This window comes from Phyllobates terribilis, unplaced genomic scaffold (assembly GCF_046119375.1).
Source record: "Phyllobates terribilis strain yellow unplaced genomic scaffold, ASM4611937v1 Scaffold_222__1_contigs__length_3263388, whole genome shotgun sequence".
Classification (NCBI taxonomy): domain Eukaryota; kingdom Metazoa; phylum Chordata; class Amphibia; order Anura; family Dendrobatidae; genus Phyllobates; species Phyllobates terribilis.
The window spans coordinates 2,751,389-3,039,746 of record NW_027362982.1 but is presented as its reverse complement, the minus strand read 5'-3'; positions in this window follow the sequence as shown (position 1 = coordinate 3,039,746).

Sequence of the window (288,358 nt, the reverse complement as noted above, 5' to 3'; positions counted from 1 at the left end):
TGGTTAAAAATACACAGATAAATCCAAAGTTTTACCGGTTTTATGGCAATTAATCAGATTAAATTATGTAATTTCTAATCAGCATTGAGGCCATTAGGTCTCAATGTATTTAGTTCATAAATCCATTTCATTTCTTTATTTTTTAATATTTTAACCCTATCTCCTCTTCTTCATGGCATAGGTACATGATCTATAATACAGAATCTAAGGTCCCTTTCTCCATGTCCCATCTCACTGAAATGTTTGGGGACTGGCAGATCCATCTTTTTCTTCCTAATTGTATGGCGATGATTATTAATCCTGAGTTTAAATTCACTGGTTGTTTCGCCTACATAGATTAAATTCCATGGACATTGTAGTATATAGATAACTAATTCACTCTCACACGTTAAGTAATGCTTAATATCATACTCCTTTCCAGTGCCTGGGTGTATAAAATGTTCTCCCTTTATCATAAACTTACAATTAACACAGCTCAAGCATGGAAAGCAGCCTATCCGTTTGTGTCCTGTCAATGAGCCCTGTATATTCCTCTTAAAAGTGCCAATATCAGAATGTACCAATTTATCTTAAAGGCTAGCTTTTTTTTATATATGAAAACAATGGCGGGGCCTTAAATTCTTCTATATCTGGCATACACATTCCCAGCATTGGCCAATGTCATTTTATGATGTTTTCTATCTCTGTGGTCTCTTCTCCATATTTACTGGCAAAGGGGATTCTCTTATTTTGTGTTTTGATGTCTTTCTTCACTAGCAGGGATTCACACGATAGACCTTCAGTCCTGTTTTTAGTTTTCTCTAGAACTAATTTTGGGTAACCCCTACTTAGAAATTTCTTTGTTAATTTTTCAAATTCGGGTTGTACTAATTTTTCATCACTAATTATTCTTTTACGCCTCAAAAACTGGCTATATGGCAAAGATTCAACCAATCTCCTCAGATGGTGGCTCTCAAATTTCAGTAAGTTATTTTTATCAGTGGCTTTTGTATATAGGGTCGTTGATAACCCTTTCTCATCCTGTTGGACTAAAACATCCAAAAATTCGATATCCGTTTCGGAATATATCAGTGTAAATTTAATATCTCTGTCTATTTGATTTAAAAAGGTTTCAAAATCCAGTAATTCTTCAATGTTCCCCATCCATAGGAGGAAGACGTCATCAATAAATCTCCACCACCCCCGGGCAAGCCGGAAGTGGTGGGACACAGACAACATCCTCCTCCAATGCCATCATCATCAGGTTGTCATAAGCCAGCTCCATATTGGCGCCCATTGCTGTACCGCGTTCTTGCCTGTAAAAAGTGTCACCAAATAAAAAATAATTGTTTCTCAGAACCAGTTCTAACAAATTCATAGTGAATGTTTTACACTCCTCTGAGTAACTAGTATCTGCTGTTTTCTATAAACCGCTCTTAATCCTTTGTCATGATTTATTGACATGTATAATGATACTATGTCAAAAGAGGCAAGAATCACCCTTCTATCCAATTTAATTTCGCTTAATTTGCATAAAAAATCTGTAATATCTAATATGAATGAGGCTGTACATCGTGAGAGAGGACCCAAAATTTTGTCTAAAAAGACTCCACTATGACTAAAAATTGAGTCGCAACCCAATATTATGGGTCACCACGGAGGATTCACCAATGTTTTGTGGATTTTAGGAACAACATATATGACTGGCGTGACTGAGTTTTCATGATATAGATACTTATATAAATCCTCATCAATTACACCCCCATTTTTACTCTCATCCAAAATCAATTAAATTTTCTTCAGTATATTAAACTTTGGATCACTGTCCAGCTTCTTATATATCTCTTGATCATCCAGTTGTCCCATAATTTCAGATATTTAATTATCCGTGTCCATGACGAGGACAGCACCTCCCTTATCCGCAGGTTTGATGGTGATGTCGTCATCATGGACCAGGGACATAAGGGCCTCATATTCCTCGGTTTTCAAATTAAATTGTTTGAACACTTTCTCATTACTCATCACTTTAACTTTAGAAACATCATTATTGATAGTCAATATGAATGCGTCAATTACCGGGTTATTAATGTTTGGCATAAAATTACTACCTGTTGGTAAGGATAGATCAGGCAAATCTAATTCCGTTACACGAGGTAATGCTCAGAAAACCAACATTTCAACTTTATAGATCTAAAAAATCTAAGCAATGCTATTTCCAATTCAAACCAGTCTGTGTGTGAGGTGGGACTAAACGATAAACCTTTGCTTAATCATTTCATTTCTACATCATTTCAAGTTCTATTTGTTAGGTTTACCATGAGGTTAGATTTCTCTTCCTCGTCGCTATCTGTTTTGTTGTCGTCTTGTTTTTCTGTCTCTTGTCTTTTTTGAGATCTATGATGTTTTCTCCCACCTCTGCGCGTCCCCTTGGGCTGCTTGTCTGAGGGTCCAAAAGTCCACCTAAAAAAGCATGGTCATTAGATGAATTAGAAAAATTGCTTTTTTTCACAGTCCTGTAGCTGTCCTCCCACTTCTGAGCTTTGGAATTAGTGCCGTCTCTCTGCCAATTATATATGAAACCACTTCTATAATCCTCCATATCACGGTTCCATTTCTTTGGTTTTACATCCTCCAAGTCACCACGTATTTTTAACAGCCAATTTTCTACTGTTTCTTTAAACCTTGTGCCATCATCCGTTTTCAATAACTCCATTAATTTATTCTCAGTCTCTGATTGTGTGAGGGACGCAATTTCATATTTATTGGATATGGATATAAACTTTTCACAGAAGTTAGGGTTATTCATGAACAGATTTGTCTAATACTGGACTGTAACCCTCTAGGGATTCTCTTGGCTTTATAGTATTCTTTTAAAGTTGTGAAATGTAGTTGCAGTGTTAATAAGCGTTTCAAATCAGTAGAAGATGGTATACATAAAATGCCAGCATCTGCATCAATTGCTCCCAAAATCCTCTCTTTATCATCAGTGAATCGTGCAATTCCTCCCTCATCACGAGGTTAGATCAGCTGTGAGTGCAGGAGGAGGGGGTATCTCACCCTGAGATCAGCTGTGAGTGCAGGAGGAGGGGGTATCTCACCCTGAGATCAGCTTTGAGTGCAGGAGAAGGGGGTGTCTCACCCTGAGATCAGCTGTGAGTGCAGGAGGAGGTGTCTCACCCGAAGATCAGCTGTGAGTGCAGGAGGAGGTGTCTCACCCGGAGATCAGCTGTGAGTGCAGGAGGAGGTGTCTCACCCCGAGATCAGCTGTGAGTGCAGGAGGAGTGTGTGTCTCACCCGGGGATCAGCTGTAAGGCAGGGGGAGGAGGTGTCTCACCCAGAGATCAGCTGTGAGTGCAGGGGGAGGAGGTGTCTCACCCAGAGATCAGCTGTGAGTGCAGGAGGAGGGGGTGTTTTACCCAGAGATCAGCTTTGAGTGCAGGGGGGGGGAGTGTCTCACCCGGAGATCAGCTTTGAGTGCAGGAGGAGGGGGTATCTCACCCGGAGATCAGCTGTGAGTGCAGGAGGAGGTGTCTCACCCCGAGATCAGCTGTGAGTGCAGGAGGAGTGTGTGTCTCACCCGGGGATCAGCTGTAAGGCAGGGGGAGGAGGTGTCTCACCCAGAGATCAGCTGTGAGTGCAGGGGGAGTGTGTGTCTCACCCGGAGATCAGCTGTAAGGCAGGGGGAGGAGGTGTCTCACCCAGAGATCAGCTGTGAGTGCAGGGGGAGGAGGTGTCTCACCCCGAGATCAGCTGTGAGTGCAGGAGGAGTGTGTGTCTCACCCGGAGATCAGCTGTAAGGCAGGGGGAGGAGGTGTCTCACCCAGAGATCAGCTGTGAGTGCAGGGGGAGGAGGTGTCTCACCCAGAGATCAGCTTTGAGTGCAGGGGGAGGGGGTGTTTTACCCAGAGATCAGCTTTGAGTGCAGGGGGAGGGAGTGTCTCACCCGGAGATCAGCTGTGAGTGCAGGGGGAGGGGGTGTTTTACCCAGAGATCAGCTTTGAGTGCAGGGGGAGGGAGTGTCTCACCCGGAGATCAGCTTTGAGTGCAGGAGGAGGAGGTATCTCACCCAGAGATCAGCTGTGAGTGCAGGGGGAGGGGGTGTTTTACCCAGAGATCAGCTTTGAGTGCAGGGGGAGGGAGTGTCTCACCTGGAGATCAGCTGTGAGTGCAGGGGGAGGGGGTGAATCACCTGGAGATCAGCTGTGAGTGCAGGGGGAGGAGGTGTCTCATCCAGAGATCAGCTGTGAGTGCAGGGGGAGGAGGTGTCTCACCCAGAGATCAGCTTTGAGTGCAGGGGGAGGGGGTGTTTTACCCAGAGATCAGCTTTGAGTGCAGGGGGAGGGAGTGTCTCACCCGGAGATCAGCTGTGAGTGCAGGGGGAGGGGGTGTTTTACCCAGAGATCAGCTTTGAGTGCAGGGGGAGGGAGTGTCTCACCCGGAGATCAGCTTTGAGTGCAGGAGGAGGAGGTATCTCACCCAGAGATCAGCTGTGAGTGCAGGGGGAGGGGGTGTTTTACCCAGAGATCAGCTTTGAGTGCAGGGGGAGTGTGTGTCTCACCCGGAGATCAGCTGTAAGGCAGGGGGAGGAGGTGTCTCACCCAGAGATCAGCTGTGAGTGCAGGGGGAGGAGGTGTCTCACCCCGAGATCAGCTGTGAGTGCAGGAGGAGTGTGTGTCTCACCCGGAGATCAGCTGTAAGGCAGGGGGAGGAGGTGTCTCACCCAGAGATCAGCTGTGAGTGCAGGGGGAGGAGGTGTCTCATCCAGAGATCAGCTGTGAGTGCAGGGGGAGGAGGTGTCTCACCCAGAGATCAGCTTTGAGTGCAGGGGGAGGGGGTGTTTTACCCAGAGATCAGCTTTGAGTGCAGGGGGAGGGAGTGTCTCACCCGGAGATCAGCTGTGAGTGCAGGGGGAGGGGGTGTTTTACCCAGAGATCAGCTTTGAGTGCAGGGGGAGGGAGTGTCTCACCCGGAGATCAGCTTTGAGTGCAGGAGGAGGAGGTATCTCACCCAGAGATCAGCTGTGAGTGCAGGGGGAGGGGGTGTTTTACCCAGAGATCAGCTTTGAGTGCAGGGGGAGGGAGTGTCTCACCTGGAGATCAGCTGTGAGTGCAGGGGGAGGGGGTATCTCACCCAGAGATCAGCTGTGAGTGCAGGAGGAGGGGGTATCTCACCTGGAGATCAGCTGTGAGTGCAGGGGGAGGGGGTGTTTTACCCAGAGATCAGCTTTGAGTGCAGGGGGAGGGAGTGTCTCACCCAGAGATCAGCTGTGAGTGCAGGGGGAGGGAGTGTCTCACCCGGAGATCAGCTGTGAGTGCAGGGGGAGGGAGTGTCTCACCCGGAGATCAGCTGTGAGTGCAGGGGGAGGGGGAGTCTCACCCAGAGATCAGCTGTGAGTGCAGGAGGAGGGGGTATCTCACCTGGAGATCAGCTTTGAGTGCAGGAGGAGGTGTCTCACCCCGAGATCAGCTGTGAGTGCAGGAGGAGGGGGTATCTCACCCAGAGATCAGCTGTGAGTGCAGGGGGAGGGGGAGTCTCACCCGGAGATCAGCTGTGAGTGCAGGGGGAGGGGGAGTCTCACCCGGAGATCAGGGGTAGCTGCATTAAAGAGCGTTCAAAGCTTGTGTGTATATACATATTTATGTAATTCATTAATTATGATACCTTACATCTGGAGGGGCGGCCACCTCCGCAAACAGACATGTGCCAAATACTCTGACATTGTTTCCTCGTAAGTGCTGGCCCGAGTACTGTGGTCCCCAGTAATCTGCCTGGGGGGCCACAGAGAAGCTGATCATGGGCCAGAGGTTCCCCAGCCCTGCTCTAATGGAAATGTACTGCAGAGGAAACAAGCTATTGCAATGACAATGACTCAAAATAAAAGTGAAAGAACCAGTAGCTAATCAATAGAAGACTGTATGTAGACTGCATGGGAATTCTTCATTCAGGAAGGAACAGCATCATTCCTTTTTGGAATACTTAAAATTATTTATATAATATAACTAAAGTGTCGGTTGCAGGGTACAGTGCAAACCAAAGCCATTCAAGGTTTTCTTCATGAGTGAATCAGTGGACATCCGTTTAGGAATGAGTCATTGAGTTATGCATGGGGAAATTCAGTGTCAGTTTTTCAGTATATAAATATATATATAGTCATCTTCCACTTACAGTAGGGCAGCCTGAAAACATGTTTTGACAATTGTTGACACCTTCTTTGTCACATGTTTTGTCAGTTTCGCTGACATCCGGAGAACAGCTGTGAGCGCAGGGGGAGGGGGTGACTCAGTTTTCTTAGGACACTGGCTCCAGCATCAAACCCTTTCCGAGACATGACCTCAAGTGTCGGTCACCTTACCAAGCATCACAAGTACTTTGATTAGTTATCATCTGTCTTTCTGTCTTCCGTCACATGTCCTTTATGTAAATTAAGATCTTATTATGAACTCATATAAATGTATCTACAGCACCTGCAGGTTTACGCACTATGATGTCAGGCACATTGTGTAATCATAGGAGACAGAATCAGTGCATACTGTTGAATAAGTTTCTGTAATGCTCCGTACTCTTGTATTGATCCAGATAGTTCCTGTCTTTGTAACAACTCGATTATTGATGTTTATCTCCACTATTAGACGTACGGATATGGGTTGTCTGGTAACTTATGAATTAACTTTGTTAAGCTTTTTCTCTCCTGCTTGGAGCCGGGCAGGTTACATCATAGCGAGTTACTGCTGTTTTTCAATAACCGTTCTTAACAGACTGTTCACTGTTTTGATTTTTGTAATTATATGTTTAATAAAGTTAATTTTGTTGATATTTATATTATGCGTCCTTATCCTTCTTTGCGTCCTTATCTGTTCCTCGGGGGTTTATTGAGTTGTTCAAATACCTCCTTTATATGATAAATATTTAAAAGTAACTGATCTTCCCATGCTTGATTAACCATTACGTATAGGCCCTATTGGCTTGGTTTACTGTTATTGTTTCATCCTGTATTTGCCCTGTCTTTTAGGATAATCAACCATTACATATAGGCCGTATTGACTTTGTTTTACTGTTATTGTTTCATCCTATATTTGCCCTGTCTTTGTGGATAATCAACCATTAGGCTGTGTACCCACGATGCATTTTTTAAGCGTTTCCGCAGCGGCAAAAATGCTGCAGAAACGCTTAAAAAATGCATGGTAGAAGGCCTGCCATGTTCCCCAATGATAATCCGCATGTGCTGTGCACATGCAGCGGAAATTTCTGCTGCGGATTATCATTGCGGAAAAAAACGCAGCATGTCCATTAATTTTGCGAAAACGCTGCGTTTTCGCCGCCATTTACTTGAATTGGAACGCATGGATTACGCATCACTGCATCTCTAGATGCGGATTCCATGCTTTTCAATGTGCGGATGGTACCTGGGTGTGGAGAAGAGGAGGCTCTCCTCGGGACCCGGGTGCCATAGTACCTGTTAAAAAAAGAATAAAATAAAAAATAAATATTATATTTACCTTCCGATGTCTCCCGGACTCCTTCTCAGTGCTTGCTGGCAGATCATGGTGAATTGTAGGATCTGCTATGACGTCATAGTCATGTGACAGCAGGTCCTCCAGTGCAGTGCACCGCGAGTTGCCGGCAGCCAGGACGGAGCAAAGCAAGACTACGGGGGCCATCGGAAGGTAAGTATAGATTTATTTTTTTACATTCTTTGGGGGTCACAGTATATAAATCCATGCAGTTTGCACGGATTTATATAGTGTGACCAAGTTGACAAGCACTTTGCAAGTGATGCTAAAATCGATTGGAAAGTGCTTGTCAACCCACATGTGGAAATGCATGTGAAGAACGCTTCACTTCCGCATGTCTTTGGCAGGAAAAACGCATGTACAATCCACATGTACAATCTGCTTGCGTTTTTTCTGCCAGGGAGATGCAGAAATGCTCAGGAAAAAATCCTGAGCATTTCTGCATCATGGGCACATAGCCTTACATATAGGCCTTATTGGCTGCATTTTACGGTTATTGTCTTATTCATCTGGACTGATTTCTTTACCCATATGTATAGACTTTCCAGTGCACTTTTTTCTGTCATTACTGTTTGAATGTATTTAATTTAAAATGTTATTTGTTATTTATTTATCTGTTATATTTTTTCTATCTTTGATCATGGGAATTTCTGATATATTGAGAATTCATAAGAAATAGTAGAAAAAATCTGGCACTCTGAACTGAGTATGGTGAAGAAACATGAGACTTTATTACAGTGGTCCTAAGGCCACAGCCCCACTATCAGTATTTGGTCAGTATACGGTCAGTATTTTTTCTCAGGAGTGGGAGCCAAAACCAGGAGTGGGTGATAAATGCAGAATTGGTGACGTGTTTCTATTATACCTTTTCTCTGATTGTTCCTCACCTGGTTTTGGCTCCCACTCATGAGAAAAAATACTGACCGAATACTGACCAAATACTAATAGTGGAGCCGTGGCCTAATACAACCCCTGGCAAAAAATATGGAATCACCGGGCTCGGAGGATGCTCATTCAGTTGTTTAATGTTGTTGAAAAAAAGCAGATCACAGACATGGCGCAAAACTAAAGTCATTTCAAATGGCAACTTTATGGCTTTAAGAAACACTAAAAGAAATCAGGATTAAAAATGTGCTACTCAGTAAGGGTAATTTTTTTCAGACCAAGCAGAGGGAAAAAATTATGGAATCATTCAATTCTGAGGAAAAAATTATGGAATCACCCTGCAAATTTTCATTTCCAAAACTAACACCTGCATCAAACTAGATCTGCTCGTTAGTCTCCATCTAAAAAGGAGTGATCACACCTTGGAGAGCTGTTGCACCAAGTGGAGTGACATGAATCATGGCTCCAACACGGCCAATCATGGCTCCAAAGAGATGTCAATTGAAACAAAGGAGAGGATTATCAAACTCTTAAAAGAAGGTAAATCATCACGCAATGTTGCAAAAGATGTTGGTTGTTCACAGTCAGCTGTGTCTAAAATCTGGACCAAATACAAACAACATGGGTAGGTTATTAAAGGCAAACATACTGGTAGACCAAGGAAGACATCAAAGCGTCAAGACCGGAAACTTAAAGCAATATGTCTCCAAAACAGGAAATGCACAACAAAACAAATGAGGAACGAATGGGAGGAAACTGGAGTCAATGTCTGTGACAGAACTGTAAGAAACTGCCTAAAGGAAATGGGATTTACATACAGAAAAGCTAAACATAAGCCATCATTAACGCCTAAACTGAAAAAAACAAGGTTACAATGGGCTAAGGAAAAGCAATCTTGGACTGTGGATGACTGGATAAAAGTCATATTCAGTGATGAATCGCGAATCTGCATTGGGCAAGGTGATGATTCTGGAACTTTTGTTTGGTGCCGTTCCAATGAGATTTATAAAGATGACTTATTGAAGAGAACATACAAATTTCCACAGTCATTGATGATATGGGGCTGCGTGTCAGGTAAAGGCACTGGAGAGATGGCTGTCATTACATATTCAATAAATGCCCAAGTTTACATTGATAGTTTGGACAGTTTTCTTATCCCATCAATTGAAAGGATGTTTGGGGATGGTGACATCATTTTTCAAGATGATAATGCATCCTGCCATAGAGCAAAAACTGTGAAAACATTCTTTGAAAGAAGACACATAAGGTCAATGTCATGACCTGCAAATAGTCCGGATCTCAATCCAAATGAAAATCTTAGGTGGAAGTTGAAGAAAATGGTCCATGACAAGGATCCAACCTGCAAAGCTGATCTGGCAACAGCAATCAGAGAAAGTTGGAGCCAGATTGATGAAGAGCACTGTTTGTCACGCATTAAGTCCATGCCTCAGATACTGCAAGCTGTTACTAGTAATGTATTGGGAGTGTTCTTTTGTGTGTTTGTTTTTCATGATTCCATAATTTTTTTCTCAGAATTGAGTGGTTCCATAATTTTTTTCCCTCTGCTTGGTCTGCAAAAAATTACCCTTACTGAGTACCACATTTTTAATCTTGATTTCTTTTAGTGTTTCTTAAAGCCCTAAAGTTGCCATTTGAAATGACTTTAGTTTTGTGCCATGTCTGTGATCTGCTTTTTTTCAACAGCATTAAACAACTGAATGAACATCCTCCGAGCCCGATGATTCCATAATTTTTTCCAGGGGTTGTAGATGCTGTCTATCATACATGACGTTTCGGTCTGAGACCTTTATCACACATACACTGTAGGGACAATAACAAAAACAGTCATAAGGAATAATGTACAAGATAACATGGAGTGAAAAAAAGCAAAACAACAAAAAATATTAAATCAGACATACTGTTCTGGTGATAGCCACCCATCACAGAGAATATTAGCGTTACAGGGTTTGTCTCATGGAGATTTGTCCTGGACAAATTACATTGGAATTCATTATTATATTTGTATCATCTCTCTGAGACAAACCCTGTTATTGATGGCTCACGCAGGCCTGTACCTTGGCGCCTGCACTCTGATTCCCAGCACGTACTTATGGATCCTGTAGTGCAGCCCCTGCGCAGTGGGGACAGCCCGGCCATTTTTGGTATCTCTTGTGTTTTTTCCGGTCTACTGCCCCCATCAGGGCGTGTTAAAATAATGGTTCAGTAGCAACATTGCCTTTAAGACATATATTTACTCTGAGTTTTTGCTTTTATACAGCTCATCTTGTTTTTCTCAAAATCACAAGATTGACCTATGTACAGACTTGGGAATTGGCTGACGGAGTCTGCAATTATCATACTTGTCCTGTATCTGTCCACAGCAACAATATCCCCATATATCAATTACAGGAAACTCCCTAAATCTCCCTTAACCTGGATTATACCCAAGTTTAGCGATAAGCAGAACACTATTTGTGTGAAAGGATGTTAACTGTATCATACATCATGAATATCCTCCAGACGCATTGACAAGTAATTGTTCTTTAATTTCTGTGTGCCAAAGATAGCATATTACTTACATAATCCTTCGTATTTTACAAAGTCCTACCCTCTTTTACTAAGGGTATATAATCTGATGACATCTAATAATAAACAGGACTATTCTCTTGAGAAAGTCTGTAGTGAGTGTCTTATTTGAAAGCGCCGATACAAGAGATCTCTTTATAGATCTATTTTCTGCCTGAGAGAAGCCAGATCCCCACTCGTCTTCAACAGCTGGAGGCCCCAGCGAGATCTATTTTCCCTTTAATTTCAACTGAGACTAAACAACAGGTTTACCTCTATCCCGAACAGAAACAAACCCCGGCCGGGTAAGTGAGTGGCTTTTACACTCTAAGGCTATGTGCCCACCATGCGGAAATGCTGCATATTTTTTACTCTTCTCCCTGGCGGGAAAAACGCATGTGGATTTTACATGCGTTTTTCCCGCCAGGTAGAAGCGTTTGTCAAGCGTTTTTGCATGCATTTCTGCATGCCGGTTATCAAGCGCTTTTCCAAGCGATTTTAGCATCACTTGGAAAAGTGCTTGACAACTTGGTCATACTATATAAATCCATGCAACCGGCATAGATTTATATAGTGTGACCAAGAAATAGTTAAAAAAAAAGAATAAGAAGGGTGAAAAATAAAAAATAAAGATTATACTTACCTTCCGATGGCCCGCGGTCTCCTTAGCCGCTCCGTCCGGTCTCCCCGTGTCTCACGGTGGTATGAGGACCTGACATGACGTCATTGAGTCATGTGATAGGTCACGCGACCGCCGATGTCAGCAGTCGCGTGACCTGTCACATGACTCAATGACGTCATGTCAGGTCCTCACACCACCGCGAGCCGCCCAACAGATCGCACGCATCGCTGAGGAGGCCGGGGGACATCAGAAGGTAAGTATAATCTTTATTTTTTATTTTAAATTCTTTTTTTTACAGGTACAATGGTACCCAGGTCTGGATGAGAGTCTCCTGTTTTCCAGGCCTGGGTACCATCCGCACATTGAACCGTGTGATATCCGCTTGTGCACATGTAGTGATGCGGATGTCACGCGGTCCAATGCAAGTCAATGGCGGCGATTACGCTGCGTGTCCGCAAAATTAATGGACATGCTGCGGATTTTTGAGCGCAGCATGGGCATTGACATTGCGGCTTGTCATGGGGGACAGATTACCAAGCGTTTTTTAAGCGTTTTCGTTGTGGAAACGCTTGAAAAATGCATAGTGGGCATGCAGCCTAAGTGAATTTTCTCTCCGGGAGAGGTGGGGTCGACCTAGGTCAGTCTCCGGGGATCTTGAATGGAAAATCCTCAGGTAAAATAAGTTATTTCTTCTTTTATCTCTTTATTATATCAATTTCTAATAATTTCTGATATAAATATAGTGTTACTAATATAAATATCATATTGCATTTTTGAATTCATTAACCACTCCGATATTTCATATATACCACCTCATTTATTTTTTTATTTCTAATTATTGCTGTCTCCACCTTAACTAACGGTCATATTATGTATAACTGTGTTAAGTACATGCTACATAGTGATGAGGTACGGGATATAAATCGATGACGTGTGTTGAATGCGTGTGTAGTACTCTGGTTAGCAAATACAACAATGGAGCTGTCACTCATCTTAGGTAGCTGCAAGATTAGTGTAGAATCTGAAGGGTGGGGGCTACGCGAGGAAGATAATATTCGCATATACTAACGTAAGGAACGTATTAACAGTCATTGTTTTGTAGAACCTTATACCATTTATGAATATTGTGATATTGATTTAGCTGGAGTAACAAATAGAATCCAGGATTCACAGGATATAAAATTATTTTGCCCAGTGGCGCTAGAAATTTCAATAGGAATTGGGGTGTGAGAAGTGCTATGGTGGAAAATGAGGATGTTCTAATGATTGAAGTGGTGATTGAGAGGGAGGAATAATTGGTAGGCTGGAATACGTCATATATGATTTGTGAAAAGTGTTTGTGCTCGGTTACTGAGAAAGCGAAAGCCTCATCGTAAGGATACTGCTTGGTTTCTGGAAAGAATACATTTGTACCCTGTAAATGCACAGAGGTATAGAAGAAATAACATTACATACCGAGTTTTTCCTTGCCATATTGTACCGCATCCACACACTATAGGTAAAGAGTGGCAGTACATTATAGAGAACAGATGGTATATGCCTGTGTGGCAGGATACTATTACTCATGATAATTATCTTGCCAATATTGGCACAGACTCCAGAATAGACGTGGGATACTTTTCAAGTGGGGACTCTGAACCAGATGTATGAAGAATATATAGCGATTGCTTTTTGAACAGTTTTGTTTGTAGTACTCTACATTCATTTGTTTAGACGAGTTTTTCTCAGCATCAGAGCAGAACAAAGAGTTTCAATTCAGCTAATTTCCCTTGAATCAGGGATAACTGGTTCACGTAACAGACCAGTAGATCTAGCTGATTGTGTAAAGGCCCCGTCACACTTAGCGACGCTACAGCGATCCCGACAACGATACGACCTGTCAGGGATCGTTGCTGCGTCGCTATGTGATCGCTGGTGAGCTGTCAAACAGGCAGGCTCACCAACGATCAGGGGAGCAGCGACATCGTGGAAAGAATCTTTCCACGATGTCCTGCTCCTGGCTCACCGTAGCAGAGTGGTAACCATGATAAACTGCGGGTTACTAAGTGTGCGTGTGCCCCTAGTAACCCGCTATTTATCATGGTTACCAGCCTGCTCGCTGGTCACACACAGCGATGTGTGCTGACCAGCGGGAGGGCAAAGACCAAAAAATGGTCCAGGACATTTTGCAGCGATCAGCGACCTCACAGCAGGGGCCTGATCGCTGCAAAGTGTCACACATAGCGACATTGCTGGTGAGGTCGCTGTTGCGTCACCAAAACCTTGACTCAGCAGCGATCTCACTAGCGATCTCGCTATGTGAGACGGGGGCTTAACAGAATACTGAAGATAGGGGTCGCGACCTTTGACAGGTTCTGTTATGAGTGCTCGAATCTCCAGATCAAGGAATAAGGATCCGAGGTATACTATGTGTGATCTGGTATGAATGGAGCATGGTAGAGCAGCTATAAGGGATGCAGCAAAGATATTGAAAAGGGCTGGTATGCCAGCCAAAGGATGTCTGGATGCTGAGAGGTGGAAGCGGTTCAGTCAGGAACATTCAGGATGGATTGAAAAGCATGAGCATGGAGCGCAGGTTGCTGATTGGCTGAGGACGAGTGAGAAACATCATCCCCTTTTTGATTTCCAATGATGACGATGAAACTTATCAGGTAGTGATCAGAAGCAGATCTCATACGAGACAACCCGTAACACCTACACAGGAGCAAAGTCCAGTTCAGGCAGCTGCACCCTCTGCTCCATCGGAGGCTAGGTCAGAGTCAAGCGTAAGTGTTGAGAAGGAAAAGTCACCGTCCGAGGTTTCTATATCCAGCACTATACCATATATGATTGAGTCAGCTGATCAAATCCCTCTGACTCCCTCTCCACCACCCGGGGTGTATCCGACTATACCCTCACTGCTCCCACAATATGCACCTCATTTTCCTTACGCACAACAACCTACCATGATGCCACCGTACCAGGGTTATCAGCATCCCTGTCAGTATGCACCACTCCCAATATCAGTCCTGGTACACCTGAGAATCCTCCAGCCTATGCTATAGGAAATCATTATCCGGGGATCTCATCTGGATCCACCGACAGCTTCTCAACCCCAATAAAGACAAGACATAATTCCCCTGAGAACAGAACCTATCAACTTTCTCCCATACATACCCTCGCGCCCAGTGCAAGTACTGACCCACCACTCCACCTACACATAACACCATCCCCATCCATCCCTTCACGCAAGGTGGAAATTTTGAAATTAAGGAAAGGTGAAGAGGGGAGTTGGGAGGTCAGGAACGAAGAGGAAGACAGGGAGAATCAGGATACTAGCTCAGTGGCAAAAGAAGAGGGAAGTGAAGTGGAGGATGCAGGCACACACATGCAGCCCACAGCCCTCCCCCGTACACACCAGTGAAAGGGAAGTATATCATTGCGCTCTAAAACATTGATCTGTCCAGGATGTCAGGATAGTAACAGTAACGCAATATTTCGGTGTGAAAAATGCAATCATAAGAGAAAACCGAAGATGGCTGCATTCCCAGTCATTACACAAACAACCAGGGCTACACAGGGAGATGCAGGACTGCCGGTAAAAACGGATACCACCACTTGGTATAAACCATGGTCTAGATCAGAGCAATTGTCAATGGCAAATAGTTTTCCAGACATGTATAAAAACCCGATAGGATATTATAAGGCTGTGAAAGGGGTAGCTGAGAACTATGATGCTACGTGGAGTGATCTGGTACCCCTTTTTAATCTTAATGGAGGAGTACCACTTGTTGAAAAAGAAAAACAAGATGAGCTGTATAAAGGCAAAAACTCAGAGTAAATAGATGTCTTAAAGGCAATGTTCCTATTGAACCATTATTTTAACAATTCCCCTCTTTTTATCATCTTGTCTAACTATCTGTCCCTGATGTCGCTACCTATTCTCTAGGCCTGCAAGATAACCCTACTTCACGACATCACGGGGCTAACCCTACGTATGCAGTGGGATGCCAGTCCTGCTGCGCATCCATCCAGGTTAACTTGTTATCAGGCCTACTATCCCTTACTTTCCCTAAGTTTATTAAGTAATCATTGCTATGTGTATGAAGGGATTATTTTATATCTGTGCAGGAGTATATGAGATAGCCGGGAGTATATGTGACACAATAATTATAGGGTATATGATCCAGTATCTGTGACTAAATAGTTGCAGGAAGTTCATCATCTCTTGGGTTCCACGAATCAGGTTTACTTCAGACCAATGGTTTTCCGCAGAACATACAATCGGATAAGTCCGCCCCAGTCATCTTATTGCAGAAGAGGCATTCTCGCTGTACTGCAGTGATTATTGTAGTCATGACTTGGGTTTGCTTTACTTCAGTATCTGTATCAATTTTATTTCGGTTTTACCTGGAAAACACTTACAATTAGAAGCGAGAATTTTCTTGATAATTATCACAAACAGTCTTATGATTATCGCAATTACCATTATTACAAGCACTGCCTGAATCAAGAAATGAATGACACCACTTATCCAACCACCTATTCCCTTAAACAAATTTAAAGGATTCATCCAGGAAAGACATTCGGGTAGTGGTAAGTCATCCAATGCATTCGCTTTTCGTACACCTTCCTTAATCCGTTGAGCCTGCTTTATATCGTGTGTAACTTGCATTAGACCAGTAGGGTCTATGAAATGGCAACATGCTGGACCGACCATCTGACATAAACCTCCCTGTGAGGCAGTCAGATAGTCCAGTACCATTGAGTGCTGATTAGTGATCATTATTAGTTGTTTTCATGTATGCAGACTCAACGTTAAGGGCATCAAATAAATAATCGGTTACAAAAATGTCTCCCAACTCTTCTATCATCTGGGCATTTCTCATTGTGCCAAAGGTTACCCCTAGAGAACCAGTTAGTACCATTCCTGCCTTGCGGTACCAGGGAGTTCCCATGAGATGTTTTCTTGGGGGAGTAATTATATTCCTTTTGGCGAGCATATGGCTGGGCACATTCTTATAGGGGAAGTACCCATCCTTCCATACCCATGTAGCGGGTTCTAACCTGGTCAATGTGCAGGTACCCTCCGCCCCCTTTGGTATCCATCTATAGGCCTTATCTCCACATATTATATAGACACCCTTTGGCAATTGAAATTGAAATTCATTTAGGAATGCCATAACAATAGTCACTAGACGTACAGTTTGAGGGTACAGACACCAAGAATCCTCTAGGTCGGTCCTCTAGGTCATAAGTGGAAGCTGTTGCGTGGCTGACTTCGTAGACCTCTAGTGTCTGAGAGACACTAGACATGCGCACTATATCGGTATAGGACATGTTTTTTTGAATGAATGGCCACTTCTATTTATCCCTGAATTGGTGAGACTGGAAGTTACTGGAGTGTAACCCGGTGTTGGTGGATTTATAAGGGGAATAGGAGCAGAATGGTTCACACTGCTGAGCTATCAGCAGGATTATCCAGACATGGGTCCCACATTCTCCTGGTGAACCCAAATCTCATGGAGAAACACGTCGCGAAAACTACAAACACACTGGGGAGGCGAGATCTCTCTATAATGAGATAAGTAACTGGTTTTATTTTTGATCTTCTGACTGTTATTACTTGAGAATACCTGATACCGTCTATTGTCTGTTATGATCATCTGTGTTACTTTCTCGCATATCCCAGCTGGGAGACTTTGAAAGTTATATGGGATGGATTGGTTTCTTTTTACCTATATAAATTGATGACTTTTGGCCTACGACCCCTTAATTATCAAATAATAGGGGGTTGTTCTTTCATTGGCCAAACCGGGATATATGATCATCATAGTTATCGAGATTTGTGATTACACCCCTGCTTGATTTTGTCTGTATGTTGTGTCCGCTAGTGCAGCTTCATATAGTTGTATACATATACACTCCAGATCCAATTTTCTATTTATATATCTTTTTCTAGTGGTGACGAGAACCATACTATAATCATATATTCTACAGAGACCTGATCCTTGGTCCTAGAGTAGTTATTTATACCTAGACTTTGGTAAATGACTGTAGGATTAATTTGATTAAGCACTATGTCACTTAAACTCATCATGTTCTATTTTGCTACACACAGCACCTATTGTGTGCCCGCTAGGGCTCTTATTTAGCTATATCTATTAAAAGGTACATTTTAATGGGGTATTTTTTCTGTTCTATCTCGAGTAACTCAAGAGGGGTATAAAGTCCACATGCGTGTTCTCAGATTTGGACTGACAGGAGATCTTACATCAGTACTTGGACATTCCCGCAGCCCATCTTTGCATAAGTGCATCCAGCTTCACATTCTCCAGGTTGGGAAGGGAATTTTTATCAGTCCACACATGTATCTCCGACCCCGACAAGTATTCTGCAAACTTTTCGGGTAATAGCCCACACCAGCACCAGCAACTCCACCTTGAATGAACTATAGTTTTCTGAGTTCTTTTCAGGTCATCTGAGCGACCGACTGGTGTACACTATCAACCTTTCTCTTCTCTCTTGCACCCGAGCCAGCATTGCCCCCAGTCCATATAGACTTCTTTCAGTATACAGCACGAAGGGCTGATAGAAAACAGAGTAAGATAGAAGTATCCATCAGTGCCATCTTCAAAGTTTGGAAAACTTCTTGCCTGGGGCCCCACTAGATTGGCTGTAGCTTAGCTCCCCCTGCAGTTTCTCTTAGCAAATCGTTGCGTGGTGCCACAATTTTAGAGAAGTTTGTTATAAATCTCAGTAGTACATGGCCAGCTCCAGAAATGCTCTCAGCTCTCTCAGGGTGGTAGGGGTGGGCCTTTTTTGCATTGCCACATTGCACATTTTCACATTTTCTCCGTGGTGGGATAGACTCTGGACATTGGAAATGGTGTGCCCAAGATATTCAATCTCCCTTTTAAACAAGTTACACTTCCGAAGTTTGGCATTTAGCACATGCCTCCGAAGCCACTCCAAAACTTGTTACAACCGGATAAGATGTTCTTCAAATGTGGGTGAGTAAACTATGATGTAAACAAAATATATAAAGGTCACTTCAAAATTCAGATCCATCAGTCGCTGGAATGTCCCTAGTGCATTTTTCAGCCCGAAAGGCATCCAGTTAAATTCAAATCGCCCCTTGGAGAGGATGAAGGCAGCCTTCAGCCGAACCTCAGCAGCCACCAGAATCTACCTGTAGCCACTGGACAGATTGAAAGAGAAGTGCTTGGCCTTTCCCATGCCAGATAGGGATTTCTTAATCCTGGGTAAGGGGAAGGAGTTCCGCACGGTGCAACCATTCAGCCATCGGTAGTCCAAACAAAAACCTCAGTGTACCATCTTTCTTTCCCGGCTAACACAATAGGTGCAGCTCAAGAGATTTGGCATTCGCGTATTACTCCATTACGTAGCATGTGTGACAGCAGTTCCTTCACTTCCTGGTACATTTGAGGTGGGTTTTGCCAATACCACTCTCATATGGGAGTGGTGTTCCCTGTGGGAATTTTGTGTTGTATAGCCTAGGTGCATCCAAAGTCATCTTCATGTTGTGCAAACGCTCCTTAGTATCGCTGCAACAACTGTTCTACCTGTCCTACTTGTCTCAAGTAGAATTGTGTGAAATTTGTCTACATTTGTTCTAAGAGGTAGCGATCAGCTCTGGGCTCACCGACAGGGTCCATGGGTTTCCCTTCACAGTTGTTAATTCTGTGGCAGAGGCCCTGGTTAGATTTTCCACGTGTAGACTGGTGCCACTTCTTGCTGGGGAGTTAACTATAGGCTCGTTCCGCTCAAATTTATGTAACGCACGGGTACACATCCTTGTCGAACGGTGGCCAGGGTGCGAGCAACCAGTAGTCCTGAGATCGCATAGTCCCCCTCTATAGGTTCAATCTGGACATCCACTCCAATGACACATGGGTCAGTACTAGCATGGCGAGTACGGTCTGTCTCGCAGGTAAAGTCACTGTAGCTTCTGAGGGTATCATCACTTTGCCGAGACGCTGGGAGGCTGCTGGCAACTTCTGAATTTGACTGATCTGCACGAGCTTCTGGAACACACTCTTGCTGGCGTGGTCGTGAGTAGCATGGGTCCAACTGTTACTGGCCTATTAGCCAGGGACTCTCGTACTTCCTTCAACACATTCATCCCCAGGGTCACGATGGCTCCCCTCCTCCGGAGCCTTTCACCAATACGATCCTTTTTCAGCCGATCTCTTTTACGCACACCATTACAGACATCCACACTACTCCGGCCACCGGAATGGGGCATTGGTTGGCAGTCACTAGTCGAATGTTTGGTTTCTTCTTGAAGTGGGCAACTTCCGTGAAGTAAACCGGAATGTACTCTTTGAGCATAGTGGTCACTTGGGACCCTGTGTCCATGATACAGCAAATACATCCCTTAAACTCAGCCCAGGCAATGGGTCTCAGAAAAAAATAATTTCAGAGTCTTCATCCTCTCTCTGGAGTTGAGAATCCCATGGAGCGCTCCTCGACAGTGGGTCATGTTACTTTAAAGGACGCCCCTCCTCCTTTTTTCCCAGTTTGTACAGTCACGTGAGATGGACCCTTTGCCAGAAGTCCAGCATTCTACTACGCGTTCTGCTTATGGACGTCAAGTGATGAGCATGAGTGAATCTGTTTTCCCGCTCCTGCCTTTCTTCATATTGGACCACAGGGACAAGTGTAGTAACGTTAGTGGGGATCTCCCTGATGATACGCAACTCACCTTGGATATACCGTATTTCTTGGCGTAGCTCCCGGGCCCAGTAGGGCTCTTTATTTGCCGGCCCAAAAGTGGTCACATCATGACTCCGTACCACACCCATCAGGACAGGGGCTTCTCATTCCAGGACTTGGGCCTCTGCTCCAACCTTCAGGAAGCTCATGATGGAGTTTTAAGTGTTCTTTTAGTGTCTGACTTAGTCCAACAACCAGTTGATCTCACAGCACTTCATCTAGGAGCCCCAGCCCTCAGTATCCATCTTGGGCCTTCTTGATGACATGGGCCATCACTTCCTGCAAGGCGTTTACGTACTAGGCCACAGTCACTCCCCTTGAACTGAAAAGCGCATACGTATGTGGCCTATAATTATAGTGTCACCATGCATGTCCTCTAAATTCTAGTTGCTTTATCCACAGTGTCATGGTCTCTCTGCTGTCAGTACATGACCATCTGCTGGGCTTCTCCATCCAGGGTCAAAAGGGCTAACTCCTCCTGTATGTCAGGGGTCATGGAGTACATGCGCAGCATGCTTCTCAGTCGCTCCACCCAATCCCACAGTGATAGATTACTCACCTATGTTTTGCTGTTTGGAGGAGTACAAGTTCCAGATACTCTAAGCAAGGCTGCTGAGTGGTGTAGAGGCTGCATTTTAAGTGTGGGGCTGCAGATAAGTGCTTAGTTAAATACAATATCCTAGTTTAACAGAAGAGCATAGTTTGATGTTTTCCTTACTAGTTTTCCATTGGTTTTTCTGCTTTTATCTGTACTGTTTATCCCCATTTAGTATGTGCTCCATGGACATTGCAACCAGGTGTGCATCTTGTGAGATATCTGAATGCCTTGAACAGCTATTTGAGGATGAATATATCTGCATTCGATGTCAGCATGTTACATGTTTGGAAACCTTGGTAATGGATCTAAATATGCAGCTTGCAACACTCAGGAGCATTGCAAACCTGGAGAGGAGTTTAGAGCTCACTGAGCATGTGCTGACTGGGGCCAGGGATATGGAGGAGGGTGGAGCTGGGAAAGATCAGGACTCAGAAGTAGGTAGCTGGGTAACAATTGGAAGAAGGGGTAGGGGGAAATGTATCAGGGAGCTCAGTCCTGATCCGGCACAACCAAGTAAATATGCCTGTTTGGCTGATAATATGAATACAAGCCCAGGACTAGGATCACTACAGCAGGATGTTGGTCCCAGAAACCAGAGAAACGACTGCTGTAGGAACGAGGGAAATAGTGCAGCAAAGGCCACACAGATGTTGGTGGTAGGGGACTCTATAATTAGGAGGACTGACAGTGTCATCTGCCGCCGAGACTATGAATGCCGAACAGTGTGTTGTGTGCCAGGTGCTCGGGTTTGGCATACTGCGGATCGGATAGATAGATCGCTGGGTTTACCCCAGCCCCACCCAGCAGTCATAGTACACATCAGTACCAATGACAAAATTAGAGGGAGGTGGAAGGACCTTAAAAATGATTACAGGGAACTAGGAGAGAAGCTGAAGTCCAGGACTTCCAAGATGATGTTTTCACAAATACTGCCAGTGCCACGAGCATCACTAGAAAGACAGCGGAAGCTTAGGGGAATAAATAAGTGGCTTAGAAATTTGGTGCAGGAAGGAAGGGTTTGGGTTTATGAAGAACTGGACCGACTTCTCTGTCGGCTACAGGCTCTACAGTAGGGACGGGCTGCACCTGAATGGGGAGGGGGAAGCTGTGCTTGGGAAAAAATGGTCAGAAGGATGGAAGAGCATTTAATCTAGGATCTGGGGGGAAGAGTAGACAGAGAGAGTGAGACAGTATGAGACAATGAAGATTTAGTGAGGGCTGGGACATGCAAGGAACATAGGAAGGTGAGGAGTAGTAATAAATTTGCTAGTATTAGGGTATGTGCCCATGATGCAGATTTGAAGCAGAAATTTCCTGAGCATTTTTGTCTCTCCTTGCCAGAAAAAACACATGTGGTTTTTACATGCGTTTTTGACACGTTTTTACATGCGTGTTTTTGAGCATCAATGATGATTTTTGGAGCTATAATGTTGGTGGGTTTAAGCCCTTGGATTACCATAGAAATGGGGTGAGTATATTGGTTCATTTAAATGATTAAAGAATGGTTGTGTTGTATTTCAAATAAAGTGTTTACACTGTGTCTGTCTGTTTGTTTACTTTGTTTGGTCATGAAAAGGTCTGATTGACACCTTGACATCACCAAACAAAAAAGCTGGGTGTCAGCTAGTCCCATTCACCCAATCTTCATTAGCATTTCTATTCACATAATTTATGTGACTGCTGTGTGCTGTTTTTTTTTAGCCTGGGAATGTGCCACTAGGCATACATTTTCCCTGGCCATAATTAACATCTCCAGCTGGTTCATTAGCCACTACATCCCCTGATCAGCACTTAGCAGTGCTTTGGGCACAACGTATTTATGTTGCATCCAAAACGCGGTGTTCTAATGCCGCACTTTTGTTGTCGGTAAATGTGAATCCACTGCATAAAATAGAGTATAGAATGCGGTAAATCTTTCAGTGAACACATGTGGATTTACCTGAATTCAATAGAATGCAATGTTTTGGACGCAGCAAAAATTTGCGTCCAAAGCGCTGCTACGTCTGAATTATGGTCACAAAGCCTAAAATGTAAAAAAAAATATTGGTGTGGGCTCCCACATCATTTTTATAACCAGCAGAGGGAAAGTCGACCTCTGGGGGATGATATTATTAGCTGCGGAAGGGGCCATTAGCCAACAATGTTCCATGGCTATTAATATCAGCCCACAGCTGTTTGTTTAGCCTTTACTGGCTAGATCACAGGAGGACCCCAGAAAAAAATTGATGTGGGGTCCCCCCCTATAAAATCGAGCCAGCAAAGGCTAAACTAGACAGCTGCGGGCTGATATTAATAGCCATAGAAGGGGCCATGAATACTAGCCCCTCCGCGATTGTTAATATCACCCCTCAGCATCCATAAGATGCCCCAAATCTGGCGCTTAGCCTCACTCTTCCACACTGCCCTGTAGCGGTGGCATGGGGTTGGGGTTCACATCAGCTTTGTATTGGCGGCTGACATGAAGCCCAGGTTAGTAATGGAGGGCGTCTCCCCATTACTAACCACATAGTAAAATGGATGGCGCATTTTCAATAAAAGACACGTCCATGATTTTAAATATTTATTTATTTGAAATAAAACACATACGGTTCTACAATTTTTTTTATTACCCGCCTCTGCGAAGCCCTCGATCTCCTGAAAAAAACGAGAAAAAAAAAAACAACAATATCCCTCACCTGTCCGTCGTCAACGACGCAATCCACAATCACGACTGTCCCACGACGATCCAGATCATTTCTATAGCTGTGACATCAGCCATCACTGATGTCACAGGTGTAGAATACAGCACTGTATACTGACAGGGAGGGTTGTAAAATCACCCCTGTCAGTATACAGTGCTGCTGGGGTTCATCAGCTGAAGATTCTTGTGAAAGCTCTCATGGTAAGCATCAGCTGATTGGTTATGAGACCGATCAGCTGATTACCAGTTTCAGCAATCAGCTGATGGCCACGTGACCATCAGCTGATTGCTGCCGTTACTTATCACCTGATGGCCACGTGACCATCAGCTGATTGCTGCCGTTACTTATCACCTGATGGTCACGTGACCATCAGGTGATCGCTGACGTCACCGATCAGCTGATGGCCGTGTGACTATCAGGTGATCAATGACTTCACCGCAGGTCCTGTAAGTACACAGCGAGTCCGCGCCCCACAGTGTACATCGAGCCACCGACTGGACAGCATCGCCCAAGAGGACACCGGGGGCCGCCAGAGAGGTGAGTATGAAGGTTTATTATTAATTTTTACTTTTTTATTCTTTTTTACACTGCCGCTGGCATGCGGGCTGGGAGAAGCAGGCTGCTGCTTCTCCCATCCACGTTGCTCTTGCTGTTTTCAGCCAGAGCAGCGGTCAGATGAGAGAAGTAGCAGCCTCCTCTCCCGACCCGAGTGCCAGCCGCGGCACGATTCCGGCACGATTTTGCGCCTATTGATTACATTGAAATGCAGCAAATCCACATGTATAGATATCTCTTCACATGCTACCCAATTACCTACGCACTATTGATGGATACATGTTTTTCGCTTGTAATTGTCATACAATTTTCTTGTGTTTTCACCGCGCAACTTCTGTGTGTATCACTTTTCTACGGAATGAAGGTTTTAATATTGATGTAATAAAAATTATATTTTTAATGGAACAACTTTGATACTCCTCTTTTACATTTGGGTGTGTTTGGCGCCAGCTTTTTTTGTATTGGTGAGGTCAACAATGTACAGTCAGTGTCTGTAAATGTACATTGGGAAGGCAATAATGGAAAGCTGCTAATTGGAGTTTGCTACAAGCCTCCTAATATAAATGAACAGACCAGATCCAGACATAAAAGCTGCAAGTTCTTATCCGCAATTCAAGACAATTACCTCTCTCAGCTGGTAGATAACCATCCAGGGGAGATAATCTGCTAGATCTGGTTCTCTCAAATAGACAAGATACAATTTCACATCTACAGATCAGGGATCATTTGGGAAGCAGTGACCATAATATGGTAGGTTTCAATGTAATTTTCACTGAAACATTCAAAAGGGGAAATGCAAAAACCTGGAACTTTAGGAAAGCTGATTTCAACAAAGTAAGGGAAGAGCTTAGACTGGGACCATGTCATGGTAACTGGGGAAACTGAACATAAATTGGGCATGTTTAAGGATATACTACTAGAATCCTGTGGAAAAGTTATATACTGTGGCAAGAAAATGTCAAGGAATAAAAAGAAACCATTATGGATAAATAATACAGAACAAAATTTAATAAGACAAAAACAAAGGAAATTCCAAATTTTGAAGGCCGAGAATACAGAAATAGCATTTCAGGAGTATAAAGATTTCAATAAGAAATATAAAAAAAAAAAAAAAAATCAAGCTAGCAAAGTTATCTACAGATAAACAAATTGTAATAAAACCAGAGAACAGTTAAAGAGGTACAGAAACAAGTAAATATGATTTAAAAATACCTTTATTTTGGGGAATTGGGCATGTGGTGGAACATAAAAGGCACTCACATAAAATTAATAATAAATGTCATATTTCAACAATTTTAATATAGCAGCATATGGTATTGATCAAACAATGACTTAATAATAGCTAAACCCTTCTACGAAGTGGATCAATGCAAATATATTTCCCAGAGGAGCATTGCAGCTCGAAAAGTCTCCTCACCTTGATGTGCTTAGCATGTCGCTCTCCGCAAGGAGAAACGTTACTTCTTAGATACCTGTCTGACGCCTCTCAATCAGCCAAACCAGAACTCACACTTTGCACTGATGAGGGGCAGTACCCACGAAACACAGCGTCTGCAAATTAAGTTTCTGGTCTTGACTTTTATCCTAAGTCATGTGATAAGGCTCGTTAACCCCTTACATACCGGGGACGTATTAGTACGCACTTTTGCGTACCGCCGGTTCAGTGAGGGCTCCGGCGCTGAGCCCTCACTGAACCGAGCACATGTCAGCTGATTCTTACAGCTGACATGTGCCCGCAACAGCCGCAGGTGGAATCGCGATCCATCCGCGGCTGTTAACCAGTTAAATGCTGCTGTCAATCTCCGACAGCAGCATTTAACGCGCGCTTCCGGGTAGCGCGTCATAAGCCCCGCCCACCGGCGACCCCGTCACGTGATCGCGGGTCGCCGATGGGCGTGCATGACAACCCAGGGTCTGCAGCAGACGCCTGTGGTTGTCATGATCTTGTCGCTATGAGCGCCACCTAGTGGTCGGCGCTCATAGCACAGGACCATTTCTGCTGCATGCAGGGGATCTGCTGGTCCCCTGTATGTAGCAGAGGCGATCGGACAGTTGCTGCTTCTAGTCTCCTATGGAGACTATAGAAGCATGCAAAAAGTAAAAAAAAAAAGTTTTTAAAAATATAAAAAAAAATAAAAAAATATAAAAGTTTAAATCACCCCCCTTTCACCCCATTCAAAATAAAATATATAAAAAAAACCCCCACATACACATATTTGGTATCGCCGCGTTCAGAATCGCCCGATCTATCAACATAAAAAAAGAATTATTCCGATCGGTAAACGGCGTAACGAGAAAAAAATTCTAAACGCCAGAATTACGTTTTTTGGTCGCCGCAAAATTGCAATAAAATGCAATAACGGGCGATCAAAACATCAGATCTACCCCAAAATGGTATCAATAAAAACGTCAGCCTGGCACGCAAAAAATAAGCCATCAACCAGCCCCAGATCACGAAAAATGGAGACGCTACAGGTCTTAGAAAATGGCGCTATTTTTTTATTTTTTTTTTTACCAAATTTTGGAATTTTTTTTCACCACTTAAATATAAAAGAACCTATACATGTTTGGTGTCTATGAACTCGTAATGACCTGTAGAATAAGAAAAGCAGGTCAGTTTTAGCATTCAGTGAACATGGTAAAAAAAATAAATAAAAAACAACTGGGGTATTGCACTTTTTTTGCAATTTTACCGCACTTGGAATTTTTTTCCTGTTTTCCCGTACAGGATATGATAAAACTAGTAATGGCGTTGAAAAGTACAACTCGTCCCGCAAAAAATAAGCCCTCACATGGCCATATTGACCAAAAAATAAAAACGCTATGGCTCTGGGAACAAGGGGAGCAAAAACGAAAATGCAAAAACGAAAAATGCTCCGGGGCTTAAGGGGTTAAAGGGTCAATATTGACTTTTAGGATTGATACTTCCAATAGGATGCACTAGAGTCCTAGTTCTCTTTCTCTCTGAAGAGACAATTTGCAAATAATTGGTAATATACGAAAGAAGGGGGTAAACGAATAGAAATATTGCACAAATCTCCATATAAACTGCACTGATGCTTTTATTTCATTAGTGGCCATAAGTGAGGTCCAAAGGGTTAATGGCCCTAACTGTGTATAAGTGTATACCTGAATATAGGGTTACATGTGGAACAATCAACTTAACCAAACAGGTGCTCATGAGTAGTGGCCAGATGAAAATACAGTAAGTAATATCCTCAATGATAACTGCACAGAGGGACAGTCAAAGTAGAAGTATAGAGATAAGAAATTGTACATATCAATTCAATGCATAGGGTGCTGCTTCTAGTGTGGTGCCTGCGACATTAAAATATATCCCAGAACATTTTATAAATGCATCAATGCCAAAAAGAAAAAAAACGATATTAAACAGGCACTTTTCATCCATGTTCCCTGTTCCTGGGATCTTTCAACAAGGCAAAAATCAACGTTTACCACCTGATATAACTAAGTTAACACAAGAAGAACTACGCCTGCGTTTGAGAAAATAAGAAGGTGGATCCAGGCAACTACCGTCCAGTAACTCTGACATGCGTAGTGTGCATCATAAGAGATGACCTGCAGACATAAATAGCAAAGAATAATATAATAATTAACAATCAGCACGGATTCAAGAATAAGTCATGTCTAACTAGCATGTTGGGTTTCTATGAGGAGGTAAGTGCAAATCTGGATGTTGGTAATGCGGCGGATGTGATTTATCTGGACTTTGCAAAGGCATTTGATACTGTACCACACAACAGCCTTATACTGAATACAAGAGGTAGTAATGGCCGACACTATAACAGCTTTTAAAAAAAGAGCTGAATGATTTTCTCAATACACTTAACATTGTGGGTTATAGTTAATTTAGGAACAAAATGTACAATTGGGGAGAAAGGTTAAACTTGATGGAGCTAGGGCTTTTTTTCAACCTATGTAACTATGTAAACTTTGAGAGTTTGCTAGGAATAGCCCCCATATTTCCCCTGGCTCACTCGGTCACTGATTGATCTGCCATTTGTGTGCTAGTATGTTGCATTCTATGTTTCTGATCAGCAGTTGATTGTCATGTTAGACGCACCGCCACCATGTTACCTATTTTTTATTCATCTATATTAGACTGAAATATCTGAGTGTCACTGTGACATGGATTTTTGAATATGGTTAAAGAGGAGTTTATATCACTCTACTCATGTAGAGTTTTGGGTTTTGTCTTATTGAATCTATTGATTTGCCACTGTGTATGTAAACCCTAGTAAAAATCCTTTTACTATTTGAGATGGAGCAAGAGCTCCCCCCTGTGGGATCATTTATATATGATCTATGGATACGTTTACTCTACCAGTTCTTTCCCCTTATACATATATTTTAATGAGTGTTTTTTTAAATATTTATTTTATTAAGATGAATTTGTTTTTTGATATGATGGTGTCTACTTCCAATTCTTGATAGGTTATTTCCATTGCACGGTGACTGAGTTAAGATGGCTGCTGTCTCTAACAGCAGGCCATCCATGCACGTCCCGCCATTGGGCTGTACCGCCCTCCACCGCATCCGCGATCGCTGTGATTGGCTGCTCAATTCTTACCAGCCAATCAAAGCGGTGTGACAATAAAGTTATAAAAAAAATAAATCAATGTGACATGCTGTGATTGGGGACAGCTCAATCACAGCAGTCACAATGGATGAGGTGATCACGACGTCACCTTGGCTGCTTAACCCTTTTGGCGCTGATTGAGTGAACAATAGTTATTGACCAATCAGTGCGAAAAGGGTTGATCTAAAAATAGTGATCACCACTCTACACGCCATTGTGGCGCCCTGCTGCGCACAGGAACCACAGATCCCAAAAGGGTGCATGGACGGACTCCTCCACAAGAGGCCCTCAATTCATACAAACACCTCCACCCTTCCACCTCATACCACCAGAGGGAGCCCCGTTACGGATATATATATATGGAGGGTGGAGCCAGGCAGTTCAGTCAAAGTTAGTTGTTCAGAGAGCGTGCTGACACTGAGAGCAGCGAAGATGCAGCACGTCTGCTGCTGAGTTCTGAGGGCCCCAAGTGTGGCCGAAGGCAAGAGGAGAAAGGAGAGAGGAGCATCATAGGTTCACCCCGATATACCAACCGGACACCGGGTCCGCGCCTACAGGGTCCCTTTATACCCAGTATGGATCATCGGCATTCCAGGAGGACTACAAGTCCCTGGCCGACCTGAAGCTAGACCCATTACAGGACCAGGAACCACGAAGGCCCCGGTGTCCTGGGATAGTGGTTGCCAGCAGAAGGTCCTACTACCGAGCGTCAGGTGAAGGAACAGCACGACACATAAGCTAGGCCCAGTTGCAGGGTGGCCAGAAGCATACAGAGAGGCAGACATGGACCAGGAGGCCTTATACCCGCTCACTGGGGAGAAGTCCTGAAGTGCACCCATCCTACTGAGTACCCTGGACCGTACCTGACATCCGCACCAGTAAAGGTATTGAAGCGAATCCCCTGTCTCTGTCAGTTACTCCTGCTGTGCCATCCCGCCTGCACTACAAGCCCCAGCATCACCACCCACCATCAAACTCCACACTGCCCCGGGGGCCTGCTCCACCTGTGGGGAGCAGAAACATCTCAGCTGCCACCCCAACACCCCTGGAGGTCTGAAGCAGCGCTGGTAATCATTACCAGGTACCACAGGTGGCGTCACAAACAGTTTTTTTATTTTATCCAAGTTCTAATCCCCCTTTTCAAGAGTGACCCCAGGGTACGGGCCCGGGAGCTGACCACCGCGACACCCCCAAACCAGGCAAAGGCCCGGGTACCGAGTCGTCCCCATCCCCTGGGCGCCATATCACTTCCTGAACAGAATATCGTGCCCGCTGCCACCGGGTACTGTGCTCCCTAAAGAACTGTGTCGCATACCGTGGTGAAGTTTTCCCGCCAATTGCCGCTGTTTCCTGCCATTGTCCGCCATTTTCGAGTCGCCGCGCGGGAAGAAGAGGGGCGTAACCGCGGGAATCGGAGACATAAACAAACATCGAAAGGGGTATGCTCTTGTACAGTGATCACCAAATATACACAATACTTCAATAAATTACAATAAATATTATTTTATATATAAATACATAAAAAACCACGTCACAATCCAATTCATTAAAACACAAGTAAAACTTATTAAAGTGGGATTATCCACTGTTTGAAAACCCACCTACTCCAAAAACCATCCCAGAGAAACACATGATCACAATAAATCAGATAGTAACAGGATAAAATACACACTTAGGCTATCCCTGGTGATCAGTTTTACACATTGGTACAATAACTGTGGCTAACCGCCACCAGTGTTAAAGGGAATGTACAATACCAAAGAATATCAAAAAATATATATACTATGACAGAAGATGTAAATTTCAAAATGTTTGGTAAAATAATCCAAGGCACAAACAACACAAGACCAGGGCATTAAACTGGCGAATCATATATAATCCCACACCAGAAAAAACAATGTCCAGACCACAATAAACCCCTCATTCATGCTGTTAGTGCCCCTGCTGTTCCCATTAACACTGAGATCACTAATCCCCAAATACGGGAGAGCCTACACTGGGATGGTGTCAGTGGGCAATCAATGCCCAACGCGTGTCACCACACATGGTGGCTTCATCAGGGGCTTGTAAGGCACAGGTTTGCGACGCTTTTATATATGGTACAAGTTACAGAGCCTAATTACTGGTGTATCAGCTGGTGCACGACCGCCAGAGACCGCACGTTGCTGGAGCAAAGCATGACCTCCGACCTGGAAGTGCTCCAGACCGCACATGTGCAAGTGGCTGTTCTTGGTGTGTTTGAGAGGAGCTTTTCCTCACCATAGCAACCATGTCACTGCAGGCTGTCTGTCTCTGAACGCTGCTTGGGATGGACACAGCCCTGTTAGAGAGAATACTTCCCCCACCTTCGTCAACGCATCGCTGTAGGCTATATTTCTACAGCCCCTATACAGACTGATCACACCATATATTTTATAAACCAAATTGTGTATTACCACAACCTGGGTATCGTCAAGTTTACTTTATTATGTCAGTCCACAAAATCATTCACAGCTCCGTCACAGACAGCCCCAGACGTCAGGGTGTATTATGTAAGCCACACATCACATCTTCCCACCCATCATTAGATAACACTATTTTAAACATTATTACACTAATAGAGCATGTGACCCAAATAATATCCGCAAGAAGCCACCCAGGTATACGCAAATCAGAAGAGCAGTATATTTCAGGTAAGTACATCCACAACGGGTCCCATTTTGATGCCATAAAAGGCACCTATGAAATACAGGTATTGTCATCCCGATATAGATTTATAAGGGCAATTATGTCATATTTTGAGAGCCTAATAGTCGCTATATAGTGATACGTCACATATACTACACATCCAGATGTGTGCGCACTGTTGCTGACATGCGATTAGGGGGGTTTTCGCATGTGCCACAGTATCCAGAAAACATGCTGGCAAGATGTAACCATACACTCACAAACAAAGGATTTTGTACATATGTCAGTATAGAGGTAAGCCCGGTCAGGGTCAGGTATATACAAAGTCCCACAATTGGCGAAGTTATTGCCAAATCAAGCCCCTCAATGCAGTCTATATCATAGAAATAACTGATAGAAAATTGTTATAAGTAAAGCCCACTAAAGGGCAGATGAAAAAAGGTTGAGAAATACTATTGATCGCTATAGAGGTAGGTATATCCACAATATCACCCCAGGGGCCACCTCAATATTGCCAAATCAGGTCTCTCAATACAGTCTATATCATAGAGATACTTAATAGAGAATTGTTATAAGCAAAACCCACTATAAGGCAGATCAAAATAGATGGAGAAATACTATTGGTCGCCAGAGAGGTAAGTATATCCACAATATCACCCCATGGGCCACCTCGATATCCATACGGCTGTTGAATGTCCATACAATACAGTTATTGTCACTTCCATACAGAGTTTATTCAAATACACATATCAGAGTATGGAGACTCCATGATGGTCAAACATAGATGGACATCCAAATATACAAATGCCCATAGCTGGAAATCTCATGTATATCTCACGTAAGAGCCAGATATATACATTATTCCTTTTGGAGAACTTCCCAACACCTGGCAAAGGTATTTGCACGCCAGGACAACCAATGCATATTGTATTATAGAGCAGCATCAGGTAAAGGCCGTTATGAATATATCCAGCTACAAAGCTGAAGAAAGCATCCCACTACCGGGCTAAGGGGAGGGAGGAAACCTCATAAATGCACTATTGATCACCAGGGAGATATGCCAGGCCGAAACCATAGCCCCTCCAGCAAAGGTAGACAGATATACAGGCACATACACCCAGTCCTGGGGCACGATAAATCATTATGCAATCCGCAATATAATAAACAGTTATGCTAAGGAGTACAAGAAAAACATCCCAGCGTAAGTCCTAGAGTTTTCGTGACTGATAAGGTCACCCCCAATGTTTGTTCCCTCCACCAGTATAGTCCGGGTATTGGCTTGTTCTTATAATGTTCCTTGTACGAAGCCACAGCATATAGTGGAGCCCGAATATTCAGAGGTCCTTGCAATATTCTGTATAAATCGCTATCATAGCAATATTTTATCTTGTCTTTCCTCATTGCGTTGAGCCAAAATCAGCCTCACAATCCTCCATATTCAGCTTCCATATCCTCCAGACCTACAAGTGAGATGATTAAGGGTAGCATTAACACGATCCATTCATAATTGTTTATAGAACCCTGTAAACAGTAGCTCTCCATTCAGTCCCTCAATAGCCAGGCTATGTAAGTTATAAATCCACTTTGATTCACATCTCAGAAGTGCCTTAGTCAGATCACCTCCCCTTATATTTGTTCGTACATGCTCTAATCCCATTACCTGTTGTCCTGCCAATCTACACCTATGGACCTCCAGGAAATGTGCAGCCACCGATGTAATAGGTTTATCCTTATCTCGATCTCTCTTAGCCGTTGAGATATTAGAAAGATGTTGTGGTATCCTCTTTCTCAATTCCTGTGTCGTCTGCCCCACATATACCTTCGGGCATCCGCAGATCAGAGCATACACCAAATTTCGGGATCTGCAATTAAAATACGTCCTTGATCGAATCCTATATGGCACAGTTGGAAGTGTGATCCCATCTTGCGCCACAGTATATTGGCAGATATTACAGCCACCACAGGGGTATGTTCCAAAAATCCTCCCACCCCTTTTTAGGCTCGTTGTAGGACGTACATAATGACTATGGCAAAGGCTGTCCTTAAAGTTCTTCACCCTCCGAGCAACCAGGCTGGGGACTGCCGAAATATGTCTCATCAATTTGGGCTCACTAAGTAATATTCCCCAATTTTTTGTGAGGATCTCACGAATATCCCCCCACTGGTTGTTAAATGTCGTGATCAGACTTAATGGCCTATCACATTTATGTACCTGTGTTTGCAATAGATCATCCCGGTTCCTGGTTCTCGCTCCTTCAAATGCATTGGAAATGATCCTTTTCGGATAGCCCCTCATGATGAATCGTTGAGTCAAGTTTTCATATTGTTGTTGAAATTCCTCCAGTGTGGTACAGTTGCTCCTCAATCAGAGAAACTGTCCCTTTGAGATACCATTTCGTAGATGTTTCGGGTGAAAGCTTGTATAGTGTAGTAGATTATTTGTGGCTGTTTCCTTCCTGAAAAGAGTGGTACAAATATGATTATCCACCTTAGATAATTTCAAGACCAGGTAATCAATCTCCAAATTTGAGATTTTGGATGTTAGCCGAATATTTAAGACATTTCTATTAAGGTCAGCAATAAACATCTCACACTCCTCCAGGGTACCAGTCCACAGAAAAAACACATCATCTATAAATCTAAGCCATGTAGATACATGGTTACAAAAGGTCTCAGGTTTATACACTATAGTCTCCTCCCACTACCCTAGGTATAGATTTGCATACGAGGGCGCACACCGTGCACCCATCGCGGTCCCTGTTATCTGTCGATAGAATTTATGATAAAAAACAAAGTAGTTCTTATCCAGGACGAAATGCAATAGCTCTAAGATAAACTAATCCTGTCTGCGATCTCCCGTAGTGTGTTTATCCAAAAAGTAAGCAACAGCTTGTATACCCGGTAATCGGAGAGGCGTGACTGCTGGAAGCGCGCGAAGCTCAAGCCCCGCCTCCAAACCAGGAAGCGTCAGGTCCTATAAGGAGACCGTCGTCAAGCGCACGCTCTGATGTCAGCCGCGAGAGAGACGCAAGGTCCTGGAAGGAGACCGTTGCCTGCGGAGCTGCGGCCTACCCGATCCAAGTAAAGAAGGTAGACTATGGTTCACTAGGGGGGCGCAACCATGGCCGACAACCAGCAAGCCGCCGGAGCACCTGTTAATGCTCCTGATGCTCAACTTGCGCCCGGCACTGCACAGACCGGAGCGGCCGCCCCACCAGCAGGGGTCGTGACTCCATTGATACCCATGGCCCTGCCGTATATCCCTGGAGTGAAATGGCTTCCCCGGTATGATGGCAAGCCAGACACCCTGTCTGGATTCAAAAGGAAAATATGCGGTGTACTGGACATGTATTCTATGACTGATAAGCAGAGAGCCGCTGTTGTGCTGGGACTATTGACTGGTGCCGCAGAGTGGGAAGTTGAAACCAGGCCAGCCGCAGACCAGGAATCAGTATCCATTATCTTTAAGAGACTGCAAACTGTCTTTGAAAACTGCACTGAGACAGATCTCCGGATGAGGTTCTACCACTGTGCCCAGAAACCTGAGGATAGTATCCGGGACTATGCCTGGCGCTTACGGGAAGCCCTGTGGGCCCTGAAACAGGTTAGTCCGGCCAGCATACAAGATGAGAATAAAATGCTGACAGAACAATTCATCCGGGGGTTGAGGTGCCAGGAGGAGAGCAGAACCGTACGATGGTGGGCTTTAGATCATCCAGACGCCACCTTTGACACCCTGAGGGACCTGGATATTAAGGGTCTGCAGCCCCTGGAACCATCAGATACTGCTATCCAGCGTTACCAGAGTGGGGTCACCCCAGTGCCCGCAGTACCCACTGCTCCTTCACTAACAGCTGAAACAAAGATGCAAACTGTGCCCCCTAGCGAGCTGGACAGCCTACGCTCTGAAGTGCGTGAGCTAAGTAAAACCCTGGCCACTGTCCTGAGCACCCTGCAGCTACAGATGGAGCCCGAGCCGGAAGGAAGGATCCTACTCGCTGACAGCCCTGAAGATGTCCCCTGGATGAGGAGAAGAAGGAGGACAACGCCACCCCATAGGAGGACAATGCCACCCCGGAGGAGGACAACGCCACCCCGTGGGAGGACCAACGACCAACGTCACCCTCCAGGAGACTTCATCTGCTACCGTTGCCACAAGGCAGGCCACACAGCGCGGAACTGTCCTTTAAACGGGCAAACCCTGAGGCCGAGGGCCGACACCCAGGAGTAACTCAACCAGGCCCATCAAGCTGGTACCATCAGTTTGTAGGAGGAAGGCCTTTCCTGTCCATCGTGTTGGATGGTATAGCGACACCTGCATTACTGGACACTGGCTCACAGGTAACCATCATACCTGATGTCCTCTACGAAAGGTACTGGTCCGTAGATGAACTCCAGCCCCGAACCTCTCTGTGTATGCTTCTAACGGCCTTCCTCTTAACCTAGTAGGGTTTAAGGACATGACAGTGAAGGTGGGGAGAGCGGAACTAAAGGACCAAGGACTGATTGTAGTGGAATCTAACCCTGGTGATACAGACTTGTATATGATACTTGGTACAAATATTGTTGGTAACTGTTTGGGAGAAGTGTTGTTTTTACTCCAACAGATTGCTGACACTGCCAAACCAGGGCAGAGGAAGGTGCTCCAGAGAGAAATTCGAGCCCTCCTGTACCAGCAACAGGTAAAATTAACAGGTGGTGAGATTGGTAATGTACGGGTGACAGACCTGATACCCATTGTGATTCCCCCAATGAGTGAGATGCTAATTTGGTGTAGGGCAGCAATAGGTCTCAAGGGAAAGAACTACCAGGCAGTAGTGGAGCCCATTAGCTCGGAGCACAGACCTACACTCTTAACTGCTAGAGGAGTAGTTGATGTACGCAATGGGAGGGTACCCATACGTCTCCTAAATTGTGGGGAGGAGGAAGTTAAATTACCAAGATACGCCACTGTTGCCAGATTGTATTCTGTGAATGATGATGCCATACACACAGTGGAATCCTTGACCCATCCAGACACAGTGGAGGACAATGACTCCGAAGCTCAGCTGGAGGATTGGTGTCAACAGCTCCATGTTGGAACTGATGCCACTCATGTCCATCAGAAACACGGTGTTTACAGAGTGGTTCAGGAATATGAACAAGTGTTTAGTAAACACCCACTTGACTTTGGAAGGGTCAAAGGGGTACAACATCACATACCCACCGGTAGCCATCCACCCATCAAGGAGCGTTACCGACCCATACCACCAGCACATTATCAGAAAGCCAAGGAAATGTTACACGACATGAAAAAGGCAGGGGTAGTAAGGGATAGTTGTAGCCCCAGGGCAGCTCCCCTGGTCCTGGTCAGGAAAAAGGACTGTAGCATGAGGATGTGTGTAGATTACCGACAAATTAATCGAATAACACATAAAGATGCATACCCTTTGCCCCATATAGAGGAATCCCTGGCTGCACTAAAGTCTGCCAATTACTTCTCTACACTGGATCTCACTAGCGGGTACTGGCAAGTCTCTGTTGCTGAGGAAGAACGGGAGAAGACGGCCTTCACCACCCCAATGGGACTGTGCAAGTACAACAGTATGCCGTTTGGACTCTGCAATGCACCCGGAACGTTCCAGAGGTTGATGGAGTGTTGCTTGGGACACCGGAACTTCGAGACAGTGCTGCTGTACCTGGATGACATTATCGTGTACTCGAGGACATATGAGGACCATCTGAAGCACCTGGTGGAGGTATTTGAAGCATTGTCCTGGTATGGGATGAAACTAAAGCCTTCTAAATGCCACTTGCTCAAGCAGAAGGTTCAGTACCTGGGACACGTAGTCAGCTTGGAGGGAGTAGCACCAGACCCGGAGAAGGTCACTGCCATCCAGAAGTGGCCTGAACCGAGAAGCATCAAAGAAGTACAGCAATTCCTGGGACTGGTTGGGTACTACAGGAGGTTCATAAAGGACTATACCAAAAAGGTAGCACCTCTACAAGACCTCCTGGTAGGACAGTCCAAAAGAGGAAAGAGTCCCCCATTCCAGTGGGGCAAAGAACAGGCCGAATCCTTTGCAGTAATAAAGGAAATCCTGACTGGTGAAGAAATCCTGGCTTACCCTGACTACAGACAGCCTTTCCTGCTGTACACCGACGCCAGCAATGAGGGACTTGGAGCTGTGTTGTCCCAAAAGCAGAATGGACGAGAGAAGGTAATTGTGTATGCCAGCAGGAAGCCACGCCCTACCGAGAGGAACCCGGATAACTACAGTTCCTTCAAGCTGGAGTTCCTGGCCTTGGTCTGGGCTATCACTGAAAGGTTCAAACACTACCTGGCCTCAACTAAGTTTACAGGTTTTACTGACAACAATCCCTTGACACACCTGGAGACAGCCAGGTTGGGAGCCATGGAACAGCGTTGGGTAGCCTGACTGTCAAATAATCAGTTCACCATCAAGTACCGGGCAGGTCACAAGAACACCAATGCTGATGCCCTGTCAAGGATTCCCCACCAGTCAGACACCGAGGATAAAGTGGATGATTTAGAGGAAGTTGAATTACCTGCTTTCCACCAAAGCGGAGTGGTCCATGAGCAACACGTCACCAGAAGACGTCAGGGAAGGACGCTGAATCCTCTACCCCATCACAGTTGGAAGGAGACTAAAGACAGTGACCCGGTTGTCAGCCTCATCAAAAGACTGACCACCCAGGAAGGTTCTCACCTAGAGAAGGATGCTCCTCCACAAGCCAAGTAACTGTGGAATGAGAGAAGCCGGGTGTTCATCTTGTTATGATCTGCAACATAAACTAAGGAAAGAAAGGGGAAGGCTGTCCCTACAGTAAGACTAAGCTGAATCCCTACGATGTAGCGGGCAGCCTGTTCCTTGTGAACAGATCCGCCTTCGTCATAGGCTAGTCTGAACGGAGACCTATAGAATAAAGGGAGGGGTCCCTAAAAGAACTAAGGACTGGGACAAAAATGAGCATCCTCCAAACAGAAGTTGTTGCAGAGCAAAAGACAAACAGACAAAAAGTACTAGAGGTCCCAGAGGACCAAGCGAACTAGACAGAGATAGGCACCGAAGGACCTGGCTAGAGAGACAGGCAAAAAACACTGAAGTCCAGCAAAGCCAGAAGGGTGGAGCTGGAATATATAGGCAGCTGGTCACGTGACCGCAAAACACAAGATAGCAAAAACTATCAGGAGGGTTATAACAGTACCCCCTCTTCTATGAGGATCCTCCGGATCCTCCAGGCCCAGGCCTATCAGGAAACCTCCTGTGCAAAGCTTTAACAAGCCTAGAAGCAGAGACATCATCTGTCCTTACCCAGGAGTTGTCTTCGGGACCGAAACCCTTCCAGGAGACAAGATACTGTAATTTCCCTCTATGCCATCTTGAATTCAAAATACGAGAAATTTCATATTCACCGTCTTCCACCACAGGAGGAACTGTGACAGTGGCGTCCCTATTAGAAACATCAGCCTTTTTCAACAAGGAAACATGAAACACAGGATTAATCTTCCAGGAAGTAGGGACATCCAACCTGACAGCAGATGGGTTAACAACCTGAAGCACCTTAAATGGACTCACAAACTTAGGACCCAGTTTTTTAGAGGGAATCCTCAACCACAGGTTCTTCGAGGACAACCAAACCATGTCACCCACAGTAAACAAAACCTCTTTACGTTTCCTGTCAAATTACTTCTTGGACTTCTTGTTAGCCTCTTTCAGGTTACAACGTACATTAGTCCAAACTCTCTCCAAATCACCGGAAAAATTCTCCTCCTCCCGCATCGCCAACCCCAATTTGGAGAAAAAAACAAAAGACGAATGTCTCTCAGTACAACAAAAAAAAGGAGAACACCCAGCAGAGGAGGATGTATGATTGTTAAGAGCAAATTCTGCAAGAGGCAGAAACTCAGACCACCCCTCTTGATTGTCTGCCACAAAGCAATGCAAAAACTGTTCAACATCCTGGTTCTTTCTTTCAGTCTGTCCATTAGACTCAGGATGATAACGAGACGAAAATGACAAATGGACTCCCAACCTGTCACAAAAAGCACGCCAAAAGCGAGCCACAAACTGAGATCCTCTATCAGAAGCAATATCCGTGGGGACACCATGGAGCTTGACAACCTCCTTAACAAACGCCTCAGCGAGTGTCTTGACGCAGGGCAACTTAATGAATGGAACCAAATGACACATCTTACTAAAACGGTCCACGACCACCCAGATGACAGTAAAACCCTCAGACACAGGAAGATCAGTAATAAAATCCATAGTGAGATGCGTCCAAGGCACACTAGGAACCTCCAGAGGGCAAAGCAACCCCGCAGCAGGAGTATGTGAAGCTTTTGACCTAGCATACACAGTACACTGACGCACCCACTTGATGACTTCCTTCTGCAATCCAGGCCACCAAAAACTGCGACTGATAAGTCTCTTAGTCTCCGAAACTCCTGGATGACCTGCCAACCGAGACTCATGACACTCCACAAACAAATCTCTCCTAAAGGCTCTAGCACGAACAACCTCCCATGGGGAGTGTTAGATGGAGCATCATCTTGAGCATTCAGAATCCCATTCTCCAAATCAGAGTCCAATGCCGCCACCACAACTCCTTTCCGCAAAATGCTCTCCTCCTCCTCAGCACCGACCGTAGGAGAGAAGCTATGAGATAAGCATTGGCTTTAACATTCTTAGTACCAGGGATATAGGTAACAGAAAAATTAAACCGAGAAAAAAAAAGTGCCCACCTAGCTTGACGGGCATTCAAGCGCTTGGCAGCATCCAGATAGATCAAATTCTTATGATCTGTGAAAACCTGAAGAGGAAATCTAGCGCCTTCCAAAAAATGACGCCAGTGTTCAAACGCAAGTTTAATAGCCAGCAACTCCTGATTTCCAACATCATAATTCAGTTCGGTTTCCAAAAATTTTTTCGAAAAGAAGGCACAAGGATGTACTCCACCCTCGTTCTCTTGAGACAAAACTGCTCCGACCCCCACTGATGAAGCATCGACCTCGACCAAAAAAGGCTTGGTCTCATCAGTCTGCATAAGGAGAGGGGCAGAACTGAACCTCTCTTTGAGATACTCAAACGTTTCAATGGCCTCAGCAGTCCACTGGGCCGTATTCGCACCTTTCCTGGTGAGATTGGTTAGAGGTTTAACAATTACAGAAAAATTCTTAATGAATTTCCTGTAATAATTGTCAAAACCCAAAAATCTCTGTATAGATTTCAAACCAACAGGCCTAGGCCATTCCTGCACAGCCTGAACCTTCACAGGGTCCATCTCAAAGCCCTCGCTGGAGACAATGTAGCCCAGAAAACTAATTTTCTGCACAGCGAACTCACATTTCTCAAGCTTAGCAAAGAGTGAATTATCACTCAATAACTGCAAAACTTCACGTACACTCTGCCAATGGGACTCTAGATCTGGTGAATAAATAAAAATGTCATCCAAATACACAACCACATTCTTACCAATCAAAGGTCTCAGGATGTCATTAATAAGGTTCTGAAAAAATGCAGGTGCATTGGTAAGACCGAAAGGCATCACCAGATTCTCAAAATGACCTACCGGAGTGTTAAAAGCAGTTTTCCATTCATCACCCTCCTTCACACGTAACAAATTGTATGCCCCTCGGAGATCAATTTTTGAGATCCACTTGGCTCCCACTAACTGGTTAAACAGGTCAGGAATAAACGGCAATGGGTAGGAATTGCGTACAGTAATCTTATTAATTTGACGAAAATCCAGACATGGACGTAAACCGCCGTCCTTTTTTTTTAACAAAGAAGAATCCGACTGCCCCAGGCGACTTAGAAAGTCTAATGTGACCAGCAGCTAGGCTAGTCTCTATGTACTCCTCCAAGGCCTTTCTTTCAGGGATAGTCAGATTAAACAATCGACTTTTGGGAAGAGTAGCACCCGGAACAAACTCAATGGCGCAATCATAATCCCTATGAGGAGGTAAAACTTGCGACTCCTTCTCCGAAAAAACCCTCCAAAAATCTTGAATAGGTACTGGTAATTCCCATTTTTCCACAGCCGCAATGCGACCATTACAACATTTATCATAGCACTTCGGACTCCAATATTTAATCACATTAGTAGACCAGTCCAATAAAGGATTGTGCAGTTTTAACCAAGGCAATCCTAGAACAACTGGAGAGGGCAAATTATCCAAAACAACCAAGTCCAAAATTTCTTGGTGAACACCATTGATAGTGAGAGGAAATGCAGCAGTCTTGTGAGTTATACATTTCAAAGGAGTGTTATCAATTGCAACCACAGAAATAGGAGATGACAAAGGTTTGGATTTCAATTTAAGTTTTTCCAAAAACCCTTTATCAATCACATTAAGTGTTCAACCACAATCCACAAATACCTGAAATTCAATCAAATCTCCCTGCAGAGCAGTACTCCCAGAAAGGAACACTCCTGCAGAGCGTAAACAAGCTATACTTGCGTAACTGACCTTTTTTTTTCCTTTACTTAAATGACGCTCACAATACTTAATCAAATGATCAGCTTTACCACAATAAAGACACAAACCTTCGGCGAATCTCCGATCTCCTTCTTGAGAGCGGAGTGACATCGCCCCAACCTCCATTGGTTCTCCGCTGTCAGAGCAGATTTTCTGGAAACTAGGACCTGAAGTTACAGGAGTTTTTACATCATTGACCCTGGACCTTATTCTCCTGTCCACACGAACAGCTAACTGCATAGCTTCCTGCAGAGTCTCAGGTGCAGGGAATGCAATTAGCAAATCCTTAACCCTTTCACTCAGACCAGCAAGAAATAAACATTTCAATGCCGAATCATTCCATTTAACTTCTGAGGCCCATCTCCTGAAGTGTGTGCCATAAATTTCAACATCATCTGACCTCTGATTCAAACGTCTAAGTTCTGATTCAGCAGATGAGATTCGATCAGGATCGTCATATAATTGCCCCATAGCAGAAAAAAATTCTTCAACAGAACTTAAACACAGATCATTAGGTTGGAAAGAAAAGGCCCACCCCTGTGGTTCATTGCGCAAAAGTGACATAATAAAACCGATGCGCTGTGATTCATTCCCAGAGGACCTTGATCTCAAACGAATATATAACAAACAAGCATTTTTAAAGGAAAAAAAATCTTGCTGTTTACCATAAAAATCATCAGGCAGTCCTACCTTTGGTTCAACAAAATGCACTCCAGGACAGCTACTCACGTGTTGCTGAAGCTCGGACACTTCCAGAGACAATCCCTGCAGGCGTTGAGCCAAATCCTGGACGGAAACCATACTGATCCCCGAATTTCTTTCCTTTTAGTTTTTTTTGGGCTGGACTTACTGTTATGATCTGCAACATAAGCTAAGGAAAGAAAGGGGAAGGCTGTCCCTACAGTAAGACTAAGCTGAATCCCCACGATGTAGCGGGCAGCCTGTTCCTTGTGAACAGACCCGCTTTTGTCCTTGGCTAGTCTGAAAGGAGACCTAAAGAATAAAGGGAGGGGTCCCTAAAAGAACTAAGGACTGGGACAAAAATGGAACACCTCCTAATAGAAGTTGTTGCAGAGCAAAAGACAAACAGACAAAAAATACTAGACATCCCAGAGGACTAAGAGAACTAGACAGAGATAGGCACCGAAGCACCTGGCTAGAGAGACAGGCAAAAAACACTGAAGTCCAGCAAAGTCAGAAGGGTGGAGCTGGAATATATAGGCAGCTGGTCACGTGACCGCAAAACACTAGATAGCAAAAACTATCAGGAGGGTTCTAACACATCTACAGAGAGAAGCTGTGCAGAAGGTATGTCAACCCCAAGACCCATGAAATGGTATGGCAGATTGTTGTACCCAGGACAGATATCCAGATGGTGTTGGAGGCCTACCACGACCAAGCAGGTCACTTTGGCTGGAAAAAGCTGGAAACCCTGCTGAAGGAGCAGTTCTATTGGGTTGGAATGTGGAGTTCCATAGAAAGGTGGTTCTGGAATTGTGGGCCCTGTAGCCTCAGAAGGAAAGACTACGGCAGCCAGAAAGCACCCTTGCAGCCCATCAAAACAACCCAGCCCCTGGAGATCGTCGCTCTGGATCACATCAAGTTGTCACCCAGCAGGTCAGGCTATTCCTATGCACTGACCATGGTGGATCATTATTCCCTGTTCCTGGTGGTAGCCCCTGTCAAGGATCTGACAGCAGAAACTGCAGCAAGAACGTTCCAAGCATACTTCTGCAGGCCTCATGGATAACCGGCCAAAGTGCTGACGGATCAAGGCCCTGCCTTTGAAGCCGAGCTGTTTAAAGAATTCTGTCATCTGTATGGGTGCAAGAAGATCCGGACTACGCCGTATCACCCTCAGACTAATGGTTAGTGTGAGAAAATGAACAACATCGTCATAGACCTGCTGAAAACCTTACCCTTGGAAGAAAGGAACCAGTGGCCAGACAAACTACCTGACCTGGTAGATCTGTATAATCACATACCTGTGAGTTCTACTAATTGTACCCTATTGTACCTCATGAGAGCAAAACCCGGAAAGTTGCCCATGGACCTGGAACTCGGAGTGGTAGAACCTGAAGCAGATATGTCCACTGAAGACTGGGATACAAATCGGCAAGAGCAGTACAGGAGAGTACAGGCCTGTGTCGAAGACAGTCTGAACAGAGTAAGGGAGAGGCAGGAAGAACAGTACAATAAACATGCACCAGCAGAACCCTTGGCACCTGGAGAGATAGTGCTAAAGCGGAAGAGAAGAAGTCACAAGCTCGATGACCAGTCGGAAAGAGAGCCCTACACAGTGCTGAACTCCAGATTTGACAACAGTAAATCTTGCCTGATTAGCAAAGAGGGAGGAAAAACGACCACAACAGTCTCAAGAGACCATTTGAAAGTGTGCCCAGGTCTACTGAAGACAACAGAGCAAGAATTACCTCCTATATCACCGGAAGAACCCAAGGAAGAAGTGCTTCACACAGTTCTAGGAGATTTCCCTGCAGACTGGCCTCAACTTGATGGAGTAGTTATAATACCGGTGATACACTTCTATCAACAACCAGAAGAACCTGTAAGCACCCTGGAAGAGCCTGCTCAGGAACAGGAAGAGTCCCCAGTAAGTGGAGAAGCACCAGTTGAAGCAGAGCCTGCAGGCCCAGTGGACACTGCACTTGCCAGTCCCATAGAGAGATTAAGACAGTTTTATAACCTACCAGCACGTACATCTGCTAGATTAACAGAAAGTGCATGCACAGACACTAGTAACACCCCAGTGCTACGAAGGTCCACACGCAGCACACAAGGACAGATCCCTACCAGGTTTAGGGAATAAACACAAAGTGCCTACTTTATAAATAGTTACCCAGTAGGGTATTGCATATTGTTTATTGTGTAAACTGAAATTAAATGTGTGCCTGTAGTTCCCCGTCAGGGTACAGAGACTTGTAGGCTGAGGACTGTGAGCAGCCAAAAACTTTATTTGTAAATAGTTGCACTCATCAAAAGTGCCCCCTTATAAGGCCACAGAACAAAAACCCGTTTGGAGTGGCCGAAGACTTGGTCCAGCACCTGGATCACTTATGCCCTGCAGCCACGCCCAGGGCCTACGTTGAGGGTTTTCAGACGGGTCCCTCATGCTGCTCATCTTCACCAGTGAGATGGACACCAGTTAATGGATCTCACTGAGATTTTAAAGAAGAGTGTTTATTATGTTTTTAAGAAAATGTTATTATAATTGTTATTATTATTGTAACCTGTTACAAAGTGCTTCACTCCACAGGCGCACAGGCACCACAGATCCCAAAAGGGTGCATGGATGGACTTCTCCACAAGAGGCCCTCACTTCATACAAACACCTCCACCTATCCACCTCATACCACCAGGGGGAGCCCCATTAGGGATATATATATATGGAGGGTGGAGCCAGGCACTTCAGTCAGAATTAGTTGTTCAGAGAGTGCTGACCCTGAGAGCAGCGAAGATGCAGCACGTCTGCTCCTGAGTTCTGAGGGCCCCGAGTGTGGCCGAAGGCAAGAGTAGAAAGGAGAGAGGAGTAGAGGGGGCAGAGGAGCATCATAGGCTCACCCCGATATACCAACCGGACACTGGGTCCACGCCTACAGGGTCCCTTTACACTGTGTTCCAAAATATTATGCAAATAATATTTTCTCAGATTTTCCCAAATTACCTATATGAATTGCAATCATTGTATTTTTTCCAGTCAAATAACTATTAGAGTACAATTGAAAGGTTTTTGTACAAACTGCCTATGATAACAGTATATTTAAAAAAAAATAAAAAACTCAAACTGCACTCAAAATGCATGTTCCAAATTATTATGCACAGCAGAGTTTTCAACCTTTTCATTTTAATTAAGAACAAAAAAAATGGTCATTTTTGAAATTATAAGCATTAGCAGGTTATTACAAACTGAAATCAAACAGTTTTCAACTCAAAACTTTATTCTAGGTGATGTTACATTTGCACATAGGACCCCTTGTTCGAAAGGAGCTTCTGAACTCTCTCGTCCGTTGAATTTGTCAGGTTTTGGATGGTTTCTGCTTTAATTGTTTTGCATGAGGACAGAATACCCTCCCAGAGCTGTTGCTTAGATGTGAACTGCCTCCCGTGACCTCAACCCCATTGAGAACCTCTGGAGCATCATCAAAAGGAGTGTCTATGATGGCGGGAGGCAGTTCACATCTAAGCAACAGCTCTGGGAGGGTATTCTGTCCTCATGGAGGTCTGAAGCAGCGCTGGTAATCATTACCAGGTACCACAGGTGGCGTCACAAACTGTTTATTTATTTTATCCAAGTTCCAATCCCCTTTTTCAAGAGTGACCCCAGGGTACGGGCCCAGGAGCCGACCACCGCGACACCCCCAAACCAGGCAAAGGCCCGGGTACCGAGTCGTCCCCATCCCCTGCGCGCTACACCATCTCTTCCTCAGAGCTGCCATGCAGAGCAGTTGTAGACCCCCTCTGTGTTACCTGAGAGAAATAAGTTCATTGATGGCCAATGCGATTTCCTGTCTCCTGCGATCCAGTGCTGTGCATTGTGCTGTCTGTGTGCAGACTGCTGTGTGACCGATCTGTGATCACAGCAGCAACTGTTTCCAAATCACTGTTCCAACTAACACCCCACCCCCCCACCCCATTCTCAATTGTGTCTTTGAAGCGCTGTTTTGCGCCTTTCCCATGTACACCGCCTCCTGTACTGAGCATTCATGCTCTTCCCGTGGCCGCAGCACTCTGATCAGTATAACTGCTGATCACAGTCTGCGCCAAGGGACTTTTTCATTTTTTTGCTATAGGTAGAGTAGCGGACGTCGCAGTGTAAATGACATCTAATTTTCTTTTTGAAAAAAAATAATGGTCGTTAGTACAAAATAGCTTTATTGATAGGGAATTAGGGAAGCGGATGTTGCAAAGTAAGTGACATCTGATTTTCTTTTTTTAAAAAAAGAATAATAGTAGTACAGAGTAGCTTTGTAGGTTGGGAGGTAGTGCATTAGGGGAGAGGACGTTGCAGTGTAATTGACGTCCAATTTTCTTTTAGAAAAAAAAAAGTAGTACAGAAGAGCTTTATAGGTAGGCAAAAAACAAAGAATTGTTAGCACCGGGTAACTTCTTAGTGCATTGGGGGAACGTACGTCGCAGTGTTAGTGACGTACCTTTTTCTTTTGCAAAAAAAAGAATTGTTGGCACCGGGTAACTTAGCTAGTGCATTAGGGGAGCGTATTTCGCAGTGTTAGTGACTTTCCTTTTTCTATTGCAAAAGAAAAGAATAGCGCCGAATAAATTTTTAACTGGCACATTAGGGGAGAGTACATGGCAGTGTTAGTGAAGTCAGTTTTTCTTTTGCAAAAAACTAACTTTATAGGTAGGGCATTAGTGTAGTGAATGTCACTAATTTTTTTTTAGACAAACTTATTTTTACTTGTACACTTGTACTGATTTTTCTTTTCATTTTTTTCCTTTAAAGTGTTTCTTCCAAATTTTTCCTTTTTTTTTCCTCTACTTTTTTCTTTACATTTTTTTTCTACGTTTTTTCTCTACTTTTTTCTTTCTACTTTTTATAATAAATAATACCCTTTACACAAGTCCCACACAATACATGTGTAAAAGCACCACTCACACACACATCCCCAGTGTTTTGAAGAATAATATAAAAATGTCCCTTAGTCAAGAAGACACTGTTCAGCAGAGGAGGCATACTGCATCCTTGCCTCTGACACGGATTCAGGCAGTGAGAAACATCCCACATTCCTCTGTTTCTCTTCCTCTTTCTCATCCAGTGAGGTGGGATCCCCAGCAAGGTGTCCTAGGACCAAAGCAACCTGTACAGCAATCGATCCCATATGGACTTCAGCCCCCAAAAATCATCAGCCTGTTATTCCTGATTTCATGGGTAGCTCAGGAATCCAATTTGACAGTATAGGCCTCACTGAAATTGACTTTTCTAAATTATTTTTCCGCATGGAAATAATAAATCTTATGATTGCCCAGACAAATTTGTATGCCCATCAATTTTTCACCCAAAATCCCACGTCATCATATGCTAGATGGACCCCTGTAAATGCAACAGAAATTATGACATTTTGGGGTTTTTGTGCTGCATATGAGCTCAGTCAAAATACATCTTTGGCAATACTGGAGTACTGATATACTCTACAGCACACCTGTATTCCGTATAGCCATGACAAAGCCACGATTTGAAGCAATCCAAAAAATTTTGCATTATAGTGATAATGTGAAGTGCCCTCCCCGAGACGATCCTAAGTTTGATCGTCTATATAAAATTATAAAATTCGGCCAGTAGTTGACCACTTCAGCAGAAAATTTGCTGAGTTGTACAGCCCCCAAAGAGACATCTATATAGATGAATCTCTGGTTCATTTCAAAGGGAAGCTAACATTCCCAGTAACAGGGCCAGGTACGAAATTAAACTACAAGCTGTGTGAGAATACCTCAGGCAACACCCACAGATTTAGGATCTACGAAGGGAAGGACATCAAGATTGACCCCATGAATGCCCACATGTCCTGGCGATGAGTGGAAAAATTGTGTGGGAATTGCTGCAGCCACTGCTGGATAAGGGTTATCACCTCTACATAGATAACTTTTACACCAGCATACCACTCTTCAAGACCCTCTCTGTCAGAGGTACAGTTGCATTCGGCTACGTGTGAAAAAAAACAGAGAATCCGCCCTAAGCTGCTAATTGGGCAACAGCTGAGAAAGGGTGAGAGCGGAGCCCAATGCAGTGACAACATGCTGGTGGTCGAGTATAAGAGGGATGCCCTTATCATGACCTCCATACACCGTGTCAACATATCTCTTGTCAATGTCCCAGGTACCACAACAGAAGTCCCAAATGGTAAAGTATAGTACAAAAAATTAGCCATGCGCGGTACAAACCTTCCTTCAGTTTCAGGAGGTAGTCATCAAGGCCCTAATGTTTGGCACTTAGGAAGGTTACAGTCCCAGTACTTCTCAAACTGATGGTCCTCGCATTGTACCAGGTCAACATTTTCCTGGAGAGGTTCCCCATACAGCAAAGAAGGGAAGAAGACAAAAAAGTGCTGTGTATGCTCAGTACACTCCAAGAGGGGAATACGAAAGGACACAATTTACGATTGTGAAGCCTGCCCTGAGAAACTTGGCCTTTGTATTGAGGACTGCTTCAAAGCATACCACGTCCATAAATTAATACAATTTGGTTTTACCCTGTTGACTCAAAACACTTTTATAATCTGATGTACTCAGCCCGCTCAACTTACACATACCACCACATCATAAATTCATACACCAATAAAACTAGAAGCATTAAAATCATTACTAAAACTATGCCTCTAGATAAATTCCTTGAGGGATGTATTTTCCAAAATGGGGTCACTTGTGGGGGATTTCCACTGACGAGGCACATCAGAGGCTCTCCAAACTTGACATGGCTCGCACAGACCATTGCATCAAAGTCTGCACTCCAATTCCAAGCTCTGCCGTATGCCTAAATAGTAGTTTTCCACCACATACAGGGTATTGGTATAATCAGGAGAAATTGCAAACAATCCATTTTCTCCTGTTGGTCCTGTGAAAATGAGAAATTTGGGACTACAATAACATTTTTGTGGGAAAAAATGTGATTTTTTATTTTCACGACTCCACGGTATAAACTTCTATGAAGCACTAAGGTATTCAAGGTGCTCAACACACATCTAGATAAATTCCTTCAGGGGTCTAGTTTCCAAAATGAGGTAATTAGTGAGGAGTTTCCTCTGTTTAGGAACTTCAGGGGCTCTCCAAACACGACCTTGCATCCGCTCTCGATTCCAGCCAGTTTTGCGTTCAAAAGGTCAAATGGTGCTCCTTCCCTTCCAAGCCCTGCCGTGCGCCCAATCTAACTCCCTAACAAAAAAAAACTATGTTTCAAAAATTGTGCTGATGTAAAGTAGACAAGTGTGAAATGTTATTTATTAACTACTTTGTGTGACATAACTCTGGTCTAAGGGGATAAAATGAAAAGTTTGAAAATTGTGAAATTTTAAAAATTTTCTCCAATTTTATGATATTTTCACAAGTAAATGCAAGTAATGGCGAGCAAATTTTACCACTATCATGAAGTACAATATGTCATGAGAAAACAGCCTTCGAATCACTGGGATCCGTTGAAGCGTTCCAGAATAATTACTTCATGAAGTGACAATGGTCAGAATTGAAAAAATTGGCCTGGTCAGGAAAGTGAAAACAGGTTTCTGGGTGACGGGGTGAAAGATTATAGGATTTTCACAGAATATTTCCCTAATTACACCTATATCCTCATAAGGTAAGTTGGTGTAGAGACTCTTGTCACCGTCAACAGTTTCCACCTTTCCAAGGAATTGATTAGTATCTGATAGGCAATCTGGCAATTTCTTACCAATCTTTTGGAGATAGTGCACCACTAAAGTCTCTACTATTTCTATAATAATTCTAGAATCTATAGGATGTTCCAGAAGTCTGTTAAGATTTTTTGTAAATTTTTGGAAGTAGATAAAAAAAATCGGTGTATATGGATAGCTATTAAAGTGTTAATGAGAGACCTTTTAAGCTTTTCTGAAAAAAACTTTCTATTAAAGGCACTGTCCACTATCTAATCTATATCATTTTAAAAATATTAGCATTATCTTCTTTATTTTTGCCCACATTAAAATCCATTAATTGATATTTAGCTTCATTAGAGTCCAATTCCCAATCCATTATGACAGTTGCACCTCTTGTTGTCAGCCTCTTCTTAATGATAATTTCCGTATAATTTTTAATGCATTCCTTGCCTTTTATTGATTTTAATGCAAGAAACTATTCCAAAGATATAAGTAATATATACTGACTGAAGATAGATAAGTCATATCTCCCCATTCAATTTTACATGAACAAGACTATGTAGTGAATCCTCAATCATAGAGCCTAAACTTGGAAAAAATTTAAAAAATCCACTAGCAAGTATAAGAATAACAATCTTTATTGCTAAATAATCCATAAAAAGATTTTTTCATTGTCAAATAATGAGAAAATCATTTAAAAGAGGGAAAGGATGAAACAAACAAAAGAATCAGCACAAAAGAACACATATAATAATTCTGTAGCACCCTGAGGACTCGGCTGCTACAGGGGTATTACACCTCAAGCCAGAGGTGTGGTATTCCACTCCCGGGTAAGGATGGAGTGTGGAACTGAGCTAGTAGGCTGCATGCACTACATACATCCCATTTCCGGGCGACAGAACGACGGTACTCCCACCAGTATATGTGCAGGTACGACAGCGTCTGTCCCTGGCTGGAGTGGGAGGGGGGTGGAACATCCCAGTAGTGTAGGGGCAGATAGGGGGAGTAGTCTGGGTAAAGATAGGAGCTCATTGGGTGCTGGTCACCTGAGCTCACACATAGAGGGAGTATATAAGGTGGGCACCATCTTAGGATAGGGTCAGTGAGTTCAGTCAGGCAAGAGGAGCAGAGCAGAGGAGCTCAGCCAGGAGGGCTGACAGGGAGCTGTGGCTCCGGCTGGGCCCAGCTCCAGAGCAGAGCCTGCTGAGAGAGAGAGAGGAGAAAGAAGGACCCAGAGAGGAAACAAGAAGGGAACCCCAAGATCCCAGAATACAGACAAAAGGGTGAAGGGTTGGCGGACAAGGGTACCGGAACCCGAACTGGTGGAGGCCACTAATCCTCAGCCAGAAACCGGAGGTCGTGGTCAAGATTTGCCACGACCCTCACCAAATCCACCAGAAAGGCACACCAAGTATAGGGTCAGGGAACCCAGAGGAGGTTTGACCACCAAGAGACCCGAGGGAGCCGGCCAAAAGTGGATCCCTGGTGGGAACGGCCAGAGAAAGGGAGAGTCAGAAAGGAGCTCAGGACCACGCTCCGGAATTGCCTGGGGGTTGGCCGAGTCCAGGACCTGGTGGACGCAGCACGGCTCGGGTGGTCACTCAAGGCCAGAGTGACTAAAAGGACACCAGTAAGTAAAAACCCTGAACTGCATCTCCCGACTCTGAGTCTTCTTACGGCACCATCACAACCCCCACCATCTACACCTGCTGCCCTGAGGCCATACCCCTCCCGTTGGGGGTTATACCATCACTGCTGCACATATACCACTGGCCTCAGCGGACTGCTCTGCAGCGGCGGCTTCAAAGCCGCACTCAACGGGTGGCGTAGTCGACAATCAAGTTAACATCTACTGCCATAGACTGCCACTTAGTTTGACACCCTGGGCACGGACCGGGTCACCGTCACAAGGACTACTACCCCCATCGAGATCCGGCTCCGGGTATCCCCTACAGCACTGGCCCAGGGGGCGCGTCAATTCCATATAAAGTTTGGTCTCAGTTCCTATAGGTGATATTGCCTACGATGAGAAGGTGACTAGTAATGTAGAGATAATTCAAATGATCTCTAATAACAATAATCATATAGATGAATCATGTCATCTTGAAAAGAGAGTGTTCAAACCCTCAACAAGGCAATACCCAAATGGTTCACATCAAAATACGCATGCTGTAACTGACCCAGACCATTGAACTTACCCATAGGAATAGTCACTGAATTTGGTCCCGTGCCGTATGTGACGCCCCGACGCGCGTTTCGCACACTCAATGCTTTCTCAAGGGGAGTGTGATCAGGAATATGCGTGCCTCACCATTTAAATACCCGTCCATATCCAGAGTCCACCAATCCATGTGCCGTGCCCCAGCGCTGCGACAGAGAAACCAGAAGTTCGGGGTCCGGCTCTCCTTTCCGGCACGCACTAGGGAAATCCCCGTTTGACGTCATATGTGCGTGCCGGAAATGACGGAGGCCTTAGCCCGGTATAGGATTGACTGTCGCAGTGCGCATGCGCTTACTGGCGCCATTTTTTGGGAGTCCATGCTCGTATCATGTAACCAGGGAAACTTTTCCATCCTGGAGACCCGCGAACCACAGATACAAAAGTCCATAGCATAATCAATATTATGGGGGCGCTATTTCCCAACGTAAGACCAACCTTTATAGAGGAATAAATAAAGAAAGTAGATGGACTAATAAAGAGGTTGCAAATACCTCACAGTACTGATGCACCCAAAAAGCGCACAATGTGGACAAATACATGTGCATCAGTGAGTGAACTAATATATAGATATAGCACAGACATATCAATATGCACAAATACCTAATGCAGAGTTATGCAAACGCAAAACATGGTAGTACACCCATATCAGTACACAAAAGTTATAATTATAACCAAATGCACAAAAGACAGATACACATTAAAGTTTAAACAATTCAAAAATGCATTTTTTGGCACATCAGACTAAGAATGCGCGTAGTATAGTAGTGTGCACAGATACAGGTAAATACATGTGCATGACCATAAAAAAAAAACAAATAAAAAAAAACACAACATACATTTGTCACATCCTTGTATATCACAGTATATAAATCAATATAATAAATATCATATATACATCGAGTGCACAAAATAAAGAAATGTCCAATGATGTAGGAGAAAAATAAGGTGACTTCAAAGTTGCTGGTTCACTCGTTGGAGTTCAATAGATACAAAATCCAAATAAAGGTAGGTCTAAGACACAATAAAGTTGGGTACTTCCCATATTATCACAGAACGGGAGTAATGGCAAGTCATTCACGCTAAAATACGGAGGCATAAAGAGGAAAAATTAGAATCACACAAAAGAAAAACAAGGTTAAAATCAAGTTAAAAGTGTAGAGATTACAAGAAGGGTGAGAAACTAAGTTTCTCATTTAGCCCAAGGGGTGACATAGACCCCAGATTGATGATCCACTTAAGCTCAAGTTGGGCTAGAGCTTTTTTCACATCGCCTCCCCGAATACCACAGTGGATTTGATCAATCCCCCTAATTTTAAAACCCCGATGATCGGAGTTATGACAGGTCTTAAAGTGTTTTGGGATAGTCTTCACGGTCGTTAGGTCCTCCACCTCCCCTGCCGCCACAATGTCCCTGACATATTCCCGAGTTCGGATACGTAGCTTCCTAGATGTTAGTCCTACATAAATTTTCCCACATGGGCACACCCCGTAGTACACCACGTATGATGTACTACAGGATATGTAACTGGTGACCGCAGAGGTCCGAGTCCCATCCGCAGTGTCAAAGGAGGTTGCTCTAATAATGTTACCCCTTGTACAGGCAAGGCAGTCACCGCAGGGAAAGCATCCCCACTTTTGTTTGCCAGTCCCAAAGTGACTCTTTCCTTTCGCCACATAGTGGCTTTGGACTAGATGATCCCGAAGATTTCTACTGCGTCTTGCTGTCATGAGTGGAAATTCAGAGATCTCCTTTTTCAAAACTGGATCAGTGAGTAAGATGGGCTAATGTCTCACAAGAATAACTTTCATAGAATTCCACTCACAATTAAAAGTAGAGATAAATCTTATCTTCGGGATATCAGTTAGTTTTTTCTTGGTAGTCCTGAGGAGTCTTTCCCGCGGGACTGCCTTTGCCTTATTGAAGCCCCTCTTAATTGTTCTGCGGCTATAGCCCCTATCCAAAAAACGATCTCGTAGATCTATAGCTTGCTGTTCAAAAGAGACAGCAGTAGAGCATGTTCTTTTAGCCCTCATAAATTGTCCAGTGGGAATGGCCCTGATGGTCGAGGGTAAATGTGCAGAAGAGGCGTGTAGTACAGAGTTTACAGAAGTTATTTTACGATGGATACTGGTCTGGATCAGGCCCCTCGGGTCCACCGACATTGCAATATCCAAGAAATCAATCTCTTGTCTACTATATTTGTATGTTAATTTGATATTATAGTTGTTAACATTTAATGCCTCAAAAAAAGTGTTCAATTGCAATGTGGTGCCCTGCCAAATGATTAGAAGGTCATCTATGTACCGGAACCAGTACAACACCTGGCCCGCGGCATGCACCCCGCCGTCGCAGAAAATCCCCCTCTCCCAAAGGCCGAGGAAGAGATTCGCATACGACGGGGCACATGCCGCGCCCATGGCGGTTCCCCGTCTCTGCAAATAAAACTGATCCTTGAAAACAAAAAAATTGTGTTCAAGAATGAATTCCAATAGTTCCAAAATCAGGTTGACCAGGGGCCTGTCCAGACTACTTGTCCCTAAGAAAAAACGGGCGGCACTGATTCCATCATCATGATTTATACAGGTGTATAGGGACTCGACGTCTGCTGTCACCAGCCACATATCCTCATCCAGGGAGATACCATCCAATTTCCCCAGGACGTCCGAAGAGTCCCTGACATAGGAGGGTAACGTCTCCACCAGTGGTTTCAAATAGTGGTCAATGAATTTACAGACTGGTTCGCATAGACCTCCCATGCCAGAGACTATCGGACGCCCCGAGGGATCCAATGGATCTTTATGAATCTTGGGGAGCAAGTATAGCGTGGGTATTTTTGGAGATTTTACAGCTAAACCCTCCAATACTTTTTTTGGTATAATTCCTTCTTCATATGCAGTGATCAGGATTTTTTGAAGTTCAAGACTGAAGTGTGATGTTGGATTACTAGGCTCAATGGAGTAATTTTCTTTCACCTTCAGCTGTCTATATACCTCCTTCTCATACTGATTAACTGGCCAGATCATGACATTTCCCTCGTTTTAGTTCTTTAAGGGCTTTTCTCTGTAATGGATGTACATTATCTCTCCTAATCCCACCCGGGATTTTTTTTTAAATCTTCCATGACCATTTTGGAGAAAATTTCAATTGATGAGCAAATCGACAAGGGAGGAAATGTGGTTGATTTGGGCAGAATAGCTTTAGGAAAATCAGTGCTTGGGCCTTGCTCCAATAGGAGATCCTCCAATGTATCCAATGCCTCCAACTCCCTATCACTCATAGAGTTCAACTCATGCTCAGGTCTATGGTGTAATTTTTTCAAAATTAATTTGAGGCAGAAGAGGTGGAGATCCTTAACTGCCAAGAAGTAATCGAATCCACTGACCGGTGAAAAGGACAGACCTAATTTCAGAAGTTCATAGTGTGTGGGAGACAGTTCATGTTTAGAGAGATTAATTACCTCCATATTATTACTCCTGGTTTTCTTAGTATATTGATGTGGGGGAGTGATTTTTCTTTTCGGATAGGATTTGGTCTTGTTCCTTAGATCCCTTGTGATGCCCATATGTACAGTGTTCTCAGATTGAGAGTCACTGGTATTGGGGCGTGTTTCATCCATTGAGGTATGAGATGAGATTGAGCCAGAATGTGACCTGATCATGGAACCTTTTCTAGAGCCCCTATTTCTCCACCGATACATCATGTTGTTCTGAAGATCTGCCATATCTTTCTGAAACTTCTTTGTTTTTGCAGTACACACTTCATTTTTCCAATTAACGAAATTAAGTTCCAATTCTTTATTAATTTCTTCAAGGGCCTTGTCACTAAGATCCTTTTTGATATTACTTTGTATTTCCTCTATTTCTTTCTCAATATCTTTAAGGATCTTATCATCCATCTGTATTAAGATCTCCATAAAGCCACGGGAACAATCCCCGGCAACTTCTTCCCATCGCAGTTTAAGGGGTTCATCATCCACCACAAAGGATGGAAAGATTTGAACTCGTAAACCCCGTGGTATTAGGCCCTTAATCATATATCTTTCCAAGAATGCCCTATTCCACCAAACAAGTAAGCTCAATGGTCTGGGTCAGTTACAGCATGTGTATTTTGATGTGAACCATTTGGGTATTGCCTTGTTGAGGGTTTGAACGCTCTATTTTCAAGATGACGTGATTCATCTATATGATTATTGTTATTAGAGATCATTTGAATTATCATCTCTACATTACTAGTCACCTTCTCATCGTAGGCAATATCACCTATAGGAACTGAGACCAAACTTTATATGGAATTATTATATGTGTCCCTTTGTGCTGATTCTTTTGTTTGTTTCATCCTTTCCCTCTTTCAAATGATTTGGTGATTATTTGACAATGAAAAAATCTTTTTATGGATTATTTATCAATAAAGATTGTTATTTTTATACTTGCTAGTGGATTTTGGAAATTTTTTCAAGTTTAGGTTCTTTTATTGATTTTAGAATAATAAGGCTTGGCAAGTGGTTCAACTGTCTTATTTCTCAGACACTTTAGTGGTGACAAGTAGAGATGAGCAAATATTTCAATATTCGGCTCGGAATTGCAATATTCACCGATTTATTTGTCGAATTTTCACCAAACATTACCGAACGCCATTGGATTCAATGGGGGTCAAAACTAAACCCATACACAACACCTTCAAACTCGCCCAAAAGCTGCCAAAACACATCAAATTAGAGGCAGACAGCAGGAAAGTGGCCTCAATTGACCCAAAGCAGCAATCAGCCATGGGCCATAGATGAGGTATTAGGGTCTAGGCCAGCATTTACAGCTTTGAATTGAACTTCAAATTAAGATGAGGTGGATGAGGGATCGGTGTAGGTCTGCTGTGCTGGGAGCTCTGATACCACATGCAACACTCAACCTGCTTAGCCACATTCAGATGGTAGAAAATCAACTTCATAGATTATTATTGGTACAAAAATGTAAGGATAGTAACATGGGTAGTTGACTGAAAGTAAGTGGAGGCCTTCTGGTCTGGGAGGCCTACTGCTACAGGCAACACACATGAAGGAGACCCAACCAGTAGTCTCCCCATTTCAAAAAATTAAATGTTGATACCACCAAAGTGGCATCAATTTCACCAGAGTAGAAATATTACAATTAGGACTATAATAATATAATAATAATAAAATAACAAATCCCAATTCTGTTCTCCCTCTGATATATAACAAACAGGTCATGCTGGAGAAACTTGCACATACTGCCACTCTGTCTTCAGCTCCTTTGTGAGAAACGAATGTTTGAGTAGTGTAAGGTGGCACAGACACATAGTTGATCGGAGGTATGTATCACAGAGATGGCTGTCGTCTGTGATGTAATCCTGGAATGTTGCTGTAATGCACGCAAGCACTAAGAGGATTGTTTGGTGCATCTAGGCCCAGGTTTTGCGGGTAGTCGGAGAGATGGGCGGGTCTGGCTACTCACATACTTCACCTCTGGGTGTGGTTAACAAGGTAAAATGGAGTCCATTGTTTGACACATAGTCTGTGTGATGAGGAAGAGGTCCTATTTTGTGGTATCTGCAAACTGAGCCGGTGTACTGAATGTTTTCCAGCCGGTGTGATTAGGACTGGTTCTCAAGAGACTTTGCCTAAAGAGCTGTTTACTTTGTTTGCCTGAACTGAAGGCTGTTTATTTTCCTTAGTTTATGGCTGGATTATGACTCTGCAATAAACTAGAATGGACCTTTTAATGGAAATGCTTCCTGTTTTGACTACCAACTCTCCCAAGTGAGTAGAAACCCCACAGCAGCCAGTCTGGCAAATAAAATTCCTGAGTTATTGAAATTGGGGATGGCTTCGCCTCTGGTACTGGTTGCTCATATCAAACCATGACGTGCCATTCGCTGGAAATTCCTGGCTGCTTGGAGCCAAGTTCATTCTCACCGAAAAGTACCAGGCAGCAAGCTAAGGAGATGGTGGTCTCTACCATCGTGAAGGAGTTTTCTCGTTGTCTAGGGGAGCCACCACTTCTGCTGTCTACCTTGTGAACATTGTGTTGAAGCTTGCAAGGATTAAGAGATTGCATTGGCGAGTCTGGTTTTTATACTAAAGATCCTGCTGTGTTTTTATAGTTTTTATTTTTTTATTTTTTATGGCCTTATATACAAGTCATGACCCTGCAAAGAATGTTTCTTAACATTTCTCCCAGGAAAATCCAATTTAGCTTTGTGTTTGTATGTTTTATTGTCAGTCTTCTGACAAAGTCACTGGCAGAATACTGGAGGAGAGATATGCTTCACTGAGGCTATTAGCTTCAGTGATGTGAAACATGGAAATTTTCTCCTGCATGGTAGATGCAGAGAGGGTTAATCAGCCTTGTTTGAAAGGGCGTGTTTTATGAGAACCACCATAGAGAGGGTGGGAAGTTGTTCTCCATATCTCCACCTCAGGGTGTGGTCCAGGCTATAAATAGCCAGTCTTTTGAATCTGGAGAGACTTACTCCAGATAGGAACTTGCATGTATTGTGCTGAACTGTGTGTGGTTAACCCTGAGTGTCCTGAACCCAGCCAATATATGGACTGTGCTGCATCTTTATATATATTTTTTTCCGTTATGCCGAATGGGCTGTATTTACCTTATGAACTCTAGGCTGGTTTATAACGTTTTATTAAACCAACTCGAAAACTTAAAGAGACAGTGTTCCATGTCTACCTCCATGTACAGCTGAGCAAGCCATTTTATCAGAGTCCGTAAAAGTGGCTTAATACTCTGACAACATTGTTCACAGATACGGTATGTCAGCAACCAACTGTGAATATATTTGAACACACAACTGCCAGACTTTAAATGGAGTGTAATACTTGACACGCTCCCAAAAATGTAAGGATTATTACCGCAGTAATATGGTATAACGTCTGATGACCACAGCTTTAGGAAGTGGTCTTATAGCTGTGGTATTGGTCAGCGATAAAGTGTGAATAGGATGAACAACACCAAAGTGGTAGACTTTAAATGGAGGGTAATATTTGGCACGCTCCACAAAATGTCTGTATTATTACCACAGTAATATGGGGTCACATCCGATGATGGAAAAGTTTCTACTTCTACAATACAGCAATGCAAATAAAACAAAATAAAAATCTGTCTGAATTCTGCTAACAAGCAAATAGATCAGTAAAATGGTGTACTATATCACTTTTTAAGCAAAACAATCAGGATTAAGAGCAACAAAAATAGCCCTGTTATCTAAGGCTACGGATATCTGTAACAGCAGCAGAGCAGACAGAATGTGCAATGGACCCTATTCTGCTGTTTACAGTGTCCACAAACTCTGCCTGCATAGCTCCTGCTGTCATCTGGATTTATATATGCAGCTGGATTAGTCCTCAGGACTGTTAGTTCAGATGGATATATATCTTACTGTGGAATACCTATACCTAATTATTACACCGTCAATTCTATCCCTCACTCAGCAGCACCTCTCCCTACTCTGCCTGTTTCCAGGGTAAACTGTGCCAAGCATAGGGACACTGGGTCTTATATACATCCGATGACGCTATGCTGCCAGCCTTCACTGTTATGCCACAATCAACATGGCTACGGCATTGCAATGCGTGGCAGGCAATCCCTTCATGTTAATTGGCTGTCTAAAGAGCGCCCAACATGCGGGGCTGGGACCCGATTTCCCTCAGGAGTATCTCGGAAATACTCACCAAGCATGTTAAGCAGTGAGATGCTCGTGCAAGTACCGAGCAGTGGCGAGGACGCTCACTCATCACTAGTGGAGACCCAATCAGGAGTTTCCATATTTCCAAAAACTAGTGTCAGACACCACCGAAGTGGCATCAATTTCAGTAGAGTAGAACTAGTATAATGGGAACCGACACCTCTTCCACTACAGCCAACCCAGCAAATGGAGACCCAATCAGGAGTCTCCACATTTCCAAAAATTAGTGGCAGAAACAACTGAAGTAGCATCAATTTTACTACAGTAGAAATAGTATAATTAGAATCAACACCTCTTCCACTACAGCCAACCCAGGAGATGGTGACCCAATCAGGAGTTTCAACATTTCCAAAAATTAGTGGCAGACATCACCAAAATGGCATCAATTTCACTACAGTACAAATAATATAATTAGGACTGACACCTCTTCCACTACAGCCAGCCCAGCAAATGGAGACCCAAACAAGAGTCTCCACATTTCCAAAAATTAGTGGCAGAAACAACCGAAGTAGCATCAATTTCACTACATTACAAACAGTATAATTAGGACTGACAACTCTTCCACTACAGCCAACCCAGCAGATGGGGACCCAATCAGGAGTCTCCACATTTATAAAAATTTGTGGCAGACACCACCGAAGTGGCATCAATTTCACTACAGTAGAAATAGTATAATGGGAACCCACACATCTTCCACAACAGTCAACCCAGGAGATAGGGACCAAATCAGGAATCTCCACATTTCACTACTTTACAAATAGTATAATTATGATTGACACTCAATCAGGCCTCTCAACATTTCCAAAAACTAGTGGCAGACACCACCAAAGTGGCATAAATTTCACTACTGTAAAAATAGTATAATAAGAACATAACCTCTTCCAACCCAGCTTATGCACACCCAACCTGGAGTGTTTCGGCCTAACACCACCAAAGTGGCATCAATTTCAGTAGCGTACAACTAGTATAATTGGGACCGACACCTCTTCCACTACAGCCAACCCAGCAGATGGGGACCAAATCAGGAATCTCCACATTTCACTACTTTACAAATAGTATAATTATGATTGACACCTCTTCCACTACAGCCAACTCAGTAGAAGGAGACACAACCAGGAGTGTTCACATTCCCTAAATTAGGGTCTGACACCACCATAGTGGCATGAATTTCAGTAGAGTAGAACTAGTATAATCGGTACCCACACGTCTTCCACTACAGCCAACCCAGCAGATGGAGACCTAATCAGGCGTCTCGACATTTCTAAAAACTAGTGGCAGACACCACCAAAGTGGCATCAATTTCACTACAGTAGAAATAGCTTAATGAGGATTGACACCTCTTCCACTACAGCCAACCCAGCAGATGGAGACCCAAGTAAGAGTCTCTACATTTTTAGTGGCAAACACCACCAAAGTGGTATCAATTTGACTACTGTAGAAATGAGGTAATAAGGACCGACACCGCTTCCACTACAGCCAAGCCAGCAGATGGAGACCCAGTCAGGAGACTCCACATTTCCAAAAATTAGTGGCAAACACAACCAAAATGGCATCAATTTCACTGCAGTGCAAATAGTATAATTAGGACTGATACCTCTTCCACTATAGCCAACCCAGCAGATGGAGACCCAATCAGGAGTTTCCACATTTCCAAAAGTTAGTGGCAGACACCACCAAAATGGCATCAATTTCACCACAGTACAAATAGCATAATGATGAACAGCCAGTTTTCTTCGGCACTTTGTCAACACTCACCATAGCGATTGGGTAGAACTTCTGCCTTAGGCCGAGTATTCTTATAACAACCATGTGAGTGAGTCCTCTGCTAAGTCTCCGCTTTTTGTGGTTTACGGTCAACACCCCCGAATTCCGTTTCCCGTCTCTTCCTCAGTGGACAATCCTGCCGCAGAGTGTCTTGTCAGTGACTTTTCGGTGATTTGGGAAGACACTAGAGCTGCACTTCTACAGTCCTCTGAGCGGATGAAGAGAAACGCTGATAAGAGACGTCTGGATCCGCCTCATCTACGTCTGGGAGACAAGGTCTGGCTTTCCTCTAAGTATATTTGCCTCAAGATGCCTTCTTACAAGGTGGGTCCTCGATTCATTTGCCCGTTCAAGATTCTGAGAAAAATTAATCCGGCGGCATACAAGTTGAAACTTCCTGCCTCATAACGGATCCACAACTCCTTCCATGTATCACTCCTCAAGCCTGTTGTCCTCAATCCTTTCTCTCATTATCTGGGTACAGCTCCAGTTCCAGTCAGCGCTGAGGACGTTTATGAGGTAGAGAACATTCCGGCTACCAAGAGGGTAAGAGGAAAAACCTTTTTTCTTGTGGATTGGAAGGGGTTTGGTCCTGAGGAGAGGTCTTGGCAGCCCAGGGAGAACATACATACTCCTCCTCTTCTTGAAAAAATTCTTGGGGGCTTGAAAAAGAGGGGGCGTAAAGGGGGGGTACTTTAGCATTGGCGTCTCTGACTCCTGCCGGTCAGAGACGCCGATCCACTCACCACCGCGGCTCCGGTACGGCGTTCCGCTCCCCCCTTGGCCTCATCACAGCGTCTGTCCGGGGTGCGCGCACCGCGCTTAGATCCCCAGTCTCTGTACTTAGGGCACGCGCGCGCTCCCTTCCTCTTAAAGTGGGCGCGCGCGCCAAACCAGTGGCACTGTGGCACCAGACTTAGTAACCCGGGTATCTGCTCCTCCATATTTTGGTCATGATCCTGCCCTATTTCGGGGCTTCATTAATCAGTTTTCACTTCACTTTGAGCTCCTGGCGCACCAGTTCACCTTCGACAGGGCCAAGGTGGCATTCATTATGTCGCACCTCACCTGAGTGACGTTGGCGTGGCTTAACCCTCTGTGGGAGAGAGGGGATCCTCTGGTGTCCGACCTCCAGGCTTTTCTCGCGGCTTTCCGGAAGGTGTACGATGAGCCCAGACGAAAATCTTCGACTGCCTCCTCTCTTCTCTGTTATGATCTGCTACAGGGACTAAGGAAAGACAGGAGATCTGTCCCTACAACAGAACTAAACTAGATCCCTACGATGTAACGGGGAACCTGATCCTGCGATCAGACCCGCTAAAGTCCTCGGCTAGTCTGTACAAAGACCTATAGATGTGAGGGAGGGATCCCTACAAGAACTAGGGACTGTGATAAGTTGGACACCTCCTAGCAGAAATAGTAGCAGTCAAAGACAAACACACAACAAAAAGCATAGAGGTCAGAAGACCTAGCAAAACTAACAGAGAACGGCAACAGAGCACCAAGCTAGCTCAGGAGTAGTAAATACAATGAAGTCCAGCAAGGCCAGGAGGGCGGAGCCAGATTAAATAGGCAAAAATGGTCATGTGACCAGCAAACTAAAAAAAACCTAACAGGAGAGTTCTAACAGTACCCCCTCTTCTAAGAGGATCCTCCGGATCCCCTAGGCCCAGGCTTACCAGGAAACCTCCTGTGAAACGCTCTGACAAGTCTGGAAGCAGAAACATCATCCGCCCTCACCCATGAGTTATCCTCAGGTCCGAAACCCTTCCAAGCTACGAGATACTGCAAACTCCCTCTATACCGTCTGGAATTTAGGATGCGGGAAATTTCATATTCCCCGTCCTCCACCACCGGAGGAACAGTGGCAGAGGCGTCACCATCCAACACATCAGCTTTTTTCAACAGAGAAACATGAAACACCGGGTTAATCTTCCAGGACGTAGGAACCTCCAACCTAACAGCAGATTGGTTAACTATCTGAAGCACCTTAAAGGGCCCTACGAACTTGGGACCCAATTTTTTAGAAGGAATCCTCAATCGCAGATTCTTAGAGGACAACCAAACCATGTCACCAATAGCAAACAAAACCTCTTGCCGTTTCCTATCAAAGTACCTCTTAGATTTTTTGTTAGCCTCCTGAAGATTAGCATGCACTTCCGTCCAAACTCTCTCCAAATCACCGGAAAAACTCTCCTCCTCAGGCACAGCCGAAACCAATTTGGAGAATGACCCAAAAGATGGATGTCTCCCAGAGCAACAAAAAAAAGGTGAACACCCAGCAGAAGAGGATGTATGGTTGTTAAGAGCAAATTCAGCAAGTGGCAGAAACTCAGACCACCCCTCTTGATTGTCTGCCACAAAACAACGCAAGAACTGCTCAACATCCTGGTTCTTCCTTTCTGTCTGGCCATTAGACTCAGGATGATATCCGGATGAAAACGACAAATGAACTCCCAACCTGTCACAAAAGGCACGCCAAAAACGAGCCACGAACTGAGGTCCCCTATCAGAAACAATGTCAGTAGGAACACCATGTAGTCTGACAATTTCCTTGACAAAGGCCTTAGCGAGTGTCGTAGCGCAAGGAAGTTTGATGAAGGGAACCAAGTGACACATCTTGCTAAAACGGTCCACGACCACCCAGATGACCGTGAAACCTTCAGAGGGGGGAAGGTCGGTAATAAAGTCCATAGCCAGATGTGTCCAAGGTGCACTAGGAACCTCCAGAGGGCAAAGCAACCCCGCAGCAGGAGCATGCGAAGACTTGGATCTAGCACACACAGTACATTGGCGCACCCACTTAATGACTTCCTTCTGCCATCCAGGCCACCAAAAACTGCGACCCACAAGTCTCTTGGTCTCAGAAATTCCTGGATGACCTGTCAACCGAGACTCATGACACTCAACAAACAAATCTCTCCTAAAGGTCCTAGGCACAAACAACCTCCCATGGGGAGTGTTAGATGGGGCATTCTCCTGAGCTTTAAGTATCTCATCCTCCAAAACGGAGTCCAAAGCAGCAATCACAACACCTTCTTGTAAAATGCTCACCTCTTCCTCCTCAACACCGACCATGGCAGAAAAGCTGCGAGACAAAGCATCCGCTTTAACATTCTTGGTACCCGGGATGTAAGTAACGGAAAAATTAAACCGCGAGAAAAAAAGTGCCCACCTAGCCTGACGGGCATTCAAGCGCTTGGCAGCATCAAGATAGATCAGATTTTTATGATCAGTGAAAACCTGAATGGGAAATTCAGCACCTTCCAAGAGGTGACGCCAGTGTTCAAATGCGAGTTTAATCGCCAGCAATTCCCGATTACCAATATCGTAATTAAGTTCAGTCTCAGAAAATTTTTTTGAAAAAAAGGCACAGGGATGTACTCCATCCTTGTTTTCCTGAGACAACACCGCACCGACCCCCACCGAAGAAGCATCAACCTCAACCAAAAACGGCTTAGTCACATCAAGCTGCATAAGGATGGGAGCAGAGGTGAACCTCTCCTTTAGAAACACAAAAGCTTCAATGGCCTCAGAAGTCCACTGAACCGCATTAGCACCTTTCCTGGTGAGATCGGTCAGCGGTTTGACAATAATAGAAAAATTTTTTATGAATTTTCTGTAATAATTGGCGAAACCCAAAAAACCTCTGTATCGATTTCAAACCAATAGGCCTAGGCCATTCCTGCACAGCTTGAACTTTAACCGGGTCCATCTCAAAACCTTCACTGGAGATAATGTAGCCCAAAAAACTAATTCTCTGTACAGCGAACTCAAATTTCTCCAGCTTAGCCAAAAGCGAATTGTCCATTAATAACTGTAATACCTCACGTACGCTCCGCCAATGAGACTCCAGATCAGGCGAATAAATCAGAATGTCATCCAAATACACAACCACATTTTTGCCAATTAAAGGTCTAAGGATGTCATTAATAAGATTCTGAAAAAATGCTGGAGTATTGGTAAGACCAAAAGGCATCACCAGGTTCTCAAAATGACCCACAGGAGTGTTAAAAGCAGTCTTCCATTCATCACCCTCCTTCATGCGCAACAAATTGTATGCCCCCCGGAGATCAATTTTAGAGAACCACTTGGCCCCCACTAACTGGTTAAATAAATCAGGAATCAATGGCAGTGGGTAAGGATTGCGTACAGTAATTTTATTAATCTCACGAAAGTCCAGACAAGGACGTAAACCGCCATCTTTTTTTTTTACAAAAAAAAATCCAACAGTCACAGGAGACTTGGAAGGCCTAATGTGACCGGCGGCCAAGCTTGTCTGTATGTATTCCTCCAAAGCCTTTCTCTCAGGAATAGTAAGATTAAATAAACGACTTTTAGGAAGAGTCGCTCCAGGGACAAATTCAATGGTACAATCATAGTCTCTAAGGGGAGGCAAAATTTGTGACTCCTCCTCAGAAAAAACTCTCCAAAAATGCTGAATAGGTACAGGTAATTCCCCTTTATCCACAGCAGCAATGCGCCCGTTACAACACTTGTCATAACACTTAGGGCTCCAGGACTTAATTTCATTGGTAGACCAATCCAGTACAGGATTGTGCAATTTTAACCAGGGTAACCCCAATATTACTGGAGAAGGCAAATTATCCAATACCACCAAATCCAAATTCTCTTGATGAATACCATTAATAGTGAGGGGAAATTCACAGACCTTATGAGTAACACTCTTCAAGGGAGAGCCATCAACAGAAACCACAGCAATAGGGGATGACAAAGTTTTAGGTTCTAATCTAAGTTTTTCCAAGAATCCCCCATCAATCACATTCAGAGTAGAACCACAATCCACAAATACCCGAAATTCAATTAATTCATCCTGAGCAGCAGTAGTGGCAGATAGGAATACTCCCTTAGAATTTAAACAGGCTATACGTGCATGACTGACCATTTTTTTTTTCTTTCTTCATACGAAGCACACAGTTCTTAATAAAATGACCAGAATTTCCGCAATAGAAGCACAAGCCTTCAGAAAGCCTGCGGTCTTTTTCCTGAGAGCGGGGTGCCATCGCCCCAATCTCCATCGGCTCTCCATTGTCAGCACAGACCCTCTCAGGACTCGGAGCTGACATAGCAGAGGATTTGCTCTCATTAACCCTTGCACGCAGTCTCCTGTCCACCCGTATAGCTAATTGCATTGCCTCCTGCAAGTTTCCAGGTGTGGGATAAGCAATCAGTAAATCCTTAACCCTTTCACCTAGCCCTGCAAGAAACAAGCTTTTCAAAGCTGAATGGTTCCACCCCACCTGGGCAGACCACCGACGGAAGTGAGAACAATATTTTTCCACATTACCTGATCCCTGCCTCAGATGTCTCAATTCAGACTCAGCAGATGAGACACGATCAGGATCATCGTACAACAAACCCAAAGCAGAAAAAAAACTATCCACTGATCTAAAGCACGGATCACTAGGTTGGAGAGAGAAGACCCATCCCTGAGGATCTTTGCGCAAAAGTGACATTATGAACCCTATGCACTGTGATTCATCACCAGAGGATCCGGATCTCAAACGAAAATACAATAAACAAGCATTTTTAAAAGAAAAAAAATCTTGTTGTTCGCCAAAAAATAAATCAGGCAGACGTACCTTTGGTTCCACAAAATGTGCTCCAGAACAGCTACTCACGTGTTGTTGGAGCTTGGCCACCTCCAGAGAGAGTCCCTGCAAGCGTTGAGCCAAATCTTGAACCGAGACCATGATGGAAAACTGGAGGTCTTTCCTTAGAGAAATTTTTTTTTTTTTCTTTTAAGGCTGGACTTACTGTTATGATCTGCTACAGGGACTAAGGAAAGACAGGAGATCTGTCCCTACAATTGAACTAAACTAGATCCCTACGATGTAACGGGGAACCTGATCCTGCGATCAGACCTGCTAAAGTCCTCGGCTAGTCTGTACGAAGACTTATAGATGTGAGGGAGGGATCCCTACAAGAACTAGGGACTGGGATAAGTTGGACACCTCCTAGCAGAAATAGTAGCAGTCAAAGACAAACACACAACAAAAAGCATAGAGGTCAGAAGACCTAGCAAAACTAACAGAGAACGGCAACAGAGCACCAAGCTAGCTCAGGAGTAGTAAATACAATGAAGTCCAGCAAGGCCAGGAGGGCGGAGCCGGATTAAATAGGCAAAAATGGTCATGTGACCAGCAAACTAAAAAAAACCTAACAGGAGAGTTCTAACATTCTCCAACTCCGCCAAGGGAGTCTCTCTGTGGGTCAGTAAGCCATGCGTTTCTGCACCATCGCATCTGAACTTGCCTGGAACAATGAGGCTCTTGTGTCTACCTTTTGGGAGGGCCTTTCCGGACAGATCAAGGATGAGCTAGCCGGTCGTGACATACCTACCTCTCTGGACGACCTGGTGTCATTAGCTACATAGATCGACATTCGTTTTCAGGAGTGTTCTAAGGAGGCGACCCATGAGAGAAGATCCCTGCGCCTCGCACCAACCTTCCAAAGGCCAGTCTCGCAACCAACATCCCCGCCAGTTTCTTCTCCAGGGTCTATGCAAATAGACCAAGTTAAGATGGTCAAGTGTCGCCAGGAGGCCCGCCGCGCCGAGGGGAGTTGCTTCTACTGTGGCAATATAGAGCATCTAATCCGCTCCTGTCCGGTGAGACCGGGAAACTCCAGTGTCTGGGACCGCTCGGAGAGGTCGTCCTAGGCAAAAGTTCTTGCTCTCCGCCCTTGAATCTGTCCGTTTCGGTTACCAGTGACAAGACCCGCTTCTTCGAGACTGCCTATCTGGATTCTGGAGCCGCTGGGAACCTCATTCAACAGGCCGTTGAGCGATATCAGATTCCTACTATATGTCTGGCTGATCCTTTAGCGGTTTCCTCCATGGACGGAAAGCTTCTCTCTGAGACCATCTTGTTTGTCACTGAGCCTGTAACTCTTCAGGTGGGAATTCTACATTCGGAGAAGATCTCCTTCTACGTGTTGTCCGGTCTCTCTCATCCCCTCTTGCTTGGCCTCCCTTGGTTACAGAGACATAAGCCCATCCTGAATTGGAGCTAGGGTGAGGTCAGGAATGTCATAAGTCCTGTCTGGTTCCTGTTCGTCCTGCTCGACCTCTGTCTACTCCAGCTAACCTACCTGGCCTGCCGGCACCCTACTGGTCATATGCGGATGTCTTTGATAAAAAGGAGGCAGAGACACTACCACCTCATAGGCCGTATGATTGCACCATCGACCTAATACCTGGTGCTTCACCTCCTCGCTGGCGAATCTACCCCTTGTCGTGGCCAAGACCCATGCTATGTCTCTGAGTACATAGAAGAGAATCTTGTTTGGGGATTTATCCAGAAATCCACCTTTCCAACTGGAGCAAGATTCTTCTTCGTCAAAAAGAAAGACGGCTCTCTTTGTCCATATATCGACTATAGGGGCCTAAACCAGATTACCATCAAAAATAAGTACCCCCTGCCTCTCATCTCGGAGTTGTTTGACCGCCTAAAAGGCGCAAAGATCTTCACTAAGCTTGATCTTTGAGGGGCATACAATCTGGTCCAGATTCGCCAGGGAGACGAGTGGAAGACGGCGTTCAACACTCGGGATGGTCACTACGAGTACCATGTGATGCCCTTCGGTCTCTGTAATGCTCCAGCCATCTTGGAGGAGTTAGTGAACAACATCTTCCGAGATCTCCTGTATTCCTGCGTGGTTGTGTACCTGGACGATATCTTGGTGTTCTCTACTGATCTGCCCTCTCATCGGAGGGATGTTCGTCAGGTACTGCTGAGGCTCCATAAGAATCGCCTGTATGCTAAGTACGAAAAATCCGTCTTTAAGCAGACCTCCCTACCATTTTTGGGGTATATCATCTAAGAGACCGGACTGCAGATGGATCCCGAGAAGGTGTCTGCCATCTTAAAGTGGCCCCGACCTGAGGGGTTGAAGACTATTCAGCGGTTTCTGGGATTCGCTAACTATTACCGCCTCTTCATTCCTCATTTCTCCTCCCGAACTGCTCCCATCTCTGCTCTCACCCGTAAAGGGGCAAATCACAGGGAATGGACTTCCGAGGCGGAAAGTGCCTTTGCCTCTCTTAAGCAAGCTTTCTCCTCTGCTCCAGTGCTACAACGTCCAGATTGCAATAAACAGTTCTTCTTGGAGGTTGATGCCTCTTCCTCCGGGACAGGAGCAGCGCTCACCCAGAAATCCTCGTCCGGACGAATGGTGACCTGCGGCTTATTCTCCAAACTCTTTTCTCCGACCGAGCGCAATTACTCCATAGGAGATCGAGAACTACTGGCCATCAAATTAGCTTTGGAGGAGTGGCGCTACTTGCTTGAAGGGGCCCTGGATTCGGTGGCCATCTACACTGACCATAAAAACCTCGCTTACTTGCAGACCGCCCAAAGGCTAAATCCGTGTCAAGTCAGATGGTCTCTGTTCTTTGTTCATTTCAGCTTTACTCTCCATTACCGCCCGGCAGACAAGAATATTAAAGCTGACGTTCTATCCCGCTCTTCTCTGTCTGCTGACCCAGAGGAGGAGCCTCTACACACCATTGACAAGAATAAACTTCATAAGGGGAGGTTCCCCCCACCCATGAGACCTATTGTCTCTGGGATAGGGTCATATAGTGAACATTTGTCCCAATGGGTGGACTCTCTTTTGCAGCCGGTGGTACAAATTTGTCCAGGCTATATAAAGGATACAAATCACTTGTTAACCCTTTTGGAACGGGTTGTATGGGAGGAAAAACACACATGGGTTGCATGTGATATTGAATCCTTTTATTCTTGTATTCCACATGCCTTGGGAATAAAAGCGGTCTCTGAGATGTTGCAGAAATATTCGAATTATTCCCCAGACTTGATTTCCTTTGTTTGTTTGGCACTTGAATTCCTATTAAGCCATAACTATTTTCTGTATGATAATAAATATTTTTTACAATGCCGGGGTGCCTCAATGGGCGCAAAATTTTCCCCTTCTTTTGCTAATTTGTTCGTTTCTTGGTGGGAAGAGTCAAGTATTTTTTCAGCTGACAACCCTTTCCAATACAGTATACCACATTACTAGATGGTGGCCCGATTCTAGCGCATCAGGTATTCTAGAACATGTATGCGGCCGATCGGGCGCAATTAGCTAAGCGGTGTTTAAATTTGGTGCCAAAATCGCTGATTGATCGTGGCCGGCGGCCTCGACCAATCAGCAGAGCGTTGTTTAAATCTGGCGCTAATCTCGCTGATTGGTCGCAGCTGGCGGCCGCGACCAATCAGTAGAACGGGGTTTAAATTTGGCGCAAATCTCGCTGATTGATCGCGGCCGGCTGCCACGACCAATCAGCAGAGCGGTGTTTAAATTTGGCGCCAATCAGCAGAGCGTTGTATAAATTTGGTGCCAATCTCGCTGATTGGTCGCGGCTGGCGGCGGCAACCAATCAGCAGAGCAGCGTTTAAATTTTGCGCCAAAATCGCTGATTGGTCGCGGCTGGCGGCCGCGACCAATCAGCAGAGTGGGGTTTAAATTTGGCGCCAATAATGCTGATTGTTCGCGGCTGGCCACCGTGACCAATCAGCAGAGTGGGGTTTAAATTTGGCGCCAAAATCGCTGGTTGGTCGCGGCTGGCGGCCACGACCAATCAGCAGAGCGGGGTTTAAATTTGGCGCCAATAATGCTGATTGGTCGTGGCCAGCGACCAATCAGCAGAGCGGTGTTTACATTTTCCGCCCATATCGCTGATTGGTCGCGGCCGGCCACCGCGACCAATCAGCAGAGCGGCGTTTAAATTTGCCGCCCATATCGCTGATTGGTTGCGGCCGGCCACCGTGACCAATCAGCAGAGCAGGGTTTAAATTTGGCGCCAATAATGCTGATTGGTCGCGGCCAGCGACCGTGACCAATCAGCAGAGCGGCGTTTAAATTTGCCGCCCATATCGCTGATTGGTCGCGGCCGGCCACCGCGACCAATCAGCTGAGCGGCGTTTAAATTTTCCTTCGCATGGGACCCCACCGGTGAAAACCTCATGGGGTTCACCCAAGAGACCCGGGCGGCCGCAGCCCAGTGTGTGGAGTGCTGCCGACAACAACTAGAGGTCTTCAACAAAGAACGGCGAGAGAGGCGGATCCGCGAGGAGCGGCTGCAGGTCCAAAGCGCGGAGCAGAAAAGCCGGACCCGACGGAACCCCCGCGCGGCCCACGGTCCCCGCGCCACCGGCACCGTAATAAAGTTTCAACTGGAACACGGTTGGGGCTTTATCAGGGATCACAAAACCCCCGGCGACGTCTTTGTTACCCGCAGGGATGTCGAGAGCCATCTGCCGGAGGGACACCGTGGACGTGACCTTTACCTGGGTGATGAGGTCACCTTCACCCGGCATCAGTGTGCCAAAGGACCGTACGCCCTTCACGTGCACCGATTGACGGAAGAAGAGCTGCGGTATGAGGGAGATCAAGAGGACCCGGACGGGTTTGAAGATTACCTTCAGGAAGGAGCAGGAGGGCATCGTTATCACTGAACGGTAAAGAGAACTGTATAAAGTTACCCGTCGGGGTACAAGAACTGTTGCCAATTTAAGAGTGGTCCCCGTTGGGACTAGTGTGAACTGTTTCCCATGTGCCCTATCCCTAACCAGGCTGAGGACTGTGAACAGCCATTCCCTTAACCCCACTGGCCGAGGACTGAAAGCGGCCATATCCTGTAAATAGTTGCGCTTCCTAAAGCGCCCCCTACCAGTTTTATAGGAGAACTGTTTTTTCTAACAGTGACTGTGGCACTTTACCTGGTCACAAGTTGCACCGTGGCCAGAAGATTAAGAACGTTTTATATGGAAAAGTTTTATATCAAAAGTATATGCTGCTAGAATAATATATAAGAAGTTACCTGTCATGTTATATTTTCTGATAATGTGTTTATAATGTTTTATATGTTAGTGTATGTTTTAAAAAGTTTGTATGCTTTGGTATGTTTTATTCTTTTACAGCCCGAGGACGTGCTGTGATTTACCAGGGGGGAATGTAGCACCCTGAGGGCTCGGCTGCTACAGGGGTATTGCACCTCAAACCAGAGGTGTGGTATTCCACTCCCGGGTAAGGATGGAGTGTGGGACTGAGCTCAGCTAGCTGCATGCACTACACTCACCCCATTTCCGGGGGACAGAACAACGGTACTCCCACCAAATAGATGTGCAGGTACGATAGCGTCTGTCCCTGGCTGGAGTGGGGGGGGGGAGGAACATCCCAGTAGTGTAGGGGCAGATAGGGGAGGGACTCTGGGCATAGAAGTAGGAGCCCATTGGGTGCTAGTCACCTGGGCTCACACATAGAGGGAGTATAAAAGGTGGGCACCATCTTGAGACAGGGTCCTGTTCAGAGGAGAGTCTGTTCAGAGAGGAGCTCAGCCAGAGAGGGCTGACAGGGAGCTGTGGCTCCGGCTGGGCCCAGCTCCAGGGCCAGGCCTGTAGTGGAGAGGAGGAGGAAGAAAGGCCCAGAGACGCAGGACAAGAGGGAACCCTGAGATCCCACAAGTTGACGGGTGAAGGGTTGGCAGAAAAGGGTACCGGATCCCAAACTGGCAGAGGCAAGATATCCTTAACCAGGAAACGGAGGTCGTGGTCAAGCTTTGGCACGACCCTCACCACATCCACCAGGAACCGGAGGTCGTGGTCAAGCTTTGGCACGACCCTCACCACATCCACCAGGAAGGCATACCATGAATAGGGTCAGGAAAGCCAGAGAAGGTTTTACCACCAAGAGGCCCGAGGGAGCCGGACAAAGGTGGGTCCCTGGTGGGAACGGCCAGTAGGAAAGAAGAGAGGGGACCTCAGGACCACGCTCTGGAACTGCCTGGGAGTTGGCCGAGTCCCACACCTGGTGGACGCAGCACGGCTCGGGTGGTCACTCAAGGCCGGAGTGACCGGGGCAACACCTGTGAGTAAAAACCCTGAAACTGCATCACATGTCTCTGAGCTTTCTTGCTGCACCATCGCTACCACCATCATCTACACTTGCTGCCCTGAGGCCGTACCCCTCCCGTTGGGGGTTATACCATCTACGCTGCACAACCATATCACCAGCCTCAGCGGACTATCCTGCAGCAGCAGCCCTAAAGCTGCATTCAACGGGTGGCGTAGTCGTACAACACCCTACTATTCAAGACACTGCCGCTCAGCTTGACTCCCTGGGCACGGACCGGGTCGCCGCCACGAGACTACTACCCCCATCTGATCCGGCTCCGGGTAAGCCCCCGTACGCGCGATGCCGCACGACACAGCAGGCCCAGGGGCGCGTCATACCCTTAATGACATATACTGTATATAGCTTTAAAACATTAGTGTCTGCTATATATGGGGCAATGCTACATTCAGGAGAAGTTGCGTAATAAATTGAGCAGGCTAAAATTTGGGGCTGAAGAAACATTTAAGCTGAATGGAATTTGACTAAATGGAATTTTTACATTCCATTTTGCATTAATTAACCACTTAATGACCTTGGACTTATCCATACGTCCAGGTCTCCTGGTACTTAACGACATTGGATGTATGGATACTTCATGGCAATTGCCCGCGCACTGGGGCTGTACGCGCACGATCGCCGCTACGAGTCAGCTGATTCTGACAGCTGACACCTGGCACTCATTACCAGGAGTTTTGCTGCACTAATCCCGGCAGTTTAACCCCCTGAATGCTATGATTGAAATTGATCTCAGCATTTAGAGATCAGGCAGAGGGAGGAAGCCCCTTCTGCCCTTGAATTGGCTCCCACGCTATTTCAATGCGGTGGCTTGATCACTGCTATTAGAGGATAGAGAGAAAAATATTTTTTCCTACTGATACTTTTTGTTGTAGCATTTCCCCCCCCCCCCCCCCCCGCCCTCCCCCTTAATTTAGGGTCCTATAACCTCCTCTGGTCAGGAAGGAGAAAGTTTGAGAGTCTGAATAGGGAAATGATAAGGCCCCTATATATTGTTTTTAATTGATGTTTTTTCTACATGGGTGTTTATATCTTTAATAATTCTTAGTAAAAGTTGCATTTGAATTATCTCTGTATAAGTACTCTTTCCTATGGTGAGCTTAAAAGAACATAAAATAAAATACAAATCTAGAACCAGGAGGCAGAGGTCCAAGTGCAGGAGAAGGTGGAGGTGGACGTGGTGGTGGAGGTGGAAGAGGAAGAGGTAGCCAACACTGTTTTTGGCTCCAAAATTAAATGAATGGCAAATAGAGTATAACAATGGCTGGGTTCGGCTAATAAAGTAGTCTAGTCAGCCAAAGGACAAGTCCTGTGGCATCCACGCCTGGTTCATTTTAATGTATGTTATCTTCACCATGTTGGCTGTGGACCGGCAGATGTTCCTAACTGTGATCACACCCCTTGCCATGTTAAACTCACTTGCCGACAGTACACTTGCTGCAGGGCAGGTCAGCACCTCCAAGGCATAAAGGGCAACCTCAGGCCATGTGTCCAATTTGGAGACCCAGAAGTTAAATGGGGCAGACACATCAATTACTATGTGGAGACGCACTCTTCCATCATGTTGTTGTAACGCTGCCTCCTAGTAATATGGACCGTATCAGATGGTGGTTCCGGATGTTGTGGCATGTTGAGGAATTTTTCCAAATTTCAGTCATGCTAGCCCTTCCTTCCTAGGTGGTGCCGGTGCCCCAAGTGCGTTAACGACTTCCTCCTCCTTCTCTGCCTTGTTCTTCAACTGAGCCCCAAGTGTCAGATGCGAATGCTGTCAGTAGTGCCTCTACCAGATTGCGCTGGTATTCACACATTTTTCAATCCCGCTCCAGTGATGGAAGGATGGTACGTTGTCCTTGTAATGAGGATCCAGCAGGGTGGCCACCCAGTAATCAGCAGTGGTAACAATCCAGGCAACTCGGCGGTCGTTGCACAGGCACAAAAACATTTATTGGCTCTCGTGTGCCAGGCTGTTTAGAGGCAACAACAAGCTGTACTCCGTGAGATGTGTTATGGTCTGGGTCCTCTGTATCCACTCAGCCAGGCTTGTGATGCCGTGAGCTGATTTGAGTGCTATCCTGCTGTGAACACGGTTCCTCCTCCTCATCCTCCAAAACTGTCTCCTGGCTTGACAGTTGTGTACTTGGCCACTGTTGGTACAAGAATCTACCCTCTGGGCCATGTGTGAACGACAGGCCTGATAATGGTGTGAATGGGCCCTGTTCCTCCTGATGCTCTTCCTCCTGTTCCATCACCTCATCCATCATCGCCTTCAGTGTTTTTTCAAGCAGGCATAAAAGTGGTATAGTAACGCTCATGATGGCGTCATCATCTCTGGCCCTCTTGGTGGAGTATTCAAAGCAGCGCAAAATGACACACACATCCCACATGGAGGCCCATTCATTTAGTGGTGAAGTGGCGTTGTTCTGCAGAGCGACTCACCCGTGCATGCTGCAGCTGAAACCCCACTATTGCCTGCTGCTCGCACAGTCTCTCCAGCATATCCAAGGTGGAGTTCCACCTTATTGGTACATTGTATATGAGGCGGTGAGCGTGAAGAAGTGACGCTGCAGTGCAAACAGGCAAGCAGCCACGGGGGGTGAGAATGCCAAAAGCGCACACACTGCCCGCACTTTCAGCAGCACCTCTGACATATGTGGGTAAATTTTAAGGAAGCTCTGCACCATCAAATTCAGCCCATACCCCAGGCAAGAGATGTGAATCAAACCAGCCCAGAGCTGCTAGAGTATAGAAGAGAGTTTTATTTATTTCAAACATGTTTCCTGATCTCTCCTGTTGCCGTTTTATTTGTGCCATTTTCATCCCCTAAAAATCTGTTCATCTCTCAGAGGAAGTGAAGATCCCTCCCCTGCGTGTCACCCCGCTATCTGCAGAGCACCTGGATTTACCACCTACTGTAAAGTAAGTGTTTTACAATTTGTAGATATTTTTTAACTAAAAGTAGAAGCCTAGTAAAACCCTTTGCTAATTCATTCAGCCACTTGTCCACCTGAGTACATAATTTAGCTAGTATTACTTTATTAAGTTGTTCTCGTTGGGACTCCTTCAGAATTGCATGTCTTTGTCTTTTCTGAGGAGGGTCACAAGAAATGAATGCATTGATTAAATTGCATGGACTGCACCACACAAGATCTCCACGGTGAAAAACAAAAACTCCTATGAGAGTTACTTATGATAATAAGGCCGCTCCTGACACACATGTATAAAGATGATGACAGTTTAGCCATCCTCATTAAATAGTTGTAATCTAATCATGTATTGGTGGTGGCAGATTCTCACAGGTTAAGTTGGAGAGCATAGAGGGCTTTATGGGGGAGTAGTTGGGGCAATTATCTCTCCACGTCTTGGCTGGTGCCATTCAGCCTCACTTCATTCACTTTCAGTATATATAACCCATGAGGTATAGTAGACAATGAGTTGGAATAAGCAGGTTTATGTCCTCAGTCATGCGCTTACATAGCACGGTGCCTAAAGATGAGCCTCTGTTCTGCACTTTCAATCATATTTGTCTATTGCTGCCTATTGGAAAAAAACACTACTGTAGTGATGCACAATCTCCGCTCTATTATTGTCTTCTAATACTTTATTGACATGGATTACATGTTTGAAAATGAAAGAACTCATTTTGTATGGCATAATAAGTTTACATGTAGTTAGTTCAATAACTAGCATTTTTTCCTAATGTAGTATGTGTTGTTTCCTTTATGCATATACTGTATTTATAGCAGGCAAACACTAGTTTCTGCATGATATAGTGACACATTTTGTGCATATTTAAGAGACTTCTTACTTCCTGACAAGATAATGGAAATGCAGATGCTGGAGGATGCGCCCGATCCTTCTTTTGGAATAATGGATGTACCTCTAGAACGTCAAGAACCAATGATGATCCCGCAGGTAAAATACTGTTAGAAAAACACGATGAAGCAAACATCAGCTCACCAGGTTGAGAAATCCCTGGAATAAGGCTGGTTTCAGGCTGGTTTCCTGAGCAATTGAACGGTGGAGAAAAAAAAGGAAAGTCCAGCAACCGCAAAAATCAGGGCATTGTTCAATTTCACACCTCTCTGGGCCAGGTATTGTTCAATCTCACATGTAGCTCAGCCAATGTTTACCCTCTACACATCACTAATTTAATCAAACTCTTCTAATACAAACTACCATCTCAGTGTCCAAGACAAGATGGTAAATCACAAAATTAAATGTCCTTCACATACTGATGTACTTGCTTATTTTCAATAAAAACGCAGCAAAATCTGATAGCTGTGTACACGCTAGGCGTTTTTTCACCACCCATTAAATGGGTGAAAAACGCTGAAAGAAGTAACATGCTCTATTTTGCAAAAAGACATGCAAAGCACAAAATCCTGAAAAAGTCAAACCAAGATGTGTGCATGAGATTGCTGGAATTTCATAGACTTTGTTGGTACTGTAAAACAAAGCTGCAAATTTGCATAATAAACGCATAAAAAAATGCTGTAAAATCCAAGATGTGTGAACATAGCCTTAACCTTCCTGACAGCCCAATTTTGAAGTCTAACCCTTCACTTTATGTGGTAAGAACTTTAAAATGCTTCTGCCAGCGATTCTGAGATTGTGATTTTCTTTTTGTAAAACATTGTACCTGTTGCCATTGGTAAGTTTTTAGATCAGTATATTTTATCGTTATTCATGAAAATATCCCAAATTTTCAGAAATTTTTGAAAAATGTACATTTTTAAACTTAATTGTATGTACCCTTAATGACATATACTGTATATAGCTTTAAAACATTAGTGTCTGCTATATATGGGGCAATGCTACATTCAGGAGAAGTTGCGTAATAAATTGAGCAGGCTAAAATTTGGGGCTGAAGAAACATTTAAGCTGAATGGAATTTGACTAAATGGAATTTTTACATTTCATTTTGCATTAATTAACCACTTAATGACCTTGGACTTATCCACACGTCCAGGTCTCCTGGTACTTAACGACATTGGACGTATGGATACTTCATGGCAATTGCCCGCGCACTGGGGCTGTACGCGCACGATCGCAGCTACGAGTCAGCTGATTCTGACAGCTGGCACCTGGCACTCATTACCAGGAGTTTTGCTGCACTAATCCCGGCAGTTTAACCCCATGAATGCTACGATTGAAATTGATCTCAGCATTTAGAGATCAGGCAGAGGGAGGAAGCCCCTTCTGCCCTTGAATTGGCTCCCACGCTATTTCAATGCGGTGGCTTGATCACTGCTATTAGAGGATAGAGAGAAAAATATTTTTTCCTACTGATACTTTTTGTTGTAGCCTTTCCTTTTTTTCTCCCCCTACCCTCCCCCTTAATTTAGGGTCCTATAACCTCCTCTGGTCAGGAAGGAGAAAGTTTGAGAGTCTGAATACGGAAATGATAAGGCCCCTATATATTGTTTTTAATTGATGTTTTTTCTACATGGGTGTTTATATCTTTAATAATTCTTAGTAAAAGTTGCATTTGAATCATCTCTGCATAAGTACTCTTTCCTATGGTGAGCTTAAAAGAACATAAAATAAAAAACAAATCTAGAACCAGGAGGCAGAGGTCCAAGTGCAGGAGAAGGTGGAGGTGGACGTGGTGGTGGATGTGGTGGTGGAGGTGGAAGGGGAAGAGGTAGCCAACACTGTTTTTGGCTCCAAAATTAAATGAATGGCAAATAGAGTATAACAATGTCTGGGTTCGGCTAATAAAGTAGTCTAGTCAGCCAAAGGACAAGTCCTGTGGCATCCACGCCTGGTTCATTTTAATGTATGTTATCTTCACCATGTTGGCTGTGGACCGGCAGATGTTCCTAACTGTGATCACACCCCTTGCCATGTTAAACTCACTTGCCGACAGTACACTTGCTGCAGGGCAGGTCAGCACCTCCAAGGCATAAAGGGCAACCTCAGGCCATGTGTCCAATTTGGAGACCCAGAAGTTAAATGGGGCAGACACATCAATTACTATGTGGAGACGCACTCTTCCATCATGTTGTTGTAACGCTGCCTCCTGGTAATATGGACCGTATCAGATGGTGGTTCCGGATGTTGTGGCATGTTGAGGAATTTTTCCAAATTTCGGTCATGCTAGCCCTTCCTTCCTAGGTGGTGCCGGTGCCCCAAGTGCGTTAACGACTTCCTCCTCCTTCTCTGCCTTGTTCTTCAACTGAGCCCCAAGTGTCAGATGCGAATGCTGTCAGTAGTGCCTCTACCAGATTGCGCTGGTATTCACACATTTTTCAATCCCCTCCAGTGATGGAAGGATGGTACGTTGTCCTTGTAATGCGGATCCAGCAGGGTGGCCACCCAGTAATCAGCAGTGGTAACAATCCAGGCAACTCGGCGGTCGTTGAACAGGCACAAAAACATTTATTGGCTCTCGTGTGCCAGGCTGTTTAGAGGCAACAACAAGCTGTACTCCGTGAGATGTGTTATGGTCTGGGTCCTCTGTATCCACTCAGCCAGGCTTGTGATGCCGTGAGCTGATTTGAGTGCTATCCTGCTGTGAACACGGTTCCTCCTCCTCATCCTCCAAAACTGTCTCGTGGCTTGACAGTTGTGTACTTGGCCACTGTTGGTACAAGAATCTACCCTCTGGGCCATGTGTGAACGACAGGCCTGATAATGGTGTGAATGGGCCCTGTTCCTCCTGATGCTCTTCCTCCTGTTCCATCACCTCATCCATCATCGCCTTCAGTGTTTTTTCAAGCAGGCATAAAAGTGGTATAGTAACGCTCATGATGGCGTCATCATCTCTGGCCCTCTTGGTGGAGTATTCAAAGCAGCGCAAAATGACACACACATCCCACATGGAGGCCCATTCATTTAGTGGTGAAGTGGCGTTGTTCTGCAGAGTGACTCACCCGTGCATGCTGCAGCTGAAACCCCACTATTGCCTGCTGCTCGCACAGTCTCTCCAGCATATCCAAGGTGGAGTTCCACCTTATTGGTACATTGTATATGAGGCGGTGAGCGTGAAGAAGTGACGTTGCAGTGCAAACAGGCAAGCAGCCACGGGGGGTGAGAATGCCAAAAGCGCACACACTGCCCGCACTTTCAGCAGCACCTCTGACATATGTGGGTAAATTTTAAGGAAGCTCTGCACCATCAAATTCAGCCCATACCCCAGGCAAGAGATGTGAATCAAACCAGCCCAGAGCTGCTAGAGTTTAGAAGAGAGTTTTATTTATTTCAAACATGTTTCCTGATCTCTCCTGTTGCCGTTTTATTTGTGCCATTTTCATCCCCTAAAAATCTGTTCATCTCTCAGAGGAAGTGAAGATCCCTCCCCTGCGTGTCACCCCGCTATCTGCAGAGCACCTGGATTTACCACCTACTGTAAAGTAAGTGTTTTACAATTTGTAGATATTTTTTAACTAAAAGTAGCAGCCTAGTAAAACCCTTTGCTAATTCATTCGGCCACTTGTCCACCTGAGTACATAATTTAGCTAGTATTACTTTATTAAGTTGTTCTCGTTGGGACTCCTTCAGAATTGCATGTCTTTGTCTTTTCTGAGGAGGGTCACAAGAAATGAATGCATTGATTAAATTGCATGGACTGCACCACACAAGATCTCCACGGTGAAAAACAAAAACTCCTATGAGAGTTACTTATGATAATAAGGCCGCTCCTGACACACATGTATAAAGATGATGACAGTTTAGCCATCCTCATTAAATAGTTGTAATCTAATCATGTATTGGTGGTGGCAGATTCTCACAGGTTAAGTTGGAGAGCATAGAGGGCTTTATGGGGGAGTAGTTGGGGCAATTATCTCTCCACGTCTTGGCTGGTGCCATTCAGCCTCACTTCATTCACTTTCAGTATATATAACCCATGAGGTATAGTAGACAATGAGTTGGAATAAGCAGGTTTATGTCCTCAGTCATGCGCTTACATAGCACGGTGCCTAAAGATGAGCCTCTGTTCTGCACTTTCAATCATATTTGTCTATTGCTGCCTATTGGAAAAAAACACTACTGTAGTGATGCACAATCTCCGCTCTATTATTGTCTTCTAATACTTTATTGACATGGATTACATGTTTGAAAATGAAAGAACTCATTTTGTATGGCATAGTAAGTTTACATGTAGTTAGTTCAATAACTAGCATTTTTTCCTAATGTAGTATGTGTTGTTTCCTTTATGCATATACTGTATTTATAGCAGGCAAACACTAGTTTCTGCATGATATAGTGACACATTTTGTGCATATTTAAGAGACTTCTTACTTCCTGACAAGATAATGGAAATGCAGATGCTGGAGGATGCGCCCGATCCTTCTTTTGGAATAATGGATGTACCTCTAGAACGTCAAGAACCAATGATGATCCCGCAGGTAAAATACTGTTAGAAAAACACGATGAAGCAAACATCAGCTCACCAGGTTGAGAAATCCCTGGAATAAGGCTGGTTTCAGGCTGGTTTCCTGAGCAATTGAACGGTGGAGAAAAAAAAGGAAAGTCCAGCAACCGCAAAAATCATAAAACATCACATTTATTAGTAGATTAAAACATGAAAAAGGAAAATTTAAAAAGCATGATAGTGCAGCGGACGACGCTTTTCGAGCTACACTAGCTCTTAATCATGACAACTAGCATGCAGGAGCTATGGAAATATATAGCATAGAAAAATAGGTGTGGAATAGACAAATCACAGATTGTTAACCCTATGTGTACACAGGAGAAGAGAAAGGGAGGGGAAGGGGAAAACACGTGTGGGGATAGAAGGAAAAGAAAAAAATATATATATAAAAAAAAAGTTTACTCAAAAAGCATGTATTTCAGTAAGATGAGAAATAACCTGTAAAAATATCTGCATATATTTGTAACACGACTAGCTCAAATACTACTCAATCTCAAACATATATTCATCATATGAGAAAAGGATTTTAACATTCAAAATTATTATATTGATGATAATTAAATATATCTACTGTTATATCTATATACCAGCATTCCTCATTCCTCTCATATGTATAAAGCTGTATCAAAGCCGTTTTAAAGAGAAGCACATTATTTTTTTAATTCTTCTCTATGGATAAACCTGATCCTGATCCAAGTTTCTCAAAGTAGAAAAATACAATGTATATTTTCTTATAATAATTAGACATTTCAATAAACATACATGAAATCATTTTTATAATTTAACCCACTGGTGGCTAGGTGAAAAATCTAAAAGGCTTCTCGTTTGAAGAGAAGCCGCATTCCAACCCTCACCTCTTGCTGGACGGTTAACTCTCTCTATGCCTGTGATTAATAGAGTGGAACAATTTCCTTGGTGAGTGTCATAGAAATGTTTAGATAAACCAGACATAGATTTTTTTACCTTTAATGCGTCTGTAACGCATCATTAACGTGCTCAGCAATTCTAACCTTCAACTTGCAAGAAGTGCAGCCGATGTATTGCATGTCGCACAAGGAACAAGTGGCTGAATATATTCCATGCGTTGTATTGCTGTTTCTGACGGTTGCAATGTCATATGTGCGTTTGTGATCTGCAGATCAGAACACAGATGTCTTATTCATATATTTGCACAAACCGCATCTCTTCTGTCCACATTTATAGTTTCCTTTGCACGACAGCCATGTGCTGGTAGTTTTGCTCCCATGACTGTGAAACATGCTAGGTGATAAGAGGCTGCCAAGGCTAACGGCTCTGCGAGCTGAGGAATGAACCCCAGAAGATAGAATTTTACACAGGATTTCATCCTGGTATAGTAATGGGGGATTTTTTTGGAATAATATTTAAGATATCATAGTAATTAGAGCTATATGTGGTGGTAAATGCATTACCATTAGGAGAATATCTCTTTGCCTCTTTTTTCTTTCGCACTTTTTTGCCATGCAGGAGATTGTGTCTGTCTCTGGAGCTGGCAATGGCCTGAGCTCTGGTTAGCAGTGGTTTACTCTACCCACCGGAGAGAAGTCTGTGGTCCAGCACTGCACATTCTCTTAAGTAACTAGTGGCCTCCGAGCACGCACGCCGCGCTCTTATACATTAACCAACTGGTACGTTTTTTACTACATGCGGGGGATGACAACTAGAGTTACCACTCACTGGTTTTCTGTAAAGTTTGGTATCAATTCTGCCAGTGTGGACATTACTTGTCAGAGTTACATCCAGGAAAGGTGTTATATTGGTGTGGCAGTTTACTGTCAATTTCAGATTTATGTTTTTCTCATTCAAATATTTGGAAAATGAAGATACATCATAAGAAGAATAATTAGAAGAAAAAATTAAAATCAGGTCATCAATGTATCTTGCATAATATGTAGTATTATTGTGCAGGGGATTGGACGGTGAATATAATATTGTCTCCTCCCACCACACCATGTAGAGATTCGCAAGAGAGGGGGAAAATCTCGCCCCCATTGGACAGCTCAGAACCTGTAAATAATACCTATTATCAAAACAAAAATAATTATTGGTTAATAGAAATGAGGTTGAAGACAGAATATACATGATTAGATCATCTGACAAGGAGCTGTACTTCTGCAGGTGGTATGACAATGCAGTGAGCTCTGCATCATGTGGAATACATGAGTAGAATGAGATCACATCACACGTGACCCAGTTATCATGTTCATGCCATGAGATTTTCTCCATGATTTGGAATAGATGTTTGGTGTCCTTTATATGGCGGCTTGTTTGCATCACAAAGGGCTGTAGAATGTTATCAAGCCATGATGATAAGTTCTCCGTCAGTGAATTTCTGCCAGCCACAACGGCTCGGAGAGGAGGGGTGAAACACTCTGTGCGGTTTTTAGAGCGTGTGAAAAATAGGGCATGTGGGTGTTTCATTCATAATAAATTCCTGTTCCTTTTTGGAAATAAATCCCAAAGTGACTCCTTTTTCCAACAATTTAGACATCTTTGCAGATATACGGTCAGTATAGATATAACAGTAGATATATTTAATTATCATCAATATAATAATTTTGAAAGTTAAAATCCTTTTCTCATATGATGAATATAAGTTTGAGATTGAGTAGTATTTGAGCTAGTCGTGTTACAAATATATGTAGATATTTTTTACAGGATATTACTCATCTTTGTGAAATATGTTTTTTGAGTAAACTTTTTTTTTTTTATTTTTTTTTTTATTTATATTTTTTTGTTTTCCCCTTCCCCTCCCTTTCTCTTCTCCTGTGTACACATAGGGTTAACAATCTGTGATTTGTCTATTCCACACCTATTTTTCTATGCTATATATTTCCATAGCTCCTGCATGCTAGTTGTCATGATTAAGAGCTAGTGTAGCTCGAAAAGCGTCGACCGTTGCACTTTCATGGTTTTTAAAATTTCCTTTTTCATGTTTTAATCTACTAATAAATGTGATGTTTTATGATTTTTGTGGTTGCTGGACTTTCCTTTTTTTTTTCCACAGGTAAAATACTGTGTGATCGTCTCTGTGACGTGTTTTGAACTGTTAGCGCTGGAATAGTAATACTTACATTTTGCCAATTTTTTATTGTGAGTGATTGGTTCTTTTCTTGTTTCATTAAAAAAAAAAGTCTGCCTAAGTGCTCCATGTTAGAAGATTTTCTCCTCTCTACATGACACAGGTGAAAAAACTGCTGGAAACTTCAGGACCTGTCGTGCTAAAAGAATCTTCTCCAAGACGCAAGAGGAGAATAAGCCATGGAGAAGGTGAGCTTGGAAGGACACAGAAAATAATACTGTCCATTTCATATGGCTTGAATACTAATGTTCATCAAAGATGATTTTACTGAATAACTCTTATTAAAAGAGTTTTCTATTTTCAGAAAAGCCTTGTCTCCAGACATAGATGTTTTATACACACCTCCCCTACTCCACCGCTACTGCTAATGTCTGTTATTGTCTGAAGCATTTACACTAATAGCAGTGCAGTCAATCCCAGAGCTCAGAGGCTCTGAGCAGCTCATGCTATCTAAACGGGCAGAGTCACTGAGCTTACAGATTGGCTTCAGTGCTGTCTACGTGATATCAACACTAGTGTTGAGCCACCCCCGTAGTGTTCGAGTTCGGTTCGTCGAACACCCGTATGTTCGCCGAACTGTTCGTCGAACACCTTTGAACACCGTTAAAACCAATGGCAGGCAAACTAAAACACATAGAAAACACCTTCAAAGGTGTCCAAAAGCTGACAAACTGCTCAGAAGATACAACTAACACATGGAAAAGTGACAAGTACATATAGTCATGCGAAAAGAAAAGAGGTGGAGGAGTAAAAGGAGGGGGAGACACAGATATAGGCATGTCATGCCCTTCTAAAACCAAAAAAGTGCGAAGCTGACATGGCCAGTCCGTTCCTGCCCGTGCGACCTCCGTGTCACCGGGTTTGTGCCAGAGCCGCGGTGGACCCTGACGGCCAGTCCTCCTCTCCCAATACTGGTGCCTGTCCGCTGGTGGGTCGAGTGAGCCCCCCTGCGGTGGAGGCAGGTCTAATCTTTTTAATTTAAATTGTCTCTCTAATTTGAATGAGTACACTTTAAATCCTTTTACAAGGATCTATTGAAGGGCAAGTCTCATGCCAGCAGCCGCGGTAATTTCAGCTCCAGTAGAGTCCACTAAAGCTGCTGCAGTTAAAAAGCTTTCATAAGGATCGAGCTTGGCGGTCCACCGCAAGGCCTCCTACCGCCAGTCCCAGCCCCTGTGCCTTGGGGTGCCTCCCCGATGCTCTTCACTGAGTGTCCTGGGGACCCGAACCATTTCCTTTGAAAAAATTAAGTGTCCAAACTACAGGTGGTGTAGCTTGCTTAACAGCTAGGATAACCCACTGACTAGCAGACACTGCTACTAGGCACAAAGTATTTCCTGGGCTAGATTCAGTTAAAAATTTGTAATTAGATACTCTTGTTGGATGCTGAGAAAGCATTCCATAGAGTCTCCTGGTACGCCATATATTATTCTCTTAAAAAGCTTGGGGTAGGGGTCTAGGGGACCCTTTTATAGCCAAAATCACGGCCCTGTATTGCAATACGTCACCTAGGCTGAAGATGAATGAAGATAAATGGAACATTTTCATCACCTTTCACAATCACCAATGGGACAAGGCAGGGATGTCCTCTGTCCCCTCTCTTATACATCCTAGTGACGGACCATCTGCTCTCATCAATTCGCCATAACCCCAATATTAGGTGGATTGAGGTGGGAGGCACCGAGTACAAGTGCTCTGCATTTGCTGATGATGTCCTAGTATATATCACTCAATCACATATATCCATCCCTGCTGTTATGGCTGAAATAGATCACTTTGTTACATGGTCAAATTTTAAAATCAATGCAGCGAAGTCTGAGGCCCTCGATGTCTCCCTCCCCAAATCCATACAGGATTCCATCCAGTCCAACTTTCCCTTTGCCTGGCCCTCACAGGGTATCAAATACTTAGGGATTCCTATTCATAGAGACCTCTCCCGCCTATGTTATCTTAATTTTGGGGCCTTTATTGAACAACTCCATAAAGACCACAGTTGGCAAGTTAGAACTGTAAGATTCACTACGTGAACCACTGGTGTTTTGTGGAAAAGCACATGTACACTATGTTCCAAATTATTATGCAAAAAGTGTTTAAGAGTGATAAGGTAAGAATTTTTTTGTTTGTCAGTTAAACTCATTGATGGTGATGTGTGACAGGGCTCTTTATATCACTGTAAGCAATTGAAGACACCTGTGCTAATTAGTTTGGCAGGTGTGTCCAATGAAAGGCAAGACTACTTAAGAAGACTGTCCCACATTATTAAGCAGTTTACATTTTCTGCCAAAATCGGAAAGAAAAAGGATGTGTCGGCTGCTGAGAAGCAACAAATTGTGGAGTGTTTAGGTCAAAGCATGACTACAATCAACATTGCCAAGACACTTCATCCTGATCATCGCACAATCAAGAAGTATGTAGCTGATTCACAGTACACCCGTGTTGTTAGAACTCTCCAGTGAGGATTTTTCTATCTTGCTGGTCACATGATCTTTTTTGCCTATTTAATCCTGCTCCGCCCTCCTGGCCATGCTGGACTTCATTGTAATTTCTACTCTTTAGCTAGCCAGGTGCTTGGTAACTTTTCTCAGTCAGTTTTGCTAGGTCTTCGGACCTCTATCTTCTATGTTGTTTGCTTGTCTTTTTACTGCTACAATTTCAGCTAGGAGGTGTCCATCTTTCTCCCAGTCCCTAGTTCTGGTAGGGATCCCTCCCTCACATCTATAGGTCTTCGTTCAGACTAGCCGAGGACTTTAGCGGGTCTGATCGCAGGATCAGGTTCCCCGTTACATCGTAGGTATCCAGCTTAGTTCTATTGTAGGGACAGATCTCCTGTCTTTCCTTAGTGCTTGTAGCAGATCATAACAGTAAGTCCAGCCAAAAAATTTCTCTAAGGAAAGACTTCCAGTTTCCATCATAGTGTGGGTTCAGGATTTGGCTCAACGCCTGCAGGGACTCTCTCTGGAGGTGGCCGAGCTCCAACAACACGTGAGTAGCTGTTCTGGAGCGCATTTTGTGGAGCCAAAGGTACGTTTGCCTGATTTATTTTTTGGTGAACAACAAGATTTTTTTTTCCTTTAAAAATGTTTGTTTGTTGTATTTTCGTTTGAGACCCAGATCCTCTGGTGATGAATGTCACTTTTGCGCAAAGAACCTCAGGGATGGGCCTTTTCTCTCCAACCTAGTGATCCATGCTTTAGATCAGTGGATAGTTTTTTTTCTGCTTTGGGGTTGTTGTATGATGATCCTAATCGTGTCTCATCAGCTGAGACTGAATTGAGACGTTTGAGGCAGGGATCAGGTAATGTGGAAAATTATTGTACTCACTTCCGTCGGTGGTCTGCTCAGGTGGGGTGGAACGATTCAGCTTTGAAAAGTTTGTTTCTTGCTGGGCTAGGTGAAAGGGTTAAGGATCTGCTGATTGCTTATCCTACACCTGGAAACTTGCAGGAGGCAATGCAATTAGCTATATGGGTGGACAGGAGACTGCGTGCAAGGGTTAATGAGAGTAAATCCTCTGCCATGTCAGCTCCGAGTCTTGAGAGGGTCTGTAATGACATTGGAGAGCCGATGGAGATTGGGGCGATGTCACCCCGCTCTCAGGAAAAAGACCGCAGGTTTTCTGAAGGTTTGTGCTTCTATTGCGGTAAATCTGACCATTTCATTAAGAACTGTGTGCTACGTATGAACAAAGAAAAAAAAAAGGTCAGTTACGCCCGTATAGCCTGTTTAAACACTAAAGGTGTATTTCTTTCTGCTACTACTGCAGCTCAGGAAGAATTAATTGAATTTCGGGTATTTGTGGATTGTGGTTCTACTCTGAATGTGATTGATGGGGGATTCTTGGAAAAACTTAAACTAAAACCCAAACCTTTGTCATCCCCTATTGCCGTGGTTTCTGTTGATGGCTCTCCCTTGAAATGTGTTACTCACAAGGTTTATGAATTTCCCCTCACTATTAATGGTATTCACCAAGGGAGTTTGGATTTGGTGGTATTAAATAATTTGCCTTCTCCAGTAATTTTGGGGTTACCCTGGTTAAAATTGCACAATCCTATACTGGATTGGTCTACCAATGAAATTAAGTCCTGGAGCCCTAAGTGTTATGACAAGTGTTGTAACGGGCGCATTGCTGCTGTGGATAAAGGGGAATTACCTGTACCTATTCAGGATTTTTGGAAAGTTTTTTCTGAGGAGTCGCAAATTTTGCTTCCCCATAGAGACTATGATTGTACCATTGAATTTGTCCCTGGAGCGACTCTTCCTAAAAGTCGTTTATTTAATCTTACTATTCCTGAGAGAAAGGCTTTGGAGGAATACATACAGACGAGCTTGGCCGCCGGTCATATCAGACCTTCTAAGTCGCCTGTGGCTGTTGGATTTTTTTTGTTAAAAAAAAGGAAGGCGGTTTAAGTCCTTCTCTGGACTTTCGCGAGATTAATAAAATTACTGTACGCAATCCCTACCCACTGCCATTGATTCCTGATTTGTTTAACCAGTTAGTGGGGGCCAAGTGGTTCTCTAAAATTGATCTCCGGGGGGCATAGAATTTGTTGCGCATGAAGGAGGGTGATTAATGGAAGACTGCTTTCAACACTCCTGTGGGTCATTTTGAGAATCTGGTTATGCCTTTTGGTCTTACCAATGCACCAGCATTTTTTCAGAATCTTATTAATGATATCCTTAGACCTTTGATAGGCAAAAATGTGCTTGTGTATTTGGATGACATTTTGATTTATTCGCTGGATCTGGAGTCTCATTGGCGGAGCGTACGTGAGGTATTACAGTTATTAATTGACAATTCGCTTTTTGCTAAGCTAGAGAAATGTGAGTTCGCTGTACAGAGAATTAGTTTTTTGGGCTACATTATCTCCAGTGAAGGTTTTGAGATGGACCCGGTTAAAGTTCAAGCTGTGCAGGAATGGCCTAGGCCTATTGGTTTGAAATCGATACAGAGCTTTTTGGGTTTCGCCAATTATTACAGAAAATTCATTAAAAAATTTTCTATTATTGTTAAACCACTGACCGATCTCACCAGGAAAGGTGCTAATACGGTTCAGTGGACTACTGAGGCCATTGAAGCTTTTGTGTTTCTAAAGAAGAGGTTCAGCTCTGCCCCCATCCTTATGCAGCCTGATATGACTAAGCCGTTTTTGGTTGAAGTTGATGCTTCTTCTGTGGGGGTCGGTGCGGTGTTGTCTCAGGAAAACAAGGATTGAGTACATCCTTGTGCCTTTTTTTCAAAAAAATTTTCTGAGACTGAACTTAATTACGATATTGGTAATCGGGAATTGCTGGCTATTAAACTCGCATTTGAACACTGGCGTCATCTCTTGGAAGGTGCTGAATTTCCATTCAGGTTTTCACTGATCATAAAAATCTGATCTATCTTGACGCTGCCAAGCGCTTGAATGCCCGTCAGGCTAGGTGGGCACTTTTTTTCTCGCGGTTTAATTTCTCCGTTACTTACATCCCGGGTACCAAGAATGTTAAAGCTGATGCTTTGTCTCGCAGCTTTTCTCCCATGGTCGGTGCTGAGGAGGAGGAGAGCATTTTACAAGAAGGTGTTGTGATTGCTGCATTGGACTCCGTTTTGGAAGATGAGATTCTTAAAGCACAGGAGACTGCCCCATCTAACACTCCCCATGGGAGGTTGTTTGTGCCTAGGACCTATAGGAGAGATTTGTTTGTTGATTGTCATGAGTCTCGGTTGGCAGGTCATCCAGGAATTTCTGAGACCAAGAGACTTGTGGGTCGCAGTTTTTGGTGGCCTGGATGGCAGAAGGAAGTCATTAAGTGGGTGCGTCAATGTACTGTGTGTGCTAGATCTAAGTCTTCACATACTCCTGCTGCGGGGTTGCTTTGCCCTCTGGAGGTTCCTAGTGCACCATGGACACATCTGGCTATGGACTTTATTACTGACCTTCCCCCCTCTGAGGGTTTCGTGGATCGTTTTAGCAAGATGTGTCACTTGGTTCCCTTCATCAAACTGCCCTGCGCTAAGACACTCGCTAAGGCCTTTGTCAAGGAAATTGTCAGACTCCATGGCGTTCCTACTGACATTGTTTCTGATAGGGGACCTCAGTTCGTGGCTCGTTATTGGCGTGCCTTTTGTGACAGGTTGGGAGTTCATTTGTCATTTTCATCTGGATATCATCCTGAGTCTAATGGCCAGACAGAAAGGAAGAACCAGGATGCTGAGCAGTTCTTGCGTTGTTTTGTGGCAGACAATCAAGAGGGGTGGTCTGAGTTTCTGCGACTTGCTGAATTTGCTCTTAAAAACCATACATCCTCTTCTGCTGGGTGTTCGCCTTTTTTTTGTTGTTCTGGGAGACATCCGTCTTTTGGGTCATTATCCAAATTGGTATCGGCTGTGCCTGAGGAGGAGAGTTTATCCGGTGATTTGGAGAGAGTTTGGACGAATGTGCGTGGTAATCTTCAGGAGGCTAACAAAAAATCTAAGAGGTACTTTGATAGGAAACGGCAAGAGGCTTTGTTTGCTATTGGTGACATGGTTTGGTTGTCCTCTAAGAATCTGCGGTTGAGGATTCCTTCTAAAACACTGGGTCCCAAGTTTGTAGGGCCCTTTAAGGTGCTTCAGGTAGTTAACCAATCTGCTGTTAGGTTGGAGGTTCTCACCTCCTGGAAGATTAATCCGGTGTTTAATGTTTCTCTATTGAAAAACAGCTAATGTATCAAATAGAGACGCCACTGCCACTGTTCCTCCGGTGGTGGAGGACGGGGAATATGAAATTTCCCGCATCCTAAATTCCAGACGGTATAGAGGGAGTTTGCAGTATCTCGTTGCTTGGAAGGGTTTCGGTCCCGAGGATAACTCATGGGTGAGTGCGGATGATGTTTCTGCTTCCAGACTTGTCAGAGCGTTTCACAGGAGGTTTCCTGATAGACCTGGGCCTAGGGGATCCGGAGGATCCTCATAGAAGAGGGGGTACTGTTAGAACTCTCCTGTTAGGTTTTTTCTATCTTGCTGGTCACATGACCTTTTTTGCCTATTTAATCCTCCTCCGCCCTCCTGGCCATGCTGGACTTCATTGTAATTTCTACTCTTTAGCTAGCCAGGTGCTTGGTAACCTTTCTCAGTCAGTTTTGCTAGGTCTTCGGACCTCTATGTTCTATGTTGTTTGTTTGTCTTTTTACTGCTACAATTTCAGCTAGGAGGTGTCCAACTTTCTCCCAGTCCCTAGTTCTGGTAGGGATCCCTCCCTCACATCTATAGGTCTTCGTTCAGACTAGCCGAGGACTTTAGCGGGTCTGATCGCAGGATCAGGTTCCCCGTTACATCGTAGGGATCCAGCTTAGTTCTATTGCAGGGACAGATCTCCTGTCTTTCCTTAGTGCTTGTAGCAGATCATAATACGTGTGCGTGCTGATAAGGGAAAATTGAGGACTCTTTCCTACAGGCAATTACGTCAGGTTAAAAGAGCAGCGGCAAAAAAGCCTTGTCATAGCAGCAGACAAGTTTTTGAAGCTGTTGGTCCCTCCAACGTCCCCCTGAACAACAAGATGCAGGGTCCTTCAGAGGTTTGCAGCTGTGCGTAAGCCATCCTGTCGACCTCCTCTATCCACTGTACACAAGCAGAAATGGCTCCAGTAGGCCAAACAATACATGAAGACTGACTTCAAAACTGTTTTGTTCACCGATGAGTGCCGTGCAACGGTCGATGGTCCAGATGGATGGAGTGGAGGATGGCTGGTTGATGGACACCCCATGCAAACACGGCTACGCCGCCAACAAGGAGGAGGTGGAGTAATGTTTTGGGCTGGAATCATGGGGAGAGAGATTGTCGGCCCCTTTAGGATCCCTGAAGGGGTAAAGATGAACTCCATAATGTATGTGGAGTTTCTCAAACAGCACTTCCTGCCATGGTTCAAAAAGAAGAACCGTGTATTCTGCAGCAAGATCATTTTCATGCATGATAAAGCACCATCTCATGCTGCACATAACACATCTGCATCTCTGGCTGATATGGGCATAAAAGGGGACAAACTTATGGTGTGACCCCCATGCTCCCCTGACCTCAACCCATTGAGAACCTCTGGAGCATCATCAAGAGGAGTGTCTATGATGGCAGGAAGCAGTTCACATCTAAGCAACAGCTCTGGGAGGGTATTCTGTCCTCATGCAAAACAATAGAAGCAGAAACCATCCAAAACCTGACAAATTCAATGGAGAGAGAGTTCAGAAGCTCCTTTCGAACAAGGGTTCCTATGTGCAAATGTAACATCACTTAGAATAAAGTTTTGAGTTATCTGTCAGCACACCACCAGCAGCGCTGAACACAAGTTCAGACAGAACACTGGCTGCGGGGCATGACAAGATCTCCAAGGCGTAAGTGGCGAGCTCTGGCCATTTATCCAGATTGGAAGCCCAAAAAGAGCAAGGGTCCAGTGACACAGTCATGGCTTCAATGTTTACTTGCAGATACTCCTGTACCATCGTCTGTATGCGTTGACTATGTGTCAGACTTCTTGTCTCCTGTGGCCTTGCAAAGGATGGGCTAAAGAAGTGGTGAAATGATTCCGCAAAATTTATGTTACCAGCAGATACTGTGTTTCTGTTACGTTTTGAGTGCTAAACACTCGACGGTCCCACGGTTGGCAAGTTGGAACTGTGAGATTCACTACGTGCACCACTAGTGTTTTGGGGAAAAGCACATGTAAGATTCTGCAACAGTCTCTGCTGATACTCCTGCATGCATGCATCTCTTTCTATGGCAGGAATAATTTCTGCAAATTTACTTTTGTACCGGGGATATAACAGTGTGGCAACCCAGTAGTCAGGATTATTTCTAATTCTCACAATTCGAGGGTCATGTTGCAGGTAGTGCAGCAAGAAGGCACTCATGTGTCTTGCTCATCCAGGAGCACCAAGTCCCTGTTGTGTTGGTGGCGAGGTAACAATCATGCTTCCTTCCTCTGCCCTCTCCCCCCAACCTCGCACAGCAGAAATGTGATCAAGGTCTCCCTCATCTGATGAGTCTTCCATCGGTTCATCCTCCACTTCTTCCTGGGCTCCTGCACCTTCCTCACTAGTTTGGCTGCTACCATGCGCCCTGGTAAAACCATCTCCCCCACCCTCACATGCCTGCCGCCTTGGTGCTGTCGACCGTCTGGACCTTGCAGATGTTAGCCCTTCCACATACAACTCCTCCTCCTTTACTTCCTCCACCTCCTCTTGTGCCACCACCTGACTCCGAATTCTGTTTAACATGTGCTCCAGCATGTAAATCACCAGAATAGTCATGCTGATAATGGCATCGTCAGCACTAAACATCTTCGTCTTCATTTCAAAACTGTGCAGAAGGGTGCATAGGTCCCTGATCTGAGACCACTCCTCCAGCGTGATTTGCCCCACCTCTGGATCTCGTTGGCCCAGGCTATACGTCAGAACGTATTGCATCAGGGCTTGTCGGTGCTGCCACAGTCGCTGCAACATGTGCAGAGTTGAATTCCACCGGGTAGGCACATCGCATTTTAGCCGGTGAAATTGGCAGGCCCAACGACTTCTGTAGAGATGTAAGTCGCTGAGCTGCGGGATGCGAACGGCGGAAGTGAGCACACAGCGACCGTGCCCTCTGCAGAAGGCCATCTAGTTCGGGATAGTGGGCTAAAAATTGCTGGACAACCAGGTTCAACACGTGAGCCATACAAGGCACGTGTGTGACATTGCCCCGGCGAAGGGCCGCACCCAGATTTGCAGCATTGTCGCACACGGCCTTCCCTGGTTTCAGGTCCAGTGGAGACAACCATTCATGAAACTGGTTCTCCAGCGCTGACCACAACTCCTCAGCTGTGTGACTCACATTTCCCAGACATTTCAAAGTAAAAACCGCCTGATGACGTTGAACACTGCTGCCAGCATAGTAAGGATGTGTGCAGGATCCCTTCTGCACAGTTAGAAAGCTTGTGGCATGACCAGACAGGCTTTGGGTGCAGGTGGAGGACCGAGAGGAGGTTGAGGAGGCAGAAGCAGTGGAGGAACTTCAAGCTAAAGAGGATTGATGAACAACTCATGGGGACGGCAAGACTTGGACAGCAGCCCCTTGTCCTGCTGTTTCCATAGTTACCCAGTGCCCAGTCAGCGACATGTAACGCCCCTGTCCATGTCTACTCGTCCAAGTGTCTGTGGTGAAATGCACCCTGTCACACACAGAGTTTCTCAAAGAAGCGGTGATGTTGTGTGCGACATGCTGGTGGAGCGCAGGCACACCTTTCTTTGAGAAGTAGTGCCGACTGGGCATCTGGTACTGGGGCACTGCGACGGACATAAGGTCTCGAAAATCCTCTGTGTCCACCAGGCGAAAACGCATCATTTCTGTAGCCAAGAGCTTGCAGATGGTGAAATTCAACCTCTTAGCTTTGTCATGGCTAGGAGGAAATGGTCTTTTACTTGTCCACATCTGAGGGACCGAGGGCTGGCTGTTGTGCTTAGACGGGGTTGAGACGGGTGTCCCCGGCAAACTGCCGGTCTGTGAGGAAGATGCAGGCGGACATGTTAGGTTGCCTTGATCCAAAGGTGGTGCTATCGATGTCGGACAGCGCTCAACACCAGCTGGTGTTTCCACCTCCAAAGAAAATGATGACCTGCCAATCATGCTGGCTGTTGCGGGTAAAGAGGTGGCAGGTCTGCGGCCCAAAACAGGTGTGACTGCTGTCCCCCCAGTCACAGAGGATGAAGAGGCCGCGGATGCACAAGATGTGGCAGACAGTGGTTGGCGTGGCAGACAGTGGTTGGCCCGGCCGGCTAGGCCGCATTGTAGCACAGTGAGCTTCCCACTGCAACTTATGCTTCATATCCATGTGCCGGTTCATGCATGAAGTACTCAAACTATGGTTTTTTTTGCCTCTACTTAGCTTTTGCTGGCAAATGTTACATGCGACCTGAAGAGCAACCACGACTTGTGGTAAGAGGCAGAGTTGTGTTTGAGGAGGCAGAGTTGTGTTTGAGGATGCAGTTGTTGACGTGCTTCCAGTACTACGTCTCTGTGCAGGAAGGCGCAACCTGACCTCGTCGTCACTAGCATCCTCCTCCACCTCCTCTGCTGACCTCATAGACTGGCTGACTGTGGGTTGACAGTAAGTGGGATCTCCAACCTCGTCATCATCACCCTGTGTGTTATCACACCCGTCGTCCTCTGAGCCAACCTCTTCCTGCCCTGACAAAAAACTAAAGTTGTCGCTCCAATCAGGTATTTGAGTCTCATCATCATCTTCGTCATTGTCTCCACCAACAGGAGTTACAGTTTGGGAACGAGGGTCTACATTATGGTCAGAACCTTATGCGTCTGGTCCTGGATCCAACTCATAAAGATTCTGGGCATCAGTGCAGATCATTTCCTCGTCTGGATTCACAGAAGCTCTGGAGCCAACCTCTGATTCCCAGGCTATAGTATAAGTAAACAGCTCTGCAGACTCAACCATCTGTTCTACCCCATACTCAGACGGGAAGCTGGAGACTTGGGAGCTGTGAAGAAGCAAGTGCGATTGGGGTGACACCTCTGATGACTGGAGTATTTGTGATGTTGAAGTTGAGGTGGAGGAGAGCCCACTTAAAGGAGCACTTGATATCCGTTGAAGCACATGCTGTTTTTGTGCCTCATCTGGAATTTGTAGCGATTGGCGTGGCCATAAGAAAGGGATCTTATCACATTGTCCGCTAAAAGAAGTAGACATCTTAGTTTGGCTGGAAGATGGTCTTTCTTCTGCAGATGTTACTGTTGCTTTAACACCTACCCCACGGACACAAACTTTTTTTCCCTTCCCAACATGCCTATTCCCCTTTCCACCAGCAGCAGGCCTTTTTTCACTCATTTTCGTGGTTAACTAATTCACAACTCTGGAGTTGTTTGCACAAAAAACAATGGATGGGAACCGAGCAGAGCTGAGTGGCCAAACTGTGGTACTAGCCCAAAAGTATTGGCTGGGTTAGATGCAGATAAAAATTCTATTGAATTTGCAACCTGGTGGAGGTTAGTATAGATGGACTAATAGAACGAGTCCCACACAGTGCTACACGCCGCAATATTTTTTCAGAGCTAGATGCAGAAAAAAATTATATTGAATTTGCAACCTGGTGGAGGTTAGTATAGATGGACTAATAGAACAAGTCCCACACACTGCTACAAGCCAAAATATTTTTTCAGAGCTAGAAGCAGAAAAAAATTATATTGAATTTGCAACCTGGTGGAGGTTAGTATAGATGGACTAATAGAACAAGTCCCACACACTGCTAGAAGCCGAAATATTTTTTCAGAGCTAGATGCTGATAAAAATTATATTGAATTTGCAACATGGTGGAGGTTAGTATACATGGACTAATAGAACAAGTCCCACACACTGCTACAATCCAAAATATTTTTTCAGAGGTAGATGCAGAAAAAAATTATATTGAATTTGCAACCTGGTGGAGGTTAGTATAGATGGACTAATAGAACAAGTCCCAAACACTGCTACAAGCCAAAATATTAATTCAGAGCTAGATGCAGAAAAAAATTATATTGCATTTGCAACCTGGTGGAGGTTAGTATAGATGGACTAATAGAAAAAGTCCCACACACTGCTACAAGCCGAAATATTTTTTCAGAGCTAGATGCAGAAAAAAATTATATTGAATTTGCAACCTGGTGGAGGTTAGTATAGATGGGCTAATAGAACAAGTCCCACACACTGCTTCAAGCCAAAATATTTTTTCAGAGCTAGATGAGGATAAAAATTATTTTGAATTTGCAACCTGGTGGAGGTTAGTATAGATGGACTAATAGAATGATGCTATGCCCAAAAGGTTTTACTTCACTAGGTGCAGTAAAAAAATTGTATTCTATACACAGGTGGTGTAGCTTGCAACACAGATGGGCTACTCCACTGACTAACACACACTGCGAGAGGCCAAAAAGGATTTGTTTTGCTAAATTTAGCCAAATGCTGTGAAAAAAACTTGCACAGCACTAAAACAGACCTGCCTGGCAAAAAGTGATAGGAACTGATGTAACCTAGCCCTCAAAAGGACTGCAATTACAATTAGTCTTTACTCCCAACCTATTTATTTAAGAGCACAGACCTGCCTGATAAAAGTGATAGGAACTGATGTAACCTAGCCCTGAAAAGGACTGCAATTACAATTAGTCTTTACTCCCAACCTATTTAAGAGCACAGACCTGCCTGATAAAAGTCGTAGGAAATGATGTAACCTAGTCCTTAAAAGGACTGCAATCACAACTCTTCCCTACTCCCAAGCTATCTGTAGATTTGTGCGAAAATTGGCTTGAAATTAACAAAGTATAGCGCGCACAGCAACAGCGGTGCCATCTAACACGCAGCTGCAGCAGTGAGAAAATGGTGGCGACGGGGAAAATGGCTTGGTCTTATAGGGCAAGGACATGTGACATACACTGCTAATGACACATGCCCTTGCTTGTGTGAAAAAAAGCAGTTCACTCCGTGTGTGCGCTGCTGATAGGCTGACAGATTGCACCTCCCCACTGTAAATGCGGGAAAGAGAAAAAAAATGGAGATCTTCATTATTTAAGCAGAGATCCATCCCCTGCCCCTCCCCCCGCCCCGCTGTACACTCAAACTGAGTATTAACATTAATTTTCAGCATTACTGAGAAAAAAACAGTTATGATTTTGGTACACAAACAGTTATCGAACATAACCTCGAACAGCCGAATTTTTTTCAAATTGTTCGTGTTCGCCGAACAGCTCGAACACCGCCCAAAACAGCTCGAATTTGAGATTGGCGAACAGTTCGAGTCGAACACCGCTCATCTCTAATCAACACTGCAGACTAGAACAGAAACTTATGCAGCGGCTGAGACTCTGTGTCGGACCTGGGGAGGGTGAGTAATGCACTCACTCTACTAACAATTTAAAGACACATAGAGCTGGGCCACAGTAGCGACATGTTCCAAATAGAAAGGAGAGGGTCTGCTGTACAGATATAGGGTATACAGCGAGTCCAACAGCTTTCAAAATTTAGAAAAAACCCTACTAATAATTTAAAGACACATATAACTGGATCACGGTAACGAGTATGACATGTTCCCATTAGAAAGAAGAAGGTCTGCCATACAGTTATAGGGTATGCAGTGAGTAGAACGGCTGTCAAAATTTAGGAATAACTCTACTAACAATTTATAGACACATAAAGCTGAGCCACAGTAACGACATGTTCCATTAGAAAGGAGAAGATTTGCTATCCGGATATAGGGTATGCAGTGAGTCCAAGGGCTGCCAAAATTTACGAAAAATCCTACTAAGAATTTAAAGACACATAGAGCTGTGCCTCAGTAATGGCATGTTCCCATTAGAACGGAGCAAGTCTGCTACACAGTATAGGATATGTAGTGAGTCTAACAGCTGCCAACATTTACAGAAAACACTACTAACAATTTAAAGACATATAGAGCAGGGCCACAGTACCGCCATGTTCCCATTATAAAGGAGAAGGTCTGCTGTACAGTTATAGGGTATGCAGTGAGTCCAACGGCTGCCAAAATTTAGGAAAAATCCTACTAAGAATTTAAAGACGCATAGAGCTGTGCCTCAGTAACGACATGTTCCTATTAGAACGTAGCGAGTCTGCTATACAGTTATAGGGTATGCACTGAGTCCAACGGCTGCCAAAATTTAGGAAAAACCCAACTAAAAATTTAAAGACATATAGAGCTGGGCCTCAGTAACGCCATGTTCCCTTTAGAACGGAGCAAGTCTGCTACACAGTATAGGGTATGTAGTGAGTCTAACGGCTGCCAACATTTACAGAAAACACTACTAACAATTTAAAGACAGATAGAGCTGAGCCACAGTAGCCATGTTAACATTAGAAAAGAGCGGATCTGCTATACCAGAGGTCCCCAACCGCCGGTCCAAGGACCAGGACCGGGCCGTTGGGGGTTTTTCAGCCGGTCCGCGGCACCGCCACAGACAATCACAAAGCAAAGCACCGGGTCCAGGACATCTCATAATTCCTCTGACTTCCGGTCATGTGACGGCGCCGTCACATGACCGGAAGGCAGGAGAACCTGGTGTCAGCGATTTGGACGAGCGCCAGGATTCTGCAGGGATCGCATGGGGGTAAGTATAACAAGTTTTATTTTTTTTTAAATACAATTAACTAGGAGTGGGGGGAATGGGAGATGCACATGGGGGGAGGGGAGAGATGAGAGATGCACATGGGGGAGGGGAGAGATGAGAGATCCACATGGGGGGGAGGGGAGAGATGAGAGATCCACATGGGGGGGGAGGGGAGAGATGAGAGATGCACATGGGGGGCAGGGGAGAGATGCACATGGGGGGAGGGGAGAGATGAGAGATGCACATGGGGGGAGGGGAGAGATGAGAGATGCACATGGGGGGAGGGGAGAGATGAGAGATGCACGGGGGGGATGAGAGATGCACGGGGGGATGAGAGATGCACGGGGGATGAGACATGCACGGAGGGGGATGAGAGATGCACGGAGGGGGATGAGAGATGCACGGAGGGGGATGAGAGATGCACGGGGGGATGAGAGATGCACGGAGGGGGGTGAGAGATGCACGGGGGGGATGAGAGATGCACGGGGGGGATGAGAGATGCACGGGGGGGATGAGAGATGCACGGGGGGGATGAGAGATGCACGGAGGGGATGAGACATGCACGGAGGGGGATGAGAGATGCACGGAGGGGGATGAGAGATGCACGGAGGGGGATGAGAGATGCACGGAGGGGGATGAGAGATGCACGGGGGGATGAGAGATGCACGGGGGGATGAGAGATGCACGGGGGGATGAGAGATGCACGGAGGGGGGTGAGAGATGCACGGGGGGGATGAGAGATGCACGGAGGGGGATGAGAAATGCACGGAGGGGGATGAGAGATGCACGGAGGGGGATGAGAGATGCACGGAGGGGGATGAGAGATGCACGGGGGGATGAGAGATGCACGGAGGGGATGAGAGATGCACGGAGGGGGATGAGAGATGCACGGAGGGGGATGAGAGATGCACGGAGGGGGATGAGAGATGCACGGAGGGGGATGAGAGATGCACGGAGGGGGATGAGAGATGCACGGGGGGGATGAGAGATGCACGGGGGGATGAGAGATGCACGGAGGGGATGAGAGATGCACGGGGGGTGGATGAGAGATGCACGGGGGGTGGATGAGAGATGCACGGAGGGGGATGAGAGATGCACGGAGGGGGATGAGAGATGCACGGAGGGGGATGAGAGATGCACGGAGGGGGATGAGAGATGCAAGGGGGGTGAGCTGCACATGGGGGGGTGAGAGATGCACATGGGCGGGGGTTATGTTTACATAACTTTGTTGCCTTATGAAGGGCGGGGGGGGGCCCCCAAAAATTTCTTGCACAGGGGCCCACTACAGTCTGTGTCCGCCCCTGGGATGAAGTAAATGCAGCTGAACAGCAGCTGTCAGGACAGCTGCCCTGTCCTGCTGCAGGGCGTGATGGGGCCTCAGTGATGCGGCTCCTGGCACAGCACATTATGTGGGGCTCCTGGCATAGCTCCTGGCGGGGACCTGGTCTACACTATATGATAAGTATGCACTAAACTCCAAATCCCTCCATTACCCCGCCCCCATATGACCAAAGCCCCGCCCACCCCACCCCCTCCTTGCTGGGCCATGGAAAAATGATCTTGCTTCAAGCCGGTCCCTGGTGCAAAAAAGGTTGGGGACCACTGTGCTATACAGTTATAGAGCATGCAGTTGTGACGCCCTGCTACGCCTAAGTGCCACAGAACCCAGAAGGGTGCATGGATGGACTTCTCCACAAGAGGCCCTCACTACATTCAAACACCTCCACCCTTCCACCTCATACCAGCAGAGGGAGCCCGTCATGGACAGATATATAGGGAAGGTGGAGCCAGGGAGCTCAGTCAGTGTTCAGAGTTCAGACAGAGAGGAAGTCTGAGAGCGTGCCGACGCTCAGAAAGTGGTGAAGAGGCAGCACACTGGCTGCTGTGCTTAGGCGAGCCAAGGCCTACAGCACGTGTGAAGGCCTAGTGAGGGCCCCGAGTGTGGCCAAAGGCGAGAGGAGAAGGAAGAAGAAGCAAGGGGGCTGAGGAGCATACCAGGCTCACCCCGAGATATACACCGGACACCAGGTCCGCGCCTACGGGGTCCCTTTATACTCTGAAGGGACCACCGGAATCTCTGGAGGACTACAGGTCCCAGGTTTACCAAACGCTGACTACAGTACCAGGGCTAGGAGTCACGGAGGCCCCAGCGACCAGGGAGAGTGATCTCCAGGAGAAGGCCCTATCACCACGTCAGCAGGTGCAAGAGAGAGACAGTAACCAAGCTAGACCTAGCTCCAGGCAGGTCAGAAGCTTAGCGAGTAAAGCCACAGATCAGGAGGCCCTATACCCGCTCACTGGGGAGAGTCCAAAAGTGCACCCTTCATCCGGAGTACCCTGGACCGTGCGCGTATGATCACCAGTAAAGGTACTGAAGCTTATCCCCGTGTGAGTCTTCGTCTTTCCTCTGGGACCGTCCTGCCGTCTCTCCCCTGCACCACCATCCATTACATTCCACGCTGCCCTGAGGCCCGCTCCACCTGTGGGGAGCCGTTCCATCACAAGCTGCCCTACCATCTGCCTCAGAGGACTGCTCCGCAGCAGAGGCACCCTTTAGCCACAATCCACAGGTGGCGTCACAAACTTTCCAAATTCCCTATAAATCATCCCCCTTTTCATTGACCACCCTGGGTCACGGACCGGGCCAGAAACCGTGATATTCCCCATACCGGCATCCGTAGGCCCGGTTGCCGAGTACCCCACGGCCCAGGGAGCGCGTCAACCTTGGCGAGTCACGAACAGAATTCCCTGCCCATTGCCATCGGATACTATGCTCCTTAAAAGACTGTAGTACTCACTGTGGTGAAGGCTTCCAGACATTTCTGAGATTTCCCACCATTCTCCGCCATCTTCCTGTTGCCGCGCGGGAAGAAGAGGGGCGTAACCGCGGGAATCGGACAGGCGTAATCGCTGGAAGCGCGCAAAGCCCAGGACACGCCCCGCCCCTGATGTCAAATCAGGAAGCATCAGGTCCTGAAAGGAGTTCAGAGGACGCTCTGACGTCAGACGCGAGCGACACAAGGTCCTGGAAGAAGGCCGTCGCCCGCGGAGCTGATGAAAACAAAGTGAAGAAGGTAGGCTCCGGTTCACTAGGGGGCGCAACAATGGCCGACGACCAGCAAGCCGCCGGAGCACCGGTTAAAGCTCCTGATGCCCAACCAGCACACGGCGCAGCACACGGCGCAGCACAGGCCAGAGCGGCCGCTCCACCAGCAGGGGTCGTGACCCCGTTGATACCCATGGCCCTGCCGTGTATCCCTGGAGCGAAATGGCTTCCCCAGTATAATGGCAAACCAGACACCCTGTCTGGATTCAAGAGAAAAATATGCGGTGTACTGGACATGTATTCTATGACTGGCAAGCAGAGAGCCGCTGCTGTGTTAGGACAATTGAAGAGTGCCGCAGAGCGGGAAGTTGAAACTTGACCAGACGCAGACCAGGAATCAGTATCCATCATCTTTAAAAGACTGCAAACTGAGTTTGAAAACCGCACTGAGACGGATCTCCGGATGAGGTTCTACCACTGTGTCCAGAAACTTGAGGACAGTATCCAGGACTACGCCTGGTGCTTACAGGAGGCCCTACGGGCCCTGAAACAGGTTAGTCCAGCCAGCATACAAAATGAAAATAAAATGCAGACGGAACAGTTCATCTGGGGGTTGAGGTCTCAGGAGGAGAGCAGAACTGTAAGGTGGTGGGCCTTAGACCATCCAGATGCCACCTTTGACACCCTTAAGGACATGGCTATAAAGGGTCTGCAGCCCCTGGAAACAACAGATACTGCTATCCAGCGTTACCAGGGTGGGGCCGCCCCAGTGTCCGCAGCACCCACTGCTCCTTCATTGACGGCTGAAACAAAGATGCCCCCTAGCGAGCTGGACAGCCAGCGCTCTGAAGTGCGCCAGTTAAATAAATCCCTGGCCACTGTCCTGAGCACCCTGCAGCTACAGACGGAGCCTGAGCCAGAAGGAAGGATCCTACTGGCAGACAGCCCTGAGGATGTCCCCTGGATGAGGAGAAGGAGGACAACGCCACCCCGGAGGAGGACAACACCACCCCGAGGGAGGACCATTGACCAACGTCGCCCTCCAGGAGACTTCATCTGCTACCGCTGCCACAAGGCAGGCCACACAGCGCGGAACTGTCCTTTAAACGAGCAAACCCTGGGGCCGAGGGCCGACACCCAGGAGTAAATCAACCAGGCCCATCAAGCTGGTATCACCGGTTCGTAGGAGGAAGGACTTTCCTGTCCATCGTGCTGGACGGGATAGCAACACCTGCATTACTGGACACCGGCTCGCAGGTAACCATCATACCTGATGTCCTCTACAAAAGGAACAGGTCCGTAGATGAACTCCAGCCGCCAGCCCCGAACCTCTCCGTGTATGCCTCTAACGGCCTTCCTCTTAACCTAGTAGGGGTTAAGGACGTGACAGTGAAGGTGGGGAGAGCGGAACTAAAGGACCAAGGACTGATTGTAGTGGAGTCTAACCCTGGTGATAAGGACTTGTATATGATACTAGGTACAAATATTGTCGGTAACTGTTTGGGAGAAGTGTTGTTTTTGCTCCAACAGATTGCTGACACCGCCAAACCAGGGCAGAGGAAGGTGCTCCAGAGAGAGATACGAGCCCTCCTGTACCAGCAACAGGTAAAGCTAACCGGTGGTGAGATTGGTAATGTACGGCTGACAGACCCAATACCCATTGTGATTCCCCCGATGAGTGAAATGCTGATTTGGTGTAGGGCAGCAATAGGTCTCAAGGGACAGAACTACCAGGCGGTAGTGGAGCCCATTAGCTCAGAGCACAGGCCTACATTCTTAACTGCCAGAGGGGTGGTTGATGTACGCAATGGGAGGGTACCCATACGTCTCCTAAATTGAGGGGAGGACGAAGTTAAATTACCAAGATACGCCACTGTTGCCCGGTTGTATACTGTGAATAATGATGCCATATGTAACGGGTCTGGGAGGTGGAACCACAGAGCAACTGTACAAAGGGGCAGTCCTTGTAAGGAAGCGGGTGACACCCAGGGAAGGCAGGCAGGCAGTCACGGCTAGTGACGGGGACAGTCTCTGGGTAAGAGGGCAGGAGGTCACGGCAAGTGACGAGGACAGTCTCTGGGTAAGAGGGCAGGAGGTCACGGCAAGTGACGAGGACAGTCTCTGGGTAAGAGGGCAGGAGGTCACGGCAAGTGACGGGGACAGTCTCTTGACAGGCGGGTGGTCACGGCAAGTGATGGCTAAGCCTCCAGGTAGGCCAGCAGGCAGGTAGCAGGTGGACGCTCCCAGGTGAGCGGGCGAGAGTCTCTGGACAAGCGGGTGGTCACAGCAAGTGACGGCTGAGCCTCCAGGTAGGCAAGCAGGCAGGTAGCAGGTGGACGCTCCCAGGTGAGCGGGCGAGAGTCTCTGGACAAGCGGGTGGTCACAGCAAGTGACGGCAGAGCCTCCAGGTAGGCTAACAGGCAGGTAACAGGTGGACGCTCCCAGGTGAGCGGGTAAGAGTCTCTGGACGGGCAGGTGGTCACAGCACGTGACGGCAGAGCCTCCAGGTAGGCTAGCAGGCAGGTGGACGCTCCCAGGTGAGCGGGCAAGATTCTCTGGACAGGCAGGTGGTCACAGCACGTGACGGCAGAGCCTCCAGGTAGGCTAGCAGGCAGGTAGCAGGTGAGCGCTCCCAGGTGAGCGGGCAAGAGACACTGGATGGGCAGGTGGTCACAGCACGTGACGGCAGAGCCTCCAGGTAGGCTAGCAGGCAGGTAGCAGGTGAGCGCTCCCAGGTGAGCGGGCAGACGGATCCATAGACAGACTGGCAGGGCTGGTAGGCAGACTGTCGGACCGCAGGAATAACAGCAGATAGACACGAGTCAGGCAGGTATCAGACAGGAAACTGGCAGGTAGCTGGCAGGTAACTGGAAACGGGACCTGAGGGCTGAAGCAGAGTGATGAACTATGCTACAACATTGCTCGGGCACCTCCATTTTGGAGGAGGTGCCTTATATATGGAGAGGTCCTCCGGCCATTGGCCGGGGACTCCTTAGGAAGGCGCGCGCGGCCCCTTTAAGAGAGGGGGAGCGCGCGCCCTAAGCACAGTGACCGGGGAGGAGGGCGCGCTGCAGCAGAGCGGGAGGAAGACGCCGGGCACGGAGCGGAGAGGTGAGGGGAACAGCGTCCCTGCCTGGCAGGAGGCAGGGACGCCGACGCTACATCCTGACACACATCACCATCAATGAGTTTAACTGAAAAACAAATTCTTCCCTTATCACTCCTAAACACTTTTTGCATAATAATTTGGAACACAGTGTACATGTGCTTTTCCACAAAACACCAGTGGTTCACGTAGTGAATCTTACAGTTCTAACTTGCCAACCGTGGTCTGTATGGAGTTGTTCAATAAAGGGCCCAAAATTAAGATAACATAGACGGGAGAGGTCTCTATGAATAGGAATCCCTAAGTATTTGATACCCTGTGAGGGCCAGGCAAAGGGAAAGTTGGACTGGATGGAATCCTGTATGGATTTGGGGAGGGAGACATCGAGGGCCTCAGACTTCGCAGCATTGATTTTAAAATTTGACCATGTAACAAAGTGATCTATTTCAGCCATAACAGCATGGATGGGTATATGTGATTGAGTGATATATACTAGGACATCATCAGCAAATGCAGACCACTTGTACTCGGTGCCTCCCACCTCAATCCACCTAATATTGGGGTTATGGCGAATTGATGAGAGCAGGTGCTCCGTCACTAGGATGTATAAGAGAGGGGACAGAGGACATCCCTGCCTTGTCCCATTGGTGATTATGAGAGGTGATGAAAATGTTCTGACGCGCCCCCTGGGCCTTGGGACACCTGGAGCCGGACCCTTTTTGGTGGATGCTGGTGGTTGTAGCCTCTGTGGCGGCGACCCGGTTCCGTGTCTCAGGGCGGTCAAACCAGTGGCGGAACTATTTATGTGGTTTTGATGTTTAAATGTCTGACTACGCCACCCGTGGATTGCGGTCAGAGTGAACCGCCGCTGCAGGGCAGACCGCTGAGGCTGGTGTTGTGGGTGCAGCAGAGCGTAGTATAACTCCCCACGGGAGGAGTATAGCCTCAGGGCAGTGTATGCGGAGGATGGGGGTGATGGTGCAGGGCAGCAGCAGTAACGACATGGAGTCAGTGATGCAGTCCAGGGCCTTTACTCACAGTTCTTATTATCCAGACCACTTCTGCAGGTAACGGCTGCCCATGTCGCACTGTGCTCACCAGGTGAGGGGCTCAGACAACTCCCAGATAACTTTGGAGCGCTTCACAGGACCCCCTTTGTTTGTCCTTCGTCTGGCCTTTCTTACTAACGCTTCTGTCCGGCTGCCTCGGGCCTCCTCTTGGTAAACTTGGCGCCAATTTCCCTGACCCTATGTGGTGCCTTCCTAGCGGGTGTAGCGAGGGGCTGCGCCACATAAAATGTCACAGCCTCCGGTTTCTAGCTGAGGGTCGTTTCCCGCCTCCACTAGTTTCGGTGACCGGTCTCCCCCTTTGGCCTGACCCCTCCACGCAGGTGGATTCGGGCGTGCGGTGGCGACTCTGCTGTTCGCACCCCTGGGATCCCTTCGTTCCTCGTTCCTGGAGCCTTCTCCGCTCCTCTTCCTTCCTTCTCCCTCTTCCAGGCCTGGGCCTCTGTTACTAGGCCCGCCTCCGGAGCAGAGCTCATGCAGAGCCCCTGCTCCCTGTCACTTCTGCTGAGACTTCTCTGCACTGAGCTAAGATGGTGCCCACCTTTTATACTCCCTTCTCAATGCACCCAGGAACTGCTTCCTCCCTGCTCCTGCACTACAGGGTTTCCCTTCCTCGGTGTTCCCTCCCCCCACTCCAGCCAGGGACAGGGACTGTCGTGCCCATCTCAGGGGCATATTGGTTGCCCTGCCCCATGGCAATGTGGTGTAATGCATGCAGGTGTCGGGGTCCTGATCCACACTCCATCCTTACCTGAGAGTGAGATATCACACCTCTGGGTGAGGTGCAATACCTCTGCAGCAACCGAGCCCTCGGGGTGCTACAGTTCCATTTATCTTTAGCCTAGGTGACGTATTGCGATACAGGGCCGTGATTTTGGCTATAAAAGGGTCCCCTAGACCCCTACCCCAAGCTTTTTAAGCGAATAATATATGGCGTGCTAGGAGACTCTATGGAATGCTTTCTCAGCATCCAACGAGAGTATCCAATTACAAATTTTTAACTGCATCTAGCCCAAGAAATACTTTGTGCCTAGTAGCAGTGTCTGCTAGTCAGTGGATTATCCCAGCTGTTAAGCAAGCTACACCACCTGTAGTTTGGACACTTAATTTTTTCAAAGGAAATGCTTCGGGACCCTGGGATACTCAGTGAAGAGCATCGGGAGGCACCCCAAGGCATAGGGGCTGGGACTGGCAGTAGGACGCCTTGCTCGATCCTTATAAAAGCTTTTTAACTGCAGCAGCTTTAGTGGATGCTACTGGAGCTGGAATTACGCTGCTGGCATGAGACTTGCCCTCCAATAGATCCTTGTAAAAGGATTTAAAGTGTATTCATTCAAATTAGAGAGACAATTTAAATTAAAAAGCTTAGACCTGCCTCCACCACAGGGGGGCTCGCTCGACCCACCAGCGGACAGGCATCAGTATTGGGAGAGGGGGGCTGGCCGTCAGGGTCCACCGCGGCTCTGGCACAAACCCGGCGACACGGAGGTGGCACGGGCAGGAACGGATTGGCCGTGTCGGCTTCTCACTTTTTGGATTTTAGAAGGGCATGACATGCCTATATCTGTGTCTCCCCCTCCTTTTACTCCTCCACCTCTTTTCTTTTCGCATGACTATATGTACTTGTCACTTTTCCATGTGTTAGTTATGTCTTCTGAGCAGTTTGTCAGCTTTTGGACACCTTTGAAGGTGTTTTCTATGTGTTTCTATGTGTTTTTGTTTGCCTGCCATTGGTTTTAACGGTGTTCGAAGGTGTTCGACGAACAGTTCGGCGAACACAAGGGTGTTCGACGAACCGAACTCGAACACTACAGGGGTGGCTCAACACTAGTTACTACATTTGGTTATTTCTATACATGTTATTTTCCCTCTAGGTTTTAAATGCGTCAACTATGTTACTGTATCGAGAGTTCCTCTAAATACGATAGTAGAAATTCGAGAGACTTCCCAACTGAAACGTAAATCTCCACCGCAGGGTCGTATTAACTTCAAATATGGTTAGATTACTCACTTTGAATGTTAAAGGTCTCAATTCCCCTATTAAGCGGAGATTTGCCCTGAAAGAAATGAGGGAATTTAACGCTGAGATCATATTTCTACAAGAGACCCATTTGACTAACACTGGAACATTTAAATTTGCACAAAACTGGTTCCCCCGAGCTTACTCGGCGCCCTCACAATCGAAAAAGGCAGGGGTAGCTGTTTTGATTTCCCGGCACTGTAGACTCCAGATCCGGACTACTTGTTTAGACCCACTAGGACGATACATAATACTTATGGGAGACATTGACGGTATCCAGGTTCTCTTATGCAACATATACGCGCCCCTAATACCGGTCAGATATCCTTTCTCACCTCTGTCCTGAAAAAACTCAATCCTGACCGGAATTGCATGCACATTTTTGGGGGGGATTTTAATCTTGCTTTTTCTGATAACTCTGACAGACTCTACATTCGACCTACCCCTGACTCACATCGGAGAAGTGTACACGACTCGTTGCAATTCCGGAGATTACTACGTAAACATGGACTCTACGACTTGTGGAGGGTAGATAACCCGACAGCTAGGCAATTTACATTTTACTCTCACCCTCATCAGTCCCATGGTCGAATAGACTATTTTTTTGGTAACGTGATGACGCTACGATTCCTGAAGCGGGCGACTATAGGGACTATTTCTTGGTCTGACCACGCTCACCTAACGATGATGATCTTGAGATCTCACCCACCCGGACGAAACTTACACACTGGCTTCTTAATGAATCCCTCCTGACAAATAACATGACGAATGACATCCTGAAGACTTCCCTGTTACATTATTTTGCTTAAAATACACCCACAGCCCCTTCACTCACTTCTCTGTGGGAAGCGCATAAAGCAGTTTTCAGAGGAGAATGCTTAGCGCTATCCTCCCGTCTGAAAAAATATGCTAAACTGCAACACTCTCTATACGAAGCTAAGCTTAAATTCGCTGAAGTCAAACTCATTGCACGACCCAACCTCAGAGATCTGAAGGAAGTGATAGACCTCAGAACTAAATTGAAAGACCTGTCCCTGAGAAAGGTGGAAAAGTTCCTACGCTTCTCCCGTCAAAAGTACTATGAATATGGAAACAAAGCTCATACTATTTTGGCGAGACAGTTAAAGGAAAAAGCGTATACGAATGCCCCATATGGTATCAGAAACTCCCAGGGACTCAAACTACGACCCTGATGGGATGGCTCGTGCCTTCTACAATTGCTATTCTGCCCTTTATTCCCTACCCCCTACTATACCTCCTTCCTCTCCTCCTGCAGACGCTTTCTTGGAAGACTTTTTGACCTCATGCAGTCTCCCTAAACTCTCCCCTGACGCACTGTTAGATTTAAATAGATTAATCTCAAATGAGGTGATTGAAGAAACGATTAAAAACCTACCTAACTATAAAACCCCTGGGCCGGATGGTTTTCCGTACTCATATTATAAAACCTATGTGTCCCTACTCTCGCAACATATGGCTGCTTTATTTAACAGTTTTCTAAAGGGAGGTCCAATTCCTGCCGCTATGCTCCACTCATATATCACGGTAATCCCCAAAGAAGGCAAGGACCCTAAGGAATGTTCGAGCTACCGACCTATCAGTCTTTTGAATTCTGACCTTACGATTTTTACAAAAATCCTGGCGGAGAGATTGAATGGCTGGCTCCCGCAGTTAATTCATAAAGATCAGGTGGGTTTAGTGCGTTTCCGTCAGACAGATAACACGAGACGCATTCTGGACTTGATAGATGTGGTTAATAGAAGAGGTGATGAAGCACTTCTTCTAGGCCTTGACGCAGAGAAGGCCTTCGATAGGCTGGATTGAACGTTTATGTTTTCTACCCTACGCCATTTTGGCCTGTCGGGGCCCTTTGCTACCGCCCTTACGGTTCTCTACTCTTGATCTGAAGCAACTGTCCGTCTGCCTCATGCCCACTCCCAACGTCTCTCCATACGTAATGGGACTCGCCAGGGATGTCCTCTCTCCCCTTTACTCTATGTACTCAGCATTGAACCCCTGGCAGCCCAGATCCGTATTAACACAGACATTAAGTGGATCCGGATTGGGAGCAAAGACTTTAAAATTACCCTCTTTGCTGATGACGTTATGCTCTCCCTGACAAACCCCTTAATATCTCTCCCTAATTTGCAAAAGACACTGGATGTCTATTCTAAACTGTCTGGATATAAAATAAATTCGGGAAAGACTGAAGCTCTACCACTTAACATCACGGAACAGAGACTCACTTGCCTACAGCAATCATATAGATTTGCCTGGGGTTTGTCCTCCATTAAATACTTGGGTATATGTATCACCCCTAGATATGGAGAAATGTTTAAGGCAAATTTCCCCCATTAATTAGAGATACTGAGAAACGTCTTAAACAATGGTCCTCTTTACCAATCTCATTCCTGGGAAATATAGCCTCAATTAAAATGCTTAAAACAATCCAATCCATGATATTAAGATTTATTTGGCATTCCGGCCGCCACGGCATTCCGGCCGCCACCGCATTCCTAGATCGGTACTATGTGCCAATAAATCGCAAGGAGGATTACATTGCCCTAATATCGATAAATACTACTACGCGACTCACTTGCGCCATATCCCCTCCTGGTCAAAACTTCTCGCCTAGAATAAATGGACGGAAATTGAAAAGCTGTGGTTGGCCCCCTATCACCCGGCGTGCCTGATATGGGGCCACCTAATGACATACCCACAACAGCACTTTTAGGCCCCATGGCAATCACCAGGGAGATTTGGAGGTCCTCGAGGATGAAATTTCAGCTAGCGCCCCATTCATCCTTCATGACCCCATTCCTGTATAATCCACATCTACCATATCTTTTATGAGCAGGGATGGTTGCCACTTTGGCAAATGCAGGTCTTTTTTGTTTTAAGGATCTGGTGGACCCTCTGACCAGGAAATTTAAACCTTTTACTGATCTGGGTGATAAATACAAATACCACGAACCTTATTCTACTCATATCAGCAGATAATCCACTATTTAAGATCTAATATTGGCCCACCTGAATCCCTCACCCCATCTGGATTTGAGCAGTTATGCGCCGGCGTCCCTTCGACCAAGGGACTAATCTCAGACATATATTCTATTTTGCAAACCCCGACCCCATTAATTAATGTCCAACACTCCTACATGTCCAGATGGGAAAGCTGGCTAGGCCATACGCTAACTACCCAACAATGGCAAATGATTTGGTCTCGGGCCCACAAATCCACTGCCAACACCCTTTATAAAGAAAACGAGATAAAGATCCTGATGCACTGGTATCACACTCCAGAACTACTTCACAAAATGAATCATACCATCCCAGATATTTGTTGGAGATGTGGAGCTAATGGGGCATCCCTTTTCCACATATTCTGGTCATGTCCAGGGATACTAACCTATTGGGAAAAAGTTGAACAGTTGCTAAGTGACGTCCTTGGGGTTTATATACCCCTAGACCCACATATATATATGCTGAATCCCCCCCCCCCCAGAGGACTAGAAAAATCAAAAAGTTAATTATTATTGCATTTACTGATGGCTACTAAATGTTTGATCCCGTTATTCTGGCAAAAACCCATTGCCCCCGCGATTTCTGACCTTTACACTAGAATAAGCGACATCCACCTTATGGAAAAAATGACTGCAAACCTTCACAACACTGTTTAATAAACACAAACTTTAAACAAAATACCAAAGGCGGAAAGTCAGTTATATATGCAGGACAGGTAAGGTGTAAGTCAATGTGTTTTGTTGTACATGTGTGGCGCCCCTGAGGGTTCAGTCGCCACAGAGGTACTGCACCTCACCCAGAGGTGTGGTGTCTCCTTCTCCCAGGTAAGGAGGGAGTGCTGTCCGGAACCCCAACACCCACATTCAACACTACACTGCTCCAGGCCGGCTGGAAGGGCAAGATGCATGTGCACAGCTGCTGAGCCCTGTCCCTGGCTGGAGTGGGGGGAACCCAAAGGTAGGGGGAACCAGTAGTGGGTGTGGGTGGAGGAAGCAGTTTAGGGGAGCACTTTGAGAGTGAGGTATAAAAAGGGAAGCCATCTTAGGGTGGCAAGTCAGTTCAGTGGGACAGTAGGAGAAGTTAGTCAGTCTGGGAGCAGAGGCTCTTCAGGAGCTCTGCTCCACAGGTGGGGCCTAGTCTTAGAGGCCCAGGAGGGGAGCAGAGGAGTAGGCTCCGATCTATAGAAGGAATCCCAGGGGGTATGGCGAGTGCAGGATGGCACCCGTACGCCCCGAATCTGTCGGAAGACAGAGGAATCGTAGGCCGCAAGAAGGGGACCGGCCCCTGGACCAGCTGTGTTACTCCAAGTCTCGGCTGGAAAAACCGGAGGCTTCGGGCTTATATAGTTCAGTTTCCAAAGCCTCATTCTAATCTCCTTGAGGGTCAAGCAGGTCCGCGAACTCCAATTAGACAGGAGGGACTTCAGAGCACCCGAGCGGGACTGAGAGTGGGGAAGAGCAAGGCAGGAGGGAGAAGACCCAGCGTGAAGACGGTCTAGAGAGGAACACAAGAAAGCGGGTTAAGTTAGGTACTCCTAACCTGCCTGAGGAAGAACTGAACCCCGGTCTGGTGAACGCAGCGCGACGTGGGAGGTTGGCACCCGCGCAGTGCATCGGTGAACGTACACAAGAACTGTGAGTAAAGACTCGGATGACTGCACCGCACTGCCTCCGTCCATTATTTCAACTGTGCCATCTTTCCCCCTGCACTACAACGCCCAGCACAACCAACAATCCCTACACTGCCCTGGAGCTAGCTCTTCCTGTGGAGAGCCACACCATCCCTGCTGCCGCAACATCAGCTTCAGAGGACTGCTCCGCAGCGGCAGCTCCCCTTAGCCGCAATCCACAGGTGGCGTCACGAACACTTCCTAAAAACTATAAGCCCCTTACAAATAACTTTCCCCCTTTTGTTGACCGCCCTGGGCCATGGACCGAGCCAGCCACCGTGATATCCCCCGCCAGCATCCATAGGCCCGGCTGCCGAGTACCCCACGGCTCTGGGGGCGTGTCATCTCTGGCGTCATGAACAGGATACGTGACCAACCCATAATCAGCGGGTATTGTGTGCCTAAAGAACTGTTTTTCTACACTGAATGTGGCGCCCGCCCCAGAAGAACGGGCGGAATTATGTGCGTGATCAAAGACAACAATATGGAGCCCCCCATCGTGGGCCGGGTCCCAGAATGGCGCCAAAAGCACACCCTGCCCATTGCAACAGTGACTGTCCGCATAGATGTGTCCGTCAAGGCAGGGTGTCCGTCAAGGCAGGGAAGACGTCGCAGGGAGTGACCGACAGCAGGCTGCCATGGGACCGCCCCCGTCACAGGGAGGGACCGCCCCCGTCACAGGGAGGGACCGCCAGACGGCACCCGGCAGTCAGCATGGACGGAAGCAAGGATCCAGCCTCCGCCTCTGGCCTGCGGCAACAAGCGACCCCCCTCACCCTGGAGGGGGAATCCAGTAAGCTGTCCCCGGAGGATGAGGAATTCCTCCAAAGTGAGATCCTGGAGCTGACCCAGCAAGCAGCGGTTACTAGGTGGAAGAGCGAGCTGCTGGAGAAATTAGCAGCACGGCGGCAGACAGCACCAGATGCCATCAGCGGCACCCCAGCCCCGGCGGAGCTCGCTGAATACCAGGAGGCCGTGTACAGCACAGGAGCAGGTAGGAAGAAATCCCCTGTCCCGGGCGCTGCAAGCGCCGACCTGCTCCTGGGCCTCCTACAGATTGATCAATATAGATTTCAATGGGAGTTGAGAGGAGAGATTTAGCTTCTTTATAAGGGCTGTTAGCAAAAGGGTGCTTAGACAGACCTTGTAGCAGTCCCTGCCCTAGGGGCTATTCTCCCTGTCTACTTTCTATCACCCTCAATCTGGCGGGATCCCAGACGGTATGTTAATCCTTCCATCAACAGGGACCAATCGATGGGGTAGTTCTGGGCCACAGTCACCGCTTCCTCCAAAGCATCAGTGGCACCCTCCTTGCAAGATCCACAGGGACACCACGTGGCTACGGACAATCAGTCTGTGTATTACTCGGGACAGGCAGGGGCCCCGCGCATTACTCGGGACAGGCAGGGGCCCCGCGCATTACTCGGGACAGGCAGGGGCCCCGCGCATTACTCGGGACAGGCAGGGGCCCCGCGCATTACTCGGGACAGGCAGGGGCCCCGCGCATTACTCGGGACAGGCAGGGGCCCCGCGCATTACTCGGGACAGGCAGGGGCCCCGCGCATTACTCGGGACAGGCAGGGGCCCCGCGCATTACTCGGGACAGGCAGGGGCCCCGCGCATTACTCGGGACAGGCAGGGGCCCTGTGCACCACGCCACGAGGCAGGGGCCCCGTGCACCACGCCACGAGGCAGGGGCCCCGTGCACCACGCCACGAAGCAGGGGCCCCGTGCACCACGCCACGAAGCAGGGGCCCCGTGCACCATGCCACGAAGCAGGGGCCCCGTGCACCACGCCACGAAGCAGGGGCCCCGTGCACCACGCCACGAAGCAGGGGCCCCGTGCACCACGCCACGAAGCAGGGGCCCCGTGCACCACGCCACGAAGCAGGGGCCCCGTGCACCACGCCACGAAGCAGGGGCCCCGTGCACCACGCCACGAAGCAGGGGCCCCGTGCACCACGCCACGAAGCAGGGGCCCCGTGCACCACGCCACGAAGCAGGGGCCCCGTGCACCACGCCACGAAGCAGGGGCCCTGTGCACCACGCCACGAAGCAGGGGCCGGGAACTCTGGGCCTCCTCTCAACACCTCTCACCTCCTCCTTCACCTCAGTGTCAGAGGAGAGAAAGTTTTTAGTTTTTTCAATATTGGAACAGGTGACGCAGGTGACACAAGTGCCTTTTTATCCACTACTGTTGTAGTAATAATTTTGGATTGATTATTTGGTGTGTAATAACTCCTAACTAAATGGTCACCTAAGCTCAATAAGTGTCGGGCTGTAATTGATGGATTTTTGGGTAAATACTGTGTCAGTGTACAGTCATGGCCAAAAGTATTGAGAATGAGACAAATAGTAATTTTTCCAAAGTTTACTGCTTCATTTTTGTAATGGCAATTTGCATATATTCCTGAATGTCAAAGAGTAATCAGCTTAACAGGAATTACTGTACTTGCAAAGTAAATATTTGCCCAGAAAATGAACTTTAACCCCCAAAACACATTTCAACATCATTGCAGTCCTGCCTTAAAAGGAGCAGCTAACATCGTTTTAGTGATTGATCCATTAACACAGGTGTGGGTGTTGATGAGGACAGGGCTGGCGATCAATCAGTCATGATTAAGTAAGAATGACATCACTGGACACTTTAAAAGAAGGCTGGTTCTTGGTATCATTGTTTCTCTCCAGTTAACCATGGTTATCTCTAAAGAAACACGTGCAGCCATCATTGCACTGCACAAAAATGGCCTAACAGGGAAGAGTATCGCAGCTACAAAGATTGCACCTCAGTCAACAATCTATCGCATCATCAAGAACTTCAAGGACAGAGCTTCCATTGTTGTCAAAAAGGCTCCAGGGCGCCCAAGAAAGACCAGCAAGCGCCAGGACCGTATCTTAAAACTGTTTCAGCTGCAGGATCGGACTACCAGCAGTGCCGAGCTAGCTCAGGAATGGCAGCAGGCTGGTGTGAGTGCTTCTGCACGCACTGTGAGGCGGAGACTCTTTGAGCAAGGGCTGGTTTCAAGGAGGGCAGCAAAGAAGCCACTTCTCTCCAGAAAAAATATCAGGGACCGACAGATATTCTGCAAAAGGTACAGGGAGTGGACTGCTGAGGACTGGGGCAAAGTCATTTTCTCTGATGAATCCCCTTTTCGATTGTTTGGGACATCTGGAAAACAGCTTATTCGGAGAAGAAGAGGTGAGCGCTACCACCAGTCTTGTCTCATGCCAACTGTAAAGCATCCTGAAACCATTCATGTGTGGGGTTGCTTCTCAGCCAAGGGAATCGGCTCACTCAGTCTTGCCTAAAAATACAGCCATGAATAAAGAATGGTACCAGAATGTCCTCCAAGAGCAACTTCTCCCAACCGTCCAAGAGCAGTTTGGCGCCCAACAATGCAAGCATTGATTATGCAAGAATGGACTGCTATCAGTCAGGATTTGGTCCAAAAGTTGATTGAGAGCATGCCAGGGAGAATTACAGAGGTCTTGAAGAAGAAGGGTCAAGACTGCAAATATTGACTTGCTGCATTAACTCATTCTAACTGTCAATATAACCTATTGGTACTCATAATATGATTGTAATTATATTTCTGTATGTGATATAAACATCAGACAAACACTAATAAAAACCAGAGGCCAGCAGATCATGTGAAAGTATAATTTTGGTGTCATTCTCAATACTTTTGGCCATGACTGTACGGTCTGCTAATAAAATAGGCCAATGTTTTCTAAAGATTTCATACATCTTTTGCCATTGTGAATGGTATTGAGTAATCATTCTAATAGGGTTACTTTGAGCTGTTTTTTTACTAGGATAAATCAGTTGTTGCCAATTGGAGTTCTTTGCCCTATTATAGGCATGCTTCAAATTCCATTTACTATAGTCTCTATCCAAAAACTTAACTCTCATCTCTTCCGCTCTTTCCTCAAAGTCGTGATCTGTTGAACATATACGTCTAATACGAAAAAATTGACTTACAGGAATTGATTTAACCACGTGCCCAGGGTGAGCTGAAGTGGCATGCAATACTGCATTTACTGCCATTTCTTTACGAAATGCATCCATCTGTAAATATCCGTTTTTGTGCCTCTTCACAACTACAGTACAGACCAAAAGTTTGGACACACCTTCTCATTTAAAGATTTTTTTGTATTTTCATGACTTTGAAAATTGTACATTGACACTGAAGGCATCAAAATGATGAATTAACACATGTGGAATTAGATACTTAACAAAAAAGTGTGAAACAACTGAAAATATGTCTTATATTCTAGGTTCTTCAAAGTAGCCACCTTTTGCCTTGATGACTGCTTTGCACACTCTTGGAATTCTCTTGATGAGAATCAAGAGGTAGTCACCGGAAATGCTCTTCCAACAATCTTGAAGGAGTTCCCAGAGATGCTTAGCACTTGCTGGCCCTTTTGCCTTCACTCTGCGGTCCAGCTCACCTCAAACCATCTCGATTGGGTTCAGGTCTGGTGACTGTGGAGGCCAGGTCATCTGGCGTAGCACCCCATCACTCTACCTCTTGGTCAAATAGCCCTTACACAGCCTGGAGGTGTGTTTGAGGTCACTGTCCTGTTGAAAAATAAATCATGGTCCAACTAAACGCAAACCGGATGGAATAGCATGCTGCTGCAAGATGCTGTGGTAGCCATGCTGGTTCAGTATGCCTTCAATTTTGAATAAATCCCCAATAGTGTCACTAGCAAAGCACCCCCACACCATCACACCTCCTCCTCCATGCTTCACGGTGGGAACCAGGCATGTAGAGTCCATCCGTTCACCTTTTCTGCGTCACACAAAGACATGGTGCTTGGAACCAAAGATCTCAAATTTGGACTCATCAGACCAAATCACAGATTTCCACTGGTCTAATGTCCATTCCTTGTGTTCTTTAGCCCAAACAAGTCTCTTCTGCTTGTTGCCTGTCCTTAGCAGTGGTTTCCTAGCAGCTATTTTACCATGAAGGCCTGCTGCACAAAGTCTCCTCTTAACAGTTGTTGTAGAGATGTGTCTGCTGCTAGAACTCTGTGTGGCATTGACGTGGTCTCTAATCTGAGCTGCTGTTAACCTGCGATTTCTGAGGCTGGTGACTCGGATAAACTTATCCTCAGAAGCAGAGGTGACTCTTGGTCTTCCTTTCCTGGGGCGGTCCTCATGTGAGCCAGTTTCTTTTCAGCGCTTGATGGTTTTTGCAACTGCACTTGGGGACACATTCAAAGTTTTCCCAATTTTTCGCACTGACTGACCTTCATTTCTTAAAGTAATGATGGCCACTCGTTTTTCTTTACTTAGCTGCTTTTTTGTTGCCACAATACAAATTCTAACAGTCTATTCAGTAGGACTATCAGCTGTGTATCCACCAGACTTCTGCACAACACAACTGATGGTCCCAACCCCATTTATAAGGCAAGAAAATCCCACTTATTAAACCCGACAGGGCACACCTGTGAAGTGAAGACCATTTCCGGTGACTACCTCTTGAAGCTCATCAAGAGAATGCCAAGAGTGTGCAAAGCAGTCATCAAAGCAAAATGTGGCTACTTTGAAGAACCTAGAATATAAGACATATTTTCAGTTGTTTCACACTTTTTTGATAAGTATATATTTCCACATGTGTTAATTCATAGTTTTGATGCCTTCAGTGTGAATATACAATTTTCAAAGTCATGAAAATACAGAAAAATCTTTAAATGAGAAGGTGTGTCCAAACTTTTGGTCTGTACTGTATATCCAAAAAATTAATCTGACTGTGGTCGAATTTGTACGTCAAATGTATGTTGAGATCGTTGGAGTTGATTTCCTGAAAAAATGTATGTAATTGATCAGTCCGTGATAACAGACCATAATAGATAACAGAGGACTTCCAGCTCCAACCAATGTTGCCATTCTTCGAATGCCAATTTAATCGCCAAAAGCTTCCTACTACCCACGTCATAATTTCTCTCAGCCGAAGATAATTTTTTGGAAAGGAAAGCACATGGACGCCATTTACCAGGGGATAGACCCTGAGATGACACAGTGCCAATCCCCACCTCCGACACATCAATGTCTACGATAAGACTGAGAAACATAGGGTTGACTGAGTGTAGGTGCTGTGGCAAAACATCTCTTCAAGGAGGAAAAGGTCTGCAGGGCGGCATTCGACCATTTAGAAAGATCAGACCCCTTTCTTGTCATGTCAGTGAGGGGTTTCACAATTACCGAATAATTTTGGATAAATAGGATAAAATTAGTAAACACCAGAATGTGCTGTAATGCCTTCAGGTTCTTGGGTCAGTCCCAATCAAGTAGAGCACGGATCTTCTCCGGATCCATCCGTTAACCCGATGATGACAACAGGTACCCGAAAAACATTCTGGAGGGAGAAAACACATTTCTCTAGCTTGGCATATAGTTTGTTATCCCTTAATATCTGTAGTACCTGTTTAACATGACTGTGACTCCCCTATCGCCTCTAAATTGGTTCCACAACTATCACCGAGCAGGATACCTTATCCCTGACTGACCCTAGAGCTAAACCCTAAGTAGGGAGGGAAAGGGGTGAGCACTAGTCAGCCCCACTGCAACTAAAGACAAATAAGGCAAACATACAAGGGGATACACTTAGCTTTAAGAAGACACCAGAGAGATCAGACAACAATTCACCAAGGAACTCCAAGAAGAAACTGGCCGACTGCTAGAGGCCTGCTGAACAGAGGAAATTACTTCTATCACAGGCGACTCTGTGAAGACACTGAGGGTTTTTAAGGTCAAGCAAAGGTTTGTTAATTAGCAGCAAATGGTGGAGATCACCACTGGATCCTAGTGAGAGAAGGAGGATGAAAATATCAAGATGGTGTCTGCAATTCCAATCGCAGTGACCTTCTACAGTCGGATCCAGGATGACTGTCTGTCAAATCTGATACACCGGTGATAGTCGTCAGCTAATTATACCAGCAAATTTTACATTCAAAAAGTTAAATGAAGCTCCTTCCCTTCCGAGCCATGCCGTGCACCTAAACAAGGGTTTTCCCCCACATATGGCGTATGGACGTGCCCAGCAGAAGTTACACAACAAATTTTGGGGTCCATTTTCTCCTGTTACCCTTGTGAAAATAAATAAATTTGGATCTATAGTAATTAGTTGTTTTTTTTAAAAAAAAAAAGGTAAATGTTCACTTTTTCTTTCCTCATCCAATTAATTCCTGTGAAGCACCTGAAGGGTTAATAAACTTTTTGAATGTGGTTTTGAACATCTTGAGGGGTGCAATTTTTAGAATGTTGTCACTTTTGGGTATTTTCTGTCAAAGTCACTTCAAATATAATATGGTCCATAAAAAAAATTGTTTTTGTAAATGTTGTTGAAAAAATGAAAAATCTCTGGTCACCTTTTAACCCTAATAACTTCCTAACAAAAAAAAAAAAGCTTCAAAAAGTGTGCTAATGTTAAGTAGACATGTGGAAAATGTTATTTATTAACTATTTTGTGAGAAATAACTCTCTCATTTAAGGGCATAAAAATTTAATGTTTGTAAATTGTTTTATTTTTCAAAATTTTCACCAAATTTCAGTTTTTTTCACAAATAAAGTCATATAAAACTAATAAAGCTGGGCCTCAGTAATGACATGCTCCCATTAGAAAGGAACGGGTCTGCTATATAGTTAAAGGGTATAAAGTGAGTCCAACGGCTGACTAAATTTAGGAAAAACTCTACTAATAGTTGAAAGACACATAGAGCTGGGCCACAGTAACGAAATGTTTCTATTAGAAAGAAGAGGGTCTGTTATTTAGTGATAGGGTATGCAGTGAGTCCAACAGCTATCAAAATTTAAGAAAAACCCTACTAACAATTGAAAGACACAAAGAGCTGGGGCACAGTAATGACATGTTCTTATTGGAAAGGAGAGGGTCTGCTATCCAGTTATAGGGTATGCAGTGAGTCCAACGGCTGCCAAAATTTAGGAAAACCCTATTAACAATTTAACCCCTAATTACCGGGGACGTATTAGTACGCATATTTGCGATCCCCCCGTTCAGTGAGGGCTGCTGCGCTGAGCCCTCACTGAACGGAGCACATGTCAGCTGATTCTTACAGCTGACATGTGCCCGCAACAGCCGCGGGTGGAATCGCGATCCACCCACGGCTGTTAACATGTTAAATGCCGCTATCAATCTCTGACAGCAGCATTTAACGCGCACTTCCGGGTAGCGCCATCATAAGCCCCGCCCACCGGTGACCCCGTCACGTGATCGCGGGTCGCCGATGGGTGGGCATGACAACCCAGGGTCTGCAGCAGACGCCTGTGGTTGTCATGATCTTGTCGCTGTGAGCGCCACCTAGTGGTCGGCGCTCATAGCACAGGACCATTTCTGCTGAATGCAGGGGACCTGCTCGTCCCCTGTATGTAGCAGAGGCGATCGGATAGTTGCTGCTTCTAGTCTCCTATGGAGACTATAGAAGCATGCAAAAAGTAAAAAAAAAAAGTTTAAAAATATAAAAAAAAATAAAAAAAATATAAAAAAAAATAAAAAAAATATAAAAGTTTAAATCACCCCCCTTTTGCCCCATTCAAAATAAAATAATAAAAAATAAACCCCACATACACATATTTGGTATCGCTGCGTTCAGAATCGCCCGATCTATCAATATAAAAAAAAGAATTAATCCGATCGGCAAACGGCGTAACGAGAAAAAAATTGTAAACGCCAGAATTACGTTTTTTGGTCGCCGCAAAATTGCAATAACGGGCGATCAAAACATCGGATCTACCCCAAATGTTATCAATAAAAATGTCAGCCCGGTGCGCAAAAAATAAGCCCTCAACTAGCCCCAGATCACGAAAAATGGAGACGCTACGGGTCTTAGAAAATGGCGCTATTTTTTTTTTTTTTTTTACCAAATTTTGGAATTTTTTTTCACCACTTAAATATAAAAGAACCTATACATGTTTGGTGTCTATGAACTCGTAATGACCTGTAGAATAAGAAGGGCAGGTCAGTTTTAGCATTCAGTGAACGTGGTAAAAAAAAAAAAAAAAACAACTGTGGTATTGCACTTTTTTTGCAATTTTACCGCACTTGGAATTTTTTTCCCGTTTTCCCGTACAGGATATGGTAAAACTAGTAATGGCGTTGAAAAGTACAACTCGTCCCGCAAAAAATAAGCCCTCACATGGCCATATTGACCAAAAAATAAAAACGCTATGGCTCTGGGAACAAGGGGAGCAAAAAACGAAAATGCAAAAACGGAAAATGCTCCGGGGCTTAAGGGGTTAAAGACACAAAGAGCTGGGCCTCAGTAATGACATGTTCCCATTAGAAAGGATCGGGTCTGCTATACAGATATAGGGTATGCAAAAATTCCAACGGTTGCCAAAAGTTTGGAAAGACCCTACTAACAATTTAACCCTAGAACGCATACCTGGGGCCTCGCAGGCCTGCTAGGTTACTTGTTTTCTATTTTCTGCAAGATTACTTTAGTTAGAATTTTGAAACTCTAGGTATTCCTCAGGTATATAGTTGATAGTAATTTACAGTTGTTCATATATTTTTATTATAGGCATTTCGGTAAAACAACTCTTTTTTGGGACTACCCCACATTCACATACCTGGGGCCTTTTAGGCCTGTACTTTGTTTACATGTGATCCTCAGTCTTTTTGTCTGTACTGTTACTTAGAAGGAAAACATATCGCTTCAGGAAGAAAAAAAACATGGAAAAATATAACAAAAGAGAAACTATATGGTTATATTGCCCTTACTCTTCAGGCAGGGTGTACAAAATTGTACGATGTTCCATTCAGAGAATTATTTCTGAACCCTTTTTCAGATCCACACTACAAAGCTACAATGTCAGTCAATAGATTTGAGAATATTCAGAGAAACCTTCGTTTTGATGATAAGAGAACTCGTCCTGTGATGTTTGAAACAGATAAATTAGCCCCTATTAGCTACATCTGGAATCTTTTCATCAAAAACTGTACAAAGCTTTACCATTCTAATGACAATGTGACAGTGGATAAGCAACTTCTTGCCTTTAGGGGACGTTGCAAATTCATTCAGTATATGCCCAGTAAACCTGCCAAGTATGGCATAAAAAATTTCTGGATGTGTGATTCTACAAGCTATTATGGCATGAATGGTCTGATTTACTGTGGCAAAGAAGCTGATGCTCCAGTCCAGAAAGTCCTATGTTCTGACATAGTAAAAAAAACTTGCAGTACCAATTTTCAATTCTGGAAAAAATATAACAATGGACAACTACTTTACCAATCTGGAACTGGGCAAATTTTTGCTTCAGAAAAAACTCACACTTGTTGGTACCATGAGGCCAAACCGCCGCAAAATTCCTCCAATCATGACGCATAATCCCAAGCGACCACTTTATGAGAGTGTCTTTGGTTTCTGCAATCAAGCGACAATGGTATATTATAAAGCAAAGAAAGAAAAATCTGTGATATTACTGAGTACAATGCATCATGATGGAAGTATTGACAATGATGACAGGAAACGGAAACCTGAAATCATGCTGCATTATAATAAAACAAAAGGAGGTGTGGACAAGATGGATGAAACGACTGGAGAGTATTCCTGCAAGAGGCAGACAAAACATTGGCCTGTAGTCATTTTTTATAATATCCTTGATGTGTCAGCCCTCAATAGCTATATTGTTTATAGTGAAACTCATCCAGAATTCCATGCCAACAGGAAGGACAAGAGACATCTATTCTTGATGGAACTTTGCTATGAACTTTTGATGCCTACCATGATGGAGCGAAGCTACACAAAATGCTTGCCAAGGCAAATTACGGAAGGTATGATCCGATGTGGTATACATTTTCAGGAACATCCAGAGCCAAGAGAAAAAAAAAGAAAGCGCTGTTATATTTGTCCAGCAAAGAAGGAAAGGAAATCTGAGCGTTTCTGTACTACTTGTGGACAAAATGTCTGCAAGGAACATTCTTCCGAAAAAATATGTGAAAATTGTTGGGGTAATCAGTAAAGTTGAAAAGGAAAGTTTTTGAAAAGAAAAACTTTTAGACAAAAGAATCGTTTCATATATATATACAGTTATATGAAAAAGTTTGGGCACCCCTATTAATCTTAAGCTTAATGTTTTATAAAAATTGGTGTTTTTGCAACAGCTATTTCAGTTTGATATATGTAATAACTGTTGGACACAGTAATGTTTCTGCCTTGAAATGAGGTTTATTGTACTAACAGAAAATGTGCAATCTGCATTCAAACAAAATTTGACAGGTGCATAAGTATGGGCACCTCACCAGAAAAGTGACATTAATATTTAGTAGATCCTCCTTTTGCAAAAATAACAGCCTCTAGTTGCTTCCTGTAGCTTTTAATGAGTTCCTGGATCCTGGATGAAGGTATTTTTGACCATTCCTCTTTACAAAACAATTCCAGTTCAGTTAAGTTTGATGGTCGCCGAGCATGGACAGCCCTCTTCAAATGATCCCACAGATGTTCAATGATATTCAGGTCTGGGGACTGGGATGGCCATTCCAGAACATTGTAATTGTTCCTCTGCATGAATGCCTGAGTAGATTTGGAGCGGTGTTTTGGATCATTGTCTTGCTGAAAGATCCATCCCCTGCGTAACTTCAACTTTATCACTGATTCTTGAACATTATTGTCAAGAATCTGCTGATACTGAGTGGAATCCATGCGTCCCTCAACTTTAACAAGATTCCCGGTGCCGGCATTGGCCACACAGCCCCAAAGAATGATGGAACCTCCACCAAATTTTATTGTGGGTAGCAAGTGTTTTTCTTGGAATGCTGTGTTTTTTTGCCGCCATGCATAACGCCTTTTTGTATGACCAAACAACTCTATCTTGGTTTCATCAGTCCACAGGACCTTCTTCCAAAAAGAAATTGGCTTCTCCAAATGTGCTTTTGCATACCTCAGCCGACTCTGTTTGTGGCGTGCTTGCAGAAAAGGCTTCTTTCGCATCACTCTCCCATACAGCTTCTCCTTGTGCAAAGTGCGTTGTATAGTTGACCGATGCACAGTGACACCATCTGCAGCAAGTTGATGCTGCAGCTCTCTGGAGGTGGTCTGAGGATTGTCCTTAACTGATCTCACCATTCGTCTTCTCTGCCTTTCTGATGTTTTTCTTGGCCTGCCACTTCTGGCCTTAACAAGAACTGTCCCTGTGTTCTTCCATTTCCTTACTATGTTCCTCACAGTGGAAACTGACAGGTTAAATCTCTGAGACAGCTTTTTGCATCCTTCCCCTGAACAACTATGTTGAATAATCTTTGTTTTCAGATCATTTGACAGTTGTTTTGAGGAGCCCATGATGCCACTCTTCAGAGGAGATTCAAACAGGAGAACAACTTGCAAGTGGCTACTTTAAGTAGCTTTTCTCATGATTGCATACACCTAGCTCTGAAGTTCAAAGCTTAATGAGGTTACAAAACCAAAAAAAAGTGCTTTAGTAAGTCAGTAAAAAGTAGGTAGGAGTATTTAAAACAAGAAAATGATAAGGGTACCCATACTTATGCACCTGTCAAATTTTGTTTGAATGCAGATTGCACATTTTCCGTTAGTACAATAAACCTCATTTCAAGGCAGAAACATTACTGTGTCCAACAGTTATTACATATATCAAACTGAAATAGCTTAAGATTAATAGGGGTGCCCAAACTTTTTCATATAACTGTATATAGGTTTCACTGTGCATACAAGCTGAATTTGACCGCCACTGACGTAGTAGCTGGCTTATAGCACTGTATGACTTTTGACACAGGAAAAAATATTTTTTAGACTGGGCCTAGTAAGAGAAGTTTTTTTTTTCTAATGTAAAACCAGGACAAGTTTAGCACCAGTAAAATAGGATCTGCCTTTTAGCAGACTGGATCAACTTTGCCACAGTAAAAAACCTTTGGTGGACTCTTCCTGCCAACCAGAAATATATATAGGTTTGACTGTGCGTACAAGCTGAATTTGACCGCCACTGACGTAGTAGCTGTCTTATAGCACTGCATGAATTTTGGCACAGGAAAAAATATTTTTTGCACTGGGCCTACTAAGAGTAGTTTTTATTTTTTAATGTGAAACCAGGACAACTTCAACGCCACTAAAATAGGATCTGCCTTTTAGCAGACTGGATCAACTTTGCCACAGTGAAAATTTTTTGGTGGACTCTGACTGCCAACCAAAAATATATATAGGTTTGACTGTGCGTACAAGCTGAATTTGACCGCCACTGACGTAGTAGCTGGCTCATAGCACTGTATGACTTTTGGCACAGGAAAAAATAGTTTTTGGACTGGGCCTAGTAAGAGAAGTTTTTTTTTAATGTAAAACCAGGACAAGTTCAACATAACTAAAATAGGATCTGCCTTTTAGCAGACTGGATCAACTTTGCCACAATAAAAAACCTTTGGTGGACTCTGCCTGCCAACCAAAAATATATATAGCACTGTATGACTTTTGGCACAGGAGAAAATATTTTTAGGAATGGGCTTAGTAAGAGTTTTTTTTTTTTTATGTTAAACCAGGAAAAGTATAGCACCAGTAAAATAGGATCTGCCTTTTAGCAGACTGGATCAACTTTGCCACAGTAAAAAACCTTTGGTGGACTCTTCCTGCCAACCAGAAATATATATAGGTTTGACTGTGCATACAAGCTGAATTTGACCGCCACTGACGTAGTAGCTGTCTTATAGCACTGCATGACTTTTGTCACCGGAAAAAAATATTTTTTGGACTGGGCCTAGTAAGAGAATTTATTTTTTTTTTTTCACTGTGAAACCAGGACAAGTTCAACACCAGTAAAATAAAATCTGCCTTTTAGCAGACTGAATCAACTTTGCCACAGTGAAAAACCTTTGGTGGACTCTACAGGTTTGACTGTGCATACAAGCTGAATTTGACCGCCACTGATGTAGTAGCTGTCTTATAGCACTGCATGAATTTTGGCACAGGAAAAAATATTTTTTGCACTGGGTCTAGTAAGAGAAGTTTTTATTTTTTAATGTGAAACCAGGACAAGTTCAACGCCACTAAAATAGGATCTGCCTTTTAGCAGACTGAAGCAACTTTGCCACAGTAAAAATCCTTTGGTGGACACTTCCTGCCAACCAAAAAAATATATAGGTTTCACTGTGCGTACAAGCTGAATTTGACCGCCACTGACGTAGTAGCTGGCTTATAGCACTGTATGACTTTTGGCACAGGAAAAAATATTTTTTGGACTGGGCCTAGTAAGAGAAGTTTTTTTTTTTAATGTAAAACCAGGACAAGTTTAGCACCAGTAAAATAGGATCTGCCTTTTAGCAGACTGGATCAACTTTGCCACAGTAAAAAACCTTTGGTGGACTCTTCCTGCCAACCAGAAATATACTCTTCCTGCCAACCAGAAATATATATAGGTTTGACTGTGCGTACAAGCTGAATTTGACGGTCACTGACGTAGTAGCTGGCTTATAGCACTGTATGACTTTTGGCACAGGAAAAAATCTTTTTTGGACTGGGCCTAGCAAGAGAAGTTTTTTTTTTTAATGTAAAACCAGGACAAGTTTAGCACCAGTAAAATAGGATCTGCCTTTTAGCAGACTGGATCAACTTTGCCACAGTAAAAAACCTTTGGTGGACTCTTCCTGCCAACCAGAAATATACTCTTCCTGCCAACCAGAAATATATATAGGTTTGACTGTGCGTACAAGCTGAATTTGACCGCCACTGACGTAGTAGCTGTCTTATAGCACTGCATGAATTTTGGCACAGGAAAAAATATTTTTTGCACTGGGCCTACTAAGAGTAGTTTTTATTTTTTAATGTGAAACCAGGACAACTTCAACGCCACTAAAATAGGATCTGCCTTCTAGCAGACTGGATCAACTTTGCCACAGTGAAAATTTTTTGGTGGACTCTGACTGCCAACCAAAAATATATATAGGTTTGACTGTGCGTACAAACTGAATTTGACCGCCACGGACGTAGTAGCTGGCTCATAGCACTGTATGACTTTTGGCACAGGAAAAAATAGTTTTTGGACTGGGCCTAGTAAGAGAAGTTTTTTTTTAATGTAAAACCAGGACAAGTTCAACATAACTAAAATAGGATCTGCCTTTTAGCAGACTGGATCAACTTTGCCACAATAAAAAACCTTTGGTGGACTCTGCCTGCCAACCAAAAATATATATAGCACTGTATGACTTTTGGCACAGGAGAAAATAATTTTAGGAATGGGCTTAGTAAGAGTTTTTTTTTTTTAATGTTAAACCAGGAAAAGTATAGCACCAGTAAAATAGGATCTGCCTTTTAGCAGACTGGATCAACTTTGCCACAGTAAAAAACCTTTGGTGGACTCTTCCTGCCAACCAGAAATATATATAGGTTTGACTGTGCATACAAGCTGAATTTGACCGCCACTGACGTAGTAGCTGTCTTATAGCACTGCATGACTTTTGTCACCGGAAAAAATATTTTTTGGACTGGGCCTAGTAAGAGAATTTTTTTTTTTTTTTCACTGTGAAACCAGGACAAGTTCAACACCAGTAAAATAAAATCTGCCTTTTAGCAGACTGAATCAACTTTGCCACAGTGAAAAACCTTTGGTGGACTCTACAGGTTTCACTGTGCATACAAGCTGAATTTGACCGCCACTGATGTAGTAGCTGTCTTATAGCACTGCATGAATTTTGGCACAGGAAAAAATATTTTTTGCACTGGGTCTAGTAAGAGAAGTTTTTATTTTTTAATGTGAAACCAGGACAAGTTCAACGCCACTAAAATAGGATCTGCCTTTTAGCAGACTGAAGCAACTTTGCCACAGTAAAAATCCTTTGGTGGACACTTCCTGCCAACCAAAAAAATATATAGGTTTCACTGTGCGTACAAGCTGAATTTGACCGCCACTGACGTAGTAGCTGGCTTATAGCACTGTATGACTTTTGGCACAGGAAAAAATATTTTTTGGACTGGGCCTAGTAAGAGAAGTTTTTTTTTTTAATGTAAAACCAGGACAAGTTTAGCACCAGTAAAATAGGATCTGCCTTTTAGCAGACTGGATCAACTTTGCCACAGTAAAAAACCTTTGGTGGACTCTTCCTGCCAACCAGAAATATACTCTTCCTGCCAACCAGAAATATATATAGGTTTGACTGTGCGTACAAGCTGAATTTGACAGTCACTGACGTAGTAGCTGGCTTATAGCACTGTATGACTTTTGGCACAGGAAAAAATCTTTTTTGGACTGGGCCTAGCAAGAGAAGTTTTTTTTTTTAATGTAAAACCAGGACAAGTTTAGCACCAGTAAAATAGGATCTGCCTTTTAGCAGACTGGATCAACTTTGCCACAGTAAAAAACCTTTGGTGGACTCTTCCTGCCAACCAGAAATATACTCTTCCTGCCAACCAGAAATATATATAGGTTTGACTGTGCGTACAAGCTGAATTTGACCGCCACTGACGTAGTAGCTGTCTTATAGCACTGCATGAATTTTGGCACAGGAAAAAATATTTTTTGCACTGGGCCTACTAAGAGTAGTTTTTATTTTTTAATGTGAAACCAGGACAACTTCAACGCCACTAAAATAGGATCTGCCTTTTAGCAGACTGGATCAACTTTGCCACAGTGAAAATTTTTTGGTGGACTCTGACTGCCAACCAAAAATATATATAGGTTTGACTGTGCGTACAAGCTGAATTTGACCGCCACTGACGTAGTAGCTGGCTCATAGCACTGTATGACTTTTGGCACAGGAAAAAATAGTTTTTGGACTGGGCCTAGTAAGAGAAGTTTTTTTTTTATGTAAAACCAGGACAAGTTCAACATAACTAAAATAGGATCTGCCTTTTAGCAGACTGGATCAACTTTGCCACAATAAAAAACCTTTGGTGGACTCTGCCTGCCAACCAAAAATATATATAGCACTGTATGACTTTTGGCACAGGAGAAAATATTTTTAGGAATGGGCTTAGTAAGAGTTTTTTTTTTTTAATGTTAAACCAGGAAAAGTATAGCACCAGTAAAATAGGATCTGCCTTTTAGCAGACTGGATCAACTTTGCCACAGTAAAAAACCTTTGGTGGACTCTTCCTGCCAACCAGAAATATATACAGGTTTGACTGTGCGTACAAGCTGAATTTGACCGCCACTGACGTAGTAGCTGTCTTATAGCACTGCATGACTTTTGTCACCGGAAAAAATATTTTTTGGACTGGGCCTAGTAAGAGAATTTTTTTTTTTTTTTTCACTGTGAAACCAGGACAAGTTCAACACCAGTAAAATAAAATCTGCCTTTTAGCAGACTGAATCAACTTTGCCACAGTGAAAAACCTTTGGTGGACTCTACAGGTTTGACTGTGCATACAAGCTGAATTTGACCGCCACTGATGTAGTAGCTGTCTTATAGCACTGCATGAATTTTGGCACAGGAAAAAATATTTTTTGCACTGGGTCTAGTAAGAGAAGTTTTTATTTTTTAATGTGAAACCAGGACAAGTTCAACGCCACTAAAATAGGATCTGCCTTTTAGCAGACTGAAGCAACTTTGCCACAGTAAAAATCCTTTGGTGGACACTTCCTGCCAACCAAAAAAATATATAGGTTTCACTGTGCGTACAAGCTGAATTTGACCGCCACTGACGTAGTAGCTGGCTTATAGCACTGTATGACTTTTGGCACAGGAAAAAATATTTTTTGGACTGGGCCTAGTAAGAGAAGTTTTTTTTTTTAATGTAAAACCAGGACAAGTTTAGCACCAGTAAAATAGGATCTGCCTTTTAGCAGACTGAAGCAACTTTGCCACAGTAAAAATCCTTTGGTGGACACTTCCTGCCAACCAAAAAAATATATAGGTTTCACTGTGCGTACAAGCTGAATTTGACCGCCACTGACGTAGTAGCTGGCTTATAGCACTGTATGACTTTTGGCACAGGAAAAAATATTTTTTGGACTGGGCCTAGTAAGAGAAGTTTTTTTTTTTAATGTAAAACCAGGACAAGTTTAGCACCAGTAAAATAGGATCTGCCTTTTAGCAGACTGGATCAACTTTGCCACAGTAAAAAACCTTTGGTGGACTCTTCCTGCCAACCAGAAATATACTCTTCCTGCCAACCAGAAATATATATAGGTTTGACTGTGCGTACAAGCTGAATTTGACGGTCACTGACGTAGTAGCTGGCTTATAGCACTGTATGACTTTTGGCACAGGAAAAAATCTTTTTTGGACTGGGCCTAGCAAGAGAAGTTTTTTTTTTTAATGTAAAACCAGGACAAGTTTAGCACCAGTAAAATAGGATCTGCCTTTTAGCAGACTGGATCAACTTTGCCACAGTAAAAAACCTTTGGTGGACTCTTCCTGCCAACCAGAAATATATATAGGTTTGACTGTGCGTACAAGCTGAATTTGACCGCCACTGACGTAGTAGCTGTCTTATACCACTGCATGAATTTTGGCACAGGAAAAAATATTTTTTGCACTGGGCCTAGTAAGAGTAGTTTTTATTTTTTAATGTGAAACCAGGACAACTTCAACGCCACTAAAATAGGATCTGCCTTTTAGCAGACTGGATCAACTTTGCCACAGTGAAAATTTTTTGGTGGACTCTGACTGGCAACCAAAAATATATATAGGTTTGACTGTGCGTACAAGCTGAATTTGACCGCCACTGACATAGTAGCTGGCTCATAGCACTGTATGACTTTTGGCACAGGAAAAAATATTTTTTGGACTGGGCCTAGTAAGAGAAGTTTTTGTTTTTTTTTACTGTAAAACCAGGACAAGCTCAACACCACTAAAATAGGATCTGCCTTTTAGCAGACTGAAGCAACTTTGCCACATTAAAAAACCTTTTGTGGACACTTCCTGCCAACCAAAAAAATAAATAGCACTGTATGACTTTTGGCACAGGAAAAAATATTTTTTGGACTGGGCCTAGTAAGAGAAGTTATGTTTTTTTTAATGTTAAACCAGGACAAGTTGAACACCACTAAAATAGGATACCAAAAATATATATAGCACTGTATGACTTTTGGCACAGGAAAAAAATATTTTTTGGACGGGGCCTAGTAAGAGAAGTTTTTTCCTTTTTTTCTGTGAAACCATGACAAGTTCAATGCCACTAAAATATAATCTGCCTTTTAGCAGACTGGATCAACTTTGCCACAATAAAAAACCTTTGGTGGACTCTTCCTGCCAACCAAAAATATATATAGGTTTGACTGCGTACAAGCTGAATTTGACCATCACTGACGTAGTAGCTGGCTTATAGCACTGTATGACTTTTGGCACAGGAAAAACTATATTTTGGAATGGGCCTAGTGAGCAAAGTTTTTTTTTTGCTGTGAAACCGGGACAAGTTCAACACAACTAAAATATGATCTGCCTTTTAGCAGACTGAGTCAACTTAATCCAGTGAAAAACCTTTGGTGGACTCTGCCTGCCAACTAAAAATATATATAGGTTTGACTGTGCGTACAAGTTGACTTTGACCGCCACTGACATACTAGCTGGCTTATAGCACTGCATGAGTTTTGCCACAGGAAAAAAATTTTTGGGGACTGGGCCTAGTAAGAGAAGTGTTTATTTTTTAATGTAAAACGAGGACAAGTTCAACACCACTAAAATAGGATCCGCCTTCTAGCAGACAGAATCAACTTTGCCACAGTAAAAAACCTTTGGTGGACTCTTCCTGCCAACCAAAAATATATATAGGTTTGACTGAGCGTAGAAGCTGAATTTGACCGCCACTCATATAGTAGCCGGCTTACAGCACTGTATGACTTTTGGCACAGTAAAAAAATCTTTTTTGGACTGGGCCTAGTAAGAGAAGTTCTTTTTTTTTTAATGTGAAACCAGGACAAGATCAACGCCACTAAAATAGGATCTGCCTTTTAGCAGACTGGATCAACTTTGCCACAATAAAAAACCTTTGGTGGACTCTGCCTGCCAACCAAAAATATATATAGCACTGTATGACTTTTGGCACAGGAGAAAATATTTTTAGGAATGGGCTTAGTAAGAGGTTTTTTTTTTTTAACGTTAAACCAGGACAAGTTTAGCACCAGTAAAATAGGATCTGCCTTTTAGCAGCCTGGATCAACTTGGCCACAGTAAAAAACCTTTGGTGGACTCTTCCTGCCAACCAGAAATATATATAGGTTTGATTGTGCTTACAAGCTGAATTTGACCGCAACTGACCTAGTAGCTGGCTTATAGGACTGCATGAATTTTGGCACAGGAAAAAATATTTTTTGGACTAGGCCTAGTAAGAGAAGTTTTTATGTTTTTTTTTTACTGTGAAACCAGGACAAGTTCAACACCAGTAAAATAAAATCTGCCTTTTAGCAGAATGGATCAACTTTGCCACAGTGAAAAACCTTTGGTGGACACAACCTGCCAACCAAAAATATATATAGGTTTGACTGTGGGTACAAGCTGAATTTGACCGTCACTGATGTAGTAGCTGGCTCATAGCACTGTATGACTTTTGGTACAGGAAAAAATTGTTTTTGGACTGAACGTAGCAAAAGAAATTTTTTTTTTATTCTGAATCCACGTGAAGTTCAACTCCACTAAAATAGTATCTGACACTAAAAAACCTTTAGTGCACACAGCTTTCAATATCACAATAGCAACAGAAAAAAAACAGATTTTGTGCTCTGCAATAAGAAGCTCTGCAGACTGTGCAGAGCACAATTTCAACCCCACGAAATGAAAAGATGCACTGCGCTTGATCACATTAGCCAGTGAAAAAAAAGATTCAAGGTATACTGAGACATGGAGCCCTATACCAGCGGTGCACAGCACTATTGTATGGCATGGGCCCTCTGATTCTGTCAGAACCTCAGTACTTGCACAAGAACACCTAAAAATGTGCTGCACCAGCGGTTGCAGAGGTACACAGGCCAGGAATTATCTATACTATCTGACTACCACACAAGCGCCCATCTATCTAGCTAATATGTCTCCTTACACAGGAGAACATTGAGCTGTGTCTGTCTCCAGCAGTGACATGGATATAACAGAGCTGAGAGAAAATGGCCACATTTTATATTGAGAGGACATGTGATTTTTCCAGCCAATTGCAGAAGCCCTTATGTCTGGATGCTTCCTGCGCTATTATTGGCTGGCAGTGCTTTCCTCAGTTAAAGTTACCGCCCACAGGAAAAACCAATCAGTCCTCACTGATCTGACCTGTTCTCAGCTCTTCACAGCCACCACACTCACCCAGCTCATCATACACAGGGCCTCTGCTAACACCACTGTGCACAACACCGCGGTTACCGCCGAACAAATTCCCTCAACACTACTTATAGTATAGTGTAAAACAGTCACTTATTATCATCTGATGTCTGTAGTCACAGTATGAGGCTGGTGTAATATCTGATGTCTGCAGTCAGTATATCATCCACCAGTCATGTATTCTATATACTGGATGTAATATACTGTGTGCACAGACATTAGATATTATATACAGGATACTATGTGGCTGGTGTAATATCTGATGTCTGCAGTCAGTATATCATCCACCAGTCATGTATTCTATATACTGGATGTAATATACTGTGTGCACAGACATTAGATATTATATACAGGATACAATGTGGCTGGTGTAATATCTGATATCTGCAGTCAGTATATCATACACCAGGCACATTTTCTCCTGTACACTGGATGTAATATACTGTGTGCACAGACATTAGATATTATATACAGGATACAATGTGGCTGGTGTAATATTTGATGTCTGTAGTCAGTATATCATACACCAGGCACATTTTCTCCTGTATACTGGATGTAATATACTGTGTGCACAGACATTAGATATTATATACAGGATACTATGTGGCTGGTGTAATATCTGATGTCTGCAGTCAGTATATCATCCACCAGGCACATTTTCTCCTGTATACTGGATGTAATATACTGTGTGCACAGACATTAGATATTATATACAGGATACTATGTGGCTGGTGTAATATCTGATGTCTGCAGTCAGTATATCATCCACCAGGCACATTTTCTCCTGTACACTGGATGTAATATACTGTGTGCACAGACATTAGATATTATATACAGGATACAATGTGGCTGGTGTAATATCTGATGTCTGCAGTCAGTATATCATCCACCAGGCACATTTTCTCCTGTACACTGGATGTAATATACTGTGTGCACAGACATTAGATATTATATACAGGATACTATGTGGCTGGTGTAATATCTGATATCTGCAGTCAGTATATCATACACCAGGCACATTTTCTCCTGTACACTGGATGTAATATACTGTGTGCACAGACATTAGATATTATATACAGGATACAATGTGGCTGGTGTAATATTTGATGTCTGTAGTCAGTATATCATACACCAGGCACATTTTCTCCTGTACACTGGATGTAATATACTGTGTGCACAGACATTAGATATTATATACAGGATACTATGTGGCTGGTGTAATATCTGATGTCTGCAGTCAGTATATCATACACCAAGCACATTTTCTCCTGTACACAGGATGTAATATACTGTGTGCACAGACATTAGATATTATATACAGGATACTATGTGGCTGGTGTAATATCTGATATCTGCAGTCAGTATATCATACACCAGGCACATTTTCTCCTGTACACTGGATGTAATATACTGTGTGCACAGACATTAGATATTATATACAGGACACCATGTGGCTGGTGTAATATCTGATGTCTGCAGTCAGTATATCATACACCAGGCACATTTTCTCCTGTACACTGGATGTAATATACTGTGTGCACAGACATTAGATATTATATACAGGATACAATGTGGCTGGTGTAATATCTGATGTCTGTAGTCAGTATATCATACATCAGGCACATTTTCTCCTGTACACTGGATGTAATATACTGTGTGCACAGACATTAGATATTATATACAGGATACAATGTGGCTGGTGTAATATTTGATGTCTGTAGTCAGTATATCATACACCAGGCACATTTTCTCCTGTACACTGGATGTAATATACTGTGTGCACAGACATTAGATATTATATACAGGATACTATGTGGCTGGTGTAATATCTGATGTCTGCAGTCAGTATATCATACACCAAGCACATTTTCTCCTGTACACAGGATGTAATATACTGTGTGCACAGACATTAGATATTATATACAGGATACTATGTGGCTGGTGTAATATCTGATATCTGCAGTCAGTATATCATACACCAGGCACATTTTCTCCTGTACACTGGATGTAATATACTGTGTGCACAGACATTAGATATTATATACAGGACACCATGTGGCTGGTGTAATATCTGATGTCTGCAGTCAGTATATCATACACCAGGCACATTTTCTCCTGTACACTGGATGTAATATACTGTGTGCACAGACATTAGATATTATATACAGGATACTATGAGGCTGGTGTAATATCTGATGTCTGCAGTCAGTGTATCATACACCAGGCACATTTTCTCCTGTACACTGGATGTAATATACTGTGTGCACAGACATTAGATATTATATACAGGATACTATGTGGCTGGTGTAATATCTGATATCTGTAGTCAGTATATCATACACCAGGCACATTTTCTCCTGTACACTGGATGTAATATACTGTGTGCACAGACATTAGATATTATATACAGGATACTATGTGGCTGGTGTAATATCTGATGTCTGTAGTCAGTATATCATCCACCAGGCACATTTTCTCCTGTACACAGGATGTAATATACTGTGTGCACAGACATTAGATATTATATACAGGATACTATGTGGCTGGTGTAATATCTGATGTCTGCAGTCAGTATATCATACACCAGGCACATTTTCTCTTGTATACTGGATGTAATATACTGTGTGCACAGACATTAGATATTATATACAGGATACTATGTGGCTGGTGTAATATCTGATGTCTGTAGTCAGTATATCATACACCAGGCACATTTTCTCCTGTACACTGGATGTAATATACTGTGTGCACAGACATTAGATATTATATACAGGATACTATGTGGCTGGTGTAATATCTGATGTCTGTAGTCAGTATATCATACACCAGGCACATTTTCTCCTGTACACTGGATGTAATATACTGTGTGCACAGACATTAGGTATTATATACAGGATACTATGTGACTGGTGTAATATCTGATGTCTGTAGTCACAGTATATCATCCACCAGGCACATTTTCTCCTGTACACTGGATGTAATATACTGTGTGCACAGACATTAGATATTATATACAGGATACAATGTGGCTGGTGTAATATCTGATGTCTGCAGTCAGTATATCATACATCAGGCACATTTTCTCCTGTATACTGGATGTAATATACTATGTGCACAGACATTAGATATTATATACAGGATACTATGTGGCTGGTGTAATATCTGATGTCTGTAGTCAGTATATCATACACCAGGCACATTTTCTCCTCTACACTGGATGTAATATACTGTGTGCACAGACATTAGATATTATATACAGGATGCAATGTGGCTGGTGTAATATCTGATGTCTGCAGTCAGTATATCATACACCAGGCACATTTTCTCCTGTATACTGGATGTAATATACTGTGTGCACAGACATTAGATATTATATACAGGATACTATGTGGCTGGTGTAATATCTGATGTCTGCAGTCAGTATATCATACACCAGGCACATTTTCTCCTCTACACTGGATGTAATATACTGTGTGCACAGACATTAGATATTATATACAGGATACTATGTGGCTGGTGTAATATCTGATGTCTGTAGTCAGTATATCATACACCAGGCACATTTTCTCCTGTACACTGGATGTAATATACTGTGTGCACAGACATTAGATATTATATACAGGATACTATGTGGCTGGTGTAATATCTGATGTCTGCAGTCAGTATATCATACACCAGGCACATTTTCTCCTGTATACTGGATGTAATATACTGTGTGCACAGACATTAGATATTATACACAGGATACTATGTGGCTGGTGTAATATCTGATGTCTGCAGTCAGTATATCATACACCAGGCACATTTTCTCCTGTATACTGGATGTAATATACTGTGTGCACAGACATTAGATATTATATACAGGATACTATGTGGCTGGTGTAATATCTGATGTCTGCAGTCAGTATATCATACATCAGGCACATTTTCTCCTGTATACTGGATGTAATATACTGTGTGCACAGACATTAGATATTATATACAGGATACTATGTGGCTGGTGTAATATCTGATGTCTGTAGTCACAGTATATCATACACCAGTCATATATTCTATATACTGGATGTAATATACTGTGTGCACAGACATTAGATATTATATACAGTATACTATGTGGCTGGTGTAATATCTGATGTCTGTAGTCACAGTATATCATACACCAGTCATATATTCTATATACTGGATGTAATATACTGTGTGCACAGACATTAGATATTATATACAGTATACTATGTGGCTGGTGTAATATCTGATGTCTGTAGTCACAGTATATCATACACCAGGCACATTTTCTCCTGTATACTGGATGTAATATACTGTGTGCACAGACATTAGATATTATATACAGGATACTATGTGGCTGGTGTAATATCTGATGTCTGCAGTCAGTATATCATACACCAGGCACATTTTCTCCTGTACACAGGATGTAATATACTGTGTGCACCTACATTAGATATTATATACAGGATACTATGTGGCTGGTGTAATATCTGATGTCTGCAGTCAGTATATCATACACCAGGCACATTTTCTCCTGTACACTGGATGTAATATACTGTGTGCACAGACATTAGATATTATATACAGCATACTATGTGGCTGGTGTAATATCTGATGTCTGTAGTCACAGTATATCATACACCAGTCATATATTCTATATACTGGATGTAATATACTGTGTGCACAGACATTAGATATTATATACAGTATACTATGTGGCTGGTGTAATATCTGATGTCTGTAGTCACAGTATATCATACACCAGGCACATTTTCTCCTGTATACTGGATGTAATATACTGTGTGCACAGACATTAGATATTATATACAGGATACTATGTGGCTGGTGTAATATCTGATGTCTGCAGTCAGTATATCATACACCAGGCACATTTTCTCCTGTACACTGGATGTAATATACTGTGTGCACAGACATTAGATATTATATACAGGATACTATGTGGCTGGTGTAATATCTGATGTCTGTAGTCACAGTATATCATACACCAGTCATATATTCTATATACTGGATGTAATATACTGTGTGCACAGACATTAGGTATTATATACAGGATACTATGTGGCTGGTGTAATATCTGATGTCTGCAGTCAGTATATCATACACCAGGCACATTTTCTCCTGTACACTGGATGTAATATACTGTGTGCACAAACATTAGATATTATATACAGGATACTATGTGGCTGGTGTAATATCTGATGTCTGTAGTCACAGTATATCATACACCAGTCATATATTCTATATACTGGATGTAATATACTGTGTGCACAGACATTAGGTATTATATACAGGATACTATGTGGCTGGTGTAATATCTGATGTCTGCAGTCAGTATATCATACACCAGTCATATATTCTATATACTGGATGTAATATACTGTGTGCACAGACATTAGGTATTATATACAGGATACTATGTGGCTGGTGTAATATCTGATGTCTGCAGTCAGTATATCATACACCAGGCACATTTTCTCCTGTACACTGGATGTAATATACTGTGTGCGCAGACATTAGATATTATATACAGGATACTATGTGGCTGGTGTAATATCTGATGTCTGCAATCAGTATATCATACACCAGGCACATTTTCTCCTGTACACTGGATGTAATATACTGTGAGCACAGACATTAGATATTATATACAGGATACTATGTGGCTGGTGTAATATCTGATGTCTGCAGTCAGTATATCATACACCAGGCACATTTTCTCCTGTACTCTGGATGTAATATACTGTGTGCACAGACATTAGATATTATATACAGGATACTATGTGGCTGGTGTAATATCTGATGTCTGCAGTCAGTATATCATACACCAGGCACATTTTCTCCTGTACACTGGATGTAATATACTGTGTGCACAGACATTAGATATTATATACAGGATACTATGTGGCTGGTGTAATATCTGATGTCTGCAGTCAGTATATCATACACCAGGCACATTTTCTCCTGTACTCTGGATGTAATATACTGTGTGCACAGACATTAGATATTATATACAGGATACTATGTGGCTGGTGTAATATCTGATATCTGCAGTCAGTATATCATACACCAGGCACATTTTCTCCTGTACACTGGATGTAATATACTGTGTGCACAGACATTAGATATTATATACAGGATACTATGTGGCTGGTGTAATATCTGATGTCTGCAGTCAGTATATCATACACCAGGCACATTTTCTCCTGTATACTGGATGTAATATACTGTGTGCACAGACATTAGATATTATATACAGGATACTATGTGGCTGGTGTAATATCTGATGTCTGCAGTCAGTATATCATACACCAGGCACATTTTCTCCTGTACTCTGGATGTAATATACTGTGTGCACAGACATTAGATATTATATACAGGATACTATGTGGCTGGTGTAATATCTGATGTCTGCAGTCAGTATATCATACACCAGGCACATTTTCTCCTGTACACTGGATGTAATATACTGTGTGCACAGACATTAGATATTATATTCAGGATACTATGTGGCTGGTGTAATATCTGATGTCTGTAGTCAGTATATCATACAGAAGGCACATTTTCTACTGTACACTGGATGTAATATACTGTGTGCACAGACATTAGATATTATATACAGGATACTATGTGGCTGGTGTAATATCTGATGTCTGCAGTCACAGTATATCATACACCAGGCACATTTTCTCCTGTACACTGGATGTAATATACTGTGTACACAGACATTAGATATTATATACAGGATACTATGTGGCTGGTGTAATATCTGATGTCTGCAGTCTGTATATCATACACCAGGCACATTTTCTCCTGTATACTGGATGTAATATACTGTGTGCACAGACATTAGATATTATATACAGGATACTATGTGGCTGGTGTAATATCTGATGTCTGCAGTCAGTATATCATACACCAGACACATTTTTTCCTGTACTCTGGATGTAATATACTGTGTGCACAGACATTAGATATTATATACAGGATACTATGTGGCTGGTGTAATATCTGATGTCTGCAGTCAGTATATCATACACCAGGCACATTTTCTCCTGTACTCTGGATGTAATATACTGTGTGCACAGACATTAGATATTATATACAGGATACAATGTGGCTGGTGTAATATCTGATATCTGCAGTCAGTATATCATACACCAGGCACATTTTCTCCTGTACACTGGATGTAATATACTGTGTGCACAGACATTAGATATTATATACAGGATACTATGTGGCTGGTGTAATATCTGATGTCTGCAGTCAGTATATCATACACCAGGCACATTTTCTCCTGTATACTGGATGTAATATACTGTGTGCACAGACATTAGATATTATATACAGGATACTATGTGGCTGGTGTAATATCTGATGTCTGCAGTCAGTATATCATACACCAGGCACATTTTCTCCTGTACTCTGGATGTAATATACTGTGTGCACAGACATTAGATATTATATACAGGATACTATGTGGCTGGTGTAATATCTGATGTCTGCAGTCAGTATATCATACACCAGGCACATTTTCTCCTGTACACTGGATGTAATATACTGTGTGCACAGACATTAGATATTATATTCAGGATACTATGTGGCTGGTGTAATATCTGATGTCTGTAGTCAGTATATCATACAGAAGGCACATTTTCTCCTGTACACTGGATGTAATATACTGTGTGCACAGACATTAGATATTATATACAGGATACTATGTGGCTGGTGTAATATCTGATGTCTGCAGTCACAGTATATCATACACCAGGCACATTTTCTCCTGTACACTGGATGTAATATACTGTGTACACAGACATTAGATATTATATACAGGATACTATGTGGCTGGTGTAATATCTGATGTCTGCAGTCTGTATATCATACATCAGGCACATTTTCTCCTGTATACTGGATGTAATATACTGTGTGCACAGACATTAGATATTATATACAGGATACTATGTGGCTAGTGTAATATCTGATGTCTGCAGTCACAGTATATCATACACCAGGCACATTTTCTCCTGTACACTGGATGTAATATACTGTGTGCACAGACATTAGATATTATATACAGGATACTATATGGCTGGTGTAATATCTGATGTCTGTAGTCACAGTATATCATACACCAGGAACAATTTCTCCTGTACACTGGATGTAATATACTGTGTGCACAGACATTAGATATTATATACCGGATACTATGTGGCTGGTGTAATATCTGATGTCTGTAGTCACAGTATATCATACACCAGGCACATTTTCTCCTGTACACTGGATGTAATATACTGTGTGCACAGACATTAGATATTATATACAGGATACTATGTGGCTGGTGTAATATCTGATGTCTGCAGTCACAGTATATCATACACCAGGCACATTTTCTCCTGTACACTGGATGTAATATACTGTGTGCACAGACATTAGATATTATATACAGGATACTATGTGGCTGGTGTAATATCTGATATCTGCAGTCAGTATATCATACACCAGGCACATTTTCTCCTGTATACTGGATGTAATATACTGTGTGCACAGACATTAGATATTATATACAGGATACTATGTGGCTGGTGTAATATCTGATGTCTGCAGTCAGTATATCATACACCAGGCACATTTTCTCCTGTATACTGGATGTAATATACTGTGTGCACAGACATTAGATATTATATACAGGATACTATGTGGCTGGTGTAATATCTGATGTCTGCAGTCAGTATATCATACACCAGGCACATTTTCTCCTGTACACTGGATGTAATATACTGTGTGCACAGACATTAGATATTATATACAGGATACTATGTGGCTGGTGTAATATCTGATGTCTGTAGTCAGTATATCATACACCAGGCACATTTTCTCCTGTACTCTGGATGTAATATACTGTGTGCACAGACATTAGATATTATATACAGGATACTATGTGGCTGGTGTAATATCTGATATCTGCAGTCAGTATATCATACACCAGGCACATTTTCTCCTGTACTCTGGATGTAATATACTGTGTGCACAGACATTAGATATTATATACAGGATACTATGTGGCTGGTGTAATATCTGATATCTGCAGTCAGTATATCATACACCAGGCACATTTTCTCCTGTACACTGGATGTAATATACTGTGTGCACAGACATTAGATATTATATACAGGATACTATGTGGCTGGTGTAATATCTGATGTCTGCAGTCAGTATATCATACACCAGGCACATTTTCTCCTGTACACTGGATGTAATATACTGTGTGCACAGACATTAGATATTATATACAGGATACTATGTGGCTGGTGTAATATCTGATATCTGCAGTCAGTATATCATACACCAGGCACATTTTCTCCTGTACACTGAATGGAATATACTGTGTGCACAGACATTAGATATTATATACAGGATACTATGTGGCTGGTGTAATATCTGATGTCTGCAGTCAGTATATCATACACCAGGCACATTTTCTCCTGTATACTGGATGTAATATACTGTGTGCACAGACATTAGATATTATATACAGGATACTATGTGGCTGGTGTAATATCTGATGTCTGCAGTCAGTATATCATACACCAGGCACATTTTCTCCTGTACTCTGGATGTAATATACTGTGTGCACAGACATTAGATATTATATACAGGATACTATGTGGCTGGTGTAATATCTGATGTCTGCAGTCAGTATATCATACACCAGGCACATTTTCTCCTGTACACTGGATGTAATATACTGTGTGTACAGACATTAGATATTATATACAGGATACTATGTGGTTGGTGTAATATCTGATGTCTGCAGTCAGTATATCATACACCAGGCACATTTTCTCCTGTATACTGGATGTAATATACTGTGTGCACAGACATTAGATATTATATACAGGATACTATGTGGCTGGTGTAATATCTGATGTCTGCAGTCAGTATATCATACACCAGGCACATTTTCTCCGTACACTGGATGTAATATACTGTGTGCACAGACATTAGATATTATATACAGGATACTATGTGGCTGGTGTAATATCTGATGTCTGCAGTCAGTATATCATACACCAGGCACATTTTCTCCTGTACTCTGGATGTAATATACTGTGTGCACAGACATTAGATATTATATACAGGATACTATGTGGCTGGTGTAATATCTGATGTCTGCAGTCAGTATATCATACACCAGGCACATTTTCTCCTGTACTCTGGATGTAATATACTGTGTGCACAGACATTAGATATTATATACAGGATACTATGTGTCTGGTGTAATATCTGATGTCTGCAGTCAGTATATCATACACCAGGCACATTTTCTCCTGTATACTGGATGTAATATACTGTGTGCACAGACATTAGATATTATATACAGGATACTATGTGGCTGGTGTAATATCTGATGTCTGCAGTCAGTATATCATACACCAGGCACATTTTCTCCTGTACTCTGGATGTAATATACTGTGTGCACAGACATTAGATATTATATACAGGATACTATGTGGCTGGTGTAATATCTGATATCTGCAGTCAGTATTTCATACACCAGGCACATTTTCTCCTGTACACTGGATGTAATATACTGTGTGCACAGACATTAGATATTATATACAGGATACTATGTGGCTGGTGTAATATCTGATGTCTGCAGTCAGTATATCATACACCAGGCACATTTTCTCCTGTATACTGGATGTAATATACTGTGTGCACAGACATTAGATATTATATACAGGATACTATGTGGCTGGTGTAATATCTGATGTCTGCAGTCAGTATATCATACACCAGGCACATTTTCTCCTGTACTCTGGATGTAATATACTGTGTGCACAGACATTAGATATTATATACAGGATACTATGTGGCTGGTGTAATATCTGTTGTCTGCAGTCAGTATATCATACACCAGGCACATTTTCTCCTGTGCACTGGATGTAATATACTGTGTGCACAGACATTAGATATTATATACAGGATACTATGTGGCTGGTGTAATATCTGATGTCTGCAGTCAGTATATCATACACCAGGCACATTTTCTCCTCTACACTGGATGTAATATACTGTGTGCACAGACATTAGATATTATATTCAGGATACTATGTGGCTGGTGTAATATCTGATGTCTGTAGTCAGTATATCATACACCAGGCACATTTTCTCCTGTACACTGGATGTAATATACTGTGTGCACAGACATTAGATATTATATACAGGATACTATGTGGCTGGTGTAATATCTGATGTCTGCAGTCACAGTATATCATACACCAGGCACATTTTCTCCTGTACACTGGATGTAATATACTGTGTACACAGACATTAGATATTATATACAGGATACTATGTGGCTGGTGTAATATCTGATGTCTGCAGTCTGTATATCATACACCAGGCACATTTTCTCCTGTATACTGGATGTAATATACTGTGTGCACAGACATTAGATATTATATACAGGATACTATGTGGCTGGTGTAATATCTGATATCTGCAGTCAGTATATCATACACCAGGCACATTTTCTCCTGTACACTGGATGTAATATACTGTGTGCACAGACATTAGATATTATATACAGGATACTATGTGGCTGGTGTAATATCTGATGTCTGCAGTCAGTATATCATACACCAGGCACATTTTCTCCTGTATACTGGATGTAATATACTGTGTGCACAGACATTAGATATTATATACAGGATACTATGTGGCTGGTGTAATATCTGATATCTGCAGTCAGTATATCATACACCAGGCACATTTTCTACTGTACACTGGATGTAATATACTGTGTGCACAGACATTAGATATTATATACAGGATACTATGTGACTGGTGTAATATCTGATATCTGCAGTCAGTATATCATACACCAGGCACATTTTCTCCTCTACACTGGATGTAATATACTGTGTACACAGACATTAGATATTATATACAGGATACTGTGTGGCTGGTGTAATATCTGATGTCTGTAGTCAGTATATCATACACCAGGCACATTTTCTCCTCTACACTGGATGTAATATACTGTGTGCACAGACATTAGATATTACATACAGGATACTATGTGGCTGGTGTAATATCTGATGTCTGCAGTCAGTATATCATACACCAGGCACATTTTCTCCTGTATACTGGATGTAATATACTGTGTGCACAGACATTAGATATTATATACAGGATACTATGTGGCTGGTGTAATATCTGATGTCTGTAGTCAGTATATCGTACACCAGGCACATTTTCTCCTCTACACTGGATGTAATATACTGTGTGCACAGACATTAGATATTACATACAGGATACTATGTGGCTGGTGTAATATCTGATGTCTGCAGTCAGTATATCATACACCAGGCACATTTTCTCCTGTATACTGGATGTAATATACTGTGTGCACAGACATTAGATATTATATACAGGATACTATGTGGCTGGTGTAATATCTGATATCTGCAGTCAGTATTTCATACACCAGGCACATTTTCTCCTGTACACTGGATGTAATATACTGTGTGCACAGACATTAGATATTATATACAGGATACTATGTGGCTGGTGTAATATCTGATGTCTGCAGTCAGTATATCATACACCAGGCACATTTTCTCCTGTATACTGGATGTAATATACTGTGTGCACAGACATTAGATATTATATACAGGATACTATGTGGCTGGTGTAATATCTGATGTCTGCAGTCAGTATATCATACACCAGGCACATTTTCTCCTGTACTCTGGATGTAATATACTGTGTGCACAGACATTAGATATTATATACAGGATACTATGTGGCTGGTGTAATATCTGTTGTCTGCAGTCAGTATATCATACACCAGGCACATTTTCTCCTGTGCACTGGATGTAATATACTGTGTGCACAGACATTAGATATTATATACAGGATACTATGTGGCTGGTGTAATATCTGATGTCTGCAGTCAGTATATCATACACCAGGCACATTTTCTCCTCTACACTGGATGTAATATACTGTGTGCACAGACATTAGATATTATATTCAGGATACTATGTGGCTGGTGTAATATCTGATGTCTGTAGTCAGTATATCATACACCAGGCACATTTTCTCCTGTACACTGGATGTAATATACTGTGTGCACAGACATTAGATATTATATACAGGATACTATGTGGCTGGTGTAATATCTGATGTCTGCAGTCACAGTATATCATACACCAGGCACATTTTCTCCTGTACACTGGATGTAATATACTGTGTACACAGACATTAGATATTATATACAGGATACTATGTGGCTGGTGTAATATCTGATGTCTGCAGTCAGTATATCATACATCAGGCACATTTTCTCCTGTATACTGGATGTAATATACTGTGTGCACAGACATTAGATATTATATACAGGATACTATGTGGCTGGTGTAATATCTGATATCTGCAGTCAGTATATCATACACCAGGCACATTTTCTCCTGTACACTGGATGTAATATACTGTGTGCACAGACATTAGATATTATATACAGGATACTATGTGGCTGGTGTAATATCTGATGTCTGCAGTCAGTATATCATACACCAGGCACATTTTCTCCTGTATACTGGATGTAATATACTGTGTGCACAGACATTAGATATTATATACAGGATACTATGTGGCTGTTGTAATATCTGATATCTGCAGTCAGTATATCATACACCAGGCACATTTTCTACTGTACACTGGATGTAATATACTGTGTGCACAGACATTAGATATTATATACAGGATACTATGTGACTGGTGTAATATCTGATATCTGCAGTCAGTATATCATACACCAGGCACATTTTCTCCTCTATACTGGATGTAATATACTGTGTACACAGACATTAGATATTATATACAGGATACTATGTGGCTGGTGTAATATCTGATGTCTGTAGTCAGTATATCATACACCAGGCACATTTTCTCCTCTACACTGGATGTAATATACTGTGTGCACAGACATTAGATATTACATACAGGATACTATGTGGCTGGTGTAATATCTGATGTCTGCAGTCAGTATATCATACACCAGGCACATTTTCTCCTGTATACTGGATGTAATATACTGTGTGCACAGACATTAGATATTATATACAGGATACTATGTGGCTGGTGTAATATCTGATGTCTGTAGTCAGTATATCGTACACCAGGCACATTTTCTCCTCTACACTGGATGTAATATACTGTGTGCACAGACATTAGATATTACATACAGGATACTATGTGGCTGGTGTAATATCTGATGTCTGCAGTCAGTATATCATACACCAGGCACATTTTCTCCTGTATACTGGATGTAATATACTGTGTGCACAGACATTAGATATTATATACAGGATACTATGTGGCTGGTGTAATATCTGATGTCTGCAGTCAGTATATCATACACCAGGCACATTTTCTCCTCTACACTGGATGTAATATACTGTGTACACAGACATTAGATATTATAAACAGGATACAATGTGGCTGGTGTAATATCTGATGTCTGTAGTCAGTATATCATACATCAGGCACATTTTCTCCTGTATACTGGATGTAATATACTGTGTGCACAGACATTAGATATTATATACAGGATACTATGTGGCTGGTGTAATATCTGATGTCTGTAGTCAGTATATCATACACCAGGCACATTTTCTCCTGTATACTGGATGTAATATACTGTGTGCACAGACATTAGATATTATATACAGGATACTATGTGGCTGGTGTAATATCTGATGTCTGCAATCAGTATATCATACACCAGGCACATTTTCTCCGGTATACTGGATGTAATATACTGTGGGCACAGACATTAGATATTATATACAGGATACTATGTGGCTGGTGTAATATCTGATGTCTGCAGTCAGTATATCATACAGCAGGCACATTTTCTCCTGTGCACTGGATGTAATATACTGTGTGCACAGACATTAGATATTATATACAGGATACTATGTGGCTGGTGTAATATCTGATGTCTGCAGTCAGTATATCATACACCAGGCACATTTTCTCCTTTATACTGGATGTAATATACTGTGTGCACAGACATTAGATATTATATACAGGATACTATGTGGCTAGTGTAATATCTGATGTCTGCAGTCACAGTATATCATACACCAGGCACATTTTCTCCTGTACACAGGATGTAATATACTGTGTGCACAGACATTAGATATTATATACAGGATACTATGTGACTGGTGTAATATCTGATATCTGCAGTCAGTATATCATTCACCAGGCACATTTTCTCCTCTACACCGGATGTAATATACTGTGTGCACAGACATTAGATATTATATACAGGATACTATGTGGCTGGTGTAATATCTGATGTCTGCAGTCAGTATATCATACACCAGGCACATTTTCTCCTGTATACTGGATGTAATATACTGTGTGCACAGACATTAGATATTATATACAGGATACTATGTGGCTGGTGTAATATCTGATGTCTGCAGTCAGTATATCATACACCAGGCACATTTTCTCCGTACACTGGATGTAATATACTGTGTGCACAGACATTAGATATTATATACAGGATACTATGTGGCTGGTGTAATATCTGATGTCTGCAGTCAGTATATCATACACCAGGCACATTTTCTCCTGTACTCTGGATGTAATATACTGTGTGCACAGACATTAGATATTATATACAGGATACTATGTGGCTGGTGTAATATCTGATGTCTGCAGTCACAGTATATCATACACCAGGCACATTTTCTCCTGTACTCTGGATGTAATATACTGTGTGCACAGACATTAGATATTATATACAGGATACTATGTGTCTGGTGTAATATCTGATGTCTGCAGTCAGTATATCATACACCAGGCACATTTTCTCCTGTATACTGGATGTAATATACTGTGTGCACAGACATTAGATATTATATACAGGATACTATGTGGCTGGTGTAATATCTGATGTCTGCAGTCAGTATATCATACACCAGGCACATTTTCTCCTGTACTCTGGATGTAATATACTGTGTGCACAGACATTAGATATTATATACAGGATACTATGTGGCTGGTGTAATATCTGATATCTGCAGTCAGTATTTCATACACCAGGCACATTTTCTCCTGTACACTGGATGTAATATACTGTGTGCACAGACATTAGATATTATATACAGGATACTATGTGGCTGGTGTAATATCTGATGTCTGCAGTCAGTATATCATACACCAGGCACATTTTCTCCTGTATACTGGATGTAATATACTGTGTGCACAGACATTAGATATTATATACAGGATACTATGTGGCTGGTGTAATATCTGATGTCTGCAGTCAGTATATCATACACCAGGCACATTTTCTCCTGTACTCTGGATGTAATATACTGTGTGCACAGACATTAGATATTATATACAGGATACTATGTGGCTGGTGTAATATCTGTTGTCTGCAGTCAGTATATCATACACCAGGCACATTTTCTCCTGTGCACTGGATGTAATATACTGTGTGCACAGACATTAGATATTATATACAGGATACTATGTGGCTGGTGTAATATCTGATGTCTGCAGTCAGTATATCATACACCAGGCACATTTTCTCCTCTACACTGGATGTAATATACTGTGTGCACAGACATTAGATATTATATTCAGGATACTATGTGGCTGGTGTAATATCTGATGTCTGTAGTCAGTATATCATACACCAGGCACATTTTCTCCTGTATACTGGATGTAATATACTGTGTGCACAGACATTAGATATTATATACAGGATACTATGTGGCTGGTGTAATATCTGATATCTGCAGTCAGTATATCATACACCAGGCACATTTTCTCCTGTACACTGGATGTAATATACTGTGTACACAGACATTAGATATTATATACAGGATACTATGTGGCTGGTGTAATATCTGATGTCTGCAGTCTGTATATCATACACCAGGCACATTTTCTCCTGTATACTGGATGTAATATACTGTGTGCACAGACATTAGATATTATATACAGGATACTATGTGGCTGGTGTAATATCTGATATCTGCAGTCAGTATATCATACACCAGGCACATTTTCTCCTGTACACTGGATGTAATATACTGTGTGCACAGACATTAGATATTATATACAGGATACTATGTGGCTGGTGTAATATCTGATGTCTGCAGTCAGTATATCATACACCAGGCACATTTTCTCCTGTATACTGGATGTAATATACTGTGTGCACAGACATTAGATATTATATACAGGATACTATGTGGCTGGTGTAATATCTGATATCTGCAGTCAGTATATCATACACCAGGCACATTTTCTACTGTACACTGGATGTAATATACTGTGTGCACAGACATTAGATATTATATACAGGATACTATGTGACTGGTGTAATATCTGATATCTGCAGTCAGTATATCATACACCAGGCACATTTTCTCCTCTACACTGGATGTAATATACTGTGTACACAGACATTAGATATTATATACAGGATACTGTGTGGCTGGTGTAATATCTGATGTCTGTAGTCAGTATATCATACACCAGGCACATTTTCTCCTCTACACTGGATGTAATATACTGTGTGCACAGACATTAGATATTACATACAGGATACTATGTGGCTGGTGTAATATCTGATGTCTGCAGTCAGTATATCATACACCAGGCACATTTTCTCCTGTATACTGGATGTAATATACTGTGTGCACAGACATTAGATATTATATACAGGATACTATGTGGCTGGTGTAATATCTGATGTCTGTAGTCAGTATATCGTACACCAGGCACATTTTCTCCTCTACACTGGATGTAATATACTGTGTGCACAGACATTAGATATTACATACAGGATACTATGTGGCTGGTGTAATATCTGATGTCTGCAGTCAGTATATCATACACCAGGCACATTTTCTCCTGTATACTGGATGTAATATACTGTGTGCACAGACATTAGATATTATATACAGGATACTATGTGGCTGGTGTAATATCTGATATCTGCAGTCAGTATTTCATACACCAGGCACATTTTCTCCTGTACACTGGATGTAATATACTGTGTGCACAGACATTAGATATTATATACAGGATACTATGTGGCTGGTGTAATATCTGATGTCTGCAGTCAGTATATCATACACCAGGCACATTTTCTCCTGTATACTGGATGTAATATACAGTGTGCACAGACATTAGATATTATATACAGGATACTATGTGGCTGGTGTAATATCTGATATCTGCAGTCAGTATTTCATACACCAGGCACATTTTCTCCTGTACACTGGATGTAATATACAGTGTGCACAGACATTAGATATTATATACAGGATACTATGTGGCTGGTGTAATATCTGATGTCTGCAGTCAGTATATCATACACCAGGCACATTTTCTCCTGTACACTGGATGTAATATACTGTGTGCACAGACATTAGATATTATATACAGGATACTATGTGGCTGGTGTAATATCTGATGTCTGTAGTCACAGTATATCATACACCAGGCACATTTTCTCCTGTACTCTGGATGTAATATACTGTGTGCACAGACATTAGATATTATATACAGGATACTATGTGGCTGGTGTAATATCTGTTGTCTGCAGTCAGTATATCATACACCAGGCACATTTTCTCCTGTGCACTGGATGTAATATACTGTGTGCACAGACATTAGATATTATATACAGGATACTATGTGGCTGGTGTAATATCTGATGTCTGCAGTCAGTATATCATACACCAGGCACATTTTCTCCTGTGCACTGGATGTAATATACTGTGTGCACAGACATTAGATATTATATACAGGATACTATGTGGCTGGTGTAATATCTGATGTCTGTAGTCAGTATATCATACACCAGGCACATTTTCTCCTGTACACTGGATGTAATATACTGTGTGCACAGACATTAGATATTATATACAGTATACTATGTGGCTGGTGTAATATCTGATGTCTGTAGTCACAGTATATCATACACCAGGCACATTTTCTCCTCTACACTGGATGTAATATACTGTGTGCACAGACATTAGATATTATATTCAGGATACTATGTGGCTGGTGTAATATCTGATGTCTGTAGTCAGTATATCATACACCAGGCACATTTTCTCCTGTACACTGGATGTAATATACTGTGTGCACAGACATTAGATATTATATACAGGATACTATGTGGCTGGTGTAATATCTGATGTCTGCAGTCACAGTATATCATACACCAGGCACATTTTCTCCTGTATACTGGATGTAATATACTGTGTGCACAGACATTAGATATTATATACAGGATACTATGTGGCTGGTGTAATATCTGATGTCTGCAGTCAGTATATCATACACCAGGCACATTTTCTCCTGTACTCTGGATGTAATATACTGTGTGCACAGACATTAGATATTATATACAGGATACTATGTGGCTGGTGTAATATCTGTTGTCTGCAGTCAGTATATCATACACCAGGCACATTTTCTCCTGTGCACTGGATGTAATATACTGTGTGCACAGACATTAGATATTATATACAGGATACTATGTGGCTGGTGTAATATCTGATGTCTGCAGTCAGTATATCATACACCAGGCACATTTTCTCCTCTACACTGGATGTAATATACTGTGTGCACAGACATTAGATATTATATTCAGGATACTATGTGGCTGGTGTAATATCTGATGTCTGCAGTCACAGTATATCATACACCAGGCACATTTTCTCCTGTACACTGGATGTAATATACTGTGGGCACAGACATTAGATATTATATACAGGATACTATGTGGCTGGTGTAATATCTGATGTCTGCAGTCAGTATATCATACACCAGGCACATTTTCTCCTGTATACTGGATGTAATATACTGTGTGCACAGACATTAGATATTATATACAGGATACTATGTGGCTGGTGTAATATCTGATGTCTGTAGTCAGTATATCGTACACCAGGCACATTTTCTCCTCTACACTGGATGTAATATACTGTGTGCACAGACATTAGATATTACATACAGGATACTATGTGGCTGGTGTAATATCTGATGTCTGCAGTCAGTATATCATACACCAGGCACATTTTCTCCTGTATACTGGATGTAATATACTGTGTGCACAGACATTAGATATTATATACAGGATACTATGTGGCTGGTGTAATATCTGATGTCTGCAGTCAGTATATCATACACCAGGCACATTTTCTCCTCTACACTGGATGTAATATACTGTGTACACAGACATTAGATATTATAAACAGGATACAATGTGGCTGGTGTAATATCTGATGTCTGTAGTCAGTATATCATACATCAGGCACATTTTCTCCTGTATACTGGATGTAATATACTGTGTGCACAGACATTAGATATTATATACAGGATACTATGTGGCTGGTGTAATATCTGATGTCTGTAGTCAGTATATCATACACCAGGCACATTTTCTCCTGTATACTGGATGTAATATACTGTGTGCACAGACATTAGATATTATATACAGGATACTATGTGGCTGGTGTAATATCTGATGTCTGCAATCAGTATATCATACACCAGGCACATTTTCTCCGGTATACTGGATGTAATATACTGTGGGCACAGACATTAGATATTATATACAGGATACTATGTGGCTGGTGTAATATCTGATGTCTGCAGTCGGTATATCATACAGCAGGCACATTTTCTCCTGTGCACTGGATGTAATATACTGTGTGCACAGACATTAGATATTATATACAGGATACTATGTGGCTGGTGTAATATCTGATGTCTGCAGTCAGTATATCATACACCAGGCACATTTTCTCCTTTATACTGGATGTAATATACTGTGTGCACAGACATTAGATATTATATACAGGATACTATGTGGCTAGTGTAATATCTGATGTCTGCAGTCACAGTATATCATACACCAGGCACATTTTCTCCTGTATACTGGATGTAATATACTGTGTGCACAGACATTAGATATTATATACAGGATACTATGTGGCTGGTGTAATATCTGATATCTGCAGTCAGTATATCATACACCAGGCACATTTTCTCCTGTACACAGGATGTAATATACTGTGTGCACAGACATTAGATATTATATACAGGATACTATGTGGCTGGTGTAATATTTGATGTCTGCAGTCAGTATATCATACACCAGGCACATTTTCTCCTGTACACTGGATGTAATATACTGTGTGCACAGACATTAGATATTATATACAGGATACTATGTGGCTGGTGTAATATCTGATGTCTGCAGTCAGTATATCATACACCAGGCACATTTTCTCCTGTACACTGGATGTAATATACTGTGTGCACAGACATTAGATATTATATACAGGATACTATGTGACTGGTGTAATATCTGATATCTGCAGTCAGTATATCATTCACCAGGCACATTTTCTCCTCTACACCGGATGTAATATACTGTGTGCACAGACATTAGATATTATATTCAGGATACTATGTGGCTGGTGTAATATCTGATGTCTGTAGTCAGTATATCATACACCAGGCACATTTTGTCCTGTATACTGGATGTAATATACTGTGCGCACAGACATTAGATATTATATACAGGATACTATGTGGCTGGTGTAATATCTGATGTCTGCAATCAATATATCATACACCAGGCACATTTTCTCCTGTATACTGGATGTAATATACTGTGTGCACAGACATTAGATATTATATACAGGATACTATGTGGCTGGTGTAATATCTGATGTCTGCAGTCAGTATATCATACACCAGGCACATTTTCTCCTGTATACTGGATGTAATATACTGTGTGCACAGACATTAGATATTATATACAGGATACTATGTGGCTGGTGTAATATCTGATGTCTGCAGTCAGTATATCATACACCAGGCACATTTTCTCCTGTACACTGGATGTAATATACTGTGTGCACAGACATTAGATATTATATACAGGATACTATGTGGCTGGTGTAATATCTGATGTCTGCAGTCAGTATATCATACACCAGGCACATTTTCTCCTGTACACTGGATGCAATATACTGTGTGCACAGACATTAGATATTATATACAGGATACTATGTGGCTGGTGTAATATCTGATGTCTGCAGTCAGTATATCATACACCAGGCACATTTTCTCCTGTATACTGGATGTAATATACTGTGTGCACAGACATTAGATATTATATACAGGATACTATGTGGCTGGTGTAATATCTGATGTCTGTAGTCAGTATATCATACACCAGGCACATTTTCTCCTGTACACTGGATGTAATATACTGTGTGCACAGACATTACATATTATAAACAGGATACAATGTGGCTGGTGTAATATCTGATGTCTGCAGTCAGTATATCATACACCAGGCACATTTTCTCCTGTATACTGGATGTAATATACTGTGTGCACAGACATTAGATATTATATACAGGATACTATGTGGCTGGTGTAATATCTGATGTCTGCAGTCACAGCATATCATACACCAGGCACATTTTCTCCTGTACACTGGATGTAATATACTGTGTGCACAGACATTAGATATTATATACAGGATACTATGTGGCTGGTGTAATATCTGATATCTGCAGTCAGTATATCATACACCAGGCACATTTTCTACTGTACACTGGATGTAATATACTGTGTGCACAGACATTAGATATTATATACAGGATACTATGTGACTGGTGTAATATCTGATATCTGCAGTCAGTATATCATACACCAGGCACATTTTCTCCTGTACTCTGGATGTAATATACTGTGTGCACAGACATTAGATATTATATACAGGATACTATGTGGCTGGTGTAATATCTGATGTCTGCAGTCAGTATATCATACACCAGGCACATTTTCTCCTGTATACTGGATGTAATATACTGTGTGCACAGACATTAGATATTATATACAGGATACTATGTGGCTGGTGTAATATCTGATGTCTGTAGTCAGTATATCGTACACCAGGCACATTTTCTCCTCTACACTGGATGTAATATACTGTGTGCACAGACATTAGATATTACATACAGGATACTATGTGGCTGGTGTAATATCTGATGTCTGCAGTCAGTATATCATACACCAGGCACATTTTCTCCTGTATACTGGATGTAATATACTGTGTGCACAGACATTAGATATTATATACAGGATACTATGTGGCTGGTGTAATATCTGATATCTGCAGTCAGTATTTCATACACCAGGCACATTTTCTCCTGTACACTGGATGTAATATACTGTGTGCACAGACATTAGATATTATATACAGGATACTATGTGGCTGGTGTAATATCTGATGTCTGCAGTCAGTATATCATACACCAGGCACATTTTCTCCTGTATACTGGATGTAATATACTGTGTGCACAGACATTAGATATTATATACAGGATACTATGTGGCTGGTGTAATATCTGATGTCTGCAGTCAGTATATCATACACCAGGCACATTTTCTCCTGTACTCTGGATGTAATATACTGTGTGCACAGACATTAGATATTATATACAGGATACTATGTGGCTGGTGTAATATCTGTTGTCTGCAGTCAGTATATCATACACCAGGCACATTTTCTCCTGTGCACTGGATGTAATATACTGTGTGCACAGACATTAGATATTATATACAGGATACTATGTGGCTGGTGTAATATCTGATGTCTGCAGTCAGTATATCATACACCAGGCACATTTTCTCCTCTACACTGGATGTAATATACTGTGTGCACAGACATTAGATATTATATTCAGGATACTATGTGGCTGGTGTAATATCTGATGTCTGTAGTCAGTATATCATACACCAGGCACATTTTCTCCTGTACACTGGATGTAATATACTGTGTGCACAGACATTAGATATTATATACAGGATACCATGTGGCTGGTGTAATATCTGATGTCTGCAGTCACAGTATATCATACACCAGGCACATTTTCTCCTGTACACTGGATGTAATATACTGTGTACACAGACATTAGATATTATATACAGGATACTATGTGGCTGGTGTAATATCTGATGTCTGCAGTCTGTATATCATACACCAGGCACATTTTCTCCTGTATACTGGATGTAATATACTGTGTGCACAGACATTAGATATTATATACAGGATACTATGTGGCTGGTGTAATATCTGATATCTGCAGTCAGTATATCATACACCAGGCACATTTTCTCCTGTACACTGGATGTAATATACTGTGTGCACAGACATTAGATATTATATACAGGATACTATGTGGCTGGTGTAATATCTGATGTCTGCAGTCAGTATATCATACACCAGGCACATTTTCTCCTGTATACTGGATGTAATATACTGTGTGCACAGACATTAGATATTATATACAGGATACTATGTGGCTGGTGTAATATCTGATATCTGCAGTCAGTATATCATACACCAGGCACATTTTCTACTGTACACTGGATGTAATATACTGTGTGCACAGACATTAGATATTATATACAGGATACTATGTGACTGGTGTAATATCTGATATCTGCAGTCAGTATATCATACACCAGGCACATTTTCTCCTCTATACTGGATGTAATATACTGTGTACACAGACATTAGATATTATATACAGGATACTATGTGGCTGGTGTAATATCTGATGTCTGTAGTCAGTATATCATACACCAGGCACATTTTCTCCTCTACACTGGATGTAATATACTGTGTGCACAGACATTAGATATTACATACAGGATACTATGTGGCTGGTGTAATATCTGATGTCTGCAGTCAGTATATCATACACCAGGCACATTTTCTCCTGTATACTGGATGTAATATACTGTGTGCACAGACATTAGATATTATATACAGGATACTATGTGGCTGGTGTAATATCTGATGTCTGTAGTCAGTATATCGTACACCAGGCACATTTTCTCCTCTACACTGGATGTAATATACTGTGTGCACAGACATTAGATATTACATACAGGATACTATGTGGCTGGTGTAATATCTGATGTCTGCAGTCAGTATATCATACACCAGGCACATTTTCTCCTGTATACTGGATGTAATATACTGTGTGCACAGACATTAGATATTATATACAGGATACTATGTGGCTGGTGTAATATCTGATGTCTGCAGTCAGTATATCATACACCAGGCACATTTTCTCCTCTACACTGGATGTAATATACTGTGTACACAGACATTAGATATTATAAACAGGATACAATGTGGCTGGTGTAATATCTGATGTCTGTAGTCAGTATATCATACATCAGGCACATTTTCTCCTGTATACTGGATGTAATATACTGTGTGCACAGACATTAGATATTATATACAGGATACTATGTGGCTGGTGTAATATCTGATGTCTGTAGTCAGTATATTATACACCAGGCACATTTTCTCCTGTATACTGGATGTAATATACTGTGTGCACAGACATTAGATATTATATACAGGATACTATGTGACTGGTGTAATATCTGATGTCTGTAGTCAGTATATCATACACCAGGCACATTTTCTCCTGTACACTGGATGTAATATACTGTGTGCACAGACATTAGATATTATATACAGGATACTATGTGGCTGGTGTAATATCTGATGTCTGCAATCAGTATATCATACACCAGGCACATTTTCTCCGGTATACTGGATGTAATATACTGTGGGCACAGACATTAGATATTATATACAGGATACTATGTGGCTGGTGTAATATCTGATGTCTGCAGTCAGTATATCATACACCAGGCACATTTTCTCCTTTATACTGGATGTAATATACTGTGTGCACAGACATTAGATATTATATACAGGATACTATGTGGCTAGTGTAATATCTGATGTCTGCAGTCACAGTATATCATACACCAGGCACATTTTCTCCTGTACACAGGATGTAATATACTGTGTGCACAGACATTAGATATTATATACAGGATACTATGTGACTGGTGTAATATCTGATATCTGCAGTCAGTATATCATTCACCAGGCACATTTTCTCCTCTACACCGGATGTAATATACTGTGTGCACAGACATTAGATATTATATTCAGGATACTATGTGGCTGGTGTAATATCTGATGTCTGTAGTCAGTATATCATACACCAGGCACATTTTGTCCTGTATACTGGATGTAATATACTGTGCGCACAGACATTAGATATTATATACAGGATACTATGTGGCTGGTGTAATATCTGATGTCTGCAATCAATATATCATACACCAGGCACATTTTCTCCTGTATACTGGATGTAATATACTGTGTGCACAGACATTAGATATTATATACAGGATACTATGTGGCTGGTGTAATATCTGATGTCTGCAGTCAGTATATCATACACCAGGCACATTTTCTCCTGTATACTGGATGTAATATACTGTGTGCACAGACATTAGATATTATATACAGGATACTATGTGGCTGGTGTAATATCTGATGTCTGCAGTCAGTATATCATACACCAGGCACATTTTCTCCTGTACACTGGATGTAATATACTGTGTGCACAGACATTAGATATTATATACAGGATACTATGTGGCTGGTGTAATATCTGATGTCTGCAGTCAGTATATCATACACCAGGCACATTTTCTCCTGTACACTGGATGCAATATACTGTGTGCACAGACATTAGATATTATATACAGGATACTATGTGGCTGGTGTAATATCTGATGTCTGCAGTCAGTATATCATACACCAGGCACATTTTCTCCTGTATACTGGATGTAATATACTGTGTGCACAGACATTAGATATTATATACAGGATACTATGTGGCTGGTGTAATATCTGATGTCTGTAGTCAGTATATCATACACCAGGCACATTTTCTCCTGTACACTGGATGTAATATACTGTGTGCACAGACATTACATATTATAAACAGGATACAATGTGGCTGGTGTAATATCTGATGTCTGCAGTCAGTATATCATACACCAGGCACATTTTCTCCTGTATACTGGATGTAATATACTGTGTGCACAGACATTAGATATTATATACAGGATACTATGTGGCTGGTGTAATATCTGATGTCTGCAGTCAGTATATCATACACCAGGCACATTTTCTCCTGTACACAGGATGTAATATACTGTGTGCACAGACATTAGATATTATATACAGGATACTATGTGACTTGTGTAATATCTGATATCTGCAGTCAGTATATCATTCACCAGGCACATTTTCTCCTCTACACCGGATGTAATATACTGTGTGCACAGACATTAGATATTATATTCAGGATACTATGTGGCTGGTGTAATATCTGATGTCTGTAGTCAGTATATCATACACCAGGCACATTTTCTCCTGTACACTGGATGTAATATACTGTGTGCACAGACATTAGATATTATATACAGGATACTATGTGGCTGGTGTAATATCTGATGTCTGCAGTCAGTATATCATACACCAGGCACATTTTCTCCTGTATACTGGATGTAATATACTGTGGGCACAGACATTAGATATTATATACAGGATACTATGTGGCTGGTGTAATATCTGATGTCTGCAGTCAGTATATCATACACCAGGCACATTTTCTCCTGTGCACTGGATGTAATATACTGTGTGCACAGACATTAGATATTATATACAGGATACTATGTGGCTGGTGTAATATCTGATGTCTGCAGTCAGTATATCATACACCAGGCACATTTTCTCCTTTATACTGGATGTAATATACTGTGTGCACAGACATTAGATATTATATACAGGATACTATGTGGCTAGTGTAATATCTGATGTCTGCAGTCACAGTATATCATACACCAGACACATTTTCTCCTCTACACTGGATGTAATATACTGTGTGCACAGACATTAGATATTATATACAGGATACTATGTGACTGATGTAATATCTGATGTCTGTAGTCAGTATATCATACACCAGGCACATTTTCTCCTGTACACAGGATGTAATATACTGTGTGCACAGACATTAGATATTATATACAGGATACTATGTGACTGGTGTAATATCTGATATCTGCAGTCAGTATATCATTCACCAGGCACATTTTCTCCTCTACACCGGATGTAATATACTGTGTGCACAGACATTAGATATTATATTCAGGATACTATGTGGCTGGTGTAATATCTGATGTCTGTAGTCAGTATATCATACACCAGGCACATTTTGTCCTGTATACTGGATGTAATATACTGTGCGCACAGACATTAGATATTATATACAGGATACTATGTGGCTGGTGTAATATCTGATGTCTGCAGTCAGTATATCATACACCAGGCACATTTTCTCCTGTACACTGGATGTAATATACTGTGTGCACAGACATTAGATATTATATACAGGATACTATGTGGCTGGTGTAATATCTGATGTCTGCAGTCAGTATATCATACACCAGACACATTTTCTCCTGTACACTGGATGTAATATACTGTGTGCACAGACATTAGATATTATATACAGGATACTATGTGGCTGGTGTAATATCTGATGTCTGCAGTCAGTATATCATACACCAGGCACATTTTCTCCTGTATACTGGATGTAATATACTGTGTGCACAGACATTAGATATTATATACAGGATACTATGTGGCTGGTGTAATATCTGATGTCTGCAGTCAGTATATCATACACCAGGCACATTTTCTCCTGTATACTGGATGTAATATACTGTGTGCACAGACATTAGATATTATATACAGGTTACTATGTGGCTGGTGTAATATCTGATGTCTGTAGTCAGTATATCATACATCAGGCACATTTTCTCCTGTACACTGGATGTAATATACTGTGTACACAGACATTAGATATTATATACAGGATACTATGTGGCTGGTGTAATATCTGATGTCTCCAGTCAGTATATCATACACCAGGCACATTTTCTCCTGTACACTGGATGTAATATACTGTGTGCACAGACATTAGATATTATATACAGGATACTATGTGGCTGGTGTAATATCTGATGTCTGTAGTCACAGTATATCATACACCAGGCACATTTTCTCCTGTACTCTGGATGTAATATACTGTGTGCACAGACATTAGATATTATATACCGGATACTATGTGGCTGGTGTAATATCTGATGTCTGTAGTCACAGTATATCATACACCAGGCACATTTTTTCCTGTATACTGGATGTAATATACTGTGTGCACAGACATTAGATATTATATACAGGATACTATGTGGCTGGTGTATTATCTGATGTCTGCAGTCAGTATATCATACACCAGGCACATTTTCTCCTGTACACTGGATGTAATATACTGTGTGCACAGACATTAGATATTATATACAGGATACTATGTGACTGATGTAATATCTGATGTCTGTAGTCACAGTATATCATACACCAGGCACATTTTCTCCTCTACACTGGATGTAATATACTGTGTGCACAGACATTAGATATTATATACAGGATACTATGTGGCTGGTGTAATATCTGATATCTGCAGTCAGTGTATCATACACCAGGCACATTTTCTCCTCTACACTGGATGTAATATACTGTGTGCACAGACATTAGATATTATATACAGGATACTATGTGGCTGGTGTAATATCTGATATCTGCAGTCAGTGTATCATACACCAGGCACATTTTCTCCTCTACACTGGATGTAATATACTGTGTGCACAGACATTAGATATTATATACAGGATACTATGTGGCTAGTGTAATATCTGATGTCTGCAGTCAGTATATCATACATCAGGCACATTTTCTCCTGTACACTGGATGTAATATACTGTGTGCACAGACAGTAGATATTATATACAGGATACTATGTGACTGTTGTAATATCTGATGTCTGCAGTCAGTATATCATACACCAGGCACATTTTCTCCTGTACACTGGATGTAATATACTGTGTGCACAGACATTAGATATTATATACAGGATACTATGTGACTCGTGTAATGTCTGATGTCTGCAGTCACAGTATATCATACACCAGGCACATTTTCTCCTCTACACTGGATGTAATATACTGTGTGCACAGACATTAGATATTATATACAGGATACTATGTGGCTGGTGTAATATATGATGTCTGTAGTCAGTATATCATACACCAGGCACATTTTCTCCTGTATACTGGATGTAATATACTGTGTGCACAGACATTAGATATTATATACAGGATACTATGTGGCTGGTGTAATATCTGATATCTGCAGTCAGTGTATCATACACCAGGCACATTTTCTCCTGTATACTGGATGTAATATACTGCGTGCACAGACATTAGATATTATATACAGAATACTATGTGGCTGGTGTAATATCTGATGTCTGCAGTCAGTATATCATACACCAGGCACATTTTCTCCTGTATACTGGATGTAATATACTGTGTGCACAGACATTAGATATTATATACAGGATACTATGTGGCTGGTGTAATATCTGATGTCTATAGTCAGTATATCATACACCAGTCACATTTTCTCCTGTATACTGGATGTAATATACTGTGTGCACAGACATTAGATATTATATACAGGATACTATGTGGCTGGTGTAAAATCTGATGTCTGTAGTCAGTATATCATACATCAGGCACATTTTCTCCTGTACACTGGATGTAATATACTGTGTGCACAGACATTAGATATTATATACAGGATACTATGTGGCTGGTGTAATATCTGATGTCTGTAGTCAGTATATCATACACCAGGCACATTTTCTCCTGTACACTGGATGTAATATACTGTGTGCACAGACATTAGATATTATATACAGGATACTATGTGGCTGGTGTAATATCTGATGTCTGCAGTCAGTATATCATACACCAGGCACATTTTCTCCTGTACACTGGATGTAATATACTGTGTGCACAGACATTAGATATTATATACAGGATACTATGTGGCTGGTGTAATATCTGATATCTGTAGTCAGTATATCATACACCAGGCACATTTTCTCCTGTACACTGGATGTAATATACTGTGTGCACAGACATTAGATATTATATACAGGATACTATGTGGCTGGTGTAATATCTGATGTCTGTAGTCAGTATATCATACACCAGGCACATTTTATCCTGTATACTGGATGTAATATACTGTGTGCACAGACATTAGATATTATATACAGGATACTATGTGGCTGGTGTAATATCTGATGTCTGCAGTCAGTATATCATACACCAGGCACATTTTGTCCTGTATACTGGATGTAATATACTGTGTGCACAGACATTAGATATTATATACCGGATACTATGTGGCTGGTGTAATATCTGATGTCTGTAGTCACAGTATATCATACACCAGGCACATTTTTTCCTGTATACTGGATGTAATATACTGTGTGCACAGACATTAGATATTATATACAGGATACTATGTGGCTGGTGTAATATCTGATGTCTGCAGTCAGTATATCATACACCAGGCACATTTTCTCCTGTACACTGGATGTAATATACTGTGTGCACAGACATTAGATATTATATACAGGATACTATGTGACTCGTGTAATGTCTGATGTCTGCAGTCACAGTATATCATACACCAGGCACATTTTCTCCTCTACACTGGATGTAATATACTGTGTGCACAGACATTAGATATTATATACAGGATACTATGTGGCTGGTGTAATATATGATGTCTGTAGTCAGTATATCATACACCAGGCACATTTTCTCCTGTATACTGGATGTAATATACTGTGTGCACAGACATTAGATATTATATACAGGATACTATGTGGCTGGTGTAATATCTGATATCTGCAGTCAGTGTATCATACACCAGGCACATTTTCTCCTGTATACTGGATGTAATATACTGCGTGCACAGACATTAGATATTATATACAGAATACTATGTGGCTGGTGTAATATCTGATGTCTGTAGTCAGTATATCATACACCAGTCACATTTTCTCCTGTATACTGGATGTAATATACTGTGTGCACAGACATTAGATATTATATACAGGATACTATGTGGCTGGTGTAATATCTGATGTCTATAGTCAGTATATCATACACCAGTCACATTTTCTCCTGTATACTGGATGTAATATACTGTGTGCACAGACATTAGATATTATATACAGGATACTATGTGGCTGGTGTAAAATCTGATGTCTGTAGTCAGTATATCATACATCAGGCACATTTTCTCCTGTACACTGGATGTAATATACTGTGTGCACAGACATTAGATATTATATACAGGATACTATGTGACTGATGTAATATCTGATGTCTGTAGTCACAGTATATCATACACCAGGCACATTTTCTCCTGTACACTGGATGTAATATACTGTGTGCACAGACATTAGATATTATATACAGGATACTATGTGGCTGGTGTAATATCTGATATCTGTAGTCAGTATATCATACACCAGGCACATTTTCTCCTGTACACTGGATGTAATATACTGTGTGCACAGACATTAGATATTATATACAGGATACTATGTGGCTGGTGTAATATCTGATGTCTGTAGTCAGTATATCATACACCAGGCACATTTTATCCTGTACACTGGATGTAATATACTGTGTGCACAGACATTAGATATTATATACAGGATACTATGTGGCTGGTGTAATATCTGATGTCTGCAGTCAGTATATGATACACCAGGCACATTTTCTCCTGTACACTGGATGTAATATACTGTGTGCACAGACATTAGATATTATATACAGGATACTATGTGGCTGGTGTAATATCTGATGTCTGCAGTCAGTATATCATACACCAGGCACATTTTCTCCTGTACACTGGATGTAATATACTGTGTGCACAGACATTAGATATTATATACAGGATACTATGTGGCTGGTGTAATATCTGATGTCTGCAGTCAGTATATCATACACCAGGCACATTTTCTCCTGTACACTGGATGTAATATACTGTGTGCACAGACATTAGGTATTATATACAGGATACTATGTGGCTGGTGTAATATCTGATGTCTGCAGTCAGTATATCATACACCAGGCACATTTTCTCCTGTACACTGGATGTAATATACTGTGTGCACAGACATTAGATATTATATACAGGATACTATGTGGCTGGTGTAATATCTGTTGTCTGCAGTCAGTATATCATACATCAGGCACATTTTCTCCTGTATACTGGATGTAATATACTGTGTGCACAGACATTAGATATTATATACAGGATACTATGTGGCTGGTGTAATATCTGATGTCTGCAGTCAGTATATCATACACCAGGCACATTTTCTCCTGTACACTGGATGTAATATACTGTGTGCTCAGACATTAGATATTATATACAGGATACTATGTGGCTGGTGTAATATCTGATGTCTGCAGTCAGTATATCATACACCAGGCACATTTTCTCCTATATACTGGATGTAATATACTGTGTGCACAGACATTAGATATTATATACAGGATACTATGTGGCTGGTGTAATATCTGATGTCTGTAGGCAGTATATCATACACCAGGCACATTTTCTCCTGTATACTGGATGTAATATACTGTGCACAGACATTAGATATTATATACAGGATACTATGTGGCTGGTGTAATATCTGATGTCTGCAGTCAGTATATCATACACCAGGCACATTTTCTACTGTACACTGGATGTAATATACTGTGCACAGACATTAGATATTATATACAGGATACTATGTGGCTGGTGTAATATCTGATGTCTGTAGTCAGTATATCATACACCAGGCACATTTTCTCCTGTACACTGGATGTAATATACTGTGCACAGACATTAGATATTATATACAGGATACTATGTGACTGGTGTAATATCTGATGTCTGCAATCACAGTTTATCATACACCAGGCACATTTTTTCCTGTATACTGGATGTAATATACTGTGTGCACAGACATTAGATATTACATACAGGATATTATGTGACTGGTGTAATATCTGATGTCTGTAGTCAGTATATCATACACCAGACACATTTTCTCCTGTACACTGGATGTAATATACTGTGTGCACAGACATTAGATATTATATACAGGATACTATGTGGCAGGTGTAATATCTGATGTCTGTAGTCAGTATATCATACACCAGGCACATTTTCTCCTATATACTGGATGTAATATACTGTGTGCACAGACATTAGATATTATATACAGGATACTATGTGGCTGGTGTAATATCTGATGTCTGCAGTCAGTATATCATACACCAGGCACATTTTCTCCTGTACACTGGATGTAATATACTGTGTGCACAGACATTAGATATTATATACAGGATACTATGTGGCTGGTGTAATATCTGATGTCTATAGTCAGTATATCATACACCAGTCACATTTTCTCCTGTATACTGGATGTAATATACTGTGTGCACAGACATTAGATATTATATACAGGATACTATGTGGCTGGTGTAAAATCTGATGTCTGTAGTCAGTATATCATACATCAGGCACATTTTCTCCTGTACACTGGATGTAATATACTGTGTGCACAGACATTAGATATTATATACAGGATACTATGTGGCTGGTGTAATATCTGATGTCTGTAGTCAGTATATCATACACCAGGCACATTTTCTCCTGTACACTGGATGTAATATACTGTGTGCACAGACATTAGATATTATATACAGGATACTATGTGGCTGGTGTAATATCTGATGTCTGCAGTCAGTATATCATACACCAGGCACATTTTCTCCTGTACACTGGATGTAATATACTGTGTGCACAGACATTAGATATTATATACAGGATACTATGTGGCTGGTGTAATATCTGATATCTGTAGTCAGTATATCATACACCAGGCACATTTTCTCCTGTACACTGGATGTAATATACTGTGTGCACAGACATTAGATATTATATACAGGATACTATGTGGCTGGTGTAATATCTGATGTCTGTAGTCAGTATATCATACACCAGGCACATTTTATCCTGTACACTGGATGTAATATACTGTGTGCACAGACATTAGATATTATATACCGGATACTATGTGGCTGGTGTAATATCTGATGTCTGTAGTCACAGTATATCATACACCAGGCACATTTTTTCCTGTATACTGGATGTAATATACTGTGTGCACAGACATTAGATATTATATACAGGATACTATGTGGCTGGTGTAATATCTGATGTCTGCAGTCAGTATATCATACACCAGGCACATTTTCTCCTGTACACTGGATGTAATATACTGTGTGCACAGACATTAGATATTATATACAGGATACTATGTGACTCGTGTAATGTCTGATGTCTGCAGTCACAGTATATCATACACCAGGCACATTTTCTCCTCTACACTGGATGTAATATACTGTGTGCACAGACATTAGATATTATATACAGGATACTATGTGGCTGGTGTAATATATGATGTCTGTAGTCAGTATATCATACACCAGGCACATTTTCTCCTGTATACTGGATGTAATATACTGTGTGCACAGACATTAGATATTATATACAGGATACTATGTGGCTGGTGTAATATCTGATATCTGCAGTCAGTGTATCATACACCAGGCACATTTTCTCCTGTATACTGGATGTAATATACTGCGTGCACAGACATTAGATATTATATACAGAATACTATGTGGCTGGTGTAATATCTGATGTCTGTAGTCAGTATATCATACACCAGTCACATTTTCTCCTGTATACTGGATGTAATATACTGTGTGCACAGACATTAGATATTATATACAGGATACTATGTGGCTGGTGTAATATCTGATGTCTATAGTCAGTATATCATACACCAGTCACATTTTCTCCTGTATACTGGATGTAATATACTGTGTGCACAGACATTAGATATTATATACAGGATACTATGTGGCTGGTGTAAAATCTGATGTCTGTAGTCAGTATATCATACATCAGGCACATTTTCTCCTGTACACTGGATGTAATATACTGTGTGCACAGACATTAGATATTATATACAGGATACTATGTGACTGATGTAATATCTGATGTCTGTAGTCACAGTATATCATACACCAGGCACATTTTCTCCTGTACACTGGATGTAATATACTGTGTGCACAGACATTAGATATTATATACAGGATACTATGTGGCTGGTGTAATATCTGATATCTGTAGTCAGTATATCATACACCAGGCACATTTTCTCCTGTACACTGGATGTAATATACTGTGTGCACAGACATTAGATATTATATACAGGATACTATGTGGCTGGTGTAATATCTGATGTCTGTAGTCAGTATATCATACACCAGGCACATTTTATCCTGTACACTGGATGTAATATACTGTGTGCACAGACATTAGATATTATATACAGGATACTATGTGGCTGGTGTAATATCTGATATCTGCAGTCAGTATATGATACACCAGGCACATTTTCTCCTGTACACTGGATGTAATATACTGTGTGCACAGACATTAGATATTATATACAGGATACTATGTGGCTGGTGTAATATCTGATGTCTGCAGTCAGTATATCATACACCAGGCACATTTTCTCCTGTACACTGGATGTAATATACTGTGTGCACAGACATTAGATATTATATACAGGATACTATGTGACTGGTGTAATATCTGATGTCTGCAGTCAGTATATCATACACCAGGCACATTTTCTCCTGTACACTGGATGTAATATACTGTGTGCACAGACATTAGATATTATATACAGGATACTATGTGGCTGGTGTAATATCTGTTGTCTGCAGTCAGTATATCATACATCAGGCACATTTTCTCCTGTATACTGGATGTAATATACTGTGTGCACAGACATTAGATATTATATACAGGATACTATGTGGCTGGTGTAATATCTGATGTCTGCAGTCAGTATATCATACACCAGGCACATTTTCTCCTATATACTGGATGTAATATACTGTGTGCACAGACATTAGATATTATATACAGGATACTATGTGGCTGGTGTAATATCTGATGTCTGTAGTCAGTATATCATACACCAGGCACATTTTATCCTGTACACTGGATGTAATATACTGTGTGCACAGACATTAGATATTATATACAGGATACTATGTGGCTGGTGTAATATCTGATATCTGCAGTCAGTATATGATACACCAGGCACATTTTCTCCTGTACACTGGATGTAATATACTGTGTGCACAGACATTAGATATTATATACAGGATACTATGTGGCTGGTGTAATATCTGATGTCTGCAGTCAGTATATCATACACCAGGCACATTTTCTCCTGTACACTGGATGTAATATACTGTGTGCACAGACATTAGATATTATATACAGGATACTATGTGACTGGTGTAATATCTGATGTCTGCAGTCAGTATATCATACACCAGGCACATTTTCTCCTGTACACTGGATGTAATATACTGTGTGCACAGACATTAGATATTATATACAGGATACTATGTGGCTGGTGTAATATCTGTTGTCTGCAGTCAGTATATCATACATCAGGCACATTTTCTCCTGTATACTGGATGTAATATACTGTGTGCACAGACATTAGATATTATATACAGGATACTATGTGGCTGGTGTAATATCTGATGTCTGCAGTCAGTATATCATACACCAGGCACATTTTCTCCTATATACTGGATGTAATATACTGTGTGCACAGACATTAGATATTATATACAGGATACTATGTGGCTGGTGTAATATCTGATGTCTGTAGTCAGTATATCATACACCAGGCACATTTTCTCCTGTACACTGGATGTAATATACTGTGTGCTCAGACATTAGATATTATATACAGGATACTATGTGGCTGGTGTAATATCTGATGTCTGCAGTCAGTATATCATACACCAGGCACATTTTCTCCTATATACTGGATGTAATATACTGTGTGCACAGACATTAGATATTATATACAGGATACTATGTGGCTGGTGTAATATCTGATGTCTGTAGGCAGTATATCATACACCAGGCACATTTTCTCCTGTACACTGGATGTAATATACTGTGCACAGACATTAGATATTATATACAGGATACTATGTGGCTGGTGTAATATCTGATGTCTGCAGTCAGTATATCATACACCAGGCACATTTTCTACTGTACACTGGATGTAATATACTGTGCACAGACATTAGATATTATATACAGGATACTATGTGGCTGGTGTAATATCTGATGTCTGTAGTCAGTATATCATACACCAGGCACATTTTCTCCTGTACACTGGATGTAATATACTGTGCACAGACATTAGATATTATATACAGGATACTATGTGACTGGTGTAATATCTGATGTCTGCAATCACAGTTTATCATACACCAGGCACATTTTTTCCTGTATACTGGATGTAATATACTGTGTGCACAGACATTAGATATTACATACAGGATATTATGTGACTGGTGTAATATCTGATGTCTGTAGTCAGTATATCATACACCAGACACATTTTCTCCTGTACACTGGATGTAATATACTGTGTGCACAGACATTAGATATTATATACAGGATACTATGTGGCTGGTGTAATATCTGATGTCTGTAGTCAGTATATCATACACCAGGCACATTTTCTCCTATATACTGGATGTAATATACTGTGTGCACAGACATTAGATATTATATACAGGATACTATGTGGCTGGTGTAATATCTGATGTCTGCAGTCAGTATATCATACACCAGGCACATTTTCTCCTGTACACTGGATGTAATATACTGTGCGCACAGACATTAGATATTATATACAGGATACAATGTGGCTGGTGTAATATCTGATGTCTGTAGTCAGTATATCATACACCAGGCACATTTTCTCCTGTACACTGGATGTAATATACTGTGTGCACAGACATTAGATATTATATACAGGATACTATGTGACTGGTGTAATATCTGATGTCTGCAGTCACTATATCATACACCAGGCACATTTTCTACTGTACACTGGATGTAATATACTGTGTGCACAGACATTAGATATTATATACAGGATACTATGTGGCTGGTGTAATATGTGATGTCTGTAGTCAGTGTATCATACACCAGGCACATTTTCTCCTGTATATTGGATGTAATATACTGTGTGCACAGACATTAGATATTATATACAGGATACTATGTGGCTGGTGTAATATGTGATGTCTGTAGTCAGTGTATCATACACCAGGCACATTTTCTACTGTACACTGGATGTAATATACTGTGTGCACAGACATTAGATATTATATACAGGATACTATGTGGCTGGTGTAATATGTGATGTCTGTAGTCAGTGTATCATACACCAGGCACATTTTCTCCTGTACACTGGATGTAATATACTGTGTGCACAGACATTAGATATTATATACAGGATACTTTGTGGCTGGTGTAATATCTGATGTCTGTAGTCAGTATATCATACATCAGGCACATTTTCTCCTGTACACTTTTTGTAATATACTGTGTGCACAGACATTAGATATTATATACAGGATACTATGTGACTGGTGTAATATCTGATGTCTGTAGTCGCAGTATATCTTACACCAGTCATGTATTCTCCTGTACACTGGATGTAATATACTGTGTGCACAGACATTAGATATTATATACAGGATACTATGTGGCTGGTGTAATATGTGATGTCTGTAGTCAGTGTATCATACACCAGGCACATTTTCTCCTGTATACTGGATGTAATATACTGTGTGCACAGACATTAGATATTATATACAGGACACATTGTGGCTGGTGTAATATCTGATGTCTGTAGTCAGTATATCATACACCAGGCACATTTTCTCCTGTATACTGGATGTAATATACTGTGTGCACAGACATTAGATATTATATACAGGATACTATGTGGCTGGTGTAATATCTGATGTCTGTAGTCAGTATATCATACACCAGGCACATTTTCTCCTGTACACTGGTTGTAATATACTGTGTGCACAGACATTAGATATTATATACAGGATACTATGTGGCTGGTGTAATATCTGATATCTGCAGTCAGTATATCATACACCAGGCACATTTTCTCCTGTACACTGGATGTAATATACTGTGTGCACAGACATTAGATATTATATACAGGAAACTATGTGGCTGGTGTAATATCTGATGTCTGCAGTCAGTATATCTTACACCAGTCATGTATTCTCCTGTACACTGGATGTAATATACTGTGTGCACAGACATTGGATATTATATACAGGATACTATGTGGCTGGTGTAATATGTGATGTCTGTAGTCAGTGTATCATACACCAGGCACATTTTCTCCTGTATACTGGATGTAATATACTGTGTACAGACATTGGATATTATATACAGGATACTATGTGGCTGGTGTAATATCTGATGTCTGTAGTCAGTATATCATACACCAGGCACATTTTCTCCTGTATACTGGATGTAATATACTGTGTGCACAGACATTAGATATTATATACAGGACACTTTGTGGCTGGTGTAATATCTGATGTCTGCAGTCAGTATATCATACATCAGGCACATTTTCTCCTGTACGCTGGATGTAATATACTGTGTGCACAGACATTAGATATTATATACAGGATACTATGTGGCTGGTGTAATATCTGATATCTGCAGTCAGTATATCATACACCAGGCACATTTTCTCCTGTACACTGGATGTAATATACTGTGTGCACTGACATTAGATATTATATACAGGATACTATGTGGCTGGTGTAATATCTGATGTCTGTAGTCACGGTATATCATACATCAGGCACATTTTCTTCTGTACACTGGATGTAATATACTATGTGCACAGACATTAGATATTATATACAGGATACTATGTGGCTGGTGTAATATCTGATGTGTGCAGTCAGTATATCATACACCAGGCACATTTTCTCCTATATACTGCATGTAATATACTGTGTGCACAGACATTAGATATTATATACAGGATACTATGTGGCTGGTGTAATATCTGATGTCTGTAGTCAGTTTATCATACACCAGGCACATTTTCTCCTGTACACTGGATGTAATATACTGTGTGCACAGACATTAGATATTATATACAGGATACTATGTGGCTGGTGTAATATCTGATGTGTGCAGTCAGTATATCATACACCAGGCACATTTTCTCCTATATACTGCATGTAATATACTGTGTGCACAGACATTAGATATTATATACAGGATACAATGTGGCTGGTGTAATATCTGATGTCTGTAGTCCGTATATCATACACCAGTCATATATTCTATATACTGGATGTAATATACTGTGTGCACAGACATTAGATATTATATACAGGATACTATGTGGCTGGTGTAATATCTGATGTCTGTAGTCAGTTTATCATACACCAGGCACATTTTCTCCTGTATACTGGATGTAATATACTGTGTGCACAGACATTAGATATTATATACAGGATACTATGTGGCTGGTGTAATATCTGATGTCTGTAGTCAGTATATCATACACCAGGCACATTTTCTCCTGTACACTGGATGTAATATACTGTGTGCACAGACATTAGATATTATATACAGGATACTATGTGGCTGGTGTAATATCTGATGTCTGCAGTCAGTATATCATACACCAGGCATATTTTATTCTGTACACTGTATGTAATATACTGTGTGCACAGATATTAGATTTTATATACAGGATACTATGTGGCTGGTGTAATATCTGATGTCTGCAGTCACATTATATCATACACCAGGCTCATTTTCTCCTGTACACTGGATGTAATATACTGTGTGCACAGACATTAGGTATTACATACAGGATACTCTGTGGCTGGTGTAATATCTGATGTCTGTAGTCAGTATATCATACACCAGGCACATTTTCTCCTATATACTGCATGTAATATACTGTGTGCACAGACATTAGATATTATATACAGGATACTATGTGGCTGGTGTAATATCTGATGTCTGTAGTCAGTTTATCATACAGCAGACACATTTTCTCCTGTACACTGGATCTAATATACTGTGCGCACAGACATTAGATTTTATATACAGGCTACTATGTGTCTGGTGTAATATCTGATGTCTGCAGTCAGTATATCATACACCAGTCATGTATTCTCCTGTATACTGGATGTAATATACTGTGTGCACAGACATTAGATATTATATACAGGTGTCACGAAAACGACACCCACTTTTGGGTCAGACCTTGCAGCTCTCTGGCGCCCCCTTATCCTGCTGGTCAAACACTGTATTGACCGAGGATAAGCACGGGTGCAGCTGCTCTAGTTTATGTCGACTATTGCGGCACGTGATGTGACAGGACGTATATATACCACCAGTTCCTTCCAGAAACGTATATATACCTCCGACCAGCCACCCTCAAACCACAATATCACATAAATACTGGTATACTGCCACCACCGATCGCTTAACAGGTGGATCGGGTACCTGGTAGGTAACGTGAATTAGCGGGTGAGGAACATGTTTGCTCGACATAGGACAAGAAGATCGAAACTGGTAAATAATTATGATTTACTCCCAAAGGGGGGCAGTGTTTACAAAATATATACAAGATATTATAAAGGAGACAATTTACATGTATGCATAAACAGTTATTAAAATAAAAGGGATAAGTAATAGCAAAACCTGCTTCACAAGGTGATGGTCTCAGATTCTGTGGGGGGGACGGCTCCCCGGAGAGTAGACGTGATTCTTCCGCGCAGCGTGGTGTGCGTGCGTCTGACGTCCCTGAGAAGAATGACCTGAAAATGGCCGATTTGCTTTTTAGTAACAGGGCCAAATTATTAGGAACCACCCATTTTGTCTACCTCACACGGGGGCTCGGTTTTGTGAAACCACCCAGCTGCATAGAACATAGAAACCTTCAGATTTCATATCTTGGTGTGGGGGGGTCCCACATCCAAGATGGAGACATCATGTTGGCCGTCACTAATTTTCTTGCAGATGGATATTAAACAGGACCTCTTTATGATGCTCAGAAGCTAAGAAACCAATTCCTCGATTTCTGAGGGTATCCCAGTTATGAAAAATATATCATTGTAACCAGGAAAATGTGAACATTCCAAAAATGTGTTCCCTGGGTTAGTGATGGTCATGTGCGTTTTTAAACTCTACATTAACTGTACAAGCTTTTAAACAATGGGAATTTTGGAGGGAATAATCTAGTTTGAGCTAGAAGCTGCGCTACACTGAGGGTTTACGACGCTAATAGAAATTCTTAGGTTGGGGGCCAGCACTGCAGTTCTATGTCTTCTTACAAACGGATAGGGGGTGGGGGGATTCTTTTTTAAAACATCTCTCATTTTTAAAATTAGGGAAAAATACCCTTTGCCTGACACCTCCCCCTTTTAGACTGCGCTATGGAGGTAGGACCTTCTGGTACTCCTCCAAGCGTATGTCTGGAGGCTCCCCTCGCCGGGACAACCCATCGGCATTGCCATGCTCGCTGCCTTTGCGGTGTTTAACGGTAAAGTCGTACTGCTGGAGGGTGAGGCTCCAGCGTAACAACCTTCCGTTGGCACCTGACATGGTGTGCAGCCAACTCAGGGGGTTGTGGTCAGTCACGACAGTGAAGGGGCGCCCGTACAAGTAAGGCTGTAAGCGGTTGAGGGCCCATACAATGGCCAGGCACTCCTTCTCTATGGTGGAATAGGCCACTTCCCTCGGCAGCAGTTTCCGGCTTAGGTACAACACGGGGTGTTCTTGGTTCCCCGAGTCGACCTGGCTGAGTACAGCACCGAGGCCAAACTCACTGGCGTCGGTCTGTACTAAGAGTGGCCGTGTGCCGTCGACCGCCTTTAGCACAGGGGATCTGCTCAAGGCAGTCTTCAAAGCCCTAAAGGCCACCTCGCATTCATCTGTCCATTTGACGGAATGGGGTAGGCTCTTCCTGGTGAGGTTGGTCAAGGGCTTCGCAAGGCTACTATAGTCCTGTACAAAGCGTCTATAGTACCCTGCGGTGCCCAAGAAGGACTGCACCTGCTTCTTGGTCCTGGGGGTGGGCCAGGACACGATAGCGTCCACCTTTCCAGGCTCTGGCTTCAGAGTACCCCCGCCTACCCGGTGCCCCAGGTAGTGGACCTCGTTAATGCCCATCTGGCACTTTCCCGGCTTGATGGTCAAGCCCGCCTGGTGAATGCGCCCGAGCACCTGCTGCAGATGCTCGAGGTGATCCTCCCAGGTGGGACTGAAGATGGCAATGTCATCCAGGTACGCCACTGCGTACCTCTCCAGTCCCTGGAGCAGGTGGTTGACCATTCGCTGGAACGTGGCAGGGGCATTTTTCATGCCGAAAGGCATGACCGTGGATTCATACAATCCGAAGGGGGTGATAAAGGCGGACTTCTCCTGGGCCCCGGGGCACAAGGGAATCTGCCAATATCCCCGACTCAAATCCATAATGGAGAGATAGCTCGCACTGGCTAACCGCTCCAGCAGCTCCTCAATGCGTGGCATTGGTTGTGCATCAGAGGCTGTGATAGCGTTGAGCCCCCTGTAGTCCACACAGAACCGGGTGGTCCGGTCCTTCTTTGGCACCAGGACTACAGGTGAGGCCCACGCACTCTTGGACCACTTAATCACCCCCAACTGCAGCATCTCCTCGACCTCCTGGCGCATGACATGCTGCACCTCGTCGGAGATTCGATAGGCTGTCCGCCGGAGTGGGGCATGATTCCCGGTGTCCACTTCATGGACCGCCACTTCAGTCCTGCCAGGCAGGTTGGTGAACACTGCTTGGAAGGGTTTCAGCACTGCTTGCATCTGAGACCTCTGGTCTGCGGATAGCAAGTCGCTTAGCTCTACATCCTCTAGGGACCCGCTGGCCTTCGCTTGGGCGAGCATGTCCAAGAGGGGTTCATCCTCCCCATCCTCGGGCAGGTTGCAGACCGGTAGGACACAGGTTCCACGTTCTTGATGAGCCTTCATCATATTAATGTGAAACACCTTCCGCCTACCCCGCTCATGGTCAAGTGTGATCACGTAGGTGACCGGGTTGAGCTGTTGGTGAATGACGTACGGGCCTTCCCAGGCCGCCTGAAGCTTGTCCTTTGGTACAGGGACCAGCACCCACACCTTCTGACCCACCTGGTAGGTCCGTTCTCGGGCGTTCTGGTCGTACCAATGCTTCTGGTCAGCCTGGGCTTGCGCCATGCTGTCATGCACTAACTGCGTCAAGGTCTGCATCTTGTCACGGAAGCGCATGACATACTCCACGATGGACACTCCTGGGGAGCTCGGCTCTTCTTCCCAGAATTCCCTTATCAACCCAAGGGGTCCTCGGACACGCCTGCCATACAGGAGCTCAAAGGGGGAGAACCCCGTCAAGGCCTGTGGAACCTCTCTGTAAGCAAATAACAGGTGTGGGAGGTAACGCTCCTGGGTTTCAACCAGCATTTTTAACATCTGTTTGAGGGTACCGTTGAATCGCTCACACAAACCATTGGTCTGTGGGTGATACGCGCTCGATACCAAATGCTGCACCTGCATTTTCTTACATAGAGCCTCCATTAAGCGTGACATGAACTGAGTCCCCTTGTCGGTAAGCATCTCCCTGTGAAATCCTATTCGCGAAAAGATGGCCAAGAGGGTGTCCGCCACCTTATCCGCCCTAATTGAGGACAGGGCTACTGCCTCCGGATACCGGGTAGCATAGTCTACCACGGTAAGGATGAAACGTTTTCCAGAATTGCTGGGTATGGCCAGTGGTCCCACAATGTCCACAGCAATCCTCTGGAAAGGCTCCTCTATCACTGACAAAGAGATCAGGGGGGCTTTGGGGCCGGCCCTGACTTTCCCACTCTTTGACACGTGGTACAGAAGCGACAGTAGTTCACCACATCTGTCCTCATTTTGGGCCAATAAAAGTGATGAGACAGCCGGGCCTTGGTTTTGCTGACCCCCAAGTGTCCAGCGAGTGGAATTTCATGGGCGATCCGCAACAACTCGTCCCTGAATTGGTAGGGGACGACCAGCTGTCTTTCCCTCAGCCATTCCTGTTGGGGTGTACAGGGAACTGTCTCCCAGTACAAACTTCCTTGGTCCCAGAATACCCTCTCCTTATCCGACTCGGAGGTGGGTTTCTCCGCGAGGCTCCTTAACGTCTCCAGGCTAGCATCTGAGTGCAGAGCTGCCTGAAACTCCTGGCTGGAGGAAGCCAGAAGTGAGGTTAAGGCCACGTCCTCACGGGGACCCTCTGGGACCGGCTCTGGGTCCATACATGATCCGGTTATTCCTCTGTCCGAGGAGGGTCCAGAAGGCAGGGCGTTACTTGCGTTCTGGCACTCTGACTGCGGGTAACAGCGGCTATATAGGCCGCCTCCCCGGGGAATAACACCGTCTCATTAGCCTGCGAGGCCATGAGAACTACTTCTCCATCATCCTCCATTACCTCAGGCACAGTGCTACGTATGGGGCAGCGACTATCAGCCAGGTCACCTTCTGTTGTGACATTGGTCACTGGCACAGCACCACCTGCTTCATGGTCCTCGTGCCTCTCCCCATTACCCTTGGCACTGACCTTTGCTCCTGCTAGGGGATCCTCAGCAACATCACCCCGCAGAGTGACATGGCTGAGTTCTCCTGCACCTTCCAATACATCATCATCATCATCATCATCATCATCATCATGTAAAGCATTGACATTCACAGTATCAGCATTAACCTTACCAACCATATCAGATCTAGGAGGGGTGTCAGGGACATAATAAGCAAACATCCTCCCCAAATCAGTTCCCAACAAAACATTTGCAGGTAGGTTTGCAGATATTCCCACTTCCTTCACCCCACTCCCCGCACCCCAATCAATAAAAACCCGGGCCATGGGCAAGGGGCATCGGACGCCCCCAATCCCGGTGACAGTCAGGGTCTTTCCCGGAATAAGCGCTTCAGTGGACACCAGTTTGGGTCGGATGAGGGTTCGTTCGGCCCCAGTGTCCTTGAGGCCTACAGTGAGAGCGTTCCCCACCCTGACAGACTGCAAGTTTTCACAGGCCCTCCCAACCGGCCCACCCACCAAAAGAACTGATGCCTTAGGCCCTGGGGCCTTGGATGGGGGGTTCTTCCTCTGCTTCTCTGGGCAAGAGGCGCTGAGATGACCAGTCTGTTTGCAGGAATAACCCCTGCGGGCATCAGATGCAGGCAGGGCCTTGGTAACGGGAAAAAGGCATCCGGAAGGTCGGCTGGCAGGGGCAGGGATGGTGGTTGTTGGCTTACCCCCTTTCCAGCTGGCGATGACCGGCTTCCGCACCTCTGGTCTCCGGTTGGCCTCGTAGGTGTCTGCGATCTGCGCTGCTTTATTGGCATCTGGTGGCTCCCGATCCATCACGAACTGCCGTACCTCAGTCGGACACAGATGCAGGAACTGGTCTTTCACCATCAGATCCTTTAGCTGCTCAAAGGTGGTCGCTGACAGTCCTTGGATCCACTGCTCAAAGTTGCTCGCTGTAGGTGTCATGTGGTCCACGTTGGAGGGCTCTGAACTTTTTCCGGTAAACCTCCGGAGTCAGCTGGTACTTTTTTATCAGGGCCTGCTTGACGGCCTCATAGTCTCCATCTTGTTCTCGAGGGAGGGAAGCAAACACCTCCAAGGCTTTTCCTCGGAGCCCTGGAGTTAAATATCTTGCCCATTGGTCGGTGGGCAGCTGATACTGCCTGCAGGCCTTTACAAAGCCTCGCAGAAATGTGTCCAAGTCCCAATCCTTTTCCATCACAGGGAAGTGCTCAGGACGAGGTTTAAAGCAGCTGGCACTGTTGGACTCACGGGTCTGTGTAGAGGGCGACTCCTTCTGAATCCGGGCTAGCTCCAGCTGATGTTGTCGGTCAGCTTGTCGCTCAGCAGCTTCTCGGTCAGTTTGGGCTTGTCACTCAGCAGCCTCTCGGTCAGCTTGGGCCTGTTGCTCTGCTCGCTCCTGGAATTTCAGGATCAGCTGCAGTCGTCCATCACGATCGTCTGCAGCGAGCTCCTCCAAGGCCATCTGCAGGTGGGGGTCCACACTACCCTAGTTGCGGGTATGGTTGGCAATCACAGGTTGGACCCCTGCAGCAGCGCCATTCAGGCCTTGGCTGACCGCCCCCTTATCAGGGCTCTGCTGTCGGATGGGCTCTGCAGCATCTTGTAACAGTTCAGCAATCATTTGATCTCTGCTTTTGCCGTGGGGGGTCAATGCCTTTGGTTATACATATTCCAATAAGAGTGTCCTTTTTCTGCTGGCTGTACCAGGACTCCCCAACTATGACCATGATCACCAAAATAAAAATAGAAAAGAGAAAACGAAGAAGGGTAGGGGTAACTGCTACACATACAGTATTGTCTCAGATCTAATAAACACTGAGTTCGATCTTCCAAAACTTTTGTGCAAGTTTTTAGTGAGAGGAATGATTGCTCAAACCCGATCACTAATGTCCTATGATCCCACCGCTTGCCACCAATTTGTCACGAAAACGACACCCACTTTTGGGTCAGACCTTGCAGCTCTCTGGCGCCCCCTTATCCTGCTGGTGAAACACGGTATTGACAGAGGATAAGCACGGGTGCAGCTGCTCTAGTTTATGTCGACGATTGCGGCACGTGATGTGGCAGGACGTATATATACCACCAGTTCCTTCCAGAAACGTATATATACCAGTATACTGGTATACTGCCACCACCGATCGCTTAACAGGTGGATCGGGTACCTGGTAGGTAACGTGAATTAGCGGGTGAGGAACGTGTTTGCTCGACATAGGACAAGAAGAACGAAACTGGTAAATAATTATGATTTACTCCCAAAGGGGGGCAGTGTTTACAAAATATATACAAGATATTAAAAAGGAGACAATTTACATGTATGCATAAACAGTTATTAAAATAAAAGGGATAAGTAATAGCAAAATCTGCTTCACAAGGTGATGGTCTCAGATTCTGTGGGGGAAGACGGCTCCCCGGAGAGTAGACGTGATTCTTCCGCGCAGCGTGGTGTGCGTGCGTCTGACGTCCCTGAGAAGAATGACCTGAAAATGGCCGATTTGCTTTTTAGTAACAGGGCCAAATTATTAGGAACCACCCATTTTGTCTACCTCACACGGGGGCTCGGTTTTGTGAAACCACCCAGCTGCATAGAACATAGAAACCTTCAGATTTCATATCTTGGTGTGGGGGGGTCCCACATCCAAGATGGAGACATCATGTTGGCCGTCACTAATTTTCATGCAGATGGATATTAAACAGGACCTCTCTATGATGCTCAGAAGCTAAGAAACCAATTCCTCGATTTCTGGGGGTATCCCAGTTATGAAAAATATATCATTGTAACCAGGAAAATGTGAACATTCCAAAAATGTGTTCCCTGGGTTAGTGACCTTCATGTGCATTTTTAAATTCTACATTAACTGTACAAGCTTTTAAACAATGGGAATTTTGGAGGGAATAATCTAGTTTGAGCTAGATGCTGCGCTACACTGAGGGTTTACGACACTAATAAAAATTCTTAGGGTGGGGGCCAGCACTGCAGTTCTATGTCTTCTTACAAACGGATAGGGGGTGGGGTTTTTTCTTTTTTAAAACATCTCTCATTTTTAAAATTCGGGGGAAAATACCTTTTGCCTGACAACAGGATACTATGTGGCTGGTGTAATATCTGATGTCTGCAGTCAGTATATCATACACCAGGCACATTTTCTCCTGTACACTGGATGTAATATACTGTGTGCACAGACAGTAGATATTATATACAGGATACTATGTGGCTGGTGTAATATCTGATGTCTGTAGTCAGTATATCATACACCAGGCACAGTTTCTCCTGTACACTGGATGTAATATACTGTGTGCACAGACATTAGATATTATATACAGGATACTATGTGGCTGGTGTAATATCTGATGTCTGTAGTCACAGTATATCATACACCAGTCATGTATTCTCCTATATATTGGATGTAATATACTGTGTGCACAGACATTAGATATTATATACAGGATACTATGTGGCTGGTGTAATATCTGATGTCTGCAGTCAGTATATCATACACCAGGCACATTTTCTCCTGTACACTGGATGTAATATACTGTGTGCACAGACATTAGATATTATATACAGGATACTATGTGGCTGGTGTAATATCTGATGTCTGCAGTCAGTATATCATACACCAGGCACATTTTCTCCTGTACACTGGATGTAATATACTATGTGCACAGACATTAGATATTATATACAGGAAACTATGTGGCTGGTGTAATATCTGATGTCTGCAGTCAGTATATCATACACCAGGCACATTTTCTCCTGTACACTGGATGTAATATACTGTGTGCACAAACATTAGATATTATATACAGGATACTATGTGGCTGGTGTAATATCTGATGTCTGTAGTCAGTATATCATACACCAGGCACATTTTCTCCTGTACTCTGGATGTAATATACTGTGTGCACAGACATTAGATATTATATACAGGATACTATGTGGCTGGTGTAATATCTGATGTCTGTAGTCACAGTATATCATACACCAGGCACATTTTCTCCTGTATATTGGATGTAATATACTGTGTGCACAGACATTAGATATTATATACAGGAAACTATGTGGCTGGTGTAATATCTGATGTCTGCAGTCAGTATATCATACACCAGGCACATTTTCTCCTCTACACTGGATATAATATACTGTGTGCACAGACATTAGGTATTACATACAGGATACTATGTGGTTGGTCTAATATCTAATGTCTGTAGTCACAGCATATCATACACCAGGCTCATGTTCTCCTGTATACTGGATGTAATATACTGTGTGCACAGACATTAGATATTATATACAGGATACTATGTGGCTGGTGTAATATCTGATGTGTGCAGTCAGTATATCATACATCAGGCACATTTTCTCCTGTACACTGGATGTAATATACTGTGTGCACAGACATTAGATATTATATACAGGATACTATGTGGCTGGTGTAATATCTGATGTGTGCAGTCAGTATATCATACATCAGGCACATTTTCTCCTGTACACTGGATGTAATATACTGTGTGCACAGACATTAAGTATTACATACAGGATACTATGTGGTTGGTCTAATATCTAATGTCTGTAGTCACAGTATATCATACACCAGGCACATGTTCTCCTGTACACTGGATGTAATATACTTTGTGCACAGACATTAGATATTACATACAGCAGAGGTCCCCAACCGCCGGTCCGCGGAGCAGGACCGGGCCGTTGGGGTTTTTCAGCCGGTCCGCGGCACCGCCACAGACAATCACTAAACATTGACAGTGTGCTCTGGTCTGCGGTGGCTCAGAGCACACTGTGTGGGGTGGATGCTGCCCGCTGTTCTAGACTCCCGCAGGGTAGACCTGTAGAGGACCTGTGATGACATCAAGGTACATAACTGTGATGTCACCACAGGTCCTGAAGCAGGATGAAGCAGGGGCGGAACTACCGCCCGTGCAGCCGGTTCATTGAACGGGGGCCCCGAGGGACAGGGGGCCCCTCCAACCTCCAGCAGGGCCGCCATCAGGGCATGACTGCCCTGACTCCAGTATGGGGCTCGGCCGGTAGGAGCCCCCCTCTTGTGCGTCTCTCTCCTCATGGGGCCCCCGGCCCCATGCAAAGCGCCAGGTCCAGGACATCTCATAATTCCTCTGACTTCCGGTCATGTGACGGCGCCGTCACATGACCGGAAGGCAGGAGAACCTGGTGTCAGCGATTTGGACGAGCGCCAGGATTCTGCAGGGATCGCATGGGGGTAAGTATAACAAGTTTTATTTTTTTTTAAATACAATTAACTAGGAGTGGGGGGAATGGGAGATGCACATGGGGGGAGGGGAGAGATGAGAGATGCACATGGGGGAGGGGAGAGATGAGAGATGCACATGGGGGGAGGGGAGAGATGAGAGATGCACATGGGGGAGGGGAGATATGAGAGATGCACATGGGGGGAGGGGAGAGATGAGAGATGCACATGGGGGAGGGGAGATATGAGAGATGCACATGGGGGGAGGGGAGAGATGAGAGATGCACATGGGGGAGGGGAGAGATGAGAGATGCACATGGGGGGAGGGGAGAGATGAGAGATGCACGGGGGGTGGATGAGAGATGCACGGGGGGTGGATGAGAGATGCACATGGGGGGGAGGGGAGAGATGAGAGATGCACATGGGGGGGAGGGGAGAGATGAGAGATGCACGGGGGGTGGATGAGAGATGCACGGGGGGTGGATGAGAGATGCACGGGGGGTGGATGAGAGCTGCACGGGGGGTGGATGAGAGATGCACGGAGGGGGATGAGAGATGCACGGGGGGTGAGCTGCACATGGGGGAGGTTATGTTTACATAACTTTGTTGCCTTATGAAGGGCGGGGGGGGCCCCCAAAAATTTCTTGCACAGGGGCCCACTACAGTCTGTGTCCGCCCCTGGGATGAAGCAAATGCAGCTGAACAGCAGCTGTCAGGACAGCTGCCCTGTCCTGCTGCAGGGCGTGATGGGGCCTCAGTGATGCGGCTCCTGGCACAGCACATTATGTGGGGCTCCTGGCATAGCTCCTGGCGGGGACCTGGTCTACACTATATGATAAGTATGCACTAAACTCCAAATCCCTCCATTACCCCGCCCCCATATGACCAAAGCCCCGCCCACCCCACCCCCTCCTTGCTGGGCCATGGAAAAATGATCTTGCTTCAAGCCGGTCCCTGGTGCAAAAAAGGTTGGGGACCACTGACATACAGGATACTATGTGGCTGGTGTAATATCTGATGTCTGCAGTCAGTATATCATACACCAAGCACATTTTCTCCTGTACTCTGGATGTAATATACTGTGTGCACAGACATTAGATATTATATACAGGATACTATGTGGCTGGTGTAATATCTGATGTCTGTAGTCAGTATATCATACACCAGGCACATTTTCTCCTGTACACTGGATGTAATATACTGTGTGCACAGACATTAGATATTATATACAGGATACTATGTGTCTGGTGTAATATCTGATGTCTGCAGTCAGTATATCATACACCAGGCACATTTTCTCCTCTACACTGGATGTAATATACTGTGTGCACAGACATTAGATATTATATACAGGATACTATGTGTCTGGTGTAATATCTGATGTCTGCAGTCAGTATATCATACACTAGGCACATTTTCTCCTGTATACTGGATGTAATATACTGTGTGCACAGACATTAGATATTATATACAGGATACTATGTGGCTGGTGTAATATCTGATGTCTGCAGTCAGTATATCATACACCAGGCAAATTTTCTCCTGTATACTGGATGTAATATACTGTGTGCACAGACATTAGATATTATATACAGGATAGTATGTGGCTGGTGTAATATCTGATGTCTGCAGTCAGTATATCATACACCAGGCACATTTTCTCCTGTACACTGGATGTAATATATAGAGATGAGCGTTGTTCTACTCGAACTGTTCGCCAATCTCAAATTCGAGCTGTTTTGGGCGGTGTTCGAGCCGTTCGGCGAACACGAACGATTTGAGAAAAATTTGGCTGTTCGAGGTTATGTTCGATAACTGTTCGTGCACCAAAATCATAACTGGATTTTTTCTCAGTAATGATGAAAATTAATGTTAATACGCAGTTTGAGTGTACAGCGGGGTGGGGGGAGGGGCAGGGGATGGATCTCTGCAGGAATAATGAAGATCTCCATTTTTTTTTCTCTTTCCCGCATTTGCAGTGGGGAGGTGCAATCTGTCAGCCTATCAGCAGCACACACACGGAGCGAAGTGCTTTTTTTCACACAAGCAAAGGCATGTGTCATTGGCAGTGTATGTCACATGTCCTTGCCCTATAAGACCAAGCCATTTTCCCCGTCGCCACCATTTTCTCACTGCTGCAGCTGCGTGTTAGACGGCACCGCTGTTGCTGTGTGCGCTATACCTTGTTAATTTCAAGCCAATTTTCGCACAAATCTACAGATAGCTTGGGAGTAGGGAATAGTTGTGATTGCAGTCCTTTTAAGGACTAGGTTACAGCATTTCCTACGACTTTTATCAGGCAGGTCTGTGCTCTTAAATAGATAGATTGTGGGAGTAAAGACTAATTGTAATTGCAGTCCTTTTCAGGGCTAGGTTACATCAGTTCCTATCAGTTTTTGCCAGGCAGGTCTGTGCCAGTGCTGTGCAAGTTTTTTTCACAGCATTTGGCTGAATCTAGCAAAGCTAATCCTTTTTGGCCTCTCGCAGTGTGTGTTAGTCAGTGGAGTAGCCTATCTGTGTTGCAAGATATACCACCTGTGTATAGAATACCAATTTTTTTACTGCACCTAGTGAAGTAAAATCTTTTGGGCATAGCATCATTCTATTAGTCCATCTATACTGACCTCCATCAGGTTGCAAATTAAAAATAATTTATATCTGCATCTCGCTCTGAAAAAATATTTGGCCTTCTAGCAGTGTGTGGAACTTTCTCTATTAGTCCATCTATACTGACCTCCATCAGGCTGCAAATTAAAAATAATTTTTATCTGCATCTACCTCTGAAAAAATATTTGGCCTTCTAGCTGTGTGTGGGACTTGTTCTATTAGTCCATCTATACTGACCTCCATCAGGTTGCAAACTGAATATAATTTTTTTCTGCATCTAGCTCTGAAAAAATATTTGGCCTTCTAGCAGTGTGTGGGACTTTCTCTATTAGTCCATCTATACTGACCTCCATCAGGTTGCAAATTAAAAATAATTTATATCTGCATCTAGCTCTGAAAAAATATTTGGCCTTCTAGCAGTGTGTGGGACTTTCTCTATTAGTCCATCTATACTGACCTCCATCAGGTTGCAAACTGAATATATTTTTTTTCTGCATCTACCTCTGAAAAAATATTTGGGCTTCTAGCTGTGTGTAGGACTTGTTCTATTAGTCCATCTATACTGACCTCCATCAGGTTGCAAACTGAATATAATTTTTTTCTGCATCTAGCTCTGAAAAAATATTTGGCCTTCTAGCAGTGTGTGGGACTTTCTCTATTAGTCCATCTATACTGACCTCCATCAGGTTGCAAATTAAAAATAATTTATATCTGCATCTAGCTCTGAAAAAATATTTGGCCTTCTAGCAGTGTGTGGGACTTTCTCTATTAGTCCATCTATACTGACCTCCATCAGGTTGCAAACTGAATATATTTTTTTTCTGCATCTACCTCTGAAAAAATATTTGGGCTTCTAGCTGTGTGTAGGACTTGTTCTATTAGTCCATCTATACTGACCTCCATCACGTTGCAAACTGAATATAATTTTTTTCTGCATCTAGCTCTGAAAAAATATTTGGCCTTCTAGCAGTGTGTGGGACTTTCTCTATTAGTCCATCTATACTGACCTCCATCAGGTTGCAAATTAAAAATAATTTATATCTGCATCTAGCTCTGAAAAAATATTTGGCCTTCTAGCAGTGTGTGGGACTTTCTCTATTAGTCCATCTATACTGACCTCCATCAGGTTGCAAACTGAATATATTTTTTTTCTGCATCTACCTCTGAAAAAATATTTGGGCTTCTAGCTGTGTGTAGGACTTGTTCTATTAGTCCATCTATACTGACCTCCATCAGGTTGCAAACTTAATATAATTTTTTTCTGCATCTAGCTCTGAAAAAATATTTGGCCTTCTAGCAGTGTGTGGGACTTTCTCTATTAGTCCATCTATACTGACCTCCATCAGGTTGCAAACTGAATATAATTTTTTTATGCATCTAACTCTGAAAATATATTTGGCCTTCTAGCAGTGTGTGGGACTTTCTCTATTAGTCCATCTATACTGACCTCCATCAGGTTGCAAATTAAAAATAATTTTTATCTGCATCTAGCTCTGAAAAAATATTTGGGCTTCTAGCTGTGTGTGGGACTTGTTCTATTACTCCATCTATACTGACCTCGATCAGGTTGCAAATTGAATATAATTTTTTTCTGCATCTAGCTCTGAAAAAATATTGGGCTTCTAGCTGTGTGTGGGACTTGTTGTATTAGTCTATCTATACTGACCTCCATCAGGTTGCAAACTGAATATATTTTTTTCTGCATCTACCTCTGAAAAAATATTGGGCTTCTAGCTGTGTGTGGGACTTGTTCTATTAATCCATCTATACAGACCTCCATCAGGTTGCAAACTGAATATAATTTTTTTCTGCATCTAGCTCTGAAAAAATATTTGGCCTTCTAGCAGTGTGTGGGACTTTCTCTATTAGTCCATCTATACTGACCTCCATCAGGTTGCAAACTGAATATAATTTTTTTCTGCATCTAACTCTGAAAATATATTTGGCCTTCTAGCAGTGTGTGGGACTTTCTCTATTAGTCCATCTATACTGACCTCCATCAGGTTGCAAATTAAAAATAATTTTTATCTGCATCTAGCTCTGAAAAAATATTTGGGCTTCTAGCTGTGTGTGGGACTTGTTCTATTACTTCATCTATACTGACCTCGATCAGGATGCAAATTGAATATAATTTTTTTCTGCATCTAGCTCTGAAAAAATATTGGGCTTCTAGCTGTGTGTGGGACTTGTTGTATTAGTCTATCTATACTGACCTCCATCAGGTTGCAAACTGAATATATTTTTTTTTGCATCTACCTCTGAAAAAATATTGGGCTTCTAGCTGTGTGTGGGACTTGTTCTATTAATCCATCTATACAGACCTCCATCAGGTTGCAAACTGAATATAATTTTTTTCTGCATCTAGCTCTGAAAAAATATTTGGCCTTCTAGCAGTGTGTGGGACTTTCTCTATTAGTCCATCTATACTGACCTCCATCAGGTTGCAAATTGAATATAATTTTTTTCTGCATCTAACCCAGCCAATAGTTTTGGCCTAATACCACAGTTTGGCCACTCAGCTCTGCTCGGTTTCCATCCATTGTTTTTTTGTGCAAACAACTCCAGAGTTGTGAATTAGTTAACCACCAAAATGAGTGGAAAAAGGCCTGCTGCTGGTGGAAAGGGGAATAGGCGTGTTGGGAAGGGGAAAAAAGGTTGTGTCCGTGGGGTAGGTGTTAAAGCAACAGTAACATCTGCAGAAGAAAGACCATCTTCCAGCCAAACTAAAATGTCTACTTCTTTTAGCGGACAATGTGATAAGATCCCTTTCTTACGGCCACGCCAATCGCTACAAATTCCAGATGAGGCACAAAAACAGCAGGTGCTTCAACGGATATCAAGTGCTCCTTTAAGTGGGCTCTCCTCCACATCATCTTCAACATCACAAATACTCCAGTCCTCAAAGGTGTCACCCCAATCGCACTTGCTTCCTCACAGCTCCCAAATCTCCAGCTGCCCGTCTGAGTATAAGGTAGAACAGATGGTTGAGTCTGCAGAGCTGTTTACTCATACTATAGCCTGGGAATCAGAGGTCGACTCCAGCGCTTCTGTGAATCCAGACGAGGAAATGATCTGCACTGATGCCCAGAATCTTTATGAGTCGGATCCAGGACCAGACGCAGAAGGTTCTGACCATAATGTAGACCCTCATTCCCAAACTATAACTCCTGTTGGTGGAGACAATGAGGAAGACGATGATGAGACTCAAATACCTGATTGGAGCGACAACTTTAGTTTTTTGTCAGGGCAGGAACAGGTTGGCTCTGAGGACGACGGGTGTGATAACGCACAGGGTGATGATGATGAGGTTGGAGATCCCACTTACTGTCAACCCACAGTCAGCCAAGAGATGAGGTCAGCAGAGGAGGTGGAGGAAGATGCTAGTGACGACGAGGTCAGGTTGCGCCTTACTGGACAGAGACGTAGTACTGGAAGCACGTCAACAACTGCATCTGACTCGCCCCCTGAGCCGTGGGGCACTCGGATCCGGGCAATAGGGGGAACGATGGGGGTAGTAGTGGCAACCCGGTTCCGTGGCTCAGGGTGGTCAGGCTAGTGGTAGTCCGTTATGTGTTATTAATTATGTCCGACTACGACACCCGTGGATTGCGGTTATTAGGAACCGCCGCTGCATGCAGACCGCTGGGGCTGATGAGGTGTGCAGCTAGGGTAGTGTGACTCCCCACGGGAAGAGTGCAGCCCCAGGGCAGTATAATGGATGTTGGGAGTGATGGTAGTGAGAGTCCCAGTGATGATAGTGCTGGAGGAGCAAGGAGCACACAGACAACAGGTTCCAGGGTCTTTACTAAACAGGTAAACTGACCCACAAACAGTCCCAGCTAGGAGGGGACCTGGATGTCTGAGAGCAACGGGGAAATTGGCCCTGGTCAGGGTGAGGCTGTAGGCCTACCGTGCTTTCTGCGCTCCTTCTGACTATCTCCTCCTGATAGGATAACAGCCCACGTTTCCGAGCTTTCCGTGCTTTCTCGTCTGTATGGCCTGCAACGTGGGTTCCTTTCTGCTCCCAGCCTTGTACGGCTTTACTGGTCCCTTCGGTTGTGGCAGGGCCTCCAGGCTTCTTAGGCCAAGGAATGTACAGTCCCTTGCGGACTGGTTCTCTGCTGGGGGATGTGGAATCCTTCCAGCCTCAGACACCAAAGTCTGGTAAAATTAAATCTTTTCTCTGCCAAGACAGGATCTCTTCGCCTCTTGTCTCTGGCTGGTGGCACTCTCCTACTGCCACACTTCCTCTTAGGTGCAATCAACTTTCTGTCCCTGCTCCACTCTGGGACACGTCTCAAAGTTGAGACAGGCAATCCAGTTCTCCCTAACCCTGTCCCCAGTACCAGCTTTTATAGGGGCAGCCAGCTCCCCCTACTGGCCTGAGACAGGAGGCATTGCATGCTAATGTTCCCCTGACCAGAGAACCTCCCCCTTGCTCTCAGACACAGCTTTATTACACTTGTGGCATCTAGGTAGGGTGACACATTCCCCCCTAGTGAAATTTAGTACTCCGGGACTAAACAATAAACAAAGACAATATGCATAACAATAAAACATTAATAGACAGACGGCGCACAAATTGAGTTCTTTAGGTCACAGTGTGGCCTGTGACCGGGTGTCCATATCACCAAAAACAACGGGAGCCTTAACCAGGTGGGGGTCTGTCCTACCCCAAGTCCTTTACAGTCTTAGTTCATTCCTGGGTTAGGCTCAGAATGCAGTCCATACAAGGTCCCGGTTATAAAAAGTCCATAACCTGAGTCCTTACGGTTGCTGCAAGAGACTGAAACACACTATTAATAAACATGCAGGTAACTTTGGCAAACATTTTAACATTTGGCAACAGGGTTATTTACAATTTAATACACTCTATATTCTCCAGCGAGCGGGTATCTGTCCCTTTGTGCTCCTGGTTGACCTCCTTAACCCACTGTCTGGTGGTGGACCAACCTGGCTTTCCCCACTAGCGTTAGGGGTACAGCTACCAGCTGGGCGTACAGGTAGGGCAGGCAGCTGTCTGCGGGTCCTTTGGCTTACTGCAGGCATGGCAGGCTCACTGTCAGCAGAGGGTTGATTCTCCTGGGCTGCTGGAACAGGCTCTTCTGCCTCTGGAACCGCTTGCTCCTCTTCACCTTCCGGCTCTGGTGTTGGTTGTTGTTGTGCCGGTTGCAGGAAATGCAGGACGGGTACCACTATAGCATCATTTATGCGAGTCCAGGACTGAGGGAACTCTCCGAGAACGGTGCTGATCATTTCTTCCTTGTCCTCTGCGGGTTCAAGGTCACTCTGATCCTCTTCTGCACTACGGAGTTGCTCGGGGCACCTTTTGAGGTGGTCTCTGGAGACGACGCTAGTGGTTTCTCCTCCGTCCTTGGTGATTACGCACACCTTTGGGTTATCGTGGTCAGACTGCAGTACGGTGTAGGGTTCCCTTTCCCACTGGTCGTCCAACTTATGTAGCCTTCTTTTTCGCTTTAGGACTTGCTCACCAGGTTCTAGGGGACCAGCAGGGGCGTGTTGATTGAAGAGTCTTTCTTGCTTCTCTCTCACCTGGGCCAGGCTCTTCTCCACACTCTCCTGTACCTTCTTGTACTGCAGTTGCCTTTCCGTATCCCAGTCCGCATCCGGGGAGGTGTCCTCAGGTATTAGGACTCCCATCTCCAGGTCTACGGGCAGCTTACCTGGTCTAGCTCGCATCAGGTAAGCCGGGGTGCAGTTTGTAGCGTTCACCGGGATGTTGTTGTACATGTCTACCAGGTCCGGCTGTTTTTCTGGCCACAGGCTGCGTTCCTCCAGGGGCAACGTCTTCAGGAGATCAATGACTATATTGTTCATCTTCTCACACATTCCGTTGGTTTGGGGGTGGTAAGGCGTTGTCCGAATCTTCTTACAGCCATAGAGGTTGCAGAACTCCTGGAAGATTTCAGCTTCAAACGCTGGACCCTGGTCTGTCAGGACCTGTTCCGGATACCCGTGTGGATGGCAGAAGTATTGCTGGAAGGCTCGGGCCGCTGTTTGGGCTGTCAAGTCCTTTATCGGGACCACCACTAGAAAACGGGAATAGTGGTCCACGATTGTCAGGGCGTAGATGTATCCGGACCGGCTTGGAGCCAATTTGACGTGGTCCAGAGCTACCAGCTCAAGAGGCTGCGTGGTGATGATGGGCCTCAAGGGTGTCTTCTGGCTGGTGCGGTCCTTCCTCCTCAGGTGACAAGGGCCACAGTCTCTGCACCATTTTTCTACAGCTCCTCTCATGCCGACCCAAAAGAATCTTCCTCTTAGCAGGAACTCCAGTTTCTTCCAACCGAAGTGCCCCGCTCTGTCATGGTAAGCCCCCAGGACCATAGCTGCATCTCGCCTTGGGACCACGACTTGCCAGGTCAGCTCGTGCGTCCGGTGGTTAACAATCCTTCTGCACAACTTGCCTTCGTAGAGGAACAGCTTGCTCTTCTCCTTCCATAGCTGCTTGGCTTCCTCTGGGGCATCTGGATCTAGGCGGGCGTCTTCCCGGGACAGCAGATCTTTCACCAGGCGGACTGCAGGGTCACTATCTTGGGTCTCGGCCCAGCTGTGGTGAGGTAGGGGATTCATCATCACAGTTGTTAGATCCTCCTCCTTCACGCGGTGAGAGTGTTGAGCGGCCCCATACCGGTGAAACGCGGGGAGTTCTACCTCCTCCAGCTCTTCTGGGTCTTCGTCACCTTCAGGTAAGTGGGGCATCCTTGATAGGGCGTCCGCGTTGGCGTTGGTTTTGCCTGCCCGGTACTTGATCACGAAGTCATAGTTGGAGAGACGGGCCATCCACCGCTGTTCCAGGGCACCCAGTCTTGCATTGTTCAGGTGTGTCAACGGGTTGTTGTCCGTGAACTTTGCGGAGGCCAGGTAATGCTTGAAGCGTTCCGTCACGGCCCACACCACCGCCAAGAATTCTAGCTTGAAGGAGCTGTAATTCTCCGGGTTCCTCTCGGTGGGCCTCAGCTTCCGGCTGGCGTATGCGATCACCCGTTCTCTGCCCTGTTGGTTTTGGGACAGTACGGCTCCCAGTCCCACATTACTGGCACCTGTGTGGAGAATGAAAGGCTGGCCGTAATCAGGGTAGGCCAGGATCTCATCCCCTGTGAGGGCCATCTTTAGCTGGCGGAAGGACTCCTCTTCCGGTTTATCCCACTTGAAGGGTGGCTTTTGACTTCTGGACTTGGACTGTCCGATCAGGAGGTCCTGCATAGGAGCTGCCATCTTAGTGAACCCGGGGATGAACCTTCGGTAGTAGCCTACCAACCCGAGAAACTGTCTCACCTCTTTGATGTTCGAGGGGCTTGGCCAGCTCTTGATTGTCGTGACCTTGTCAGGGTCGGGGGCCACTCCTTCCGCGCTTACCACGTGCCCTAGGTACTGGACCTTTGGTTTCAGCAGGTGGCACTTCGACGGTTTCACCTTCAGGCCATAGCCTGCCAGGGCTTCGAACACCTCGGCCAGGTGCTTTAGGTGGTCCTCGTAGGTTTTCGAATAGACGATCACGTCGTCCAGGTAAAGGAGGACCGTCTCGAAGTTTCGGTGCCCTAGACAGCATTCCATCAGCCGCTGGAAGGTCCCTGGTGCGTTGCAGAGCCCGAAAGGCATACAGTTGAACTCACTCAGTCCCATCGGGGTGGTGAAGGCGGTCTTCTCCTTGTCAGCCTCTGCCACAGGAACCTGCCAGTACCCGCTAGTAAGGTCCAAAGTAGAAAAGAAGTTAGCAGATTTTAGTGCGGCTAAAGACTCTTCTATTCTAGGCAGCGGATATGCGTCTTTGTGAGTGATACGGTTGATTTGTCTATAGTCCACGCACATTCTCATGGTGCCGTCTTTCTTTTTGACCAGAACCAAGGGGGCTGCCCAGGGGCTACAGCTATCTCTAATAACCCCAGCTTCTTTCATCTCCCTTAGCATACCCTTGGCGTTCTGATAATGTGCAGGGGGTACAGGTCTGTGCCTCTCTTTTATTGGTGGGTGGCTCCCTGTGGGGATGTGGTGCTCTATCCCTTTTACTCTGCCGAAGTCTAGCGGGTGCTTACTAAAGACTCTCTCGTACTCCTGTACCACCCGGTAGACTCCTTGTTTTTGGTGCAGGGGAGTGGAGTCAGCACCCACGTGGAGTTTCTGGCACCAGTCCTCCTTTTGTTTCTGGGAGCCATTACCCTCCGCCTGAGGAGATGGAGGCAAGGGTTCCACGGCCCTGATAGTTTGATGTTCGACAACAAACAGTTTGGCGAGTGTAGCGTACCTGGGTAAGTGTACTTCCCTCTCCCCAATGTTGAGGATGCGGACGGGCACCCTCCCATGACGGACATCAACCACCCCCCGGGCTGTCAAAATGGTGGGCCTGCTGTCTGAGTACACGGGTTCTACCATGGCTTGGTAGTCTCTACCTCTCAACCCGATTGCAGTCCGACACCAGATCATCATTTCACTTTTGGGAGGCATGGAAATGGGGAATGGATCACTGAGTCTTACGCTACCGATCTCACCACCAGACAGTTCTACCTGCTGCCGTCTCATCAGGGCTTTTATCTCCTTGTTGAGGACTCTCTGTTGGCTGGAACTAGCATTCACCGCCACCTGTTGTAGAATTACAATTACCTCTGAAAGACAATTTTCAATTATGTTAGTACCCACAGTTATTTTAGGGTGACTTTCATGACGGTCAATGTCCACAATAATCACTCCCTGTGCCGGCAGTTCAACTTTACCAATTTTAATGGTCATCTCCTTGAACCCCATCTGCGGCACGGGTAAGCCATTACTGGCGATGATGCTCAAGTTACTGTCTGGATACCGTGTGATATCAGCATCAGTCCAATACTGCTTAAAAAGTACATAAGGGATTGTGGTTACTTGCGACCCAGTATCCAGCAAGGCGCTCATGGGGATACCGTCCAGCACCACGGGTAAAACCGGGCGCCCCCCACCGTACTTATCGCGCCAATTATAAGGGCCTGGTGATCTTATGCCTGGGGGTCGGCCCTCTGCCCCAGGTTGGACCCGTTTAAATTACAGTACCTGAAAATGTGTCCGGGCTGGTTGCATCGACGGCAAATGGGCTGTCCATCCTCTGCGTAGCGGTTTGTGGGCCTCCCTCGGAACGACGGGATCCTCCTCTGTCGACGCCACGGGACATCCTCCGGACTTGAAGCCAGCTTGATGGGTCTTGACGGGTCCACTTGCAACGCCTGGACGGTCCTGGTCAACGCCGCGACGCTCCTGGTCAGCTCCTGGACTTGGTGGTGCAGGCCTTTCGACGGGGCTTGGTTCAGGGCCTGTGCATCAGCCTCCACGGAGTCCATAGAGGAGGGCGCCACCTCCTGGTGGTAGGTGATAGCAGGGCGCCGGGGGTTTATAGCGCCACTGGTTGCAGATTCACGGAGCACCCTTATGGCCCTGTCCTTAAATTGAGCAAAGGTTAGGTCGGGGTTCTGGAAGAACATGAGGCGCAGCTGGGCCCTGTGGGCGCTGGACAGCAGACCCTCTATAAATTGTTCTGTTAGCAGCTCATCGGTTTCCTGCACACTGCCAGGGTCAGTTTGTTGAATAGCCCTCAAGGCTTCCTGTAAATTTAAGGCATAGTCTCTGATGCTGTCCTGTGCCCGCTGCTTACATCCATAGAACCTCATTTTAATCTCAGCGGAGGTACGTGTATCAAAGGTACCCCGCAGCCGGGCCAGAATACCCTTCACAGTCCCTTTCTCTTCAATGGGCCATGATTTTACCTCCCTTTGGGCTGCGCCAGTTAACTGCCCTGTCAATATGCTGACCTTCTGTTCCTCTGTCAGGGGGTAAACTTGGAACAAACTATACAGTCTTTCCTTGAAGACAGTTAGGGCATGGGGCTCCCCTGAGTATTTGGGCAGCCAGGCCGCTCCAGGGATGTAGGGCAAGGAAAAGGGCATCACCGCTGCTGCAGCTGCGTTGGTGGTAGTGGGCGCCTCTGTGTCCGACATCTTCCTCCCCCCTAGTTAAGCGTGGCCTACCTTCCGACGATCCTCTTCTGTAGGCCGCGGCTCCGCTACTGCTGCTATGGACGAGGACCTGGCGTCGCGTCCTGATGACGTCAGCGTCGCTATCTCTCCCTTCCAGTACCTTGCGCAGCGTCGGTGCGTGGGGCGGAGCTTCGGATCTCACGCGGTTTACACGTCCACGCCCCTCTTCTTCCCGCGCGGCGTCCGATGGCGGGAAACAGCTGCAGATGGCGGGAAGACGGCGGGAAACGGTCCAAGATGGCGTCTGATGGCGGGAATCGGCTCCGGATGGCGGGAAAAGACTCCGGACGGCGGGAAACTTCGCCACAGGTAAGTTACAAAAGTCTTTTTTCAGGCACGCAGTACCCGGTGGTTGCGGGCACGAAATCCTGCCGACTACGCCAAAGCTGACTCGCCCCCTGAGCCGTGGGGCACTCGGATCCGGGCAATAGGGGGAACGATGGGGGTAGTAGTGGCAACCCGGTTCCGTGGCTCAGGGTGGTCAGGCCAGTGGTAGTCCGTTATGTGTTATTAATTATGTCCGACTACGCCACCTGTGGATTGCGGTTATTAGGAACCGCCGCTGCATGCAGACCGCTGGGGCTGATGAGGTGTGCAGCTAGGGTAGTGTGACTCCCCACGGGAAGAGTGCAGCCCCAGGGCAGTATAATGGATGCTGGGAGTGATGGTAGTGAGAGTCCCAGTGATGATAGTGCTGGAGGAGCAAGGAGCACACAGACAACAGGTTGCAGTCCAGGGTCTTTACTAGTGTTGAGCCACCCCCGTAGTGTTCGAGTTCGGTTCGGTTCGTCGAACACCCGTGTGTTCGCCGAACTGTTCGTCGAACTGTTCGTCGAACACCTTCGAACACCGTTAAAACCAATGGCAGGCAAACAAAAACACATAGAAACACATAGAAAACACCTTCAAAGGTGTCCAAAAGCTGACAAACTGCTCAGAAGACACAACTAACACATGGAAAAGTGACAAGTACATATAGTCATGCGAAAAGAAAAGAGGTGGAGGAGTAAAAGGAGGGGGAAACACAGATATAGGCATGTCATGCCCTTCTAAAATCCAAAAAGTGAGAAGCCGACACGGCCAGTCCGCTCCTGCCCGTGCCACCTCCGTGTCGCCGGGTTTGTGCCAGAGCCGCGGTGAACCCTGACGGCCAGCCCCCCTCTCCCAATACTGGTGCCTGTCCGCTGGTGGGTCGAGAGAGCCCCCCTGTGGTGGAGGCAGCTCTAAGCTTTTTAATTTAAATTGTCTCTCTAATTTGAATGAATACACTTTAAATCCATTTACAAGGATCTATTGGAGGGCAAGTCTCATGCCAGCAGCCGCGTAATTCCAGCTCCAGTAGCGTCCACTAAAGCTGCTGCAGTTAAAAAGCTTTTATAAGGATCGAGCTCGGCTGTCCACCGCAAGGCATCCTACTGCCAGTCCCAGCCCCTATGCCTTGGGGTGCCTCCTGATGCTCTTCACTGAGTATCCCGTGGTCCCGAAGCATTTCCTTTGAAAAAATTAAGTGTCCAAACTACAGGTGGTGTAGCTTGCTTAACAGCCGGGATAATCCGCTGACTAGCAGACACTGCTACTAGGCACAAAGTATTTCCTGGGCTAGATGCAGTTAAAAATTTGTAAGTAGATACTCTCGTTGGATGCTGAGAAAGCATTCCATAGAGTCTCCTGGCACACCATATATGATTCTCTTAAAAAGCTTGGGGTAGGGGTCTAGGGGACCCTTTTATAGCCAAAATCACGGCCCTGTATCACAATACGTCACCTAGGCTGAAGATAAATGGAACTGTAGCACCGAGGGCTCGGTTGCTACAGACGTATTGCACCTCACCCAGAGGTGTGATATCTCACTCTCAGATAAGGATGGAGTGTGGATCAGGACCCGACACCTGCATGCATTACACCACATTGCCGTGGGGCAGGGCGACCAATATGCCCCTGAGATGGGCACGACAGTCCCTGTCCCTGGCTGGAGTGGGGGGGAGGGAACACTGAGGAAGGGGAACCCTGCAGTGCAGGAGCAGGGAGGAAGCAGTTCCTGGGTGCATTGAGAAGGGAGTATAAAAGGTGGGCACCATCTTAGTTCAGTGCAGAGAAGTCTGAGCAGAAGTGGCAGGGAGCAGGGGCTCTGCATGAGCTCTGCTCCGGAGGCGGGCCTAGTAACAGAGGCCCAGGCCTGCAAGAGGGAGAAGGAAGGAAGAGGAGCGGAGAAGGCTCCAGGAACGAGGAATGAAGGGATCCCAGGGGTGCGGACGGGCGAGTCGCCACCGCACGCCCGAATCCACCTGCGTGGAGAGGTCAGGCCAAAGGGGGAGACCGGTCCCCGAACTAGTGGAGGCAGGAAACGACCCTCAGCTAGAAACCGGAGGCTCTGACATTTTATGTGGCGCAGCCCCTTGCTACACCCGCTAGGAAGGCACCACATAGGGTCAGGGAAACTGGCGCCAAGTTTACCAAGAGGAGGCCCGAGGCAGCCGGACAGAAGTGTTGGTAAGAAAGGCCAGACAAAGGACACACAAAGGGGGTCCTGTGAAGCGCTCCAAAGTTATCTGGGAGTTGTCTGAGCCCCTCACCTGGTGAGCACAGTACGACGTGGGCAGCCGTTACCTGCAGACGTGGTCTGGATAATAAGAACTGTGAGTAAAGGCCCTGAACTGCATCACTGACTCCGTGTCGTTACTACTGCTGCCCTGCACCATCACCCCCATCCTCCGCATACACTGCCCTGAGGCTATACTCCTCCCGTGGGGAGTTATGCTACGCTCTGCTGCACCCACAACACCAGCCTTAGCGGTCTGCCCTGTAGCGGCGGTTCACTCTGACCGCAATCCACGGGTGGCGTAGTCGGACATTTAAACATCAAAACCACATAAATAGTTCCGCCACTGGTTTGACCGCCCTGAGCCACGGAAACGGATCGCCGCCACGAAGACTACAACCACCAGCATCCACCAAAAAGGGTCCGGCTCCGGGTGTCCCAAGGCCCAGGGGGCGCGTCAGAACATTTTCATCACCTTTCACAATCACCAATGGGACAAGGCCGGGATGTCCTCTGTCCCCTCTCTTATACATCCTAGTGACGGAGCACCTGCTCTCATCAATTCGCCATAACCCCAATATTAGATGGATTGAGGTGGGAGGCACCGAGTACAAGTGCTCTCTATTTGCTGATGATGTCCTAGTATATATCACTCAATCACATATATCCATCCATGCTGTTATGGCTGAAATAGATCACTTTGTTACATGGTCAAATTTTAAAATCAATGCAGCGAAGTCTGAGGCCCTCGATGTCTCCCTCCCCAAATCCATATAGGATTCCATCCAGTCCAACTTTCCCTTTGCCTGGCCCTCACAGGGTATCAAATACTTAGGAATTCCTATTCATAGAGACCTCTCCCATCTATGTTATCCTAATTTTGGGCCCTTTATTGAACAATTCCATACAGACCACGGTTGGCAAGTTAGAACTGTTTGATTCACTACGTGAACCGCTGGTGTTTTGTGGAAAAGCACATGTACACCGCGTTCCAAATTATTATGCAAAAAGTGTTTAGGAGTGATAAGGGAAGAATTTGTTTGATTGTCAGTTAAACTCATTGATGGTGATGTGTGTCAGGGCTCTTTATATCACTGTAAGCAATTGCAGACACCTGTGCTAATTAGTTTGGCAGGTGTGTCCAATGAAAGGCAAGACTACTTAAGAAGGCTCTCTCACATTATTAAGCAGCCTACATTTTCTGCCAAAATGGGAAAGAAAAAGGATGTGTCGGCTGCTGAGAAGCAACAAATTTTGGAGTGTTTAGGTCAAGGCATGACTACAATCAACATTGTGCGATGATCAGGATGAAGTGTCTTGGCAATCAAGAAGTATGTAGCTGATTCACAGTACACACGTGTGCGTGCTGATAAGGGCAAATTGAGGACTCTTTCCTACAGGCAATTACGTCAGATTGAAAGAGCAGCGGCAAAAAAGCCTTGTCATAGCAGCAGACAAGTTTTTGAAGCTGCTTGTGCCTCCAACGTCCCCCGAACAACAAGATGCAGGGTCCTTCAGAGGTTTGCAGCTGTGCATACGCCATCCTGTCGACCTCCTCTATCCACTTCACACAAGCAGAAACGGCTCCAGTGGGCCAAACATTACATGAAGACTGATTTCAAAACTGTTTTGTTCACGGATGAGTGCCGTGCAGCGCTCGATGGTCCAGATGGATGGAGTGGAGGATGGCTGGTTGATGGACACCCCACGCAAACACGGCTACAGCGCCAACAAGGAGGAGGTGGAGTAATGTTTTGGGTTGGAATCATGGGGAGAGAGATTGTCGGCCCCTTTAGGATCCCTGAAGGCGCTAAAGATGAACTCCATAATGTATGTGGATTTTCTCAAACAGCACTTCCTGCCATGGTTCAAGAAGAAGAACCGTGTATTTCACAGCAAGATCATTTTTCTGCATGATAATGCACCATCTCATGCTGCACATAAAACATCTGCATCTCTGGCTGATATGGGCATAAAAGGGGACAAACTTATGGTGTGACCCCCATGCTCCCCTGACCTCTACCCCATTCAGAACCTTTGGAGCATCATTAAAAGGAGTGTCTATGATGGCAGGAGGCAGTTCACATCTAAGCAACAGCTCTGGGAGGGTATTCTGTCCTCATGCAAAACAATTGAAGCAGAAACCATCCAAAACCTGACAAATTCAATGGACGAGAGAGTTCAGAAGCTCCTTTCGAACAAGGGGTCCTATGTGAAAATGTAACATCACCTAGAATAAAGTTTTGAGTTGAAAACTTTGATTTCAGTTTCTAACAACCTGCTAATGCTTATAATTTCAAAAATGACCATTTTTTTGGTCTTTATTAAAATGAAAAGGTTGATCGAAAAGTTTGGGGGATCTAAGAGTGTGGCAACCCAGTAGTCATGATTACTTCGAATTCTGACAATATGAGGGTCATGCTGCAGGTAGTGCAGCAAGAAGGCACTTATGTGTCTTGCGCATCTCGGAGCCCCAAAATTATTTTCCGGGCTAGATGCAGCTAAAAATTATTTTTAATTTTAAATCTGGTGGAGCTTATTATAGATGGCCTAATAGGATCAGTGCTGCACACTGCTACAAAGCCCAAATTATTTTCCAGTCAAGATACAGATAAACATGATTAGTAATTTGAAAGCTTAAAACGTTTGGTAGGGTGATTTTAACCAATCATCAAGCTTTTACTCACCCCAGGATGACACAGGGGTAGAAAAGTCGTTTCGGATCCATGATTTGCTCATCTTTATGAACGTGAGTCTGTCTACATTATCAGTGGAGAGCCGCGTGCGCTTATCTGTCAGCACACCACCAGCAGCGCTAAACACACGTTCAGACAGAACGCTGGCTGCGGGGCATGACAAGATCTCCAAGGCGTAAGTGGCTAGTTCCGGCCATTTATCCAGATTGGAAGCCCAAAAAGAGCAAGGGTCCAGTGACACAGTCGTGGCTTCAATGTTTACTTGGAGATACTCCTGTACCATCGTCTCTAGGCGTTGACTATGTGTCAGACTTCTTGTCTCCTGTGGCCTTGCAAAGGATGGGCTAAAAAAGTGGTGAAATGATTCCGCAAAATTGATGTTACCAGCAGATACTGTGGTTCTGTTACGGTTTGAGTGCTGAACACTTGACGGTCCCACGGTTGGCAAGTTGGAACTGTGAGATTCACTACGTGCACCACTGGTATTTTGTGGAAAAGCACATGTAAGATTCTGCAACAGTCTCTGCTGATACTCCTGCATGCGTGCATCCCTTTCTATGGCAGGAATAATTTCTGCAAATTTACTTTTGTACCGGGGATCTAACAGTCTGGCAACCCAGTAGTCAGGATTATTTCTAATTCTCACAATTCGAGGGTCATGTTGCAGGTAGTGCAGCAAGAAGGCACTCATGTGTGTTGCGCATCCAGGAGCACCAAGTCCCTGTTGTGTTGGTGGCAAGGTAACAATCATGCTTCCTTCCTCTGTCCTCTCCCCCCAACCTCGCACAACAGAAATGTGATCAAGGTCTCCCTCATCTGATGAGTCTTCCATCAGTTCGTCCTCCACTTCTTCCTGGGCTCCTGCACCTTCCTCACTAGTTTGGCTGCTACCATGCGCCCTGGTAAAATCATCTCCCCCACCCTCACATGCCTGCCGCCTTGGTGCTGCCGACCGTCTGGACCTTGCAGATGTTAGCCCTTCCGCATACAACTCCTCCTCCTCTACTTCCTCCACCTCCTCTTGTGCCACCACCTGACTCCGAATTCTGTTTAACATGTGCTCCAGCATGTAAATCACCGGAATAGTCATGCTGATAATGGCATCGTCAGCACTAAACATCTTCGTCGCCATTTCAAAACTGTGCAAAAGGGTGCATAGGTCCCTGATCTGAGACCACTCCTCCAGCGTGATTTGCCCCACCTCTGAATCTCGTTGGCCCAGGCTATACGTCAGAACGTATTGCACCAGGGCTTGTCGGTGCTGCCACAGTCGCTGCAACATGTGCAGAGTTGAATTCCACCGGGTAGGCACATCGCATTTTAGCCGGTGAAGTGGCAGGTCCAACGACTTCTGTAGAGATGTAAGTCGCTGAGCTGCGGGATGCGAACGGCGGAAGTGAGCACACAGCGACCGTGCCCTCTGCAGAAGGCCATCTAGTCTGGGATAGTGGGCTAAAAATTGCTGGACAACCAGGTTCAACACGTGAGCCATACAAGGCACGTGTGTGACATTGCCCCCGCGAAGGGCCGCACCCAGGTTTGCAGCATTGTCGCACACGGCCTTCCCTGGTTTCAGGTCCAGTGGAGACAACCATTCATGAAATTGGTTCTCCAGAGCTGACCACAACTCCTCAGCTGTGTGACTCACATTTCCCAGACATTTCAATGTAAAAATCGCCTGATGACGTTGAGCCCTACTGCCAGCATAGTAAGGAGGTGTGCAGGATCCCTTCTGCGCAGTTAGAAAGCTTGTGGCATGACCAGACAGGCTTTGGGTGCAGGTGGAAGACCGAGAGGAGGTTGAGGAGGCAGAAGCAGTGGAGGAACTTTGACATAAAGAGGATTGACGCACAACTCGTGGGGACGGCAAGACTTGGACAGCAGCCCCTTGTCCTGCTGTCACCATAGTTACCCAGTGCCCAGTCAGCGACATGTAACGCCCCTGTCCATGCCTACTCGTCCAAGTGTCTGTGGTGAAATGCACCCTGTCACACACAGAGTTTCTCAAAGAAGCGGTGATGTTGTGTGCGACATGCTGGTGGAGCGCAGGCACACCTTTCTTTGAGAAGTAGTGCCGACTGGGCATCTGGTACTGGGGCACTGCGACGGACATAAGGTCTCGGAAATCCTCTGTGTCCACCAGGCGGAAAGGCAGCATTTCTGTAGCCAAGAGCTTGCAGATGGTGAAATTCAACCTCTTAGCTTTCTCATGGCTAGGAGGAAATGGTCTTTTACTTGTCCACATCTGAGGGACTGAGGGCTGGCTATTGTGCTTAGACAGGGTTGATAAGGGTGTCCCCGGCAAACTGCCGGTCTGTTAGGAAGATGCAGGCGGACATGTTAGGTTGCCTTGATCCAAAGGTGGTGCTATCGATGTCGGACAGCGCTCAACACCAGCTGGTGTTACCACCTCCAAAGAAAATGATGACCTGCCAATCACGCTGGCTGTTGCGGGTAAAGAGGTGGCAGGTCTGCGCCCCAAAACAGGTGTGACTGCTGTCCCCCCAGTCACAGAGGATGAAGAGGCCGCGGATGCACAAGATATGGCAGACGGTGGTTGGCCCGGCCGGCTAGGCCGCATTGTAGCACACTGAGCTTCCCACTGCAACTTATGCTTCATGTCCATGTGCCGGTTCATGCATGAAGTACTCAAACTATGTATTTTTTGGCCTCTACTTAGCTTTTGCTGGCAAATGTTACAGATAACACGAGTTGGGTCATCTTTATCGATCTGAAAAAATGCCCAGGCTATGCAAGGCTTAGCACCCATGCGACCTGAAGAGCCACCACGACTTGTGGTGAGAGGCAGAGTTGTGTTTGAGGATGCAGTTGTTGACGTGCTTCCAGTACTACGTCTCTGTCCAGGAAGGCGCAACCTGACCTCGTCGTCACTAGCATCTTCCTCCACCTCCTCTGCTGACCTCATCTCTTGGCTGACTGTGGGTTGACAGTAAGTGGGATCTCCGACCTCATCATCATCACCCTGTGCGTTATCACACCCGTCGTCCTCAGAGCCAACCTGTTCCTGCCCTGACAAAAAACTAAAGTTGTCGCTCCAATCAGGTATTTGAGTACTATCATCGTCTTCCTCATTGTCTCCACCAACAGGAGTTACAGTTTGGGAATGAGGGTCTACATTATGGTCAGAACCTTCTGCGTCTGGTCCTGGATCCGACTCATAAAGATTCTGGGCATCAGTGCAGATCATTTCCTCGTCTGGATTCACAGAAGCGCTAGAGTCGACCTCTGATTCCCAGGCTATAGTATGAGTAAACAGCTCTGCAGACTCAACCATCTGTTCTACCTCATACTCAGACGGGCAGCTGGAGATTTGGGAGCTGTGAGGAAGCAAGTGCGATTTGGGTGACACCTTTGAGGACTGGAGTATTTGTGATGTTGAAGTTGATGTGGAGGAGAGCCCACTTAAAGGAGCACCTGATATCCGTTGAAGCACCTGCTGTTTTTGTGCCTCATCTGGAATTTGTAGCGATTGGCGTGGCCGTAAGAAAGGGATCTTATCACATTGTCCGCTAAAAGAAGTAGACATTTTAGTTTGGCTGGAAGATGGTCTTTCTTCTGCAGATGTTACTGTTGCTTTAACACCTACCCCACGGACACAACCTTTTTTCCCCTTCCCAACACGCCTATTCCCCTTTCCACCAGCAGCAGGCCTTTTTCCACTCATTTTGGTGGTTAACTAATTCACAACTCTGGAGTTGTTTGCACAAAAAAACAATGGATGGTAACCGAGCAGAGCTGAGTGGCCAAACTGTGGTATTAGGCCAAAACTATTGGCTTGGTTAGATGCAGAAAAAAATTATTTTGAATTTGCAACCTGATGGAGGTCAGTATAGATGGACTAATACAACAAGTCCCACACACAGCTAGAAGCCCAAATATTTTTTCAGAGGTACTGTAGATGCAGATAAAAATTAGTTTTAATTTGCAACCTGATGGAGGTCAGTATAGATGGACTAATAGAGAAAGTCCGACACACTACTAGAAGGACAAATATTTTTTCAGAGCTAGATGCAGAAAAAAATTATATTCAGTTTGCAACCTGATGGAGGTCAGTATAGATGGACTAATACAACAAGTCCCACACACAGCTAGAAGCCCAAATATTTTTTCAGAGGTACTGTAGATGCAGATAAAAATTAGTTTTAATTTGCAACCTGATGGAGGTCAGTATAGATGGACTAATAGAGAAAGTCCGACACACTACTAGAAGGCCAAATATTTTTTCAGAGCTAGATGCAGAAAAAAATTATATTCAGTTTGCAACCTGATGGAGGTCAGTATAGATGGATTAATAGAACAAGTCCCACACACAGCTAGAAGCCCAATATTTTTTCAGAGGTAGATTTAGAAAAAAATATATTCAGTTTGCAACCTGATGGAGGTCAGTATAGATGGACTAATACAACAAGTCCCACACACAGCTAGAAGCCCAAATATTTTTTCAGAGGTACTGTAGATGCAGATAAAAATTATTTTTAATTTGCAACCTGATGGAGGTCAGTATAGATGGACTAATAGAGAAAGTCCGACACACTACTAGAAGGCCAAATATTTTTTCAGAGGTAGATGCAGAAAAAAATATATTCAGTTTGCAACCTGATGGAGGTCAGTATAGATGGACTAATACAAATAGTCCCACACACAGCTAGAAGCCCAAATATTTTTTCAGAGTTACTGTAGATGCAGATAAAAATTATTTTTAATTTGCAACCTGATGGAGGTCAGTATAGATGGACTAATAGAGAAAGTCCGACACACTACTAGAAGGCCAAATATTTTTTCAGAGCTAGATGCAGAAAAAAATTATATTCAGTTTGCAACCTGATGGAGGTCAGTATAGATGGATTAATAGAACAAGACCCACACACAGCTAGAAGCCCAATATTTTTTCAGAGGTAGATGCAGAAAAAAATATATTCAGCTTGCAACCTGATGGAGGTCAGTATAGATGGATTAATACAACAAGTCCCACACACAGCTAGAAGCCCAAATATTTTTTCAGAGCTAGATGCAGAAAAAAATTATTTTTAATTTGCAACCTGATGGAGGTCAGTATAGATGGACTAATAGACCAAGTCCCACACACCGCTAGAAGCCCAAATATTTTTTCAGAGCTAGATGCAGAAAAAAATTATATTCAATTTGCAACCTGCTGGAGGTCAGTATAGAAGGACTAATAGAACAAGTCCCACACACTGCTAGAAGCCCAAATATTTTTTCAGAGCTAAATGAAGAAAAAAATTATTTTTAATTTGCAACCTGATAGAGGTCAGTATAGATGGACTAATAGACCAAGTCCCACACACTGCTAGAAGCCCAAATATTTTTTCAGAGCTAGATGCAGAAAAAAATTATTTTTAATTTGAAACCTGATGGAGGTCAGTATAGATGGACTAATAGACCAAGTCCCACACACCTCTAGAAGCCCAAATATTTTTTCAGAGCTAGATGCAGAAAAAAATTATATTCAATTTGCAACCTGCTGGAGGTCAGTATAGAAGGACTAATAGAACAAGTCCCACACACTGCTAGAAGCCCAAATATTTTTTCAGAGCTAAATGAAGAAAAAAATTATTTTTAATTTGCAACCTGATGGAGGTCAGTATAGATGGACTAATAGACCAAGTCCCACACACTGCTAGAAGCCCTAATATTTTTTCAGAGCTAGATGCAGAAAAAAATTATTTTTAATTTGAAACCTGATGGAGGTCAGTATAGATGGACTAATAGACCAAGTCCCACACACCGCTAGAAGCCCAAATATTTTTTCAGAGCTAGATGCAGAAAAAAATTATATTCAATTTGCAACCTGCTGGAGGTCAGTATAGAAGGACTAATAGAACAAGTCCCACACACTGCTAGAAGCCCAAATATTTTTTCAGAGCTAAATGAAGAAAAAAATTATTTTTAATTTGCAACCTGATGGAGGTCAGTATAGATGGACTAATAGACCAAGTCCCACACACTGCTGGAAGCCCAAATATTTTTTCAGAGCTAGATGCAGAAAAAAATTATTTTTAATTTGCAACCTGATGGAGGTCAGTATAGATGGACTAATAGACCAAGTCCCACACACCGCTAGAAGCCCAAATATTTTTTCAGAGCTAGATGCAGAAAAAAATTATATTCAATTTGCAACCTGCTGGAGGTCAGTATAGAAGGACTAATAGAACAAGTCCCACACACTGCTAGAAGCCCAAATATTTTTTCAGAGCTAAATGAAGAAAAAAATTATTTTTAATTTGCAACCTGATGGAGGTCAGTATAGATGGACTAATAGACCAAGTCCCACACACTGCTAGAAGCCCAAATATTTTTTCAGAGCTAGATGCAGAAAAAAATTATATTCAGTTTGCAACCTGATGGAGGTCAGTATAGATGGACTAATAGAATGATGCTATGCCCAAAAGATTTTACTTCACTAGGTGCAGTAAAAAAATTGGTATTCTATACACAGGTGGTATATCTTGCAACACAGATAGGCTACTCCACTGACTAACACACTCTGCAATAGGCCAAAAAGGATTAGCTTTGCTAGATTCAGCCAAATGCTGTGAAAAAAACTTGCACAGCACTGGCACAGACCTGCCTGGCAAAAACTGATAGGAACTCATGTAACCTAGTCCTGAAAAGGACTCCAATTACAATTAGTCTTTACTCCCACAACCTATCTATTTAAGAGCACAGACCTCCCTGATAAAAGTCGTAGGAAATGCTGTAACCTAGTCCTTAAAAGGACTGCAATCACAACTATTCCCTACTCCCAAGCTATCTGTATATTTGTGTGAAAATTGGCTTGAAATTAACAAGGTATAGCGCACACAGCAACAGCGGTGCCGTCTAACACGCAGCTGCAGCAGTGAGAAAATGGTGGCGACGGGGAAAATGGCTTGGTCTTATAGGGCAAGGACATGTGACATACACTGCCAATGACACATGCCCTTGCTTGTGTGAAAAAAAGCACTTCGCTCCGTGTGTGCGCTGCTGATAGGCTGACAGATTGCACCTCCCCACTGCAAATGCGGGAAAGAGAAAAAAAAATGGAGATCTTCATTGTTCCTGCAGAGATCCATCCCCTGCCCCTCCCCCCACCCCGCTGTACACTCAAACTGCGTATTAACATTAATTTTCATCATTACTGAGAAAAAATCCAGTTATGATTTTGGTGCACGAACAGTTATCGAACATAACCTCGAACAGCCGAATTTTTCTCAAATTGTTCGTGTTCGCCGACCGGCTCGAACACCGCCCAAAACAGCTCGAATTTGAGATTGGCGAACAGTTCGAGTAGAACAACGCTCATCTCTAGTCTTTACTAAACAGGTAAACTGACCCACAAACAGTCCCAGCTAGGAGGGGACCTGGATGTCTGAGAGCAACGGGGAAATTGGCCCTGGTCAGGGTGAGGGTGTAGGCCTACCGTGCTTTCTGCGCTCCTTCTGACTATCTCTTCCTGATAGGATAACAGCCCACGTTTCCGAGCTTTCCGTGCTTTCTCGCCTGTATGGCCTGCGACGTGGGTTCCTTTCTGCTCCCAGCCTTGTACGGCTTTACTGGTCCCTTCGGTTGTGGCAGGGCCTCCAGGCTTCTTAGGCCAAGGAATGTACAGTCCCTTGCGGACTGGTTCTCTGCTGGGGGATGTGGAATCCTTCCAGCCTCAGACACCAAAGTCTGGTAAAATTAAGTCTTTTCTCTGCCAAGACAGGCTCTCTTCGCCTCTTGTCTCTGGCTGGTGGCTCTCTCCTACTGCCACACTTCCTCTTAGGTGAAGTTGACGCGCCCCCTGGGACATATTCCTTTTCAGGGGAATACCCGGCACCGGATCAGATGGGGGTTGTAGTCTCCGAGCGGCTGTGACCCGGCCCGTGCCCAGGGTGTCAAACTCAGTGTTATGTGGCAGTCCTACAGATGTTGTAAAGTTCTTCATGTCGACTACGCCACCCGTTGTGTTGCGGTCACTGTGGCCGCCGCTGCAGCAGGGTCCGCTGAGGCTGATGGTGTGGTGCAGCTTGGTAGGATAACCCCCAACGGGAGGGGTATAGCCTCAGGGGGACAGGTGCAGAGGATGGGGGTTGTGGTGATGCAGTGCAGACGGCAATTAAAGACAGAGTCGGGTTGTGCAGTTTAGGGTGTTTACTTACTGCAGATGTTCCGGTCACTCCAGCTTCAAGTGACCACCCGAGCCGTGCTGCGTCCACCAGGTCCTGGATCCGGCCAACCCCCAAACAAGTCCGGAGCGTGGCCCTGAGCTCTCCCTCTGTCCTTTCTTCAGCCGTCCCCACCAGGGATCCACCTAGGTCCAGCTCCCGCGGGCCTTCTGTTGGGAGACCCTTGGCCTTGGGTTCCCTGACCCTCCACGTGGTTTGCCTTCGGGGTGGATGTGGTGGGTGGCCATGGCAGATGCTGCCCACGGCCTCCGGTCTCTGGCTAGGGTGTGTTTTTGCCCCCACCAGTTTGGGATCCGGTACCCTTTTGCTGACTCCTCACCCGGTGTTTTAATTTGGGTTCTTGGGGTCCTCTCTCTGCTTTCCCCCTCTGGGTACTCCTTCTCTGCTCCTCTCTCACTCTGGGCCACTCTTCTCCTCTGTTCTTCCTCTCTGCTTGCAGACTTGCTCTCTTGCTCTGCATCTGACTTGTGCTCTACAACTGACCCTGATCTTAGTTGGTGCCCTCCTTATATATCCCTCTATGTGTGAGCTCAGGTGACCAGCACCCAATGAGCTCCTATCACTACCCAGACTGCTCCCCCTATCTGCCCCTACACTACAGGGATGTTCCAACCCCCTCCCACTCCAGCCAGGGACAGACTCGGTCGTACCTGCACATTTCTAAGTGGGAGTACCGTCGGCCTGCCCCTCGGAAACGGGATGTATGTAGTGCATGCAGCCTACCGAGCTCAGTTCCACACTCCATCCTTACCCGGGAGTGGAATATCACACCTCTGGCTGAGGTGCAATACTCCTGTAGCAGCCGAATCCTCAGGGTGCTACATTCCCCCCTGGTAAACCACAGCACGTCCTCGGGCTGTAAAGACAAAACACCAAAACATACAAATTTTTCATAATAACGAAACACATAAACTTCATATAAAACACTATATAAATATATATATAAATAACATTCACGTAGACTCTTCTTGCTTCTCCTCCGGTCACTCTACAACTGATGACCGGGCAAAATGCGACAGTCCTTTGCTCAAAGGTGGTTTTCTTCTAAAACCAGTAGGGGGCGCTTTAGGAAGCGCAACTATATACAGGGGTAAGTGGCCGCTCTCAGTCCTCGGCCAGGTAAAGAGGGAAAGGGATGGCTGCTCACAGTCCTCAGCCTGTGGGATAAAGGGACAAACGGGTAAACAGTTCACATCTGCTGGTCCCAACGGGGACTATATTTGCAGCAACTTGGTACCCATACGGGTAACTATGTACAGTCTCTTTCACTACCGTCCTCAACGACGGCGTCCTCCTGCTCTTGCTTTGGGGATCGTTTCTGTAGCTTCAGACCCGTCCGGGTCCTCTTGCTCCTCCCCCTCGCACCGCAACTCCTCCTCCGTCAGGCGATGCACGTGGAGGGCATAGGGTCCTTTGGCACACTTGTGCCGGGTGAAGGTGACCTCGTCTCCGATGTAGAGGTCACGACCTCTGTGACCCTCCGGTAGATGGGATTCGACGTCTCTGCGCGTTACAAAAACGTCACCGAGGGTGTTACGGTCCCGAATGAAGCCCCACCCATGCTGCTGGTTGAACTTAATCACCGTCCCGATGGTGCGGGGACGATGCGCTGCACGGGGGTCCCTCCTGGTCCGGCTCTTCTGCTCGGCACTCCGGATTTGGGCCTGTTGTTCTTGGACCCGCCTCTCTTCCCGCTCCCTTGCGAACTCCGCGAGCTGCTGCCGGCAGCACTCAGTGCGCTCTGCTGCAGCTGCCCGGGTCTCTCCGGTGAACCCCATTAGATCTTCCCCCGTGGGGTCCCACGCAAATTGGGCTTCTTCCAGAGGAGGCGAGACCCGTGCCACGGGCTTCGGAGCCGGAATCAGGGGCTCACACAAGGGCCCTAGTCTCTGCTGCCGCTCCAGCTCATAGAACTCTTCGGGCCAGGTGAAGGGCCGCCCGTCCGGCCATGTGAGCTGGTTGAACAAGTCCTCCCCCAGATGTGGCACCCTTGGTTTTGCGGGCGCGGGCGCGGTGGTGGCAACGCCCGGGTTGCCCAGGCCTTGCGGCCAGGCCTGGGGCATCTGAAAGGTGAAGGGCACCGTTAATACGGCGGCGCCCTGGGCTACCTGGCCTTGCGACCAGGCCGGAGGCTCCGCGGAGGTAGGGGGCGCTGTTGGTGATGCGGCGCCCGGGGGTACTAGGCCTTGCGACCAGGCCGGAGGCTCTTCCTGCTTAGTCACGCTCCGGGTCGAGGCGTGTGACGTCACAGGGGTCGCTGCGGCGGCTTCCGGTCGGGGCCTAGTCCATAGCGGTGACATGGCGGCTACGGGCACAGCAGGGGGACTTTCGGGCTCTGCGACGGGGAGCTGGGGCAGGTAAGCGGTCTCCCGGTATGGGGTATAGGCGTCCCCTTTACCTGCCTCCATGCGTTCGGCTCCCTTTTCAGCGCCGTCTCCGGCCTTTGGTCCTCCCGCGCCATCCTCAGAGGCGGTCTGTTTCCTCTTCCAGGGTAGCGTGCTCCGTTGACGGGTCTCAGCTTGCTGGGCCATCTCCCGGCTCCACTCTGCCAATATCTCGCGCTGTACCCGGGCCATCCTCCGTGCGAGGCCCTCCAGGGCAGTTTGTGCACACTCCCGGTCTCGGGGGAGTTGTGCTAGGACCTCTACTAGGCCTAGTGGGGTCGTGGATTCTAGCAGGCTCCTGACCATCGGGTCGGTGCTGCTCTGCTCTTCTTCTAGCAGGCTCCTGGCCAGCGGGCCGGTGCTGCTCTGCTCTTTCTCCATTCCCGGGTCAGCTCTCTTTCGACTGCTCGTCTCCGGGTGCTCTCGCTCCACACTCCTTGTCTCCGGGTGCGCTCGCTCCAGACTACTCCAGGCGACACCCATCTTCGTTCTTTTGTTCAGTCTCCTCCCACTTCGAGGGCGGTCCCGGGGCAACTCGGTGATTGTCAGCTCCAGGGGCAGTTCTTGCACGCTGACCGACACCTCGAACATCACAGTCTCTGTTGGTGGGGGCGGTTTCCACCTTTGGCGCCATTTTCGGTCCCGGCCCACGATGGGAAGTGGCCTCCTGCCCTCCTTTGGCACGCCCATAATGGCGTCCGCTGCTCTTCCAAGGCGGGAAAAAGCTGGAAATGGCGGGAATCGTCGCCCAGTGGCGGGAAACTCGGCAGATGGCGGGAACAAGCTGTTAATGGCGGACAACCGGCGGGAAACGACTGGTGATGGAGTCCGATGGCGTGGACCCTCCGGGACCGGCAGGAGACTTCTTTTTGAGGTAACGGTGTTCTTTTCCTCAGGCACGCAGTACCCGGTTGTTGCGGGCACGTAATCCTGCCGACTACGCCAAAGTTGACGCGCCCCCTGGGACATATTCCTTTTCAGGGGAATACCCGGCACCGGATCAGATGGGGGTTGTAGTCTCCGAGCGGCTGTGACCCGGCCCGTGCCCAGGGTGTCAAACTCAGTGTTATGTGGCAGTCCTACAGATGTTGTAAAGTTCTTCATGTCGACTACGCCACCCGTTGTGTTGCGGTCACTGTGGCCGCCGCTGCAGCAGGGTCCGCTGAGGCTGATGGTGTGGTGCAGCTTGGTAGGATAACCCCCATCGGGAGGGGTATAGCCTCAGGGGGACAGGTGCAGAGGATGGGGGTTGTGGTGATGCAGTGCAGACGGCAATTAAAGACAGAGTCGGGTTGTGCAGTTTAGGGTGTTTACTTACTGCAGATGTTCCGGTCACTCCAGCTTCAAGTGACCACCCGAGCCGTGCTGCGTCCACCAGGTCCTGGATCCGGCCAACCCCCAAACAAGTCCGGACCGTGGCCCTGAGCTCTCCCTCTGTCCTTTCTTCAGCCGTCCCCACCAGGGATCCACCTAGGTCCAGCTCCCGCGGGCCTTCTGTTGGGAGACCCTTGGCCTTGGGTTCCCTGACCCTCCACGTGGTTTGCCTTCGGGGTGGATGTGGTGGGTGGCCGTGGCAGATGCTGCCCACGGCCTCCGGTCTCTGGCTAGGGTGTGTTTTTGCCCCCACCAGTTTGGGATCCGGTACCCTTTTGCTGACTCCTCACCCGGTGTTTTAATTTGGGTTCTTGGGGTCCTCTCTCTGCTTTCCCCCTCTGGGTACTCCTTCTCTGCTCCTCTCTCACTCTGGGCCACTCTTCTCCTCTGTTCTTCCTCTCTGCTTGCAGACTTGCTCTCTTGCTCTGCATCTGACTTGTGCTCTACAACTGACCCTGATCTTAGTTGGTGCCCTCCTTATATATCCCTCTATGTGTGAGCTCAGGTGACCAGCACCCAATGAGCTCCTATCACTACCCAGACTGCTCCCCCTATCTGCCCCTACACTACAGGGATGTTCCAACCCCCTCCCACTCCAGCCAGGGACAGACTCGGTCGTACCTGCACATTTCTAAGTGGGAGTACCGTCGGCCTGCCCCTCGGAAACGGGATGTATGTAGTGCATGCAGCCTACCGAGCTCAGTTCCACACTCCATCCTTACCCGGGAGTGGAATATCACACCTCTGGCTGAGGTGCAATACTCCTGTAGCAGCCGAATCCTCAGGGTGCTACACAATCAACTTTCTGTCCCTGCTCCACTCTGGGACACGTCTCAAAGCTGAGACAGGCAATCCAGTTCTCCCTAACCCTGTCCCCAGTACCAGCTTTTATAGGGGCAGCCAGCTCCCCCTACTGGCCTGAGACAGGAGGCATTGCATGCTAATGTTCCCCTGACCAGAGAACCTCCCCCTTGCTCTCAGACACAGCTTTATTACACTTGTGGCATCCAGGTAGGGTGACACACATCCTCAAACACAACTCTGCCTCTCACCACAAGTCGTGGTGGCTCTTCAGGTCGCAAGGGTGCTAAGTCTTGCATAGCCTGGGCATTTTTTCAGATCGATAAAGATGACCCAACTCGTGTTATCTGTAACATTTGTCAGCAAAAGCTAAGTAGAGGCCAAAAAATACATAGTTTGAGTACTTCATGCATGAACCGGCACATGGACATGAAGCATAAGTTGCAGTGGGAAGCTCAGTGTGCTACAATGCGGCCTAGCCGGCCGGGCCAACCACCGTCTGCCATATCTTGTGCATCCGCGGCCTCTTCATCCTCTGTGACTGGGGGGACAGCAGTCACACCTGTTTTGGGGCGCAGACCTGCCACCTCTTTATCCGCAACAGCCCGCGTGATTGGCAGGTCATCATTTTCTTTGGAGGTGGTAACACCAGCTGGTGTTGAGCGCTGTCCGACATCGATAGCACCACCTTTGGATCAAGGCAACCTAACATGTCCGCCTGCATCTTCCTCACAGACCGGCAGTTTGCCGGGGACACCCTTATCAACCCCGTCTAAGCACAATAGCCAGCCCTCGGTCCCTCAGATGTGGACAAGTAAAAGACCATTTCCTCCTAGCCATGAGAAAGCTAAGAGGTTGAATTTCACCATCTGCAAGCTCTTGGCTACAGAAATGCTGCCTTTCCGCCTGGTGGACACAGAAGATTTTCGAGACCTTATGTCCGTCGCAGTGCCCCAGTACCAGATGCCCAGTCGGCACTACTTCTCAAAGAAAGGTGTGCCTGCGCTCCACCAGCATGTCGCACACAACATCACCGCTTCTTTGAGAAACTCTGTGTGTGACAGGGTGCATTTCACCACAGACACTTGGACGAGTAGGCATGGACAGGGGCGTTACATGTCGCTGACTGGGCACTGGGTAACTATGGTGACAGCAGGACAAGGGGCTGCTGTCCAAGTCTTGCCGTCCCCACGAGTTGTGCGTCAATCTTCTTTATGTCAAAGTTCCTCCACTGCTTCTGCCTCCTCAACCTCCTCTCGGTCTTCCACCTGCACCCAAAGCCTGTCTGGTCATGCCACAAGCTTTCTAACTGCGCAGAAGGGATCCTGCACACCTCCTTACTATGCTGGCAGTAGGGCTAAACGTCATCAGGCGGTTTTTACATTGAAATGTCTGGGAAATGTGAGTCACACAGCTGAGGAGTTGTGGTCAGCTCTGGAGAACCAATTTCATGAATGGTTGTCTCCACTGGACCTGAAACCAGGGAAGGCCGTGTGCGACAATGCTGCAAACCTGGGTGCGGCCCTTCGCCGGGGCAATGTCACACACGTGCCTTGTATGGCTCATGTGTTGAACCCGGTTGTCCAGCAATTTTTAGCCCACTATCCCAGACTAGATGGCCTTCTGCAGAGGGCACGGTCGCTGTGTGCTCACTTCCACCGTTCGCATCTCGCAGCTCAGCGACTTACATCTCTACAGAAGTCGTTGGGCCTGCCACTTCACCGGCTAAAATGCGATGTGCCTACCCGGTGGAATTCAACTCTGCACATGTTGCAGCGACTGTGGCAGCACCGACAAGCCCTGGTGCAATACGTTCTGACGTATAGCCTGGGCCAACGAGATCCAGACGTGGGGCAAATCACGCTGGAGGAGTGGTCTCAGATCAGGGACCTATGCACCCTTCTGCACAGTTTTGAAGTGGCGACGAAGATGTTTAGTGCTGACGATGCCATTATCAGCATGACTATTCCGGTGATTTACATGCTGGAGCACATGTTAAACAGAATTCGGAGTCAGGTGGTGGCACAAGAGGAGGTGGAGGAAGTAGAGGAGGAGGAGTTGTATGCGGAAGGGCTAACATCTGCAAGATTCAGACGGTCGGCAGCACCAAGGCGGCAGGCATGTGAGGGTGGGGGAGATGGTTTTACCAGGGCGCATGGTAGCAGTCAAACTAGTGAGGAAGGTGCAGGAGCCCAGGAAGAAGTGGAGGACGAACTGATGGAAGACTCATCAGATGAGGGAGACCTTGATCACATTTCTGTTGTGCGAGGTTGGGGGGAGAGGACAGAGGAAGGAAGCATGATTGTTACCTCGCCACCAACACAACAGGGACTTGGTGCTCCTGGATGCGCAACACACATGAGTGCCTTCTTGCTGCACTACCTGCAACATGACCCTCGAATTGGGAGAATTAGAAATAATCCTGACTACTGGGTTGCCACACTGTTAGATCCCCGGTACAAAAGTAAATTTGCAGAAATTATTCCTGCCATAGAAAGGGATGCACGCATGCAGGAGTATCAGCAGAGACTGTTGCAGAATCTTACATGTGCTTTTCCACAAAACACCAGTGGTGCACGTAGTGAATCTCACAGTTCCAACTTGCCAACCGTGGGACCGTCAAGTGTTCAGCACTCAAACCATAACAGAACCACAGTATCTGCTGGTAACATCAATTTTGCGCAATCATTTCACCACTTTTTTAGCCCATCCTTTGCAAGGCCACAGGAGACAAGAAGTCTGACACATAGTCAACGCCTAGAGACGATGGTACAGGAGTATCTCCAAGTAAACATTGAAGCCATGACTGTGTCACTGGACCCTTGCTCTTTTTGGGCTTCCAATCTGGATAAATGGCCGGAGCTAGCCACTTACGCCTTGGAGATCTTGTCATGCCCCGCAGCCAGCGTTCTGTCTGAACGTGTGTTCAGCGCTGCTGGTGGTGTGCTGACAGATAAGCGCACGCGGCTCTCCACTTATAATGTAGACAGACTCACGTTCATAAAGATGAAGAAATCATGGATCCGAAACGACTTTTCTACCCCTGTGTCATCCTGGGGAGAGTAAAAGATGGATGATTGGTTAAAATCACCGTACCAACCATTTTAAGCTTTCAAATTACTAATCATGTTTATCTGTATCTTGGCTGGAAAATAATTTGGGCTTTGTAGCAGTGTGTGCAGCACTGATTCTATTAGGCCATCTATAATAAGCTTCACCAGATTTAAAATTACTAATCATGTTTATCTGTATCTTGGCTGGAAAATAATTTGGGCTTTGTAGCAGTGTGCAGCACTGATCCTATTAGGCCATCTATACTAAGCTCCACCAGATTTAAAATTAATAATAATTTTTAGCTGCATCTAGCCCGGAAAATAATTTTGGGGCTCCGAGATGCGCAAGACACATAAGTGCCTTCTTGCTGCACTACCTGCAACATGACCCTCATATTGTCAGAATTCGAAGTAATCATGACTACTGGGTTGCCACACTCTTAGATCCCCCAAACTTTTCGATCAACCTTTTCATTTTAATAAAGACCAAAAAAATGCTCATTTTTGAAATTATAAGCATTAGCAGGTTATTAGAAACTGAAATCAAACAGTTTTCAACTCAAAACTTTATTCTAGGTGATGTTACATTTTCACATAGGACCCCTTGTTCGAAAGGAGCTTCTGAACTCTCTCGTCCATTGAATTTGTCAGGTTTTGGATGGTTTCTGCTTCAATTGTTTTGCATGAGGACAGAATACCCTCCCAGAGCTGTTGCTTAGATGTGAACTGCCTCCCGCCATCATAGACACTCCTTTTGATGATGCTCCAGAGGTTCTGAATGGGGTAGAGGTCAGGGGAGCATGGGGGTCACACCATAAGTTTGTCCCCTTTTATGCCCATATCAGCCAGAGATGCAGATGTTTTATGTGCAGCATGAGATGGTGCATTATCATGCAAAAAAATGATCTTGCTGTGAAATACACGGTTCTTCTTCTTGAACCATGGCAGGAAGTGCTGTTTGAGAAAATCCACATACATTATGGAGTTCATCTTTAGCGCCTTCAGGGATCCTAAAGGTGCCGACAATCTCTCTCCCCATGATTCCAGCCCAAAACATTACTCCACCTCCTCCTTGGTGGCGCTGTAGCCGTGTTTGCGTGGGGTGTCCATCAACCAGCCATCCTCCACTCCATCCATCTGGACCATCGAGCGCTGCACGGCACTCATCCGTGAACAAAACAGTTTTGAAATCAGTCTTTATGTAATGTTTGGCCCACTGGAGCCGTTTCTGCTTGTGTGAAGTGGATAGAGGAGGCCGACAGGATGGCGTATGCACAGCTGAAAACCTCTGAAGGACCCTGCATCTTGTTGTTCGGGGGACGTTGGAGGCACCAGCAGCTTCAAAAACTTGTCTGCTGCTATGACAAGGCTTTTTTGCCGCTGCTCTTTTAACCTGACGTAATTGCCTGTAGGAAAGAGTCCTCAATTTGCCCTTATCAGCACGCACACGTGTGTACTGTGAATCAGCTACATACTTCTTGATTGCCAAGACACTTCATCCTGATCATCGCACAATGTTGATTGTAGTCATGCCTTGACCTAAACACTGCACAATTTGTTGCTTCTCAGCAGCCGACACATCCTTTTTCTTTCCTATTTTGGCAGAAAATGTAGGCTGCTTAATAATGTGAGACAGCCTTCTTAAGTAGTCTTGCCTTTCATTGGACACACCTGCCAAACTAATTAGCACAGGTGTCTGCAATTGCTTACAGTGATATAAAGAGCCCTGACACACATCACCATCAATGAGTTTAACTGACAAACAAACAAATTCTTCCCTTATCACTCCTAAACACTTTTTGCATAATAATTTGGAACACAGTGTACATGTGCTTTTCCACAAAACACCAGTGGTTCACGTAGTGAATCTTACAGTTCTAACTTGCCAACCGTGGTCTGTATGGAGTTGTTCAATAAAGGGCCCAAAATTAAAATAACAGATGGGAGAGGTCTCTATGAATAGGAATTCCTAAGTATTTGATACCCTGTGAGGGCCAGGCAAAGGGAAAGTTGGACTGGATGGAATTCTATATGGATTTGGGGAGGGAGACATCGAGGGCCTCAGACTTCGCTGCATTGATTTTAAAATTTGACCATGTAACAAAGTGATCTATTTCAGCCATAACAGCATGGATGGATATATGTGATTGAGTTATATATACTAGGACATCATCAGCAAATAGAGAGCACTTGTACTCGGTGCCTCCCACCTCAATCCACCTAATATTGGGGTTATGGCGAATTGATGAGAGCAGGTGCTCCGTCACTAGGATGTATAAGAGAGGGGACAGAGGACATCCCTGCCTTGTCCCATTGGTGATTGTGAAAGGTGATGAAAATGTTCTGACGCGCCCCCTGGGCCTTGGGACACCCGGAGCCGGACCCTTTTTGGTGGATGCTGGTGGTTGTAGTCTCCGTGGCGGCGACCCGGTTCCGTGGCTCAGGGCGGTCAAACCAGTGGCGGAACTATTTATGTGGTTTTGATGTTTAAATGTCCAACTACGCCACCTGTGGATTGAGGTCAGAGTGAACCGCCGCTCCAGGGCAGACCGCTGAGGCTGGTGTTGTGGGTGCAGCAGAGCGTAGCATAACTCCCCACGGGAGGAGTATAGCCTCAGGGCAGTGTATGCGGAGGATGGGGGTGATGGTGCAGGGCAGCAGCAGTAACGACACGGAGTCAGTGATGCAGTCCAGGGCCTTTACTCACAGTTCTTATTATCCAGACCACGTCTGCAGGTAACGGCTGCCCACGTCGTACTGTGCTCACCAGGTGAGGGGCTCAGACAACTCCCAGATAACTTTGGAGCGCTTCACAGGACCCCCTTTGTGTGTCCTTTGTCTGGCCTTTCTTACCAACCCTTCTGTCCGGCTGCCTCGGGCCTCCTCTTGGTAAACTTGGCGCCAGTTTCCCTGACCCTATGTGGTGCCTTCCTAGCGGGTGTAGCGAGGGGCTGCGCCACATAAAATGTCACAGCCTCCTGTTTCTAGCTGAGGGTCGTTTCCTGCCTCCACTAGTTTCGGGGACCAGTCTCCCCCTTTGGCCTGACCCCTCCACGCAGGTGGATTCGGGCGTGCGGTGGCGACTCGCCCGTCCGCACCCCTGGGATCCCTTCGTTCCTCGTTCCTGGAGCCTTCTCCGCTCCTCTTCCTTCCTTCTCCCTCTTCCAGGCCTGGGCCTCTGTTACTAGGCCCGCCTCCGGAGCAGAGCTCATGCAGAGCCCCTGCTCCCTGCCACTTCTGCTCAGACTTCTCTGCACTGAACTAAGATGGTGCCCACCTTTTATACTCCCTTCTCAATGCACCCAGGAACTGCTTCCTCCCTGCTCCTGCACTACAGGGTTTCCCTTCCTCAGTGTTCCCTCCCCCCATTCCAGCCAGGGACAGGGACTGTCATGCCCATCTCAGGGGCATATTGGTCGCCCTGCCCCACGGCAATGTGGTGTAATGCATGCAGGTGTCGGGTCCTGATCCACACTCCATCCTTACCTGAGAGTGAGATATCACACCCCTGGGTGAGGTGCAATACCTCTGTAGCAACCGAGCCCTCAGGGTAATACAGTTCCATTTATCTTCAGCCTAGGTGACGTATTGCGATACAGGGCCGTGATTTTGGCTATAAAAGGGTCCCCTAGACCCCTACCCCAAGCTTTTTAAGAGAATCATATATGGCGTGCCAGGAGACTCTATGGAATGCTTTCTCAGCATCCAACGAGAGTATCTAATTACAAATGTTTAACTGCATCTAGCCCAGGAAATACTTTGTGCCTAGTAGCAGTGTCTGCTAGTCAGCGGATTATCCCGGCTGTTAAGCAAGCTACTCCACCTGTAGTTTTGACACTTAATTTTTTCAAAGGAAATGCTTCGGGACCACGGGATACTCAGTGAAGAGCATCAGGAGGCACCCCAAGGCATAGGGGCTGGGACTGGCAGTAGGATGCCTTGCGGTGGACAGCCGAGCTCGATCCTTATAAAAGCTTTTTAACTGCAGCAGCTTTAGTGGACGCTACTGGAGCTGGAATTACGCGGCTGCTGGCATGAGACTTGCCCTCCAATAGATCCTTGTAAATGGATTTAAAGTGTATTCATTCAAATTAGAGAGACAATTTAAATTAAAAAGCTTAGAGCTGCCTCCACCACAGGGGGGCTCGCTCGACCCACCAGCGGACAGGCACCAGTATTGGGAGAGGGGGGCTGGCCGTCAGGGTTCACCGCGGCTCTGGCACAAACCCGGCGACACGGAGGTGGCATGGGCAGGAGCGGACTGAACGTGTCGGCTTCTCACTTTTTGGATTTTAGAAGGGCATGACATGCCTATATCTGTGTCTCCCCCTCCTTTTACTCCTCCACCTCTTTTCTTTTCGCATGACTATATGTACTTGTTACTTTTCCATGTGTTAGTTGTGTCTTCAGAGCAGTTTGTCAGCTTTTGGACACCTTTGAAGGTGTTTTCTATGTGTTTCTATGTGTTTTTGTTTGCCTGCCATTGGTTTTAACGGTGTTTGAAGGTGTTCGACGAACAGTTCGACGAACAGTTCGGCGAACACACGGGTGTTCGACGAACCGAACCGAACTCGAACACTACGGGGGTGGCTCAACACTAGTAATATACTGTGTGCACAGATATTAGATATTATATACAGAATACTATGTGAGTGGTGTAATATATGATGTCTGCAGTCAGTATATCATACACCAGACACATTTTCTCCTGTACACTGGATGTAATATACTGTGTGCACAGACATTAGATATTATATACAGTGTACTATGAGGCTGGTGTAATATCTGATGTCTGCAGTCAGTATATCATACACCAGGCACATTTTCTCCTGTACACTGGATGTAATATACTGTGTGCACAGACATTAGATATTATATACAGGATACTATGTGGCTGGTGTAATATCTGATGTCTGCAGTCAGTATATCATACACCAGGCACATTTTCTCCTGTACACTGGATGTAATATACTGTGTGCACAGACATTAGATATTATATACAGTGTACTATGAGGCTGGTGTAATATCTGATGTCTGCAGTCAGTATATCATACACCAGGCACATTTTCTCCTGTATACTGGATGTAATATACTGTGTGCACAGACATTAGATATTATATACAGGATACTATGTGGCTGGTGTAATATCTGATGTCTGCAGTCAGTATATCATACACCAGGCACATTTTCTCCTGTACACTGGATGTAATATACTGTGTGCACAGACATTAGATATTATATACAGGATACTATGTGGCTGGTGTAATATCTGATGTCTGCAGTCAGTATATCATACACCAGGCACATTTTCTCCTGTACACTGGATGTAATATACTGTGTGCACAGACATTAGATATTATATACAGGATACTATGTGGCTGGTGTAATATATGATGTCTGCAGTCAGTATATCATACACCAGACACATTTTCTCCTGTACACTGGATGTAATATACTGTGTGCACAGATATAAGATATTATATACAGGATACTATGTGGCTGGTGTAATATCTGATGTCTGTAGTCAGTATATCATACACTAGGCACATTTTCTCCTGTATACTGGATGTAATATACTGTGTGCACAGACATTAGTTATTATAAACAGGATACTATGTGACTGGTGTAATATCTGATATCTGTAGTCAGTATATCATACACCAGGCACATTTTCTCCTGTATACTGGATGTAATATACTGTGTGCACAGACATTAGATATTATATACAGAATACTATGTGGCTGGTGTAATATCTGATGTCTGCAGTCAGTATATCATACATCAGGCACATTTTCTCCTGTACACTGGATGTAATATACTGTGTGCACAGACATTAGATATTATATACAGGATACTATGTGGCTGGTGTAATATCTGATGTCTGCAGTCAGTATATCATACACCAGGCACATTTTCTCCTGTATACTGGATGTAATATACTGTGTGCACAGACATTAGATATTATATACAGGATACTATGTGGCTGGTGTAATATCTGATGTCTGCAGTCAGTATATCATACACCAGGCACATTTTCTCCTGTATACTGGATGTAATATACTGTGTGCACAGACATTAGATATTATATACAGGATACTATGTGGCTGGTGTAATATCTGATGTCTGTAGTCAGTATATCATAAACCAGGCACATTTTCTCCTGTACACTGGATGTAATATACTTTGTGCACAGACATTAGATATTACATACAGGATACTATGTGGCTGGTGTAATATCTGATGTCTGCAGTCAGTATATCATACATCAGGCACATTTTCTCCTGTACACTGGATGTAATATACTGTGTGCACAGACATTAGATATTACATACAGGATACTATGTGGCTGGTGTAATATCTGATGTCTGTAGTCAGTATATCATACACCAGGCACATGTTCTCCTGTACACTGGATGTAATATACTGTGTGCACAGACATTAGATATTATATACAGGATACTATGTGGCTGGTGTAATATCTGATGTCTGTAGTCAGTATATCATACACCAGGCACATTTTCTCCTGTACACTGGATGCAATATACTGTGTGCACAGACATTAGATATTATATACAGGATACTATGTGGCTGGTGTAATATCTGATGTCTGCAGTCACAGTATATCATACACCAGGCACATTTTCTCCTGTATACTGGATGTAATATACTGTGTGCACAGACATTAGATATTATATACAGGATACTATCTGGCTGGTGTAATATCTAATGTCTGCAGTCAGTATATCATACACCAGGCACATTTTCTCCTGTACACTGGATGTAATATACTGTGTGCACAGACATTAGATATTATATACAGGATACAATGTGGCTGGTGTAATGTCTGATGTCTGCAGTCAGTATATCATACACCAGGCACATTTTCTCCTCTACACTGGATGTAATATACTGTGTGTACAGACATTAGATATTATATACAGGATACTATGTGACTGGTGTAATATTTGATATCTGTAGTCAGTATATCATACACCAGGCACATTTTCTCCTCTACACTGGATGTAATATACTGTGTGCACAGACATTAGATATTATATACAGGATACTATGTGGCTGGTGTAATATCTGATGTCTGCAGTCACAGTATATCATACACCAGGCACATTTTCTCCTGTACTCTGGATGTAATATACTGTGTGCACAGACATTAGATATTATATACAGGATACTATGTGGCTGGTGTAATATCTGATGTCTGCAGTCAGTATATCATACACCAGTCATATATTCTATATACTGGATGTAATATACTGTGTGCACAGACATTAGATATTATATACAGGATACTATGTGGCTGGTGTAATATCTGATGTCTGCAGTCAGTATATCATACACCAGGCACATTTTCTCCTCTACACTGGATGTAATATACTGTGTGCACAGACATTAGATATTATATACAGGATACTATGTGGCTGGTGTAATATCTGATGTCTGTAGTCAGTATATCATACACCAGGCACATTTTCTCCTGTACACTGGATGTAATATACTGTGTGCACAGACATTAGATATTATATACAGAATACTATGTGGCTGGTGTAATATCTGATGTCTGTAGTCAGTATATCATACATCAGGCACATTTTCTCCTGTACACTGGATGTAATATACTGTGTGCACAGACATTAGATATTATATACAGGATACTATGTGGCTGGTGTAATATCTGATGTCTGCAGTCAGTATATCATACACCAGGCACATTTTCTCCTGTATACTGGATGTAATATACTGTGTGCACAGACATTAGATATTATATACAGGATACTATGTGGCTGGTGTAATATCTGATATCTGCAGTCAGTATATCATACACCAGGCACATTTTCTCCTGTACACTGGATGTAATATACTGTGAGCACAGACATTAGATATTATATACAGGATACTATGTGGCTGGTGTAATATCTGATATCTGCAGTCAGTATATCATACACCAGGCACATTTTCTCCTGTACACTGGATGTAATATACTGTGTGCACAGACATTAGATATTATATACAGGATACTATGAGGCTGGTGTATTATCTGATGTCTGCAGTCTGTATATCATACACCAGGCACATTTTCTCCTGTACACTGGATGTAATATACTGTGTGCACAGACATTAGATATTATATACAGGATACTATGTGGCTGGTGTAATATCTGATGTCTGTAGTCAGTGTATCATACACCAGGCACATTTTCTCCTGTATACTGGATGTAATATACTGTGTGCACAGACATTAGATATTATATACAGGATACTATGTGGCTGGTGTAATATCTGATGTCTGCAGTCTGTATATCATACACCAGGCACATTTTCTCCTGTACACTGGATGTAATATACTGTGTGCACAGACATTAGATATTATATACAGGATACTATGATGCTGGTGTAATATCTGATGTCTGTAGTCAGTATATCATACACCAGGCACATTTTCTCCTGTACACTGGATGTAATATACTGTGTGCACAGACATTAGATATTATATACAGTATACTATGTGGCTGGTGTAATATCTGATGTCTGTAGTCGCAGTATATCATACACCAGACACATTTTCTCCTGTATACTGGATGTAATATACTGTGTGCACAGACATTAGATATTATATACAGGATACTATGTGACTGGTGTAATATCTGATGTCTGCAGTCAGTATATCATACACCAGGCACATTTTCTCCTGTACACTGGATGTAATATACTGTGTGCACAGACATTAGATATTATATACAGGATACTATGTGGCTGGTGTAATATCTGATGTCTGTAGTCAGTATATCATACACCAGGCACATTTTCTCCTGTACACTGGATGCAATATACGGTGTACACAGACATTAGATATTATATACAGGATACTATGTGGCTGGTGTAATATCTGATGTCTGCAGTCAGTATATCATACACCAGGCACATTTTCTCCTGTACACTGGATGTAATATACTGTGTGCACAGACATTAGATATTATATACAGGATACTATGTGGCTGGTGTAATATCTGATGTCTGTAGTCAGTATATCATACACCAGGCACATTTTCTCTTGTATACTGGATGTAATATACTGTGTGCACAGACATTAGATATTATATACAGGATACTATGTGGCTGGTGTAATATCTGATGTCTGTAGTCAGTTTATCATACACCAGGCACATTTTCTCCTGTATACTGGATGTAATATACTGTGTGCACAGACATTAGATATTATATACAGGATACTATGTGGCTGGTGTAATATCTGATATCTGCAGTCAGTATATCATACACCAGGCACATTTTCTCCTGTACTCTGTATGTAATATACTGTGTGCACAGACATTAGATATTATATACAGGATACTATGTGGCTGGTGTAATATCTGATGTCTGCAGTCAGTATATCATACACCAGGCACATTTTCTCCTGTACACTGGATGTAATATACTGTGTGCACAGACATTAGTTATTATAAACAGGATACTATGTGACTGGTGTAATATCTGATATCTGTAGTCAGTATATCATACACCAGGCACATTTTCTCCTGTACACTCGATGTAATATACTGTGTGCACAGACATTAGATATTATATACAGGATACTATGTGACTGGTGTAATATCTGATGTCTGCAGTCAGTATATCATACACCAGGCACATTTTCTCCTGTACACTGGATGTAATATACTGTGAGCACAGACATTAGATATTATATACAGGATACTATGTGGCTGGTGTAATATCTGATGTCTGTAGTCAGTATATCATACATCAGGCACATTTTCTCCTGTACACTGGATGTAATATACTGTGAGCACAGACATTAGATATTATATACAGGATACTATGTGGCTGGTGTAATATCTGATGTCTGTAGTCACAGTATATCATACACCAGGCACATTTTCTCCTGTACACTGGATGTAATATACTGTGTGCACAGACATTAGATATTATATACAGGATACTATGTGGCTGGTGTAATATCTGATGTCTGCAGTCACAGTATATCATACACCAGGCACATTTTCTCCTGTACACTGGATGTAATATACTGTGAGCACAGACATTAGATATTATATACAGGATACTATGTGACTGGTGTAATATCTGATGTCTGTAGTCACAGTATATCATACACCAGGCACATTTTCTCCTGTACACTGGATGTAATATACTGTGTGCACAGACATTAGATATTATATACAGTGTACTATGAGGCTGGTGTAATATCTGATATCTGCAGTCAGTATATCATACACCAGGCACATTTTCTCCTGTACACTGGATGTAATATACTGTGAGCACAGACATTAGATATTATATACAGGATACTATGTGACTGGTGTAATATCTGATGTCTGTAGTCACAGTATATCATACACCAGGCACATTTTCTCCTGTACACTGGATGTAATATACTGTGTGCACAGACATTAGATATTATATACAGTGTACTATAAGGCTAGTGTAATATCTGATGTCTGCAGTCTGTATATCATACACCAGGCACATTTTCTCCTGTACACTGGATGTAATATACTGTGAGCACAGACATTAGATATTATATACAGGATACTATGTGGCTGGTGTAATATCTGATGTCTGTAGTCACAGTATATCATACACCAGGCACATTTTCTCCTGTACACTGGATGTAATATACTGTGTGCACAGACATTAGATATTATATACAGGATACTATGTGGCTGGTGTAATATCTGATGTCTGCAGTCACAGTATATCATACACCAGGCACATTTTCTCCTGTACACTGGATGTATTATACTGTGTGCACAGACATTAGATATTATATACAGGATACTATGTGGCTGGTGTAATATCTGATGTCTGTAGTCAGTATATCATACACCAGGCACATTTTCTCCTGTACACTGGATGTAATATACTGTGTGCACAGACATTAGTTATTATAAACAGGATACTATGTGACTGGTGTAATATCTGATATCTGTAGTCACAGTATATCATACACCAGGCACATTTTCTCCTGTACACTGGATGTAATATACAGTGTGCACAGACATTAGATATTATATACAGGATACTATGTGACTGGTGTAATATCTGATATCTGTAGTCACAGTATATCATACACCAGGCACATTTTCTCCTGTACACTGGATGTAATATACTGTGTGCACAGACATTAGATATTATATACAGTATACTATGTGACTGGTGTAATATCTGATGTCTGTAGTCACAGTATATCATACACCAGGCACATTTTCTCCTGTACACTCGATGTAATATACTGTGAGCACAGACATTAGATATTATATACAGGATACTATGTGGCTGGTGTAATATCTGATATCTGCAGTCAGTATATCATACACCAGGCACATTTTCTCCTGTACACTGGATGTAATATACTGTGTGCACAGACATTAGATATTATATACAGGATACTATGTGGCTGGTGTAATATCTGATGTCTGCAGTCAGTATATCATACACCAGGCACATTTTCTCCTGTACACTGGATGTAATATACTGTGTGCACAGACATTAGATATTATATACAGGATACTATGTGGCTGGTGTAATATCTGATGTCTGTAGTCACAGTATATCATACACCAGGCACATTTTCTCCTATATACTGGATGTAATATACTGTGTGCACAGACATTAGATATTATATACAGGATACTATGTGGCTGGTGTAATATCTGATGTCTGCAGTCAGTATATCATACACCAGGCACATTTTCTCCTGTACACTGGATGTAATATACTGTGTGCACAGACATTAGTTATTATAAACAGGATACTATGTGACTGGTGTAATATCTGATATCTGTAGTCAGTATATCATACACCAGGCACATTTTCTCCTGTACACTCGATGTAATATACTGTGTGCACAGACATTAGATATTATATACAGGATACTATGTGACTGGTGTAATATCTGATGTCTGCAGTCAGTATATCATACACCAGGCACATTTTCTCCTGTACACTGGATGTAATATACTGTGAGCACAGACATTAGATATTATATACAGGATACTATGTGGCTGGTGTAATATCTGATGTCTGTAGTCAGTATATCATACATCAGGCACATTTTCTCCTGTACACTGGATGTAATATACTGTGAGCACAGACATTAGATATTATATACAGGATACTATGTGGCTGGTGTAATATCTGATGTCTGTAGTCACAGTATATCATACACCAGGCACATTTTCTCCTGTACACTGGATGTAATATACTGTGTGCACAGACATTAGATATTATATACAGGATACTATGTGGCTGGTGTAATATCTGATGTCTGCAGTCACAGTATATCATACACCAGGCACATTTTCTCCTGTACACTGGATGTAATATACTGTGAGCACAGACATTAGATATTATATACAGGATACTATGTGACTGGTGTAATATCTGATGTCTGTAGTCACAGTATATCATACACCAGGCACATTTTCTCCTGTACACTGGATGTAATATACTGTGTGCACAGACATTAGATATTATATACAGTGTACTATGAGGCTGGTGTAATATCTGATATCTGCAGTCAGTATATCATACACCAGGCACATTTTCTCCTGTACACTGGATGTAATATACTGTGAGCACAGACATTAGATATTATATACAGGATACTATGTGACTGGTGTAATATCTGATGTCTGTAGTCACAGTATATCATACACCAGGCACATTTTCTCCTGTACACTGGATGTAATATACTGTGTGCACAGACATTAGATATTATATACAGTGTACTATGAGGCTAGTGTAATATCTGATGTCTGCAGTCTGTATATCATACACCAGGCACATTTTCTCCTGTACACTGGATGTAATATACTGTGAGCACAGACATTAGATATTATATACAGGATACTATGTGGCTGGTGTAATATCTGATGTCTGTAGTCACAGTATATCATACACCAGGCACATTTTCTCCTGTACACTGGATGTAATATACTGTGTGCACAGACATTAGATATTATATACAGGATACTATGTGGCTGGTGTAATATCTGATGTCTGCAGTCACAGTATATCATACACCAGGCACATTTTCTCCTGTACACTGGATGTATTATACTGTGTGCACAGACATTAGATATTATATACAGGATACTATGTGGCTGGTGTAATATCTGATGTCTGTAGTCAGTATATCATACACCAGGCACATTTTCTCCTGTACACTGGATGTAATATACTGTGTGCACAGACATTAGTTATTATAAACAGGATACTATGTGACTGGTGTAATATCTGATATCTGTAGTCACAGTATATCATACACCAGGCACATTTTCTCCTGTACACTGGATGTAATATACAGTGTGCACAGACATTAGATATTATATACAGGATACTATGTGACTGGTGTAATATCTGATATCTGTAGTCACAGTATATCATACACCAGGCACATTTTCTCCTGTACACTGGATGTAATATACTGTGTGCACAGACATTAGATATTATATACAGGATACTATGTGGCTGGTGTAATATCTGATGTCTGCAGTCAGTATATCATACACCAGGCACATTTTCTCCTGTACACTCGATGTAATATACTGTGTGCACAGACATTAGATATTATATACAGGATACTATGTGACTGGTGTAATATCTGATGTCTGTAGTCACAGTATATCATACACCAGGCACATTTTCTCCTGTACACTCGATGTAATATACTGTGAGCACAGACATTAGATATTATATACAGGATACTATGTGGCTGGTGTAATATCTGATATCTGCAGTCAGTATATCATACACCAGGCACATTTTCTCCTGTACACTGGATGTAATATACTGTGTGCACAGACATTAGATATTATATACAGGATACTATGTGGCTGGTGTAATATCTGATGTCTGCAGTCAGTATATCATACACCAGGCACATTTTCTCCTGTACACTGGATGTAATATACTGTGTGCACAGACATTAGATATTATATACAGGATACTATGTGGCTGGTGTAATATCTGATGTCTGTAGTCACAGTATATCATACACCAGGCACATTTTCTCCTATATACTGGATGTAATATACTGTGTGCACAGACATTAGATATTATATACAGGATACTATGTGGCTGGTGTAATATCTGATATCTGTAGTCAGTATATCATACACCAGGCACATTTTCTCCTGTACACTCGATGTAATATACTGTGTGCACAGACATTAGATATTATATACAGGATACTATGTGGCTGGTGTAATATCTGATATCTGCAGTCAGTATATCATACATCAGGCACATTTTCTCCTGTACACTGGATGTAATATACTGTGTGCACAGACATTAGATATTATATACAGGATACAATGTGGCTGGTGTAATATTTGATGTCTGTAGTCAGTATATCATACACCAGGCACATTTTCTCCTGTATACTGGATGTAATATACTGTGTGCACAGACATTAGATATTATATAGAGGATACTATGTGGCTGGTGTAATATCTGATGTCTGCAGTCAGTATATCATACACCAGGCACATTTTCTCCTGTACACTGGATGTAATATACTGTGAGCACAGACATTAGATATTATATACAGGATACTATGTGGCTGGTGTAATATCTGATGTCTGTAGTCACAGTATATCATACACCAGGCACATTTTCTCCTGTACACTGGATGTAATATACTGTGTGCACAGACATTAGATATTATATACAGGATACTATGTGGCTGGTGTAATATCTGATGTCTGCAGTCAGTATATCATACACCAGGCACATTTTCTCCTGTACACTGGATGTAATATACTGTGAGCACAGACATTAGATATTATATACAGGATACTATGTGGCTGGTGTAATATCTGATGTCTGTAGTCACAGTATATCATACACCAGGCACATTTTCTCCTGTACACTGGATGTAATATACTGTGTGCACAGACATTAGATATTATATACAGGATACTATGTGGCTGGTGTAATATCTGATGTCTGTAGTCAGTATATCATACACCAGGCACATTTTCTCCTGTATACTCGATGTAATATACTGTGTGCACAGACATTAGATATTATATACAGGATACAATGTGGCTGGTGTAATATCTGATGTCTGCAGTCAGTATATCATACACCAGGCACATTTTCTCCTGTACACTGGATGTAATATACTGTGTGCACAGACATTAGATATTATATACAGGATACTATGTGGCTGGTGTAATATCTGATGTCTGCAGTCAGTATATCATACACCAGGCACATTTTCTCCTGTACACTCGATGTAATATACTGTGTGCACAGACATTAGATATTATATACAGGATACAATGTGGCTGGTGTAATATCTGATGTCTGCAGTCAGTATATCATACACCAGGCACATTTTCTCCTGTACACTGGATGTAATATACTGTGTGCACAGACATTAGATATTATATACAGGATACTATGTGGCTGGTGTAATATCTGATGTCTGCAGTCAGTATATCATACACCAGGCACATTTTCTCCTGTACACTGGATGTAATATACTGTGTGCACAGACATTAGATATTATATACAGGATACTATGTGGCTGGTGTAATATCTGATGTCTGCAGTCAGTATATCATACACCAGGCACATTTTCTCCTGTACACTGGATGTAATATACTGTGTGCACAGACATTAGATATTATATACAGGATACTATGTGGCTGGTGTAATATCTGATGTCTGCAGTCACAGTATATCATACACCAGGCACATTTTCTCCTGTACACTGGATGTAATATACTGTGTGCACAGACATTAGATATTATATACAGGATACTATGTGGCTGGTGTAATATCTGATGTCTGCAGTCAGTATATCATACACCAGGGACATGTTCTCCTGTACACTGGATGTAATATACTGTGTGCACAGACATTAGATATTATATACAGGATACTATGTGGCTGGTGTAATATCTGATGTCTGCAGTCAGTATATCATCCACCAGGCACATTTTCTCCTGTACTCGGGATGTAATATACTGTGTGCACAGACATTAGATATTATATACAGAATACTATGTGGCTGGTGTAATATCTGATGTCTGCAGTCAGTATATCATCCACCAGGCACATTTTCTCCTGTACACTGGATGTAATATACTGTGTGCACAGACATTAGATATTATATACAGAATACTATGTGGCTGGTGTAATATCTGATGTCTGCAGTCAGTATATCATACACCAGGCACATTTTCTCCTGTATACTGGATGTAATATACGGTGTGTACAGACATTAGATATTATATACAGGATACTATGTGGCTGGTGTAATATCTGATGTCTGCAGTCAGTATATCATCCACCAGGCACATTTTCTCCTGTACACTGGATGTAATATACTGTGTGCACAGACATTAGATATTATATACAGGATACTATGTGGCTGGTGTAATATCTGATGTCTGCAGTCAGTATATCATCCACCAGGCACATTTTCTCCTGTACACTGGATGTAATATACTGTGTGCACAGACATTAGATATTATATACAGGATACTATGTGGCTGGTGTAATATCTGATGTCTGTAGTCAGTATATCATACACCAGGCACATTTTCTCCTGTACACTGGATGTAATATACTGTGTGCACAGACATTAGATATTATATACAGAATACTATGTGGCTGGTGTAATATCTGATGTCTGCAGTCAGTATATCATACACCAGGCACATTTTCTCCTGTATACTGGATGTAATATATGGTGTGTACAGACATTAGATATTATATACAGGATACTATGTGGCTGGTGTAATATCTGATGTCTGCAGTCAGTATATCATACACCAGGCACATGTTCTCCTGTATACTGGATGTAATATACGGTGTGTACAGACATTAGATATTATATACAGGATACTATGTGGCTGGTGTAATATCTGATGTCTGCAGTCAGTATATCATACACCAGGCACATTTTCTCCTGTATGCTGGATGTAATATACTGTGTGCACAGACATTAGATATTATATACAGGATACTATGTGGCTGGTGTAATATCTGATGTCTGCAGTCAGTATATCATCCACCAGGCACATTTTCTCCTGTACTCTGGATGTAATATACTGTGTGCACAGACATTAGATATTATATACAGGATACAATGTGGCTGGTGTAATATCTGATGTCTGCAGTCAGTATATCATACACCAGGCACATTTTCTCCTCTACACTGGATGTAATATACTGTGTGCACAGACATTAGATATTATATACAGGATACTATGTGGCTGGTGTAATATCTGATGTCTGCAGTCAGTATATCATACACCAGGCACATTTTCTCCTGTACACTGGATGTAATATACTGTGTGCACAGACATTAGATATTATATACAGGATACTATGTGGCTGGTGTAATATCTGATGTCTGCAGTCAGTATATCATACACCAGGCACATGTTCTCCTGTACACTGGATGTAATATACTGTGTGCACAGACATTAGATATTATATACAGGATACTATGTGGCTGGTGTAATATCTGATGTCTGCAGTCAGTATATCATACACCAGGCACATTTTCTCCTGTATACTGGATGTAATATACGGTGTGTACAGACATTAGATATTATATACAGGATACTATGTGGCTGGTGTAATATCTGATGTCTGCAGTCGCTATATCATATACCAGTCTAAGTCACTAAGACTAAGTCTAGTGGCTAAGTCATTTTTCCGACGTTTGTCAGACTTTAAGAGATGGGAAATGTCAGTGAGCGTTCTGATTACAGTTCCAGAGCGATTCGCCCAATGAGTCCTTGATATTTAGTCATTTTCAGCCAATTTTCAGAATTTTTGAAAATTTCACATTTTTGTGAACATATCCACTAAATGAGGGATTAATATGTGTGAGGGTACCCCAGGAGAGCTCCAAATGTGTCTGGGTAGAATATTTATCCCACGGGGGTAAATTGAAAAAAAGTTTAAACATTTTTTTGGGGGGATTTAGTAATTTTTCCGGCGTTTGTCAGACTTTCAGGGAGGGGAAATGTCAGTGAGCGTTCCGATTTCAGTTCCAGAGCGATTCGCCCAATGAGTCCTTGATATTTCGTCATTTTCAGCCAATTTTCTGAATTTTTGAAAATTTCACATTTTTGTGAACATATCCACTAAATGAGGGATTAATATGTGTGAGGGTACCCCAGGAGAGTTCCAAATGTGTGTGGGTAGAATATATATCCCACGCGGGTAAAATTGAAAAAAAGTTGAAAAAAATTTTTTTTTGGACTTAGTCATTTTTCCGGCGTTTGTCAGACTTTCGGAGAGGGGATAATCTCAGTGAGCATGTCCGATTTCAGTTCCAGAGCGATTCGCCCAATGAGACCTTGATATTTTGTCGTTTTCAGCCAATTTTCTAAACTTTTGAAATTTTCACTTTTTTGTGAAAATATCCGCTGAATGAGGGAATAATATGTGTGAGGGTACCCCAGGAGAGTTCCAAATGTGTGGGTAGAATATATATCCCACATGGGTAAAATTGAAAAAAAGTTGAAAAAATTTTTTTTTTGGACTTAGTCATTTTTCCGGCGTTTGGCAGACACTGAGAAGCGAAGGCATGCGCAGGAGAATTTTCCCACGCTGTCAGTGACGTGCATGAGGTGAGTTGAGTTCATTGGACATGACCTCGGCTCATCTGGATGCCGTCACAGCGAGACACTGAGGAGTGCAAGCTATGGATGCGCCATTTCTGGGGCGGCTGACGGCTGGTGTTTCTAGCCTGGGAGGGGGCCAATATTCATGGCACCCTTCCTGGGCTATTAATATCAGCCCCCAGCTGTCTGCCTAGCCTTTGCTAGCTATTAAAATAGGGGGGACACCACGTCATTTTTTGGGGGGTCCCCCATTTTAACTGCTAGTAAAGGCTAGGTATTCAGCTGGGGGCTGATACTGTATTAGTAGCCTGGGAAGCTCCGTGAGTATTACCCCCTTCCCAGGCTTCAAACATCTGCCCCAGCCGTCTGCTTAACCTCCGCTAGAGACTAAAATTAAGGGGAACCCCACGCCATTTTTTTTTTAAATAAATCCTTTATTTTAACACTAAATGACAAGTACAGTAATCAACACTATCACTGTACTTCTTATATATGTGACTGACATGTTTCTATCTATCTAATCTATGTGTGATGCTCTATTCTTTCTGTTATAAATTGTCGGGTACCGATGCTGAATTGCCGGCCGGCTTTTTTAAAGAGACGGTGCATGAAAACACTAATATTTTTTTTAATAAATCCTTTACACTAAATGACAAGTACAGTAACCAACACTGTCACTGTACTTCTTATATATGTGACTGACATGTTTCTATCTATCTAATCTATGTGCGATGCTCTATTCCTTCTTGTCTAAATTGTCGGGTACCGGTGTATGCCGCTGATGAATTGCCGGTCGGCTTTTTTAAAGAGACGGTGCATGAAAACACTAATATTTTTTTTAATAAATCCTTTACACTTAATGACAAGTACAGTAACCAACACTGTCACTGTACTTCTTATATATGTGACTGACATGTTTCTATCTATCTAATCTATGTGTGATACTCTATTCTTTCCGTTCTAAATTGTCGGGTACCGGTGTATGCCGCTGCTGAATTGCCGGCTTTTCATATTTCACTGTGAGCACTGTTCCCATCGATTTGGGCAATCACTGTAATGCCACAACCACCATGGCTGTGGCATTACAGTGAGTGGCAGACAATCCCTGCATGATTGGTGCTCTAAATAGCGCCAGACATGCAGGACACGCTTTTGGTGCACGAACAGTTATCGAACACAACCTCGAACAGCCGAATATTTTGCAAATCTTTCGGGTTCGTCGAACACCGCCCAAAACAGCTCAAATTTGAGATTGGCGAACAGTTCTAGTCGAACACCGCTCACCTCCACTGACGAGCAAGCAGAGCATTAATAGAACACAACCAGCAAATCTCTAACAAAACATAATAATAATATTGCCGAAAATGGTGCTTCGTGCTGGAAAAGTAACAGTCTTTAGTAAGTGGGCAGCTCCTCACAGATACAATAGAAAAACAGAACTTTGTTTGCATATACCTATTTCATGAAATAAAAAGCAAATCATTTAAAAATCATGCAATGTGAATTTCTGGATTTTTTTTAGATTGTGTCTCTCGCAGTTGAAATGTACCTACGATAAAAATTATAGACCTCTCCATTCTTTGTAAGTGGGCAAACTTGAAAAATCATCAGGGCATCAAATACTTATTTTCCCCACTGTATATAGATCTGTCTCTCTCGTGTCTATATAGATGGATGCATGCATGCATGCATACATACATACATACATACATTCATACATCCAACACAAAAGATTCTGGTAGGAGGCTTAACCCAGGAGGACTTCTCACTGCCACTCTGACACTGAATGAGACTACATGTACTCACTATGTACTAAATGATCTTTAAGGGATCTACCCCTCCTAAATGTAACAGATGGTGAAGATGTTTTACACTGTCCAATATCAGGGTCTTCCCTCAACACACCACAAAACCTTCTCAAGATGCCCATAATCTTATCTGTTTGGTTATCAAAAGTTCCAATAAGTGGAGTGATCTCATTCTTTTGTCTGACAAATGTTCTGTCTAGGGTTAACTTTTCTAAATCAAGGTTACATGGTGACATGGTAAAGTCTCAACAAACACCAGTCCTCCGGGTTCTCTAGCTTCACCCAAACATAGCCTGGAGACTTCTGTTATGATCTGCAACATGTACTAAGAAAAGATAGGGAAAGCTGTCCTTACAGTAATACTAAGCTGAATTCCTACGATGTAGTGGGCTGCCTGTTACATAGTTACATAGTTACATAGTTAGTAAAGCCGAATAAAGACTTGCGTCCATCAAGTTCGACCTGTTAGTTCTGTAATTGCTAAAGTTGATCCAGAGGAGGGCAAAAACCCCAAATGATTTGGCCAATCTTCACCTGAGGAAAAATTCCCTCCCGACTCTGAAACCAGCAGTCAGAATAAATCCCTGTGAACAGACCCGCCTTAGTCCTCGACTAGTCTGAATGAAGACCTATAGAATTAAGGGAGGGGTCCCTAAAAGAACTAAGGACTGGGACAAATATGGGATACCACCTAAACAGAGAAGTTGTTGCAGAACACAAAAATACAAATTGACAAAATGTACTAATGGTCCCAGAGGACCAAGCAAACTGACAGAGATAGGCACAGAAGCACCAGGCTAGAGAAACAGTCAAACATTGAAGTCCAGCACAGCCAGAAGGGTGGACCTGGAATATAAAGGCAGATGGTCACGTGACTGCAAACCACAAGATGGAAAAACAAACAGGAGGGTTCTAACAGTACCCCCTCTTTTATGAGGATCCTCCGGATCCTCCAGGCCCAGGCCTATCCGGAAACCTCCTGTGGAAAGCTTTAACAAGCCTAGGAGCAGAGACATCATCCATCCTTACCCAGTAGTTGTCTTCGGGACCAAAACCCTTCCAGGAGACAAGATACTGTAATCTCCCTCTATGCCATCTAGAATTCAAGATACGAGAAATTTCATATTCGCCGTCTTCCACCACAGGAGGAACTGTGACAGTGGCGTCCCTATCAGATACGTCAGCCTTTTTCAACAAGGAAACATAAAACACAGGATTAATCTTCCAGGAAGTAGGGACATCCAACCTAACAGCAGACGGGTTAACAACCTGAAGTACTTCAAATGGACTCACAAACTTAGGACCCAGTTTTTTAGAGGGAATCCTCAACCGCATGTTCTTCGAGGACAACCAAACCATGTCACCCACAGTAAACAAAACCTTTTTACGTTTCCTGTCAAAATACTTCTTGGACTTTTTGTTAGCCTCTTGAAGGTTGCAACGTACATTAGTCCAAACTCTCTCCAAACCACTGGAAAAATTCTCCTCCTCCGGCACCGCCGACCCCAATTTGGAGAATGAACCAAAAGACGGATGCCTCCCAGTACAACAAAAAGAAGGAGAACACCCAGCAGAGGAGGATGTATGATTGTTAAGAGCAAATTGTGCGAGAGGCAGAAACTCAGACCACACCCCTTGATTGTCCACCACAAAACAATGCAAAAACTGTTCAACATCCTGGTTCTTTCTTTCAGTTTGTCCATTAGACTCAGGATGATAACCAGACGAAAATGACAAATGGACTCCCAACCTGTCACAAAAAGCACGCCAAAAGCGAGCCACAATCTGAGGTCCTCTATCAGAAACAATATCCATGGGAACGCCATGGAGCTTGACAATCTCCTTAACAAACGCCTTAGCGAGTGTCTTGGCGCAGGGTAACTTAATGAATGGAACCAAATGACACATCTTACTAAAACGGTCCACGACCACCCAGATGACAGTAAAACCCTGGGACACAGGAAGATCAGTAATAAAATCCATTGTGAGATGCGTCCAAGGCACAGTAGGAACCTCCAGACGGCAAAGCAACCCCGCAGCAGGAGTATGTGAAGCCTTTGACCTAGCACACACAGTACACTGATGCACCCACTTGATTACTTCCTTCTGCCATCCAGGCCATCAAAAACTGCGACTGATCAGTCTCTTAGTCTCCGAAATTCCTGGATGACCTGCCAACTGAGACTCATGACACTCCACAAACAAATCTCTCCTAAAGGCCCTAGGCATGAACAACCTCCCATGGGGAGTGTTAGATGGAGCATCATCTTGAGCTTTCAGAATCCCATTCTCCAAAACGGAGTCCAAAGCCGCCACCACAATTCCTTTCTGTAAAATGCTCTCCTCCTCCTCGGCACCGACCACAGGAGAGAAGCTGCGAGATAAAGCATCGGCTTTAACATTCTTAGTACCAGGGATATAGGTAACAGAAAAATGAAACCGAGAAAAAATAAGTGCCCACCTAGCTTGATGGGCATTCAAGCGCTTGGCAGCATCCAGATAGATCAATTTCTTATGATCTGTGAAAACCTGAATAGGAAATCTAGCGCCTTCCAAAAAATGACGCCAATGTTCAAATGCAAGTTTAATAGCCAGCAACTCCTGATTTCCAACATTATAATTCAGTTCGGTTTCCGAATTTTTTTTTCGAAAAGAAGGCACAAGGATGTACTCCACCCTTGTTCTCCTGAGACAAAACTGCTCCGACCCCCACCGATGAAGCATCGACCTCGACCAAAAAAGACTTGGTCTTATCAGGCTGCATAAGGATAGGGGCAGAACTGAACCCCTCTTTGAGATACTCAAACGCTTCAATGGCCTCAGTAGTCCACTGGGCCGTATTCGCACCTTTCCTGGTGAGATCGGTTAGAGGTTTAACAATTACAGAAAAATTCTTAATGAATTTCCTGTAATAATTGGCAAAACCCAAAAATCTCTGTATAGATTTCAAACCAATAGGCCTAGGCCATTCCTGCACAGCCTGAACCTTCACAGGGTCCATCTCAAAGCCCTCGCTGGAGACAATGTAGCCCAAAAAACTAATTTTCTGCACAGCGAACTCACATTTCTCCAGCTTAGCAAAGAGTGAATTATCACTCAATAACTGCAAAACTTCACGTACATTCTACCAATGGGACTCTAGATCTGGTGAATAAATCAAAATGTCATCCAAATACACAACCACATTCTTACCAATCAAAGGTCTCAGGATGTCATTAATAAGGTTCTGAAAAAATGCAGGTGCATTGGTAAGACCAAAAGGCATCACCAGATTCTCAAAAAGACCTACCAGAGTGTTAAAAGCAGTTTTCCATTCATCACCCTCCTTCACTCGTAACAAATTGTATGCCCCCCAGAGATCAATTTTGGAGAATCACTTGGCTCCCACTAACTGGTTAAACAAGTCAGGAATTAATGGCAATGGGTAGGAATTGCGTACGGTAACCTTATTAATTTCATGAAAATCCAGACATGGACGTAAACCGCCGTCCTTTTTTTTAACAAAGAAGAATCCAACTGCCACAGGCGACTTAGAAGGTCTAATGTGACCAGCAGCCAGGCTAGTCTCTATGTACTCCTGCAAGGCCTTTCTTTCAGGGATAGTCAGATTAAACAAGAGTAGAGAAGAGTAGCACCTGGAACAAACTCAATGGCGCAATCATAATACCTATGAGGAGGTAAAACTTGCGACTCCTCCTCCGAAAAAACCCTCCAAAAATCTTGAATAGGTACCGGTAATTCCCCTTTTTCCACAGCCGCAATGTGACCATTGCAACATTTATCATAGCACTTCAGACTCCAAAACTTAATCACATTAGTAGACCAGTCCAGTAAAGGATTGTGCAGTTTTAACCAAGCCAAACCTGGAACAACTGGAGAGGGCAAATTATCCAAAACAACCAAGTCCAAAATTTCTTGGTGAACTCCATTGATAGTGAGGGGAAATGCAGCAGTCTTGTGAGTAATACATTTCAAGGGAGTGTTATCAATTGCAACTACAGAAATAGGTGATGACAAAGGTTTGGATTTCAATTTAAGGTTTTCCAAAAACCCTTTATCAATCACATTAAGTGGTGTTGAACCACAATCCACAAATACCTGAAATTCAATCAAATCTCCCTGCAGAGTAGTACTCCCTGAAAGAAATACTCCTGCAGAGAGTAAACAAGCTATACGGGTGTAACTGACCTTTTTTTTTTCCCTTACTTAAAAGACGCTCACAGTACTTAATCAAATGGTCAGCTTTACCACAATAAAGACACAATCCTTTGGCGAACCTCCGGTCTCTTTCCTGAGAGCGGAGTGACATCCCCCCAACCTCCATCGGTTCCCTGCCGTCAGAACAGATTTTCTGGGGACTAGGAGCTGACATTACAGGAGTCTTTACCTCAGTGAGTCTGCACCTCAGTATCCTTTCTATACAAACAGCTAACTGCATAGCATCCTGCAGAGTCTCAGGTGCAGGGAATGCAATTAGCAAATACTTAACCCTTTCACTCAGACCAGCAAGAAATAAACATCTCAGCGCAGGATCATTCCACTTAACTTCTGAAGCCCATCTCCTGAAGTGTGTGCAATAATTTTCAACATCATCTGACCCCTGATTCAAACGTTTAAGTTCTGATTCAGCAGATGAGATTCGATCAGGATAGTCATATAATAGCCCCATAGCAGAAAAAAAAATCTTCAACAGACCTTAAACACGGATCATTAGGCTGGAGAGAAAAGGCCCACCCCTGTGGTTCATTGCGCAAAAGTGACATAAAACCAATGCGCAGTGATTCATTCCCAGAAGATCTTGGTCTCAAACAAAAATATAACACAAAAGCATTTTTAAAGGAAAAAAAAAGCTTGCTGTTTACCATAAAAAACATAAGGCAGTCCTACCTTGGGTTCGACAAAATGCGCTCCAGAACAGCTACTCACGTGTTGCTGAAGCTCAGCCACCTCCAGAGACAATCCCTGCAGGCGTTGAGCCAAAATCCTGGACGGAAACCATACTGATCCCCGAATTTCTTTCCTTTTAGATTTTTGGGCTGGACTTCTGTTATGATCTGCAACATGTACTAAGGAAAGATAGGGAAAGCTGTCCCTACAGTAAGACTAAGCTGAATCCCTACGATGTAGTGGGCTGCCTGTTCCTAGTGAACAGACCCACCTTAGTCCTCGACTAGTCTGAATGAAGACCTATAGAATTAAGGGAGGGGTCCCTAAAAGAACTAAGGACTGGGACAAACATGGGACACCTCCTAAACAGAGAAGTTGTTGCAGAACACAAAAAGACAAACTTACAAAATGTACTAGAGGTCCCAGAGAACCAAACAAACTGACAGAGATAGGCACAGAAGCACCAGGCTAGAGAAACAGTCAAACACTGAAGTCCAGCACAGCCAGAAGGAAGGAGCTGGAATATAAAGGCAGATGGTCAAGTGACCGCAAAACACAAGATGGAAAAAACAAACAGGAGGGTTCTAACAACTTCACTCTCCAGACCATACACTCTACAGAGGAAAAAAAAAAACTGGTTGAGCATTTAACACAGCTCAGCCACACCCTGAGGGGAGGTAGGGGAATGGCCTCCCACCCTCTTTGCCATTCCCATTAAACCACACCCTTAAGAGAGTTAACCCCCAGCTTGTAACATACTGGCAGAAATTTAGTAGGTTTCAGGTTCACACAGGAGAGCAACCTGAGTCACACATACTTCTTCACGTATGTCATACTGGTGACTGTCACAATTAATTTTTTACATTTTTATCTAAATTATTCCTTCAGACACAGATTCTTCTCAGGGGGCTTGTACTTTTTTCACTTCTGTGATGCTTACCAATCAGAGAAGGTTAGCCCAAATCAGGGCAGATTCTCAGTGAGGATTCCTCACTGCTGGTACTTCTTGGTTCATGCAGCGTGGTGACAGGAGGAGAGCAGCAGGACCTGCAGATGGTCATGGGAGCTAGTGTTAGGAAGTCTGGCTGTATTTAGAAAAATGCATGGTGAATGCTCCCGTGAATCTCATGGTGGTGGCAGTGTCCTAATGTGGGGCTGCATGAGCATTCCTGATGTCTGCGAGCAAAATTTCATTGATGGCTTGGAACCAAAACAAACAAAGTCCAGTGGAGGGACCCTTATTTTGGCATTTTTCTTAAAATCTTTTATTCTTCAACATTCCTTAAAAGAACATCATTCCTTTTCGGACCAGGTTCTTCTAGACCAAGACGACGACCTACACGGTGGAAACACGTAGTCTGTTCCTAGACAGCGGTGTCCTCTATACTGCCGTAAAGTGCCCACTATATGTACATACCTGGTCCGAAAAGGAATGATGTTGTTTTAAGGATTGTTGAAGAATAAAATTTTATTAAGAAAAATGCCAAAATAAGGGTTCCTCCACTGGACTTTGTTTTGGTTCCAAGGGATTGCATGAGGGTGTGCCTCCCTCATTTCCATGTGGATCCCTGGCAAATGATCGGACCAAGGAGAAACTACGATCTGGGTAAGCTGGCTACTATTGACTTTTTGCATTTCATTGATGGCATTGCTTTAATTGAGCTAACTTGAGGAATTATATTGCCTGGTCATTTTTAACATACATTATTCTTAAAGTCATAATGATGGCCTCAATTTCACAAAACTGGCCTCTGCTACAGAACTATAGTTGGCTGAGCTTTTGTGAATGCCTATAAAGATTGAACATTGCCTGGAAAGAGATCAAATGCCATCTGCGGTGACACCATCTATTCATTACAGTGAATACTTCTATTGAGGTTTTTGTCTGATTCAGGTTTTATTTTTATATTCAGACAGAAATCCCAACCTACATGCTCAGTGTAGAGCACAAGAAAACTGTGAACTGATTATTGGGATGCAACATGAAAAAAAATAAACAGCAGTTCAAGATATTTTTTTTAAGCTGGTCACCGCGTGGTATGGTGATTGGACAAATTTATACTTCAGGTCAGTACCATTACAGTGATACCAGATTTAAATAGCTTTTTTATGTTTTAAAATGTTTTTTTTTCTTTTTATGTTTTTACAAGAAGTACTTTTTTGCATCACCATGTTTTGAGAGCTACAGTACAGACCAAAAGTTTGGACACACCTTCTCATTTAAAGATTTTTCTGTATTTTCATGACTATGAAAATTGTACATTCACACTGAAGGCATCAAAACTATGAATTAACACATGTGGAATTATATACTTAACAAAAAAGTGTGAAATAACTGAAAATATGTCTTATATTCTACGTTCTTCAAAGTAGCCACCTTTTGCTTTGATGACTGCTTTGCACACTCTTGGCATTCTCTTGATGAGCTTCAAGAGGTAGTCACCAGAAATGGACTTCCAACAATCTTGAAGGAGTTCCCAGAGATGCTTAGCACTTGTTGGCCCTTTTGCCTTCACTCTGCGGTCCAGCTCACCCCAAACCAACTCTATTGGGTTCAGGTCTGGTGACTGTGGAGGCCAGGTCTGGTGACTGTGGAGGCCAGGTCATCTGGCATAGCACCCCATCACTCTCCCTCTTGGTCAAATAGCCCTTACACAGCCTGGAGGTGTGTTTGGGGTCATTGTCCAGTTGAAAAATAAGTGATGGTCTAACTAAACCGGATGGAATAGCATGCCGCTTCAAGATGCTGTGGTAGCCGTGCTGGTTCAGCTTGCCTTCAATTTTGAATAAATCCCCAACAGTATCACCAGCAAAGCACCCCCACACCATAACACCTCCTCCTTCATGCTTCACGGTAGGAACCAGGCATGTAGAGTCTATCCATTCACCTTTTCTGCGTCGCACAAAGACACGGTGGTTGGAACCAAAGATCTCAAATTTGGACTCATCAGACCAAAGCACAGATTTCCATTGGTCTAATGTCCATTCCTTGTGTTCTTTAGCCCAAACAAGTCTCTTCTGCTTGTTGCCTATCCTTAGCAGTGGTTTCCTAGCAGCTATTTTACCATGAAGGCCTGCTGCACAAAGTCTCCTCTTAACAGTTGTTGAAGAGATGTGTCTACTGCTAGAACTCTGTGTGGCATTGACCTGGTCTCTAATCCGAGCTGCTGTTAACCTGTGATTTCTGAGGCTGGTGACGTGGATAAACTTATCCTCAGAAGCAGAGGTGACTCTTGGTCTTCTTTTCCTGGGGCGGTCCTCATGTGAGCCAGTTTCTTTGTAGCGCTTAATGGTTTTTGCAACTGCATTTTGGAACACTTTCAAAGTTTGCCCAATTTTTCGGACTGACTGACCTTCATTTCTTAAAGTAATGATGGCCACTCATTTTTCTTTACTTAGCTGCTTTTTTCTTGCCATAATACAAATTCTAACAGTCTATTCAGTAGTACTATCATCTGTGTATCCACCTGACTTCTGCACAACACAACTGATGGTCTCGACCCCATTTATAAGGCAAGAAATCCCACTTATTAAACCTGACAGGGCACACCTGTGAAGTGAAAACCATTTCCGGTGACTACCTCTTGAAGCTCATCAAGAGAATGCCAAGAGTGTGCAAAGCAGTCATCAAAGCAAAAGGTGTCTACTTTGAAAATCCTAAAATATAAGACATATGTTCAGTTGTTTCACACTTTTTTGTTAAGTATATAATTCCACATGTGTTAATTCATAGTTTTGATGCCTTCAGTGTGAATGTACAATTTTCATAGTCATGAAAATACAGAAAAATCTTTAAATGAGAAGGTGTGTCCAAACTTTTGGTCTGTACTGTATGTCTGTACTATTAAATCAACCATGAGAGCTCAATGAAGACTTGTTTTTGTGGGAACTTGTTAATGATCTCAAGGCAGCTGGGACCACAGTCACCAAGAAAACCATTGGTAAGTGGTAACACATTAAGCCTTAAAGGTTTAAAATCCTGCAGTGCCCGCAAGGTCCACCTGCTCAAGAAGGCACATGTGCAGGCCCGTCTGAAGTTTGCCAATGGACACCTGGATGATTCTGTGAGCTATTGGGAGAAGGTGCTGTGGCCAGACGAGACAAAAATTGACCTCTTTGGCATTAACTCAACTCGCCGTGTTTGAAGGAAGAGAAATGCTGCCTATGACGCAAAGAACACCGTCCCCACTGTCAAGCATGGAGGTGGAAACATTATGTTTTGGGGGTGGTTCTCTGCTAAGGGCACATGACTACTTCACTGCATAAATGAGAGAATGTATAGAGCCATGTAATGTAAAATCCTGAGTGACAACCTTCTTCCCTCTGCCAGGACATTAAAAATGGGTCGTGGAAGGGGCTTCCAGCAAGACAATGACCCAAAACATACAGCCAAGGCAAAAAAGGAGTGGCTCAAAAAGAAGCACATTAAGGTTGTGGAGTGGCCTAGCCAGTCTCCAGACCTTAATCCCACAGAAAAATTATGGAGGGAGTTGCAGCTCGGAGTTGCCAAGCGACAGCCTCAAAATCTTAATGATTTAGAGATGATCTGCATAGAAGAGTGCACCAAAATTCCTCCTGACATGTGCACAAACATCATCAACTACAAAAAATGTCTGACTGCTGTGCTTGCCAACAAGGGTTTTGCCACCAAGTATTAAGTTAAATGTTAAAATTAAACTACCCTTAAAATTATAGACTGTTCATGTCTTTGTCAGTGGGCAAACTTACAAAAACAGCAAGGGATCAAATAATTATTTCCTTCACTGTACATGTCATGCGCTGGAATCGGAGGTGTATATACCATACACTCACTTTTTCCTGATAACTGGCCTATTAGTAAAGACAGCCTGCGGTCTCTTCAATCGTCTGCAAATTGTGCAATTGTCCAGACGATAGGGGGCTGTAAGAGCTATTTTCTCCAAAGATAACAGAGGGTGGATCTGCGTGACTTTCCCGGGCTTTGATATCCTTGACAAAATTCATGCTTTGGGTTAATAATAATAATAAAAATATTATTTATATAGTGCCAACATATTTCGCAGCGCTTTACAATTCAGACAATTTACAGACATTATCCTCACTGGGGCTCACAATCTAAATTCTCTATCAATTTGTCTTTAGCGTGTGGGAGGAAACCCACGCAAACACAGGCAGAACATACAAACTCCTTGCAGATGTTGTCCTTGCAAGGCTGCAAGTGCTAACCACTGAGCCACTGTGCTGTCCCATTTACTATATTTTTGGCTATGGTGCCTTATGTGCATATTAATTATTATGCCTATGGATGTTTTAATACTAAATGTTCATTCATTATTGCTCATGCAGTTTGTTGCTTTGACTTTATTGCTTTTGAATTTTTTAATTTGTAGCTATGTATGCATGAACCTAATATCCTCATATCATCAAGGTGTTAATCAATTCATTTTATTGGAGCACAGTTAGAGAGGTTGTTTTGCCTCTGTTTTAGGGAGATGTTGACTTTTCTCAATTGAGGGGACCACTCCCTCTAGTTTTATCCATTATTCTCGCTTACCTTATGTTGTGCAATATTGAATATTATGAATTATTATGCAATAAACTTGTATTTTTTTATCATACTCAGTCCCTCTTGCTGTTTTTCCACCAACCACTTTAAATAGCCTCATTATCCTGGCCATTTAAACAAAAGTTAGGTGACCTTGAAGAAACTCTCCTTGGTTTCATATTGTTTTTGCAGTGACCTTATTTATTACTTTTGTTGGAGACTACTTTATAGGTTTATATAATGGAAGGTATGGCCTGCAGCACTCCTTCAGAGGGATGCAAACTCCAAAACCAAGGAACCTCACTTAGTAGCAATACAAGTATAGAAATGCTAGACAGTGTCCAAACCCGGTGATAGAGTATCAAAAAGCATTTTTTTTTCTATTAAAAACAACAACAACAAAAAAGCTATGTTTCAACCCATTACAACTTTTCATATATTATATGCTCTTAAAGACCTGTAATAGGATGAAACATAGCTTTTTTGTATTTGACAGAATAAAAAAAAATGCTCTTTGATGCGCTATCACCCGGCTTGGACACTGTCAGCTCAACACTTGAAAAATGGGGCTGCCAGAAAGGTCAAAACTGACTGCCACAAAGCAGGGACAAGGAACATGAAAAGATAATATACAATAGATACCTGAAGTAACACTCATCAGAATCTGAGGAATCTGTAAAAATTAAAGATAATACTTATTAGTCAGGGTGAAAAAAAACAATAAACTGTGTACAAATAGATCTAGAGGTGCTTCTCACAAAACTAGAATATAATCAAAAATTTAAATTATTTCAGTTCTTCAATATAAAAAATGAAACTCCTATTATCATTACAGACAGAGTGATCTATTTCAAGTGTTTATTTCTGTTAATGTTGATAATTATGGCTTACAGCCAATGAAAACACAAAGTCATTATCTCAGTAAATTAGAATACTTTATAACAACAGCTTGAAAAATGTTTTTAAAATCCGAAAGGAAATGTATGTTCAGTAAATGCACGCAATACTTGGTCATGGCTCCTTTTGTGGGGGTTTTCCACTGTTTAGGCACATCAGAGGCTCTGCAAATGTGACATGGCTTCTGCTATCCATTCCAGCCAATTTTGCATTAAAAAAGTCAAATGGCTCTCCTTCCCTTGCAAGCCCTGTGCCCAAACAGTAAATGTCCACCACATATGGGGTATAGGCGTACGGAGGAGAAATTGCACAACAAATTCTTCTGTTCATTTGCGCCCGTGACCAAAATTTGGGGTTAAAGCATCATTTTTGTGGGAAAAGGTTAAATTTTCATTTTTTTCTTCCACATTTCTTTAACTCCCATGAAGCACCTGAAAGGTTAAAAATCTTCTTGAATGTGGTTTTTAGCATTTTGAGGTGTGTAGTTTTTAAAATGGTGTCACTTTTGGGAATAACCTGTCACAAAGGCCTCTTAACCCCTTTTACCATCTTGGGTTTTTCAGTTTTTGCCTTTTTGTTTTTTGCTCCCCTTCTTCCCAGAGCCATAACTTTTATTTTTCAGTCAATATGGCCATATGAAGGCAGTTTTTGTGGGACGAGTTGTAATTTTGAGCGCCACCATTGGTTTTACCATATTCTGTACTGGAAAACAAGTGCGGTGAAATAGCAAAAAAAAGTACAATTCCACAATTTAAATTTTAACCATGTTCACTAAATGCTAAAACTGACCTATTATTTTGATTCCCAAGATCATGTAAAGTTTGTAGATACCAAACATGTATAGGTTCTATTTTATTTAAGTGGTGGAAAAAAAAAGCCTACGTTTGTATTAAAAAAAAAAAAAAAAAAAGTGCCATTTTCCGAGACCCGTAGTGTCTCCATTTTTCATGATCCGCGGCTGCGTGAGGGATTATTTTTTGCATGCCGAGCTGACATTTTTATTGATACCATTTTGGGGTAGATATGATGTTTTGATCACTCGTTATTGTATTTTCATGCAATGTTGCAACAACCAAACAAACGTAATTCTGTAATTTTGATTTTTTTTCTCGTTACGCCATTTACCAATCAACCATTTACAATTATTTTTTTACATTAATAGATCGGGCGATTCTGAACATGGCTATAACAAATGTGAGTCTTTTTGATTACTTAATTTTTTTATTTTGAATGGGCGAAGGGGGGCTGATTTGAACTTTTATATATTTCTTTAATATGTTTAAAAACCTTTTTTTTTTTTACTGTACACTGGCTTCAATAGTCTCCATGGCAGACTAGAATCTGCTACCTTCTGATCACCTGTGTTACATATAGCAGGTTTTCAGCCCTGCTAGGTGTAACAGAAGTGATCATCTGCTATGCTCGCCGACTGCTGGGTGGCGCTCATAGCAGATCGGCTTTGACAACCACAGGTGTCCCCTTCGGACTCCCGATCATTTTGCCAACCCATCGACGACCCGCGGTCATGTTACATGGGCGCCGATGTGTGGGTCTCATGACACGCTTCCGGCGCGCGCATGTTAAATGCCGCTTTCAGAGTTTGACAGGAAGGTGAAAACAGGCTCAGGGATGAGCTTAGCAACATTCTGAGATAGGGGCTGAAAAGCTGACTAACATGTCTTTTTCCATTTTATAATTTCCCTTCTCATTACCCAGAATTGGGCTTATTATGTTTTTACCAAAATTTTCCATTCAGACACAGATTCTTCACAGGGGGCTTGTACTTTAACCTCAGCGATGCTGTCCAATCAAAGTAGGAAACACCACTGAGGTGGCAGATACACAGTACACCCAGAGAGACAGGACAGATTCTCAGAGTGAGGAATCTTCACTGCTGGTACTTCTTGGTTCATGCAGCATGGCAACAGGAGGAGAACAGCCGGACCTGCAGAACATCGTGGGAGCTTGTGAGAGAAAGTCCAGCTTTTTAGAAAAATGCATGGTGCCTACAGTGAATCATGGTGGCGGCAGTATCCTTATCTGGGGCTGTATGAGTGTTCCTGGTGTCGGCAAGCTACATTTCATTGATGGTATTGCTGTAATTGTGCTGACCCATGAATTACAGTGAAGGAAATAATTATTTGATCCCTTACTGTATTTGTAAGTTTGCCCACTGACAAAGACATGAACAGTCTATAATTCTAAGGGTAGGTTAATTTTAACATTGAGAGATAGAATATCCAAAAGAAAATCAAGAAAATCACATTAAAGCCAGTCTCCAGACCTTAATCCCATAGAAAACTTATGTAAGGAGTTGAAACTCCGAGTTGCCAAGCGACAGCCTCAAAATCTGAATGATTTAAAGATGATCGGCAAAAAGGAGTGGACCAAAATTGCTCCTGACATGTGCGCAACCCTCATCATCAACTACAAAAAACGTCTATCTGCTGTGTTTGCCAAAAAGTATTAACCACTTCGCGCCAGAGCCTGTTTTTGCCTTCGTGACCGGGCCAATTTTTTCAATTCTGACCACTGTCACTTTATGAAGTAATTACTCTGGAAAGCTTCAACGGATTCCCCTGATTCTGAGAATATTTTTTCGTGACATATTGTACTTCATTATAGCGGTAAAATTTCTTCGATATCTCTTGCGCTTATTTGTGAAAAAATCGGAAATTTGGCGAAAATTTTGAACATTTTGCAATTTTCAAACTTTGAATTTTCATGCCCTTAAATCAGAGAGATATGTCACACAAAATAGTTAATAATTAACATTTCCCACATGTGTACTTTACATCAGCACAATTTTGGAACCAACATTTTTTTTTGTTAGGAAGCTATAAGGGTTAAAAGTTGACCAGCGATTTCTCATTTTTACAACAAAATTTACAAAAACATTTTTTTAGGGACCACATCATATTTGAAGTCACTTTGAGGGGTCTTTATGACAGAAAATACCCAAAAGTGACACCATTCTAAAAACTGCACCCCTCAAGGTGCTCAAAACCACATTCAAGAACTTTATTAACCCTTCAGGTGCTTCACAGAAATTTTTGGAATGTGGAAGAAAAAAATTAACATTTAACTTTTTTCACAAAAATGTTACTTTAGACCCAATTTTTTTTTATTTTTGCAGGGGTAACAGGAAAAAATGGACCCCAAATTATTTTGTGCAATTTCTCTTGAGCGCGCTGATACCCCATATGTGAGGGAAAACCACTGTTTGGGCGCACTGCAGGGTTTGGAAGGAAAGGAGCGCCATTTGACTTTTTGAATGTAAAATTTGTTTGAATAATTAGCAGACACCATGTTGCGTTTGGAGAGCCCCTGATGTGCCTAAACAGTGGAAACCCCCCACAAGTGACACCATTTTGGAAATTAGACCCCTTAGGGAACTTATTTAGATGTGTGGTGAGCACCTTGAACCACAAGGTGCTTCACAGAAGTTTATAATATTGAGCTGTAAAAATAAAATGTTCACATTTTTCCCACAAAAATGTTTTTCATCCCCTAATTTTGCATTATCATAAGGGTAATAGGATAAATTGCACCATGAAGTTTATTGTGCAATTTCTCCTGAACACGTGGATACCCCATATGTGGGGGAAAACCACTGTTTGGGCGCATTGCAAGGTTTGGAAGGGAAGGAGCGCCATTTGACTATTTGAATGTAAAATTTGATTGAATAATTAGCGGATGCCATGTTGGGTTTGGAGAGCCCCTGATGTGCCTAAACAGTGGAAACCCCCCACAAGTGACACCATTTTGGAAACTAGACCCCTTAGGGAACTTATCTAGATGTGTGGTGAGCACCTTGCACCCCCAGGTGCTTCACAGAAGTTTATAATATTGAGCCGTAAAAATAAAATTTTCACATTTTTCCCACAAAAAATGTTTTTCATCCCCTAATTTTGCATTATCATAAGGGTAACAGGAGAAATTGCACCATTAAATTTGCTGTGCAATTTCTCCTGAGTATGCCGATACCCCATATGTGGGTGAAAACCACTATTTGGGTACACTGCAGGGTTCGGAAGGGAAGGAGCGCCATTTGACTTTTTGAATGTAAAATTTCTTTGAATAATTAGCGGATGCCATGTCGCATTTGGGGAGCCCCTAATGTGCCTAAACAGTGGAAACCCCCCACAAGTGACACCATTTTGTAAACTAGACCCCTCAGGGAACTTATCTAGATGTGTGGTGAGCACATTGGGAGACATAATAAACAAATCAGTAGCAGGTGAAAAATTGGTTTTATTTATTTTTTACGCCGTTCCTCGTGCGGTATAAGTGATGAGATTACTTTATTCTTCGGGTCGGTGCGATTACAGAGATACCAGATTTATATCGGGTTTTTATGACTGACAGCTGTCACACACTAAAATACGCTTTTTTTTTGCAAAATCTAGTTTTCGCATCGCCATATTTTGAGAGCTATAATTTTTCCATATTTTGGCCGACAGAGTCATGTGATAGCTTGTTTTTTGCGGGACGAGTTGACATTTTTATTGGTACCATTTCTGGGCATGTGACATTTTTTGATCGCTTTCTATTCCATTTTTTGGGAGGCAAAATTAGCAAAAACCAACAATTCAGGAATTGTTTTTTGAGTTTTTTTTTTATGCCATTCTGCGTGTGGTAAAAGTGATCAGGCAGCGTTATTCTTCGGGTCAGTATGTTTACAGTGATACTACACTTACTGTATATTTTTTTATGTTTTGGCGCTTTTACACAATAAAACAATTTTATAGAAAAAATATATTTTTTTGCATTGCTTTATTCTGAGAGGTATAACTTTTTTTATTTTTTGGCTGATGGAGCTGTATGGCAGCTTGTTTTTTGCGGAACAAGATGACGTTTTCAGCAGTACCATTTTTATTTCGATTTTGCTTTTTGATCGCATTTTTTTCCACTTTTTGTTTGGCGATATGAGGAAAAAGCATAGTTTTTTGCTCCGTTTTTTATTTATTTTTATTACGGTGTGCACAGAAGGAGTTAATTAGTGTGATAGTTTTATAGCTCAGGTTGTTTCGGACGCGGCGATACCAAATATGTGTACTTTTTTTATTTTTACATAAATATACGGATTTATCGGTTTAATATTTGATTTATTTATTTTTATATATTTTGTAATTTTTATTTAACAGTTTCAAAACATTTTTTTACTTTTTTTTTACATTTTTACTTAGTCCCTGTATGGGACATTAATTTTTATTTTTTTGATCACTGATCTCATGTAATGTAATAGACATGTATAACATTACATGAGATCTTTGCTGACTGTTTCACAGTCAGAGTCTCCTGCCAGGCTTCAGCTGCAGGCTGAGCCAGGCAGGACGCCATATATGGCAGATCTGGAGGCGGTCATGTGACCTCCAGCTGCCATGGCAACGTCAGGTCCTGGAAGGTATCAGGGGGCCATCGGAGAGGTAAGTGGACGACCCCCTCTCCTCCTGCTGTCTTCTAAATGCCGCGATCACTATAGATCGCGGCATATAGAAGACAGCAAAGGGTTAACATCACTGGGACCCGATCCAATCAGGTCCCGATGATGTTCCCTGTCAGAGCTATCGCTCTGCACTGCTCCCGTAGCGCTTGCAGGACCCTCGGGGTCCTGAGCGCTGCGGGACCACCCACTGGTTTTAAACGTCCGCGCTGCACAGAGCCCAGGCAGCGCGGACGTTTATCTACAGTGGGCGGTCGGGAAGCGGTTAAGTGCTGTTTGCCAGAGGAATCAAACACTTATTTCTCGCTGCAAAATGCAAATAAATGTATCTAATTTATACAATGTGATTTTCTTGAATTTTTTTGAATATTCTCTCTCTCAATGTTAAAATTAACCTACCCTTAAAATTATAGACTGTTCATGTCTTTGTCAGTGGGCAAACTTACAAAAACAGCAAGGGATCAAATAATTATGTCCTTCACTTGTCTGTCATTTTTAGCATATATTGTTTTTAAAAATGCCATAATGATGGCCTCAATTTCACAAAACTGTGGTCTCGGCCACACAACTATGGTTGACTGAACTTGTGAATGACCGTAAAGATGGAAGATTGCCTGGAAAGATGGAGTCCACGGTGACACGATTAATTCATTACAGTGAATACGTTTATTGAGGTTTTTTTGTCCGATTCAGGTTTTCTGTTTAGATTCATTCAGAAATCCCAACCTAAATGCTCAGCGTAGGTCACAAGAAAAATGAACTGAGCTTTATACAGATTACTGGGATGCAACATAAAAAATAAACAGCAGTTCAGGACAATAATTTTATGCTGGTTTATACTATTACAGAGATACCAGATTTAAAATATTTTTTTTTGTGTTGTGAGGTCTATACACTAAATTTTTTTTACAAGAAGTAATTTTTTTGCCTCGCCATGGTTTGAGAGCTTCTGTATATCTGTACTATTAAATCAAACATGAGAGCTCAATGAAGACTTGATTTTGTGGGATGAGTTGAAGTTTACATTGGTACTATTTTGGTATAGATAATATTTTTTGTTCTTTGATTTTTATTCATGAACGTGCGCCAGAATGAATAAAAACAGCTGTTCAATAATTACTTTATTTTTAAGTGGTTCACAATGCAGTAAAAGTGATGAGACATCATTATTTTTTACATCAGTGCAATTACAGAAATAACAGGTTTCCAAAGGTTTTTTATGTTTTACGGATTGCACACAAAAACCATAATAAAAAATCATTTAGTTTTGCATTGCGTTTTATTCCACTTAATGAAAAACCAGTGGTTTTACCGTGCTTTTTTATGGTGTTCATTGTAGCAATTAAACACTGACAATTTAACAGATCAGATCTTTCTGGATGATGTGATATCTATATCAAAAACAACAGTAATATGTTTGATAGACCAAACCCCTTAGTCACCGGTTATATAGCAGCGAGGAGAGGCTGCACTGCCATCTCCTAAACTATACTACTGGATGGACAAACTTCATCATCTATGTTGTTGGGGTTTCGTTGAGGGCCTTTGTGGAAATCGTCAGTCCCTACAGCCCAAAGATCTCACATCCACTACATGTGCTACTTTGCTCCTCTACAAGGACCTCCACAACTCTCCGCCCGATCCTGATCCTCAGGGAAGCCCTCATGATCTGGTCTGCTGCATGGAATTTACTGAAGGAAGGGCGCTTCTGGGGCTGTATCTTCTATATGGTTTTTAAACCTAGCCTTTTATTAACCCATGTCACTAAATAGAAATAGGCAAGCAATGATGACTATTGTGTAACTTAGCTTATTCTGTATGATTTTCCGTTGGCAGGCCGAACCGTCAAAGATATGATTGAGATATTCTATTCAAGTACTCCATATCTATTCTACAATATCTTGAAGGGTACGTTCATACTAGAGTACAGCATCCGATGATTCTCTCATCCGAGAGAATAAGAAGCTATGTGCCTATGACGCTCAGCTCAAACTCGGCTACGAGCGTGAGCAGAGTGTCATTTTACTGTGATCAGATACTCTCGTATGCGAGAATCGGGTCACCGATGCGGAGAAGATGGAGAACTTAATTTCTCCATTCTGTGAGTCGGTGCATATCGGACTGCACTTGAAGGTTTTGCATGCACCCATAGACTTGTATTAGTTTGATAAACACAGCCATGGTTTAACATTGGAGCGAGTGCTATCCGATCGCGTCACTGATGGGCATATAGAATGACATGTCCCCAAGTCAGTGTGTGATGCCCCAAAGCTCTTGTGGATGTGCCTTTAAGATTTAGCAGAGCTAGCAGCTAGCTTATGTTTGCACAATGTTCATTTTCCACCTTTGCAGATAATGTACATGAGGATCCAGTACATAGAAGCGGTTTATAAATGAGTATAGTGATGTACTGTACTTATGTCCTGCTATAAGGGGATTAAGAGTACCCAAATCAGTTATAAGGTCACATGGGTAGACCACATGACCAGGTCCTGGGCTTCGCACCCAGAGAGACGAAGACATTTTGTGTGTTGTTTTTGCCTGTGAAAGCTAAAGGAGCAGGTTGGAAGCTAAGAGCTCCTGTGTATATCAGAGACCACAGCCTCAGCTGCAATCAGCTGTGTGATAGACTGCGCACAGAAGCAGAAGCTGGTCCTCAGGAATCACTGCACCATGTATGTATCTGCATTACTGGACTGGAAGGAAATGCTTGCTGCATTGGAATTGAAACTCTGATGAATCATCGGCTGTCTGGATTTACCCGTGTTTGTATGCGACAAGAAAAGCTTATCAATAGACTATAGGCCTCCGCTAAGGGCATCACCGCTGCTGCCGCTGCGTTGGTGGTAGTGGGCGCCTCTGTGTCCAACATCTTCCTCCCCCCTAGTTAAGCGTGGCCTACCTTCTGACGATCCTCTTCTGTAGGCCGCGGCTCCGCTGCTGCTGCTCTGGACGAGGACCATGCGTCGCGTTCTGATGACGTCAGCGTCGCTCTCTCTCCCTTCCAGGACCTTGCGCAGCGTCGGTGCGTGGGGCGGAGCTTCGGATCTCACGCGGTTTGGACGTCCACGCCCCTCTTCTTCCCGCGCAGCGTCCTGAAGATGGCGTCCGATGGCGGGAAAACGGCTGAAGATGGCGGGAACCGATGGAAGATGGCGGGAGACGGCTGGAAATGGCGGGAAACGGCTCCGGATGGCGGGAAACCTCTTTTCAGGTAAGTGCAAAGTCTTTTTCAGGTGCGCAATACCCGTTTGTGGCTGGTTGGTTACCATCCTGCCGACTACGCCAAAGCTGACTCACCCCCTGGGCCGTGGGGCACTCGGATCCGGGCAGTAGGGAAACGATGGGGGTAGTAGTGGCGACCCAGTTCCGTGGCTCAGAGTGGTCAGACCGGTGGTAGTCTGCGATGTGCTATTGATAATGTCCGACTACGCCACCCGTGGATTGCGGTTATTAGGAACCGCCGCTGCATGCAGACCGCTGGGGCTGATGTGGTGTGCAGCTAGGGTAGTGTGACTCCCCACGGGAAGAGTGCGGCCCCAGGGCAGTATAATGGATGGTGGGAGTGATGGTGGTGAGAGTCCCAGTACCGGTAGTGCTGGAGGCGCGAAGGAGCACACAGACAACAGGTTGCAGTCCAGGGTCTTTACTAAAACAGGTAAACTGACCCATAAACAGTCCCGGCTAGGAGGGAACCTGGATGTCTGAGAGCAATTGGGAGATTGGCCCTGGTCAGGGTGAGGGTGTAGGCCTACCTTGCTTTCTGCGCTCCTTCTGGCTATCTCCTCCTTATAGGGTAACAGCCCACGTTTCCGAGCTCTCCGTGTACTCTCGCCTGTATGGTCTGTAACGTGGGTTCCTTTCTGCTCCCGGCCTGGTATGGCTTTCCTGGTCCCTTCGGTTGTGGCAGGGCCTTCAGGCTTCTTAGGCCAAGGAATATACAGTCCCCTGCGGACTGGTTATCTGCTGGAGAATGTGGAATCCTCCCAGCCTCAGACACCAAAGTCTGGTAAAATTAAGTCCTTTATCTGCCAAGACAGGCTCACTTCGCCTCTTGTCTCTGGCTTGTGGCTCTCCTCCTGCCACACTTCCTCTTAGGTGCAATACAACTTTCTGTCCCTGCTCTGCTCCGGGACATGTCTCAGTGCTGAGACAGGTCATCTTGTTCTCTCTAACCCTGCCCCCAGTACCAACTTTTATAGGGGCAGCCTGCTCCCCCTACTGGCCTGAGACAGGAGGTACTGCATGCTAATGTTCCCCTGACTAGAGAACCTCCCCCTTGCTCTCAGACACAGCTTTATTACATTTTGTGGCATCCAGGCCAGGGTGACACACAATCTTCAGGGTGAGTGGCCTTTTGGCCCCCCAATTACTTTTCATTTAATCTCAGGTGTCCTCGCATTGCGCTCCTGTCTCTTTTTTGTCTTTCTATTCCCTATGAGGACCACTAGTCATGTACAGTTTCAACCTCCTAGGATGGTTGATTATGTTTAGGTATGAGATTCCCCCCAAGTATGGCCAATAGAAACATATCGGCCTTGGTCCCCCAGTGAACTTATTGCCCTCTCTACCCAGCTCCCAGATCCCCGAAAAATCCTCTTAATATTTAGAATGGGCCTCCAGGGTGTTCAGGAAGCATATCGGGCCACATGGGATGATCTAGTTTCTGTCATTCTGCAGAAAGGCAGTGACCCCTTACTTACGGAAATTACTCAGATGCTGCCAGGCCAGGAACCAGCCATTAAAAATAGTCGGGTGTTTATACTGTATTCGAAATGCCTCTAGTATTATGGCCCCATTGTTCCAATGCCTCAAAACTAAGCCTTTCACCATTAATTCTGAGTCTATTAATGCATTTCACACCCTCAGGCTCACTATTTCTGCCTCACCAGCTCTAGGTATACCGAATTATGACAAGTTTTTTACTTTGTACTGCCACGAACAGGCTGGACATGCGTCTGGTGTCCTTAAAGAACATTGTGGTAGGCAGCGCCCTCTAGGGTATTACTCTAACCCTAGATCCAGTCATTATGGGGGTCTCCTACTTGTGTTAGAGCTGTGGCAGCTGCTTCAGAACTCGTTAAAAAGACAGAGGACATAATGTTAGGAAGCCCCCTCACACTTCAAGTTCCTCATGCTGTATCTGAAATACTTTAACAGGCTCGGACCCGTCACCTCTCAGCATCAAGGTTGACAAAATATGAAGTCTCACTCCTTATATCCCCCCATATAATTATCAAACGCTGTAATGTTCTAAATACAGCTACACTACTTCCAGTGGATTTAGAAAAGGGAGGAAAGTATCAGGATGGGGAAGAGGGTGGGACCATGAACCAAGATCTGCCCCTGTTTTTCAAATTAGAAGATGAGGAAGCTCAGTTTGATATGGCACATGAACATGATTGGCATTGATGGAAGCTGAAATAAAGGGCTAGGCAAATATTACTGATGTACCACTCACTAACCCCTCTGCGGAGTATTTTGTAGATTGTTCCAGAGCTTGGGACAGTGAACAAGGATGAATCATCAGCGGGTATGCAGTAGTCCACAATGGTAAGGCCTTACCATTCCACTCCCCTCCAGCTGCTCTGCGCAAGAGGCAGAGCTTAAAGTACTCGCTGCAGCATGTAATCTGGGAAAAGGTTAAAAAATTTATGTATTTTCTGACTCACAATATGCTTATGGTGTTGCACATGACTTTGGCGCCATTTGGCGAAGCCGTAATTTCTTGACCTCTGCTGTAAAACCTATAAGGAATGCACAAGCGGTAGAGCAACTACTCACAGCACTCACCCTTCCCCAAGGGGCAGCCATAGTCAAAGTGTCAGCACACACACTCAGGAACAAATTCCCCTTGCAGTAGGGAATGCCTTGGCCGACCAGGCAGCTAAGGAAGAAGCACAACTACCTCTGACAGATACTGGCTATAGCAGGTGTGGGAACCCCAGGAGACTCAGAGTCAGGGAGTGCAGGAAGCCCCCTTTCACATAAGTAGACGGCACCTGCACCGGTCCCAGTGGCCGTGGACCTCGAACTACTGTAGGTCTTCCAGACCCAGGCTCCCCCCCACGAGCAGAATGCATGGGTCAAAGTGGGCGCTGTACAGTCAGTGTCAGGGGTATGGTAGGTAAACAAACGTATTTGCCTTCCATGCTGCCTGTTCCCCATGATGGCTGCCCTTGCACATTCTCCGGTGCATAACTCAAAGGGTGTTATTTCTGCAGTGGAGCTACAAAACTGGTGTGCTCCAGGGTTCTCGAATACAGCTACAAAGTATGTTCAAGAATGTCTAGTGTGTACAAAACATAACCCTGGTAGGCCTATTCGAGTCCCATGGAAATGCACACCAAAACCAGATTAACCATTTCAGAGACTGCAGGTGGACTGCATACACCGACCTAAGGTGGGTAATTATGAATACGCCCTGGTATGCATTGACCTTTTCTCTGGGTGGCCAGAAGCTTGGGCGGTGACTAAAGCAAACACAAAAACTACTGCTAAAAAATTGATCAGTGAGGTGGTTTGTAGATATGGGGTTCCCGAAACTATAGAAAGTGACAGAGGAACCCATTTTACTGGGGATCTAATGAAACAAATCATGGTCACTCTTGGGATTGAACAGGCTTTCCATGTTCCTTATCATCCACAAAGTAGTGGGAAGGTGGAACGCCTCAATGGTTCCTTGAAACTAAAAATCCAAAAGTATATGGAAGAAACACACTTGTCCTGGGTAGATTGTTTGACCATAGCACTGTATCCAGTGAGGACTGCCCCAAGGGGGAGGGAGGAGCTGTCCCCATATGAAATACTGTTTGGTAGTGTCCCTAACACAGGTCCTATTTCCAACAACAGCTGCAGGCCTCCTAAGGTTCTCTCACTGAATATGTTCTGAAGTTGCATAAACATTTGACTGTTACTCATAATTGTGGTCTTTCCTCTATCCCAGACCCCAATTGCCTCAGGGCACTCACAATTTGGTACCAGGAGACTGGGTCATGGTAAAGAGACATATGAGGAGACCACTGGAGCCCAGATACAGTGAACCATTCCAAGTGCTGTTAACTAGTGCCACTTCTGTCATGCTTCAAGGCAAGGACACTTGGATCCACGCCAGCCATTGTAAAAAGGTCTTGAACCCCAGCAAAAGCAAAGATGATGACCCGGTTTGTTTTGACTATGGTGATAGCAACTGTACCCCTTGCCCTAACGCTCCATGAAGTACTTAAAGAGAACTGGGATAAACTGATAAAGCATCACCAAGTCTTACTCCAAGACATTAACTCTAATGACCGTCCTAATAACTGTTGGATATGCACCCATAGTACAATATCTTCCAATACTATGCCTTATTTAGCCATTCCAGTGACTTTGAAAAATGTTTTACTTAAGTAACCACACATTTCCTACTAGACTAAGAACAACAAAAAAAGAAGGCTGTAGGTCTAACTGTAGCTGCTTGGGTGACTGAGCCATGGTTGTTGTTTAACAGGAGTGGTCCACCTCTTAGTCAGACTGAAATGCCTTGGGCGACCAGTCGTGTTGACCTCTCCTGTTATCAGAACTTTACCTCTTGCAGCTGTATTCAGATAAAATCCAGAGGGTTTCCTTTCTTTACAACTGACTATTCAGAGTGTAATGGATCTGCTACCACTATTACGCAGTGTATAGCGGTTGATGTCACTCTCAATCCTAAGCTTCATTGTGTAAATGTCACCTTGCAAAATCTAATATCAGGTTTTACCTCAAATGACACTCATTATTAGGGAAAAATCATGGAAAAATTAATCACCACCTTGTTATCTAAATGGACTGCTAGTCTGTTCAACAACACTGTTGTTGGAGCACCAGAGAGTTTATATATTGTATGTGGACATCAGGCTTACAAGTGGTTACCCAACAATTTCACAGGAGTTTTCACACTGGCCTTTCGGACACCTTCTACTTTTATAGTACAACACACAAGAGTAGATATTAAAGCAATCCCTCTACACACGCTGTACAGACAAGCTGCAAACGACAAGCTTAGACCAAATGGTAAATCGCATCTTGTAGAAATGGGGATGGCTAACAAATTTTTCAGTGTCTTATTCATTTACCCATTCATAATGCAAATGTGGGATAAATTGGTAGAAGCGATTGATTATGTAGATGACCAGATCTTCCAGATTCTTGACATTCTCAATACATCTAATATTGTACAGAAACAACTAATTGCAGGTACTAATCAACACACCATAGTGCTAGATTACTTGACTGCTAGAGAGGGCGGGATGTGTCAGATAATAGGCCCTACCTGTTGCCACTACATAGACCCTGCAGGAAATTTCCAGCTAAAGACCAAGATTGAGATAGTTAGAGAAATGAGGAATGCGTGGCTCCAAGAACATCATGTCAACAAAGATTCCCGGTGGAGCGACACTTTCTTATTTCTTAATCCTGTCAATTGGTTCAAGGGTATAGGTGGATGGCTAATGGGCATCCTACAAGGTATACTACAAATAGGAATTTTGATATTACTAGTGTATATAGGCCGCCCACAACTGTGACCCCCGTTCACTCAGAGTACGGGGGATCGATAAGGTATGTCTTGGCTCCCGGGGTGGTGATGCCAAACGCCTCCTCGCCCAGAAGGAGGCGAGATGGATCATCACCCTCAACACCTTGGCGCCGCGGGGTCTGAATGAAAATCTTGGCTTTTCACCTTTTTTGTAATCATTATCCGGTGTTCGTGTCCTGTGCCTCGTTCCGAGCGATAGCTTTTATAGCTTCTTCTTGAATATTATGCAGGAACACATTTTGTTTTTGTTTTTGTTTTCCTGATTATATGCCTATGTCTATATGCCCTCCTGTGGCCCCTTCTGCACATATGTCCTTATGGTCGTGAGCTCCCTTTACACCCCTTTTTTGTTTTTATTCTATGTTGTGATTTTTTTTCATTGTTTCTTACTCTTCTTTATTTTTCCTCTTATGTACATATAGTTCTTTTTTCTGTGGATCTTACATTTACTGCGAAGCCCACTCCCTGCGATATCCCCCCTCCTGCGGGCAATAAAAATTGGAGTTAAGGAAATGGACGGACCTTTGACACCTCTGGATATTATTCTCAGATTATCTTTATGCCATGGACAACCTTACTTCTCTCTTTACCTATATACGCATCTATTATTCTATGCATTCCACTTGTCTGAATTATATTTACTTATGTATGCTGTATACCGTACATCTATGTATTTATTCTTGTACTCCATTTATTTATGTATGCTGCATACTGTTTACTTGTGTATTCATTTATGCATTTATGTATATATACTCTGTATGACATCGCTCATAATTGATGTGGATGTCACTGTGGATATGTGAATATTGACATCCTGGTTCATACATCTGGGCCTTTTACCTGGCGGTGCGCATGCCCGTGGCTACTCGTCGTCCTGGCTTCCCAGGCGTCTGTCTCCATGGTATCGGCGCTACCCCGGACACTGCTATGCAGTACTTCCGGGTTCGCGCCGACGCCATGACGGGCGCTCTGGGGGCGGGATGATTTGACGATCCCCGCGCATGCGCCGCTTACGCCTTCCGGTTGGCGGCCATTTTCTTCCGGTCTGAATGCTCACAGGTGATTCCTGTTTTTTGGGGGGATATTTAAAAAGACGCTGGTGCTTCCAGTAGTATGCCTCTTGATAAAGCTTCTCTGCGAAACGTGCGTCGAGGCTCGTTTGGTCTTATTTCGGGCTGCCCCTGCTGTGCTTTTTGACCCCTTCCCTATTGGCCTTTAGTGGCTTTGATCGGTGAGTGCATCTTCATATTATGGTCCTTATTCGCTCTGCCCTCACCTGGGCGAATAATGGGACTTACATTTATCGTCATCTAATGTATGTTTTTTCTTCATAGATGCCTCCCCCTTTTTGTTTACTTATGCATATGCTGTTTTTGGGCTGCCCTTTTTCTTTTCTTTCCCCTTCCCTCTCTTTTGATTCTATTTCATACTACTATTTTATCTAGTGCCCCCTTGTGGCTTAGATGGGTCAGTGCATCATGGACCATGGTCTCTATTCACTCTGCCCCCATTTGGGGGAATAATGGGACACATGTCCATTACTACTTAATACTCGAGACCTTGTCATAGATGCATCCCCTCCCTTGCCACTGTGGGTACATGTTATCTCGGATTGCTCCTCCTCTCTTTCTTTTCATTCTTATTATTCTCTCCCTCACATTCTCTTTTCTTGTATTACCATGACTAGCTGCTATATGCCCCCGTCGTTTTGTACTGTTTCCCTTGTATTTATTCATTCATTAGTGTGATAATTCTGTACACTTTTATTTTTACTAATAAAGGTTCTTTTTATATGCTGGATACTCAGTTGTTCTTGTGTTTTTACATCTATCTTTTGAGTTAAGCAATTTTCTCTTCACGACTATGGGGTGTGAGTTGTGGTTCCTCCACACCCCTTACTCGTGATTATTTTTATGTTGGCTGAAGTGTTTTCTAAAAAAAGAAGGCTGTAGGTCTAACTGTAGCTGCTTGGGTGACTGAGCCATGGTTGTTGTTTAACAGGAGTGGTCCACCTCTTAGTCAGACTGAAATGCCTTGGGCGACCAGTCGTGTTGACCTCTCCTGTTATCAGAACTTTACCTCTTGCAGCTGTATTCAGATAAAATCCAGAGGGTTCCTTTCTTTACAACTGACTATTCAGAGTGTAATGGATCTGCTACCACTATTACGCAGTGTATAGCGGTTGATGTCACTCTCAATCCTAAGCTTCATTGTGTAAATGTCACCTTGCAAAATCTAATATCAGGTTTTACCTCAAATGACACTCATTATTAGGGAAAAATCATGGAAAAATTAATCACCACCTTGTTATCTAAATGGACTGCTAGTCTGTTCAACAACACTGTTGTTGGAGCACCAGAGAGTTTATATATTGTATGTGGACATCAGGCTTACAAGTGGTTACCCAACAATTTCACAGGAGTTTTCACACTGGCCTTTCGGACACCTTCTACTTTTATAGTACAACACACAAGAGTAGATATTAAAGCAATCCCTCTACACACGCTGTACAGACAAGCTGCAAACGACAAGCTTAGACCAAATGGTAAATCGCATCTTGTAGAAATGGGGATGGCTAACAAATTTTTCAGTGTCTTATTCATTTACCCATTCATAATGCAAATGTGGGATAAATTGGTAGAAGCGATTGATTATGTAGATGACCAGATCTTCCAGATTCTTGACATTCTCAATACATCTAATATTGTACAGAAACAACTAATTGCAGGTACTAATCAACACACCATAGTGCTAGATTACTTGACTGCTAGAGAGGGCGGGATGTGTCAGATAATAGGCCCTACCTGTTGCCACTACATAGACCCTGCAGGAAATTTCCAGCTAAAGACCAAGATTGAGATAGTTAGAGAAATGAGGAATGCGTGGCTCCAAGAACATCATGTCAACAAAGATTCCCGGTGGAGCGACACTTTCTTATTTCTTAATCCTGTCAATTGGTTCAAGGGTATAGGTGGATGGCTAATGGGCATCCTACAAGGTATACTACAAATAGGAATTTTGATATTACTAGTGTATATAGTTGCCAGGATTAGTATATTTGCTATTAATAGACTATGCAAGAAAACACGCAAGGTTAAGCATCACAGGCCTGAAAAAATATAATACCACTTCTCCTATAAACATACATGATGAGATTTACAAGCAAGATATTTGTCGGTGAACGGGATTCGTCCCCTCCAGGCTTTTATAGCATGGGGAAGTAGCTGATGAATAAATTGTTTTGTAAAATAATAAAAAGGGAGGAGTTGTTATGCTTAATATTTTATATCTGGCTTCATTATTATTTAGAAAAACAATTATATATCTTTTCTATGGCTGTAGTCTCTGCTTAAAACTTTCATCATGGAATGTCTGACTAAGATACTGGTTTCCTGTGAATTCCCTGAAAAGAAGGTTTTACGTTGGGCCAAGGGAACTGTGTTATCACTGATAGTCTATTTCAGTTTCCTGTTCAGCTGTATGTAACAATTGTAGCTCCGTTTTGTCTAGCTAATAAATGTGGTGAGTCTTAGCTGCCACACAGAAGACTACCTGCTGACAATGCATGTCACATGTATTTTTGTCTCTCTCCCTTCATCGATGAAGTATTTTAATTTGAATCTCACTGGCAATGTGAAGACCCTTTGCTGTCTATTCCAAAGTTCTCCCTAAGAAATAAGGGTCACCACAACACCTCCAATGATGTACCATCCAGTGAAAAATGTAATCCAGGACGTGAAAAACACAGATGTTATCAGAGAGTCACAGTCCCTAGGCAGCACCACTTGTCCTTGTGAGGAAGAAAGATGGGAATATCCCCTTCTGTGTGGACTATAGAAAGCTGAATGGTGTCAGCCACAAAGATGTCTACCCCATGCCACCAATTGAAGAGTCTTTCACAGCCTTTCTTTTCAATATTGGACTTAACCAGTGGGTATTGGCAAGTACCTGTAGCCCCATAAGACCGAGCCTTCACAATGCCTATGGGTCTGTTTGAATTCAATTTTATGCCACTTGAAATGTGCAATGCCCCAGGAACTTTACAAAGGCTAATGGAATACTGCCTAGGTCATAAGAACTTTGAGACTGTCCTGATTTACCTGGATGATGTAAATTGGGTTTTACAGTGCATATGAAGAACACCTTGAGCACCTGTCAGAAGTCTTCAAGACTCTCACTAGCTATGACCTGAAAGTCAAGCCCTTGAAGTGTCACCTATTGAAACCAAGAGTGCAGTATCTAGGCCACATAGTGAGTTCTGAAGGAGTGGTTCCAGATCCTGAAAAGATTGCCGTTGTCCAGAAGTGGCCTGTCCAAAAAGTCAGAAGTTTCTTCAGATTTGCAGGATACTACCGCCGCTTCATCAAAAATTTCACCCAGATTGCTGAGCCCCTGCAACAACTATTGAGAGGTCATTCTGCTCATCAGACACGAAAGAGTCAATTGATCACCTGGACTGAAGAACTAGATGTCTCCTTCAATCAAAAGAAGAAAATGTTGACAGAGGCTCCTTTCCTGGCATAACCTGACTAGAACTGTCTGTTTCATCTGTATACCGATGCAAGGAAGAAAGGACTAGGTACTGCCCTTGCACAAGTTCAAGATAGTAAAGAGAAGGTAATTGCCTATGCGAGCCATTCCCTCAGACCAACAGAGCAGAATCCAGAGAGCTGTACTTCCTTCAAGCTTGAGTTCCTCTAATTGGTATGCACAGTGATAGAAGTTCAGAGACTACTTGGCGGCTACTCATTTCATAGCCTTCACAGATGAAAATAAGTTCAGGGACACCTGAACACAGCTCGACTGGGAGCCCTAGTACAGAGATGGGCATCACAACGGGTAAATTACCAATTAACTATCAAATACAGAGCAGGGAAATCTAACACTAATGCTGACGCGTTGTCCGGGTTTTCAACTTGTAAAGAGCCTAAATGTGATCATTCGGAATTAGTGGAGATGCCAGATTTCCACCAAATGCCTGTAAAGCAAACAGCCCATGTGTTAAGATGAAATCTCCAGCCTTTATCTCACCAGCAACAGTTGCAGACTGACAGAGTCCAATGGATCCAAATCCAGGAAGAGAGTAGAGTGCTGAATACTCAAAAAGACATACTCAGTACATGGTATGGGGTCCGTAGACCCCATGTCAGTTACAACTACAGGGACCTTGAGTTAAACAGACTTTTGAAACAGTGGAAATGACTATTCACTGAAAAAAGACTGCTGGTTCGAAGGACCCTGGGATTCAGCTACCCATGAGCGAGTAATTCAGATCGTCGTACCAAAGCAAGATGTAAACATTGTCTTAGAAACCTACCATAACCAATCTGGACATTTTGGATGCCACAAAACTGAGGCTAACATCTGAAAAAAATTATATTGGGTCGGAATGAGAAATGACATTGAAAAATGGTGCCGTGAATGTACTGCTTGTACCTTAAAACGTGGAGAAAGCTCTGATCAGAAAGCACCTTTGCATGAAATTGTCAATCACAAGCCATTGGAGTTAATTGCATGGTGTCAGGGACGACACAGGGGGGACCACACAATATCCCACCGCTGCCGTCACTTTGCTAGGATTGTCAGGGATTCGTACATACGAGATTCCCATTACTCACTATGTAGCTATCGGCCAGCAAGCAGAGAACGTATGGCATACACACGTCCGGATTCCAACGCATGGAATATGTGTATATGTAGCGCCCCGAGGGTTCGGCCGCTACAGGGGTATTGCACCTCTGCCAGAGGTGTGATATTCCACTCCCGGGTAAGGATGGAGTATGGACCAGGGCTCAGTTAGCTGCATACACACACTCCTCATTTCCGGGGGACAGTTCGCAGAAGCTCCCATTCATTGCAGGCACACTGACCATGTCCCTGGCTGGAGTGGGGAGGGGGGAGAGAACCCTGTGATGTAGGAGCAGAAGGGGATGGTTTCTGGAGCATAGGAAGGAGCTCATTGGTTGCAGGTCACCTGAGCTCAGACACAGTGAAGCAGATAAAAAGGTGGGGGCCATCTTAGGAGGGAGTTCAGTGAGTTCTGTGAGAGGAGAAGGCAGGGAGCAGAGCTGCTGCATGGGCTCTGCTCCCTGGGCAGGCCTAGCTCAGAGGCCGGAGCCTGAGGGAAGAGAGAAGAAGGAGAAGGAAGGAAGAAAGGTGGAGAGAAAGAGGAGTAGAAAGGCTCCAGAGACAAGAAGGCAGAAGGGACCCTAAGAACCCACGAGATAACGGGTGAAGGGTCAGGCAGAATAAGGGTACCGGATTCCCAAGTTGGTGGAGGTAAATTATCCCTCAGCCAAAGACCGGAGGTCGTGATCATCACTTGGTGCGACCCCCTGCTACACCCACTAGGAAGGCACCACATAGGGTCAGAGAAACCGGTGACAGGTTTCACCAAGAGAAGGCCCGAGGCAGCTGGACAGAAGTGTGGTCACTGGTGGGGGCACGAGAGGCCAGAGAAAGGACAGAAGGGGGTCCTGTGCCATGCTCCTGAATTGCCTGGGGATTGACTGAGCCCCTCACCTGGTGGACGCAGCACGGCTTGGGCAGTCATTCCCTGCAGAAGTGACTCGGATAACAACTGTGAGTAAAAGACCCTGGACTGCATTACTGACTCTGTGTTTCTTACCGCGCCAGCACTAACGGTACTGGGACGCCCTGCACCACAACCCCCACCATTTACGCTCACTGCCCTGAGGCTACACTCCTCCCGTGGGGAGTTATACTATTCTCTGCTGCACCCACAACACCAGCCTCAGCGGTCTGCCCCGCAGCGGCGGTTCACCCTGACCGCAATCCACGGGTGGCGTAGTCGGACATTTCATAGCTTTAAATATAGACTGCCACAGTACTTGGTCTGACCACCCTGAGCCATGGGATCGGGTTGCCACTACTACCCCCAACATTGCACTGAAGCCCGGTTCCGAGTGCCCCAAGGCCCAGGGGGCGAGTCATATACGCCCCCAGTACGGTCACTGCCAGCTTTACAATAGTCCAATTAATATTATTCGCTGCCACCACCGATTAATTTTAAAATATAATACAGGCCTGATCGGACGCCTGCTTTCTGGTAGCGTATATGGCTTCGGGGGAGGAACGATTACAGGACAAAAGAAACAGGACTGTTACATTTTATATTTAATCCAAAAGGGAGGCAGTGTTTATGAAAAATATATATTTTACAAAGGGGGACTATACAATACAGAGTATAGAGTTACACAAAAATAAATGGGATTAATAAAAGATTGTCATCTCTGTGATAGGTATAGTTTCAGTTTAGCTGGAGGGGAGGCACTCCAATGGACCATTATAGAACGTGACCGGTGCTATATAAAATACACTGCTCAAAAAAATAAAGGGAACACTCAAATAACACATCCTAGATCTGAATAAATGAAATATTCTCATTGAATACTTTGTTCTGTACAAAGTTGAATGTGCTGACAACAAAGTCACACAAAAAACATCAATGGAAATCAAATTTATTAATCAATGGAGGCCTGGATTTGGAGTCACCTCCAAAATTAAAGTGGAAAAACACACTACAGGCTGATCCAACTTTGATGTAATGTCCTTAAAACAAGTCAAAATGAGGCTCAGTATTGTGTGCGCCTCCATGTGCCTGTATGACCTCCCTACAACGCCTGGGCATGCTCCTGATGAGGTTGTGGATGGTCTCCTGTGGGATCTCCTCCCAGACCTGGACTAAAGCATCTGGACTCCTGGACAGTCTGTGGTGCAACGTGATGTTGGTGGATGGAGCGAGACATGATGTCCCAGATGTGCTCAATCGGATTCAGTTCTGGGGAATGGATGGGCCAGTCCATAGCTTCAATGCCTTCATCTTGCAGGAACTGCTGACACACCCCAGCCACATGAGGTCTGGCATTGTCCTGCATTAGGAGGAACCCAGGGCCAACTGCACCTGCATATGGTCTCACAAGGGGTCTGAGGATCTCATCTCGGTACCTAATGGCAGTCAGGCTACCTCTGGCGAGCACATGGAGGGCTGTGCGGCCCTCCAAAGAAATGCCACCCCACACCATTACTGACCCACTGCCAAACAGGTCATGCTGAAGGATGCTGCAGGCAGCAGATCACTCTCCACGGCATCTCCAGACTGTCACGTCTGTCACATGTGCTCAGTGTGAACCTGCTTTCATCTGTGAAGAGCACAGGGCGCCAGTGGCGACTTTGCCAATCTTGGTGTTCTGTGGCAAATGCCAAGTGTCGTGCACGGTGTTGGGCTGTGAGCACAACCCCCATCTGTGGACGTCGGGCCCTCATACCACCCTCATGGAGTTGGTTTCTAACCATTTGTGCAGACACATGCACATTTGTGGCCTGCTGGAGGTCATTTTGCAGGGCTCTGGCAGTGCTCTTCCTTGCACAAAGGCGGAGGTAGCGGTCCTGCTGCTGGGTTGTTGCCCTCCTACGGCCCCCTCCACATCTCCTGGTGTACTGGCCTGTCTCCTGGTAGCGCCTCCAGCCTCTGGACACTACGCTGACAGACACAGCAAACCTTCTTGCCACAGCTCGCATTGATGTGCCATCTTGGATGAGCTGCACTACCTGAGCAACTTCTGTGGGTTTTAGAGTCCATCTCATGCTACCACGTATGTGAAATCACAGCCAACATTCAAAAGTGACCAAAACATCAACCAGAAAGCATTGGTACTGAGATGTGGTCTGTGGTCCCCACATGCAGAACCACTCCATTATTGAGTGTGTCTTGATAATTGCCAATAATTTCCATCTATTGTCTATTCCATTTGCACAACAGCATGAGAAATTGATTGTCAATCAGTGTTGCTTCCTAAGTGGACAGTTTGATTTCACAGAAGTTTGATTTACTTGGAGTTATATTCTGTTGTTTAAGTGTTCCCTTTATTTTTTTGAGCAGTGTATATACTCTCAGCCTGAGTATTGACCCATCCTCGGCTGGGTCTTTTATGCCGAAGGGGGGCTTGCTCACACACCCCCTGCGATGACATCACGTGGGCTGGGCTCCAGCCTTCATAGCTTTATGAAAATTTCTAACTTCTGGGATAAGTTATCGCTGGTTGATCACAGAAGCTTGCAAGTGACGCCATATTCTTTATTACGAATTTACCTTTCCTAAGAGACTACACATGGAATAGCTGCGTTATCCATTATTTCGGTATTTTTGCACCACAGCTCACCAGAGGGGCATACAGCTATGAAAAACTATGTGCATTGTTCTTTACCTGACCTGCCGTTAAAAATGTGTGTCCATTATCGGAAGTATAGAACTTTCGATATTCCATATTTCCTGTCGGTGCCGGCGAGACTGCAGACTTCTGTTGCGCAAATGGGGGATGCCCTGGGGGTGAGAGAATTCTTTTGAAGCCAGGAACTGCATCCTTCTCACCTAGGTGTATATCTGTCACAGGCCGATGTCACTAGAAAATACACTCGTATGTTATTTGGGTTAGTAGCTCCCTTTGTACTACCAATTGCTTATTAGGTACTACCAATTGCTTATTAGGTGCAACATTTGAATCTGAACTGTTCCAAGAACTATGTACTCTCTATGGCTGTAGGAAACTGAGAGCAACTGCATATCATCCACAGTGTAACAGTTTGTGTGAGCGGATTAACTAGACTCTAAATGACATGCTATGTGCAATACCTGCTCAGAAGAGAACTGATTGGTCAAATCTACTACCAGAATTGGTCTGTTTAAAGAAGCTGTCCACTACTTACACATTGATGCCCTATCCGTAGATCCGCAAGCGCCCCAGCCGATCATCTGTTATCGGTGCCGGCACCTGCCGGCCGGAAGTCCTTACCTTCCGGTGCCTGGCGGTCTAACTGTAGTGGCCAGCGCTTGCAACTGCACATCCGCCTCCCATTCAATTGAATGGGAGGTGGATGTGCAGTACCCCGCGGCGGCATCCACAGTTAGACAACCAGGCAACGGAAGGTAAGGACTTCCGGCCGGTGACCGCCACTGCCTGGACCGATAACAGCTGATCGGCGGGGGTGCTGGGTGCGTGGCCCACGGCCAATCATACATTGATGCCTATCCTATGGATAGGGCATCAGTGTAAAAGTAGTGAACAACCCTTTTAAACAATACCAATGTCCATTGTTCCACTGGGTACACACGTTATTACCTGATGTTTGGTAGACAAGGAAGACAACAAGTAGATGTTGCCTTGGAAGTGCAAGTTCCAAAGATATTAATGAGGTGTGGTATCTCCCCTTCGAGGTAAGGATGATGCGGCTGACAGGACCCCACCTCTACATCCAACACTACACCTCTCTCACCTGAGGGGGGCTTATAGGCACCAGTGTGCTGCCCCAGCCGGGATAAGTGGAGATGGGGGAACCAAAGTAAGGGAGAACCTAGTAGTGGGTGAGGGTGGAGGACGCACATTTAGGTTACACTTAATAATTCATATTTAATAAACAGCCTTCTTGGGCTTATGGTCTTTTGATTGTGATCTTCATCACTGAACGTGGATTTCTGTGTGAACCTGCAGTTGATGAGGACACGGTCCTCGTGCTCTGGCCTTGAGTCGAGGAGCGGGCAAGAGTTAACGGTTGTCTCTACCCGGTCAAGGTCCCTACCCAAGAAGGCCTGGAGCTGAGGAGTCTAGCTCCACCGCAAAAGGATCCCAGGGGGATGCAGACGAAGCTTTATACGGCACCTGTCCTCGCTATTCTGGCCTAGTCAGAGGGATTCCTGCTGCAAGAGGGGTACCGGCCCCCGATATCTGACTTTGTTACTCTATGTCTCTGTCGGAGAAGCCCGGAGGCTCAGTGGATCCCACGGGGTAACGGAGCGAAGTTGCCACCCGTACCCTTGTTCTGTGCATAGTCCAGATGAGGGTAGTTTCTCCTCCACCAACTTGGGATCCGGTACCCTTAATCTGCCTGACCCTTCACCCGGTATTCGCGTGGGCTCTTAGGGTCCCTTCCACCTTCTCGTTCCTGAGCCTTTCTGTTTTTCTGTCTCTTCCCCTTTGTTCCTGTTCCTTCTTCTCTTCCTTCCTCGGCCTCTTCTCTAGGTCCATCTTTGAGCAGAGCTCCAACAGAGCCTCCACTGCATGTCTTCTCCTCTCACTGACTGAACTGAACAGAACCCAGATCTAAGATGGTGCCCACCTTTTATAATTCCCTCTGAAACATGAGTCCAGGTGACCAGCAACCAATGAGCTCCTAACTACGCTCAGGAACCGTCCCCTTCTGCTCCTACATCACCGGGTTTTCCTCCCCCCTCCCCACTCCAGCCAGGGACATGGTCTGTCGTGCCTGCATTAGTACTTAAATTGGAGCACCGTTGAACTGTCCCCCGGAAATGGGGTGTGTGTGCTGCATGCAGCTACCTGAGCCCCGGTCCATACTCCATCCTCACCCGGGAGTGGAATATCACACCTCTGGCAGAGGTGCAATACCTCTGTAGCGACCGAGCCCTCGGGGCGCTACAGTATTGCATGCTAATGTTCCCCTGACTAGAGAACCTTCCCCTTGCTCTCAGACACAGATTTATTATATTTGTGGCATCCAGGCCAGGGTGACACATTCCCCCCTAGTAAAATTTAGTACTCCGGAACTAAACAATAAACAAAGATTATATGCATGACCATAAAACATTAACAGACAGACGACGCACAGGTTGAGTTCTTAAGGTCACAGTGTGGTCTGTGACCGGGTGTCCATTTCACCAACACAACGGGGAGCCTTAAACCAGGTGGGGGTCTGTCCTAGCCCCAAGTCCTTTACAGTCTTAGTTCATTCCTTGGTCAGGCTCCTGAACGCAGTCCATACAAAGTCCCGGTTATTAAAAGTTCATAACCTTTGAGTCCGTACGGTAACTGTAAGAAACTGAAATACACAATTACTAATCATGCATGTAACTTTGCAAGCATTTCAACACTTGGCAACAGGGTTATTTACAGTTTTAGTGCACCCTATATTCTCCAGCGAGTGGGTATCTGCCCCTTTGTGCTCCTGGTTGACCTCCTTAACCCACTGTCTGGTGGTGGACCAACCTGGCCTTCCCCACTAGCGTTAGGGGTACAGCTACCAGCTGGGTGTACAGGTAGGGCAGGCAGCTGTCTGCGGGTCCTTTGGCTCACCGCAGGCATGGCAGGCTCACTGTCAGCAGAGGGTTGACTCTCCTGGGCTGCTGGTACCGGCTCTTCTGCCTCTGGAACCGCTTGCTCTTCTTCACCTTCCAGCTCTGGTGTAGGTTGTTGCTGAGCCGGTAGCAGGAAATGCAGGACGGGTACCACTATGGCATCATTTATTCGAGTCCAGGACTGAGGGAACTCTCCGAGAATGGTGCTGATCATCTCTTCCTGGTCCTCTGCGGGTTCACGGTCACTTTGATCCTCTTCTGCACTACGGAGTTGCTCGGGGCACCTTTTGAGGTGGTCTCTGGAGACGGTGCTAGTGGTTTCTCCTCCGTCCTTGGTGATCACGCACACCTTCGGGTTGTCGTGATCAGACTGCAGTACGGTGTAGGGTTCCCTTTCCCACTGGTCGTCCAACTTATGTAGCCTTCTCTTTCGCTTCAGGACCTGCTCGCCAGGTTCTAGGGGACCAGCAGGGGCATGTTGGTTGAAGAGTCTTTCTTGCCTTTCTCTCACCTGGGCCAGGCTCTTCTCCACACTCTCCTGTACCTTCTTGTACTGCATTCGCCTTTCCGTATCCCAGTCCATATCCGGGGAGGTGTCCTCAGGTGTTAGGACTCCCATCTCCAGGTCTACGGGCAGCTTACCCGGTCTGGCTCGCATCAGGTAAGCCGGGGTGCAGTTTGTAGCATTCACCGGGATATGGTTGTATAAGTCTATCAGGTCCGGCAGTTTTTCTGGCCACAGGCTGCGTTCCTCCAGGGGCAACGTCTTCAGGAGATCAATAACTATATTGTTCATTTTCTCACACATCCCGTTGGTTTGTGGGTGGTAAGGCGTTGTCCGAATCTTCTTACAGCCATAGAGGTTGCAGAACTCTTGGAAGATTTCGGCCTCGAACCCTGGACCCTGGTCTGTCAGAACTTGTTCCGGATACCCGTGTGGACGGCAGAAGTATTGCTGGAAGGCTCTGGCCGCCGTTTGGGCTGTCAAGTCTTTTACCGGGACCACCACTAGAAAACGGGAATAGTGGTCCACGATTGTCAGGGCGTAGAGGTATCCTGACCTGCTTGGAGCCAATTTGACGTGGTCCAGAGCTACCAGCTCAAGAGGCTGCTGGGTAACGATGGGCTTCAAGGGTGTATTCTGGCTGGTGCGGTCTTTTCTCCTTAAGTTACAAGGGCCACAGTCCCTGCACAACTTCTCTACAGCCCCTCTCATGCCGACCCAAAAGAACCGTCCTCTTAGCAGGAACTCCAGTTTCTTCCAACCGAAGTTCCCCGCTCTGTCATGGTAAGGCCCCAGGACCATAGCTGCATCCCGTCTTGGGACCACGACTTGCCAGGTCAGCTCGTGTGTCCGGTGGTTGACAAGTCTTCTGCACAGCTTGCCTTCGTAGAGGAACAGCTTGCTCTTCTCTTTCCATAGCTGCTTGGCTTCCTCTGGAGCATCCGGATCTAAGCGGGCGTCTTCCCAGGTCAGCAGATCTTTCACCAGGCTGATTGCAGGGTAACTATCTTGGGTCTCGGCCCAGCTGTGGTGAGCTAGGGGATTGATCATAACGGTTGTTAAATCTTCCTCCTTCACTTTGTGGGAGTATTGAGCGGCTCCATACCGGTGAAACGCGGGGAGTTCTACCTCCTCCAGCTCTTCTGGGTCTTCGTCACCTTCAGGTAAGTGAGGCACTCTCGATAGGGCGTCAGCGTTGGCATTGGTTTTGCCCACCCGGTACTTGATCACAAAGTCATAATTGGAGAGACGGGCCATCCACCGCTGTTCCAGGGCACCAAGTCTTGCACTGTCTAGGTGTGTTAACGGGTTGTTGTCCGTGTACACAGTGAACTTTGCAGAGGCCAGGTAATGCTTGAAGCATTCTGTTACGGCCCACACCACCGCCAAGAATTCTAGCTTGAAGGAGCTGTAATTCTCTGGGTTCCTCTCGGTGGGCCTCAGCTTCCGGCTGGCGTATGCGATCACCCTTTCTCTGCCCTGTTGGTTTTGGGACAGTCCGACATTACTGGCGTCTGTGTGGAGAATAAAAGGCTGGCCATAATCAGGGTAGGCCAGGATCTCATCCCCTGTGAGGGCCATCTTCAACTGGCGGAAGGACTCCTCTTCCGGTTTATCCCACTTGAAGGGTGGCTTTTGGCTTCTGGACTTAGACTGTCCGATCAGGAGGTCCTGCATAGGAGCTGCCATCTTAGTAACCCGGGGATGAACCTTCGGTAGTAGCCTACCAACCCGAGGAATTGCCTCACTTCCTTGATGTTCGAAGGGCTTGGCCAGCTCTTGATTACCGTGACCTTAGCAGGGTCGGGGGCTACTCCTTCTGCACTTACCACGTGCCCTAGGTACTGGACCTTCGGTTTCAACAGGTGACTCTTTGATGGTTTCACCATCAGGCCATAGCCTGCGAGGGCTTCGAACACCTCGGCCAGGTGCTTTAGATGGTCCTCGTAAGTCTTCGAATAGACGATCACGTCATCCAGGTAAAGGAGGACCGTCTCGAAGTTTCGGTGCCCTAGACAGCATTCCATCAGCCTCTGGAAGGTCCCTGGCGCATTGCAGAGCCCGAAGGGCATACAGTTGAACTCGCTCAGTCCCATCGGGGTGGTGAAGAAGGTCTTCTCCTTGTCAGCCTCTGCCACAGGAACCTGCCAGTACCCGCTAGTAAGGTCCAAAGTAGAAAAGAAGTTAGCTGAATTTAGTGCGGCTAAAGACTCCTCTATTCTAGGCAGCGGATATGCGTCTTTGTGGGTGATACGGTTGATTTGTCTATAGTCCACGCACATTCTCATGGAGCCGTCTTTCTTTTTTACCAGAACCAAGGGGGCTGCCCAGGGGCTACAGCTATCTCTAATGACCCCAGCTTCTTTCATTTCCCTCAGCATACCCTTGGCGTTCTGATAATGTGCAGGGGGTACAGGCCTGTGTCTCTCTTTTATTGGTGGATGGCTCCCCGTGGGGATATGGTTTTCTATCCCTTTTACTCTGCCGAAGTCTAGCGGGTGCTTACTAAAAATTCTCTCGTACTCCTGGACCACCCGGTAGACTCCTTGTTTTTGGTGCAGGGGAGTGGAATCAGCACCACATGGAGTTTCTGGCACCAGTCCTCCTTTTGTTTCTGGGAGCCATTACCCTCCGCCTGTGGAGATGGAGGCAAGGGTTCCACGGCCCTGATAGCTTTGTGTTCGACAACAAACAGTTGGCAAGTGTAGCGTACCTGGGTAAGTGTACCTCCCTGTCCCCAATGTTGAGAATGCGAACGGGCACCCTCCCATGACGAACATCAACCACCCCCCTGGCTGTCAAAATGGTGGGCCTGCTGTCTGAGTACACGGGTTCTACCATGGCTTGGTAGTCTCTACCTCTCAACCCGATTGCAGTCCGACACCAGATCATCATTTCACTTTTGGGAGGCATGGAAATGGGGAATGGGTCACTCAGTCTTACGCTACCGATCTCACCACCAGACAGTTCTACCTGCTGCCATCTCATCAGGGCTTTTATCTCCTTGGTGAGGACTCTCTGTTGGCTGGAACTAGCATTCACCGCCACCTGTTGTAGAATTACAATTACCTCTGAAAGACAATTTTCAATCACGTTAGTACCCACAGTTATTTTAGGGTGACTTTCACGACGGTCAATGTCCACAATAATTACTCCCTGTGCCGGTAGTTCAACTTTACCAATTTTAATGGTCATCTCCTTGAACCCCATCTGCGGCACGGGCAAGCCATTACTTGATGCTCAAGTCACTGTCTGGATACATTGTTATATCAGCATCAGTCCAATACTACTTAAAAAGTACATAAGGGATAGTAGTTACTTGCGACCTGGTATCCAGCAAGGCGCTCATGGGGATACCGTCCAGCACCACGGGTAAAACCGGGCGCCCCCCAACGTACTTATCACACCAATTAGAAGGGCCTGGTGATCTTATGCCTGGGGGTTGGCCTCCTGCCCCAGGTTGGAGTACCTGGAAATGTGTCCGGGCTGGTTGCATCGACGGCAAATGGGCTGTCCATCCTTTGCGTAGTGGTCTGTGGTCCTCCCTCTGAACGACGGGGTCCTCCTCTGTCGACGCCACGGGACATCCTCCGGACTTGAAGTCAACTCAATGGGTCTTGACGGGTCCACTTGCAATGCCTGGACGGTCCTGGTCAACGCCGCGACGCTCCTGGTCAGCTCCTGGACTTGGTGGTGCAGATCTTTCGACGGGGCTTGGTTCAGGGCCTGTGCATCAGCCCCCACGGGGTCCATAGAGGAGGGCGCCGCCTCCTGGTGGTAGGTGAGAGCAGGGCGCTGGGGGTTTATAGCGCCACTGGTTGTGGGTTCACGGAGCACCCTTATGGCCCTGTCTTTGAATTGGGCAAAGGTCAGATCAGGGTTCTGAAAGAACATGAGGCGCAGCTGGGTCCTGTGGGCGCTAGACAGCAGACCTTCTATGAACTGTTCTGTTAGTAGCTTATCCGTATCCTGCACGCTGCCAGGGTCAGCTTGTTTGATGGCCCTCAAGGCTTCCTGCAAATTTAGGGCATAGTCTCTGATGCTGTCCTGTGCCCGCTGCTTACATCCATAGAACTGCATTTTAATTTCAGCGGAGGTACGGGTATCAAAGGTACCTCGCAGCCGGGCCAGAATGTCCTTTACAGTTTTTTTCTCCTCAGCGCTCCATGACTTTACCTCCCGCTGGGCTGCGCCAGTTAACTGCCCTGTCAGTATGCTGACCTTCTGTTCCTCTGTCAGGGGGTAAACTTGGAACAAACTGTACAGCCTTTCCTTAAAGTCAGTTAGGGCATGGGGCTCCCCTGAATACTTAGGCAGCCAGGTCGCTCCAGGGATGTAGGGCAGGGAAAATAGCATCACCGCTGCTGCAGCCGCGTTGGTGGTAGTGGGCGCCTCTGTGTCCGACATCTTCCTCCCCTCTAGTTACGCGTGGCCTACCTTCCGACGATCCTCTTCTGTAGGCCGCGGCTCCGCTGGTGCTGCTCAGTACGAGGACCTTGCGTCGCGTCCTGGTGACGTCAGCGTCGCTCTCTCTCCCTTCCAGGACCTTGCGCAGCGTCCGTGCGTGGGGCGGAGCTTCGGGTCTCGCGCGGTTTGGACGTCCACGCCCCTCTTCTTCCCGCGCGGCGTCCTGAAGATGGTGTCCGATGGCGGGAAAACGGCTGAAGATGGCGGGAACCGACGGAAGATGGCGGGAGACGGCTGGAAATGGCGGAAGATGGCTCCGGATGGCGGGAAGCCTCTTCTTCAGGTACGTGTAGGGTCTTTGTCAGGCACGCAATATCCGTTTGTGGCGGGTTGGTTACAATCCTGCCGACTACGCCAAAGCAGACTCACCCCCTAGGCTGTGGGGCACTCGGAACCGGGCAATAGGGAGACGATGGGGGTAGTAGTGGCAACACGGTCCATGACTCAGGGTGGTCAGACCAGTGGTAGTCCTTTATAAGTTTTAAGTGATGTCCGACTACGCCACCCGTGGATTGCGGTCAGGGCTAACCGCCGCTGCAGCACAGACCGCTGGGGCAGATATAAATGTGCAGCACTGAATTGTTCAACTCCCCACGGGAGGAGTATGGCCCCAGGGCAGAATATATAATGGATGATGGAGGGGATGATTCCGACCGCGATAGCCAGGAAACGGAGGCCTCTTAAACAGTTCAGGGTCTTTATTAGAACAGGTAATATGACCCAGAAACAGGCCCGGCTAGGAGGGGGCCTGGATGTCTGAGAACAAGTGGGAGGCTGGCCCTGGTCAGGGTGAGGGTGTAGGCCTACCGTGCTCTCTGTGCTCCTTCTGGATATTTCCCTCCTTGTAGGGTAACAGCCCACGTTCCCGAGCTCACCGTGTCCTCTCGCCCGTATGGCTTGCAACGTGGGTCCCTTTCTACTCCCGGCCTGGTACGGCTTTGCTGGTCCCTTCTGCTGTGGCGGAGCCTCCGGGCTTCTCAGGCCAAGGAACATACAGTCCCCGGCGGACTGGTTTCTGCTATGGGATGTGAAATCCTCCCAGCCTCAGACACCAAAGTCTGGTAGATTAGTCTCTTTGTCTGCCAGGACAGGCGCACTTTGCCTCTTGTCCCTGGCTCGTGGCTCTCCTACTGCCACATGTCCTCTTAGGCTGCAACACAACTGTCTGTCCCGGCTCTGGGACACCTCTCAATCCAGAGAAAGGTTGTCCAGTTCTCCCTAACCCTGCCCCCAGTTCCAGCTTTTATAGGGGCAGCCTGCTCCCCCTACTGGCCTGAGACAGGAGGTATTGCATGCTAATGTTCCCCTGACTAGAGAACCTCGCCCTTGCTCTCAGACACAGCTTTATTATATTTGTGGCATCCAGGCCAGGGTGACACATATGAGTACATGCATAGTTTTAAAGTAGGTGAATATGTAATGCCCCAAAGCGGTTGTGTATGTGACTTTAACATGTAGCAGAGCTAGCAGCTGCCTCATTATGTTTGCACAATGTTCATTTTCTCCTTTGCAGATAGTGTACATGAGGATCCAGTACATAGAAGTGGTTTATACCGTATATGCATAAAGTGAAGTAATTATTATGTTCTGCCATCAGGAGATTAAGAGTTAACTAGTGTTGAGCGAGTATGTTCTATTAACCCTTTCGTCGAGTATGCTCGGCCAAGCTCCGAGTATTTACAGCTGCTCGGTGATAAGGTTAGTGTGCATGATTTGCAACTGTTTGACAGCTTTATTACATGTGAGGAATGTGTAAGAAATAGACATTCCTCACATGTAATAAAGCTGTCAAACAGTTGCAAATCATGCACATGGGAGCGAGTTAACCTTATCCCCGAGCAGCTGTAAATACTCGAAGCTCGCCCGAGCATACTCGGGCAGAACATACTCGTTCAACCCTAGAGTTAACAAATCAGCCCTGCTTTCCATATATGGCAATAAGGTCACATGGTTACTCCACATGACCAGGTCCTGGGCTTAGCACTGAGAGAGACAGATTTGTGAGTGTTGTCCTTGCCTAAAAGCTGAAGGAGCAGGTTGGAAGCTCAGAGCTCCTGTGTATATCACAGACCACAGCCTCAGCTGCAATCAGCTGTGTGATAGACTGTGTATATAAGCAGAAGCTGGTACTCAGGAATCACTGTACCACTTATGTATCTGCATTACTATACTGGAAAGTAACTGTGCTTGCTGCATTGAAATTGAAACTGCTGAATCATCATCTGTCTGGATTTACCTGTGCTTGTATGCGACAAGTAAAGCTTATCAATAGCCTATCGGCCTCTCTATTTCTCTGGACAAATCGGGTGCACAACATCACACCAGGAAACAGAAGTTAAATCAGTGCATTCTGGCATCACAAACTACATTTTCTTTTACTTTTATTCCTGCTGTATGATTCTTTTGTTTTTACATAAAAAGTGAATTTTTAATGCCCTCATGTTGGGCAATATTGTGTATTTTGAAATTCTATGTAATAAACTTTGTATTTTTGATCATATTCGGTCCCTCTTGCTGTTTTTTCACTAAGCCCTTTAATTTGCCTCATTATCCTAGCCATTTAAACATGTGCTAGGTAGTCTTGAAGAACCTCTCCTTGATTTCATATGGTTTTGCAGGGACCTTATTTATTACTTTTGTTGGGAGACTATTTTATAGGTTTATGTGGTTCAATTACATCAGTGTCTGCAGTAGTGTTGAGCCACCCCCGTAGTGTTCGAGTTCGGTTCGGTTCGTCGAACACCTTCGAACACCGTTAAAACCAATGGCAGGCAAACAAAAACACATAGAAACACATAGAAAACACCTTCAAAGGTGTCCAAAAGCTGACAAACTGCTCAGAAGACACAACTAACACATGGAAAAGTGACAAGTACATATAGTCATGCGAAAAGAAAAGAGGTGGAGGAGTAAAAGGAGGGGGAGACACAGATATAGGCATGTCATGCCCTTCTAAAATCCAAAAAGTGAGAAGCCGACACGTTCAGTCCGCTCCTGCCCGTGCCACCTCCGTGTCGCCGGGTTTGTGCCAGAGCCGCGGTGAACCCTGAAGGCCAGCCCCCCTCTCCCAATACTGGTGCCTGTCTGCTGGTGGGTCGAGCGAGCCCCCCTGTGGTGGAGGCAGCTCTAAGCTTTTTAATTTAAATTGTCTCTCTAATTTGAATGAATACACTTTAAATCCATTTACAAGGATCTATTGGAGGGCAAGTCTCATGCCAGCTGCTGCGTAATTCCAGCTCCAGTAGCGTCCACTAAAGCTGCTGCAGTTAAAAAGCTTTTATAAGGATCGAGCTCGGCTGTCCACCGCAAGGCATCCTACTGCCAGTCCCAGCCCCTATGCCTTGGGGTGCCTCCTGATGCTCTTCACTGAGTATCCCGTGGTCCCGAAGCATTTCCTTTGAAAAAATTAAGTGTCCAAACTACAGGTGGTGTAGCTTGCTTAACAGCCGGGATAATCCGCTGACTAGCAGACACTGCTACTAGGCACAAAGTATTTCCTGGGCTAGATGCAGTTAAAAATTTGTAATTAGATACTCTCGTTGGATGCTGAGAAAGCATTCCATAGAGTCTCCTGGCACGCCATATATGATTCTCTTAAAAAGCTTGGGGTAGGGGTCTAGGGGACCCTTTTATAGCCAAAATCACGGCCCTGTATCACAATACGTCACCTAGGCTGAAGATAAATGGAACTGTAGCACCCTGAGGGCTCGGTTGCTACAGAGGTATTGCACCTCACCCAGAGGTGTGATATCTCACTCTCAGGTAAGGATGGAGTGTGGATCAGGACCCGACACCTGCATGCATTACACCACATTGCCGTGGGGCAGGGCGACCAATATGCCTCTGAGATGGGCACGACAGTCCCTGTCCCTGGCTGGAGTGGGGGGAGGGAACACTGAGGAAGGGGAACCCTGTAGTGCAGGAGCAGGGAGGAAGCAGTTCCTGGGTGCATTGAGAAGGGAGTATAAAAGGTGGGCACCATCTTAGTTCAGTGCAGAGAAGTCTGAGCAGAAGTGACAGGGAGCAGGGGCTCTGCATGAGCTCTGCTCCGGAGGCGGGCCTAGTAACAGAGGCCCAGGCCTGGAAGAGGGAGAAGGAAGGAAGAGGAGCGGAGAAGGCTCCAGGAACGAGGAACGAAGGGATCCCAGGGGTGCGGACGGGCGAGTCGCCACCGCACGCCCGAATCCACCTGCGTGGAGGGGTCAGGCCAAAGGGGGAGACCGGTCCCCGAAACTAGTGGAGGCAGGAAACGACCCTCAGCTAGAAACCGGAGGCTGTGACATTTTATGTGGCGCAGCCCCTCGCTACACCCGCTAGGAAGGCACCACATAGGGTCAGGGAAACTGGCGCCAAGTTTACCAAGAGGAGGCCCGAGGCAGCCGGACAGAAGGGTTGGTAAGAAAGGCCAGACAAAGGACACACAAAGGGGGTCCTGTGAAGC